The sequence below is a fragment of the Ornithorhynchus anatinus genome, chromosome 3 (genome assembly GCF_004115215.2).
Source record: "Ornithorhynchus anatinus isolate Pmale09 chromosome 3, mOrnAna1.pri.v4, whole genome shotgun sequence".
NCBI lineage: Eukaryota > Metazoa > Chordata > Mammalia > Monotremata > Ornithorhynchidae > Ornithorhynchus > Ornithorhynchus anatinus.
The window spans coordinates 61,412,640-61,685,604 of NC_041730.1; the positions used below are offsets into that span (position 1 = coordinate 61,412,640).

General features: G+C 47.5%; 3 protein-coding genes, 1 long non-coding RNA gene and 4 other non-coding genes across 16 annotated transcripts; 3 read left to right on the forward strand and 5 right to left on the reverse strand.

Moving 5' to 3' along the window:
• The first annotated feature begins 241 nt into the window (after positions 1–241).
• UBE2R2 (ubiquitin conjugating enzyme E2 R2) lies at positions 242–79,937 on the forward strand. 2 transcript variants are annotated; one of them, XM_029060043.2, is made up of 5 exons: positions 243–499; positions 62,706–62,792; positions 73,865–73,962; positions 77,308–77,442; positions 78,862–79,937. In XM_029060043.2, exons 1-5 carry the CDS (start codon positions 323–325, stop codon positions 79,079–79,081), a joined length of 717 nt encoding a protein of 238 aa, XP_028915876.1. In that variant the 5' UTR covers positions 243–322; the 3' UTR covers positions 79,082–79,937. The 2 variants fall into 2 exon arrangements, with proteins under 2 accessions (XP_028915878.1, XP_028915876.1); XM_029060045.2 differs by lacking the exon at positions 62,706–62,792 and having other exon boundaries at positions 242–499.
• Positions 67,244–70,772, forward strand: LOC114810121. The gene is made up of 3 exons (XR_003757845.2): positions 67,244–67,889; positions 68,415–68,491; positions 70,364–70,772. It is a non-coding gene; the product is annotated as an uncharacterized LOC114810121 (long non-coding RNA).
• A 3,795-nt stretch (positions 79,938–83,732) lies between the features above and the next one.
• Positions 83,733–213,074, reverse strand: UBAP2 (ubiquitin associated protein 2). 8 transcript variants are annotated; one of them, XM_029059024.2, is made up of 30 exons: positions 213,024–213,074; positions 170,903–171,042; positions 164,776–164,853; positions 158,686–158,796; positions 149,641–149,791; positions 148,394–148,471; positions 136,126–136,180; positions 134,993–135,096; positions 133,046–133,111; positions 130,171–130,223; positions 125,185–125,252; positions 118,260–118,449; positions 115,788–115,995; positions 112,459–112,730; positions 111,602–111,771; positions 110,148–110,355; positions 107,361–107,400; positions 101,462–101,645; positions 99,801–99,867; positions 92,894–93,110; positions 91,632–91,723; positions 90,711–90,761; positions 87,585–87,614; positions 87,165–87,243; positions 86,493–86,707; positions 86,186–86,285; positions 85,989–86,096; positions 85,653–85,720; positions 85,347–85,538; positions 83,733–84,754 (listed from the first exon to the last, which is right to left on the reverse strand). In XM_029059024.2, the coding sequence occupies exons 2-30, from the start codon at positions 170,999–171,001 to the stop codon at positions 84,659–84,661; spliced, it is 3,450 nt and encodes a 1,149-aa protein (XP_028914857.1). In that variant the 5' UTR covers positions 171,002–171,042; positions 213,024–213,074; the 3' UTR covers positions 83,733–84,658. The 8 variants fall into 8 exon arrangements, with proteins under 8 accessions (XP_028914857.1, XP_028914856.1, XP_028914859.1 ...); XM_029059023.2 differs by lacking the exon at positions 213,024–213,074 and adding an exon at positions 208,823–209,027; XM_029059026.2 differs by lacking the exon at positions 213,024–213,074 and adding an exon at positions 193,426–193,444 and having other exon boundaries at positions 110,148–110,274.
• LOC120638283 (interferon alpha-12-like) lies at positions 88,161–91,726 on the forward strand. The gene has a single exon (XM_039911488.1). It carries the CDS (start codon positions 89,752–89,754, stop codon positions 90,376–90,378), a length of 627 nt encoding a protein of 208 aa, XP_039767422.1. The 5' UTR covers positions 88,161–89,751; the 3' UTR covers positions 90,379–91,726.
• Positions 101,148–101,225, reverse strand: LOC114810533. Its single transcript, XR_003758229.1, has one exon. It is a non-coding gene; the product is annotated as a small nucleolar RNA SNORD121A (small nucleolar RNA).
• Positions 102,423–102,504, reverse strand: LOC114810531. Its single transcript, XR_003758227.1, has one exon. It is a non-coding gene; the product is annotated as a small nucleolar RNA SNORD121A (small nucleolar RNA).
• Positions 117,945–118,028, reverse strand: LOC114810530. The gene has a single exon (XR_003758226.1). It is a non-coding gene; the product is annotated as a small nucleolar RNA SNORD121A (small nucleolar RNA).
• On the reverse strand, positions 121,529–121,611 carry LOC114810529. The gene has a single exon (XR_003758225.1). It is a non-coding gene; the product is annotated as a small nucleolar RNA SNORD121A (small nucleolar RNA).
• Positions 213,075–272,965: the final 59,891 nt, after the last annotated feature.

Below are 272,965 nucleotides of genomic sequence, written 5' to 3' on the forward strand. Positions count from 1 at the left end.
CCGCCGAGTCGTCGCGAGACCCTCCCCCCCCCCTCCCCCCCGCCCGTCGCCGCGCGCGTGCGCGCCGCCCGCCTTCGCTCCGGCGCCTCGCGCGCCCTCCGGCCTGAGGAGGAGGAGGAGGAGGAGGAGGAGGAGCAGCAGCGCGGGCCGGTCGGGGCCTGTCGTCGTCGTCGCTCGGCCGCCCGTCCTTCACCCCCCCCCCCCCCGCCGCCCGGTCCGGTCCGGTCCGGTCCGGTTCGGTCCGAGGGCCCTCCAGCCGCCGAGGGGCCGGGGCCCCGGGGGCCCGGGGGCCGGTCCTGGGCCTCGTCCCGGCCCGGCCGCCATGGCCCAGCAGCAGATGACCAGCTCGCAGAAGGCCCTGATGCTGGAGCTCAAGTCCCTGCAGGAGGAGCCGGTGGAGGGCTTCCGGATCACCCTGGTGGACGAGTCCGACCTCTACAACTGGGAGGTGGCCATCTTCGGGCCCCCCAACACCCTCTACGAAGGGGGCTACTTCAAGGTAGAGGGGACGGGAGGGGACCCCCAAAGCCCCGACCCCGCTCGCACCCGTCCCCCCCTTCTGCCCACCGCCTCCTAGGCGCCCCACGCTGTGCTGAGCGCTTGGGAGGGGGCAGCCCCCTCCCCCCCCCCCATTTGGGCTTTAGATCCAAGAGGGAAGCTGGAGGCGTCCAGTCTAGCCACCGTGGCGGAGGCCCCCCCCCCCCCCATAAAGAGCCTCCCCTCGTCGACAGGCCCCCCCAAACGGGTCATTCAGTAGTATTTATTGAGCGCTTACTCTGTGCGGAGCGCTGGACTAAGCGCTTGGCATGGACAGATCGGTTACAGATAGAGACAGTCCTTGCCCTTTGACGGGCTTACAGTCTAATCGGGGGAGGCAGACAAAAACAATAGCAATAAATAGAATCGAGGGGGATGAGCACCTCATTAAAACAATAGCAAATAAATAGAATCAAGGGGATGTACACTCATTCAATAGTATTTATTAAGCGCTTACTATGTGCAGAGCGCTGGACTAAGCGCTTGGCATGGACACATCGGTAACAGAGACAGTCCCTGCCCTTTGACGGGCTTACAGTCTAATCGGGGGAGGCAGACAAAAACAATAGCAATAAATAGAATCGAGGGGGATGAGCACCTCATTAAAACAATAGCAAATAAATAGAATCAAGGGGATGTACACTCATTCAATAGTATATATTAAGCGTTTACTATGTGCAGAGCGCTATACTAAGCGCTTGGAGTGGACAGATCCATAACGGATAGACACAGTCCTTGCCCTTTGACGGGCTTACAGTCTAAGCGGGGAGACAAAAACAATAGAAATAAATAGAATCAAGGGGATGTACACTCATTCAATAGTATTTATTAAGCACTTACTCTGTGCGGAGCGCTGGACTAAGCGCTTGGCATGGACAGATCGGTTACCGATGAGATAGTCCCTGACCTTTGACGGGCTTACAGTCTAATCGGGGGAGGCAGACAAAAACAATAGCAATAAATAGAATCAAGGGGATGAGCACCTCATTAAAACAATAGCAAATAAATAGAATCAAGGGGATGTACACTCATTCAATAGTATTTATTAAGCGCTTACTATGTGCAGAGCGCTGGACTAAGCGCTTGGCATGGACACATCGGTAACAGAGACAGTCCCTGCCCTTTGACAGGCTTACAGTCTAATCGGAGGAAACAGACAAAAACAATAGAAATAAATAGAATCAAGGGGATGTACACTCATTCAATAGTATTAAGCACTTAATATGTGCGGAGCGCTGGACTAAGCGCTTGGAATGGACAGATGAGGTTACAGATGAGGCAGTCCCTGCCCTTTGACGGGTTTACAGTCTAATCGGGGGAAACAGATGGACAGAAACAATAGCATTAAATAGAATCAAGGGGACGAACATCTCATTAAAACAATAGCAAATAAATAGAATCAAGGGGATGTACATTCATTCAATAGTATTTATTGAGTGCTTACTAGGTACGGAGCACTGGACTAAGCGCTTGGAATGGACAGATCGGTTACAGATAGAGACAGTCCCTGCCCTTTGACAGGCTTACAGTCTAATCGGGGGAGACAGACATAAAACAATAGCAATAAATAGAATCAAGGGGATGAGCACCTCATTAAATAGCATTTATTGAGCGCTTACTATGTGCGGAGCGCTGGACTAAGCGCTTGGAATGGACAGATCCGTAACGGATAGAGACAGTCCCTGCCCTTTGACGGGTTTACAGTCTAATTGGGGGAGACAGACAAAAATAGCAATAAATAGAATCGAGATGTACATTCATTCAGTAGTATTTATTAAGCTCTTACTAAGTGCGGAGTGCTGGACTAAGCGCTTGGAATGGACAAGTGGATAACAGATACAGTCCCTGCCCTTTGACAAGCTTACAGTCTAATCGGGGGAGACAGACAAAAACAATAGCAATAGAATCAAGGGGACGAACATCTCATTAAAACAATAGCAAATAAATAGAATCAAGGGGATGTACATGCATTCAGTAGTATTTATTGAGCGCTTACTGTGTGCTGAGCACTGGACTAAGCGCTTGGAATGGACAGATCGGTAATGGATAGAGACAGTCCTTGCCCTTTGACGGGCTTACAGTCTAATCGGGGGAGACGGACAAAAACAATAGCAATAAATAGAATTGAGGGGATGAGCACCTCATTAAAACAATAGCAAATAAGTAGAATCAAGGGGATGTACATTCATTCAATAGTATTCATTGAGCGCTTACTATGTGCAGAGCACTGGACTAAGCGCTTGGAATGGACAAATCGATAACAGATACAGTCCCTGCCCTTTGACGGGCTTACAGTCTAATTAGGGGAGACGGACGGACGAAAACAATAGCAATAAATAGAATCAAGGGGATGAACACCTCATTAAAACAATAGCAAATAAATAGAATCAAGGGGATGTACATCTCATTAACAAAATAAATAGGGTAATGAAAATATATACAGTTGAGCGGACGGGTTGAAATCGACCTCCTCTTGCCTCGTAGGTGAAGTTCCGGGGCCCTTAAAAGTCATGCGCTGACCGAGGTCAAGGGGTTTATTCTGATTATTTTTTTTTTAAGGGGGATGGGGTCCAGGGAAGGAAAGCAGGAGAGTCGGAGGATTTTTCCCGTGTGGGGGGAGAAGCCTCAGTGAGTCACCTTCTGGGTTGTGCGATTGTTTTGGAGGGAGGGGATAGTTCAGCGCAAGCCTTAAGTCACAGCGCCTTAGTCATGGAGGTGTGATGGATATCCAGTATTTTTAGGGCTTCCCAAAGGCTCAACCCTTATTTTCCTTCCGGTGGGAGTCCCGGTTTTGGATCTGGAACCGGGCTGCTTTTGTAGGGGGGTATTTTCAAAGTAGTGAAGCCCGGGGGGTGGGGTGTGGGTGGGAAGTTTCGCCTTATGATCCGCAATAATTGAACGACACTAGTTAAAAGCGCCTTTCCTCGGGAGTTGTCTGTTGCTGGGAGCAAGCCTGGCACTTTATTTTATCTATTAAAGGGCCGAGTTTGTTGGCCGGTCTCCACCCACACCTCTGCACTTAGGAGTAATTTTCATCTGTTTAGTAATTTCATCTAAACCTTATCTGCATTCTGCTGTCTTCATTCATTCAAGGGTCTAATGAGTGCTTACTATGTGCAGAGCACTGTACTAAGCGCGTGGCGTCTGTAGAGGCCCAAAACCCTCATTTGGGTAGGGGTGGGGCCTTAGTAGACATTTTTCCCCCAGCGGCTTCAAGATTCACCTGTGGATCCTGCAAGTGTGGTGCAGAGAACTTAAAATGTAAGGTGACTGCCTTTTTCCCTTAATATAAATGGAGCGTTTCCCCCACCCGCTGTACTTTCCCTGAGGTAGAGGGAAATCCAAAGATCTTGGGGGCCGGCAGTAGTAGAGGAGGAGTTGACAGTTGTCTAGAACCCAGTTCTACGACGCTACATCCTAAATCCATGTTGGGGGGAAAATGGTGAACTTAACCAATTCAGAGTCTGAACGAATGGAAGGAAGGTGTGTGAGCTGGAGACAAGGAACTAGGAGGGGAAGAATGGAAAGAAGGAATTCCATGGATGGCAAAACTTTTGATTTCCATCTTTGTCAGCTCCTCTTATACTCCTTAAAAATGTCTTCATTGCAGTCAAGTTCAGGATCCGGTGTCTACTATAGCTTTTTCCTCCATCTTTAATCCTTTCATTCTGAAATTTACATGCAGGTTGAAATATTCCTTTTTCAAGTACGGTTTAATTGATTCTTCTCGATGGCCGGTTCTGGCAAACAAGAGAAGTGGAAAAGCTCGGATGACTGAAAGATAACTTTTTCAACGAAGGCTTGTGGTCTTCTGGCTCCGGCAAGCCCCTTTTGTCAGGTATCTAGGCAGGGCACCCAAGCCGATATCTGGAGTGAAGGTTGGGGCTTCCCTGGATCGGGCATGCTGTTCGGTCCGCTCTCGGGGTGGCGGGGTCGAGCCGAAAAGCTGCCGATCTTCACGGCGAGAGCCGTGGGGTTGAGCAAGACTGCGGAGCCTCAGCCCTCTTCACCGTTGCCCCTCTCTTTTGCCTTCTGGCTCATATGTGGGAGTGAGACCGTGTCAACTGTGGGATCGGCGTGCCCAAGCCTTAGAGGGGTAGGGGCATGGTTGATCGGCAGCACGGATCGAGCACATCTGGTTATCAGGAGCATTCTGCAACGTCCCTTCTCCTACACTCCGAAGGTTGGGCGTCTTTGGAGAACTCAAGTTATGGAAAGCTCGTGTTTTACTCCTCACTCTGTTCTAGCGTTGCCGCCATGTAATCGACTGTTCCTTCAGACACACTCGCATTCTCTCCCGCCAAGTGCGTATTGTTAGAAGAATATGTCCTAATTCTGCCTTTGCATCGATCTAGACTAACTCATCCTCTAGTCTGTAAGCTGGTTTTGGGCAGGGAACAGGTCTACCATCTCTGTATTGTCCTCTCCCAAGCGCCTAGTACAGTACTCTGCCCACAGTAAACTCAATAAATATGATTGATGGATGGCAGAATGGGCTTTAGGGGCTTCCGTCAGACAGGTGAGCCTCAGGGCCCAGAACCTGCCCGAAGGTGTTGATGCAAATGATGGTGTTTGGCCCAGTGTCGGCGCCTCACCTTGTCTCTGCTGGTGCAGCCCGCGGTAGATGGGCATGGACGTAGTACGCTGTGGAGGAGGTCTGGGCACGGCCCTTTTAGGGCTAAATCGACATCAGAATAGCGCCGGTGCTGTCGAGCTGCATGAATCAGTAGCCTCTGTGGTCTTCACCACCCACATTTGCCAGTTATTTTCGGGATTCCGGCCGAGCCCGTCCATCTTCCGAAATGCCCTAGATGGTTCTTTTGGTTAAAAATAAATAAAAAAATAAACTTTCCCAACTGATGGCGTAGTTCCAATAAGCACTCCCTGACTTCTAGTTATTAACCCCCCCACCACAGGGAGGTGTAGAGCTGGACTGAAAAATGTCAGCAGACACGGGTCATGTAGTTACACCCGCCCCCCACTCCCCTTCTGCCCTCCCCTCCCCCACAGCTCAGATCCTGCGATTTGGCTTCCTCTGCTTGCCTTTCTTTCCCTTTAGCATTTTGCCTTGCGTCTCAAGTAATCCCGGCACTAGCACTCGTCTGCCGGGTGACCTTGGACAAGTCACTTAACTTCTCTATGCCTCGGGTACCTCATCTGTAAAATGGGAATTAAAGCTGTGAGCCCTTTGTGGATCACAGGTTGGGCTGTGTCCAGCCTGATTGTCTTGTATCTACCCCAGCATTTAGTAGAGTGCATGGCACATAGTAAACACTTATAAAAAAAAATAATGGTGTTTGTTTAGTAACAAGGACCTTATAGCTCTTTAAGCTCACCAGGATAATATTTGTCAGAGGCAAACTGATGGCAGAGGAGAGACGTGAACAATTAATAGTAGCAATAGCTTCAAACACCATTGTTTTCTGCTTTACTGCTTTTACTCAACAAGGATTTTCGGTCTTTAGACCACAGCTGCAGTTAGGCCATTGGAGATTTGCCTTCAGCCCACTCCACTGTTTTATCAGGTGTTTAGACCTTGAACATTAGGTTCCGAGTGTTTCCATGCAGAATTTCTTTCCCTTTAATTTGGATACTATTTTCCAATATTAGTGAAACTGTCAGATATTCTTTCAGTTCAGAACTTGGCTTCCTAACCTTTTTACATTAATTGTCTTCCTACTCTCAGCCTCTTTGCCCTCCTATATCTAACTTAATCCTTTCACCAGTTAGCTTCCCCACCAACTATTCTGATGGAGGCCTGTCCAGCTCCCTTTTTCGATCTACGCGGGTGGGTAAAATAATAATAATAATGATGGCATTTGTTAAGCGCTTACTATGTGCCGAGCGCTATTCTAAACACTGGGGGTGATACAAGGTAATCGGGTTGTCTCACATGGGGTTCACAGTCTTAATCCCCATTTGACAGATGAGGGAACTGTATATCTACAGTCTCTCTAAGCAGTGTGGTTCTTATTGTAGAAAGAGGTTGGCCCAGGCATCTCAGGTTTTAGGACGACTCCACGACTAGAAATAACTCACCGTGCCTCTGAATCGTGGTCTCGGAGTCCGTGTGTGTCTTCTGCGTTCACTGACTGACAACTTGAGTGTCGTTCCCCACACTCCTCATCTCCCTCGTGGAAGCTTCTTCATTTTAGCCCCAGACTACGACAGCAACTTTTATCACGCTCTTGGAGAGAGGGCTTTGAGTCTGGCATTTCTCTCTGAACTTGTACTTGATGTGGGGCACTCCAGAGTGGTATTGCACTTACTGAAAGAATAAACTTCTGTCTAGGCGAGACCTTGTTAAAATTCATTCCTCTTTCTTCTACAGGCTCTACCCCTACTTTGAAATCTTGAAGACTTTCACAATCTCTAGTGAGCCCGTTTCTAGACCGTGGTGGGCAGGGATTGTCTCTATTTGTTGCTGAATTGTACTTCGCAAGCGCTCAGTACAGTGCTCTGCATGCAGTAAGCGCTCAATAAATATAAATGAATGAGTGACGCTAGATTCCTCCCTTTAATTTTGTCATTAGACCATATTACAGGAAGAAACTTTGAGGTAACATTTCAAAAAGAGGGAGTAGATATGACACTTCAAGGGCACAGTGCTGCTTTGGCACAAATAATGTAAAATAGCAACCCAAAATATAAAAAAATGTACCTTAAGCCTTTTCCGCCATTTCATTTGCCTGGCTACTCTGTTGGAATTAAATAACAGATTCATTAAAATTCATTGCATTTAACAACAAAAAACCCCCTAATTGTTTGTCTTCCTCCATTTTGTCTCTCTAATCTGATAAAAGGATAATATAGTATCCAGCAGTTTAGTAGTTTTAGGATAGGGTGACAGAAATGCTTAAGGCTCCTAAAGGATCTCATTCTACTAAGCACCAAAGAAATGCTTTAATTGTTTGCTGATTATGCTATTTGACTTCAGATCCTCTTGGCTGCCTCTTGGTCATTTCACTGCTCATTAGCACCGCAGACAAAGTCTGCCATCAGGTAGGCCAAGTCACTGAAGAGAAGTCATAGTTTAATAGTTGTCAATTCTGGGAGCCGCACTTAGAGGAGTTCGAGTAAAAGTTTGGTGAAGCCCAGTTTTTAAAGAAGATTTTTGCATGGTCTATGGGCGTAATTCATTGATGCTATCTCTTCTTTCTCTCTCTCCTCCAGTAGAATGGACAGTTAATGGAGTTGTTGAACCTTTGTCTCCGGTAGGTTTCCTGGTGGCTGATTAGGAAAGCCAACCGATGTATCCAGCTGACCAAATAGCACAATCGACTTGGCTCATTTCCACTTGCTTTGTTAGCAGGAAAATCAATTCATTGGAACCCCCTTTTGCCCATTTGGATTATACTGGCATCTTTTGGGATGCTTATAAAGAAAATAAATGCTTCACAGTGGGATGTAGGGTTTTTTTCCCTCTGAGCTGCAGATTTAGGCAAAAATAACTGAAATGAGAACTGATTCCTAATTTAAGGTCCTTAGTGACCTTTCTATTGTAGTGCAAGTTTGTGAAGGCCAGGATACCTTCTTGCCCGTAAATAAATTGTGCCCATATTCCCTCTAGGGAGAGGCCAGAATGGAATGCTTTAGGCCATGATCTAAGAGGCTTTCTCTCCCCCCCCCCCCCCCCCTTCTCAGGTTTCTCCACCTAAAACAGCTCAATATTAACATTTCCTAAATTTGTGCGTTAAAGGACCAGAAGTGCTTGGGATGTGGAATGTTATGTCATTCAAAGACTTGTGCGGACTGCCAGTTTTTAATGTTTTATGGGTTTGACTCGTAAAGAACAGGACGGAAAAGCCATCGGCCTAGCCTCGGTTGAAACGCTTTCAATTTGCAGTTTTAGCCAATCAGTAGTATTTATTGAGCACCTATCGTGTGGGGGCCACTCTACTAAGTTCGTGGAAGAGTGCATTGGAATTAGTAGGCATGATCCTTGCTGCAGAATTTACAAACTAGCGGGGAGAATGGGCATTCAAATAAATTACATGCAAGAGAAGAGCATGATATAGTGCATAAGTAATGGGGTGTAAAATAGAAGCACATAAGTGCTTTGGGAGGGTGTGAGATCATAGAGAAGCAGCATGGCTCAGTGGAAAGAGCCCGGGCTTGGGAGTCAGAGGTCATGGTTCGAATCCCTGCTCTGCCACTTGTCAGCTGTGTGACTATGGGAAAGTCACTTCACTTCTCTGTGCCTCAGTTACCTCATCTGTAAAATGGGGATTACCTGTGAGCCTCTTGAGGGACAACCTGATGACCCTGTATCTCCCCCAGTGCTTAGAACAGTGCTCTGCATTTAGTAAGTGCTTAACAAATACCAACCTTATTATTATTATAGGCACCAAAGTGGCAGTTGGGTATATATAAGGTGTGGAGGTTCAAAATTAATCTGGGAAGGCTCCCTGGAAGAGATATTTCCAAAGGACTTTAAAGATGGGAGGAGCCATCTGTTGCATTTGAAGGGATTTCAAGGCACGGGGAAGGCTGTGAGAGATGAGGACAGACACAGTGAATAGGTTAACTGGAGGAACAAAGATGGTGAACTGGGAGAAAGTGGATAGAGAGTGAGAGCTGTTTGAGGGCTTTAAACCAATCTATGGTAGTTACTGAGTGCTGACCGTGTTTAGAGCAGTGTACTGAGTGTGTGGAAAAGTTCAATACAACAGAGGTGGTAGAGGTGTTCCCCTGACCACAGCCTAAAGGCGTTGTTTGGGAATTTTTGCTTGACTCAGAAGAATGGGCAACCATTGGAGGTTTTTGAAGAGCGGGGAGATGAGTCCAGAACGATGTTCTAGAAAAATGATCCAGGTAGTGGGGTGAAGTATGGAGAAGGGAGAGACCAGAGACACGGAGGCTGTTGCAGTAGTTGGTTAAGGATACGACACAATAAGCGCTCAGTGAATACCGTTGATGGACAAGTTCCTGGAACAACATGGTGGCCATTTGGATGGAGAAGGGGACAGATTTTGCAGTAAGTCCCTCAGGCGGAGTAAAGAGTACTGATAACATCCTGGGTTATAGCCGCATGTCAGTAATGCATGCATCCATAGTGTTACGCACTATGGAATGGATATTTTTTCTTGAGGCTACCTTGAGATAGTTTTTCTTAAGAATGGTTACCTTCTTAACATTTCTCGATGATTTTCTTGAAAGGAAGGACGACTGAAGTCAGTAGCACCAATGAGCACCCAGAAGATGGGAAAGCATGAGAATAGTAAATGTGCACCTTCATAATTCAAGTTCAAGATAAATTAATGAGTGACAGTGGAGAGAAACAGGGTTTCTCCTCCCTCCACTTGGGAAAACCCTGAATCTGTGCTGTGGTTTTCATCCACTCTATATTTGGAGTCCCTCATGTCTCACAGTTCTTTTAGTTGCCGTGCAGACAACTGACCCACTTATTTTATAAGATCTCGAGACCTACTTAATTTGTAATTTGGATTTTTCAATACTAATTGAGTGATACATGGCCGAAGGGAACTGTGTCTTCCATTAGATGAGCAGCTGCAGTTTTAACCTACGATACTTAAGCTCGGTGCTTGCCTGTCTCAGTGTACGGTAAGTCAAGGGACGATAGAGGGGAAGACTGAGCAATTTTATGCTGCTTCATAACTAGTGGAAAGTGAACTCAGTTTTGGAGCTTAAATTAGATCCAACCTCTCCATTTACATGTAAGGCTGAATTCCCTTTACCCAGCCTTACACTCCTGCATCTGTGTCTCTGCTCTGCCCCTTGGCTAGCTTGACTCTCCTTTTGCCATGTTAGTGACCACGAGAGGTAGCCACCTGGCACAAGAGGAATAATTAGATACGGAGGAGGAGTTTGGCCAGATAATAATAAAAATAATGGTATTTGTTAAGCCCTTATTATGTACCGAGCACTGTTCTAAGCACTAGGATAGATTGAAGGTTAGCAGGTTGTCCCACGTGGGGCTCACAGTAGACTCAACCTGTAAGGGCACCCTTATTGCAGAAATTTTTGATGGCAAAAAAAAATCAAACTGTCAAGAGAAATGCAATAGCAGCTTATCTGAAGTGAGGGAGACCTGCCTTGTGTGATCATTGGCAAATCTCTTAACCACTCCTGCCTCAGCTTCCTCATCAGTTAGGCAGATGGTGAGAAGTCTGATGTGCAGTGAAGGCATTAAGGAATAATTTCTCTAGCAAAGACTTCAGCATCCGGTGGTGTTTGATGTAAAAACCAAGTAGTAATAAGACTGAGTGAAAAAGCCCTTATATTGGCTATTTCAGAGTCTGCCTTACAAAGAGCACTCGTCGCTGTAGCAAAAGCTATTATTCTCATTGGATTTTCCAGACCTACTGTTGCATCAAGTGGGTCGGAGGATAGCAGCTGGAAAGGGCTGGTACAGGACAACACCTCTAAAATTAAAGTGAGCACAGTTTCTGGATGATTTTCAAATTTCCTCAACAATTTAAGAAGATCAGTGTTATTTAAATTTCCCCAAACTTAATGTACAGAACAGCTTTTGCAGAGTTTTTGGAAGAAAAACTTGGGTGGGGGTGGGTGGGAGGGAGACGGGGTCATTGAGGCCTACTGGAAAAAGCCTGGGCCTGGGAGTCAGATGGACCTGAGTTCTAATCCTGGTGCTGCCACTTGTCTCCTCTGTGACCTTGGGCAAGTCACTTTACTTCTCTGTGCCTGTTCCCTCATCTGTAAAATGGGGATTAAGGCTGTGAGCCCCATTTGGGACGTGGACTGTGTCTAACCTGATTAGCTTGTATCTTACCCGGTGCTCAGTACAGTGCCTGGCACATTGTAAGCACATAACATATACCATAAGAAAAAGAGAATGTACCATTGCTTAAAAAGGATTTTTCCAAAAATGTTTTTATGAATATGGAGAAATTCTCAACAGCTAAAAATTATTCAAGTGCAAAACAAAATTTTTCCATTGCTAAACTTATTTTAATTGCAAATGAGTTCTTGGAATGAAGGGAGAGGTGGGCATCATTGCTGGCAGTGAGGATGACAGTGGAGTCTTCCATGAGGAACACTGGAGGAATCCTGCCCAGAGGAGTTGATGTGCTAAGACATTTCTGCACTCCCAGGTGGGCTTAAGGAAGAAGTAAAATAGGCAGAGCGTTCATTCATTCAGTCACATTTGTGGAGCACTTACTGTGTGCAAAGCGTTTGGGAGAGTACAGTATAACAATAAGCAGTCACATTCCCTGCTCGCAACAAGCTGACAGTTTAGAGGAGTAACTGCTTGACTATAAGCTCCTTGTGGGCAGGAATATCTACTGACTCTATTGTTTTATATTCTGCTAAGCACTTAACATAGTGTTCTGCACCTCAGTGCCCAATAGATACCATTGACTGATTTTAATATCAGTACTTATTCCCGGAGCTGAAGTTTGCCTAATACCCATGTGACGTTCGGGGATGGAATGGTGTTGACCAGTTGGTAAAATTAAGTGGGAAATCATTTTCCATTGGGAAAGCTAACTTTTTCTTGAGAAAATATGTGAAACTTCCAGTCCTTTTTTACCTTGCTCCTACTTGTGACCATAATCAGTTATGTTAGTCCGGTGTCCTTGTTGTTTTGTTAGGAATGCAGCAGGATAGCAAAGCTGGTTTTCTGCTGGATCCCAGCAGTGACCGTTAAACTGCAGTCGCCACAAAATATTCCTAATAAATTGCTAGGTCTCTGGATTGCAGCTAGGATATTTTAAATGAAGTATTCCCATATTACTTGAAACTTTAAATCAAGCTACTCGTGGCAGCATCTCTTGTAACATAGGGAACGTGGCCCGGAACTCCTTATTTTCACTTCCTACTACTGCTAAAAATTGTAGCATTTGTTAAGCACTTACTATGTACCAGGCATTGTACTAAGTGCTGGAGTGGATACAAGCAGAGCGGGTTGAAATCAGCCCTATCCCACGTGGGCCTTAAGGTTTCAATCCCCATTTTACGGATGAGGTAACTGAGGCCCAGAGAAGTGAAGCGACTTGCCCTAGGTCACACAGACAAGTGCCGGGCCTGGATCAGAACCCGTGACTTTCTAGCTCCCAAGCCCGAGCTCTGTCCACTCCGCCATGCTGCTTCGCATGACAGTACTAAGATTTTCTTTGAAGCCTCTTGTGCAGGGTTCTGATCTCAGCCTTGCAAGAATTCTCTGGCAAGGGAAAGAATTCTCTAGTAGCGATAATATGGAGATGTCAGCTTTCCTCAAGCCTTGGCTTTCCTAGTTCTATAGTGATAAAAATGATTTAACTTACAAATGGTGATTGGGCATTTTACGGCCATTTAAGAGGTGATGCTCCAAACCTAAAACTATAGCACTTTGATGATACTTCCTCTTAAAAGGAAGAATGTGTTTGAGCTTTTTTTTAGCTGAGGAGAAAGGATGCACTCTTTTTTTAAATTTCAATTTTATAAATAACTGGCTCCAGGCTGTAAGCTCACTGTGGGTAGGGAACTCTCCCAAACACTTAGTACAGTGCAGTGCACACAGTAAGTGCTCAATAAATACCATTGATGATGATACCTCTGTCAGTACTCTGTTACCAGCTTGCCCCAGGTTACAGCCACTCCAGGGTAGGTGCAACCCAAAGGTAGAACTGATAGTGTTGAGTGCCTGGGTTATCACCGTTCTAGGGATATAACCTGTATTTTTTGATGGCTTACTCCCATGCAAAAGCCCAGCTGCCCTGACAAGAAAGTAAATCCCTCCCTGCCTCCTCTCCCCTGCTGGGCTAAGATTAAACAATCAACAGAAAATTGATCTTGAAGGAAGCTCTGCCCTCAGTTTGTGAGATTTTCAAGGTATGGAAGATCGCCAGGCGATAACCAGAGAAGTTGTTGACGTGAGGAGGGGACTTAATATAGACATGGGTGATGCAGAGGTCTGACCTGATTGTACCTCAGTCAGAAGAATTGTTGTCCAGTGGAGAGGTGATCAGATTGTGACAGTTGAGTGCATTGTTGCAAGATGCAAAAGGATGAAGCTCATCTTCCACGGTAGAGTGTAACGTTCTTGCGGGCAGGGAGTGAGGCTTGTGCTTCTGTGGAATTTTCCCAAACGTGTATTATGAGGAGCAGAGAGGCATAGTGGAAAGAGCAGGGGCCTCGGAGTCAGAGGACTTGGTTTCTAATCCGGACTCCTCCACGTGCCTGCTGTGTGACCCTGGGTGAGTCACTTTACTTCTCTGTGCCTGTTACCTCGTGTGTAAAATGGGGATTCCATACCTGTTTCCCTCCTACTTAGATTGTGAGCCTTGTGTGGGACAGGGATTGTCTGACCTGGTCATCCAGTATCTTCCCCAGTACTTAGAACAGTGCTTGACACATAGTATGAGCTTAATAAATACTATGATTACCATATAGTGGAGGGCATTACACCCAGTAGGTGTTCAACAAATAGCACTCCTTCTGCTTATGGTCTCTCTAACTTCAGGTAAGATATGGGGATTTAAGAAGTCTTGCATCAGATTTCTAGAAATCGAATTAGTTAAATGTAAATTGAAGACAGCCTTGATGAAGAAGAGAGTTTAAAGATGAACTGAGTTTTGGGGAGGAGTTAGCCTTCTGTAGAGTATTTCATGAAGGAAAGAAGGTGGCTGTTGTTTAATCTAAATTGGATAAGTCCTTCACTAAAGTTGAAAGCACTATCAAGCTCAGCAGAATGAACTTCTACCTCTACCCATTCTGCGAAAACTTGTAGTGCAACTCATCAGTCAGTTAATGGTATTAATTGAGCTCTTCCTGTGTGCAAAGCATTGTACTAAGTGCTTGGGAGAGTAAATACAGTAGACCTGGGATACACATTCTTTGCCCACAAGGAGCTGAGTCTAGAGGATGGAGGGAGAAGCATCGTGGCTTAGTGGAAAGAGCCTGGGCTTGGGAGTCAGAGGTCGTGGGTTCTAATGCTGGCTCTGCTATTTATTCATTCATTCAATAGTATTTCCTGAGTGCTTACTATGTGCAGAGCACTGTACTAAGCCCTTGGAATGTACAGTTCGGCAACAGATAGACAATCCCTGCCCAATGATGGGCTCACACAGGCTAATCTTATCAGCTGTGTGACTTCTCTGGGCCTCAGTTACCTCATCCTCATCTGGAAAATGGGGATGAAGACTGTGAGCCCCATGTGGGACAACCTGATTAGCTTATATCTACCCCAGCACTTAGAACAGTGGTTGGCACATAGTGCTTAACAAATACCATCATCATCATTATTATTATTAGGAGGCTGAGCTCTCAGTTACTTCAACAAAGACTAAACAGTAGTGAGGTTTAATATTACAGTTTATTGCAATTAAGGGAATTCATGTTTTTCCAGATGATCTGAAAGTCTTATGTCATGAAAGCCTTTGGAAAAACATAGCCTACTACACTGCATTCAGGGGTATAATGAAACAGGAAGGGAAGATCATGGTTGTGTAACCCAGCATTATTTGTTTACTGTAATCTGAAATATACCTGCAAAAGAGTATCAGCTCTATCAAAGCTATTTGAACACTTACTGTGTGCCGCACACTATCCTGAGCACTTGGGAAAGTATAGTACATCAGAGTTGGTAGACACGTTCCCTGCCCACAACGAGCTTTATGGCATGAATGTGTGCGCTTTATGATCTTTCTGGACTATCTTTGACGTCTAACACATGCATAATGGTTGGATTTCCCTTTGGTTGGACAGTTTCTTCTGTCCCACAGCCAACCGTACTTGAAAATCTTCAGTTAGTATCTCATCATTGTCTTTATTTTACACTTGAAGGCAGGTGGAGAATTTTCTCATTATTCCCAAGTTCTCATGGCCTACCAGGGGAGCTCTTGAGTTGAAAAGTACTAACCTGTTGGATTTCTTTTTTTAAAAAAAGAAAGATCTGCTGTCTCCTCTATTCATCTACCTCCCTTTCACCTGTTAAAAATTTAGAACTTAAAATTAGCCTGAGAGGATAATACTCTCAATGATACCTTGATTTGGAGGATGGCATATGTAAAGGCCAGACTCTTTTCTGCTGTGCTACTTCCTTCACTGAATTCATAATGGATAAATTGCTTTTCTTTTTTTTTTTCCTCTCCCCCCCTTTAGAAAATAGGTACCTCGATAAGGCCCATCGGTTGGCAGGATCCATAAAGTTATGCAGTAGCTTTTGATTTCTGGCAGTGATAGGTATTTGGCTTCGGTTCCACACCTGCATTATCAATTGCTGGTGACAGCAGTTTTATGAACTCATAATTTTTGTGGTGTACTTTTAACACCAGTGGAATTAATTGCAAGGTGGGGGAAGATGGGGCTGGAGAGAGAGATGTATTCCAGGGTGGTTACCAGTGGATCAGCGTCCACCTGGTGGGGGAAGCTATCGGGGGTGTCTTGCAGGGATCACATTTGGGGCCAATACTTTTCAACATATTTAATTATCCGAGCAAAGGAGTCGAGTGTGACCAATTTATCATTTTCTGTAAACTTTACAGGCAGGTTAGTTTAACATCTGTTGAAGATTAGAATTCAGTCCAAACTGACTTTGCAAAACTAGTTCAGTCACAGTATTTATTGAGCACTTACGGTGTGCAGAGCACTGTAGTAAGCGCTTGGGAGAGTACAGTCTAGCAGAATTGGTAGACGCGTTCCGTGCTCACAATGAGCTTACGGTCTACCGGAGAAATGGTCAGTTAAAGATCAGGTGAAATTATAAGTACAAGGGTGTGGGGTGATAAAGAGTTTCAGAGAAGTGGTTGGGTGTCCGTCCATTAATTCAATTTCATGTTACACTGGCAACGGTCGACTTGCCGATTGTGGTAGAGGAAGGTGGATTAGTGAAACATTCTCCCCAAAAGTGAAGAGGTCTATCTGTGCACCAAATGGAGCAGCCTCTTCTACATGAAAACATCGTATTGGTTTCCCTTCCTCCATTCCTAAATTGCCAGTATTTTTTAACATGTGCATCACTTCCCTTCTTGAGCCCCGCCCAATGTCTCCCTACTGCTACTTTCTTAAGACAAAACTCCCTGGCTGCTTGCTTACAGATCTGCAGCATTTTCACTATACTGTTGTGCGTGTTCTTTGTTCCTAACATAACAATAATAGTAATTACGATATTAAGTGATTCCTAGGTGTCAAATCACTGTTCTAAGTGCTGGGGTACTCTCCTCCGCACTTAGTTCAGTGGTCCTGCACACAATAAATGTTCAATAAATGCTGTTGAAGTGGATGAATGGTCCTTGGAGTCTGAGGACCGGGCTTCTAATCTGGGCCCTGCCTGATCCTTGTCTGTTGTGAGACCTTGGGCAAGTCAGTTCATTTCTCTGTGCCGGTTACCTCATGTGTAAAAGGGGGTTTGAGACTGTGAGCCTCATGTGGGCATGGCCTGTGTCCAGTCCAATGATCTTGTATCCACGCCAGTGCTTAGTACAGTGCCTGGCACATAAACACATGAAAAAATGGATTGGGTAGCTACGGGTTGATCAGATTAGACCTGGTTTAGTCTCTGCGTCACATGTCTTTCCTCTGATCCCTTGTGTGGGTCCACTTAATACTTTGATCGATTGCTCATACTTTTCGCCTGACTAGTATCAATCAGTTTGTTGAGAGCTTATTATGTGTAGAGTAAGCACTTGGGAGAGTGCTAAAAAACAGAATTGGTGGACATGTTCCCTGCCCACAAGGAACTTACAGTCTAGAGGAGGAGACAGCCAATAAAATAAATGAGTGCTTTGGTGCCCAAAGTAGAACAGCTTCACCAGTCCCTATCCTTCCTACCTTCAAAGCCTCCTCCCTCAGGAGTTATTCCCTGAATTCTGTCCCTCACCATCTTCCGGTGATGCCATCCCCGATTGAGATGTTTCTTCCACTCCAGCAGAGGGTGTTTTGTCTAACTTGGTGTCACCTAAAGCCCCAATATTAGTGGGCACCAGATTCCCCTTGTGGAAACAGCAAACTCTTCAGTAACATCCAGTTAGGCCAGGGTAGTCAGGTAACACAGAGCTACAGCTGACCTTTGGTCTGTTTGGGTCGTGGAGGCAGCTGAACCTTCACTATCTTGTTGGTCAAATGGACTCAAGTTAATCTTGTTGCCTAATAGAAATAGTGGTGAGGGGGAAGTGATTCACTACAGGAAGTAGGGGCTGAATCAACTCAACACAAAGTTATCAACAGATTGATTTTAATTTTTGAAAGAACTTTTGGATTGACTTTTAGAACTTATTTGTCATTCTCCCATGTCATATACACTTGAAAATTAAGACAGTCTCATAAAGATCTGTGAAATAGTATTTTCTGCTTTCTACTGCCCTGGGCCACTTGGCATACACTTGGCGACAGAAGGTTGCACCTGATGACCTCTTGTGGTCCTTCTACTTCTATGATTAGTGTATTTACAGTTTATAATCTAGATAATGTAGTGAATCTGGACACTGACTTGAAGGGCCCAGCCATAGTTAATGTATTTCAACAACTGAGGCGAGGTAGAAAGTAACCTGATTGTAGCTGCTATCAGATAGTTACTGAGCTTTTTCAGCATTGTTACTTTTCATTTGCTTGGGATCAGTGCAACTTGCAGCCCAACATTAGCATTCTGTCACTCTCACTGAGTCAAAGTATTTAAAATTAAACATTTTCTTAATTGAGAGAAATGCTTCCCCCATCGGTAATTTTCCATGAGGATAGGATCGGGATTAGAATGGATAAACAAAATTCCCAAACCTCATTTTAGATCACCTCTTCAAATTCCTCTTCTCTATACCAATATCCGATTTGAAATTCACCTCTTTTCCCTTCGGTAGTTCACCTTGTTGAGACCTTAATGACTAGGAAATCATAAGCAGGAGCAGGGAAGAAGTGGAGCAGAAGAATGAAAGGGCTCAGATGATCCACAAACAGATTATCAGGGTGGGCTGATTCAGAGCTGAACGTCCAAGGTTACACTGAGTTTTTCAGAGTTTTAGATTAATCAAGAGTCCAATGCGTAAAAGGCCAAGGCTGGGCCAGGTGACCTCTTCAAGTTCTTTCCAGCTCTATTTTCCTATTGAAACAGTCTTATCTTCACTAAGGGGGGAAAATTGCAGACAAAAGCATGTTTGCATTCCTTGAAGATAAAAAGGGGGTGGAGGGTAGGGGGATGGAGATAAAGCTTGTAGGGGCATCTCAAAATAGCAGTCATTTTATAAGTTTTGGAAGAACATTTAATGCATAACGATGTTAAAACATTAATATGGTAATTAAAGTTGCAAGTCTTAGATGTTCAGTGACATTCTAAACCAAATATTTTTACTCTAGTCTTTCAGCTATTTGGGTTAGGGTGTTTCTGCCTTTTTTCACCTTCTGCCTAATGGAAAGAGGGAGTTAGAAATGCCAGGTATGAGTGCAGGGCCAGTTCTGCCACTGGCCTGCTGTGTTTAAATGGCAAGTTGGTTAGCCTCTCGGCATCTCAATTTCCCCACGGTAAAATGGTGATAGGATAAATCGCAAATTCCAGGTGGGATGGGGTTAAGTGGTTGGTTAAGTCCAACCACTTAACCAAGTATCGACCCCTGGACCCAGCACCTAGTAAGCAATCAGTCAGTACTACTTAGTGAGCGCTTGCTGTGTGCAAAGCACTGTGCTGAGTGCATGGAAGAGTAGAGTACAACAGCATTGGTTGACAAGTTCTCCCCTCACAAGGAGCTGCCATTCTACAGTAAGTATTAAGACTTAATAAAAGCCGTATTTATTGCTGTTCTCAAAAGAGGAAAGGAAACCTTAGTTTTTGAATGTGGGAAGGTTAAACAGTTAGGGAAAGCAAGTTTGTATTTACAAGTGTAGCATTTAAATATAAAGGTTAAAAACATATCAAATGAGGGCCTTTAATGGCAAGGGAAGCTATTGCTGATGAGTGAGCATGGCTTTACTGGCCACATTAGTATCTATTTCTCAGCTAATGGCTTATTTGATTTGTTATTCTGCAGTACTCTGTCCTTCCCCAAATCCATGCTTTGACTGCATGTTTTGGATAGAATGCTGTTAGGGAATTTAGTAATGCACTTTTCTCTGGGTAGAAACCGATGCAGCGGCTGAAGAAGAAATGGCTGTGTACAAAGCATGCGATGCCGGTCAGAGCGCACGTCCTCTCACGTGTTCCAGGAACGGAACTTCTATGTTCTAGGCCAGTGGTGTACGACGAGAATGAAGGTCTGGGGCAGGCATGGAACAGTGTTTTAATAGTCTGGAAAATCAGCTTGTACTGATTTTCAGTGGTGTTTGGGAAATCAGATGAAACTTTATATACCATCCTCATCATCAGTGGTATTTATTGAGCGCTTACTATGTGTAGAGCACTCCACTGAGTGCTTGGGAAAGTCCAGTACAACAGTCTAGAGGAACAGATGTTAATATAAATAATTCATAATATAATAAAGGCAGAGGCTTGTAAATTCATACCAAAAAACCATGAAGGAATGAGAGTCACGTTGGTGAATATTTTCTCTTTCAATGTAACTTAGTGGAATATATTAACTCTAAAAATCTGGAAGGAGAGAAGTTAGGAAAGGGAAATATCAGTCAGTTTAGTGCAGATAAGTAGAATTTTATTTTAAAGGGAGAAGTTTTTTGTGACATGCAACAAGAACGTGAAAAAAGGAATCTGGCTGGGAGCGGAATTGCATCCTTAATTACAAAATGCCACCAGGAATGCTATCGTGTAGGCTGGTACAGGCTTTGTAAAGTCACTGCAAAATCTCATAACCATAGAAACAGACTATAGGGGAGAGAACTCTTCATGTGTCTAGAATGAAGAAGTAGTTGGTAAATTTACAATCCAAAATGCTTCAAATTCAAGCACAGTATCATTGAATTAAATATTAAAACAGTCTTAAGAAAGCTGTTACCTGAGCTCAGAACTTAGAACACCCTTTCTTTAGGATACATCTTAGTGCTTTTCTCAATAGGGGGAATTCAGCATTGAGCTTACAGTTTTGGGGCTACTAATTTTCAGCTGGTAACTAGTCTTTGTGGGCGGAGGCTTAGCCATTCTAAAGTATATCCAAGAAAAACTGTTGAAAAATTACAGTGCCCTGTCAACCATAAAATACGGAAAATTCGTATAGTAGGTATGGAAGTACAATGCAATTTTTAAAAATCGCCCCAAAAGTCAGTTGTCTGCCACTACTGACCCTGTGTCTTCTCTGCCTGCTTTTTCCCCTCTTCTTTTCCCTCTTCCTTGGAGTCCTGCTTGGGCCAGATTTTCCTGCCCTTCCTTGATCTCTCTCCCGGTCCCGTTCTGCACACGGGGACAACGTCATCCAAGGCCATTCCGCTCCTGGGCCATGTGACTTTTCCAGCCTGAGTCCAGCCCTAAACAGGAAGAGGGGATGCAAGAGGCATCCAGAACCCCTGGTCCTTAGACCATCGGGCCTGTGGATCGAGAGACTTACCCGTACCATCCAGCCCTGACGCTGGACAACAGGCTTGCCTTGGCAAGAGGTCACTTCCATTTTGAAGAATCCCAACTCACCTGAGTTCAAAATACGCCTACATGGGGGATGATCAGGGAGCTTTCTGGGATGGGCACCCTTCTGCAGAGGTACCAGAGCTGCTTGCAGATGACTGAGAGCTTCAGGAGGAAGCTCCATTTCCTACCTCCTTGACCTTTGGTGATGGCGTCACATCGCCAGCTCACCCAGGTAGAGTCCAGCAGAGGCAGATCTGGATCCGACTCGGGTGCCTCCCAGCCTCACACAATTCATCCACGTTCCTCAAGGTACTGTGCTGCAGTGTAAGTATGATATCCATAGTGTTGTCGTACATATGTAAAAGTCCCACACGTGTCTGTTACCCCCTGGGCTGCCTGGACCCCCAAACACTCATGGTATTGGAGGGATTCCTGAGAGTCACGTAAGTATCTTAATAGCAGAAGACAAATTGGTACGGCTTGTTTCTGTGGACTTTTACTCAAGTACTTCCATGTCTGGTCTGTAGCTTCAGGCTTTAAGACTCCAGCTGTGTAGGCTTGTAGGTGTCAGAAGTTCAAATTTCTTCTCATAATCCAAAGGAAACTAAAAGGGGTAGACTTCCAAACTCAGAAGCAGCAGAGAAGGAACATGGCCTAGTGGCAAGAGCACGTGCTAGGGAATCAGAGGTCATGGATTCTAATCCTGGCTCTGCCACTTGTCCACTCTGTGACCTTGGGCAAGTCACTTAACTTCTCTTTGCCTCAGTTACCTCATCTGTAAAATGGTGATTAAGACTATGAGCCCCGTGTGGGACAGGGATTGTGTCCAACCTGATTTCCTTGTATGTACTTTTAGTGCTTAGAACAGTGCTTGGCACATAGTAAGCACTTAACAAATACCATTATTATTATTATCATCCCCTGAGAAAGGGAACCAAGATCTGTTCACTGAACTGTTCGATCGCTACCCAAGTTCCAACAATTCTATATCAATAACTCAGAATATTTGCAATCTAGTAGTAGTGGACTTCAGTGTTAGTATTTGGTTTATGAATTTTTTTTTCCATTTTTTAAGGTGTAGTCTTTTCAGAATGTTTTCTTAGAAGTTGAAAATTATCCCAAAAGTGACCTGCAGATTACATCTTTTTCATTACATTGTGAAGATATTACAGTTTTTTAGTAAGGTAATAGGTATTTTCAGGTGGAGTTAGCTTGCATTTAGATAATGAAATCACATGGGATAAATGTACATAGCTGTAATTTATTTTATTTATTTATTTAGTCCTCCCTGCTAGGCTTTAAGCTAATTGTGGGCAGAAAATGTCTGTTTATTGTTGTTTTGTACTCTCCCAAGCGCTTTGTACAGTGCATTGCACACAGTGAGTGCTCAATAAATTCTGTTCAATGAATGAATGAATGAATGAAGTCTACTACACCAGCAGTTTTGGTTCAGGGAATAAAGGCCATTGGCTGGTGGGTCTTCTAGCTTTCCAGATAATACTCTGCCATTGAGAGAAGCAGTTCTGGCTCAAGTGAGTAATTAGACTAGATTCTTTTCCTATTCATTTGAATGTATTTGTGGATAGTCTCAGATTTTGGAAAAGAAAACATCCATTTTAAATTTCAAGCTTAATTTGATCTTAATTATGCTTATGACAGTTGCTGGTTTCATGTGGAAACTTGGGAGTGTAAAATTCTCCCAATCAGTTGCATCTGTGTTGAAGATCAGTGAGAGAGCATTGGTAGGGCAACTGATTTTCTAAAATTATAAGCAGTACTGTCCCTAGCTTAAACTTTCATATTGGCGTCTGTCTTTGCAGACACTTATTGAGACCTGCATCTCTAAAGCTGCTGGATCTAAGGATGTCTATGTTCACGTTCCAGTCACCATTTCTTTGAACTTGACACACCCTGTTTGCTGAAGAATAAGCATAGCCTTTGTATCCTCAATTATCATTTTGTTGAAGTGCCACTTATCTTGAGGATGTATTGTTGTAAGTTTTTTCCCCATTCTGTTAGCATTCTGTAGGTGACAAAATTGGATCACCGAATGAAACTTGAATACAAATCTTTCATCTCTCCCCATACCTGATTCTTTCCCACTTTGGCCACCAAAATGTGATGATCAATGTGATGAAAATTTAGACTAGGAGCCCAGCTTATCTGGGATGAAACATTTGATTAGAATTACACCAATTTATTGCTTTTCTCAGCCTACTGAGTGTTAATCGTTCAGCTCTTAGGCAAGATATCATTAAATACTAATTAGGAAGAGTTTATATATGATTGAAATGCATCAGTATAGAAACAAAACTATTGCCTCTTTCATTTGTATTTACTCATTGTGGGATTAGCGTAAAGATGTTTTGCTTTTGGTGTGTTAGATAAGCGAAGTTTATTATGGGCCGTCTATAATAGAAATACAGAGTTGAAATGAAATGGATTTTTCTGGTTTTTCCTCTCTCAGAGAAACATGGTCATTGACAAAGTTTATAGCCCTAGAAGAGTGACGTTCTTTATTCAATAAAATATTGAGAAGCAGCTTGGCCCAGTGGATAGAGCATGGGCCTGGGTTCTCATACAGTCTCTACCATTTGCTTGGGGTGTGACCTTAGGCAAGTTGCTTCACTACTCTGTGTCTCAGTTACCTCATTTAAAAAACGAGGATAAAGATTGTGAGCCCAATGTGGGACAGGGACTACCAGATTAGCTCTTATCTACCCCAGCTAATAGTACAGTGCCTGGCGAATAGTCAGTGCTTAACAACTACTATAAATAAAAAAGGATACTCTGTGTGAATAGATAACCCGAACTATTCTTCAGCTGCAAATGCAAAAAGGGTCTGTGATGGAGAGTAATGATCACGTTGGGGGGTTTTCCAGTGGTTTAAAATTTATCTGGTGTTTTTAGATCAATGTTTCTCTTTGTTTTATAGACTAAAGTGATCCATCAGGAAAACAGTTTCAAACACAGTTTAGGGAAGGTGGAAAATCACAGGAGTCAAGGCGATAGAATGGTTGAGGAGGGGGAAAGCAAGGGAGGAGAGGCACCATGGAGGAGAGCTCAGAAGTAGTCTTTTTTTCCCTCACAAATACAAACAGCTAAAAATAAAGAGGAAACCTCTGATTACAAAATGAAATGTTAAGTGACAGGATTATAAATCTTCAACATTTTGTTTTGGAAAGGGTTTCAGCTATGGCAGAGTCACAGTGGAGCATGATTTATGGAAGAAAATCAATCTGTCGTACTGAGCACTTACTCTGAGCAGAGCACCGTGCTAAGCGCTTGAGAGAATATAGTAGAATTAGTAGACGTGACCCGTGCCCTCAAGGCGCTTACAGTCTTGTCGGGGGAGACGCTAAAGTTAGAGGTGGGGGAAGCAGTTGAAGTTTAAAGATATGTTCATAAGTGGTACAGGGGAGGGAGGAGTAAGTATTTGAGTGTTTAGGTGATGCAGAAGTGGCAGTAAGGTGGGGAGGTGAGATTAATCAGAGAAGGCTTTCAATAGGAGGTATGATTTTAGGAGGGCTTTCAAGATCAGAGAAGAACCCTCTGCCAGTTGTCCCAGGGGAGGGTATAAGCAAGAGGTCGCTGGAGAGAGATGAGGAGGAGGCAGAGTGAGGTGATTGTAGAAGGACTTGGAAGATCTAAGAGCAACCAATTTCTCAGGTGTCATGGGGGAGGGCGTGAGCAAGAGGTCGATGAGGCACCGTGAGTAGGTTGGCTTGAGAGGAACGAAGTGTCCAATCCATGCACTTTGCTCTCTAATGTTGACCTACTCTCTCTACCTCAATCTCGTCTATGCCCCTCCAGCCCCTTGCCTACATCCTCCTCCTAGCCTGGAACTCCCTCCCCCTTCATATCCGGCTCACCTCACCGGCAAAACCATCCTAAAATCACAATATCTCCAAGAGGCCTTCCCTGATTAAGCCCTCATTTCCTCTACATGTCCTCCCCTCCACATCACCTATACACATGGTACTTCGATACTTGCCCCAGCCCTGCAGCACTTAGGTTCATACCCTCCTACCTTACTATTTCCCTTATCTGTAATTTTATTTTCAGTCTCCTGTAATTTGTAAGCTCCTCGTGAGCAGGGATCGTACCTACCCACTCTGTTGTATTATATTTTCTCAGGTGCTTAGTACAAGGCTCTGCATATAGTAAATGCTCAATGCATTCTATTAATTGATTGATTTTTGTAGCATGTCATCGGGGATGTAATGGAAGAGGAACAAAGATAAGTAGTAGGCAGACCTGACTGTATGCCTTAAAACCCACAGTCAGGGTTTCCGGGCAACCATTTGAGGTTTATGCGAAGTGGGGAGATGTGCCCAAGACAGTGTTTTAGAATAATGATCTGGGCAGGAGAGCGAAGTGTAGATTGGAGAGGGTAGGAGCTGCATGTGGGTATCCTAAATTTCACTCCTCCCCTCCCCCCCATGCCCCATCCTCCGGATTGTCACTGGGGTGAAGTTTCAACTTGCTGGAGAAGGTCAGGCAGAAAAGCTGAAACTGCAGCCCAACTGTCAGAACAACAGAAAGCCTGCTGTGACTTTGACTTAAGAAAGAGACAGGCCCTGGAAAACTGTTCGTTCTTCAGCAGCTCATTATGATTTTTTTGGGCATATCAAGCCGTGCCTTGCCTCATTTCATACTAATGCCAGTTCCCTCCTTTTAGAGTGTGAGCTGCCTGTGGGCCAGAGACCCTAGCTGAATCAGTATCCTTGTGCCTTTCTCTGACACTACACTACTGTAGTGTTCTGCCCATAATAAGCTCTCAACAAATAACAATTGATAATAATAAAAATGAGGGTGAAACTCTGAATAACTAGCAATCAGCCTTTCAGGCCACAGTTCACCCTATGGCCTGTGGTGAGTTGGACCTACCTTATATAGAAACACTTTATATGACAAACAGGGCTTTCACACACTTTTTTTTTTCCCCCAAATGATGCTAATTTCAATCACTAGTGTTCGAGTGTAGTGCCGGGCATTGTACTAACTGCTTGGAAGAGTAAGTATAGTAAACAGACATGATCCCTCTCCTTAGATCTTACATCCTACATAAAAATTGATGACACTCCTCTCTTCAGTACCCCTCTCCCCCTGCCACCACAGTCCCTTCTTCAGAATTACTTATCCATCCCGGATCCTTCCTAGTTTTACCTTTAAAGCCGTTGGGCTTGGTTTACACACCGTAACCTAGTAAAAGGGTATTTTTAAGTAGCCTTGTGAGTATTTCTTAATGTAAGAGACCCACAAACTTTGTATCAGTTTACACTTCTGACATTTAGGAAGGTTCTCACTTTCTACAAGTAACTAAACTTCATTAAAATGATGTGGAATGGCAGGACAAAGCCCTCCTTAACCATAGTTTTCTTCTGGGAGATCCTATATACAAGCCAAATGCTTGCAGTAGCTGTTGTTGCCTAACAAAAGTCAACAAGGAATGCAAGTATTTTCTTTGGTCGGCAGTACTGAATTCATAATAGGTCATGCCATTCCATTTCAATAGCTACTTTGTCTAAAACTATCAACTTTCGAGAGGGGAGAGATTGTAATTTTCTGTTGCATTTTCTGCTTTGGGAAACGTGTAAAAATCTATATTCGAGATGATACAGTTGTACAGTTTGTAATTCCATTTCTGCCTCAGAATCCATTAAAGGTTTTCCCGAAATAGATTAGTTGAAAGGTTTGTTTGGAGATGATACTTTGAGGTACATATGTCTCGTTTCTGCTGGCTCTCTCATACTGTAAAATGCAGCTCATTAATGGTACCAAATCAGGGTCTTACCCAGTACTGTATATGTCTTCCTTGGATTTATACACTGTAAAATGACATCAGAGCTTGTTCTGCTTCGGGGCCGGGGGTTGCACAAAAGTGACAACATCTCCAAGGAATATATCCTGGGGGCACTAAAGCTGTATCTTAAAATGATCAGAGCCGTTTTGTTTGCCAGATATGGAGAAAATTATAAGGGAAACTATCAGAGCATGTCATGGCAGTCTTATTGGATCAGCTACCTAAACTAAACTGGGCTAATAAGGTACTGCATATTTAAAGCTTAAAAAAAAATCCTGTGTAATGTCTAGGTGTTTTAGTAGACTACCTACTGTCTTGTAAATCCATGAAATGAGAAACAACTTCTTGTGGCTCCCCAGGGACACATTCTGGTGATTGTAAGCACTCAATAAATATCGTTGATTGATTGTATGTGCCCAGTGTGACACCTGACGAACACTCCAAAACTTTACCCGTTAAGGCCATAAGAAGGATCAGAATATCCTCCTTCCCCTCAACCTACAGGCTTGGAACCTTGTATTTTACCACTTTTATAGTGATCTTTCATTAATCCATGCAATTTGATGGACAGAATTTTAGTATCTTTGCTTCATTTCATGAAGACCATGGTGCTTGGATGTTAAAATAACATTTTAGATGAGAAGCTTGAAGGAAGAGCAGGTAACCTTTCTTTTCTGAGTGACTGTAAGCTTTTTGTGGGCAAGGAACTTGTCTGTTATATTGAACTCTCTCAAGTGCTTAGTACAGTGCTCTGCACAAAGTAAATGGTCAATAAATACGACTGACTGAAGTGTTCTGGATCCCCATCCCCAACATTACATCGTGGAGTTTTGACCACTGTAGTTGTGTTTTTGTTTTTCTGGTTAGAGTGTAAGCTTCTCAAGCGCAGGAAACCTATTCCTTTGTTAATCCATACTTCGCAAGCATCTAATAGTATCTAGTATAGTGTGCAGTCCCAAGTGGGTGCTTAATAATTATGGCTACTACTACTACAAAAGGAAAGTGACACGGCTTGTCAAAGAATAATGAGGAGAGATTTTAAATTTTAGAAAGGGAAATGTTTTGGAGGTACAAGAGCCCATGCAGAAAACTCGGGTGGATCTGAGGTAGGGATGAATGAAAGCATTTACTTTTGACAAACCGTTGTATCTATTTAGTATCAACAGTATTTACTGTACACAGAGCACTATACTAGGCACTTTGGGGCCATACAGAAGAAATATTATTCATCCCATCGTATTTATTAAGTGGTTACTGTGTGCAAAGCACTGTACTAAGTGCTTATTAGAAGCAGTTGCTGCCCTTGAGGGTTTTCTAATAAGGGAAGATCTAAATTAACAAGTGTCTAGCTAAGAAAATTGAGCATAGAGATGAATAAGAAACACAACTAGATAAATCAATAGCAAATGGAAAAGTACATAAAAGCCCTAAGGTATCTGGGGATGGCGTGGCCATAATGTTGGGGTAATTAATTACGGACTGCCACGCGCAGAGCTGACTTTTCCAGAAGGGCTTTGGAGGAGGAAAGAGAGGGTCAGAGGTTTGTGAAGCTAAGAGGAGATATTTCAGCCATGGTGAAATCCTAGAAAGGGGTCGGAGGTAGGGGTCGGAGGTCAGGAGCGAGGGAAGGTTAAGAGATTTGCTTGGTCACTGGTGAATGGAATGTATCAGCTGGGGTAAAGCGGAGAAAATTAAAGACGTTAAAGGGAGCCAACTGACGAAGACCCTTAAAACCAGTAGGGGGAAGCTCTTGCTTTCCATAAAAAGCAGTGGAAGCCACTGGAAATTTGGGTGGAAGTGTATGATGTGCGTTACAAGCTCCTTGAGGGACGGGATCGTGTCTCATACTGTTTTCGTTCTCTCCCAAGTTTTCAGTGCACTGCTCTGCCCAATGTCGCTCAGTAAATACAATATTGATTGGCATTTTAGAAATATGACGCTGGAAATCCATAGAAAGATGGCACTGGCCCTTGCAAATCCATAGAGTACTGGATGGTTGATCCAGTTGATTAACCATCTCACCATCACTACTGGGGTAAAACAGCGCTGTATAGTAGGTCCATTATGGTTTTATTTCATCTCTGCCTTTGTGCTTAAGTTTACAGTAAGGGGCTTGGGAGCTGGAATGAGAATAAGCATATGATCCCCAGGATTCTCTTCAAACTATTCTAGAGTTATTGTCCTTTTCATTCAAAGATGAACCAGATGAAGGTGAGGTCGAATCGATTGGGGGGCAGTGGCGTGACACCCTAAATAGTGTTTGCATGTGAAAACGAAGTGCACCTTTTCTGGCCACATCATTCAGGATGAGCATTGCCTAAACACCAGTGATTAAAAGTATATCCTATATCCTAGCGGCAGGACATGCGCTTGAATTTTTGCAGTAATGATGGTGGTTTGTGCTGTGTTTTCTTTCACACAGTTCCTCTGTAGCTGGAGGGGAAAACAGGAGCAGACTGCAGTCACAGAACTAAATATCTCCATCTCAACCACAGCAGACATCACTGTGTCCTCTTCTCCCCCCAGTCTCTCTCCCCCAGATCCCCCCTTGGCATTTTTATCCAGGGGGCAGGAGTATGATGCATAGACTGGCTTACTAAGGCTTGGACAGATCAAACTAAAACAACCCTCAAGCATCATCAGAAGTCTGGCGATTCTTCCAGAAGTGGTGGGTGTTGATGAACATTTCCCCAAGGTACAAGGTCAAGAAGGGGTACAGGTGATGGATTTGCTTCAGAGTCACCCACGATTTGAGATTGAAAACAAGCCTGAAGTAAACAGTCAATGCACCAGTTTACAGACCAAAGATTTCCATCGGCATCATGGGACCTGTTGTGGTTACCAAATTCTGGTATCTAGGCAGTGCATTATCCAGTGAGGTTCGAACACACAAAAGGTAAAAAGCCAAATTGAGAATTCCAGCAAAGCTTTTGGAAGATCAACAGTTGGATAGCAATAGACAGTCCAACTTCATACCAAAGTGAAGTCTATGAAGACATAGTGGGGTCCAGCCTTCTACGGCTGTGACCTCGTTAGTACTTTTAGTTCCATTAAAGTAGAGCATTAAGAAAGAGCATTAGGCACATTATAGGATCACATAAGATTAATGCAGAGTGCATTAGTGCTTCCAAAAAAATTTAAACTATATTGGCCTTGCGGAAAAATCATGGACCTGTCAGTCAGAAGACCTGGGCTCTAGTCGCAGATCTGCCAATTGCCAGTTATGTGACCTTGGGCAAGACTCTTAACTTCTCCGACCCTCAGTTTTTTCATCTGTAAAATGGGGATTAAATTCATGTTCTTCCTCCTACTTAGACTGTGAACCTCATGTGGGACAGGGACTCCATCCAACCTGATTATCTTGTCTCTACCCCAGTGCTTAGTAGTGCTTGGCACATAGTAAGCATGTAACAAATTTTGCAGGATTCGATCAGATCCCAAGAGTTTCTCAGTAGGGTTGAATGGGCCCTAAATTGGATCTTTCTAGCTAGGCAAGGCCCACTCACCCTTTCCAACTCCATCTGTTTCTTCCCCTAAAACCAGACTCCTTTTTCCACCTCTGGCCAGACTCAAACTGAATAGTTGGCAGTTGTGAGGAGGGTATGCACCACTGCAGCTCCCCTCCCCCTCTCACACACACGTACAATAGACGGATGATGAGAGAAATTGGAGGCAGGTAGGTAGGTAGCCCAGCGAGCGGTGCTATTGTAGCCAAGTGGAAGGAAGTTGATGAGAATGCTACATTTAACGTAATCTGTCTGGGTAGGGATGGGGCGGGAATCACTTATATCTTGGTCTTAATCTATTCGGAATAGCACATAACTGTACCTTTAAAATAGAAACGTTTAGTATTCATTTGTTAAATCTCTAAGAAAATGCAAAATGGTTATAATTTGTTTTGTTGATTGTATTGTGAATCATATTTGAATTTAAACCCTGCCTTTTATTAAATAATAACTTCATTTTTCTGTTGCAAAGTGTTAATGTCCTATGATAAACACACACTTGAAAGTCAGATTAGTCAGTATTTAATTTGCAAATTAAAATCTTGCTGTTGCAGCTTTTTTGTGTTAAGCAACTCAACTGTGGAGTGTAATGAACTAGTAGAGCAAACTGCAAGATCATTAATCTGTTTTATTGCCCTGACTGTAAAAAAAGGGACTCTTAATCACAGTTGAAAACCAAATGAACTATTTACCTTTGGATATAATTGGAGAAGGGTTTTGTAAACTTGTTTTCATTCTTCTTTTGTTCTAATACTGCCAATGGTCCTTTGCCTGGATGGCATGGGCTGATAAATAGTTGAGCCCATTTCCAGCTACACTTTTACAAGCTGGGTTTTGTAGCTTTATTATCAGGGTGGGCCCAAATAGACTTCTCTAAATCCGAACTCTGTTCCAAAGGAAAAATGAAACCTTATAGTTGATCAATAGATTTGATTAACGCACTGCCTGTGTGCAGAGCACTGCTCTAAGCATTTGGGAGAGTACAAGAGTGGTAAAAGACGTGACCCTTCCCTTGGGTTTCTAATCTAGCAGTCTAGATACAAAATGAATTACAGACAAGGGGCAGAGAAAGGAAAGAAGGCTATTTGGAGGAGTAAGTGCTTAAATAATAGAGTCTGTAAGTCGATACATGTAGAAGTGTTGTGAGCAAGGATCGTGTCTACCATCTTGGGGTTGTATTTTACTCTCCCAAGAACTTTTGAGAAGCAGCGTGGCCTAGTGGAAAGAGAGTGGGCCTGGGAATCAGAGGACCTGGGTGCTAATCCTGGCTTTGCCGCGTGTGTGCTGTGTGACCTTGGGTGAGTCACTTCTCTGTGTCTCAGTTACCTCTTCTTAAAAATGGGATTAAGACTGAGCCCATGTGAGACGTGGAGTGTGTCCACCTTGATTAGCTTGTACCTACCCCAGTGCTTAATAAGGTGCCTGGCACATAGCGCTTAACCAATACCACTTAATAAAATGTTTGTAGTGCTGAGGTGGTTGTTGGGAAGATGTGGCCTGGGGAGAAGGAAAAAGAAATCAGGGGAAGCCTCCTGTAGGATGTGAGATTTCACAAGTGCTTTAAAGAGGGGTAGAGGGGGCTGTCGACTGGTGAATTTGGAGTGGGTGGTAGTTCAAGGCAGGAAGCAGGGCAAGGGCAAGGAGTTGGAAGTGGGAGAGGTAAGACTCGGGTGTAGTGAGTAGCTCTGCTTGAGAGGAGTGAGAGTGTGAGCTGGGCGGTAGTGGGAGAAGAACAGGTAAGTAGAAAGGAGAGCAGATGGAGAGCCTCTAAGTCAGTGGTTGAATTCCAACTTGATGTGGAGAGGGATGAGTAGCTATTGACGTCTTTTTGAGGAGTAGGGGTAGTGTGCAGAATATTTTTTTTTTAAATGATGAAAGCAGCAGAGTGAAGTAAGGACTTCAGCAGAGCGGTGGAGACGGGCAGGGAGAGACCATGGGGAGGTGGATCCCGTACGTAATCTAGTCAGAAAGTAATAAGTGGCTGGACCAGGGTGCTGGCCATTTGGATGAAAAGGGAAGGGGTGGATCAGGGAACTTGTGGAGAAATGCCTGATGGGATTTAGTAGCTAACTGAAACTGAAAATTGAAAGAGCTGTAAAAAGCTGAAAAAGTAGATTTTGGCCTCATCACACATCTACAGAGAGTTTTCCAGTTATACTTGCCTTCTATTTGTAGGTAAAAAGAGACCTCTACCTGCAAATTATGTTCACATTTCTATGAAAACAACAAAAAATAGAACTGTTAAATGAATCAGGGAGCTCAGCAAAGGATAGAAAATACATATAAGGCCCCACATACTGGCTTCTTTTTATGGAGATCATTTACTCAAATTGTTCTTGGACAGCTCGTCTAATACTGTATGTTTTTGACTTCTCCCTAGTCTTCGTTTAAGAAAAACAGAGAAATCAGTACTTGAGTCCAAAATCAGTCTAGCTTATCGCCTCAGCGGATGTGTGTTTTTCTCCCTCTGGCTTGGAACCCCCTCCCCCTTCATAAATGACAGACCACTCTCCCCAACTTTGAGGCCTTCCATGACTAAATCCTTCTCACATCACTCTCGTACTTGGATCTGTACCCTTTAAGCACTTGATATTCACCCCTCTCAACCCCACAGTGCTCAAGTACATAGCGGTAATTTATTTTAATATGTCTCTCCCCTGTAGACTGTAAGCCTCTTGTGGGCAGGGACTATGTCTGCCAATTCTCTTGTACTGTACCCTACCAAGTGGTTAGTGAAGAGCTCTGTAAACAGTAAGCTCTCAGGACCATTGATTGACTAGTTTTGAAGGTGTGAAAAGTTCTGTGTTACTTCAATAATAGACTAAAAGAAGTGTAGCAGCACAGGAAACGACACGGCCTAGTGGATAGAGCGCGGGCCTGGGAGTTGGAAGGGCCTGAGTTCTGATTCCAGCTCTGCCATCTGTCTGCCGTGTGCCAGTGGGCAACTCGTTTCACTTCTCTGTGCCTCAGTTCTTTCATCTGTAAAAGGGGGATAAAGACTGTGAACTCCATATGGGACATCGACTGGGTCCAACCATAACCTTGTATTTAGCAGTGCTTCGCACAGTGCCCGGCACATAGTAAGCGCTGAAATTCCTTTAAAAAAAGTGTCGAACAAATGAAAATGGTGCCCGGTTATTGGTGTCGAGGGGAATGAAGGAAGAGTGATGCCAGGCTCCCAGAGAGCACTGTAGCTGCCATTCCTGCACTTGGTCAGGGCTTGGCTTCTGAGAGACCCAGGCATTTGATCTTTCTGCTCCTCTTCCCATTTTCACTTTTCATTCATTCATCCATTCAATTGTATTTATTGAGCACTTACTGTGTGTTAGGGTAAAGGTGTTTGGAGTGGAGGCAGAGCCAAACCTGGAAGTAACAGTAGTGGCCGTTTCGCAGCCCCATCTTCCTCTGGGGGTCCAGCGGTAACCCCGACTTCCTCTTCTGAGAGTTGGGCTCGTCATTCCGGGGACCTGCTCCCCGAGCCCGGGGCCTTCTGTGAGTGTCTGCTATGGAAAAGTGGAGGTGGGGAGAGTGTGCTCTCATAATATCTCACCTGGATTATTGTGTCAGCCTCCTCTTGGATCTCCCTTCCTTCTGTCTCTCTTCACTCCAGTCTATTCTTCATTCCGCTGCCCGGATCATCTTCCTACAGAAACGCTCTGGGCATGTCACTCCCCTCCTCCAAAACCTCCAGTGGTTGCCTATCAACCTCCGCACGAAACAGAAACTCCTCACTCTTGGCTTCAAAGCTCTCCATCCCCTTGCCTCACCTCCCTCCTCTCCTTCTACTGCCCACCCCGTACGCTCCGCTCCTCTGCCACTCACTTCACCATCCCCCGTTCACGCCTTCGACCCCTGACCCACATCCTACCACTATCCTGGAATGCCCTCCCTCTTCACATCTGCCAAACTAACTCTCTTCCCCTCTTCAAAGCCCTACTGAGAGCTCACCTCCTCCAAGAGGCCTTCCCAGACTGAGCTTCCCCTTTTCCCTCTGCTCCCCCTCCTCCAACCATCTGCTCTTCCCCTTCCCCTCGGCACTGTGTATATATTATTACCCTATTTATTTTGTTAATGAGGTGTATATCTCCTTGATTCTATTTATCTTGATGATGTCGTTTTTATTTTATTCTGTTCTGCTTTGCTGTCTGTCTCCCCCGTTTAGACTGTGAGCCCATCATTGGGCAGGGATTGTCTCCATCTGTTGCTGAATTGTCCATTCCAAGTGCTTAGTATAGTGCTTTGCACATAGTAAGCGCTCAATAAATACTATCGAATGAATGAATGGTAGGGCAACCACAGACTCTGGGGGCGGTCAGGGCAGTGGCAACTTGAATCCGGAAGCAGCGGCGGCCCTGGGTGGAGGCTGGTGGTATGGACATTGGCTCTCTGGCCGAAACCTGAGGCTAGCATGCGTGCCACCCTCTGGCAGCTGTGCTGGCATTTGCCAGGACTCGAAGAACGTTATCACTGCTTTTCTGTGTGAAAATATGTTCCTGAGGCTCGTCATTATCCTTCGTGTAGGTAGAGCTGAAGAGATTCGTGCTCAGCCTAGAGTCCCCTGCTAGAGAAGCCTGTTGCTTCTACTGCTCCTGCTCTTCACAGTGCTCGGGGTGACGTTTGCCTCAGTTTAGCCTCTGTCTGCTGGAGCGCTTGTTCGGAAAGAGCCTCCTCCGGGCCCCGGTGATGCGTAGCCCACCACGAGCCCACCGTCATCTTGCAACAGTCAATCCAGTACTTCGGCATCGTGTCCGAGGCTTTGCTTTACTACCCCTGTAAGACATCAGGACACTGTGAAGAAACTAGGTACGGCACTGTACCCCCTGGGGGTGATGTAAGATATTCAAACCTAATTGCAAGCGGAATTTCTGTTTTAAAAGAGCAGAGGCTTTAAAAAATTTTAAAAGTGAATCCCCGGGTATTTGGTCACTATCTAATTTGTCGTTCAGCTATATGAGGGAGTGCTCTATAATCAGTTTGTTCATCTGATCAATGATTGCATAACAGTAAATTTCCATTCTAAGCTGATATTTGGCATGTCTGACACATGCTCCCTTTTTTCTTTCTGGGGGTGGGAGAGTAGTGGAAAGGAGCATCAGTTGACTCGATGTTAAAATTTAACAAGATATTCTTCAGTAATTGGGTAATGTGAGACAGCAGTATCCTACATAGGCTTTTGCTTCTGTAATTTTAATGAGAATTCTATTATATACCGCAGAAGACAAAATGACATGTTCTACTTCTAAAAAAAGTGATATTGCTTTATGATTCAGCCTAAATGTCACTTGGAAGCTTAAAATATTGATCCTTTGAAAATACGAATTTAATATTTTTCAGCCGAATTACCGTTTTCTGAATCAATTTATCGAATAACCTGCATTCACCGCTATTTTGGAAACCGAAGTCATTTGCCAGTTGACAAGCTAGGTACAAATTAGGCCAAGGTTGGAAGGACTTTTTGTAATAAACTGCTTGGCATTTACATCCCCTGAGAGGGCAACCCTCTCTTGATGCCTCCAGGTACACTTTGATAGTCGTGTTTGAGTCAGAATATTGGCTTGGCAGAAACTAATATGGCACCAAGTCTTTTCATACGATTCTTACAGTCTGTACTCCTGGAGACTGATTATCCCAATCAGTCAGTGATAATGATTTAGTGCTTACTTTCCAGAACACTGTGCTAAGCACTTGGGAGAGGACATCACAGCAGAGTTGGTAGACATGTTCCCTTCCCACTGGGAGAGTGATACGAAACTTGTCATGATAAGTAATGGAAGGCCAACTTATTTAGCTGAAGTTCTTTTCATTGTTGTTAATACTTACATTCATTAAGCACTCACTATGTATAAAGAGCTCTACCGGGGCCTGGTAGTAATATAAGAAAATTGGTCTGTGGGAAGAGGAACTTGCCTTATGCATTGTTTAACAGGAGGAAGGACGAGGCTTAGCTGTTTGAGTGGCTGTGGACTCTCTGGTATCTTCATTCATTGTCACGTTTATTAAGCGCTTACTGTGTGTAGAGCAGTGTAGTAAGCGCTTGGGAAAGTACAATCCAGGAATAGAGACAGTCCCTGTCCACAGCAAGCTGACTAGTATTCTCAAGTGTCGTATTTTGAAGAAACGGTTATCGTCTCAACTACTGTATCGGTCTCCTTGCTGACCTCCCTGCTCCCCATGTCTCCCCTACTCCAGTTCATACTTCACTTTGCTGCCTGGATCATTTTTCTAAAAGGTTCTTCAGTCCACGCCTTGCTCAAGAAGCTCCAGTGGTTGCCTAGCCACTTCTGTATCAAACAGAAACCCCTTACTCTTGGCTTTAAAGCTCTCAGTTAACTTATCCTCGCTTGTCGTACATCGCTGTTTTCCTCCTGCAACCCAGCCCACTCACTCTGCTAACGCCAAACATCCTCACTATACCTCGAGCTCGTCTATCTCGCTGCCGACCCCTCACCCATGTCCTTCTTCTGACTTGGAACTCCCTACCCTTTCATATCCAACTGTCCGTCACTCTTCCCACCTTCAAAGCCTTACTGAAGGCACATCTCCGAGAGTAAGCACTCAGTAAATTCGATGGATTGAATGAGGCCTTCCCTAACGAAGCCATCATTTCCCCTATTTCTTCTTCCTTCCACACTGACCTCGCTCTTGGATTTGTACCCTATATGTACATACATAATTTAATGTCTGTCTTCCCCCTTAGAGTTTAAGTACCTTGTGGGTAGGGTACACGTCTACCAACTCTGTCATATTGTACTCTCCGAGGGCTTAGTAGAGTGTTGTGCACACAACGCCCAAGAAATATCATTGATCAATGACACTTGCAAGTTCAGCCTTGCTTTCAATCCTTTCTTCTGATTAGTGATCCTTGCTGGATACTGAAAATATTTATTGCTCAGATTGCACTTTGACTTGTTTTGCAGTTGCCCACCACAGTCTCCTCACACTTACTGCAGCTGACTCCCATCTGGAATAATTGAAACTTCCAATGAAAAATTAGTCTTTAAATCTTTATACTGACAACAAGGGTTTTTAGTGATCCCAGTTGTGTTTCTTGGGCTTGCTGATGTTATAATGAAGAAGGAGCTTTAAAAAACTATGTGCAGAATTTCATTAATCAGTGGTACTTATTGAACAAGTGTTTGGGAGTACTAATAGCTTACGGAGGTAAAAAGGGCTTATAACTGTGGGGAAAAGGCATGACTGTTCAATCTGGATGAAATATGGAAAGGACACTAAGCATAAAAAACCTTTTACTAGTACAGGTGTTAGTGGAGAACTGGTATTAAAATAAGTATGTGAACTTTCTTGCCACTTATAGCCTTTTTCACTCGAATTACTTTTTGGAGTTAATGATAATGACTTACAAAGGCTCTATGAATCTTAATATTTCATCACTAGGACTTTGAAAATGACTACTTTAAGAATATTTTCCATTTGATTTTTGGATTAGGAACACTGAGCAGGGATGAGAATTGTAACTTCAAACTCCTCAGAGTTTTGCCCCTTTTGTCAGTTGCCACACTAAATACAGCAGCTCACTTTTGAGCCACACATGACCCTAAGTATATACAAGCAAAATTGAAGGGTTGTTCAAAATAGTAGTTATTTGGTAAACTTCTGAAATCTAAAGCACAGCGGAGAAGAAAACATGTTTGGATTGTTTTTGCTGATGTCACATTGGAAGCACATATCATATGGCAGATGCTTGCTACATCTTGGTGAGCTGATGACATAGCAAAAAAAAATGCAGCCATGGGAGTGTCCTCAATTCACACTAACCCCAAGCTTTGATGCAAGAAAACTGTGTCCGACTTGGTTATCTTTTCTCTGCTCCAGTGGTTACAGCATTGGCACATAGTAAGCCCTTGCAGACAACACCTTTACTGGAGGAAATTTGACATTCTTTGTGAAATGTATTACTAGTTATTGAGTAGTTTAAGGTTATTGAATGGTTTAAGAGTTGGAAAAAATCTTTTTTTTGTCTTTCTCATGATATTTGTTATGCGCTTACTGTGCCAGGCACTGTACTAAGCACTGAAGTAGGTTCAGACTAAGTAGTTGGAACACAATCCCTGTCCCACATTGGGCTCACAGTCTTAATCCCCATTTTGTAGATGAGATAACTGAGGCCCAGAGAAGTTAAGTGACTTGCCCAAGGTCACACAGCAGACAAGTTGCAGAGCTGGGATTAGAATTCAAGTCCTTCTGACTCCCAAGCCCATGCCTTATCCACTAGACCACTCTGCTTCATAGCCAGCTGTTTTAGTACTTTCTTAAATTAGAATACTTTAAATACATTTTAATCAGAACATTGAGAGTGCTAATGAGCCAAATAATCCAAGAAGACTGGTGAAAACTGAGGCAAAATTAGAAAACATCAAGGCAAGGGATGAATTGCCACCTAGAAGAGATATAAAATGAAAAGTGGAGAAACCTTTTTTTTAACCCACAAGAGGTAGGTAAAGTGTTCAATTTTATTTTTTTTTGAAGGATGGCAATGAAAAAGCCAGTAATTATTGGTAAAGGCTTTTCAAGGTTTTTGTTTAAGGTCAGTCTTTACTCTAGTTCCGAAAGCCCTTCTGGTCTCTGTAGGCAAACAGGAGGTCAGGAGGGGAAGAAATAGTGAAAGAGAATGCTTAATTTGCTGTCTCTATTCAAATCCACAGATTCTGAAAACTTGCAGTTTAGGATATTTAAGAAATTGATTGTCATCAGGTAATATTTTTGGAGAGTAGTGACGTTATTTCTGTAGCCTAGAAAGGAGTGGAAAGAAAACATCTCTTTAAAATGATGATTTTGGAAGTGATCAGTCTGCCAGCTCAACTCCTCTACCTGGAAAGAATCCTGGAGCAGATAACCCTGTATTAAATTGAAAAGCATGTAAAAGAGGACAGGATTTAGGATAATAGTCACCATGGCTTTATGAGGAATAAGGGGAGCCAGCTAATATCATTTCTTTGTAAAATAAAACGAGAGACCTGGAAGATTAGTGGGGAAACAGCTATGATGGCTTAGCTTTGGCAAAGGTTTTGATTTTATTTTTTTAAATGATATTTAAGTGCTTACTATGTGCCAAGCTCTGTACTAAGTGCTGGAGTAGTTACAAGCTAATCAGGGTGGACACAGTCCGTGTTCCACATGCGGCTCACAGTCCTAATCCCCATTTTAGAGGTGAGGTACCTGAGACTCAGAGAACTGAAGTGATTTGTCCAAGGTCACACAGCAGACAAGTGATGGAGCTGGGGCTAGGACCCAGGTTCTTCCGATTTACAGGCCCCTGCTCTATCCACTAGGCCTTAGGACCTCAGTGCCAAACTGGGAAAATATAATCTGCAGGTCATAATTCTGTAAGGTTGTTTCCTCTACTGGATATAAATTGATCCCCCAAAAGGAGCTGCTCTTTTTTCATTCTGGACTTAGAGATTACTTCTTGGAATCGAGGAACAATCCCAGCACCCTTTCCTTATTGGAATTTTACCTTATATAAAAGAGTGCCTTTGCAAGTTAGAGTGAATTATCGTATGGCCCATTAAAAATGGCACACTGGGCCATTCTGACCAGGCTTTTGTCTCTGTTGCACAGTGAGAGCTTCGTGGAAACTAGTGATAGTGTATCCATAACGGTGAGGGTGGATGTCAAGGAGGGCAATACTTACCAGCCCATCTGTGACTTCCCTGTCATAGAGTGACACTCGTGAATTTATCAAAATTCGTCTTGAATATTATGGCATTTTTTAAAGCACTACCTGCGTGTTCGGAGAAAACTCGACAGCATAAGAAGACAACTTGTATGTTACAGGATTAGGCTAAGTGCTAAGTGCTGGGGTTCCTGTCCCATATGGGGCTTGCTCTAAGAAGTGGAGAGAGTATCATCATCACTGTTGGTATAAATAAACTTATCTAGGGAGAGAGAGTTTGGATTTTTGTGAACTCTGTACTTTATCTTTTCTAAGGTAGTTTACCCAAACTGAATTAGATCTTTGTCTTCTATAGTGTTTTTAAGAAGCACAACTAATAAGGGTATTTAATCTGAGATGTGTTTTTTCTTAGTCTAATTTCTGGTAATTGTTCTCGACTGTGAATATACAAAGATGTATACTATTTGACAACATTTTAATGTGGCATATTTTCCCCATTCACAAGAAAGACATAACAGTTCCCCTTTCTGTGGTTATCATTTAAGTGGGTATATTCATTCAATAGTATTTATTGAGCGCTTACTATGTGCAGAGCACTGTACTAAGCGCTTGGGATGAACAAGTCGGCAACAGATAGAGACAGTCCCTGCCGTTTGACGGGCTTACAGTCTAATCGGGGGAGACGGACAGACAAGAACAATGGCACTAAACAGCGTCAAGGGGAAGAACATCTCGTAAAAACAATGGCAACTAAATAGAATCAAGGCGATGTACAAATCATTAACAAAATAAATAGGGTAACGAAAATATATACAGTTGAGCGGACGGGTACAGTGCTGTGGGGATGGGAAGGGAGAGGTGGAGGAGCAGAGGGAAAAGGGGAAAATGAGGGTATATCTTAGTCCAGCTGATTAATGTTGTTCTCTCTCTGAGATTTTTCCCGAGACCCCTTTGGTAAGGAAGAAAATCTCAGCGCAAACATTAGGGAACTTTTTAGCCTCTTCAAACTTATTAAAATATCAAGTTGAATTTTTTAGGCCCGTATTTGATAGTGGAAGGGGAAAATAAAGACCAAGCCAGGAGTTATTCTTATTTTGTCCATTACTTTCAGCTGGTTAATAGGATAAGGCCAGGATGCTACTTGCGTTTCAGGAAACAGTTTTAAATGAAGGAAGTTTTTAATACAGTGTATCAGTTGGGATCCTAATAATATCCATAAAATAAATACCTTTTATGGTACTGGTGAAAGGCTAATGAAGAGGAAGGTGGATTCTAGTACTTAGAGTGTCATGTCTGAATTGGAAAATATCACTAAAATGGAATAAAATCATTGTTTAACACATGGCAGCTGCCCTGTCTAAACTATTGCTTCTGAAATGTTGAAGAGCTCTAACTTGAAAGGGCAGACCCTATGTACTAAATAGCAAATGTGGAGGCAGCAAGCAAGGAATGAGCCTTTGACTTGCTCCCCCCAGCTCACCCACCCTTCAGGCCTCTCCAGAGATGAACTCTAAAGTTATTGAGTTCACAGTGGTCTTGACCCACTAGCCTTGTAGCTAGATCTAGTTCTGTATGGATTTGTCAAAAAAATTGTTACCTCCTGCTATTTTGGGGTGCTTGTGAGGGTACTTGAGTTTCAACTAAAGATGGAGGCATTTTGACTTGAGGCATCTGAGCTCTCAGAGAGCTTGGCACAGTGCTCTGCACACAGGTAATAATTCCAGTGCAGAATAATTAAGTGACATGTTTTCTGCCTTTAAGTAGCGTGCAGTCTAAGGGGGAAGACAAACTATTTAAAGCTAGAATGAGCAAGATAAATAATTCGAACAAGCCTACATAAATGAATGCGGAGGATGGGCACTGTACTAAGCGCTTGGGAGAGTACAGTATAACAGAGTTGGTACGCATGTTCCCTGTTCACTAGGAGTAGAGGGGCAGTCTAGACAGGCCTTAATCTAAATAAATAAATTATGGATATGTACATAAGTGCTGTGGGGTTGAGGAAGGGGTGAATAAAGGGTGCAAATCCAAGTGCAAGGGGAAGCCCCTAGTACAGTGCTCTGCACATAACGCTCAATAAATACTATTGGATGAATGAATGAACACAGAAGGGAGTGGGAGGAAGAGGAAATCAGGACTTAGTTCAGTAATAGAGTGTGTGTGTTGAGGAAATACAGTTTGCAGTCTGAAAGGCAGGGACCATGACTTTTATTGTGTGTTTCTGCCAGTAGGTACTCAACAAATGCTGTTTAAATAGTAACTGTATGTTAAGCATTTAGCCTGTGCTGAGCATTATGCTGACCTCGGGTTGATTCAGGATAATCAGCTTGGACGCAGTTATCTGACCCACATGGGGCTCACACACAATCAGTAAATAGAGTACAATACAACAGGCTGGGTAGACAACGTTCTCTGCCCACAGCGACCTTACAGTCTGTGGGGGAGACAGATATTAAAATAAATTACAGATATGTACATAAGTCCTGTGGGTTTGAGGGTGGGGTGAATATCAGGTGCTTGAAGGATACAAATCCATGTGCAAGGGCGATGCAGAAGGGGGAGGGAGTAGAGGAAATAAGGGCTTAATCGGGGAAGTCCTCTTGGAGGAGATGTTATCTCAGTAAGGTTTTGTAGGCAGGGAGAGTGGTGGTCTGTTGGGATATGAAGGAAGAGAGAGTTTTAGGCCAGAAGCGAGATGTGGGCAAGGAGTCGACTGAAATGGAGGAGATGGAGGTACAGCGAATAGGTTGGCGTTTGAGGAGCAGAGTGAGTGTGCTAGGCTGTAGTCGGAAATCAGAGAGGTAAGATAGGAAGGGACAAGGTGATTGAGAGCTTTAAAGCTGTTGGTAAGGAGTTACTGATTGATGCAGAGGTAGCTGGGCAACCCCTGGATGTTCTTGAGGAGTGGGGAAACATGGATTGAACGGTTTTGTTGAAAAACGATCCGGGCAGCAGAGCGAAGTACGGACTGGAGTGGAGAAAGACAGGAGACAGGGAGGTCAGTGAGGAGGCTGATCCAGTAAAGATGAGATAAGATTAAGTGCTTGAAGCCTCATAGTAGCAGTTTGGATGGAGAGGAAAGGGTGGATTTTTGTGATGTTGTAACGGTACAACTGACAGGACTTGGTGACATTTCATTTAATAACCACCCCTTCCTCCTTGAAATGCTATCAGGCCTCAGTTTTTTGACTTAGTACTAACCTGGTTCCACTTCTGTTCGTAGAGGTTCCCTTATGAACCAAAGGGGGCTTTTTAAGGTTCTGGTGACTAGACTTGGGTAAAACAGGATGTTAAAAGGGGGCCCGACTCATTGTGAGTACAACTCTGTTGTAATCTTTTGTCAGTTTTAATACAGCGTATTTCAGTTCTTCTGTCCATGAAAGCAGTAATGTGCGTTTTCAGTCATCTTGTCTTGTCAGGGAGTAGAATGCAAATATTTTAGTTTTCCATTCAGTGCTGTGGAACTGTGAAATAATCACTTAAGGGGAAGGAAGCAGACTGTCAGTGCCTAGTGGTCAGAGGGCCTAATGCTCAAGGAATGCTAAGGAATTCTCTCAGGTAAATAAGAAATGAGCAGTCGGTGACTTCACCTCAAGGGTGAAGCAGTGGTTAAAATTCATCCATTGCCCTTGGGTGAAGTTTCTTCCAGTTTCAGTGCTTAGTATAGTGCCTGACACACAGTAAAGCGCTTAACAAACACCATAATTATTACTATTAGTGGTAGGAAGGACAAGCATGATTTTTTTTTTTGAAGTTCAAATATTTGGACATATGCAGTCTAATGCCTTAATGACGTTGCCAAGAGCCCACATTCATACTAGTCATGTGACGGTGATTACTTTTTGGTGCTTGGCCTTCAAAAAGAGACCGTTCAAGCAAGCTTGCCCTGTTTGAAGGGATAAGTATACTATGACATTGTGGGAGTAAAAGGTGGAGCATTTTGATTTATTAAAAACTATCCATTAATTACTTTTTTCCAAGAGAAATATGGAAAATATAAAAATGGGTTTTAACTAGGTCTCTCACGGTTGCATACTAAAAATGAAAAGATAAATGACTCTTTGGAGAGAAGCAGCAATAACAGGGCTGACATTCAGTTCACATGGAAGGGGTATAAATTGCACTTGTCTTGGTCCCAAATGACAGCCCTTCCTCAAGGGAGAGGAGCTTTTCTACTTGGCCTTGGTTCCTTCGGGGAGGTGGTCAATAAGGACAGCTATCAAAGTAAATTGTTTTTTGGGCCACCCCTTTATGGCTGGCATTAGACATTTGGTCAACCTGAAGTAGGGGAAAATTTGCTTTTCTCCCACCCACTTCCCAGCCTCCCCCTGTGATGTCATCACATTATGTTGCGTGTCTTCCTAAACCAATCAGGCAATCCATAAATATCTTTATATGACCTACATAATCAGAAATGAAACTTCAGTCCTTTATAGGCGAGCTTCCCTGTAGTATTGAAATAGCCTTCAAGGTGGTATGGGGAACCGCTATAGTAACAGTAGTATTCATTTAGTGCTCACCGTGTGTGGAGCACTGTCCTAAGCACCAGGGAAGAGTATACAGGTGGAAATTAGACATGGATCCAATCCCTCAAGGGGCTCTATGAATACAGAAAGTGCAGGAGGTCTGGAGACAGACACATCCAGGCCATAAATCCAGATTTCCCCCGCTCTCAAATGCTCATTTGCCTTGAGAGTAATTATGCATGAGCAAACGTTCTCCTTTCTTCGGCCGTCCATTGTTGGCTCACTAATAAGCGTCATTATTACATCACGAGACAGGGCATAGAGATGAACAGTTGAGGCCTATAATGATCAACCGTGACCACCCGTCATAGGACCGATTTATACCCGTTAACAGTGTGGGCAAGTGGGAAGGGTCCGCTGTTTGGCCTGCCCCACACCCAAAACACATTTAGAACTAGTGTTTCACTTCCCTTCTGAAGGTGCTTGAAACTGTGTCATGGAACTCTTGTGTTTTCGGGCTTGTTTATATCCCCAAAGGTGATTGGTCATGGGTGTTTTAATTAAGCACCCCTATTTAGTTAATCAAATTGTAACCGTTGTAATTTTCACCTGCAAAAGAATTGCTCCTGAACGTTGGAAAAGTGGGGAGTTGTATAACACTGCTGCAGCATCATCAGCAAGGTTTCAGTGCATATTTACTGTTCTAAAAATAAGCCTTTTTTTCTTTCTGCACTCTGCCAAGACAATCTGCTTATGAACAAGTTGATTGCACCAAGACCTTTCATGCACTTTCAAGTAGCCTTGAAGTAGAGTAGAGATGTAATTAGAATGAGGAGAATGTAATTTATTTATATTAAATGTCTTTCTCCCCCTCTAGACTGTAAGCTCGCCGTGGGCATTGAATGTGTCTATATATTCTTATATTGTATTCTCCCAACTGGTTAGTACAGTGCTCTATACACAGTAAGTGCTCAATAAATACGAATGAATGAATGCAGAGAAAGAACGATGGGGTAAAATTTCAGTATTGCTAATATTGGGGGCCATGCAATGAGAAGCAGCGTGGCTCAGTGGAAAGAGCACGGACTTTGGAGTCAGGGCTCATGAGTTCGAATCCCAGCTCTGCCACTTGTCGGCTGTGTGACTGTGGGCGAGTCACTTCACTTCTCTGTGCCTCAGTTCCCTCATCTGTAAAATGGGGATTAAGATTGTGAGCCCCACGTGGGACAAGCTGATTCCCCTATGTCTACCCCAGCGCTTAGAACAGTGCTCGGCACATAGTAAGTGCTTAACAAATACCAACATTATTAATGTAAGCCAGGAATCAAAGTTTTTATTAGTGGTGTAGAATTATAAGGGATTGTTAAGGGATTGTAAATTCTGTATGCATTTATTTCAAAACAAAATCAACCCAAACACCACCTAGATGGCTTTGAGCAAAGAAATTAATTACACTCATATGATTCTGTAGTCAGTATTGTAAAGTACTTATTGGACTTTGACTTCTCGATGATGATGGTATAATTATGATAACTTTGGTATTTGTTAAGCATGTACTGTGGCTGAGCACCTAGCTAAGTGCTAGGGTAGATGTCCGACAGTCAGATCGGACATAGTGCTCATCTCCCATGAGGCTCCCACTCTGAGGGGGAGAGTGAAAGCAGGTATTTAACCTCCATTTTACAGGTGAGGAAATTAGGTACAAAGAAGTTGCAAGCTTGTGGCAGAGCTGGGATTAGAACCCAAGGCTCCTGACTTCCTGTCCTGTGCTCTGTCCACTAGGCCACTGGTCCACTTTGAAGTCACTTGGATACTTTCATTCATCACTTGAAAGCACAAAGACCTCTGATCAAAATCGGTCTGTTCCTATCAAATGCCCTTTTTTCCTCTCTTGCCCGGAAGCTTGACTAAATACTTGTGTTCTGGGTTTTGATTTATTCATTTTCTTTTTTAAATAGAAGGCAAACTGCAAAACCTACTCTGCCCTGCTTTTTCTCCCCTTCTTGGCAAAAGGGAGCGTACAGTTTGAGGGAACAGGAACCTCAAGATTTTCTAGCAAGGCTAGATCACTAGGTAGCTCAATGGAGGATTACTAGGTAGCTCAATGGAGGATGAGCTGTCAGGGTCTGGAATTCAGGGATATTTCACTGACAGTTCAAACACTGAAATGGCGTTGTTTAATGTGGTATTTTTAGAGCCACTCCCTGAATTTCCATTCAAGCTGATCTCAGTGGTTTATGATTTTGCACTGTGGCATGGGGAGTGTTCAGACTACTGAGTGTTTCAAATAAGAGTGTCCAGAAAAATATTTGTCAGGGTTGATCAGGTATTCAATATTTTTGCATAAAAATATTTAAAGCGTGTTAGTACATGATTCCTTATTGGCTGTGTTAAATCATAACGTGTTGATGAATTTACAGATTCATCTAGAGGATTGTTTTCCTGGCTTTTTATGGTTGGAGACGCACCCAACCTAAGACTAATTGTCAGTGGGGAGCCCTGTTTGAAGCAGGTGGGAATGAGGAGGCAGAAGAAGTTTTGCTCATAACCCTGGTACTGTGCTATGGCAGAGTTTTCAGTTTGAGGAATCATTCTCAGATATCACTCCAAGTGGGTATGTTCCAGATCTTGGGAGGATACCTGGGCAGGAAAGCAAGAATTAATAATAACAATTATGGTATTTGTTAAGCTCTTACTCTATGCCAGGCACTGTATTAAGCACTGAGGATATAAGTAAATTGGGTTGGACACAGTCCCTGTCCTGCAGAGGGCTCACAGTCTTATTCCCCATTTTCCAGATGAGCCCAGAGAAGGTAAGTGATTTGCCCAAGGCCACACAACAGACAAGTGGTAGAGCAGGGATTAGAACCCATGACCTTCTGACTCCCAGGCCTGTGGTCCCTCCACTATGCCATGCTGCTTCTCATAATCAAAACCAAAATGAGGATTGTCCCATTCGGGGAAACACCGTGTTAAAGCAACATTGGTTACAAGTGAATAGCAGAAAGGCTATTTCCATTCATGATAACAATGACAATAATAATTGTGGTATTTTTTAAGCACTTATTATGTGTCAAGCACTGTACAAAGTGCTGGAGTAATCAAGTCCCACATGGGGCTCACAATCTGTTAGAGGGAGAATAGGCACTGAATCACCATTTTGCAGATGAGGGAACTGAGACACAGAGTACTTGACAAGGTCACACAGTAGCCACGTGGAGAAGCCGGGATTAGAACCCAGGTCGCTGCCTCCCAGGCCTGTACCCTTTCCACTAGGCCAAACTACTTCTTTGTATAGAGTTCCATTAACTTTCCACTACACTTTCCCCTAGTGGTTTTCCACGAAAAGTAAGCACATTGAGTCTAGTGTTAAAAGTATGAGTAGATATATTTATTTTAACCAAACTCCCTAAACTGAGTAGTGACAGCTGATAGGATAAAAATATATTAGGCTGGTTTATGTATTGAGTGGTTATGTGTAACTTTTCCGTAGGAACCAATCAGTTTTGAGATACAACATTTGACCATTTACAACTTTTTCTTTAAATACTAAGTACTGGTTTTGTAGAGGCAGTAAGTTGAATTCACTTTTCAATTTACTTAGGAAGCAGTGCAAGATTGATAGCACTGTCTATGGAATAACAGAAATGAGTACTCTATAAATATGTCTCTCTGTGTGTCTCTGTTTGTGTATGTGTGTGTCTCCACCCCTCTTTGTGCCTTTCAGCATGTAGGTCTCTAGTCGGGACCAGCAGCTGTTAATTGGTGAATGTATCAAATCCACCTGCAGTCTTGGGAACACAAACCACTAAACCAAGAACATTCTTTCCCTCGGTGTTGTTGGCTGTAGATACACCAAAGGGGATGGATGCTGCAGAGGAATTACTGGTCTGTCCCACCCCAGTACCTTTTCTCCCACCTCTCTCAACGCACTGAAAAATACCTAGAAGAAGCAGAAGCTGCCGCCTTTTTAGCTGGGCCCATTTGACTCTTGGGTCAATTTGCCACTTCCCTTTCCCTTGGCAAGGTTTACAGTACTTTGCCAGCCAGCTATCCCTCTGGTGCTGATGGATTAATGGGGGCCCAGTGGGTGGATTGAGTGAGGATAGGGTAGGGCAGAACCAACAGGCTTATCATGTCTCTCCAGTATCCTTATATGCAACTAAGGACAGTGTATGCGCAAAACTGTCAATTTTTAGTTTGTGCTCTCTCTCACTCTCAAACACACACACACACACACACACACACACTCTCTCTCTCTCTCTCTCTCTCTCTCTCTCTCTTTCTCTCACTCTCTCACTCACTCACTCTTTGTCTCTCTTAGCTGGTGGAGGCAATCATCATCAAATTTAAATGCCTACTAAGAGCAGCCAAACATCTTGGTGAAAGTGCCCTGGAAAAACCAAAATGGATTTTCAAGAAATGTACTACTTTCCAACTCCTGTGACCTGCAGATTTTCTGGGTTTCATTCTGTTGGGGACTGTTCAATTGAAGTGGTGGGTGTGTGTCCCTTCTTGCTATTTTAAATAATAATCATGGTACTTGTTTAGCACCTTCGTCGTGCCAAGCACTGTGGTAATCTGTGGGGTAGATATAGGATAATCGGGTTGGACACAGTCCCTGTTCCACATGGGGTTCACAGTCTAGTGGGGAGTAGGATTACACTCTATTTAAGAACTGCTTAAGTGAGTCTTGCTTTCGGTACAGGCCTAGAGAACCATGGGCTACTTCAGTCGCAGTGCATATCCGGCCCAGCACTGACTCTGGTCCCTGGAGAGTAACTTGAAGCCAGTCAGAAGTTGATGATGATGATGATGGTATTTGTTCAACTAATCAGTTTGGTCACAGCCCCTGTTCCAAGGGGCCCACAGTCTTAATCCCCATTTCACAGTTGAGATAACTGAGGCCCAGAAAAGTGAAGCGACTTGCCTAAGGTCACACAGCAGGCAAGTGGCAGAGCTGGGATTAGAACCCAGGTTCTGATTTCCAGGCCTGGGCTCCATCCAGTAGGCCACACTGCTTCCCAGCAAGTTCATCCTAGTCTGCTTCAGGTGGTTCGTTCTTACTGCCCATACACTGTAGCTCCCCTGCTGCTATACCAAGGTACCCCCTGTATCCTGGAACAGGTGGACTGTATGATAATCCCTCTCTCCTTCCTCTCTCCTACCTTCCCAGGGATGGCATGCCATCAGTCACCAAAACACTTGTCTGTTTCTGTGCTGCTTATTGCTTTTATCCACGTGTCTTCTCTCCACTCTCTTTAACCATTATGTACTTCATTTCAATGCTTCCTCAACTCCTGAGAGTAGGGATCTTGTGTTTGACTTCCATATGCTCCTCAAGTGCCTCTTTCAGTATTTGTACTCAACAGGCACTCAATATACACTATTGCTATTGACGGGGAAGGCCTGGGTTTGACTCAGGGCTGCCTTGGCTTGACCCCAGAGAGATATTTCCAAGCTTCGCCTGTCCAGGGCCCTAGCCAAGTGGCCTCTACTGAGGAAGTAAAGCACTGGGCCAAAACACACGCTGTGAGTTGGTTGGTTCATCCAGGCCTCTAGAAACTGTGGTGTCACATGGTCTGGCAGCTTTTTCTGTAGGAAGGCATCTTGTCTCCAGTGAAGGGACATCATCCTGAGGTCATCTTATTTCAACGTGCTGTTGGCCACTTGTGACACAACTGAGAAGTGGCGTGGCTTAGTCCGGCTCTACCATTTGTCCGCTCTGTGACCTTGGGCAAGTCACCTCACTTTCCTAGGCCTCAGGTACCTCATCTGCAAAATGGGGATTAAGACTGTGATTCCCATATGGAACATGGACTGTGTCCAACCTGATTAGCTCGACCCCAGCGCTTCGTACAGTGCCTAGCACATAGCAAGTGCTTAACAAATACAATTTAAAAAAAATTATCTTCGGTCTAAACTGTGGAAATAAGATCTTTTGGAATTAAAAATATCTGCTGTGGTTGGGGAGAGGTAGTCGACCAGTCTTTGTGCCTCGTTGGGGTCAAATGGATTGTTTGGCCCAAGTGAACTGTTTTTGACTCATCCTTTGGTGAGATCCTAGATCTTTCCCTGCCACTTCAGTCCTTTCTCCTCTGTCGTCGTCATGATGAAATAGCCTTGATTTAGTGCCCACGTGAATGTAGGAGTGTGCTGGACCCTATAAAATGGGAGTTGGCAGCCTTTGCCTTTTAGGAGCTTACGTTCTAAATTGAGCAACACGTAGGCAGTTGTATCAACAAGGTGTTATTTTATTGCAAGAGCAAAGTCAGCGAGAACTCTAGACAGTGAGCTCGTTATGAGCAGGGAACGTGCCTAGCAACTCTGCTCTCCCAAGCACTTAATACAGTGCTCTGCACATCAGCGCTCAGTAAATACCATTGATTGAGAACATACCATGCTACAGGCTAAACTGTTCATGAGTTTTGTCTTGAAATGTGTAGGTACTAATTGGAATAGCTACAAGAGTAAAATTGGCAGTGCCTCTGTCCTCCCATTACTGTGCACATTCTTGACTCTTCCCTCCCCTTGGCAAGTCCCTATCAGTAGAGATCAGCAGCAACAGGTTTAGAGCACCCAGGACTCTGAGAGGGGAAGTGGTGTGATTCAGAGCCCTGTGGTTAGATGCTAACTCTGTGCTCAGTACAGTGTTCGTTACACACAGGACGCTCACTAAATATTGTTGGTTGAATGAAGAAAGACGTTCAGCCATTGCATGCCTAAGTTCTGGTGAGAGTAACTCACGAACACCAGAAATGCTCTTTTGAGATACAGGTAAATACAGGTAAATGCAGTAGGTTACTCCTGAATGTCAGTGACGACAAAACATTTTTTCAGTTATGAGTAAGGTCCTTATTCATAGAACGCCAACTGATGAAAAGAGCTACAAGAATTAAACAGTTAAGCTTCTTATGTAGGACTGCACCTATACTGTCCATAGCAGACGGGAGTGTATCTTATTTCTAAAAATCTCAAGAAGGATGTGAAAACTCCCTTTGAAGCCTGCTTGATTTCTAACAACTCTTGAATTCATCTTTGATCTACTGTGCTGCAATTTTAGCGTATTTGCTTTTCAGGTGGAAATCCAGCCACTGTGCTTAATAGTGTGCGACCTGAATCACACACATAACTGGATGTAAAGGAGATGGGATGTCATACTTAAAATTAGTATCAATGAGTTCCCCCAGACCCTCCCAATATTTTTTAAAAATACTAATTTCATCACCAGAAAACTTTGTTGTTCAAAAGTTTGCATAAACAAATGTGTTGTTTATGGAACTCAGATTGTGCTGCTTTGCCAGAATACTATTAGGAGAAAGTGACAATTATTGCAGAAACAGTGTGGTTTGGTGGAAAGAGCACGGGCTTGGGAGTCAGAGGTTGTGAGTTCTAATCCCGGCTCTGCCATTTGTCTGCTATGTGACTTTGGGTAAGTCACTTCACTTCTCTGTGCCTCAGTTACTTCGTCTGTAAAATGACTGTGAGCCCCACGTGGGACAACCTGATTACTTTGTACCTCTCCCAGCGCTTAGAGCAGTGCTTGGCACATAGTAAGTGCTTAACAAATACCATCAGCATCATCGTCATTATTATTAATATAGAAATCACAGAACAAGTAAATTTAAGTAACTGGCAACCGTACCAATTTTCATGACAAGTTTATCCAGAATTTATGGCTCCGGCCCATTGAAAGGTGTTTCCTGTAGGTGTCGAGGATTTCTGTGCGGGGAGCCTTTACTTCCCATTCGTTTTGCCTTGAAACAAATTCCCATAGGGCTAGATTGTTGCAACAACCACTCCTCTTCCGTTGCTGTTGTTTTCACAAAATTAAAGAACTGGGGTAGGGACCTTGAGAGATCATCTAATCCGGTCTCCTGTCTTCAGAGAAGACCACATGCAAACTGTCTCTAAATCGCTGTTTTAAAGATATTCAGAGAAAGTGTTTTGTCACATGGTTCTGTAAATGCAGCCTAAAATCTAATCATCCTCCTTGTCAAGAAATTCTTGCTTCATCTTTGTCATCAGCCCCAGAGCCAACGAGTGCAACTGTGGAAAGCCCTGTGTCAGAAACAGACTCTGGATGTCGTATTTGCCCCTTAGCAGCTATTTCCTCTTTGCCTGTGCACCATCATGACTGTCTTGATCCCCTGAGCAGAACTGAAAATAGGGAGAGTGTGGAATTCATCTTTCTCACTTATTCTGAAAATGATCACTCATTAAATATTCAATGCCCCCGGGGATATGGTGCTGAATGAGTTATTGAGTGACAAATACAAAAGTAAGAAGCAAACATAGCCTTCAGGGTGTGGTTCAAATAGGTTGTAGATTTTTTTTAAAAATGACTTAAAAAATGGTTTTAGTCAGTGAAGGCACACCGTGCTGTTATCAATCTAATAGGCTCATATTCAACCACAGGGTAAAATGGGATGTTTTTCTCGTTGCTTTTTTTCACTTGCTCCCATCTGCTTATTCACTCAGTTGTATTTACTGAGCACTTACTGTACTCAGTGCTATGATACTAAGCACTTGGGAGAGTACAGTATGACACTTAACAGACACATTCCCTGCCCGCAACGAGCTTTCAGTCTAGAGGAGCAGACAGACATTAATATAAATAAATTTCAGATAGAGCAAGTGGACCCTGAAGGGAACCTTTTGAGTTCGCAGTACCCTTGAGCATTTTCCCAATTAATGGGTAATGTTGCCATATTCCTAATCTTAAGGACTCTTTGCAGTTTGTCAGTGGCAGGTATTTGGGTGAATCAACCTGGATCCATATCTTCAGCTTCGTTTGAAATCATGTCCCTGGATGAGGAGGAAGGATTGTAGTTGCCTTTTGATATTGAATGGATATCATTTGCGGGACTCCTTTCCATTTAGAATTCATAAATAGTACTTAGAATTCTGATTAATTCATGTATACTATTGCAGAGTATAGAGCAGACTTAAGGATGTTAATATGTTTTTAGCACTTGGACTAAGTGCTCGTTAGCCGTATTTAACTACCGATATCTGGTCAAGGGGTTGCTGCCAGTTGGTATTTTAGACTCCGTTGATATGGGGTGGGGGAGAGCCAGTAAGTGATTTTTAAAAATATAAATTGCTGGTAGTTGCTTTCAATTCTTTTTAGGCTATATGCCCAGGGATTAGATATTCACAAGTGAACAGGGCTGTTGACCCTAACTTTTTAGTTGATTCATTTCACCAAAGCACTTTCAGTTTCTCCAGGAGCAAAAATGGTCCTTTTTCAGTGTCTTAGCCATGGTACTGAACTGGTCATATTTTAGAGTACTGCAAGCCAATCGAAGCTGGCATTCTGTATCATTGATGCAGACAGTTTGTTACCACAGTGGCCCACGCCACCGGTTTAATAGACTCAGTGCTTGATCAGTTGCTTGTAGTTTTTGTCCAACCCTATAAGGCATCTGTTATCACCAGTGGTTTTCCAGTGGTTGGTGCATCTTGCGTGACACTTAATTCTACTCACAATATTTCTCTGCCGTGAATGGCACGTGGAAATCATAGCCATTGAGAGTAGAGTACTAAAGATACAGAGGAAGTAGATGCTTTCTGCCCTTGTGGAGTTTCTAACCTCAAGTGGAGGAAAGGTCAAATAGAGGAAAGTACAGCCAGAAACACAGAAGCATATGTACAGAAGCAATGGTGGCTTTAACTAAGAGGTGTGCCGCAATTCCACCCAAGCCCAAAGGTCTCCTCAAGTGCACTGCCTACGGTTGTCCTGATACAGGGATCCTCTGCTGGAATGTTCTCCCTTTTAGGGCTCTTTTGCGACAGCACTATTGTATTTAACTGCCCATTTTTTGAGCAGCACGCTGTTCGGTGAAACAAAACGCAGACAGGAGCAACAAAAGAATGGACAGCCACCCTTCACTCGGCAACTAGGGCAGAGCTGGAAATTGGCAGGGGCGTAGGCGGGCAAGGGAGGTCGTTTCACAGGGCACTTCGCGGTCACCAGCGTCACTTCTGTCTCTGGGCAGATTGGGAAGGATTGGTAACACGGCATCTGTCAATCAGTAGTGTTTGTTTGAGTGCCTTCTGTGTGCAGAGCACAGTACCAAGAGCTTGGGGAAAATATTGTAGAATTAGAGGGCATGATCCCTGCATTCAGGGAGTTTACTCTCCAACTGGGGAGGCAGGCACTGAAAAGACATTATGGATGGGGGAAGTTAGGCGAGCTGTGACTCCCCCAGTACTTAGTGCTGTTTGCCTGTAACCCCCACCGTTCCTCCCAAGTGGTCACCGGCCCAGCTAGGAAACAAGATGCACCCATCCCATGTCTCTGTGAGCCATTCTACATCAAGAGGTACAACCCTTGCCTGGTGTCCTGAGCTAGACTCCAAATCTGTGCCGCCAGCACAAGTGACACCTCTGGGCGGTAACTCTTCTCCTCGTCACCCAATGCCCTGATTAGTAAGGGAATGGCACAAAAAGCGGCACTCCTAGAGAGTGATGGAGTAGAATAGACTGTGAGCTTGTCGTGGGCAGGGAACGTGTTTACCAACTCTGTTATAGTGTACTCTCCCAAACGCTTAATATACTGGTCTGCACACAGCAAGTGGCTCAATAAATACCCTGGATTGATTGAAAAGTGGAAAAAAAGATAGTAGCCCAGCTTCTTCACTCCCAGCCAGGAGCAGGGAATCCCACTTCCCTAGAAGCCTCCGGTTTGGGAAGTGAAAGAACCCAGACAAGAAAAATATCTCATCCCGCATACTGGCCTCCTAAACCTTAAGCTTGTTTTTGGCAGGGAACATGTTTAACTCTGTTGAATTCTCCCAAATGCTTAGTATAATGCTCTGCATAAAGTAAGCGCTCAGTTAATACCAGTGATGTTGATGGCGCCCTCCTGTTGCTTGAATACAGTTTGAAAATTGCTGTTGAGTGAGACTCTCACTCTTGATATTTAATTTTCTTTTTCTTCCCCACTCTTTCAGTATTCAAGAGGAATGGGCACTTATCTATATGTGCACAGCAAAAGCACCTAATTAAAAAAATCTTTTTGTAGTGGTGCTTATTTACATTGCTATTTGACCATGCAGCTATATCGGGTTTCTTAATTACTTGATGTATTGGTGTTGTTTTTGGATCTTGGGACCACATTAATGCTCATTATATTATTTTTTTCTGGGGGAAACCGTTGTTCAGAGCTTTTTTGCTGAAGAGTCTATTTTCAAGGAACTAATTGAGAGCGCTAACCAGGGAGTTCCTGTACAACTGCTGGTGGGTTTTTGGCTGAGCCCAATTGGACCTGACATGACCTCTCTGGTTTCTCCCTTTCCCTCTGCCTGAGGTGGCAGTGGGTATGAGCCAAGAAGTATTGTAGAATTGGGGGCGATGGTCCCTCAAACCCCATGTGATCCCTTCCCCCTCGTACTGTGAAGCTCAGAGCCCGGACTTGCCCGCCCTGAAACCTGGCCCTTCTGTATAAATTGGCCAAGCAAGCTCTTCCTGTGGATCTTAAGTCCAAAACCTGGGAAAAATTGGGTGGGGCTCAAAGCTTTCCTCCTAGCTCCCACCTCCTCCTCTCTCGAGTTGAGAAGGTGTTGCAGCATAGGGGCAGGGGCTCTGTAACCCATTGGGGGGGGGGCAGATGGGGTCAGGGGAGAGAGAGAGAGAGAGAGTGTGTGTGTGTTTGTGTTTAGGTAGAGCTGCTTGGAAAAGAGGCTAGGTTCCTCTCCAGACCCGACTGCTTGGCTTCTTCTGGCCTCTCTATCCACCCCTCTCTCCTTCTGATACCATTTAAGTGCTTATTATGTGCCAAGCACCATACTCATTGCCAGGGTAGACACAATATAATTGGGTTGGAACCAGTCCCTGTCCCACATGGGGCTCACAGTCTTAATCCCCATTTTACAGATGAGGGACCTGAGGCACAAAGAAGTGAACTGACTTTCCCAATAGGCTTTCTCATACAGCACACAAGTGGTGGAGAGATCAGAACCCAGTTTCTTCTGACTCACAGGGCCTGGGCTCTTTCCATTAGACCATACTGCTTCCCTTACCTTGGGTCCTGAAACCTCCTTTTGTGTTTTCAGTACACACCACCATGCCAGTGACATAAGTGGCTCAGGGAGACTCCCAAAATAGGAAAGATTCAAGTCGGCCCCTGGCTCTTACGTAGCCCTAGCCACGGCAGAACAGAGTCCTGCAGAGCAGTGCTGAATGGACTCTTCTGTCAGAAGAGACAGATGAGACCCAGTCCTGAAACACATCACCGTAACCGGCGCAGAGAAATCGGTTACGCTGCTTGTGGCTGGGACGGCGCCACTTGTACCCTCTTATTCCTTCTGGGGCCCGGGGACCAACAAGCAGGCCGCAGGGCAAAGTGCACGTGCCATCTTTGCCCACGTTATCCTTCTGTGCTCGGGGGTGTGCCAGCAGATCCATTTTCCCTGCTTGGGCATTTTCCATTCTCCTGATCCTTTTTTGTTGTTCTCAGATTGCCTTCTGGGACCTCTCCTGAAACAAAGCTCACAGTTTTTCCTCCTCCTGGCTTTGGTGGAATTTTTTTAATCCTGGCAATATGGTGCTGAGAATCTGTTTACCTTTGGGCTTAAAAAAGAGCCTAAAGTGTTTTTCTTTAAAAAGATCCATGCTGAAATATTTCTCTTTAAATTTGTGGCTGTCTTCTCAACACCACCTCAGTTGGCAGACCGTGACATTTTCCCCCTAGGAGAATGAAGGCAATTCCAAACTGAGGAGGGCCAGAATACTGGTTGACGCACGGTTGCATAATTGGAGAGAAATTAAACCTATAAATCAGGCCTCCATCTCTGCAGTTTATCTACCCAAGACACTTGCACTATCTTTTTTAATGCTGAGTGGACAGAAGAGAGAATACATTGTTGAACAGTTTGAGCTATTCATCTACTGCCATCCAGTCCGTACACTTCACTCCTCTATTGCTGACCTACTCACTGTACCTCGACCTCATCTCCTCTCCCCCACATTGTGCCTCTGGCCTGGAACGCCTTCCCTCTTCACATCGGACACACAGTTGCTCTCTCTACCTTCAAAACCTTATGGAAGGCCCGTCTCCGAAGGCCTTGCCCTCAGTTCCTTCTCTCCCATTCCCTCGTGTGTCGCCTTGACTTGCTCCCTTTTTTCACCCTCCCAGCCCTACAGCATTTGGGTACACATCTGTGATTTATTTGATTATATTAATGTCTGTCTCTCCCTCTAGACTGTAAGCCCTTTGAGGGTGTGAATGTGTCTGTTATATTGTTGTGTTGTACTCTCCCAAGCACTTAGTACAGGGCTCTGCACACAGTAAGCGCTCAAATACGATTGATTGATTGACTGAACTTGTATGCCCTTCTTAATCCACTCGACCCAATGGGAGCAGATCCAAGTAACTTTCATTATTTTAAATTTTGCCGCTGGTTGCTCCAGTAAGTTATTAGGAACGGTCCAGTGGAGGGCAAACACAAATTGAAGGAGAGACAGCAACGTAGAAGAACAAGGGTAAAAATAATTTGCAGGAATATGTGTAAATGATTCTGTTACTACAGTCATCAGAAAAAGGAAAATATGGTCGTGCCTGTTTTTTGGTGTCTCCACCGATTAGACTGACCCAGTGCCGAGACCTGAAATTTGCTTATGGAAGAAACGGAAGTGTTGGTAATAGCATTTGTTATAGCTAGAAGAACCTCAACACGAAACATTGTGCCAAGAGAGGCCTTGAAAAGACCGTCAATCAGTCAGTCGTATTTACTGAATACTCTCTGCAGAGAACTGCACTGAGCCCCTGGGAGAGCACAATAATTAGTAGAAGACACTCTCCTTGCCCTCAAGAAGCTAGCAGTTTAGTGAGGGGAGGCAGATATTAAAATTAATTACAGGTAGGGGAAGCAACAGTTTAAAGGTTAAATGGTGGGTGGGGCGAGTCCTAAAGTGCTCAGAAGGTGAGAACTCTTGAAGATCCTCTGTTAAAATAGCTAGCTACTGTAGCGTGGCTTAGCGGATAGAGCATAGGCCTGGGAGTCAGAAGGTCATGGGTTCTAATCCATGCTGTGTGACCTTGGGCAAGTCAGTTAACTTCTCTGTGCCTCTCAATTCCCTCACCTGTAAAATGGGGATTGAGACCGTGAGCCCCAAAGTGTCCAACCCACTTTGCTTGTATCCACCTCAGTACTCAGTACAGTTCCTGGCACATAGTAAGCACTTGACAAATGCCATAATTATTATTGTTATTCTGAAGCCGGGAGGCTCAAAAGAAAGAGCACAGGCCTGGGAGTTGGGAGTTCTGCGTTCCAGTGCAGGCTCTGTCACTTGCCAGCCGTATGGGAACTCTGCCTCAGTTTCCTCATCTGTAAAATGGGGATTAAATACTTAAATACCTGTTCTTCCCTTTAGATTGGGAGCCCCAGGTGGGGCAGGGACTGTGTCCGACCCAATGATTTTGTATACCCTAGTACTCAGAACACTGCTCGGTGCATAGTTGTGCTGAACTGATGCCATTATTATCGGAAATTATAGCATTAAATCTCTTATGCATTTCTAATGGGAACTTGATGTTTTTTCTGAATTGTTGAGAAATTACATTTAGTGAAATAAGTGAAGCAACATGCCAAGAGATGTGCTTAGCCACATGTGATCAGTCATTCAGTTGTATTTGTACAGTGCTTACTGTGTGCGGAGCACTGTACTAAGCACTTGGGAGAGTACAATGTAATGGAGTTGTTGTACTCTCCCAAACGCTTATTACAGTGCTCTAAACATAGTAAGTGCTCAGTAAATACCATTGATTGATTTTGTAGACCTGTTCCCTGCCCACAAGAAGCCTAAGTTCTAGAGGGGAAGACAGACATTATATTAAATTATGGTTACGTACCTCAGTACTTGGGACCCGGGGTGGGATGAGTAAAGGTTACAAATCGATCGTATTTGAGTACTTACGATGTGCAGAACACTGTACTGTGTTTAAAATTTAAAAATTTAAAATACTACTGCTACTACTACTAATAGGAGGATCACAGAGTAGTGTCTAGCTTTTGCCTTACTTCAGAAATGTGTTTTGACTTAAACACCACATTTTGGAAGTGAAGTTAGGGCAGAGGCCTCATCCAGCAATTATGGATGTTGGTATTGATTTTTGCAAATTATTTTTTAAAGAAATAAGTTTGATGGACCACCACCACCACCATGTGGACTGGTATGTGATTGGGAAAGTTACTTTCTTTTCATCCTAATGAAGAAATGTGAAGCAGGAATAATAACTCGAATCTTTTCTGGGGAGTATCATGGGCATTTTTATGAGCAGGTGGAAGAATTGGAGGCAGACGGACCCAGCAGGCATTTATCTCGTTAGCCAGCTCTTTTTCAGAATTCTTACTGCACCTTCCATCTCGTGGAATACCCAAGATGGTCCTTGGCATTCACTCCTGCTTCGGGTGAGGGTATGTAAGTGCTTAGTGGGTGCGGAAGTGCTGCCGAGGTAGTTGTGGAAGCCCGGGGGTAGGGGTCAGAGTTGATCAGGGCAGAAGAGAAAGCTGCGTGGCCTAACGGAAAGAGCACAGGCCTAGGAGTCCAAAGGACCTGGATTCTCATACCGGCTCCGCCACTTGCCTGTTGTGTGACCAGGCCCAAGTCGCCTCACTTCTCTGTGCATGTTATCTCGTCTGTAAAACAGGGATTAAGACCGTGAGCCCCATGTAGGACGTGGATTGTGTCCAACCCGATTATCTCGTATCCTCCCCAGTGCTTAGTACAGTGCCTGGCATATAGTAAGCGCTTAATAAATACCTTTTAAAAAAAAAGTAAATTGGGCTAGCTATCTTGGAAAAATTATTTGTTCTTGTGCCCAAATGAAAAGTTGGCACTCCTGTGTCCCACCAGGCCATGCCTACGTCCAGGAACACAAAAGAAGACTCCTCGAGTTTATAGATGATGTCAGGCCGGGGGATTGGGCAGTATGTTTGAAGGAAAAATAGGGATTCAAAATTCCTCGGTTGAACAGAGAGTAAACTTCATTAAGGATAAGGTCACGTAACACATTTGGGGAGCAAGAGCAAATGATTTAAATATGAGCGGAGCGACTGTGATTGCAGCGGAAGAAGATTCAGGGAGACGAAAAGAGCTTGGAGAGGGTTAAGGGGAGATCTGAGGGCGAAACTGGAACTAGAATTTTTCATGCGGTCGAAGAGTAGACTGTGACTTAAAGGTCTTCATAGATATGAAAGGTCGTTGTGACCAGAGCATGGAGAACCAGCTAGCTATTCTCCAAATTCCCTGAGGACAAAGCAAAAGAAAATAAAGATCAAATTATGGCAAGAAAGGTTTAGGTTAGATCTAAGGAAGATGCTGCTAACGATGGGATTATAGAGCCGGGCTGTGACTCTCCGGGAGAGTTTTGGGAAGAGCTACTCACTTGAGACGGATTTGGATATAGTTGCGGAAGGCCGAAGCACTGGACTAGACTTCACTGAGCCCCTCCCCATTCTTGGACTTTGTGATTTTTCCCGTCTATGCACTGTGCTCACTCCAAACGGATGGTTTATATTTACCGCCTCCGGAACAGAATGCTGCTCCCCGGCCCTCCTGACCCAACCGCATAATCTATAATAAAAGCAAGTGATGAGTCTGCAGCTTGGCTTGCGTGATAACAAGGCCTCTTAGGGAGGAGGAAGCTGCATTTTACCATCCTATAAATGACTGCCGACGTTGATTTCTGGGTCCCTCCCGCCTCCCTCCCCAAGGTTGAAGACAGATTTCCAATGTAGATGCTGTTCTGGCAGTTTACACAAAAAAGTCTCGATTTCTGTTGCTAAAAGTCTAAATTACCTTGGGGGAAAATCACCATTTTGAGGTGGAAGTTTGTCCCTGCAATCATACTGTCGGGAGATTTTTACAGTGAGCTATCCCAGTCCCCAAAGAGGAGTTAAATGAAGGTTGGAACTGATTGGCACCACATGGGTGCCTCTGACTCTCATAGTGAACACTTGGGGATGAGTCTCCTGACAGGCTCATCAAGAAGAAAACAAAACAAAATCCTACTTTTGCTACCGCTGTCCCAGCTGAGGCTTAACCTCTGTGAGTTTTTTGTGGTGAGGATTTTATCCTTGTGCCTTGAGGATTTTATTCTTGTGCCTTGGGTTCAAAGCAGGTGAGGTTCCAAAATCTTGGTTGAGAGCTCTTAAAATGCTCTGATCAGTTTGCTCCTTTTAGAGTTTTCTTTGGCCTAGACTTTTGTTTAACTTTTGAGGGTTTTGGAACATCAACACTTAGCCTTTGTTTCCACATAATGGGTCTGCATCTCCAAAGCCAGTAGACACTGCCACAGCACTGTGCCACTTTAAGAGTGTCTAATATTAGTCTCTATCAAGTTGCTTTGGTGGGGACTTTCTTATATACATTTTTATTGAGGAGTACCAAGTCATTTTTTAGTGGGGGGAAACGTTTTTGTATCGTGAATTATTGATGTGTGGGGATGTTAAATTGTTTCCTGCTAGGGACCCATAAACAGCAGGAAAACTTGGGTGGGAAGGCCCTGCTTCTGACTTTATTGACTTATAGCAGGCGGCCTCATAATACCTCATCTGCCTGAAATGGGGAGTTGTCGTGGTGTGAATAGGTTACCCTAGAATATTTCAACTACGAAGCCTGCACTATTGTTTTGTGTCCTAATGTAACATGACTGCTTTAAGAACGTGGAGTGAGCTCATCTCTGGCTCCAGAGTCAGACAAATCTTATTCATCCTTGATATTCAACCTTGACTTCAGCCTACCCCTGTCTGCATCACCCACTCTGGAGCCATACCTCTTCATCACTGCCTTGTTGTAGCTCAAAAGTGAGGAGGATGCTTTGGGAGGTTGTTTTTTTTCCCTGTCTCTCCCCTCTCCCCCTTCCAGGTACGTGCCGCAACCAAAATTTTGCATCTTCTTAGCGTTTTTGGATTTGGACGGTGCTTTTAGGGTCTCAGAATCTCTTAGCATTAGTTAAAATCGATTGATACTCAGCTTAATACCGATTACTTTGGCAGTGCCTCATGTCTGAGTGTTTTGGCAAGAGCTGCCAGTGGAGGGCCACGATTCCCGAAGTTAGTTTTTCTAGAGCAGCCTTTCTTTAGCTTGACAGCTTGGCGTCGTTTTAGGAGGCTCTCTGCAAATGTTTGGAAATGAAGACTTAGAGTGGAAGTGTGGACATTGCCCCTCGAGGCAGCACTAAATTTAAACGATCGTGTTTTTATAGTTGCTTTGTGAGCTGGCAACCCCCTAGAAAGGGCAGCTTTGCTCTATTGGTCTTCTTGAGGGGTGAGGTGTTAAGTAGGTGCATCGTTAGGGGGGTCCAGTAACTAATATCACTTATTTGTATTTTGTATCTTTCTCATTCCAGGCTCATATTAAATTTCCTATTGACTATCCATATTCACCACCTACCTTCAGATTCCTGACCAAAATGTGGCATCCCAACATTTATGAGGTAAGAGACTACCACTAGAAACTTCTCAGGGTTTTTTTTCCCCCCAAATATGCAGTTTGCTTGGAGATGGCCTCATAGCCTAATCGAGTGGTAGTAACCATTGACAGCCGCATAGAGAAAATATCGATCATGCCACATAGTTAATGACTAAATCTAAGCTCTAGTTATTAGCTAATTTAAAATCCAGGTATTGACTCGAAACTGAGACTAAATCTTTCATCATCTTCAAACCGAAACGAGTTTTGTCTTACTTAGGCGAAAGCCAGCATTTTAAAAGAGACTGGCCATTAGTCTTGGTCCTGGAGGGTTAGGAGCTCAGTGTGCATGTAATAGCATTTGCACTTTGATCATCTAATCAGTGGTATTTATTGAGTGCTTATTGCGTACAGAGCCCTGCACTAAGCGCTTGGCAGATTTCAATACTAGAGAATCGGTAGACACATCCTTGCTCAGCAAGAGCTTACAGTCTACAGCTGGTAAGGGGAGTCTAGAATGGTAGGGGGTTGGGGGGTCGGGTGAGTATCAAAGTGCTAAAGGGGTATCCATCCAAGAGTGTAGGCGTTGCAGAGGGGAGGGTGAATAGCGTGGGAAAATAAGGTATTCAGTCAGGGGTCAAGGAGCCATGTAAATGCATTTCTGCCCTTCGCCTTTGAATAATGATATGGAATTTGACTGGGAGAATTTCCCTTCTCTTTTTGATCTGGAAACACTTGATGGTGTGCATTTAGAGCCTTCTGGGGATTAATACCAAGGCCATGATCTTCTGGTAGGTGAGGCCTGATGCTAGATGCCAACTGTGAGGTTAGCTTATGAATCCTGGTTGAGTGCTTTAGAAAAGTATTACCTTTCAAGCGCCACTGTTGTTTTTCCAAGAAACCCCATTCGGAAATCCAGAAGTGCCACTGGGCAATCCCAAGCTCTTCTTTCAGGGTACCACTCAGACTCTTATAGGTGACAGAAAGGTTCTATCCCTTCATCTTCCACCACTGTAGATGTGGACTGGGTCTAGCAGACACTTAGATAATCCATTTCCTGGGGCTGAACTGAGCACATCGATGGTGGTTCTAGCCACCACTGTAGGTGTGGACTGGGTCTAGCAGACACTTAGATAATCCATTTCCTGGAGCTGAACTGAGCACGTTGATGGTGGTTCTAGCCCAGGAGTTGCAGGGCAGAAGAGTCCAGGTCCTGAAAATTTGTACCTTATTGAGCAGCCTGTTGTGCATGTTTTGTTTTTTAAGGTATTAAGCACTTAATTTATGTCAAGCACTGCTCTACGCACTGAGGTAGATACAAGTTTATCAGGTTGGACGAGTCCCTGTTCCACACAGGCTCTCAGTCTAAGTGTGTATAAACTGACATTTCAGTTTATTGCCCAGTTATCATTAAAAACGATTTACAGAACTAAATCCTGCTGCTCGGGGAGGTACTTCCCTTGCAAGAAGCAGTCTCCCTCAAGTAGGTTCTTTTGCAGCGTTTCACATAATTTTTATGTATTTCAATATTGCCCTCAACCTGAGTGTTTACAGTCCCCCAAGATGATCAGTTTGTCAGGTGTTGTTGGTATCACTGTGTTAAAAAAAAAAAAATTAAAAAAAATCAGTAGACCACATGGGATTGGGAAGATAACAGTGGTCTCCCTCTAATCAGGAATTGTGCCAAACTCTAGCTCAGAGTTGCTAACACTTGTAAACTGCCAGAGCCATCTTCTGCTTCCCGACTGAGGGATTAGGGAGACACTGTGGGTGCACCCAAAATTTGAGGAGTGCCACCTCATCAGTTGTGTCAGTGTGCGGCTGCAGGACCTGAAGTATGTTCAGGTCACCATGGGCCTGGCCAGGTGCTCAGAGCTGCACCTGCCTTGGCTTGATGCTCTCCAGACTCTGTCACGGTATAACCAGTGTTGGGAAATGGTATTGAGCATTTACTCTATGCAGAGCATTATACTGTGTGCTTGGGAGAGTAAAATACAACAGTTGGCAGCGGGCCACGAGCAATCTGCAAGGCTGGATACCAGCTTCCGCAGAATGAAGGCACCCACAAGGAACATGGTTACAAATGAACAGAAGCAGTGCAGCCTAATGAATAGAGTCTGAGCCCAGGAGTCAGATGGACCTGGATTCTAATGCTGGCTCCACCATTTTTCTGCTGGATGACCAGCTGAGTTACCTTCTCTGTGACCTGGGGCAGGTCATTTAACTTCCCTGGGCCTCAGTTTCCTCATCTGTAAAAGGAGATTCAACGCCTGTTCTCTCTCCTACTTAGACTGTGAGACCCATACAGGACAGGTACTGTGTCTGACCTGATTATCTTGTTTCTTTCTGCCCTAGTACTTAGAACAGTGCTTGGCACATAGTAAATGCTTAACAAATAGCCTTATAATTTTTGTTGTTGTTATTACATTTTAGCACCTTTAATAAATTTGACAATTATTATTTCATTAAATGGAAATAGGTGTGTGTGAACAACCCATTAGAGTTTGGATAGGAGCATAATCAGAAGGGGATGGCGTTTTTAAATACAGGGAGGCAGGAGCATGGTTGAAGGCAGAAGGAAGGAGAAGTCAGAGATGGAGTGGTTGAAGATGGTGGTCAGGGAGGGAGTCAAAGTGGGTGGAAGGGATTTTAGGGGGTGAAAGGGGATGGAGTCAAAGGCCAGGGGGTAGAGGGAGCAGATGGGCAATCTCTTGACATAGCTAGGAAGGATGAGGGAGTCGAGGTGGAATGGCGTAGGGGAGGTGAGGAGGACCTGGGAAGCCCATACCTGATAGTTTCAATCTTGGCAGCCAAGTACCTGACAAGGTCAGCAGGAGCAACAGAGGGTGAAGAGAGGGAACTGGGGCCTTAGAAGGGAGTCATCAGGCTGGAATAACTGGTGGAAACTGTGGGCATATGAGTCGATAGGGGAGGAGAAGTAACGTTGCTGGGAGGAAGAGACGGAGGGTGTCGTCAGCAGTGGCAAATGTTTAAAAGTCATTGTTACAAGGGGACTGATATTTCTTTGACTCCCCTTCTAGACCATAAGCTCGTTGTGGGCAGGGAACATGTCCACGGACACTGTGTGGTCGTCTCCCAAGCGCTCAGTACAGTGCTCTGCACACAGTAAGCCCTCAATAAATACCACTGATTGATTGATCCCTGATAATGGTGTCATCTTTATGGTGTCGTCATCCATACGGAGGAAAAGTTCCCCTAAGTGTTTTAGGCAATCAGTCTCTAGCACGCTTGAATCTCACTGCCGTTTTGCCATCAGATTCCATGATTCTGACTGCATCAGAAGGTGGGACAGGTGCTTTGTACTTTCCAAATGCTTAGTACAGTGCTTTGCACACAGTAATGCTCAGTAAATATGATTGAATGAGTGTCTTCTTAGGTTGGTAGGCTTTCTGGTTTTTTCGCATGATCATCTTTGATATGAGAAAGTATTTTCAGAAAAGAATGGCAAACTCGGGAAACAGTGGTAGACCTCCTCCCTGCAGGAGGTAGTACCCCTCTAGGTTTTATGTGATATCGTTCTTCCTTTGCCCCGCCTCTTCTGAAATGCTGAGAACATTGGGATTTAGAGGTTTAGGAGGGTGTTAGGAAATAGTCCGAGACAACCAGCCTTCAACCAGCCTTGTGTCAGCCTTCTCTCTGACCTCCCTTCCTCCTCTCTCGCCCCGCTCCGGTCTATTCTTCACTCCGCTGCCCGGCTCATCTTCCTGCAGAAACGATCTGGGCATGTCACTCCCCTTCTTAAACAACTCCAGTGGTTGCCTATCGACCTCCGCTCCAAACAAAAACTCCTCACTCTAGGCTTCAAGGCTCTCCATCACCTTGCCCCTTCCTACCTCTCCTCCCTTCTCTCTTTCTACCGCCCACCCCGCACGCTCCGCTCCTCTGCTGCCCACCTCCTCGCCGTCCCTCGGTCTCGCCTATCCCGCCGTCGACCCCTGGGTCACGTCCTCCCGCGGTCCTGGAACGCCCTCCCTCCTCACCTCCGCCAAACTGATTCTCTTTCCCTCTTCAAAACCTTACTTAAAAATCACCTCCTCCAAGAGGCCTTCCCAGACTGAGCTCCTCTTCCCCCTCTACTCCCTCTGCCATCCCCCCTTTACCTCTCCGCAGCTAAAGCCTCATTTTCCCCTTTTCCCTCTGCTCCTCCACCTCTCCCTTCCCATCCCCACAGCACTGTACCCGTCCGCTCAACTGTATATATTTTCGTTACCCTATTTATTTTGTTAATGAATTGTACATCGCCTTGATTCTATTTAGTTGCCATTGTTTTTACGAGATGTTCTTCCCCTTGACGCTGTTTAGTGCCATTGTTCTTGTCTGTCCGTCTCCCCCGATTAGACTGTAAGCCCGTCAAATGGCAGGGACTGTCTCTATCTGTTGCCGACTTGTTCATCCCAAGCGCTTAGTACAGTGCTCTGCACATAGTAAGCGCTCAATAAATACTATTGAATGAATGAACCAAATCTTTTCGATTAGATGACAACTTCAATCATGGACAGCCTGAGCAATGAAAAGCGTATATGCTCCTTTGTGTTCCGACACAGCGCCACACACACGCTCTTGCCGCCCGTTTGCGTTTTGGACAGCTGGAAAGAGATGGACGACTGAGCAGACTCTCCAGTAGCCTGGAAGCTGTTGCTGTGATTCCCAACCTTGCCCCTAGCTCACATGTGCCCCGGGCTACCTGAATTAGCAGCGTCCCACGGCCCAGGGAATAACCGTCGGGAGGTCGGGCGGTGCTTTCCGTTCAGAGATTCTTCCGTTCGCCCTGCTTGTGGAGTCTCCACTCAAATTCTCTATGCAGAAGGTCCCCGGACATTCTAAGGCCGTTAATCCTCAGCCAGCATGCCCAAGTGAAGCAGCTGGTATCGTTTTGACACAGGTGGCCGAGCTTGGCACTCATTTTTTTGGAGGGGGGGGAAGCATAACTCGGCATTTAATCGGTGACCCTGAAAGTGTGTGGTGAGGTTGGCTGTGGCACCTGCGGCAGATCCAAGTCCAGCAGCCACGTAGGTCGACACTCTGAACCGTCTCTCTGCCCGTTAGTCCCTTGAAAGACACGGTGTCTAAGAAATAGAATTCAGCAGGGACTTTCGGCTTGGTAAGATCGCTTTTACGAGTTCATAGCGCTGCACCGACTTTGCAGAGTGGTCCGAGATCTCTTGCGTTTCCCTACGCTCACCTCCCCGGCCCTTCCCTGGCACACACCGCCTCCCCGATGCCACCGGTGGGAAATGGTGCCAAGGCAGGCCAGCCGTGCCGGGTGGAGAAGGAAACCGCTCATCCCACACGCGTGCCAGGGGCAAGGGCAACCCCGGTATCGAGTGCCAGGTGCCCTGATCGCGGCTGCTGGTGTGCCGAGCGTGGGCCAGGGAAGCGACGGGGCAGGTGGGTGCTTAGCCACCGCGCCAGCCGTCGCAAGCCCTTCTCGTGTGCCCCACTTGCGCGCCGACCAAAAAGCTCCCGCCCCATGGGACCATCCAGGATGGGTGGGAATTCCCCTCCGTGCCCGCTGTGGCGAGGGGCGGAAATGCCCTCCCCAGGTGGATTGGGGCGAGGATTCTCCAGCCCAGACAGCGCGGGCGGACCGTCGAAGTGGCACGAGTCTCTTTTCCCCTCTCCCCAGGGGCCTCAAGCCAGGGAACCACATCTGTGGCTTTCTCAGGGTCAGCGCTGTTTCTGCCATCTGGTGGAGGATCCTGGGTGAGCTGCCTACTGATGCCCCTTACCCCTGTCTTCTCTTCACCCACCACCCCTACCTCCCCATCCTACCCAACCGTGTTTGTTTAGATTTGGGCTATGGCAGCTTTGCTGGTGCTTGGGGCAGAAAGAGCTTTTTTTTTTTTTTAAAAAAAAAAAGTAAAATGGTATTTAAGTGCTTACTGTGTGCCCAGCACCATACTAAGCACTGGATTAGATACAAATCAGGTTGCACACAGTCCATGCCCCACTTGGGACTCAGTCTTAGTCCCCATTTTCCAGCTGAGGTAACTCAGGCCCAGAGAAGCGAAGTGACTTGCCCTGACTGGCTCCCGTTATTCACACCGCCCCCTCCCAGCCCCACATCACTTGGGTACACAATTTGTAATTTATTTGATTATATTAATGTCTGTCTCCCCTTCTAGACTGTGAGCTTGTCGTGGACAGGAATGTGTCTGTTGTAGTGTACTTTCCCAAGTGCTTAGTACAGTGCTCTGCACACAGTAAGCACTCAGTAAATATGAACGAATGATTGAATGAATGAATGAATGAACGAGCAAGTGGCGGAGCCGGAGTTAGAACCCAGGTCCTTCAGACTTTCGGATCTGCGGTCTATCCGCTAGGCCACACTGTCTCTCTTTTTCCCAGGTGCACTACTGCTAGGCCCCTCAGTGAAAGGGGTGGCACCCTGAAAACTTTAAGTAGCCACCGAGGCTTGCTTGTGGGCCAGAAAGTTGTGAAAGAGAGCAAGTCCTTGGTAGGAAGTATGGAAACTACTGTTGAGAGGGAAAAGTACGTAATCCTGTGTAGGCATTTGTGGATTTGCCCGGGTCCATTACCTCAGTGCTTCAGTTTCCTAGCCTAGTCGGCACTCCTTGAGGCTAGAAAGGAAAAAAAAAAGTCGACTTGGATAGATGAAGTCCACCTCATTAATGTGATTGCCTAGCTTTAGGACCTTTGGGAATAATGAATAGAGTAGTACGGGGAGGAAAGATGCAGGTTGCTAATATGAGTGTGTGCCCATGCAGACCTTTCCCGCTCTCGTTCCACTTCTTCCTTAATGCGCTTCAGATAAATGGGTCCGATCCCGTATGTCACCACAGATTAGGAACCGGTTGGGTTTTGTAATTTTACAAATGGAGAGTCTGGCAGTGGTTTGGGGCTTGCTGTACAGAGAGCTGCAGAATCAGAGTGAGAGAAAACCGCCTGAATGGTTTTTGGGTGAAGTCAGCAGACTCCCATCCCCATGTTGGTATCATGCCTAACTGTGGGGGGAATAGTGGATTTTGGGTTTTATTTTTAAAAGCCAAACACAGTTCCTCAGTATTTCTGATCAGTCATTCAGTTGATGTTTATCTTACTCAGCACTTGGTGTGTGCAAAGCACTGAACTAAGCACGTGGGAAAGTACGACACAATAGAGTTGGTAGATACGATCCCCACTCACGGGAAGCTTCCAGTCTAAAGGCGGGATTGAAATGGATGGGTGCAGTATTTACAGTACCTGAAACTTAGGTGTATTTTGTTGGAGATAGATAGGGTGTTCCTCTCCCCCCTCCTCCGTTGTAACACACTGTAGGGCAGTATTGTGGAGCGCAAAAAAGACGGCATTAACCTTTCGCCGAGCCGGCTGGTTCGGAATGCTGAAATGGTAAGAACAGGGAGTTTTGGTGAAAGGTTTGCCCAAGGTGGTAAGGTTTACACTGTAGAACCCCGCCAAAGCTGCAAGTTTCATCTTGAGTTTTTAGATTCTTCCTATGAACCAAAATGGCTCAGAAACCAAGTGAGATGAATCAAGAAGGAAGAGTCATTGAAACTGGCAAGGGACCTAGATTTGGTTTTGAAATGAACTCAGAAAAGTTTTTGTTTCATTCAGCGATCTTTTCATGATGTGTTTGAACGGTACCATAGAAAGCGCCCTTGGATTTCGTGCCATCTGCCTCATCTCCGTGCCGACGGGGCGGCCGAGCCGTCGGCTCGTCTTCGCTTGCCGTGCAGCTCGCGCACGTAAAATGCGGATGTATTCTGTCATCGTGGCGACGGCAGGCTTCAGCCCTTCTCCTGCTCCAGCCCTTTTGGCAGTAGGCCACCCAGGCCTGCTGTCTTATTTACTGTTGCCTCCCAACCTTTGGGAATACCTATTCCCTGAGCCTTTTCCCCTCCTCTTTCCCACCCCTTGGAATCATGACCCACAGCTGTGTCATGTTTTTGTCTTGTGGTTCAGAGGCCTGGGTCTCCTGTGATGTTGCTTCTGTCTTAGAAAATAAAGTGATACGTTATCAGTCTATCGGTGGCATTTATTGAGCACTCACTACGTTCAGAGCACTGTACTAAAGTGCTTGGGAGAGTACAATATGATAGCGGACACATTCCCTCCGTAATGAGCCGTGAGACTGATCCAGATCCGGCAGCCCCTACTTGCCTAGAGGATCGGCATTTTACATTTACTGGCATAAAAACTAAAGGGCGATGGGTGATGATCTCAGGGCGGCAGTGACAGACGGGTGAACCTCAGTGTGTGACTTTGGGGCCGAGGACCCACGTGCTGAGGCTTGGGCCGCTCCCGTTCCCACGCTTTTGTCCCCGCTGGGTCGGCGTGGGCGACGAGCGAGGACACGGGGCCGCAGCACGTCGTGAGGGGCACCAAAGTCTTCTCGCTTATGCGGGACCCGCTGACGGCAAAGGGACCACCACATGGGCCCGGGCCGCAGCGCCTTAACCCAGCGGACAGCTGTGGCTTCGGGGAGCCACTGCGGTCGGCTGTCTTTCAGGATTCGTGCCCCATCGTGGAATGCCCCGGGTGTTTCTTCAGTCAGAAACCTTCCCCACTGAAGCAGTAACCCTGGCTGGCTTTCCCCTACTAGCCAGGTTTAGACCCTGGCCTCCTGATTTCCAGAGCTGTACTCTTTCCACTAGGCCGACAGCATGGCTGGCCTCGATTTCAAACATGAATCGCACGATATGCCGAACGTAATGTACTCGTGCATACAGATTTCTTGGTTTTATTGGCCTTTTAGAGCCATGGCATATATCTGTAAACAGCTACAATAGTTTGGGGCTTGAAGAAGCTGCTGGGTGTTTGTGCTTTATGCAGGTAGTTATTCTCTTTAGAGTCTCAGCCGCGTTGATTTAGGTCTGTCAACCTTTAAAGAGGGGAAGGAGTTTTGGAAGGACTCAATAGATGGAGACTGACCGGAAGCTCCTCGTGGGCAAGGAGTGTGTCTACCAACTCCACTGAACGCTCTCGAGCACTTGGTATAGGGCTCGACATGCAGTAAATGCTCAGTACCCTTGATTGATTGGAATAAAATGAGTATCTTGACATTTTTATCCATATCAGTGTTCATGTAGGATTGCTACACTGGGGCATCCTTAGTAAAGATATCCCTTCAGTTTTGTTAGGATTCCTGTTTTTGCCCATCCCAAACAATTTAAAGGGTTTTTGCTCCCCCCCCCCCCCCCCCCCCCACTTAGTGATTCCTTCTGAAGTTCCCAAGTCCCACTTTAATTCTTCCCTTGGAAAAAATCGAAAAGTTCAGAGCAGTCGGTCAATGTGTCCCTCCGGGGAGGAGAGGATCAGGGATAGAGAAAGGGGCCTGCATGAGAGAAGGGGAGAAGGGACAGTGAGCAGAAGGGATGCAGCCAGAGGGTTAGCCGGGAAGAATAACGAGGCAGCTGCTCTCCTTTTAAATTCCTTGGAAATCTTCTCTAACCCCTGCCTCCTCCACCCCGCCCCTCCCAAACCCCCCCCCACCCCCCCCCGTGAGAATTACTGCTTCATCCTCCATAATCCCAGCTCTGCCACTTTTCTGCTGTGTAGCCTTGGGCAAGTCACTTCACTTCTCTGTGCCTCAGTTACCTCACTTGGTAAAATGGGATTTTACCAGATGAGTCCCATGTAGGACAGCGACTGTGTCCAACCCGATTTGCTTGTATCCACCCCAGCGCTTAGTACAGTGCCTGGCACAGAGCATGCTCTGAACAAATACCATAATGATTATTATTCATAGTCTCTTGCTAACTGCTCTCATGGAACTTCTGAGTCTGTGTCTGGCTCTCAGCAAACTCCTCTGCCCACTTCTGCTATTGTGCATCTTGTTAAAAATGTCTTCTGGCTACTTGGAGCACAGAGTGGCGAAGACCGAGCACCTGACCTCTCCCCAGAAGCTTTTGCTTCTCTCATTTCCCTGGCCTCTATCACCTCGAATATTCCTCCCCCAGCCCCGCTCCCCAGTTTTGAGTAGTCCTGGAATATCATTTGAGCTGGAGAAAGTCCCAGAGGACAGTCAAGGTAACCAGAGCTCTGGAGCATTTCTGTTGGAGATTAGGGACTATTTAGTCTGGGAAGAGGTGGCTTGATTAAAGTGTACGTACTTAAAAAGAGGGATGGGCGAGGCATTGTTTACCAAATCCACTGAAACACATGGGTTCAGAATCAAAAGACGAACTACTTCAGTCACTGGCTGGAGAGTATGTGGCATTTATTACCACAGAGGTTGTGCGGGAGGACATACCAGTTGGTCCAAGAAGGGCTGGGGTGGACTCATGGATGAGAAACAGGTTGTTGAGGACAAAACTTTCAACGTGCCCAACTTTCTCCCCAAACTCTGAAGTTCTATGTCAAGGAAGTTCCAATCACACAGTTTCTGTAGGCGTCCTGGCACCGTTATCAGAGATGGACAGCTTAGATGGACGGGGCATTGGTCTGGCCCCCTGGAACCGAGTATTGGACAAGACCAGTTGGATTTGTGATGGCAGCGAGGGAGATGTAGGTATGGTATTCGAAAACTTTCTGAAGCTAGAATGCAAAGTACTTCAAAGTGATACCCAGGTGGGTCCCAAGATCTTTCTCTAGAGATATTTATGACGAAAGTAGGGTGGAGGGGAGAGTCTTTCTGATGCGGCTTGGTGGGAGGAGGAGTTCTACGTCAAGGCAGTGAGACTGAGACAAGAGAGGTGATTCTCGCCATCTTGCCAGCCACCTTGCCATCGCCTCCCTTCTCCAAACAAGTTGAATCTGAAGTGTGTCTACCAACTCTGTTGTCTTATAATCTCTCAAAGGCTAATACAGTGCTCTGCACACAATAAGTGCTCAGTAAATAGCATTGATGGTGACTGATGAACTGCTTTTGAGAAGACTGAGACTCCATGAGGGGTGTTTGCTGACTGAGGGAGAAAACCACCCAGAAGACAGGGGAAGAGACGCAAAATGCATTCTAAAGGGAATGTTCTAAAAACAGATCAAACTCGGTTCAGCCTTTGTCCCTAAACTCAGCCGGAAGCCGCTTGGCATCAGACCCGCCATTCCTTTCGGTTGGGGCAGCGTGTGCTTTCGGGCCCGTGTGTGATTACCGAGTCTGACGTTTGTGTCTCTTAGAATGGAGATGTGTGCATTTCGATTCTTCATCCACCAGTAGATGACCCACAGAGTGGAGAACTGCCCTCCGAGAGGTGGAACCCTACCCAGAATGTCAGGTAACGGGGGATGCCAGAGGAAATAGTGATTGCTGGGGGAAGAAGCCTAAGGCGGGTAGGGGAGGGAGATGGGGGCACTCCATTCCCTGCTTTCCCCCAGAGGGTGAAGTCCCATCTGGTCACAAATCCAAAAATGGATTTTGAAACTGGTACAGATAACTTGCTTGCCTAGGCTTTTTAGCCTGCCAAGTGGGCTCTTTGGAAATGTTTCACTCTGAAGTGTGCAGTTTCTTAAAGGGACAGTGGGAACTTTTGGATTCTGCATTTTCTGTCACTGGAATTTTCTCGCCAGGGCTCGTGCCCTGCATCAATCTTTCCTGAGAACTTTGAGCAAGTGTTAAAATTCGTACAAAAACTAATTTCTTTGTATACTCTTTGGCACCAACTCCCCTTTCTTGCTTAATTCTTTGTGACCTGTCACAGCACGTGATGTGTGCTGAATAGGGAGTGTTTGCTGCGGTAGGCAGCAGCATCTTGGGGCATTTGGGGAGAAAATCAAAGATTCCATCCTGCACGCCACCCCCCCGGACACAAGTCGAAGCTATAAAAGGATTTTAGATGTTGTAATTTCCTACACTGGAAGTTGGCCAAGCAACATCTCTGCTGTTGTGAAAAGTGTCATGGGAGCATTACTTAACACAAGCTGCCCAAATTCTGAGCCTCCTGGTCTTTTCCTCTTTCTCACCTACCTGGAACCACCTCAGTTCAGCCCCTCCTCCCCTTGTTATTGACACGGATCAAGTCCGTCCAGCTTGTGGAATCGGACGGGACCACGGTCCCCTTGTGAGGGATTCTCTTCTCGTGACAGATACGGCCATCCGTTAGCTGGGTTGCCGGTGAATTCAGTCAGTCCATCGATAGTATTTATGGAGCACTTACTGTATGCAGAGCACTCCACTAAGCACTTGGGAAAGTATGCTATATCAGAGTCGGTCTCTGCCCACAAGGAGCTTACGGTCTGGAGGGAAGGGCAGGCGTTAGTCTAAATGTATAAAAAACATTGTCAGTTGTATTTTTTGAGTGCTCACTGTGTGCAGAGCACTATACTAAGCAGTGGGGAGAGTACAATGCAACAATAAACACATATTCCCCACCCACCATGAGCTTACAGTCTAGAGGGGGAGACAGTCAGTAATAGACATAAATGCAATTCTTTGGGCAGCGACCCCCAAAGGAAACTATCCATTATTTTTCCCCCATCCAGAAAGTGAAATGACTAGTATTGGCAGCGGTATTTTTGGAGCACCTACTGAGGGCAATGCTGAGTGCTTGGAAAAGCACAGCAGAAGCAAACTAGCACACGCTCCTTTAGCTATCGTACACGTATACCAGGTTACTACATTTCTTCTCCATATTTTCTGCTGCTACCGATGGTGTCTTGGAAGTTCTTTCTTTTCCACTGAATGTACGTGACCTGTGGCGTGTCTCCCTCATCAGACTAAGTTGCTTGAGGGCAAGGGCCTGGATTTTTCCTCCTAACTACGCTCCTCCTAGGGCCTCAGATACTTGTGCATTGATTAAAGCTTGGCTCAGCAGGATCCCCGAGTTCTGTCCCCTCCCCGCAACTAACTAGAAAATGGGCCTTATTGAATTTGTAGGGGTGGATCTGTGGGCACAGCCTTAAGGGGAAATCAGTCGATCAGCAGGAAGTGCCTATTTTGAAGAATATGGTACAACAGAATTAGAAGACCCGTTCATTCATTCAGTCGTATTTGTTGAGCACTTACTGTGTGCAGAGCATTGTAGTAGGCATTTAAGTTCCCTGCCCATAACCAGCTCACAGTCTAGAGCTTCCATCAAGACTTCAGACTGTTTGGGAACAGCTGTTGTATAGGCGAAAGGCTGCTGACCATCTCTGTGGGCACACAGCGAGGCTAGGACAGTCTCAGCCATTAAGGGGTCTGTGGATAAATTTCACCGCCATCAGCATCCTCTTCAGAGCAAAGAAAGATGGGTGTGTGTGTGAGAGAGAGAGAGCACCTCAGGTTTTCCAGTGAGTTGGAGTTGATTCCAAGAGAAAGGACAGGAGAGCGGAGCTTCAGGGGAAGCCAACTCTGATGTCCTGCTCATCCAGCCAGGGGGTCTGCCAGAGAGGGGTGGGGGGAGTTCCTCCTTTAAAGTCCAGGACTCCTCAAACTGAGCAGGCTGCTTCAGTTGGGCTCCTCATTGGATCACTCCTCCATTTGTCCAAGGAGAGATTTCAGAGCACTCGCCTTTCTGCCTGCCTGTCTCTCTCTGTGCATTCATTCTCTCCTTTTCTGCACCTTCCCATTGGGAGTGACTCTCCCTCTCAATTCCCCTTTTGCTATTACTCTTCAGAAGAAAAGGGGGATAGGAGGAACCCTAATCCCCCATCCACTATGACTGTCAGCTCGGTTTGAGGGTCCTGGGAAGAGCAGGTGGAGTTTTTTCTGTGGGTTTTCATGGTCTGATGGTCTGAAACAGCAGAAATCCCTCCTCCTGCCTCGGTGGCAGCTTGGGGGAGCCTACCTGTACTCTCACCAGCATTAGTTCATGCGACGGCAGATTCTCCCCAGGTGCCCTTGGTCTGTTCGTTGAGGGAAGGATTTTGGCCAAGCTCTTGTGTAACTCTGCCCTCCACCACCTCTCCCGCCCTGGATGGCAGTCCGGCCCGGCACTGTCCCCGGGCCTTGCTCTGCCCTTACTTTGAAGACGGCTCGTCATTCCGGGTGACCCAGGCTGCTGCTTCTTTCTTCTTCCCTTCCTCAGTTGGGTCTCGGTGACTCAACGGTCCTTGCTTCCCCTTGCTGGGACCCTGCTGTGAGACGAAGCAGCGCTGGCCTCATAGGGTGTCCCGTTGGGGTCCCCTGACCTGCCAAGTGGTTTTGTTTGGGATTTGCTGTGGGGTTGGGCCCATTCCCACCCGCTCCCGGCAGTTCCTCCAGCCAGTTCAGTTTGGTGGCTGACATCTCGTGGGGCCAAAATTCAGAAAAACCACCGACTCTGGAGTGCGCCTGCTGTACTCTTGATGGAAACTTGATGGAAAAGAGAATAAGTGATTGCAGCGCTCTCTCCCGTTCCCTGAAACAAAACAAAATACAAGCTTATCCAATATGATTATTTTGTGTGTTTTGGGGGGGTTTTTTTGAAGTAGTGACCAAAAAAACTCATCTGTCTCCTTGAGTTCAAAAAGGCAGAATCCTTGTGTAAATTGCCCTGGAATCTCAGGGCTGCAGGTATTGCTGTCGTTTCATGAGTGTATAGAGCTGACTCTAGACATTGTGTGCAGGGACTGTGTCTATTATATTGTTGTGTTGGTTTCTCCTAAATGCTTAGTACAGTGTGCTCTGCTCGGATTGATTGACCTGCCTCTCATTTTTCCAGGACTATCTTGCTGAGTGTGATCTCCCTGCTTAATGAGCCCAACACCTTTTCTCCAGCCAATGTGGATGCTTCAGTCATGTTCAGGAAATGGAGGGACAGTAAAGGGAAAGACAAGGAGTATGCCGAAATCATTAGGTAAGGAGCCTGGCAGCATGATCAAAAACTCCAATCCCCCGGGAAAACTTGGGGCGCTCTCTGCGGAGGCTCAGGCGGATCTCTGTCTGAGCTTCGTTGTCGGGTGAGGGTGGGGGAGGAGGGAGAAGGGGGATGAACGGGAATCGCCCACCTTTACGGGAACTGGGCAGGGTCGAGGGGAACCCGGGCTCGTCATGGACCTGCAGCTGATCCCGAGCACGGGATTGGTCGACTCCCCTACCTGGGCTTTTCACTGGAGGCGACGGGAGGAAATGATGAGGAGCCTCCGTTAATTGCCGTAAAACACAGTGGGCTCTCAGAAGAGAGGGGCTTTTCTGGGATGTTGTAATATGATGATGATGATATTTGTTCAGCACTTAACGGTGTGCCAGGCACTCTACTAAGCACTGGGGTGGATACAAGCAAATTGAGTTGGACCTGTCCCATAGGGTGTTCAGTCTCAATCCCCATTTCACACATGAGGGAACTGAGGCCCAGAGAAGTGAAGTCACTTGCCCAAGGTCACCCAGCAGACAAGTGGTGGAGCCAGGATTAGAACCAGTGACCTTGTGACTCCCAGGCTCGTGATCTATCTACTGCGCCAAACTGCTTCTGGTGAGAAGCAGTGGGGCCTAGTGGAGCCTGGGAGTCGGAGGATGTGTAATCTATTCCCAATTTCACTAATAACCTGCTGGTTGCCCTTGAGCAAATCACCTTACTTGTCTCTGTATCTCAGTTACCTCATCTGTAAAATGGGGATTATGACTCTGAGCCCCATGTGGGACAGGGACTGGATCCAACCCAATTTATGTGCATCTAGCCCAGGGTTTAGTACAGTGCCCGGCATTTAGGACGCTCTTAACAAATTCCATAAAAACCCCCCAACAAAACCTCTGTAGTGAGTGTCAGATAACAGGCTATCCTCTCTCTCTCAACTCCCAACTTTTTGTTAATTGGAGAGGATCGGTGTCTTGTGAATTGTGATAGACACGGGGGCGTGGGGGCGGACCGGCTTTGAAGGGCGAGCAAAGAGTCGGGAGGAAAGCTCCCCGGCATCTGTCCTGTAGCTGACATAAAAGAGAAGCAGCGTAGCTCAGTGGAAAGAGCCATGACCTGAGTCAGAGGTCATGGGTTCGAATCCCCACTCTGCCACTTGTCAGCTGTGTGACTGTGGGCAAGTCACTTAACCTCTCTGTGCCTCAGTTACCTCATCTGTAAAATGGGGGTTAAAACTGTGAGCCCCACCTGCGACAACCTGATCACCCTGTATCTCCCCCAGCGCTTAGAACAGTGCTCTGCACATAGTAAGCACTTAACAAATACCAGCAGGATTTTTATAAAAGCGGCAGGAGCCCTCCGGGGGTGACCCAGTGGTGTGCGCGGGCCCCAAGCCGTCATCCGCCCCCTCTCCCGTTCCAGGAAACAGGTTTTGGCGACCAAGGCCGAGGCAGAGAAGGACGGCGTGAAGGTCCCCACAACACTGGCCGAGTACTGCATCCAAACTAAAGTGCCTTCCAATGACAACAGCTCAGATTTGCTTTACGACGACTTGTACGACGACGACATCGACGACGAGGAGGAGGAGGAGGAAGACGCCGACTGTTACGACGACGACGATTCTGGGAACGAGGAGTCGTGACCTGTCCCCGCCTCGGGTCCCTGTACTGCCCCCCGCCCCCTCGGGCCAAAAGGAAGCGGCGGGAACCTAGCGGCGGACCAGCGACGGAACCGATACGCAGGGAGGGGTGGGTGTCTTACTGCTGGTCCCGGGTGTGCGGATCTGAGTTTGCTCCTTTTTATGGACCTCTTAACCGAGAGGATGCAGCCCTCCAGAATGTCTGAATTCTTGCGTTCCTTTCCCCTCTTCCATCACTGTATTATGATTCTTTCTTTTTTTTTTTAAGAAAAAAAACAAAAAAAAAAACAAAACCCCCAATTTCCTTCTCAGTTGGGTCTCTACAAGGCGTTCACAGAGCAACAGTTTTTCGGTCTGTGTTTGAGATTCTTGAAGAATTCAATACAGTCGCTCAGACATTTAATGTATTTAAAGCGGGGAACTCATTGGGCAGTTGGGGTTTTGAGAGTTCACAAGTGCTGCATTTATTGGATAGCGAGAGGGGAAAAAAAGAAAAATGAAAAAAAAATTAAAAACCCCCACAAAACGAAACAAAAAAAAAAAAACAAAACAGAAAAATTTGCCAAGGCTTAGCTGCTCTATTTACGATACTAGCGTGTGCACATTCGTTTAGCCTTGTGGTGGTTTTTTCCCCCCTTTTTGAAGGTGTGTGGGGCCGAGAGTGTGAGCTACCGTGTGCTGAGCTTGATGAAATGTGTTACTGAAAGGTACAGTACTCCTTTTCAGCCTCCTGAAAACAATCTCGTCGTCCGGACCTCGGCCACCCCGAGGCCGAGAGGAAAAGAATCCGATTTTCGTTTTTGAAATTTGACTAGGATCCAAAGCCTGAAATAAACATTCATACTTTACAGAGAACCGAGCCCTTGGTTGCCGTTTTATTTTTCAGGTGGGTCGTCCTCTGGCTCCGGTGGCGGTTTTCGTTTTTTCTCTCTCGGTCGGCGGAGGGCAGGGTGGGGCGTCGGGGCCTGGGAAGGGTTATGAAGCATTAGGCCCCGGGTGTCTCCGTTTGCCCCGGCTGGCTTGGGGCCTCCCGGCCCACCCTTCCCCGAAGGGAAGAATCCCACTCTGCCCGGCGGGGAGGTGTTAGGGTTTCAAGGAAGAGGCCGGGACCGTCCCATTCCGGGACCGTCCCATTCCGGGACCGAGGTCTGGGCCTTCTTATTCAGCTGCCGTGCCCCCTCAGAGGCTCGGACAGAACGGAGAGGCCTCTTCCTACTGCCCGGGGCCGCCTTCTGGGGGTCCTCACCCGGATAAAGGCGGCCTGCCTGCCTCCGGATCCCTTGCGGCGGAGGGGGGACGGTGGCCGGGTCAGATGGACGGTGGCCGGCGGACCCGCCCAGGGAGGTGGGAACAGCAGGGAGAAACCCTCCCTCCCTCCCTCTCTCCTTCTCGTGGTCTGTCTACGCAGCCGGTGAAGGGGGAGGGCGTTCCCGGGAGAGAACGGGGTCTAAAATGGCCATCGCTCCGAACTCTTCCCAGTTGACCCGGCAGCTGCCCCAGCTGAGGTCCGTGTGGTAGCAGCCTCCATCCACCCGCCGCTTGGGCGTCCGTAAGCACGTCCGCTCCTCCGGAGGGGAAACCATCCCCCGTTAACGAAAAACCTCCCTCTCCCCGCCCCCCGGGGTCTGGGGAGGAGACGGAATGGCAGCGGACGCCCCCGCCACGGTCTTCCCCGGGGTGCCCCCCGAGCCACGCTCGCCAGGAAGGATCGATGGACCGGTGGAGCCGCGGGAGGGACGTTTCGCTCTTCTGGATGGCCGAGCTTCCCCGTGTCTTCTGATCTCAGGGTTTTCACTAGTCCCTCAGCTTCGCCCTCCGCGGCCCCGTCTTCCCCGACCCTGCCGGGGGCCCATCCGGTTCGGAGGGGTCGGCCTAACGGTGCGGAAGCGGGCCTGGCCGGGTTGGGTAAATCTGCCAGGCGCTCTGCGGGGCCCTCGTTTCCCCTCCGGCCGGCCCTTTCCCGCAGAAGGCGGGTAGGGGAAGGGAGGATTACGGATTTGTTGTTCGATTTGAACTTTCCGACACGGGGAGGGCCGAATGGGCTTGGAGAGTGACCCGCTTTTGGCTTGTCGGAGGCTTCTCCCGGATGAGGGAGCCCGGGCCCCGGCCCCCGGTGCTGGGGTGACCCGGGTACCTCCTCCCTCTCCTCAGGCTTCCCCAGGGAGCAGCTGCTAGCCAGCCCGGCATCGGGGAGTCCCCTTTCCCGAATAGATTCCGGCATCTCTCCCCTGCTGCCCGGGACCCCTCCCCGCCCGGGTCGACCGCCCCCAGATCTCCGGGCCTCAGGAAGGAGACACCTGGTGGAAGGGGTCTGTGGGATGATGTCACCGAGGGCAGCGGGTGCACTCAGGAAGGTTATTTGGGGCCGGGTGTGTTGCGCGCGAGTGTGCGTGTACTGGGGCGGGCGGACGGACGCGATCGAAAGGGCTCTGTGGAACTCATCCCATCCTCCCCGGTGCCACCTGGAGCCAAATCCTTCGTTCCCAGGACTTGTCAGATATATGTCATTTTTGGGAAGTGATCTGTGCTCTCTAGGGGAAACGGACAGGCTTTCCCATCGCGGGTCGGAGGAGAGAAGCCGAGAGCAACTGGGCCGTGGTCCACTTGTCCCGGGGATTTAGTTGGAAACGAGTTTACGGCATCTCTCAGGATCCGTCTCCCCCGTGCTATGGGCAGTCTCCACTGCGTTCCAATGATGTGCATTTTTCAGACTTGATGTTTTAATGATGCGTTATCACGATTTTGTCTTTCTTTTAAAAATTCCAAGAGCCTTTTCCATTAGCTAGATTAGTGATTTCTTTTCCTTCTTTTTCCTCCCCCCCAACCCACCTTCCTCCTATGTGTCATTCGCTTGTTTCCGCGTTGGTTTTTTTCTTTTGTGATATGAAATCGAACTGTAGAGTTACTCAAAAAGATCGAGGGCAACAGTGTTTACCTGGACTGTACATGCGTTCCTTGACTTTCCCACCATCCTTGCCCATCCCGACGAGCCACAAGGTTTACAAAATTCAGATGCAACAACCCTCTTCTGCAATGAGTAGAAGGCACCAGACTTTCTAGCTGCCATTCCGGGTGGTTTCCTTTTCTTGGGTATAATTTACCTGAAATTAACTAACGGATGCATTTTGTGTTGTCTCCCCCACCTTCTTCAGTAAACTGTTTGGTTTTTTTTCTGCACATGTCTACTAATAAAATGTGAAATGAAACAGCCGTATCGTTACTTCCCCACGGAACTAACCACGTCTTTCCTCGGCGCGAAGAACCTCCTCCGCCGGGATCTTGCTGGGCCCATTTACTCCCCCAGATCAGTGGAACTTCTCATGGGTGAAGCAGGGTGGCTTAGCAGGTAGAGCGCGGGCCTGGGAGTCAAGAGGTCATGGGTTTTAATCCCCGCTCCGCCATGGGCCTGCTTTGTGACTCTGGGGGAGTCACTTCTCCGGGCCTCAGTTGCCTCACCTGTAAAATGGGGATTACGAGTGTGAGCCCTATGTGGGACAGGGCCCGGGTCCAGCCTACTTTGTTTCTACTCGTGTTTAGAATGGTGCTTAGCACATAGTAAGCGCTTAAAAAGTACCATAATTAATAAGGAGGGGTCGACCGAACAGTCTCTGCTCCCTCACCCCACTGAGCCGCTTCCGCTGGGTGACCGACCGTCCTCCGGAGGCGGGGAGGGAAGACGGGAAGGCAGAGGGGGTAGCGAGCGGGAGGCACCCGGTAGCCGGCGGTTGGTGTCTCTGAACGGTTTTGCTCCGGACTTTGCGAGGACCCGGTCCGGAGCCGGTTTGGGCCCGGAGCTTCTAAATCCAATTGCGCAGTGTGGCTGAGTGGAAAAAGCCCGGGCTTGGGAGTCAGAGGTCATAGGTTCGAATCCCTGCTCTGCCACTTGTCAGCTGTGTGACTATGGGCAAGTCACTTCACTTCTCTGGGCCTCAGTCACCTCATCTGTAAAATGGGGATTAAGACTGAGCCTTACGTGGGACAACCTGATTACCCAGTATCTACCCCAGCGCTTAGAACAGTGCTCTGCACATAGTAAGCGCTTAACAAATACCAACATTATTATTATTTGCCATCATTCTCACCTCGGGCTTGTCTGTCTGTAAACCTGTCTTGGCGGCCCGGGACGCCCTGTGGACACCACCAACCTGCAGTCTGGGCGGGCGAGGAGGGAGACCAGCTGGGACATGATGAGGAATGAGCCCTTCCTCCAAGTCCCAACAGCTGGGGGGAGGGGGATGGGCCGGGGCAGCCTCCTTCCAGTCTCCCCAGGGTTTCCGTTTGGAGGGCCCGTGACCCCACTGGTCCCCAGGGTCTTTCTCCCCAGCTTACCTTGGGCGAGCGGGAGCAGGGGCCTGAGCAAAGAAAGGTGACTAGCTTAACTCCCACAGGTCGAGGAGCAGCAGACCCCCTGGGCCTCGGAGGCCTCCAGGCGAGGAACCGCCTCCTCTTCCCTCCTACCCCACCAACACTTGGTCTAGGGGGCGCCGAGGCCTCCGCCGGAGCTCCCCAGTCCTTGCCGGGCCTGGGGTGAAGCAGGATTGTCGGTGGAAGGGAATGGGAGCGGTGCAGGGGGTCACCGGCCCCTTGCCCGGAGGCCGCGGCCCCAGGGGAACCGGCCCCCTCACCTTCCCAGACAAGCCACACGTGCCGCTGATTACTCTCAGAACTTTATTGGGTGGATAAGGGCTAAAAAGAACTGAAACAAGTCACCAAACCGGTGCCGGGCGTCGGGGGCCGAGCCGCTTCCTCCGGCGGGCCCGCGCGGGGCCGGGACGGGACGGGACGGGAGGGACCCAGGGAGGAGAGGAGGGAGGCCGGCCCGCCTCCCCCGCCGCGGGCCGGAGCCGCGGCTGAGATCGAAGTCAAGGAACCGCTACGTCCGGGGAGCCTCTAGGTACGAAAAGAGTTTCGGAGCTGCCGCCGGCCCCCAGCGACCCTGGCGGCCCCCGGCTCGAAAAGAAAAGCGGGGTGGCCGGCGGCCCCCGGCGGCGGGGCGTCACTCCCCCACTCCGGCCCCGGTCGGTCCCGTGACAGGCTGAAAAATTAAGTTCTTCGAAGTAACGGTGGGAAGGAGAGTCCGGAGGCTGGGGGCAGCTGTGGGGTCAGAGGCTTCTTGCTTTGGCCAGGTCAGCGGTCGCCCGACCTCAGGTTGGGGGGAGGGGGTGCGGTGCCGGGGCCGCCCGCCCCCCGCCCCCGCGGGCCCCCGCGCCTCGGGGACGGCACAGAGCCCGCACCCCCCAGGTTGGGGCAGAGGGGTGGGGGGAGAGGAGGAGGGGGAGAGGAGGAGATTCACTACCCCCACCCAGAGAAAAAAGGCTGCGGGCGGCAGACACCACATTTAGGCTTCTATTACATTTACAAATACATACATAAATATATTACATACAACAGCAAATCAAAGGGGGAGGTTCGGTGGGGGCGGGCGGGGACCGAGGCCCGCGGCGGCGGGGCGGGGGGCGGCGGCCCCCACGGAGACGTCCGGGCTCACGGTTACTTCTTCCTCTGTCGCCGCTGGTCCGGGAGCAGGCTGGGGTCCAGGCGGGGCCGGGCGTCGGGGGCTGGGCCGCACCTCTCCGCGCCTCAGTTCGTCCAGTACGGAGAGCTGCCGTACGCGCTCTTGTTGGCCTGAGACTTTGGCTGCATGGAGCTGGGCTGGCTGCGCTGGGCCGAGCCCCCCTGCGGACGGACCCGGAGAGCACGCGCCCGTCAGACCCCCGAGGCCTCCGCCGCCCCGTCAGGCTACCTCCCTTCACCCCCCGGGCCCCAGCCGGACGATCTCTAGCACGGCTCTCTTCTCCCCTTCAGAACGTACACCCATCCGACCGCTCGGGTGCCCCTTTTACGGCTGCCGCCCCCGACTGGCGTGGGAGCTCTTCGTGGGCAGGGGACGTGGCTCGTGCTTGTCGCGCACGGGGTACGGTGCCCGGGGGCGCGGGGAGGGGAGCTCAATAGATATGAGAGGTCGGTGGCTGTGGGCACCGACCCGCCGTAGCCGAGGTCTCCCCGGAAGAGGGTGCGGGGGCCGAGCCGGCCGACTCCGTGCCGCCCTCGGCCCGGGCGGCCCGCGGGGAGTCCCCGGCTCCGGGATCCGGTGCCCGCTCGCCAGCGGGACCGGCCCAGGCCCAGAAGGGCGACCCTGGCTTCCGCCCTCGGCACCTTCCCGTTCCGGTTCCCGACGGGAATCTGTGCTTCCCCCGGCCAAGCGGGTCCCCGCCCTCGCTGGTCGGGCCGGGGGTGGGGGAGGCGGGCCGCGAAGCCGCCCTCTGACCTGTCCGTCCTGCTGCAGGTGGTGGTGCAGCATCTGCGAGTGCGGCTGCTGGTGGGCCGGCAGGATGTGCAGGAACGGGGCCGGGGCGTAGCCCGGGGCCGCGCCGGGGTTCAGGGGCCCCGTGGACCCCAGGGCGGAAGGCAGGCTGAACGGCGGCGGGGTCCCCGCGTGGAACCCCTGCTTGTCAAACGTCTGCGGGACATGGGCGGGAAGCGGGCTCAGAGCCCGGGCCCTCCTCCCCGGGACCCCCCGACCCTTACCCCCACCGGCACTCCCCGCCCCAGACACACACACACACTGACTTACCTGAGTCTTGTTGTAGGCCGAGCCCGTGAGGTCAGGCACACCTGTGTTACTTGAGGTTACTGTCACCCCTGCAACGTCAGAGGCGGCTGTTCCCCCAGAGACCCCGAGGGCCCCAGAGCCCCCGGGGAGGGAACCGCACCCACCCCCCAGCCCCACCTGGGGATCCCCGGCCCACGGGGACCCACCCTGGGCACGAGGGTTCAAAATGGGCTCGGCCACAGGGAGAGCCCGGGCCCTCTGGCCCGGGGGTGGGAAGCGGGGGCCCGAGTGGAAGCCAAGGCCGGCGGAAGTAGTAGCCGGGGAAGGGTGGGGGCCGCGGAGGGGACGGGGGGTTACCTTTCCCGGGCCCGGGCCCAGCAGACTTGTTTTGTGCTTGAGATGAGCCGCTGTATCCTCCTTTACCGTAGTCTCCCGCCGCCGTCCCCTGCGTCAGATCGTCGTAACCTGCCGCGGGAGACGCCGACGGGGGTCAGGGAAAGGGGGTCCGCTCCCCGCCCATCCCTTCGTCCCCCCGCGGCCGACCCGGCCCTCACCTGCTCCGTAGCCGTGCTGGCCGTAGCCGCCGGCCTGCTGAAACGGGGTAGTGGCCGTGCCGAGACTCACGCCGTGCTGCTTGGCGGACGCCGGGGGGACCTGAGGAGCGAGGAGGCGGCTGTGGCGGACGGAGGGGTCTGGGCGACCCCGGGCGGAGACGGGACGGTACCTCCCTCCCCCGGGCCGCGCGTCGCCCGGGAGGGGAGGACGCCCCGAGGTGCAAAGTCTTACCGGAAGGCCCGGGACGGGGAGGGGTTGGGGGCGGGCGCGTGCCCGGGGAGCGGGCCGGGGCCCCCCAGTACTCACAAACATGGTCGGCCCGTACTGGAAGGCACTGGGCACCCCCGGGACGCCGGCATAGTAGGGCAGGCCGGTGTAGCTGTAGCCGGGCGGCAGCGTGGGGTTGAGGAAGGGCTGCTGGGCCGTGTGGTGACTCTGGGACTGGTTCTGCTGCGGCTGGGCCAGGGTGGTGGCGGGAGCCGGCGACGCCGAGTCTCCCCTGCCGAACTTACTTACATCACCTGCGGGGGAAGGTCCGCGGCCCACGGCCCGCCTCAGTGCCGCCGCCCCACATCGTTGGGAAGGGCACGTGCCAGGACGCCGAGCCATCCCCCCCCAAGCCCCTGCCGACTGTTCTTTCAGGTTCGTGCGTTGCCCCCCTTCGTCCCCCTGGCTGCTCTAACGCTTTAGCGTTTCACTGTTCCGGACGGGTCCCTCTCCCGACCTTCTACATTCAGAGAAGGGTGAGCACCCGGAGGGGCGGGGTCCGTGTCTAATCCCCACCGGGGTATCCTTCCCCAGCGCCCAGCACGGCGCTCTGCTCACAGCAGGCACCCGATGAACACCACCGTCCGGGCGGCCCGGGCCGGGCCACGACCACGTCCCCCAAGACAGAGCCCTCGGTCCGACCCTCGGGGGCTCTTGGCGGGCGGGGTGCGGGCCGGCCTCCCGGGGGTAGGGGGCGGGGGCGAGACCAACCTGAGTACGGATTGCTGGCGAGGCCGCCGTCTCGGCCCGTGAGGGTTGCCGGAGCGGGGAAGGTGATCCCGTAATAGTCCTGGAAGACACGCCAGAACGCTGCCGTCAACGAGGCCGGGCCCCGGGCCCCGGGCCCCGGGCCCCGCCCCGGGACGGCCAAGCACCGGCCGGCCCCGCTCCCCGCCGCCACGCGCCGCCGCCGGGGGCAGGACCAGGGGCCACGCGGCGAGGGGCGAGGGGCCGCGGGGCGGGAGGACCGGCGGGAGGGAAGGGGGTGCGGGCCCAGACCCCCGGGGCCGGAGCGCCCCGGCTCCGCCCCTCCTCCGCTCGGCTGCGAACGCCGCAGGCCTGGAAACTACCCTCGGTCCGACTCGAGAGACTCGGGACGGCAGCTAAGAAAGCGGATTGAACGGTACGAACCTGAAAAGGAGTCATCAGAAGAGGAGGTGCCTAAAGGGTTAAAAAGGGGACAGCATGACTTAGTTTGGGCTCCCGGTCCAGGCTGGGGGCGAGCCCCCGCCTAACGCTAAGGGGGACGGCTGGGGCGGGCCTCCAAAGCTGGCGGGGGGTGCCGGGGCGGGGGAAGGGTGTTTGGGGGGGATGCAGAGGGGCGGGGGTGAGGGGGGCGGTTGCGTCTTCTCAGAGGAGGGGCTGGGTGATGGCGATGCCGCTCCAAGCCCAGGAGAGAGGAAATGGAGGAAACCCAGCACAATGGAGAGCGCTCAGTGCTTGGGCCTTGGAGGGCCTCGGGCACCGGGGGGGGGGGGGGGGGGGGGGGGGGGGGGGAGGGAGCTATGGGAGGGGAGCGAGCAGGGGGTGAGGGGACAGGCACGGGGACCGAGGAGCCAGGAAGCCCGAGGGGTCGGGGGGTGGGGGTGCCCTGCCCAGCTCCTGAGAATCCCCACCTTCTCTCCCCCCATCCCACCCCGGACCCGGGAGCCGAGAATTTCCGAAAATTCCTCCGCCGTGCCCCGGCCCTCGTCGTCCGGTGCAGGCCGGGGGAACCGGCCGGGCCCGGCCCTCTACGTTCCCCAAGTGTTCTGGGCCGGGCTGCTTAACCGGAAGATTGGGGGCGGGGAATCTGAAGAAAGGAAACCGAGTTTGAAACGGTCAGTCGGCCCTTCCGACAGGAACGGGCGAAGGGGACTCTCGGTTCCTGGAGAGCTCTCGCCACGGCCCGGCGGGGGTGGGGGATGACCCGACACGAGGAGAGCCCGGGAAGCTGGACCCGGTGACGACTCAGGGAGGCCCAACCGAGGCCGAGACTGGAGGTCGATCCCCTCCCCCGGCCTCCAACACGGCCCCCTCGCAACGGCCCCTATGGGCCCAGGGGACCAGCGAGAAGCTCATTCCCGAAGACCGGCCGTCGCCTGGGGTTAAAAACCGACCCCGTCCAAAGATCCACCACATTCAACTGCCGACTGCATCGACGCGGAGAAGCCGGATGTGCCCGGGGCCCGCTCGGGTGGGGTCGGAGCCTGGAGCGAGGGAGGCGGTAAGGGCGATGGCTCAAGCGGGACTCAGTGCAGGAATGAGTTCACCCGATTCCTGCTAGGCCGCTGGTTTATCGACTGTGGCTTCACACGCCCCTCACGGATCATTTAATGCTTTGTCTGTCACAGAGTGCAGGGGTCGCGGTGCCCCAGGGGAGGGCGGGGAGGGGCTCCCTCCCCCCCTTTCCCACAGCTCCCCGGGGCCCGGACTTCCCATTTGCTCAGCTCTGCCTCAGTTCACCAGTATCACCGGGAAATGACTGGCTTTGGCTCTGCTACAGAGAAATACCTTGAGGGAGATTTTCCTTTCTTCGCCCACCCCAGGAAGACGGGACGCCCCGAGCACGTGAACTTGTCCAGGCCACGGGTTCCGGGGGCAGCCCGGGTGCCCGGAGGCTAGCGGGGCCTCAGCTGGGGAACCGGGGACCAAGCCGGTCCCGGCCTGCTGCCGCCTTCTAATCCGTCGTCCGCTCCTCTCCCGGGCTGGAAGTTGAGAAAGCGTCCGGCCCCCGGGACCAAACTGAGCCGGCGATAGCCCCGGGGGCCAAGAATCCATTCTGTGGGATTGGAGACCCGCCTCACCCCGGGCTCGGATTTTGGGACCAACGGTCCAGCCCCTCGACCCTGGCCGGGGGATGTGGAGAACTACATTTGGGACAGAGGTGAAAAGGCTGCTACACCCAAAGGGCCCGAGGGCAGTGGTCACCACCAATCTGTCCTGGTTCTCTGTCCTCCTCAGTCTTCCCAAGTGGAGGCCCGCTCTCGCTTCCTCCTGCCCACGTGTTCCGTGGGTCTGGGGCGGAGGCAGGCCCTTCTGTCTCTGTTCGAGGGGCTCCCTCCGTCGGCCCAGGGTCTAGGAGAGGGCCTCCAGCTGGGTGTTGGGAAGAAGAGGAGGAGGAGGAGGAGCCCCGAAGATGGATGAGGCTCTTTAGGCTCAAAAAGGAGGAACTGGATCAAAAAAGTACCGGAGGTTAATGAATGACCAAATGGAAAATGAAAGCGACGCCTCCTCAAAAGGTGCAGAAGAGGGGGAAATTCTTGAAAACCAAACAATGATGAAAGGAAAATGAGCTCGTGAATAAAGCCAGGGCACCATGGAGCCGGCCCACCCACAAGCCGGCCACAAGTCGGTCGGTCCGCCGGTCGGTCGTCCGGCCGGCATGGCTCAGCGAGGGCTCCTGAGAGCCTGGCTCTTGCTGCTCTTCTGGGCCGGGGCCTCTTCCCCTCACTGCTCCGGCCTGTGGCACCAGCTCCCGCGGGGCCTCTCGCGCGCCTTGCAGCTCCTGGACCAGGTGGCCGGCAGGTTCCCCCTCGAGTGCCTCGGGGCCGAGGAGAACTTGCGCTTCCCCCGGAAGGTCTTCGGGCCCGCGCGGCCCCGCCGGCCCAACGCCATGCTTATCGCCCAGCAGATCTGCCACCAGGTCCTCGATGTCTTCAGCCGAAACCTGCCCCCGGCAACCTGGGCCCGGGACAGCCTGGAGGCCTTCCTGCGGCTGCTGGACCGGCAGGCCGAGCGGCTGGGGCCCTGCGGGGCGGGCCGGGGGAGCCCCCGACCCGCCGGCGGCAAGCTGAGGAAATACTTCCGCAGAGTCCAGCGTTTCCTGAGGCGTGGCAACCAGAGCGACTGTGCCTGGGAGATTGTCCGGGCGGAGACCCGGAGGGGCCTGCAGATGACCGAACTCCTGGTGGCCCGGCACGGGACCGCCCCCAGCCGTTTCTGACTCCGAGACAAAGCGACGGTGGGTGTCCCTCTGTCATCGAGTCTCCGTTTTGAAATACATTCTCTCTCTCGTTCTCTCTCCTGCCTCTCTCTCCCTTCACCGGCTCCTGGGTCCTTTGAGGATGCGGCACTCCAGAAAGACCCAACTGTGCCCAGTGACCTCAGCCAGATCCACCTGAACGGCGGGGTCAAGGGAAGAGGAAGCAGGCAGCTCCTGGCAAGAAGGGCAACCCTCCCGCCCCCCGCCCCCGACACCGCGGGCTTCGTCTGGCACGATCGGCCCCGGGAGGGCGAAGGGGCCGACGAGCACTCTCGCGACGGCTTCTGACTTACCATTGGCAGCCTGGATTGGAGCATCTGGAGATCATCGTAACCATAAATCTGCTTGAAGACACAGTAAGGAGACGAAGCCATCGTATCAATCCTTGGCGGCACCGGACCGGTCCGAGGCCCCCTTTCGGAAGCCCCGGGGCTGGGGTCTAAAACTCTGGCCGGGTCAGGCAGGGCAGATCCCTGCCCTCCGCCCCCCCTGGGGGCACAGCGCTCCTCCACCTCCTCCCCAAGGATGGGCAGGCTCCCAGAGACTGGCCAGAGGAGAGTGGTGAGACCGTTGGTGGGGGGGGGGGGGGGTAGAGGAGGAAAAGGCTTTGGTTCTGATGACTATTCAGCTCCAAGGAGGAAGACAGATTACCAGCCGCGAGAAGGGGTGTGTTGCTCGGCAGACAGAGAGGGTCCGTGCTCCCACCGCGACCCGGGGCTTGGCCGCTCAGGTGCGGGATCCGGCGCCCCTGAGTTCCGGCCGCCGTCCAGTGGCACCCAGCAGGTACAAGAGCCGCCACTTTGTGGGCAGGGGATCCCCAGCAAAAGCCCTGGGCCCCACACGAGGGTGGGCGGGGGAGAGACCTCATCTACCCTCCCCAGCTAGCCAGAGCGGTGGCTCCCAAGGCTCCGTCGCCTCCCTCAAATTGCTGGCTAGAGCCGGACCGTCGGGCTCTAACCACCCGGCACTCCCGGGCAGATGGGGAAAGGAAGTGCCTTGGAGGGGGCGGGCTGGCTCCCAGCAGCTCCTTGCCTGCTGACTCTTTATTCCCGGGGCTTTCTGGAGCCAATATCAGGGGCTCCTCCCCTCTCCGAACCCTCCGGGATGCTGGTGAACCAGCAATGCCCCCAAAGCCACCCCCAAAGCCGCCCCCAAGGCCTTTGGACCCGGGTCCTTCACGCGCCAGACCAAGAGAGTCCAAGCCAAGGGCTTACTGGGTAGGCAGGCAGGAGTCCTCCGGGGCCCACGATGTACTGGTTGTGTAACAGCGGCGGGACTCCCTGCGGCAGGTTCGGGGGAGCTTTGCCTGGGAAAGCAAAAAACGGAAGCGTTCAGAGCCGACGAATGCGGTACAGGCCTGGCAGATTTGGGCAGGGGAAGGGAGGGAGGTGGCAAGCGCACTCGAATCGGACCCACTGGAGGGAGGGGGAGCCTCGGGACTTTTGAGGCTGAAGGTGGGTGGCAGAAGGAACGCACTGCAGTCCACCCAGATATGCAGGGCACTGGAAGAGTAGGGGGTGGGTATGTGGGTACTGAGCAAGGCAAGTGGTGGGCATATGTGTACATTTGTGGGTATGCGTGCTGGCGTGTTCTAAGAAGGGAGGAGGGTCGGGGATCAGGAGCCCGGAGTAAAGACAGGCTTGAGCGGAGAGCGGGGAGGTGTGGGGGTCAAGGGTGAGGAAGCCTCCTAATGCCCTCACAACCTGGCTAAAGCTGGGCTTAGCTCGCAAGCTTAGTTCCATTCGGATCTTCTCCATCTGTGATTCGCAAGGGAGCCTACCCCAAAGCCTCAGTTCCTACCCAAGTTTGCTGGTTAGGTCAGTTCATTCCCTGAACAAAGGGTCCCGGGAACCAGGCCCGTCTAGAGCAAGGAGGCTTCTGAATTCTCACATGAGCAGAACAGGGGTGGGGGGTGACTGGACATGGGGGACAAATCCTTCAAGCGGGTCCAAACCCTGGAAGGCCGCCTCCCCCTCGCCGGGCCCAGCCCGACTTAGAGACATGCTCATGCCTCACATGCCCTGCTTTGGCCCTGTGCATATGGAGTAAATGAGAAGACCTGCCCTGCCTAAACCTCCCCACCTGACAAGGGGCAGCAGGGGCTGACTCTACCTCCGAGCTGTGTGCTTGGACCCACAGCCCTCCATGGGGAGTGGTGGAAATGGGGAGAGGGTGTGGATATCTGGGTTGTGGCTAGTTTGGTTCCATTTTGGCAACGGCCCCCCAACCCCATCCCCTCACTACACCCTCTCTGGGAAACCCAACTCAGGGGAACATTCGGGGGAGCACAGACTTCTCGATCCAATTCAGCTGCTCTCCTTGACCCGGAACCCAAGTAACAGCCCCAGAATCCAGGAACAGCCTAGAGCATCGGAAGGACAAATGCCAAGCCCAACAGCTCGTGAGAGCACTTGCTCTTCCTTTAGAAGCCCCAGGCCCCCGGCAGAGGGGTGGAGAGAAAGACCCGGTCCGGTACCTGAAGACACCAAGGGCGCAGCGCGGGTGGTGGCGCTTGGCATGGATGCGCTGGGCACACTCAGCCCCAAGCTGTTTGTAGTGTTCATACTGCTGCTGGCCATGCTGACGACGGAAGATGTGGTGCTCGTGGCGGAGGTGGCGGCCGGAGAGAAGGTAGTGGTGGTGGCGGCGGAGGACGGGAGGGCGGCGGCGGCGTTGTTCTCGGCCCCCGGATGCTACGGAGACAAAACCCGGGGCGCTTCAGCTCGGGGGGGCGGGGGTTGCTGGTCGGAGAGCGGGACAAAGCCCAATCCTTGGCCAGAAGGGAAAGACATCCTGCATTAACCACAAGTCACCAGCCCGGGTCAGGTCGGAGGCACCCGTCATCCAGTCAGCTCGCCTTTGGCTAGAACGTCTGGGGACGGGCGCGTTCCCGACTCGCAGTGGGTCAACAACAGTGGAGAACGCTTTCAGGCCCTGCCAGTGAATGACTCGGGGCCGGGGAAGGGGCATAGCAGGGTCGGGATGTGTGTTCCATACCCGAATGGTGCCAGATGGGAGAGTCCAGCAGACCGGGAGGACTATAAACCCGTGCAACCTGAACAGATGCCTCTCTCTCTACAGAGAGCATCAGCGTCCCACAGTACTCTAACCGCAGTGTTGGGAGCTAGCTGCACCCCTTCGGCCCATATCGAGGGTGCCGCCCCTGCCTCGGGTCCCAGGCCAGAGCCCGTTCACATCGCCCTACCCTATAGGCAGCTGGGGTGGCTGGGGGGATGGCAGGGAGAGCTTGGTGGAGGAGGAGCCCACTGAGAAGGAATTGAGAAGCAGCGTGGCCTAGCGGATAGGGCCCAGGCCTGGGAGTTAGAGCACCTGGGTTCTAATCCCGGCTCCACCACTTGTCTGCTGCGAGTCCTTGGACGACTCGCTTCATTTCTCTGGGCCTCAGTTACCTCTGTCTGTAAAATGGGGATTAAGACCATAAGCCCCATGTGCGACATTAAGCCACTATATGGCAATAAGTCCTCTTTTTCCTAGCTCGCTCCTCCTTCCGTGTCATCGATATGCTTGGATCTATGACGTTTGGGTATTTGATACTCGTCCCACCCCCACCCCACAGCACTTATGTACAGATATATAAATTATATATTATGAATTATTTATATTTAATGTCTGTCTCCCCCTGTAGACTGTAAGCTTGCTGTGGGCAGGGAATGTGTCCGCTAATTCTGTTGTATCGTCCCCTCCCAAGCACGAAGTACAGTGTTCTGCCCATATTAAGTGCTCAATAAATACCACTAATTGACTGATTAACATGCACCGCGTCCCACCCGATTAGCTCGTATCTACCCTAGCACTTAGCGCAGTTGTCTGGCACATAGTAAGTGCTTAACATGTAGCTATTTTTTTTTTTTAAAAAAAAAAGACCTCTGTCCATCTAATGCCTTCGCTCTGCAGGATGGGGGAACAGGGGTTGCATTACCGAAGACTCTTGACTCACTTCAAGTAAGGACACGGCGTGCCGTGTCTGGCAAGTGCAACCCCACAGGCGGGGAAAGTGACAGCCCGCCATCTCCTCTAGACTGTAAGCTTGGTGTGCACAGAGAACGTTTCTACCAACTCTGTTAGACTGTACTCTCTCCCAAGCACTTGGTTCAGTGCTCTGCACACAGCAGGCGCTCAATATGTTCAATGGATTCGCTGACTTCGATGGATGATCTAGTTAATTTCCCAATAGAAGTAATGGCAAAAGCAGATTTAACAGGTGGCAACAGCCCCAACGCCATGACTCGTGCAGTTGTTTAAAAAGAAAACGGGAGCAGGAAAAGATATTTTTCATTTTTTAAAAGGCATTTGTTAAGCGCTTACTATGTGTCCAGCACTGCTCTAAGCGCTAGGGTAGATACAAGCTAATCGGGTTGGATACAGTCCATGTCTCACATGGGACTCACAGCCTTAATCCCGGCTTTACAATGTGAGGTAACTAAGGCACAGAGAAGTGAAGTGACTTGCCCAAGGTCAAACAGCAGACAAGTGGCAGAGCCGGGATCAGAACCCGGGGGGAAGGGTCCAAAGGCAAGATCCTTCAACGGGGCAGTGGCTAGCATGACCAATCAATCAATGGCATTTACTGAGTGTTTACTATGTGCATGACACCGTACTAGGCGCTTGGGAGAGTACAACACAACCAGCTGAGGAGTGCTCATGTCTACATGCGACACGCCCTAAGACATCAGTTCTTTCTTGCTCACCTTAATGACTGTGGTATTTCTTAGGTTTATTACCCCATGGTAGGTACAGACAACTGTTTCTGTTCCATATAATAATAATTATTATGGCATTTGTTATGCGCTTACTATGTGCTGAGCACTATATGGGCTATACAGTCTAAGAGACAGAAAGAGAGAGCAGGTACCTTACCCCTTTAATTCACTAGATGGACTATAAGCTCACTGTCAGCAGGAAACTGTAATATGTTTTAGTGTCTTGCCCCCGGATCTGTACCCTTTATTCACCCCACCCTCAACCCCACAGCAGTTACATACGTAGCTGTAATTTATTAATGTCTCTCCCCGCTTCAGACTGTAAACTTCTTGTGAGTAGGGATCGTGTCGACCGATTCTGGCTTAGTACAGTGCTCTGCACCCAGTAAGTGCTCAATGAATACGGTCGATTCATTGTCCGTCTCCCTCGCTAGACTGTAAGCTCTTTGAAAGCAGGGATCGTGTCTACCGGTTCTGTTGTACACACCCAAGTGTTAAACAGTGATCTGCACAGGGTAAGCATTTGATAAATGCCATTAACTGCCTCGGGAAATGGGATGTCCAGTGAAGTAACCTGCCCAACGTCACCTGGCCAGCTAGCAGCAGAGCCAAGATTAAAACCCGGGTCTCTGGGCCTGTGCCCTTTCCACCGGACCCTGCCACCCCTTTCGGCTGGGATTTACAACGTAAGCCTGCACTAGGTCAGTCAGGAGAGAAGCACGGGTGAAGGACTATCTGGAGAGGGAGGGCGGCCGGCTAGCTGGCTAATCCAGGAAGACCCGCGGCCTCACACTCAGCCCCCATTTCACCCACAGCTTTATTCCTCTCTATCGCCATGCGGAGGGAGCTCTGAGAGCCTCCGGGTGCTCGGCGTAAAGGACCCGGGGGGCCAGTGGTTGAAACCTGGCCATCCCACCAGATGGCTGCTGCTTACTGCACGGCCTAGTTGATAGAGCACGGGCCTGGGAGTCAGAAGGACCTGGGTTCTGATCCCAGGTCTGCCACTTGTCTGCTGTGTGACCTTCACTTCACTTCGAGTGGACTTCAGGTCCACCTCTCTGTGCCTTAGTCACCTCATCTGTAAAATGAGGATTAAGACTGTGAGCCCCAGGTGGGACAGGGTCTGTGTCCAACCCGATTTTATTGTATCCAACTTAGTGCTCAGTACAGTGCCTGGCACATCGTAAGTCCTTACCAAATACTATTACTATTATTGTTCTCATCCCTGAAAGAGGACTAGGGAGCAGGCAGGAGCTCCCGCTCCAGCCCCGGCTTTACTGAGGACAGTATTTATTAAAAGCATTTAGAATATACACAGGTGGGAATTAGACATGGTCCCCATCCCTTGGCAGCTCACAACCTAAAAATAAAAAGGAGAAGAGGGGACTGGCGACAGATACATATGGAAAGATGGAACCGGAGTATGTGTGTTCTGAAGAGTAGCCGTAGGAATCTCTGATTTCATGAGAGCCTGCGAAACCTGGATCCCTTAAGCCTTGATGTTCCACCCCGCCTCACACTCGCTTCTTGGCTTGATCGGTGGGTCCCAACAGTTATTACCGCGCACATTACACGGGATCAGGAGAGTGGTAACAATGAACCGCTTCCTTCGCTGCAAGGGGTTCTCTGATATCCTTTTTTTTTTCTCCTTCCAATCAAACCATTCCTGATGGTGATGGAGGAAGCGGAGGAATATTTCCACTCTGCAACATTGCTACGATCTCCTCCTTCTTCCAGAGGCTGTTGCCTCTGGCTGCTTCAAGCCCACCCAAATGAGGCTCACAGAATGCAACGCGGGGGCGGAAACAGCCCGGCATCTTCCGGGGCAGATGCCCCAATGGAGATACCAGTCCCGATGGCATTTTCCCTGTTCCCAGCTCAGCATCTCCCAGTATTCTATCCGCTGGGGTCCCCGGGCAGCCGGCCCAATGGAAATCCCAGTCCTGACTCAGTCCCGATGGCACCCGTCCTGTTCCCGGCCTGACGGCTGTGAGTCTCTACAGAAGACCGTCTTTATCCCTTACGGAAAATACTGCGGCACCGGAAGGTATTGCAGGGGCCCGGTGTCTTGGCAAGCGTTGTGAAGGAGGGAACGGAGGTAGGAGTGGGGAGGAGAGTCAGGTCTAGGCAGAGGCAGAAGTGCTTAGAGGTGCCACCCATAGCCACAGAACGTGCCCTTGGGGACTGCACCCCTTCCCCACCGCTGAGCCGTTAGAATAAGCCCTTATGAGGACATAAGGCCAGAGGTGGGAACCTTGGCAGCTGGGAAACGGCAGCTGGGGAAAGCCGCAAGTTTTGCTAAGTTGAAGCGGGGGAAGAAGAGCTGGAAGACAGCTCAGGAGACACACACCCAGCGTCACACCACCGCAGCGCACTCCTACAACAGTGCTTGGCACATAGTAAGCGCTTAACAAATACCATAATTATTATTACCATTATTATCACTACAACAGACACACCTATAGCATCGCACCACCGCAATGCACACCTCTAACACAGGCACACCCAGCATCACACCATCAACACCAGCCAGACCGAGCCACGAGTGTAGCTTGGGGGCACGTGTGGGGCCGGGGAAGGGGGAGCGGAAGGGCGTGGGATGAGGGAAGGAAAACCGAAGGGGGCAGGAGGGAATCAAAGCGGGGAGAGGGGAGAGGGGTGCCGAACAAGAGGGAGAGGAGGCTCTGAGCAAAGATGAGAGATGGGTACAGATGAGAAGTTGGTAAGATTCAATGAGGCGGGGGAAACTCCCAAATGTCCCTATTTCAGTACAGGCCTCACCTACTTCTAGACGGGGTCGGGAAAGGGGGGTCTCTCCCACTTTCCCCTCCTAACGTGCCTGGGCCACAGTCCCCTCAGGTGGTCAGTCCCAGCAGCACTAGTGAAGTCAAAGAGGACGGGTCACCCGAAGAGTGCTGGCAGGCCTGGGAACTCCGGCTAGGCGGGGACCCGGAAGGGGTGGGGCAGGGCTTGGGCCCCTTCATTGTGGGGAAGAGGAGGCTGGTGGGCAGTGTCTGGGCCACTGCTGGAATGCCAAGAAGAAGCGGCGCGGCCTAGGGGCCCTCATCTCCCCCAAGCACCAGCCAAGCAGCTGTTATTCCGGGCTGGCCAGAGACGGATCACCTGATTTGAAGAGGCAGAGTGGCACAATCTGGTGGATAGAGCACAGGCCTGGGAGTCAGAAGGACCTGGGTTCTAATTCCGGCTCTGCCACGTCTGCCACGTGACCTTGGGCAAGTCCCCTCATTTCTCTGTGCCCCAGTTACCTCATCTGAAAAACGGGGATGAAGACTGTGAGCCCCGTGTGGGACATGGACTGTGTCCAATCTGGTTAGCATATATCTATCTATCCCAGCACTAGGTACAGGGCCTGGCATGTAGCAAATGCTTAACAAATACCATTAAAAAAAGTCTTCAAACTGCCCATCTGTACCATGTGGCCAGTCCCTCCTCAGGCCCAACAATCCTGATGTTTGGCTGCACCACGGCCAGCACTTTGGACCAAGTTCAGGCGTGCATTCCGTGGGCTCCGGAGTAGGCACAGACAAGCCCCAGTGTTGTAACAGACTTTTGTTCTGAGGCCACGGGGATTCTAGGTGGAAGGGTGAGGGAAAAAGGGAGAGGGAAGGGGGGGGGGGAATAGAAAGGGTGGAAGGGAAAGAAGGAAAGGGGAGAGGGAAGGGGGAAGGGAAGGATATCCTTGGCCCAAGAGTTCTCTTATGGCCTTGCTGATAGGATGCAGGAATCCTTGCCCAGTCCAGCAAAGTCTCTTGAAAGTTCCATGGTCTCAAAAGGTTGGCTGGGAAGCCAGGGCAGTTGCCTTTAATCCCCCAGTGACCCTGCCTAATGGCCTGCATGAAGAGTCCAGACCTTCAGGGGTGCCCCACCCACTTGCATCACTATGGGGAGAGTGGGCGGGGAGGAGGCTGTGTGGGCTCACCCCCCAACTCCCTCTGGCCACCCTTACACCATGCTGGAACGTTCAGTGCAAACCGCTGGCAAATGGGACATAATCACAATAACGATAATTAAGCACTTAATTATGTGCCAAGCACTTTATTAAGCACTGGGATAGCTACAAGGCGATCAGATTGAACCCAGTTCCTTTCCCACCTGGGACTCCTTGCTGGGCTGCTTTCAATTTGGCAGTGACTACCACTGGCTAAAACTTCAAGGCCCGCTCACCTCAGCCTTCTCTGGAATTCACTTCCCCGACTCAAAAGCGAAAATGTCACCGGACGGTCACATGAGCCTTTTCTCTGACCATACGGTGTCCCAGAGGACAGCCCTCGATCAACAGCAGCCGGCTAGGATATGATTTTCTGCTGCAAACACCTATTAAACTCTCCCAAGCGCCTAGTGCAGTGCTCTGCACACAGTAAGCACTCGATGAAACAAAACGATGGAAGGCCAGAAAGCCCAGCCCTCGGAACAGACCTTATTCGTAGGCATTTCCGAATCTCCTCCTACCTTCCCGGAACACGACGGCTCCACGGACCCGACTCTGGCCAGAACTCTGTGTTTGGATGTACCTGGACGGCTCGAGGGGACTACAGACCTTCCGGCAAAACGGCCAATCTTTTGAGAAAGACGTTAAGCAGACCTCGAAGTCACGGGAGGAAAGCGGACCGTGCGGCTGGTCTTGGTACCCGGAGAACTTACTGTGTGTGAAGTGCTAGACGACAGTGCTGCTGCTGAAGAAAGGCTGTTCTGATGACTGGAGAGTGAACTACAAGACAAAAAAGCGGAGAAGGTGGAATTTCCAGTTAGAACTTGCCCAGCACAAGAGAAGCAGCCAGGGTCCCCTCGGCTCAGGGATTCGTTACGCTCTGCTTTTTACTGACCCCTAGATGGGTCCACCTAGAGGGCAGGGAGGGGGCCAGGACCCACCCTGGCCAAATGCCAATGAGCAGTAGGTCCCCCCGGTTACCACCACAGCTTCCAGGCATCAAGCGACCCATCGTCGATGCCCAGAGCAGCCACTCCAAGAGTCCCACACGGCTGCCTCGGCCAGCTTTCTGTCTGTCTGTCACCACCTCCGCTTAGGGAGCAAGGACTCCCTGGGGAATGAGGGAGGGGGATGAGGAGCAAACTCAGGAGGTGCCAATTCAGAAGCGGCAGCTAGGGTTGCCTCTGGCAGTCCAGCCTCCATCTCTGAGACGTTTGCCCAGGTTGGCCCAGGAATCGATTGATAGTAATTGAGTGCTTACTGCATCCAGAGCACTGTACTGAGCACCGAGCTGTCAACTTAATAGGGTGGGGAGAAGGTGGAAGCCCCAAGAGTGCCTAGGAGGCCTTGAATCAACAGGAAATTCCCTCAATATCCCCCAGGCTCATTCATTCAATGGGGAAGCAGCGTAGCTTAGTGGAAAAAGCACTGGCTTGGTAGAGGTTATTGGTTCTAATTTTGACTCCGCCACTTGTCAGCTGTTATGACTTCTGGCAAGTTACTTAACTTCTCTGTGTCTCAGTTCCCTCATCTGTAAAATGGGGAGTAAGACTGTGAGCCCCACGTGGGACAACCTGATTACCTTCTATCTACCCCAATGCTCAGATCAAGTGCTTGGCACACAGTAAAGGCTTAACAAATACCATCATTATTATTATTTATTAAGCACTTATTGTGTGCAAAGCACTGTACTATGCACTTTCTGGCCTTCCAGTGAAATGGACCCTTATAAACAAACCTACAAACTCTGGTGACCAATAACATACTTCCCGTGAGGAAAAAAACACCAGATTTTCTAGGAGAAGCAGGGCCTTTTTCACTGAATTATTGCCAGCCAGCAACTGAGGGGGCTGTACAGGACAAATGACCTCGGGCTCCACATTCAGCGTGCTCCAAATCAGAGGCTGGATGACAGCTAAACCCCTATAGCCTATATGATTCGAATCAGAGGCAGGATCGCGCCCCCCCAACCCCCCCACCCCCCGGCCTAAAAACTGACACCTGGGCAAGGGGGCAGACAGTTCCACCAGACCCCAAAATCCATTTCACCGCGACCTGTGCCGAAAGACTCAGTCTTGAGTTCTCCTCAAATTAGGTCAGATATGTGCTTGGAAATCAGGCATCATTGTCTTTCTCGGGCGCTCTGTTAATTCCAGTCCAGTGGGTCCAGCCTGAACCGGAGCCAAACACCAATGAGCCTGAGGCACCTCACTGGGACAGGTGGGAACAGGACGGGATGACGGAGTCAAGAAAACACATGGCCCCTCGATATCACCTGGGCGCATCTCCCATCACGTGCGTGCCCACCCTTGGGCGTCGTCAGCTTTCACCTCGTTTTCCATGCAGGTCCCCCCCTTTGCCCCTTCAAATATACCTGCTCAGCTGAGAGAGGGAGCTGCTGGACAGGTCGCTGGCCTGGGCTAAGGAGGGCAGCGTGGCTGTGTGCTGTGGAGCTGAAGGCAGAAGCGGGGTGGTGGAAGCCGTGCTGGGCAGAGACCCCGCCGCTGGCAACGCGGGAGAGGGATCGGTGGTCTTCGGCGACGGGACGGATGACGTAGCTGCAACGAGGCGGTTTAAGTCAGAGAGGGCTCCCCCGGGGGGAACGGAAACCCTGGGCTTGAGCGTCAAAGAAAAGAGAAGTCATTTTGTGAGCAGCAAGATGCGGGGGTCGGGTCAAATTCGGGTCAGGTGCCAGATTAGGAACCGCGGCCGAACTCTACCCGAGGGGGCCGGGCTGAGGCGAGGATAAATGACTGGGAATTGTTCCTTTTCCATTTCCAAAGGATATTTTTCTTGCCCATAGCATAAGCTAGGGTTGCACGGCAGAAGTCACGATCTTCCCGACAAAGATTGGCCAATTTTAAAAACGGGGCTGAAAGTGTGGGACAGCCCTAACTCCCATCTTTACTTGGGACCGCGGAGTAATCCTTCAATCGAGAGGAAGGCCCGCTGGGTGCTACATCAGATGAGGGGGGAAAAAAAAAAAAATCAAGAAAACTGCTGAGATAGGGGAAGCAAACACACACACGCCACGTTCTCCACCCTCACACCCACCAGTGTCAGATCATATATTCCTTCAAATTTATCAGCTAACCATGCAGATCAGGCCGAAAAAATCCAATTGTCTTTGGTCTGTTGGCTTGCTTGCGTATTTTAAACCTTTTGGGTCTGGAGAGTAGATGTCGCTCCATCCTGCCCCTCACATTCAAACTCTCAAATGCCACCTTCTTCAGACCTGCGATCCAATACACCTTGCCCGGACTGACGCACCTCATTTTTCAGACCCCAAGGGCTCAGTGAATAGACACATTAGTGGATAAGAAAGCGCTTATGCTAAGGAAAAGACTCAGTCTTCAAGTTGTCCACACACACAATTCGGATATGTGCTTGGAAAGGAAACATCACTGTCTTTTCGGCTGACGCTCGTGTGGGAAAGGCTGTAGGGTCAAGGTGAGAGCTCTAGAACCAGTTCCTATGTAAAAGCAGGAACACGAAGGTGTTAAAAAAAAACAAAAAAACGAGCATCTTCTTAGTTTAAAACCAAGGTGTTTTAAAACTTAGGTTTTAAAAACAAAGTTTTTAAACGCTTTGGGGCTCCGTCTTTCTCTTCCCTTTGACCAGCAGAGACCTGGTGGACAAAGCGGCACTGACTCTATCTTGGATCCGCTCTGTCGTTTGGAAGGTGGGAAACAGTGGAGTGCTCTGCTCTGCGTGACAACGCTACAGGTTCTCTGTACCCATCGAGGATGAGGTCCAACATCTCAAGTGGGGAAAGAGCTGCTGGACCCACATGTATCTGTTGGGATCTACTTTACCTCACCTGTAAAAATGGGGGTTAAGACTGTGAGCCATATGTAGGACAGGGACTGTGCTCAACCTCTCTTGCTCCTACCCAAGCTTAGAACTGTGCCTGGCACATAATAAGTGCTTAAAAAAATACCATAAACCCTCCTGCCCCAAACCACCACCACCTCCACCACCAACAGCAAAAAGGTGGCCTGGGGTCTGGGAAAGATCTATCTGCAGAGGGATGGTCGTGTGCAGCGGTTTTGTAGCCGTGTGGCCCGAGCCTGTCGATCATGTCACATTCTTGGGCGGCCTCATCAGTATTCGTGAAGAGCTGTTCTTCCCATCAAATGCAAAGCACCATAAGCCTCAAAGTGAAGATCCCCCGAGAAGCAGCATGGCCTAATGGAAAGAGCACGGGCCTGGGAGTCACAGGTCGTGCTGCTGCCTGACCCTGGGCAAGTCACTTCACTTCTCTGTGCCTCAGTTACCTCATCTGTAAAATGGGGATCTAGATTGGGAGCCCCATGAGGGATAAGGCCTGGATCCAACCTGATTACCTTGCATCTACCCCAGAGCTCAGAACAGTGCTTGGCAGAGAGTAAACGCTTAGCAAATATCAATTATTATGGCATCACCGCCGGACACAAGCACAGGATGGCTACTAAAGGACAGCGGAGCAAATGGCCCCTGCTGAATAACCATAGTGTTGATAAGTAGATGATAATGGCTTAATGAAAAGAGCTTAGGTGCCAGAGGTCATGGGTTCTAATCCCCGCTTCACCACTTGTCAGCTGTGTGACTTCGGACAAGTCACTTCTCTGTGCCTCAGTTACCTCATCTGTAAAACAGGGATTAAGACTGTGAGCCCCATGTGGGACAGGGGCGGTGTCCAATCCGATTACCTTGTATCTACCCCAGTGCTTAGAACAGTGCTTGGCATATAGTAAGTGCTTAATAAATACCATCATTATTATTATTTTGATAATGAGAATGAAGATAGTATCTGGGGTTGGACTGAGCACTGTCCTCTTTTCATAGCACTTTGACACCATTCATTTCACTTACCCTCCCCAGCAACAACCCTGTAAGGAAGGGACAGTTGAGGAAACCAAGGCCCATGGAGGTTGGGACTCCCAGTGTATCGGTTAGCACTCTGGACTCTGAATCCAGTGACGCAAGCTTGAATCTCGGCAGGTGCTGTTGCGTTTTGCCTTTGTTTTCCCTCTAGACTGTAAGCTCGTTGTGAGCAGGAAATGTGTTTATTGTTGCACTGTATTCTTCGAAGTGCTTAATATAGTGCTCTGGACACAGTAAGCACACAAAAAATACGACTGAATGAAGTACTCAGCAGGCCAGCGTCTCCTGACTCCCAAGCTCTTTCCACTAAACCACACTGCTTCCCAGTGAATTATCCAAGGGTGACGAGCAGGGTGGGCAGTGTGACAGTGAGGTCTGAGGAAGAACAAGTGTCACTGAGAGGCTAGGCTATTGCTGGCCAACTGGGGAGGGGGGCGGGGGTGAGGGAGAGGAAAAGCAGCCCAAAGGCCAAGCTCGAGGAGAGCCATCAGGAGAGACGTGCTCAGGTTGAGCAAGGCATTGAGAAAGGTGGCCGGCTTCAAAGCCAGGGACAGTCGGCCCCAATGCGGAGGGTGGGAGATGATAGCGGAGCATGCCGGGGGCGTGGCCATCTCATCCACAACCGATGCCACCCAAAGACGTCGCCGGAGGAAACACCTCCAAGACAGGAAGCATCTTGGAATCTACCACAGTGGGCTTCATTGTTAGCATCGTGTTTCTGTTGCACTTTCCCCGGAGTCAGGGGTCATGGGTTCGACTCCCAGCTCTGCCACTTGTCAGCTGTGTGACTGTGGGCAACTCACTTAACTTCTCTGTGCCTCAGTTACCTCATGTGTAAAATGGGGATTAACTGTGAGCCTCACGTGGGACAACCTGATTACCCTGTATCTACCCCAGTGCTTAGAACAATGCTCTGCACATAGTAAGCGCTTAACAAATACCAACATTATTATTCCCTGCCTTTCGGAGCCCACCGTAACCCGGTAACACACCTTAAACCTTAATGCCAGACCAAAAAATAAATGAGGAGGCATCAAAGCAGCGTCCCCTAACGGACAGAGCATGGGCCTGGGTGTCAGAAGGATGTGGGTTCTAATCCTGGCCCTGCCACTTGTCTGCTGTATGACCTTGGGCAAACCACTTCACTTCTCTGTGCTTCCGTTACCTCATCTGCAAAATGGGGATGGAGACTAGGAGCCCTAAGTGGGAGAGGGACGGTGTACAACCTGATTATCTTCTATCTACCCCAGCGCTTGGTAGAGAGCACTTAAATACCACAATTATCATGATTACTGTGCTCACTGTTTTGCCTGCTAACAAAACTCCCAGAAGGGCTAAGATGCCACCTACGTATCCTGACCATTCTGCCCTCTTACCACACTATCTTTTAACAGGCAGGGCTCTCCGTTTCCACGAGAGAAGAGTCTCAGAACTTTATTTACCGATCAGAATTCATTCAAGGGCTACCAAGGAGTTTGTTTTTTTCCAAGAAAGATGGCCAGTCTCTACTTTTTACTCCAAACCAGTTTTCACGGGTCTCAAAACCCGAACTATACGGTCACTGCAAAGCTACAGACGGCCACTAGAGAGTAACATCCTTCAGCACCTGAATGGTTAACACTGAGCCTAGAAGCATCGATGGCAAACCTCTGTCGATCACATTAGCTCCAGAAATATTTTATCCTAAGGGGACATTATCCAATTTATCGAACAAGCCCATGTTTACAGAGCAGGGCTCCTCCCAAGCAGAACTGTTTTAAGTCTTCTGGGCTCCTCTCCAAAACTGTCACTCCCAAAGGAAACACACAAGGCCAGGCTGGGGCAAGTGAGGGGGATTAGAGCCAAGACGGAAAATAAGGATCCTGAAAGGAATGGCCAGCACTGACCAGTGCCGGGCGACAGAGGGGCCAACATACAGAAAGGAGGAAAAAAAAAAAATCCAGCATCCAACAGTTTTCTAAGGGCTCGGCGAGTCCTGTCATTCAAGTGAGGTTTTTTAAAACAGAAGCGGATGCACTGCATCATTCTGCTCAAAGGGGCCGTGTCCAAGAGAGGAAGCAGACGGCCAACCCCGTGTTCAGAACTTTTAGGGTGTGTTTGTGCGGGGGGGAGGGGGCGGGGCAGGCGGGAATGGTAACCAGAAGAAGGATCGTGAACAGAGAATTTACAGACAAAATAGGGCAGAGCTCTAGTTTGAAAGCAAGACCATCTGAGGCAGAGGAGGTCAGGTTTCTTGACTCGCAAGCTCGGCCTCAACGGTATAACTTTTTCCTGCTCACCCCGCTCTATAATGGTCCCGTTTCTAAGCCTCGGGGCCAATAGCTCTGTCAAGTTAGCTGGCCACAATTCATCATCTCTGTGCCTTCATCTGAAGGGCCAGGTTTCCAAGTTCTTCCAAGTTCATCCAAGAACTTGGATGAGAACTCCATCTGCTCCACCACTACACTTGCAATGAAATCTACAACGGCCTGTAAAAGCAGCAACCGCCCTCCAGAAAAGCGTCTCCTGCATCCTCGATTTCTTGTCCATCCCTCCTCAGCTGACACTGTCCTCGAGACAGCCTTGGAATACTCCAGATGCTACTCCTCAAGGCCACCCCCAACTTTGCTAGTGCAACTCATGATTCGTGCAGTGACAGCTGCAAGCCTGGGCCCAACTCACCCACCTCACGCTCCAGGCTTTGGGGGCGGGGGTGGGGGCTCTCCCTTCTCTCCCAGGGCTCTGTTTTCTCTCCCATTTCTTCTACCACTCCAGCCATCATCCCTCAAGGACTCTTCTTTTTACTTCATACATACGCGTCCCCTCGAAACACGCCCCCACAAACCGACCCAAGAATCATTCCGTTCAGTTCAATCTCCACAGGTCGGATGACAAGTTTTCGGGATGTTGAGCCCTCGATGGAGCCGAGTGACTTTTAACACACCCCGCGGAAAATCAATCATCCAGTGTCGGTTACCCAAACCACAGCTAGATCGAGTAATCCCCGACAAGTTTACAGGAGCAGATGACATCGGGGTTTCTCTGTCCTAACACGCAAACTCGACCCCTTTCAGAAATCTAAACACTCACAGCCCTCTACGAAAGCAGCAGGCAGAAATGGATCAAAAAATCAGCTAATTCCCCGTCGCAAAAGGCATCGTGAAAATCTCCCACCAGATTAGGGGTGGGTGAGGTCTGGATTTTGGGGGAAGATCAACACCGAGAGTGAACCAAGCACCACACCCCAGGAATCGAGAAGCCTCTGAAGAGAAATGAAACCCAGCTGGACGAACAAGGAGACAAATCAGTCAGGTGTATCGTATCATCGGCAATCGGCACACTCGCAATCCGGCCACAGGTGAAATGGAAATGAAATTCTCTGCTAGCGGTGCAGACTGAGCAGGGCGCCCTGGTCTCTGCGTACTTACTGTCTAGAGTCTGCTGTGTTCGAACACCACTGTGTCCATTCTGTAAGGGAAGGAAGAGAGAACAGTTAGCCACGCAGACAAATGATTGCTTTTTAAGGGGGGGCTGAATCACTCTGCTGAGTGTCCACTCAGCTCTTAATCCAAATCTTATGCCCATTTCGGTTAGCAAGCTCCAAAGGGGGAAAATACAATGCCCTCTCTTACATAATACTTTCAAGAATTGGAGAGGATTAAGGAGAGTCCGTCGTGAAGGAAGACCTCTAGGATACAAGGCTTAAAGTGTAACTCAGAGGGAGAAGACAGTGTTCCACCAACACAGGCCAGTAAAGTTCCAGTTCAAACAAAACCCAGAGGCCTCCACCATCACTAAACCTTCAATTAATTTAGTTGCACAGGACACACCGTTCTTAAAATCGGTTCTCTCTTAGGGGGGTAGGGAGAGAAGCGAGGTCACATCCACCGACAGTGAAATCCAGCTGCTTCCTGGATGTGTTGTGAAGGAGGTGTTGTGACTTTTAATTTCTTCTGAGAGCTGCCCGAGAAGGGGAAAAAGGCTGGGGGAGTTTAGAGGAAGGGATGGGGTGGGGGGGAAGGCAAGCTCAAAGGGAACTGAAGCAGAGTTAAAATGGGGGAGGATTCCTTTGCCCAGGATTGAGCTAATCTGTCACAACCCAGTCTCAACTGCATTAAGAGGGAAGGAGAAAGAACACAAGTTTGCCCTCTCTGGCTACATGAGAACAGCTCTGCCAAAGAGAAGACTCGGCAAAGAAAAGTAACAGGGCCGTCAGCATATTTAAAGGGGACCCAGCCTGATTAAATGGAAGAACAACTCGGTAGCTGCGTTTCGCGGACTCTTGCAAGCAGGGCTTTGGAAGCGCTGTAGTGGGGTGGGAGTACTCGAGCCTGCCATGGCTCAGAAAGCTAAAACATAAACTTGCCAGTAAAGGAAAGAAGGCAAGTCTTGGCTGGATAAACTGCATTTGGTGCAGTCTCTTTCTGTCTCCTATTTTACACTCCTCAAGAGCAGAGTACAGATGACAGTGAGGGCTGCGTATTAAAAGAGAATACACAAAAGCCAACCACTAGATAAAGGGCTACACAGGTCGTTGGCATTTTGGCCAATGAAATTAACTCAATAATTAGGTTGTAGGATGGAAGGTTATACTTGCGCATAAAATATCCAAAATATGAAATCCATAAATGAGAGGGGAATCTAAGCTCGTTGTAGGCAGGGAATGTGTCTACCAACTCTGTTGTACTATACTCTCCCAAGCACTTAGTCCAGTGAGCTTCACAGAGTAAGTGCTTAATAAACACCAATGATACCGACAGAAGGGATTCAAAGTAGAGAAATGAGAAAAGCTTAGAAATAAAGACAAAGCTACCCAAATGTAAGATGAGGCATGTCTGGTTATCTTCAACAGAGCAGAATCGATACATCCCAGAACTGGACTTGCATTTTTTAACGGGAATACCAGACAAAAGGGAAAATTCTCCCACAGGTTTTACTATTAGTGAGCTGTGGTAAATTTGTGGCTAAGCAGCTGACCCCTGGAAATACATGCTGATAAACTTTTCTCTCCTCCACTGTGGACGGAACACCACAAAATGGTTTAGACTGTAGCAGGAGGGATTATGGTTAGATACCAAGAAGAATGTCCTCAGGAACAGCTCTTGGGACCAACTAAGGTTATGAAAGCCACGGGACGCTACGGCTCCAAGATCTCAATGTTATTTTCTGAGCGCTTACTGGATACAGAGCACTGTACTAAATGCTTAGGAAAGTACCATACCACAGAGTTGGTAGACATGATAAATGCCCACAAGCAGCTCACAGCCTGTCAAAGAGATTAGGGATGATACAAACTGAGAGCGCTGGTTTACACCATCCCCAGAAGACAAGCCACTTCAAGTGTTAAAGATCACAGGTAAGTGAAGTCAACAGACCTCTGGGCCCTGCGGCTGTCTGGGTATTATGGACTCTGCAGTTCACCAGAAAATAAGTCGCTTAATTGTAATTAATAATTACGATGTTCGTTAAGCACTTACTGTGCTGGGCTGGATATAAGATAGATTGGACCCAGTCCCTGAACTGCAGAGGGCTCACAGTCTCAATCCCCATTTTACAGACGAGGGAACTGAGGCCTAGAGGATTGAAGTGACTTGGCGACTCGCCCAAGGTCACACAGCAGACACTTGTCTGGCAGATCCGGGATTAGAACCCAGGATCTTCTGACTCCCAGGCCCATGCTCTACCCACTAGGCCATGCTGCTTCCCTGCTTCAATTCAGAATGGCTCACTTGACCCCGATTTGGGCACCCTCCAGGATAGGAAGCCAGTGGGAAAGCGTGGCTGGTCTGGGCTCCTGTTGAGAAAACGAGCAGTTCTGTGCCCAATAGCCCCACCAAGGGCTGCCGGCTCCAGGGGCTATTCCATCCTCCTGAACTCGCTTCCCTACCGTGAACGGGCCTGGGCCCAAGAGAGGTGGCCATGGCCGAGGGCAGAAGGCAAGGAGGGATGGAAGATGGCACGACAGCCAAAGCTCCTGCTCAACGTACTGAACTGCTGGGGAGGCGAGGAAGAAGAAGAAAGACCACACGAATCTCCCGTAAGTGACCCTGATCCGGGAGAGGAAGCCGGTCCAGAACCTGGCTCAGGACGGAGAAGAGATGGGGGCAAGATCGAAGCACGGACCGGTGCACCGGGCACACGCTTCGCCGGTTCCCAGACCCACCCCAGGATTCCCCTGATGGTCCCATGGACAGGGGGCCGGGAGAGGTACGCACCGTGACAGCGGCCGGGGCGGCCTCGGATGGAGCCATGGAGCTTTGGTATGCTATCCTGCTATGCACAGAAGTCTGGTCGTAGGAAGATGTGGTTACGGGGCTAGTGCTCTGGCAGGAGCTGGCCAAACTGGAAGAGGTGATGACGGAGGTTGTGTAAGTGGACTCCTGTACTGTATTGGATATTGGCAAAGAGGTATTCAAAGGATCACTGAAAAAAGTAAAAGTTATTTATCATCTCAGTAAATAAGTGTCATTTGAGAGACCTTCATGAAATTTACCCTCACCTCAATTCAACAAGCTACAATCAGCATTCTACGACTGAGCTAACATCCGGGAAATGACACACCTATACCCCTCAGAAGCCATTGCCTGGCTTTTCTCAAACTGAATGAACTTCTCTGTTGGTCCCCAGAGAGATTCAAGCAGCTTCCCTTCTCCCCTGGTAGCCATGCCCAGTCACTGGAGCCAAGTGTGGGGTTGTGACTAGGGCAAAATGTGCAACCCACGATCTGACTGTGTCTCATAAGAAATGGGTAAGGGGGGAAGGTAATATTAATATTACCTGCAAGTAACACTAACGGCCTTCTTTGACGGAACCCAAAGGAAAGAATCATTCTGGCACCTTGTCCAGTTTGGAACCAATCACCCAAGGCATTATGGCCACTTACCGAGGGACAAAACCCCAACTGCATTTCCACTTTAGCCAACCCTCAGTTAATTATCAGTTAAATCCGTTCCATGGGACCCTCCCAAGGGCTTAGTACAGTGCTCTGCACACGGTAAGCACTCAAATACCACGGATTGATTAAAAGCTCTTTCCAAATCTTCATCTACCACCTGGGGAAAGGAGCAGCCAGCCAGATGGGGCTGGGTGAATTACCGCTCGCTCAGGAGACCTTCGCACACCCGCGGATAAGGTTTTGGGGAATTTTCACCATTTGGATGAGATTGAATTGTCCCCTCCCAAGAGTTCAGTACAGTGCTCTGCACATAGTAAACTCTCAGTACATATGACTGAATGACCAGCAACCACCATAGCTATCTACCTGCTTCCACTGAGGCTTCACTACCTTGGGGTCTTTATCCTGTTACTTCGAGAGCTTGTAAAACTTTTTGAAGTCTATTTGTTTATTTGGGTATTTGTTAAGAACTGCTTAGGTAACATACGTGATAAATGATGGGAGAGGAGACAACTCAGACTCACACTATGGTATGTTTTATTCTCTCTCCCTCCAACCCGATCCCAGGAGTTTTCTCCTTGCAACAAAAACATGGACCTGTCAGTTTCCAGAGCCACACCCTCCAGGGGCCACTGCCCCTCAGCCCCAAAACCCACTCCCCAAGACACCTCAAGCTCCACCAGCGACTTGCTTCCCTCCTCACCCCAATCTCCTTACGGATAGCGCCCTGGTTCTTGGATGACCCAAAATTAATAGTAGAGAGAAATGGTATACCTTACAGGTTTCGAATACAAGCTGATAGAGGCCTGATTACTACTTTCACTGCTTGGAGCTGATCCAAATTCAGGGAGAGAGGGTTCTGTTCCAAATTCCAGGGCTCCAAACTGAACATTTAACCCCGTGACGTCAGCTGAGCCAGGCATTTCCACTGCGGATGAAGGGATCTGAAAGCAAAGCCACATCATTTCAGAGAAAATACGAACGACTAGGGTGTGCATATCACATAACCTGCCTGCCACGTAACTGAAACAACTGCTTCTTTTCAGTTGGACTCCAAAGGGGGCCAAGAGGTTTTCCCATCCAGAATCGTGTTAGAAAAGCGGTGTGGCTTTGTGGATAGTGCACAAGCCCGGGAGTCAGGGCCTCTAGGTTCTAATGCCAGCTTCGCCACACGTGTGCTGTGTGACCCTAGGCAAGCTACTTCAGTTTGCTGGGCCTCAGTTACCTCAACTGTAAAATGGGGATTAAGAATGTGCCCCATGTGGGGCAGGGGCCATGTCCAATCTGATCGATCTGTATTAACTTCTGTGCTTAGAATAGTGCTTGGCACACAGTAAGCGCTTAACAAGTACCATCCCAATTATTATTATTATTGTTGGAATTAAAAGGATTTGGCAGTTCAGCCCATGAGTGACTCCAGGTTTCACCCACAATTACTCTCCACCTCTGCCTGTCCTTCTTGTTACCCCAGTCGCTCAGGAATGGTTTCATTCCCAGTGAGGAGGCGGATCTGGGCTTGGACTAATGAAGGGATACAATTTCCATTTGACCCGAATTCCCACCCACAACACCCCACCACCCAGACCTCTAAGAACGGCCGAGAAAAGCTTTGCCCTAAATGGGCTACCCACCTTTGAAGTTGGAGGTATCCTCCGTTTTGGTGGTTTGATCTGTTTTGGTTGTGTTTGTTGGGCAGAGACCACTTGGCTTTCCACAGACATGCTGGGGAGTTGCAGCATTTTGTTCACGGCGGTGGCATTGTCTACAGGCGATGGCTCTCGGAGTTTGACCTGGGAGAAGGTCTCCAACCCCGGAGGGGGGACGGGGACCGCCTGGGTCTGGTGTTGCTGCCGTTGGGTCAACTGGCTCAGGACTGGGGATGGCTCAGGCTGAGATTTGAAGTCTGGGCCACAGAGGAAGGGAGGAAAGGGAAAAAAACACATTGTCCAAATTCTAGATTTTCTAGGCCCTTTGCATTAGTCCTCCCTCGGTTGGGGCTCGGTACAGGAATACAAGTTCTCCGGGAGGGTGACATCACTTAAGCCATTCATCCATCTTACAGGCAAACACCCCCAAGACCAGATTAATCTCTTAACAGCTAGTTTTTGCTCTTTGTTCTTTCTTTTCTTGATGCCTTTTTAAAGATAGCACTGGAATGTTTGAAAGGAGGCAACCGTTAGGTAGGAGTCTTCGGGAGTCTTTGTCTTCGATGGTGTTTAATTACTACACACAGAGCACTGTGCTAAGCACTTAGGAGAGTACACTACAACAGAGTTGGCAGACACGTTCCCTGCCCACGATGAGCTTGCAGTCTAGAGGGGGTGGTGAGATGCATCACTCCAAGGGCCCTAAAGTGAGGTTTTGAACATGAGGGTTGGAGGTATTCCCAAGATAGAAGAAGTAAGTCTTTTTCAAGTTTGGGAAGACACCGCAAAGACCCTTCGCAGAAAAAAAATGAAGGAAAATAACCAAAAGCAAACCAAACACTGGAAAATGGAGCGTACTCCTAAACCAGGGGCCTCATTTCCCCAAGCCAAGGAGTGATGGCAAAGGTTTTCTTCCACCACGTGGCATACGGTGGGATGGGGCTGGGAGGAAGAACAATTAGAAAGGAGCAAAGGAGCAGAGGGGAAGGCCCAGCCTCAATCTGCACCATCATCATAATGAACAGTGGTATTTAAGTGCTACTATGTGTCAAGCACCGCACTCGGCGCTGGGGTACATACAAGTTAGTCAGGTTGGACACAGTCCCCGTCCCACATGGGGCTCACAGTCTAACCAGGAGGGAGTGGGATTTAAGTCCTATTTTACAGATGAGGTAGCTGAGGCACAGAGAAGTGACTGACCCATGGTCGCATGGCAGAGCACACATGGCCGAGCTGGGATTAGAACCCAGGTCGTCTGACTCCCAGGCCTATGGTTCTCATGAAGTTCCACACTGCAAAAGAAACTGCTGATGCTGACACTCAGACTGGGTCCGACTAGTATGAACAAGCCAAGAGCACGGAAGCATCCGCCGTTAGCGAGGGATGAGGAAAGCTTCTTCCCACCTCACCAGTCTGGCCATGCTCTGCTTCTCTGGGCTCTTTATCAGTCCCTTTGCCCTAGTGGATCTCTAGCCCTGAATCCTCTGCCTTTGCTCCAGACCTGGCTCCCCATATCTTATTTGGGCCTGGGATTCCCCAGGCTCCGCTGTACTGACCGTCCCTGACGCTTTATCTGGTAGATTATGACACTTTCTGGATGTGGATAGCATAAACAGTCTTTTTTTGTTTTTAAACTCCAGTTAGGAATACTTAAACCAGATAGACTGACTGTAGGCATCATATTTCTTTTCCATTCTGGGTCACTGGATTTTAGGGAATTGCTGGAAAGTCCAAAATCTCCTTCGTTTGGTAGCAATAAGGTATTTTGTGCTTGCTTTTTTTTTTTTTGGAGGGGGAGGGGAGAGGCAGAATCTGCCCTGTATTATTAAGATGGTGAGTAATATAGTGCATCACCACATGCACGATACAGCTTGTTCTCTCTTAACAGCCGTAAAATTGGCCAGGGCTACCGGCAGTGACGTAACACCTCACTGGGTCCAAAGGATGTTCCACCCAGCCCAGGATTCCAGTTGCAGTATATACCTCGCCTCCCCACAAAGGACGAATGGATGCAGAGTGGGAAGAAAGTACCACCGAACAACTCCAACTCATCTCTCTGACCGCCCATTAGGGATCCGTTGTCCATAAGTCTAGCCCACTCTCTTTCTGCCCAAGAAACTTGGTGGAAACAAATTTCACCCCTTACAACCTGTTGTGTTGAGTGCCTTTGTGTCTGTCTCGAACCCGTCTTCTAGCTTCACTGGTGTCCCTCCAGTCCTGGTACTGTCAACGGCGATTTGGGTTTGGCCTTTGTGAGTCTGGAAACCTCAATCATGTCTCTTTTTGGCCCTTTGTCTTTCCAGAAACTAAAGAGAGCTAATCTTTCCAGCCTGTTTTGGTAAAGAAGCTATTCTGCTAAATCAATCAACTGGTGGCACTCGATTGTGTGTTGTGGGCAGAGCACTGTATTAGGCGCTTGGGAGAGAACTGTAGAGAAGAAGTGTGGCTTAGTGGATAGAGCACGGGCCTGGGAGTCAGAAGGACCTGGCTTATAATCCTGGCTCTGCCACATATCTCCTGGGTGACCTTGGATAAGTCACAACTTCTCTGGGCCTCAGTTCCCTCATCAGTAAAATGGAGGATTATGAGTGTGTGCCCCATGTGGGACAGGGACCACGTCCAAACTGATTAACTTGTCTCTACCCCAGTGCTTGGAACAGTAATTGGCACATAGTAAATGCTTAACAAGTACCATTATTATTACTGTTATTATTTTATTACAACTAGTATAAAGAGAGTTGACTGTGATCCCCAGATTGTCCACATCTGTATCCTTCCGAGTAATCTGCATCTTTCATAAACTGTAGTGGCCAGAACAGCAGGCAGAAATTCCAGGAGTGGCCAGTTCATGATTTTACGGCATGGCAAGACAAATCCACTTCTCTGTTGTGTGACCTTGGGCAAGTCACTTAGCTTCTCTGTGCCTCAGGTCCTTCATCAGTAAAATAAGGATTAAGACTGTGAGCCCCATGGGGGACAGGGGCTGTGTCCAATCCGATTATCTTGGATCTATCTCTGCGCTTAGTACAGTGCGTGGCACATTGAAAGTGCTTAACAGATACCATAATTATCCAGCATTTAGCACAGTGCTTGGGACACTGAAAGCGCTTAACGAATACCATAATTATAATTGCAAGTTACACTAAGTAGTCCTATCACACTCCCCCGCAGAGTTGTGAGGTTCAGTTGACCACTGCTTTTCATTCAATAGCTTGAAAGGTACGTCGGTATTTTACAGCAAACAGGCACGGAGCCGACTCATCCTTTTGGTACCGTTTACGGAGAAAAGACTGACCCAAACTCACGCAACTTACCAAATTGACTGAGAACCGAGGACTGGGGAACGGGGGGCTTCAGATCCCAGGAGGAAGTGGTGGTGGGAGGGCTGCTGCTTTGCTGGGAGCTCTGGGGAGTGAACTGGCCCAAACTAGGGGATTTCAACTGGTCCAAGATCTGGGAACCAGTCGAGTTGGCCATTTTCGAAGAGCCAAGTTCTCCAAACCCAGATCCAAGAACTGAAGACTGCAGAGAGGAGGGAAAAACGAGAGAGAAAGAGAGCGCGCACTCTCAGACATTACTCTTTTCTACATTTGGCCCACAACACTAGACAGTACTTACGTGTGCTTGCTTAGTGTATGCACTTGCTTACTGTATTGAAGGAAAACTTCAGAAAATGCTGAGAAATGCAGGTCTGTCAATAAGAACCCATAAAGTAAGAACCCATAAACCCAAAGTCAACCTTCTCAACTCTCTCATGCTGATACAGGGTTTACTGGGGACTTGATTTATCTTTTCTTTTCCTTTTTTTTTTTTTTTTAACACTGACTCACTCAACAGCCCCTGTTTCCATTTCATTATCCACAACACTCCTTCTCTCCCCAAACCCCACAACAAAATCCCAAAGGGTTTCTCCCTCCCTTGAACCTTGAAGGCTGGGAGAGGGGAAGTTTAGGGGAATCACTAACCAGGTACTGGTGAAACTTCCTCAAAACAAGCACTAATAAAATCCCAAAATGATTTATTAGAATGAGTGTCACTATCCTCAAAGCAAATCCCACAGTTGGGGAGTAAGAGAGCGCTTCAGTTTCCTCTGTCTATCCTCAATTGTTCGCTCTAGGCCTTTCCAATATCAAAGTCATCATGTGGAGTGCTTGGCAACAGAGTAACAGAGCTGGCAGACGTTCCCTGCCCACAACGAGCTTACAGTCCAGAGAGGAATTACATAGAGCGAATGCTCCAGAGCAGCGTGGCCTAAGAGAAATGACTTGAGGCTGAGAGTGAGAAGACCTGGGTTCTAATCCCTGTTCTGGGTCTCGGTACTCAAAAATAATCTGACAGTTAATACTCCAAAACCGAACCAGGCATAGCCACATGCCGGTCAGATATATACACAAATGTTACGGATGCCTCAAAATTATATCCAATGACTTCAAATCTCAAATATCAACTTTTAAAAATAAGCTTTTTCTTTTTGTAATCATCTGCCCAGGTGACCTCACCTCTTATAGACAAAGGTAATTGAGAACATGACAGAGTGGTCTGGTCGGAACAACTCTGTCTCTTGGTCTTAGCGAACAGAACACCCGACTCTCAGTTCTTGGTGTCTGCGTAGTCCTTCTGGATTGGGGGTATCTATGTCTTAACTTTAGCTCAGGATGACTAAAAATGCAAAAGAACTCCGGCCTCAGCCGGTTTGTTGTCAGTGATGATGAAAAAGGGACAAAATGTGCAAGTCTCTGCTTTCCAAACTGGGTGGCTCAATTCTCTGAATCCTACTTTGAAGCACCCATTGGGGAAACTGAAAAAATGGCCCAGGACAAGAAGATAAAACATTAACTATACAACTCTTCCTGTACCTCTGACCAAATCAGCCCCTTCTAAGAAGGGGTGTCACCCATACAATCCTCTCCATTCCTTCCTATGGCCAGGTGTCAGTGGGAGCTATGCTGAGTCTCACTGGTCTCTGAATCCCAGGTACTCGACCTTCCCATTAGGCCACACTGCTTTGGCACATTGCCTCTAGGTAACCTGAAAGGCCGAGAGTGACCGATTTAGGCTGGGCAGAGGAAACCAAGGCATACTTTCACTGCACACTCATGGCATCTGCTGTGTCGGAACACTCATTTGGGATTTTATCAGCTCTTGTTCCATGGAGGTTTCACCAGTACCTGGTTAGTGGTTCCCCTACACTTCCTCCCTCCCAGACCTCAGAGACCTCACCTGCCGGGCTCTGGCCTCAAAGAAAATAGAAGTACAATCCCCCCATAACTGCCCGCTTTAAAGAAAACACCTACAGTGGCTCTGCAGAGACGATACACCACTTGGAGACAAGCAGACAGTAAGAGTACCATAGCTGCATTCTTATTAAATGGCAAGACCGGATTCCAAAGGGAAAAAAACAATTCAACAACATTCACCACATCAGTGGGTGGGTTTTTGTACCTCCGCTTGCCCAACACCCGTGAATATTAGGCCAGAAAACTCAGTCGAGGTTGGATTTCCACATGGAGAAATCGGATATGTGCTTGGAAATCACACATCATTGTCTTCTGGACTCGAAACGGGTTTTCTGAGGTCAGAATGAAAGTGCTAGGCAGGGAGGAAGCTCTTTTTCTTTTTAAGTCAGTGTCTTCTACGCGACACAAGACACTTCTTCCAACCTCAGAAGATGGCAGTTTCCTTTAAGTACTGAAGCTGCCAGGACCCTCTTGGGATGACTGCTTATTCCAAACAAGGGAACTCCAGATGTAAAGCCCACCATCGCGGAGTTCTTAAAACTCGGTTACCAGACTTTGAGGAGAGTAGGAATTGACGGTGTTGGAGCCGCCGGTTCCCGTGGCCATCTGAGTGTTGTGTTGAGAGTTGGTGAAGACCAGCGCCTGTCCGAAGCTCTGTTGTTGAGGAGGGTCAAAGGAGTTGACCTCCGTCTCTTGGCTGGAAGTAGCGGGCTTCTGGAGCAGGGCCACCAGGTCAATGCTAAGCGCCGGGGGGAGTGAGTCAGTCAGTCACAAACACTGAGCGCTTCGAGCAGAGCAATGTACTAAGCGCTTGGGAGAGTACTCTATAACCGATACATTCCTCAAGTGAAGAAGGAATCACGCAGGAGGAAATGGGAGAGTGGCAGTTCAGGGGGTGAAAAGGAGGACGCTTAACGTCGAGAAGCAGCATCCAGCCCTTTGGAAGGAGGGGGAGGCTGCGGCCACGAGAAACGTTGAGAGCTAGATGAGTTTGATCAGGGGGGCTTAGGGGTTAATAAAAGAGATGGGGCCGGGAGGGGATGGAGGAAGGCAGCAGAAGGTTAGCAAGGGGAGATCGCTCTCTTGGAAATGTAAGCCCGTCAAATGGCAGCGACTGTCTCTATCTGTTGCCGACTTGTTCATTCCAAGCGCTTAGTACAGTGCTCTGCACATAGTAAGCGCTCAATAAATACTACTGAATGAATGAATGAATGAAGTCTGTGATACCCTTGCACGATCAACATTTCTCTGAAATGGTCTCATGCCATTATTACTATGGTATGTTAAGCACTTATTAAGATTATTCTAGGTGCTGTCGTAGATACTTCATCAGGTTGGACCCAGGCCATGTCCCAATATGGTGCTCACAGTCTAAGTAAGAGGGGAGTACCATTTCTGTTGAATCCTCCCAATGCTGTGTTGTACTCTCCCAAGCACTTAGTACAGTGCTCTGCATAAAAGCTCTCAATAAATACCATTCACTGAATAGGATTTAACCCCCATTTTATAGGTGAGGAACCTGAGGCACATAGAAGTAAAGGGACTTGCCCAAGATCATGCAGCAAGCAGCTGGCAGAGGGCGGGTGGGAACCCAGGTCCCCTGAATCCTGGGCTCACACTCTTTCCCCTAGGCCATAATGCTTCGCATGCTGGAAAGTCCAGTTGACACCATTTAGTGCATTTACTGTCATAGGGGATAGTTCTAGGCTGATAGAAGCTCTGCTGCTGGTGGGGCGAAAAAGACTGCCACAGCTGAAGCAGAGTGGTCTAGCAGAAAGAACTCAGGCCTGAGAGTCAGAGGACTTGAGTTCTAATCCTGACTCCACCACCTGACTGCTGCGACCTTAGGCAAATCGCTCAATGTCTCTGTGCCTCATTTACCTCATCTTTAAAATGGGGTCTAGGACTGTGAGGTCCATGTGGGACATGGACTGAATCTACCTGATTTATCTTGTATCTACCCTAGTGCATATAATAATAATAATTATGGTACTTGCTAAGCGCACACTATGTGCCAAGCACTGGGGTACGGTACTGTGCCTGTCACGTAGTCAAGGCTTAAATACCCCAAAAAACAATAAAAAAAAAGTTGAGCTAATCAGCTCTTCTCCAGGCAGCTAGAGAAGAAGTCTCAGAAGCTCATCCAGCCTTTCCTTTCCGGTAACCTCTGAGAATGACAGACCGATGACGACCCAGCCTCCATCCACTCCTCCAACTCCCCTCTGCTTCATAGAAGAGCACTCCGAACAGCAAGGGAACCCCTCACCACTTGGCTTCTCGGCCCAGTGGGCACGGAGCTGGCCAGGATCAGGGCCCTCATGGGGGGCAGGAAGGAAGGCAGGGCTGGAGGGGTCAGTTACCTAACAAATATAAAACAACTCCAATCCACAAAAGCCTTTCCCTCTCCTCCAACATGTGTCTCTCCCCAGGATCCACTCTACTTTCCATGAGGGCCGTGGTGCTCGTGTTGCCCTGGTCCATCCCCCCTCAGGAATCCTCCAGGAATCACTAGACACACAGCATAGCCTAGTACAAAGAGCCAGAAAGTCAGGGGAACTGGGTTCTAATCCCGGCTCTGCCCCTTGTCTACTGTGTGACCATGGCCAAGTCACTTCACTTCTCTGTGCTTCAGATGCCTCATCAGCAAACTGAGGGGCTTAGATTGTGAGCTCTATGTGGGACAGGGATTGTGTCCCAACCAATTACCTTTATACTACCCCAGTGTATAGTACACTGCCCGACACATAGAAAGTGCTTAACAAATACCATTAAAAATAACGAATAAAACAAACCAAAAAAATACAAGTTTCCATTTCAGCACAGCCTCAGGATTCCCTCAGGATTCTCTGATGCCTTGGTGAGGTGCTGGCGAACCATCCCACTGATCGCTTTCCCCGCCTCTGGGGCAGGAGCCTGACTCCTTGGGGCCCTAACCCTACGGAAGACTCTTGCCTCCTGCATTTTGTTTCAAAGACCGCTCTGTCCCAACTCTACCCAAGAAGGATGAAGGGCTTTTTCAGGAGACAGGGCAACAATGTCCACCCCATCTGTTTGACCCTGCCGACATAACCCAGGGGACGTACTAGCCCTGTGGGTCTGCTCATTAGTTATGAAATTCTTCCTTTCCTGGAGCCTGCTTCAAGGAGGGGCTTCATCTGCTGGGCTGGGCGCTAAATTTCCCAGTTTTGCACGGAGCAGTATGCCCAAAGTACGGGTGGCTCAACCACACCTCTCACACCAAATGCGGTGATATACTGGTAGACCATATTTAGGTGAATGACTGTCCCTGCCCTGTTTTTCAGGAGGAAAATAAAGGTTTGCTTTTTGTGCCTCATAATTATGAGGGGGTCATAGCGGCAAACCCTGAGAGAGGAGGAGAAAGGTGAGAACCGACAGTTCAGCAGAGGCAGTCTCGAGCGGGGCCCGGGAGGGAGGTTGTGTGTGGAGAGTTTCCTCATTGATAAGGTGCCCCCTGGGAGGGAGAGGGAGTACAAGGGGAGAGGGGAGGGTGAGGGTTTATTCACCAAATGCCTAATAGCACGCAGCGCTTTGGAGAGTGCAACAGAAGAACCACAATTTCAAGGGCTTTTCCTTTCCTTCACCTCTTTTTTTGCTTTAAGACTTCAATGTTATATTACCCCCAATAACTGCCTCACCCATTTTTAATATAAGAAAAACTGCAAACTCTGCGTGGCAGGGAACCTGTCTACCAACTCTCCCAAACGTGAAGTAAGGATCTCTGCAAAATGTAAGCACTCAATAAATTGATGACTATGCAAAAGTGCGGGCAATTATGCACATAATACTGTAGGTCCTTATTCCAGAAAACTCAGAAATAATGATTTCCACACATGCCAATCAGATATGTGCTTGGAAAATACCACATCACTGTCTTCTGGACAAAAATTGGGCCCCTAAAAAGAATTACTGAATAACTTGTCCTGATATTTACCAATGTGTCAAGGATATTCTTTAAAAAATCCAATTGTTACCATCTTTTACTTACTAATGATCTTTGCATAAGAACAGAGCCTTCAGTGCAATAAGAAACAGAGTCAAAGAACGTGCAGAAACCCTGAGGAATATTCCACAACCTTTTCAACCTAAGTGCAATTCTTAGAAATCAAAAAGTACTGTAACGATGAGCTGAGTCAATAGTACTTTGTTTTTTATTTTTCGCTTTTACAGTGGGGCTTCTACAACCATCAACAGCATTAGGGGCTTGAACAAAGCACTCTCCAAAGAGGCTTCTTAAAATGATTTCTCTCTTACTTTGTTCACATGCATCACTATCTGAATCCTCCATCTTGTTGGCTTCCAACCCTATGCCCTCATTTCTATAGAGGCTTTTAGAGAGCAATCAATCCATAGAACTTGAGGGCTTTTTTTTTTTTAATGGCATTTATTAAGTGCTTACTACGTGTCACATAGTGCACTTTGTGCTAGGATAGATATAAGCTAGTCAGGTTGGACACACTCCATGTTCCACATGGGGCTCACATTCTTAATACCTCATCTGTAAAATGGGGAACTGAGGCCCAGAGGAAGTGAAGTGACTTGCCCAGGGTCACACAGCAAAGTGAAGGAGCCGGGATTAGAATTTATGTCCTCTGATTTCCAGGCCCATACTCCTTCTACTCTGCCACGCTGCTGCTTCTGTGCAGAGCGCTGTATTGAGCACTTGAGAGGGTAGAATAGTTAGTAGTCGTAATCCCTGTTCTCAAGGAGCAGACAATCTAGTGGCAGAGACCAACATTAAAAAAAAAATTACAGGTAGAAAGGCGCCGTAAGAATATAAAGATATGCACCAAAGTGAACTTGGGGAAAGGAGAGGGAGTAGAACTCAAGTTTTGCTTCGGTGACCTTCGGTAGCAGTTGGTGGGGGGAAGATGCGTAGATGAGAAATTAATCAGGTAAGACTTGCTTAAAGTGGTTTGACTTCAGAAGGGCCTTGAAGATGAGGAGAGCAGTGGATTGATGGATGTGAAGGGGGAGAGATTCCACATAAAAGAGACAGTGAGGGGAAGAGGTGGGAAGTGAGAGACAAGAAAAAAGAAGCACAATGACCAAGCTGACTTGAGAGGAACAAAGCATGTGAAGGGTAGTGGGAGAGGAGTGGGTGTGTGTGTGTTTGGTTGGGGGCGGGGGGGGGAGTGGCAGAACGCAGAGGGAGATGATTGAGTGTCTTAAAGGCAATGGTCAGGATAATTCTGCTTGATGTGGAGAGGGAGGGGAAAGCATTTGAGGATTCTGAAGACTGTGGGCAGTCAAGCAGCACTGCCTTAGGATAGTGTATTTGGGCAGCCAAGAGAAGTACGGAATGGAGAGGGGAGCAGCTGGAGGCAGGGAGGTCAGGCCAGGAGGCTGACGCAGTCATCGAGATGGGATATGACAGGTGCCAGACCAGCATGAGGGCAGTTTGGATGGAGAATATGGGAAGGGGTCCATTCTGGAGACATTGTGCAGGAAGAACAGACAGAATTTGGTAATAGACTGATAATGATTTAAAAGAAAGAAGTGTCTACCATTCAAAAAATACTATCAGGTGATTACCCTTGGCAGGGCACTCTACGAAGCACTTTGATAGGGAGAAATACACATAGTAGACACACTGCCTGACCTCAAATACTGAGGAGAGCTGAGCAGATCTGGTGACAGGCTGATTATGTGGGTTGAAAGACAGAGGGAGGAGTCAGAAATGAGGCCAAGGATACGCATTTGAGAGTCCTGGAGGGCAGTGGTTTTATCAACTGTAATGGGAAAGTTAGGTGAAGGAGAGAATTTGGAAGGGAACACGCATTTAGTTTTGAACATATTGAGATGTCCTGGAGGCAAGGGATGTAAGACTGTAGAGAAAGAGATTGTGAAGAAGTAGGTAGATATGAAGTTTGTCTACCTAGTGATGATAGTTGAGCTTAAGGAAATGGGTATAAATTAAGAAAAAACATCCCAGAACTGAATCTTACAAAGCAGAGGAAGAGCCGGTGAAAGAGACAGATGAGGCTAGGCCAGAGAGGTAGGAGAAGAACCAGGAGACAAAGATGTAGAAGAAAAGGAATGGAATAAGATGATATTTAAAAAATTAAAAGATCAGAAAAAAAGACCAGCAGTAATAACACTGAGGGCCCACTGGGTGCGGGGAAGATGCTCAGTGAGGTTTACGCGATAAGTGGAGAAGACTGACATAAAAATCAAAATAAATAACTGAATGTAAACATCTACAGTGCTGAGGCTGGGTATGGAAGGGAAGCATGACCTAGTGGAAAGAGCACAGGCATGGGATTCAGAGGACCTGCGTTTTAATCCTGGCTCCATCACTTACCTGCTGTGTGATCTTGAGCAAGTCACTTCACTTCTCTATGCCTCACTTTCCTCAGCTGCAAAATTAGGATTCAGAACCCCTGGTCAACAGTAAATGGCACTGTACTGTGTGCTGAAGTAGTAAAAGCTAATTAGGTTGGACACAGTCCATGTCCCAAATGAGGCTCACAATCTAAATCCCCATTTACCGATGAGGAAACTGAGGCCCAGAGAAGTTAAGTGACCTGCCCGACGTCACGCAGCAGACAAATGGCGGAGCTGAGAATAGATTCAGGTCCTCTGACTCCCAGACCCATGCTCTCTCCACTAGGCTGTTCCGCTTCCTACAGACTGTGAGCCTCATGTGGGACCTGATGATCTTGTATCTACCCCAGTGCCTGGCACAGAGTAAACGCTAACAAATGCCATCATTATTAATAACTACCTAATGCTAGATATGGCTGCTGAATTTATTCAACTTGGTGAGCTGAGGGTTACTCAGGGAAAGTTTCAATCGATAGCATTTACTGAACACCTGTAAGCAGAGCATTGTACTAATTGCTTGGGAGGAGTACAAAAGTCTCAATTCTTGTTCATGAGGAACTTTCAGTCAAACGGGGAAGATGGGCCCCTAAATAAGACCCAGACTGGGGAGTCAGAGTACACAGAAGTTCTGGGAGTTGTGGTAGCAAAGGGCCTAGTTAGCAGGAAGAACCCAATTACCACTGGGGGGGGGGGGGGGGGGGGGATAGCAGTGACTATTTTAAGCTCATTGTGAGCAGAGAATGTGTCTGTTCATTGTTACAGTGTACTCTCCCAAGCACTTAGTACAGTGCTCTGCACCTAGTAAGCGCTCGATAAATACAGCTGAACAAATACTTGCGGGGAATCTCAGAAGGACTCTGACAATGGTGAGAAAGCTGAGGTCGGTCAGAGGGAGTGCCAAGCCAAGTGAACAGTCTTTACAGGGAGATGGAAGCGGGAGAGTTGAGAGTGAGGTACAGATGGAAGGTTAGTTTGGGACAACAAAGAGTTGGGGTGAAAAACTTGCAATGTCTCAACTGCGTTTACTAAATATGGCCTTCATGCTAAGAGTAGGAAATTCCTGACACTGTTTCCCACTACAAAATCATTTTAGACCAATAAACATTGGATGAAAAGCAGAATGGTTTACCTCTGGCCAGGGGTGACGTGATTCTCCGCCGGAACAGATGAAGCAGTGAAGACCTTCGTTTCCGAAAGCTGTAGGAAAGGAGAAGGGGAAAGTTTAAATGAACGACGTTTCAGTTGAATCAATCAATCGGTCAATGAGCACTGAGTTCAGAGAACTGCATTAAGAGCTGGGGAAAATACAACAGAGTCGGTAGACACATTCCCTGCCAAGAATTCACAGGGAGAGCCCATCAATGCTCACTCAAGTTTCTGGCATTCTTCAGATAGTATTAACATAAATGTATCTTCCTGTTACATTGTTCAGATAGAATAATTTCAAGCAGAAAGGCTGTGCTGGGTCTTGGGCTGTTCTGATTGAGCCAACATCAAATACAGCTTAAAAAACCCCCAACAAAAACAACCCGTTAGGCTAAAGGCTCCAGTCTAAAATATTGTTTTCCTTGCACGAGAAATTTCAAGCTCATTTTTATTCAGTGCTGTGAGCTTTAAGGATCTCTAGCCTATAATGGACCATGGAATTACCTTGGAGTGCCACACACTACTGAATAAAAATGAACTTATCTTTCTTACTGTGAACAGACTTGCCTAACTGCAGCTACAAAGAGCCTTTTGTGGGTTAATGGCTTTTACCTGGCTGCAGAAAAGTCATGGTAAACTACTATAAAAATCAAAGACTTGTGCAAGAGTTTTAATAATGTTCTCATTAATCAATCATTGAACCAATGGAATGCTCAAATCGAGCAAAGATCTGTAACCCAGGAATAGCGCAAGCCCCACAGAACAAGTGGATAGAGCCTGGGCTTGGAGTCAGGAGGACCTGGGTTCCAATCCCAGCTCCGCCACTTATCTGCAGTGTGACCTCGGGCAAATCACTTCACTTTTCTGAGCTTCAGTTACCTCATCTGGAAAATGGGGATTGAGACTGTGAGTCCCATGTGGACTGTTTATAACCTGATTAGCTTGTATTTACCCCAGAGTTTAGTTCAGTGCCTCACAAATGCCAACTCCCTACCTCCCTCTAAACACACCCCGCCCCCCAAGCCTGCTGCAAAAACAAACAAAAAAAATCAGGTTCATAACCCACATTATCAGATTCTCTGGATTGGTATGCTCCAAAAACCACCCAGAATACCATCCACAGTATCCACAAATGGAAATGTTATAAATGGAAATATTGATAATAACAATGATGATGGTATTTGGTAAGCACTTCCTATGTGCCAAACACTGTACTAAGGCCTGGGGTAGATGCAAGATCATCAGGTTGGATACAGTCCCCTGCAGAGCTCACAGTCTGGGGGGGGGGAGGGGCAGGATTAGGTGTTGAATCCCCATTTTACAGAGGAAGAAACTGAGGCACAGAAGAGTTAAATGGCTTTCCCGAGGTCATCGAGCAGGCAAGTGGCAGATTTGAAATTAGAACATTGGTCCTCTGACACCTAGGCCCACTGGGCCATGCTGCTTCCCTACATTCTCCTTCAGCAAGATAATTCAGGGACCTCCACTGTTTAAATCCTTCCCCACATCAAGAAACACTTGTACTGTCTAGAAAATTCTTGTGCATAATGGCTACTTACAACACACACACATACGGCCAATAATGAAGCCCTTTCCACAGAGTTCCAAACCCTGACACAAATGAGATAATCAAAGGCCTGACAGCACTGGCTCTAGCTTCCCACACCGGAAACTCCAACTCAGATTGTCAACAGGCCAGATCTTCACTGTACACAACTTTATACACCCTGCTCCTCACGGGCAGTAAATGTTACTACACTAGTTAACGCTGCAGGTATGGCCCAGAGCCAAGCAAAAAGTTAAACTGTTCTTGGAAGGAAGATCTCTCGTCTCCTCAGAGCGGGGTTGTGAAGCCTTGAACCGTTGTCCTGAACATTTTGGGGTTACAGACAACAGCTCAGAACATACGAGACTCCAGATGGGCAGGGTAACTACCCCTTGGTTCCCCTTCCGCTCTAATGCCACCTCCAGGCTGCATTTTAGTTCTGGAAACCAAAAGGGAAAATCTGTAAGAGTGAAAGGGTGAAATGGGTCTGCCTGAACTTCACTGAAATCAGGTGGGTGACTCTAGCTCCCACGTAACCTGCAAAGACCAAACCATTTTCTAGGTTTTCTACAGATGCCTAGTGCTTTAAATAGTGATGAGTTTAACTTCCTAAATTACTAATCCAGAAAATATTTGGACCAGTTATGTTATGCCTATCCAAAGAGGTTCGACTGGAAATGGGTGAAGGGTCTTCTGAAGCGAGCTGCAGGGCTGTGCCTGCCTGGAGGATGCGGGTGGGGAGGAGTTTGAGGCTACTCAGCAGGGCCTGGGATAGAGTCCCCTGCATCAATCAATCAATGGTATTGTTACCGGGTGCAGAGCACTGTACTGAGCGCTTGGGCAGGTACGATACAACAGAGTTGGAAATTGACCCTAAGGAGGGTGTGCATTTGCCACCAACTGAGACGCGGAAGATTTTAGCTGTTCAGAGCAAGATGACGACAAATGTGTTACTATTGAATGGTATTCCACAAGAAACCCCCCTCGTCTATTTCTAATAAAAACCCCACTGGTGGCAAACCCACTCCAGACTAACACACGGACCCCAACGGGGCTTTGCTGAATCTCAAAAGAGAAACGTGTCCTCCCCAACCCGGTTCCCTATCCGAACACAGCAGTATAGTCCAAAGGCATAATGAAAACCTGGGTCAAAAGAGCTACTTATAGTGGGATGGAGAGAAGTAATAAACCTGACTTCTCACATGGCTTCAGGAGACGGCCAGAAGATAGAGGAGTTAGGGCAGGGCAGTTGATGGTATCTGTTATGCGCTTACTATGGATCAAACACTGTCCTCAAAGCTGGGGTTGGTACGAGTTAATCAGGTCAGACACAGCTCCTGTCCCTCATGGGGCTCACAGTCTAAGTGGGAGGGACAACAGGTATTTAGCACTCATTTTACAGTTGAGGAAACTGAGGCAGAGAGAAGTTCAGTGACTTGCGCGAGATCATACAGTGAGCAATTGGCAGAGTCGGGACTATAGGCCAGGACCTCTGATTCCCAGCACCGTGCTCTTTCCGCTAGGCCACGTTGCTTCTATTTAGCAAACAGTCTGGGTGGGTATTGGCTAGGAGCCCAGTGGAAGAGCGGCTGGAGTAGTCTGGAAAGAGTAACGTGTCAGGAACTGGAGGCTGCGGCTGGGGCGGGGGTGGGGGGAGGTGGTGGAGAGAGAGAGAAAGAGAGAGAGAATGAGAACACACTCTCCAACCATAGTACTTCTCCCTTCTTGTTAACCCCAACGCTGAAGCAAAAATCCTGGGGGAAAATATGGAAAGGCCTCTAGGTTTCTCTGGACTAAGGGGGGAGCAGTAGTTCCAGGAAGAACCTTGAGGCCTCTGTGTGGAAGCTCCGTCCATCCCGTCCATTTCTCTCAGCTGAGGAGCAACCACGGCCACAAAGCAGATGTTAACTGTGAGAAAGGGATGCGGAAAGAGAAAGATAGGAGCTTGGCCATCCGGAAAGTTATCTGCTGTGTGACCCTGGGCAAGTCACTTAGTTTCTCTTTGCCTCAGTTGCCTCTTCTTTAAAATGGGGATTAAGGGGTTTGTGGGACATGGACTGAATCCAGCGCTTAGTGCCTGGCACATTGTAAGTACTTTAACAAATACCATAAATAAAAAAATAAGTAAAAAAAGGCTTGAGCTCCCATGAGAGGCGTAGTGGATTTACCTAGGTAGAGAAACTCAAACAGAAGGGTATTCCCAAGACAATGGTGACTACCAATCTGGATTGTGGCAAAACAGCAAACGAGTAGCCGTTCAGAAAGTGTACTAGGATTATGCCATTTGCCACATCACATGACGCAGGTGGCAGCTGAACCGTGTTTTGTTACAGATGTCAGCAGGGTTTGGTAGAAAGAATGTGTCTGCCTCTGAGCAGGGGAGTGTGTGCGTTGGGGAGGGAGAGAGAGTGTGTGTGTGTGTGTGTGTGTGTGTGTGTGTGTGTGTATGTGCCCATGTGCGTGCACAGACACAAATATGCACATGAAGAAGCAAGAATAGCTCCAGATATTTTGACATTTCTAGAAATGAAAATGAATATCAACATTTTCAATAGTGTCCAGAATTCCACCCTGGCATAAAGATGTGATTTTCCCCAGGGAGACAGGAGCCCGAAAGATCTTCGGTCCTGTTCCCAGACAGTGAACCTTGAAAGCCTTGCCTGCCTACCTGTCACGCAATTCAGCAAAGTGAGTGTGTGGCAGGGACCTCCGGAGCAAGCGGCAACTTGTGGACTTCAAGAGACAGCACAATGAACCGACTAAAGACGGAAAAGCAGGAGACAGGAAGCACAACCCTCCTAATGACTTCACGGGAATGGAAACTTTTAACTGCCCACCCTAACTTAAATAATCTACTTACTGAGCTTCTACTGGGAAAAATCAAAGCCCCACCTTGAGGAAAACTTGAGGTTAAGGGACTCGTTCAAGGGCACCGAATCTGTTCTTCCAGTTCTTTCCTTTTTCAACAGATTACACCACCTCAATTCTGTTGACCCAAGTGGCACAACCCTTTATTTCCAAGGGATATAGACACTCATAGAAAGCAGCAGCCTGAATCCTTTAAACATTTGATCACTAGGACAAGCAGAATCAAGGATGCCAAGAGTAGATTGCCACTCTTCTTAGGGATAAGAAATGGGAGAATAGGAAATTTTTCAAAAGGATTATTAAAAACTCCCAAGCATGGCCCTCTGAAAGCTCTAAATGAAAACCTGACAAGATTTTTCTCCCGTTCACCAAAAGAACCTGCTTAAAGAGGTTCATCTTCTAGTGAAGCAAAGAAAGTGTTTTGAACACAAGCAACATGAAGAAAAGCCACGGCAGACTCACACATTAACACTCAAATACCCGACACCGGATTTCTGAACACCTCGACCCCGAGAGAGATCATGTAATCTGGCCAACTATATCGGCTCCACTCACGTCTTCATTCCAGTCTTCTGCCGTCCATTCTTCTATCGCGTTCTTCCACGCCCCTGTTGGGATTTGACAAGAGTTAAAAAATTAAGACATTGAAATGCTACTTGAGGGATGGCTCGGTCCTATAGAAGCAGCACGGTGTAGTGGATAGAGCACGGGCCTGGGAGTCAGAAGGTCATAGGTTCTAATCCCCCAGCTCTGCCACTTGTCATCTGGGTGACCTTGGGCAAACCACTTTACTTCTCTGGGCTTCAGTTACCGCCTTTATAAACTGGGGATTGAGACAGTGAACCCCATGAGGGACGGGGACGGTGTCCAACCTGATTTGCTTGTATCCACCCCAGTGCTTCGTACACTGCCTGGCTCATATTAGACACTCAACAAATACCATTATTATTATTATTATGCAGACTGCAGATCATCGGGGCCATGAGGACAAAAGCCACTAAAAATTCCACTCGAGAATCAGGGTCAGTCGCTGTGCTTCCGGGAAACTTCAAATCCTCATTTTGAATGAGAAACACAGAGGGGCATTTAAATGTTTCAGCAATCAAATGTAAGTCAGTATCTCACATCAACAGTATTCACTGAGCCCCTGTACTAAGTGCCTGGGACAGTTCAACAGAATGAGTAACTACAAACTTTATCCTCAAAAGCTCACAATCTAACAGGCCACAACAGGAGAGGTATGCTTCCGCATTTGCAGAAAGAGAAACAGCACAAAGAGGGGTACAAAAAACAAATGAAAAAAGCCACCCAAATGTTAGGGACTTAAAATTTGGAGACCAGACCAAGACTCATTGGATGCTACTGCTCCCTAATTCTATGAATGTGTGCTCTGCACACAATAAACCTTTAATGAATATAACTGACGGTGATCTCACCTTTCCTTTCTATGATAAATTTAAATTCAGGCTTTTCCTGAGGCCTCTGAAATCTATACTATATCCCCCTGAACTCAGATCAATCTACACATCACTTTTTGACACCTAGGATCTCAAACAATTCCTGTCCCGGCAGGCCCAAAACAGCTGCACCTTTTTCCAGCTAGTTACAGACATCGGCATCATTACCTTTCCTCTGTTCAAAAATGGTTTGGTGGAAACGGCTGATTTGAGAGCCTGCATCAGCAAGACAGGCACATGCCACAACCTGGACTTGATTTATACAGTGAGTTCAAATTACTTTTGAGAAATCACTTAAGCTGCCTTCATCTTCCCTCAGGTAGGTGGGAGACCTCCGACTTTAAGTGGGGGAAACGGATGGCTGCTCCCCTCTCAAAGTTCACTGCACGAGAATGCACAGAGTGAAGTGGGGGTAAGTGGGCGTGGGTACTTAGCATGTCGAAAACTGTGCAATTCTTTCTTTCAACACCACTTCCACCCTGAAGCCAGATGGGTCAGTACTGGCCGGAGAAGCGTGGCCAATTCTACCACTGCGTTCTGGCCACGGCTCACTGTGAGCTCTGGCAGAATCGACTGCACCCATGGACCTCTTTTCCAACTCTCCCTTCAGACCCATCACCTTTCTATTAGGGCTGCTCAAGGAAACCTCTAATTTAGCTACAGAGGTGAACTTTCCCAAAGTTAGTATTTAACAGTCACTTGAGGTCATTCGGGCAGACCCTGGTGAAGAATTTTCCCAGAACCTTCAACCAAGATCCAGGTGCGGAAAGCATGATATACTAGGAACTGAAATCTTTTTCATGAACACCATTAATTATTACTCTTAGGATGATGATAAGAACTGTGGTACTTGTTTACCACAAGTAGAGAAGCAGTGTGGCTCAGGGGAAAGAGCCCGGGCTTGGGAGTCAGAGGTCATGGGTTCAAATCCCAGCTCTGCCACTCGTTAGCTGTGTGACTGTGGGCAAGTCACTTCACTTCCCTGCGCCTCAGTTCCCTCATCTGTAAAATGGGGATTAAGACTGTGAGCCTCAAGTGGGACAACCTGATGACCCTGTATCTACTCCAGCACTTAGAACAGTGCTCTGCACATAGCAAGTGCTTAACAAATACCAACATTATTATTATTGTTTAGAACTTACTATGTTCCAAGCACCATACTAAGTACTGGGAGAGATCACTGATCACCATCAACTGAATTTATTGAGCCCATTACTGTGTGCAGATCACTGTACTAAGCGCTTGAGAGAGTACAATACAACAGAGTAGTAAAAGCCAACAGGGTAGACAGGAATTAATCAGGTTGGACAGAGTCCATGTCCCACTTGGGACTCTCAGTTTGAGTAGGAGGGAGTAGGATTTAATCCCCATTTTACAGATGAGGAAACTGAGGTACAAGTGAAGTGGCTTGCCCAAGGCCTAAAAGCAGACCTGGGGGGGCGGAGCTAGGTATAGAACCCAGGTCCTCTGACTCTCAGGCCCGTGCTCTTTCCATTGAGCCGCACTAGTAAATGTCTTAGTGAGAAAAGATCCTTGAGGCTCCGGTTTAGCACTGTTTATACAAAGCCCCAGACTACTGCCCAGCTGCAAATTAATCAATCACTACTGAGTGCTTACTGTGTACAAAGCAAAGAACTAAGCACCTGGGAGAACAAAGTACAACGGATCTCCACCTTAAGTAGAAGAAACTTCAAAAACATTAAATGTTTATTACTGGAAACTGCAAAATCATTCAGCTAAATATCGTACAACATCCAAGGAGGCACTTCAAAGTCATATTTGACTATTTCTTGGAATTTTCAAACTTGGTTAGCATCCAAAAAGGCCTCATCATCTACTGCAGTTTCTCTGAATTCAGTGGCAATCCTCCATGTGATCTCTCCCATTCCTCATCCCAAACAGCTGCTGGGCTTTTTGAGGGTCACCCGGACACATTAAAGAAATGAAGATGACGAAGAAGGGAAGATCCTTACCTTTGAGTCCAAAATTATTTTTACTTGGCAGTTCTTGCACAAGGTTATGTCCACCCTGGGCGGGCTCTGAGGAACAACAAAAAATGACCTCTATCACATTAATTGGAATTACTAAAACCAGCCCCACCTGAAACTCCTTCCTATAGTTTGTCCTGTAGTTTCTTTCTGCATTTTTTAAAAATGGTATTTGTTAAGGGCTTAATCTGCCAGGCACGGTACTAAGCGCTGGGGTAGAAGCAAGCTAATAGGGACGGACACAGTGCCTGTCCCTCATGTGGCTCACAGTCTTAATCCCCACGGAGAAGTCAGGGATTTACCCAAGGTCATACTGCAGACAAGTGGCAGAGTTGGGGAAAGTAATCTGAATACTCTCGGGGGGGGGGGGGGGGGGGGGGGGGGGGGGATCTACATTGCCACTTGTCTTATAGTTTGATTAGATTACCTCAAAACGATTAAATGGGTCAGTATTTTGAAGAACAGTGTAACAAGTGGAAACCAGAAACAAAGAAAGCACAGCTGGCTGCAGTTTACCCATTCCCTGCGGTTCTCAGGGCTAGATAGCTCCTTCAAAGTTTAATACCTAGCACATTATCCAAACCATATTTAAGTGACTAACTTGGGTGGGGTGGGGTGGAGTCAGGGTTTATTTAAGAGTTTGCCATTGCACCATTTCCTGGGCCTTTAATCATTTAGATATGGCTCTTGTACCTCAACACCACTGGTCCTGGCCTTCTAACATTTGTAGAGTGGCGCTCTTCCTCCTCCCCATACCTCCTAGGCATTTATGCCCTGCTAGCCATAAACATCTGCCTGGGCTTGTGCTGCTCAGGCCCAGGTACAAATGTTCTGCTAATATGTCCATAATGACATAAGTAATGAGATTCTTCTCGTAATCCATTATTCCGATGGGAACTAAAGCTACAGTTTCCTAGAAGCTACTGCAAACTATCGTGGCCACGCTCTTTAACAAGCAGCGTGGCTCAGTGGAAAGAGCACGGGCTTTGGAGTCAGGGCTCATGAGTTCGAATCCCAGCTCTGCCACTTGTCGGCTGTGTGACTGTGGGCAAGTCACTTAACTTCTCTGTGCCTCAGTTCCCTCATCTGTAAAATGGGGATGAAGACTGTGAGCCCCACGTGGGACAACCTGATTCCCGTGTCTACCCCAGCGCTTAGAACAGTGCTCGGCACATAGTAAGCGCTTAACAAATACCAACATTATTTAACCTCAAACTTTTCCTTAAATCCCATTTTGAGGGAACGGGTTTATGAACCTTCTCAAAATTTCCATTTTCAATGTTAGTATGCATTAACCCAAAACATGAGGAGGCAAAAGATGGAACTTGGCAAACAATTTCCCATGTTTGTGGACGTTCAAACTCTTATCTGGTCACTTCTGGAAATGAACAAATCTGCATTTGTGTACACTTTTAAATCTGCACAGCACTAAAGTTATATTCCTGCACTTCAACAGAAGAAGCACTACTGACAGAAGGGACTCTACTCTTCTTACTTTTGGAAATTCCAGAGCATGGAAAAGGAAATTCAGTGTGGACACAATTTATCTGAGGCTCACAGTCAAAACCGATACAACTGGAATTTGTTGTGAGGTCATTCAAATCCCCTTCCCCACATGAATTTTGTCTTTTGGCTATACTTAGAATTACTCAGCCCTAAAAACATCTTCAACAGACCCTTCCTGCTGATTACTGGAGTTGCCAATGCTTCATCTAGACCAAAAATAACAATCCAGAGATCTATGGGTTTAGAACCCAAACCATGAATCATTGAGTTGGGGCATGTGTGTGATACAAATAAACCCAAACGTCCATGAAAATTTCACCCATATGGAGGCAGGAGGGTGGGGAGGTGCCCAGGAAATTGGCGCCCGGGTTTTAATCCCCTTTGGCTACAGCTTCTTTCAACTCCATCCATTAGGAAGCATCTTACCCATTCCATCCTCGGCATCATTCTGACCACTTTCCCAAGCATCTGTTTTCGCCCCAAAGCCATCAGCGGCAGAAGAATCTGTATAATCTGCAGGGTTAAATGTCCTGGGATTTGGAAGGGAACAGGGAGAGGCAGACTTAGTAATGAAGAATGAGTTACATATAATCTCTGAACAGTAGCATCTTCTCTAATCTCAGGAACAAACTCAGGTCTTCCACCATATGTGTTTTCCCTTTGTATTTTGGATACAGCCCTGGTAGCCAAGTTGGAAATGCCCTTTCGACGACCACCAGCCTCATCGAAGGTATTCATTACGCGCTTCTTGTGCACAGAGCACTGTACTAAACATTTGGGAGAGTACGACACAATAGAGTTGGCGGACATGTCCACCATGAACTAGAGGGGAGACAAATATGAATATAAATATAATATATAATTTATGTACTCTCTGGACAGGAAGTGATAGATAGAGCACTTATGCACAAAACACATCAAGGGCATGACATACAGGTTACTCAAGAACTGAATAATTTAGTTTTTTTAGTCTTTGAGGCCATACACTACAATCAATCCATCAGCAGTATTTATTGATCACTTACTGTGTGCAGAGCACTGTACTAAGCACTTGGGAGAGCACAGCACAATGTTTTCAAAGGAGAACCTGAACCAAAGTATGAGTGACGACACTGATATAGCATGTCTCACTCAACTTTCAATTTTCATCACTTTATTAAACAGGGCTGAGGGTGAGGCAAAAAGATGACTAAACATTTGGAAATTTAAGAGATGGCTATGTGTCTGGTAAATAGTCTGGATATTTACTGAATGGGTGGACTGTTATCTTTTTCAATGGCATTTGCCAAGTGCCAAGCTCTATACTACGTGCTGGGATAGATACAAGTCCCTGTCCCTGACAGGGCTCGCTGTCTTAATCCTCATTCTACAGATGAAGTAACCGAGGAACAGAGAAGTGAAATGACTTGCTCAAGGCATTTAGCAAATAAGTGGCAGAGCTGGGACTGTGTGGCCTCTGAGGAAACTGCTCATCTGTTTTCAGAGCTAAATAAGCAAGGGGTCACTGAGGATAAAGTGAGAGCCTCTCTCCTAGGCTGGCTCTACTGAAAAATACTTACCCCATGCCTTGGGCTGAGAACCTCCCTGCCCCTCTGCCTCTGCCTCGTCCAAATCCTGTTTAGGGAGACAAAAAGGAATTACAGGTAAATCGGTCACTTGGAACTGACGGACTCAATACTACGAATGAATCACTTGGCAGCAAAGAGTCTGATGATATTCACAGAGTGCTCCTCCTGTGCAAAGCACTCTAGTAAGGGCTTGGGGGAGTACAATACAACAGACTTGGTAAACTCTCTCCCTGCTCACAATGAGCTTACAGTCTAGACTTTGACAAAGGAGTACTTTTAAGACATCTGCACAACTCTCGAAAGGAAACTCTGCTTAGATTTCAAGGGTGGAAGCCATTTGCATTTAATCCTGACATATAATCTGATTCCTATAAACAGTGTTTTCATCAGTAATTTTGCGGGCCAGCAGATAATGCCATGCTACTGAAAATCTGCCTGGAATTATAACTTTAGCAGTTTCCAGTAAGGACGTTAGAAGAAAATACCACCCTAAAATTGAGATTGAGAACTTTGAATCTTCTCCAAATGTCCTACAAGGCAAACACAAACTGACAGAAACCAAGTAATGAGAGACTTTTCCCCAGGCACTGGCCTATCCTTTTTATGGCTGATGAAGGCTTTAGGGATGGAACTTCCCACCTCAAAATAAAAATCTGTAGACCATCTGCAGCATTTAACTGACCAGTGGATTGCCACAGTGAGAAGATGTTTTTATAGATCAGCCTAAGTGCCCTTTGAAGAATAAATGAATCTTGAAATTAAGCAACACCACCCCTATTTGTCCTAGTATGTCTGATGATTTATAACTTAATTACTCAAGTCTTATTTCTAATTTTTTAAAAAATGTTCTTACCCACATTTCAACCCAATACTATGTCAAACCTAGTGGGTGTTTGTGGAAACACACCCGTGGCTTTTAATAGCTATCCAAAAAAGAATTTATGGTCTGTGACATTACTTTTTAAACCAACAATACAGATCGATCAGGTCTCCCGTTAGAGACACTATGAAAACAGGTTGTTATCAATCAGTAGTGAAATCTACTGAGGGTTCAAGCTCTCCACCTGAACCTCCACGGCAGAGAGGGTGGAAAATGTCGCAGTTCACTTGATCTATCGATCGATGGCATTTATTCGGTGTTTACTTTGTGCAGAGCCCTGTAATAAGCGTTTGGGAGAGTGCAACAAAACAGAGGCGATGGATACATTCCTTGCCCACGAGGAGGGAAGCAGCGAAGTCTAGTGGATAGAGACCGGGCCTGGGAGTAAGGAAGACCAGGCTGCGCCACTTGTCTGCTGTGTGATTTTGGGTAAGTCACTTCACTGGGCCTCAGTGACCTCATCTAGAAAATGGGGATTAAGACTGTGAGCTCCATGTGGGACTGACTGTTTCCAACCTGATTATCTTGTATCTATCCCAGAGCTGAGTACAGTGCCTGGCACATAGTAAACACTTTCCAAATATCCAAACACATAATCATCCAAACTGCTACCACATCAATAAAATCACTTAATCTTATCCCAGCTTGATTAAACCTATCAGCCTCCTTGCTGATCTTTCAGCCTCCTGTTTCTCCCCAATCCAGTCCACACTTCACTCTGCTGCCTGGAACATTTTTCTACAAAAACATTCAAACCCCACTTTCTCGCTTCTCAAAAACCTCCAGTGGTTGCCCATCCACCTCGGGATCAAACGGAAACTCCTCCCCGATGGCTTTAAAGCACTCAATCACCTTATTCCCTCCTACTCTGGAGCGGGGAGATGGACATTAATATCAGTAAAAGACAGATATCGTCATTCATTCACTCAATCGTATTTACTGAGCACTTACTATATGCACAACATTGTACTACGCGCTTGGGAGAGCACAATGCAACAGAGATGGCTCCCCAAGAAGGGGCCTACAGTCTAGAGGAGACAGGCATTAATATAAATGCCTAATTTAAAATATGCACCTAAGTGCTGAGGAAGGGGTGGATGAAGAGGTACAGATCCAAGTGAGCGGGTGACGCAGTAGGGAGAGGAAGAGTGGGGGAAAAGAGGACTTGATGCCAGCAAATGACAGAATCCTACCTTCCTGGCGGAACCCGGCAAGTTATTTGGAAGCAGTAAGATGAGGAATGGTCAAGATTCTCCTTCTGAAATGGCTAGCCCCCTAGAAGAACTTGGGTAGGTTTGAAAGGGGATGCTAGCCCAGACGGTGAAGGCACGGCAGTGGCTGCGGCAGCCGGGCCAAAGTAAGAACAGCCCCTGTTGCTGCTGTGGCTGCTGCCCTGCTGACTTGGAGTTCATGCCTTGGCTGAGGGGAACCGCAGAAGCAGAAAAACCTGCTGCGATTCCATAAGCACAAACTCCTTCCAAACTCCTTTTCTTCCAAGAGTTGCGAGCAGCAGTGGTGGGTGGCGGTGCCCTGAGTACTGTTTTCCTTCTAGTTTGCTCCAGTTGCTGCTGCTTGCCCTTCCTTGGCTCTAGCACGTTTCCTTTGGGTTTGGGAGGAGGAAGCTTTTCGGGGCTGGAGTCCCACAAAAGGCTAACCAGGCCCAGACTAGGAGGGGCGGCAAAGCCCAGGAGCAAGTCCCCGAGCGAGGCCTTGCTCCCGCCTCCCGGGTCACGTGTTCTGCCCGGATTTCCTCAGAGCCCGCCTCCGTTCTTCATGATCTCTAACACCACAGTGTAGGCTGGTGTTCTCTTACGACACGATGCTTTCGGTTCACTTTTCCAGTCACGTTTCAGAGGCTGTTTAAAAAGTAGTCAGATTCAGAATCCGATTGGGTTGGTTTGGCTAGATAACCCTCTTCTGTCACATACGATATCACCCTGAATCTCAACCTTTAAAACTATAAGAGCATTCATTCACGAAAACCTATTTATTGAGCACTTACTGTGTGCAGAGCACTGTACTAAGTGCTTAAGACCACCTACTTTTCCTCCCAGCCACTTTACAACTAAAGGAAAATTTAGTAGAATGGATGCCCTAAGAATCAAATTCCCCAGGGCTCAGAACCGGTTTGAAATATTTCTTGTGTGTATTTCATCTTCGATGTCGTGCCATTAATCCGCAGCCCTGGATCACCTCCAAGGTCCACTTCCTTTGCGGAATCTAGATATCAGGCCGAACTCGTCCACTTAAAGTTTATCCTTACGTGCTTAAACTCTGCCTTACCCTCTGCCTGTCTAAATTATTTCTTCATCCTTTTTGATACCCACACCCACTGCCCTTACCAGCTGTTCCACACATTTAACTCCCTCTCACCTCGCTTCACCCATCTCTTGCCCCTAATGACCTGGCCACTTACTTTCAAAAAAAAAATCAAAACTGCAAGCTGTGCTCTCTCTAAAATTGCTCCTTCCTGCCTTCTCTCAAAATCTACCCCCTCCACCTGTGTCTCTGACCCCATCCTTTCTTCCCTCCTTAACAACTATCTTCAAAGGTTGGCCTTCCAATGGCTACTTTCCCACTGCTTTCAAACATGCCCACGTCTCCTAAAAAACCCACATCCTGAGCCCCGGCCCCCGGCCAGCCAGTCAGTGAACAGAGGGTGGAACTCTGCCAGAAGAGTGGCCCACGCAGGCTAACAGAATGTGGACTGAGCGAGGAAGCGCTCCGAAATGTGTGCTGTCCATTAAGACTGCTTGGCAAAGTGCCGCCTTGGCCTTAGAATGAGCCTATCCTCTTATTTAAATGTCAGCTTTCTTCGTTAAACGAGCCCAGCTTCTCTGCATCCGTCTGGAGATGCTCACAGGCCTTTCTTCCATGGCGGCTCTGCAAAGCCACAGACGGAAACGGAGTCACGGGATGGACTCCGGGCCTCTCGGGGAAGTCAGAGCCGCAGCCAAATCCGAGCTCTGCTGCTCGGGGGATCCACCTCGTGATACACCGTGTGATCCGTGGGTCTTCCCTGGGCCCTTTCTCACCTTCCCAGGGTCACAAGTGCCACCTCCCTGGGCTTCTGGCAACCCAGACGACCTGGAAAGCAGGTAGGAATTCACCGCTGCATTTCTTTACAAAGCCTAATCGTGGGGGCGTTAGGCTAAGCCCATTACAACACAATTCAGTTCACATACTACTATCTGATGATGACAGACCGATGCACAAAGAACAAGTGATTCCTACGCTGATTATTTTTATTGGAACACCGGATGAAATTAAACCATCAGTAAGTGGCCTTGCTGGAAACGTATCTGCACACTTCCGGAAAAAGGCGCCAGATGCATAAATCATGTTAGCGCAAGAGAAGTCTACCACGGGCAGAAGAGCCCGCTCCCATTTCGTTTAACCATTTTCTAATTAGAAAGAGAGACACATGATCAGAGTAGTGACAAGGCAGTGAGGTTTAGAATAGCAGGACCACTGAAAAATAAAGAGAATTACGTGGTCTATGGCAGGGATTTTCCCAGCATTCCCCAAACACCCATTAAAAAGGGAAAAAAAATAAGCTACCTACAGCAATGGCTGTATTTTGGCTGTGGCGCTGCTCTTCTAACTTGTTCCCTTCCATCACCACTCCTCATTTCCCCCTCACCACAAGGACACAAGCTACAGGGCCAGGCCTCTCCCCCACTTCCTGAACATCTGCCTCAGCCCTTACCCTCTGTTTCCAGCCCACCTACACAACTTGGAAACGTGCACGATATGCTATTTTAACACTTCATGACAAGTTATATCTCGCCGCCGACCACTCGCCCACGTCCCACCTCTGACCTGGAACACCCTCGCTTTTCATATCCCAAAGACGGTCACTCTTCCCCACCTCCGTGCCTTCAAAGCCTTATTGAAGGCACATCTCCTCCAAGAGGCCTTCCCTGACTAAGCCCTCATTTCCTCTTCTCCCATTCCCCTTCTGCATCACCCTTGCACTAAGATTTGTACCCTTTATTCACCTCTCCCTCAGCCCCATAGCACTTATTCTGTTACAACTGATACACATCTGGAATTTATTTAATTCTGTTAATATCTATCTCCCCCTCAAAACTGCATCCTCATTCTGGTCAAGGAGCGTGTCTACCAACACTGTTATTTTGTACTGTCCCAAACATTTAGTGCAATGTTCCGCACCGAGTAAACGCTCAATAAATATGGTTGATTGACTATACGAAGGCATGTCTCTGACGCCTCACAAGAAAACCTGAATTCCGTTAGCATCGGAAGACTTGCTGAGCTCACATAATAATAATAATGTTGGTATTTGTTAAGCGCTTACTATGTGCAGAGCACTGTTCAATAATGTTGGTATTTGTTAAGCGCTTATGTGCCGAGCACTGTTCTAAGCGCTGGGGTAGATACAGGGTAATCAGGTTGTCCCACGTGAGGCTCACAGTCTTAATCCCCATTTTACAGATGAGGTAACTGAGGCACCGAGAAGTTATATGAGATCTGAACTCATCTGTGGGCCCTCTCTGGTCAAAGACCAGAAGCAGCGTGGCGTGGCGCAGTGGAAAGAGCATGGGCTTTGGAGTCAGGGCTCATGAGTTCAAATCCCAGATCTGCCACTTGTCAGCTGTGACTGTGGGCAAGTCACTTAACTTCTCTGTGCCTCAGTTCCCTCATCTGTAAAATGGGGATTAAGACTGTGAGCCCCACGTGGGACAACCTGATTCCCCTGTGTTTACCCCAGCGCTTTAGAACAGTGCTCTGCACATAGTAAGCGCTTAACAAATACCAACATTATTAAAGACAGCAGCGTAACCAACACACGTTCTTTAGATTCCTCCCCCTTGTTCCAAATCATTATATCCCTTTCGGACTCCCTCTCTACACTTCACTCCCTGCATGCACAAATCCATGCCTTCAGTACCGCCCACTGCATTGTGACATTTGTTATGCACTTACTATGTGTCAAGGGCTGTACTCAACTCCATCACATTCCACCCTGCCCACGAACCTTCCACCATCTCACACCACCAATCCCCAGCTCCCACACCCGAGCTCCCACACCCGAGAGAGACACACACAACTCACTCTCCACTGGAACCCCATTACCCTCATTTTTCCAGGAGGGAAGGCACACCAGTGCCTTTATATCGGACCCCCCAAGCCTTCTGTGTAGGATGGGGCCTCCCACATCCCCTCGCCATGTTCCCCAGAACTATCATTGTTCCCTTCTCCAGCAGGAAGGGCAAAGAACCAGCAAGTGTGTGAAGATTTCTCGATTTTCCTTAACGTTGCAATGACTGAGGCCGTCGCCATGCCTGGGGACACAGCCGTAACTACTGTGAGGTTGGACGTAGTCCGTGACCTACATGGGGCTGACAGTCTTAATCCCCACATCACAGAGAAGCAGCGGGGATTACTGGATAGAGCCTGGGCGGCAGAAGGGTCTGAGTTATAATCCAGGCTCCACCACATGTCTGCTGTGTGACTTTGGGGATGTCACTTCCCTTCTCTAGGCCTCAGTTCCTTCATCTGTAAAATGTGGATAAGAGTCTGTGCCCTATGTGGGACAAGGACTGTGCCCAACCTGATTAACTTGTATCTACACCAACACTTAGAACAGTGCCTGGCACACAGTAAGCGCTTAACAAGTACCATAACTATTTTTATTAGTAGTATTTTCTTTAATTCTCTCTTCAAGGCCCACGGCCACTGCTACCAACTCCATTACCCCTGACAGCCCCAACTATTTTAAAATATTTAAAACATTAGGCACAAACGCTCCGAAGAAAGAGAAGCACAGGCCTAGGGGTAGGGGCACTTGGGTTCTAATCCCAGTTCTGCCATTTCCCTGCTGTGTGTCCTGGGGCAAGTCACTTACCTTCTCTGGGCCTCTGTTTCCTTATCAGCAGCATGGGGATAAGATACCTGTTCTCCCTCCTCCTCAATCAAATCAATGGTATTTACTGAACGCTTACTGTGTGCCCAGCGCTCTAGGGACTTGGCAGGGTATGACGTAACAGAATTGGCGGACATGTTCCCTTCCCACAGCGAGCTAATAATCGAGAGTTGACCCTGTGAGCCCCACTTTGGAGCTTCTGTTTAAGCCTCCCCCATACTAAAAACGCCTTCTCTGGAACCCACCGCACCTTACAGCTATCACTTAATTTCCCTGTGTTTCCATCTCTGTTCAAACTCCTGAGGGGGCATTGCATAAACCCACCGTTCCACCTTTAAACAGTTACTGTGTGTCAAGAACTGTTCTAAGCCCTAGGGTAGATACAGAATAATAAGGCCAGACCCAGTCCCTGTCCCAGTCCAACATGGGGCTCCCAGTCTTAATCCCCATTTTCCAAATGAGGTAACTGAGGCACACAGAAGTGTAGTGACTCACCCAAAGTCACAGAGCAGACAAGTGGCAGAGCCGGGATTAGAACCCAGGGCCGGACTCCTTCCGCTAGGTCACGCTGCTGCCACTATAATTTGGTTTCCTCCCCTTCACTCCACTGCAATCCCCCACAGGTCATCAGTGACGGCCCCCTTTCGAAATTTAATGGTCTCCACTTGTTCCTAGTCACCCTTGACCTCTCAGATGCCCTTCAATCAAATCACAGCATTTATTGAGCATTTTACGGAGTGCATCCTACCTGAGCATGTTGAAGAATGCAACACAGCTAATACCGACAACCCTTGCCTTCGGTAGTCTTAGATCTAGTTGAGGGAAACTGACCCTACAGCAAATGGGAGCTGGGAGAAGGAGGGCTACGGACATGAGTTGGTGCTTAAGTAATAAGGGACGTATGGCATGCGTGTAAATAATAAAGGAGGCTGTGGACACTCTAAGTGCTCAGGTGGTGCGGAGGTGCTGAAGTGGCACTTGTGGGAGATGGAAACTGGGAAGATTAAAAATTAATCAGGAAGACCTCCTGGAGGAAATGTGATTTTAGAAGGGTTCTGAAGCTTGGGGGGAAAAGGGGAGGGAGACTGTGGTCTATGTCAGGTGTCAGATATGAAAGTAAAGAGGCTCCAGGCAAGGGGTGGGGAATGGCTAAGAGCTCTTTGAAATCTCCCTTCTCCAGGAAGGTTTCCCTGATAAAATTTTCTCCTCCCCGAGTCATATCCTCCCACTAGACCACACTGTTTCCATATTTCCAGCAGCAGCATGGCCTAGTGGAAAGAGCATGGGCCTGGGAGTCGGAGGGCCTGGGTTCTAATCCCAGCTCCGCCGCTTGTCTGCTGTGTGACCTTGGGCGTCACTTTGCTTCTCTATGCCTCAATTACCTCATCTGTAATTGAAAGGAGATTATGACAGTGTGCTAACTCTCCTTTCTGTGTCATCTATGCACTTGGGTGTGACCTCTGGACATTGGATATTCATCTCACACCCAACCCCACAATGCTTATGTATATATTTTAAATTATATATTATGAATTATTTATATTATTGTCTGTCTCTCCCTCTAGACTTTAAGATCGCTGTGGGCAGGGAATGAGTCTCCTAAATCTCTTACACTGTTTTCTCCAAAGCACTTAGTACAGTGCTCTGAATATAGGAAGCATTCAATAAATACCATTGATTGATAGGGTCTGAAGAAAGCTGGAGAGGAGGCCAATGGCAGGAACGGCTCAATTACCACTTGGAAGAAATCCCTTCCCACAAACACCAATCCAGAGCTTGGGCATTTCACGATAGCTTTGGTCACAGGTGATCAAATGTTAAAACTCGTTAAGTCAGAAAGATAGGGAAACAAGGAAGGCCCTCATCTCAGGGTTCCTCCAAGCTTCCCGGCACCTCTGCCGGACACGGAATCCCTGGCGGGATCCACAGGTCAACCCGGGAATGCTCTTACCCGAGGCCTTATCCAATTCACCTAGACAAGGCCAATGGTTTTCCTTACAGTCTTTCATATTTCAGAGACATGCTGTCTAGGACGGCTGGCCAAAATGAAAGACCATTATGCAATCCCAGAGCTGAGAGAGACCTCGAGAGAACTATACTAAGTGACAGGGTGATGTCTCTTCTTTTCTTGAGCTTGCCTAGACTGTGTGAGCTCCCTGTGGGCAGGGCACTTGCTGATCAACTCTATTAATCAGCTGTCTCCCAAGTGCCTAGCATAGTGCTCAGCACACAGTAAGCGCTCAGTAAATATGCCTAGCATAGTGCTCAGCACACATTAAGAGCTCAGTAAATACCATCAATCGACGACATCCCACAACCACCTTCACCAGTTCACGTGCTTGCCCAGAGAGCAGAGCAAATGCTAGCCCCAGACCCTCTTTTTTTTAAAAAAAAAATGCTATTTGTTAAGCGCTTACTACATTCCAGGCACTGTATCAAGCATTGGGTAGATACAAGATAATCAGGCTGGGCACAGTCCACGCCCCATAAGGGGCTTAATCCGCATTTTATAGGTGAGGAAACTGAGAACGACAGTGAGAAGGTAAGTGATCTGCCCAAGGTCACAGCAGACAAATGGTGGAGTCAGGTTTTGAACCCAGGCCCTCTAACTTTCAGGCCTGTGTTCTGAACACCAGGCCACATTCCTTCTCAGACCTTCTTTATATAGGTGAAGACAACATATACTGAGTTTCCCCTAAGATTTCTCTAGACTGTGCCTCCCCAAGTCCTTTAATCTAATAATGACGGTATTTTTAAGTGTTTACAATGTGTCAACAAGTGTGCTGAGAACTGGGGTAGATACAAGCTACTCAAGTTGGACACAGTCCCTGTCCCACGTGGGGCTCTCAGTCTTAATCCCCATTTTGCAGGTGAGGTAACTGAGGTCCAGGGAAGTGGAGTGACCTACCCAAGGTCACACAACAGACAAGTGGAAGTGCCGGGATTAGAACCCAGGTCCTCTGACTCCCTCCAGGCCTGTATTCTTTCCACTAAGCAATGCTGCTTCTCAGATCTTCTTTATATATGTGAAGACAACAAATACTGAGTTCACCTTAAGACTTCTCTAGACAATGCTTCCCCACGTCCTTTAACCTCTCCTCACAGGATCCGTTTTCCAATGCCTACATCATTTCCGCCAATCTCCTCAAGACCCTCTCCAGTTTCTCCTCATCCTTTAACCAGCATAATGGCCCCCAAACTGGGCTTGCTCCTCTAATAAGGGTCTGACCAGGGCAGAATTAAGCAGGCCAACTCCCCAAATCTTACACTGGATGATAAAAACTCCCTGCTGCTGGCTTTTTTCAAATAGCGTTATATCGTGCTTGCACTGGAATTGATCTTTCCCCTTTTGATACCAGTGTTGCTTTTCATCCTTTAGTGCACAACCTTCTATTTGCTCTTACTTGACGTTCTCCCTGCTTTGGGGCCTGACTTGCCTAAGGAGGCCATTCCGGCCTGCCAAAGTGCAAGCAACTCCACCCACCTGGGGCCCGTTTGGGAAGTCAATAAGTGTGGACTAGATTCCCTTCGCTAGCTCAGAAATAAATACGTTGAAGACACCGGTCCCAGAACTGGTCATGTGTAGGTATTGGCTTTACATGGGAACATTGTCCTTGAGGAGAAAAATATATGGTTAAGCAGAGGAAAAGTGGGGTGTTGTGTCTGAGGACTGACCATCCATCCTGGGGGGGACCCCAACACACAGTTTACCTAACACTTTGATTTGTAGCCTTCCACAAAGGCACTGGGCAGTCCTGCAGATGGCTGAATGGGTCCAGGGCAGGAAGAAATGTCTATCGACTGATAAGACGAGAAGGGAGGCAACGGGCTGATAAGCCTCGGAGGCCCAGCTGCACATGGACGACTGGCGACCAAATGGTTTCTAAGACCTTGGAAAGATCTACAGAGTTGAGACAGCCTTGGGTCCAGAAATGCTGCAGCTGACGCCAGAAAACCCAAAATGATGTGAGAGTGGAAGGCCCGATAGGAAATCCAGAAGGACCTGATACGGTATTAGTCCCCCCTTTATAAGTATCGCTTCGTAACCTTGACGAGTGCAATTTGTACCTTGCATAAAGCAATGCATAGAACTTAATGCCCTTCGGCATATCACTTCCTGTCATCGCAGCCAGGTGTGCAGATATGTCCAAGCGAGGACCAAATTATAACACATTGCTTTATTGCTTGCATCTTTACGTCTACTGATTCCCCTAACAACTTTGTTGTTTGACTCCACCTAAGGGATGTCATGCTCGTAGTCCCCACCAGGCTACCCACAGCCAGAACACTGGAAGTGAGCCAGGACCAGGCTCTGGCTGGGGTCGGGGAGGAGGGTTGAAGGAAAATAAGCTAGACTAAAGATCCTGGCATTAACTCGACCCCTGACCCCATTTCTTGAGACTAACTCTTTTTAACATTAACTCGACCCCTAATCTGCTTCCTAAACTCTCTCAACAAAGGCAACCTCCAGCTTTCTGCTTATTGCATCCTGCCAAGGTGGAGGGATCCCCGGATTAGCGATCGGAGAGAAAGGAAAATTGGAGAAGAGAGAAACCGCACTGTCACCCCAAAATGCCAAAAACCGAGCAAACTATTTGGGAGTAATAGATTAGGGCATGCCCAGAAGGAGCTCGATATTACGGTCAACAGGGATAGTGTAAGAGGACGGGGAAATGAGACCCGGCTTGCCGCTCACCATTATTCTGAGGGAAGGCAGGGACAGCCCAAGGCCAGGGACCTCTTAGGCTGGGGATGCCCTTGCCGGTCCGGCTCGTTAAGGACGTGAATACCGGACAAGATTGATCACCTCATGGGAGGAAAACTCTATGCCTGGGTTGGACGGGGTACAGTTTTTGTTGTTGCTATAGCTGAATCTCTGATTTTCTGCTGACTCCTTGCTCTCTCAGTTTCAGTGATTGTTCCCTCGGCAGCCCCAACATACGAATCCTCTAATATCATCTTGGGTACCGAGTTGGCCACTTGGGATCCAATAAACTTTTACGTAGATGAAATGACTGCAATTATCCTAACGAATCTCTCTTCTGTCGCTGGAGAATTATTATAAATGCAAATGCTTGTTTAACTCTATTGTGTACATTGTGATCTTTGCGTCTCCATCTCACACGTTCAGAAACCAAGTAACCTCGGGTTTCACAACCCTATATCAAGACGCTGGTCTCTAAGGAGCCTGGTCTCAGGTGAGCGCTGGGACATTCAAAAGCACATTTTTGAGTGCACTCCTCCACACCAAAACCTTGAGAAAGTCTAGTTAGAATAATCACTCCCCTAGAAGACAATTATTATTTCAGAGGCAAGATCGGTCCTTCAAAAGCCAGGTTGTTTTCTTCCTCATAGCTTGTTCTTCTGAAAGCCGTGTACTAATTGTAGGACAACTTGTGACTTTTTTTTAATCCCGAACTCCCCCGAGAGCTACTCCCCCCCCCCCCCCCCCCCCGGGACTACTTCTAGCCCAGCTTCCTCAGCCTTACCTCTCCCACGGCCACGCTTGCCACGATCTGAGGGCCTCTCCCCTTGGTTGCTGTCCACTCCGTTCTCCTCGGCTCTGACTGAAAGAAAAAGAAGAGCAGAGAATTCCACTTTGCTTGTCAGGGCGTCGTGGGTACGTGATCTACTACTCAGCTTTCACAGTAAGAACTCGATTCATCGTCAGGGCATCGATGCACAAGGGAAGAACAAGATTCATACTCCAACTGGGGACCGAGAACTTGAGAAGAGTCCTTAGATCCTACTACTTCATATTAGAAAGAAAAGTGACAGAGAGATTCTACCAGAAAGAAACAGTCATTCCACCGCCTCATCAAAGGCTCTAAGCAGGCTATTTATGGTCTCCGTTCTTCTTGTAGGAGAACTTGTCTCTGGGTCTCTCAGTTCCCTCACCTGCAAAATTGGAATTCAATACCTTTTCTCTCCTACTTAAACTAAGAGCCCCATGTGGGACCTGATTATTTTGTATCGACCCTCGTGCTTAGTACAGTGCCTGACACAGAGTTAATGCTTAAAGGCCATGATTATTATCACTAATAATACTGCATGTGAAAGAGGCTTGGGAGATTAAAAGTAGGAACAGCAATGCAACTGTTCATTCTAGGTGGGGAGAGGAGGGAAGGTTAAGAGGGGCAGGAATTTTAAAGGAGGGTGAGAACTGGAAAAGCAGCGTGGCCTAGTGCAAAGACCATAGGCCTGGGAGTTGGAGGACCCGGGTTCTAATCCCAGCTCTAACAAATGCTTGCTGTGTGACCTTGGGAAAGTCACTTAACTTTTCTGTGCCTCAGTTTCCTCAACTGTAAAATGGGGATCAAAGCACCTGCTCTCCCTCCTACTAAGACTGTGAGGCCTACGCAGGACAGGAATTATGTCCAACTTAATCGCCTGTATCTCAGTACACAGAACAGTGTCTGACACAACACATCACCCTCTTGGAGTGGACACCTACTACTATCTTGACAGTGATCAGTCTAGATTTGTACTTAAAACTACATCTACCCATGACATTTTTTTAAGGTTCAGGAACCAAACCTGAGTCACTTCGGGTTTTAAAAAAGAATGGGAGGACTTAAAATATCCTTGTCTTCATGTCTGCACTAACATAAGCACAGTACCGCTGAGGTTTGCAAGTGCAAAAAAACCCTCCCCCCCAAAAAAAAAAACAACCAAAAAGCCACAGAACTCAATACAGGAACTTTGTCTTGGATGAAAGGCAGAGCTCCATGCTTACACTCGCGGGCACGACCGCTGCCTCTTCCCCGTCGATGGGTCCCGCCACGTCCACGGCTCGTCTCTCTGTCGCCCCTCTTCTCTCTGTTCTCTTTGTTCTCTGAGCTCTCTTTGCCCAGACTCCTCTTCTTTCCCACCGTCTCCCAGGATGTCTAGACGGAACGAAGCGGGAGACGCATTAGTTTGGCCACTCGTGAAAGACAACCCGCCGAAGAGCACGTGAGAGCCTGATGGGGTCGGCAGCCCTGAGGCCACAGCTGAGCGGAAAGCCAGCTCTGGTGAGAGTGAGCTATGGCCCTCCCGACTTTAGTCCTGGGTGAAGGCGGCACCCTGTCCAATGGGCAAACGCTTCTGGAAGTGCCATCATTCAGCATGTTTGGGAACCAGCATCGTTTCCAAGACCCCCTCTCAACTGCCAGTCAATCAATCCATGCCATCTATTGAGTGCCAAATGCATGCACTAACACTGGACGCTGGCTTGGGCGAGTACAACGGAGCTGGAAGATACATCCCCCGCCTGCAAGGGGCTGACGGTCTAGAGACCGAAGGCCTCCGATGCCCTTCCTATCGTGAATCATCCTCGGCAGCAGCAGCAATGGTATTCATTCAGTTCTTACTGTGTGCAGAGCACTGTGAGGGAGTGCAATTCAAGAGGGTTGGTAGACACGATCCCTGCCCACGAGGAGCTCAATCGTACTTTTCTTGAGAGGCTCGCTTCTCCCCTCCCCGTAATTTGCAGTCGGACTAGGGCAGTGACCAGGACACAGCAATGCCGACTGCCCTCGCACCCTCAACCTCATTTATTACTTAGATTGCATTTGCCGAGCGCTTACTACGTGACAAGAAGCGGCATGGCATAGTGGATAGAGAACGGGTCTGGGAGTCAGAGGTCAGGGGTTCTAATCCTGGCTCTGCCACTTGCCTGCTGTGACCTTGGGTAAGTCACCGTATGAAGCTCTGAGGGCAGAACATACCCATGTACAGTCTAAACTCTAAAATCCCACAAGCTTTTGGACCACATAATGCTCTCCTAAACTGACTGCAAGCCCACCAGGTGGACACCCACTTCCACATATATAAGCTTGGTACTTTGGTCTCAGATGTGTCTTAAGTTATCCAATTCTGCAAAGAAACTTTACCTATTAGGAGTGAAGTCTCCCGAACGGGAACAAGACAAGGGAGGGGTTGAGATTTCTCTGAAAACAGTGGTGGTGAGGAGTCGGATGGGTCGTGATATTTCCTTTCATCCTCTGCCTAAGGCACTGATTTTACCTGGTGGGATTTAATCCAACCCTAGGACCAAGAGTTAAAAGGTTTTGCCTTAAAAAAGAACATCTAAATAACTACTACCTGTACCAGTGTGGGAAAGGAACGGCAGTTACATAAAGCCTAATTTCACTGTACCCCTAAATCCTTATTTTGGTCACGTTTCACCTATTTCTCTCCAAAGACTCTGATTCACTTTTCTTCCCCTATTTGCTCTCTGTTTCAGAGCAGCAACTGAACCAAGAGGTTCAAAGCCATAAAAAGTCCACAGAGATGCCAGGATTGTCCCGGCTATGGGGAGAGGAGAATTGTAATGAAAACAGAAGAAGAAATCACAACCTGCTGGCATTAGATTCAGACTGAGGTCTGATGCATAATCAATCAATAGTATTTACTAAGTGCTTACTATTTGCGGAGCGCTGTCCTGAGACCTTGAGAGAATACAACAGTTAGTATACATAATCTCTGCCTTCAAGACACTAAAACGTAGCAAGAAGGGACCCTATATTACATTACAGATAAGGGGAAGCAACAGAGTTTAAAGATAAGGTACATAGGTGCTGTGTGGGGGTAGGGGAGGAGGGAGAGAAGAGGAGAGGAGAGAAGAATGACAGGATATCTGTTGGGCTTTTCCTGTTGTCATAAAGCTAATGGAAAGTGGAGAAATCCTGGAATTAAAAAGGGCCGAGAGGCTTTGCCTCCACACTGGACAGCAGTTGTTGAATTATGACCACAATATGGTAAGATGTGTCTATGGTACTCATTCCCACTGGCTCCGGCTTTCATTGTGTATGTTTTTATGGTATTTATAAAGTGCTTACTGTGTGCAAGACATTGTACTAAGCACTTGGGAAAGGACAACACAACATTCCCTGCCCACAACGAGCTCATTGTCCAGAGAGGGGAGACAGACATCAATACAAATAAATATAATTACAGATATATACATAAGTGCTATGGGGCTGGGGCAACGGGAGCAATGAAGAAAAGTGGGGCTTGGTCTGGGAAGGCCTCTTGGAGATGTGCCTTCAATAAGGCTTTGAAGAGGGGGAGGGTCATTTTCTGTCGGATTTGAAGAGGGAGGGTGTTTCAGATTAGAGGCAGGACGTGGGCCAGGGGTTGGCTGCAGAGACAGGTGAGATCGAGGCAAGGTGAGAAGGTTAGCACTAGAGGAGCGAGGCATGTTGGTTATCTGTAGGCTATTTCCCAGAGCTTAGTACAGTAGTCTGCACACAAAAAGTGCTTAATGAATATAATGCTACTATGGGTAGGTGATGGGGAAGTGCTACAGTGGCAGGTGGCGGGGGGCACGCGGGGGAGCGGGTGACTATTTTAAATCGTGAGCTGACTTTCTCTGTCCACAAGGGGACAGGATTTCTTTTTAAATCTTGTCATGAGAATGAGTGATCTAGTGGAAAGAGCACAGGCCTGGGTTTTAATCCCGGCTCCACCACTTGAGTGCTGGGAGACCTTGGGCAGTCGCTTTGACTTCTCTGTGCCTCAGTTACCTCACCTGTAAAATGAGGATTAAGACTGTGAACCCTATGTGGGACAAGGAAAGTGACCGGTCTGATTAGCTGGTTTACAGACTGTCCATGTTCTATACTATATGCTCGTTGTGGGCAGGGAACCTATCAACCCTTTTGTACTCGCCCAAGTGTTCAGTTCAGTGCTCTGCATACAATAAGCACTCAATAAATATGATTTACTGGTTGGCACGAGAGGTAGTGGGATGTTACATCTGTTTGTGATTATCAACCCCAGCGCTTAGTACAGTCAGCGAAACACAGTAAGCGCTTAACAGATAGCATAAAAAAAAGCCACAAGAGATATTTTACTTGGATACAGACAACCCCCCGATCAGCAACTCTGTTTTAGGCCGAGAAGTTCCCAACCACTGAAAATGCTTTTTGGCAAAAATAGTACAGTACTAAAGAAAACCTCGAGCACGTGCCCGGTTAAACAACTCCGAGGTCGCGTCCGAATACCACCTCCGTTTTCCAATCAAGGCTATGGCTCCAAACGAGACCGCTAGCTGACGTGTCTGTGAGCAGATGGCTCGGTGTGGCACGAGAGATGGCACCTCGCGTCATGCCGTGTCGTCCTCTTAGCTCTCAAGCTGAGGGGTAGAGGTCAGAGGGGAAGACTACACCCCGAGGAGTCCTCGCAACAGCACACTCGAGCTTTCACCAATCCCCAGCCCGCTCCAAATGACTGGGCTACCCACCTCCTCGACTCTATCCTGAGCTAAACAACACAGTCTGCTAAAAATAGATGGTGCCCTGAGGGACACCGTGCTGATAATTACTCTCGAGGCTATTTTTTTCCACCCCAACGAGCTGGAGTCCACTGAGGTCTGAGGTTCAGGCGAGGTCATAGTTTTCATGTGAGAAAATTTGAAGGGCCAATCTTTACAAGATCGGCCTACGCATGATCCAGATCTGCAGGCACGGACTTTCCATTTACACGTCCTAACCAATCCACCCGACGCAGCACGCTCTTGTTTGCCTCAGAGGACACGAAGAACACTTAAATGACGTTAGTGGGCTACGATTTGTTAACTTTCACTGCTTATCTTAAATCTCTTGCTCCCGGCAGGCTGAACTCCGATTTCTGCTATCCACTCTGCAAAACCGAAACGAATCGCATTTTTGTGCATCTGTGCATGGTAAGCACATATTTTTTTATTTTTTATTTTTTAAAAAAAAAAAGATACCTTATTAAGCACTTACTACGTTTCAGGCACTATACTAAGCATTGGCTAGGGTAGATACAAGCCATGCTGCTTCCCTGGATTTTTTATACGAGGTACACCAAAGTCCTTTCAGAACTGGCCCTTGCCTTCTGAGGTGACTTTGAGACAAGGAGCTCGTGTTTTACCGACTCCACTGTTTTGTATTCCCCCAAGTGCTCAGTGCAGTGTTTTGTGCTAAGTGCTCAATAAATACCACTGACTGATTGATTCTGCTATTCAAAGGATAAGGAATAGGCGAAGCAGGTCAGAGGAAATCAAAAAGAGTGGGCCCATACTTGAAAGATTTCGACTACGGTTTTCAAATTTGCTCTCCCCTCAAATCTCACAGCCGGATACTCAAGTCCACAGCCCTCGTTTGCCTAATCTAAGAGGGATAATAAACCCCGGCCTTTAAAAAAAACAAAACAAAGCAGCTTAAGTTTAGAATGCAGTGACTAGGGAGATTCTCTGGGTCCTTGCCCAAGACCCACCCAAGGCCAATCCTTCACTGAGCCTGTGGGTAAGGGAACTCTGATTCAACAGCTCATATTATCAAGGCCAACTGGGTAATTAAAATGCTTCTTTCTTTCCAACGTGACAGATTCCCAAACCTCCTCATAAAAAGAAGGCCACGGTTCCAGGAGAGGTGAAGGCCTTTGAGAACCAGCATGGTCTAGTGAAAACAGCACAGGCCTGGGAGCCACGGGACCTAAATTCTAATCTCGGCTCTGCCAGCCGCTTGCTGGGTGACCGTGGGCAAGCCACTTCACTTCTCTGTGCCTTGGGTACCTCACCTGCAAAATGAGGATTAAATCTTCCTCCAATTTAGACTGTAAGGCACATGTGGGAAAAGGACTGGGTCCTAACTGATATACTAGTATCAGCGCTTAGTACAGTACTCTGCACACAGTAATCACTCAATAAATACATTTAAATGAATGAACCCCAGTCTTTGACACACAGTAAACGCTTAACAAATCCCATTTGAAAAACAAGCTTGTTTCAGGAAGGGAGAAAATTCATTTGAGGAAGGGATGAGAACCGCCCAACTCCCCAAGGCGGGGACTCCCGATGGCCCCTTGTCCAACTTCTCCCTCCAGGAGGGCGAGTGCAGAACTGGTCCTCCTCCATCACAGCGCCACGGCTGGCTGCCCGGGAGTGAAGCAGACCGGCCTAAAAGCCACTGAGCATTCCACACATGAGACTCCCCACAGCCGCAAGGGCAAAGGGTTTCTGGCAATTTTTACAAAATTGTACGGCCGAGGCTGGGACACTTGTACCCATAACGAAGAGCCTAAAAACTCCTCTCTTCTCGTCGCGGTGTCCAAATGCTCTTAGAGGCTTTTCCACACTCCTCGTCTTGTGCATCTGTGCTTTCTCCTTTTTTCACATTATCTGCTATTGGCTCACTCTTCTTTCCCATTCATTCTTAGGTTCGGAACCCAGAACCTTGTCTAATTCTCATCTGGGTATTCTTTTTCTCCCAGGGTTCAGGATGGTGTTTTGCACAGAGTTGGGGATTAATACTATTCCTTCTACTATATGACTTGGAGGAACATAGTGGCTGTGCTGTGGTGGACCCTGAATCACAAGGAGGGATTCTGCTCCTCTAGCCACAGCTTCCTACTTACTATGTTTATACTTTGGGTACGAGGTCCTAGTCCCTTGAGTCGTTTTAAGGTTTCTGTTTCATTATGTCCTAGTGTGTTTGCCTCCAGTCCTTCTCCTCGCACACCACCTCTAATCATATATTTTGAACTTCAAGCATCAGGGCTCATGTCTAATTCTCACCTGTATTCTCTTTCTCCACACTTAGGTAGTGCTCTGCATGCAGTAAGGGCTAAAAAAAATAGCATTATTACGACTCTTACTGTTATAGGTTACTGATCTGATCTGACAGGTGGATGTAAAACCATCCAAGATGTCCTTGGGACCTCCATCAGAAGGAGCAGTGTGGCCTAGTTTACAGAGCATGGCCCTGGGAGTCTGAGGACTGCAGTGTGACTTTGGCAAGTCACTCTGATTTTCTGGGCCTCAGTTCCCTCACCTGCAAAATGGGGTTTAAGACTCTGAGCCCCTGTGGGAACGGAACGGTGTCTAGCCTGATTAGCCTGTATCTGCCCCAGTGCTCAGTACAGTGACTGGCACATAGTAAGTGCTTAACAGGTATCACTAAAAACTACAAATAAAGCCTAAAAAAAAAAAAAAAGGAATACCTATTGTAGGGGTGTGGGTTGGCTCTCAGTCTCCATGGGAGTAGAAAGGCTGCTGTTTTGCCCCAGTGCCACCTTTCACTTGACTGAGCAGATTCACACTTATACCCTGAAATCAAAGGTGGCAGAGCCTAAATTCCTAGGGCAAAAATGGGGAAGTTCCCACAGCACACCAGCTGGAAACACTGACCATCACAGGGAACAAGAGGCATAATTATCACCCCAGGGAAAAGGGAATTTTGACTTATGACTATCAGGCATGGGCTTGGACCTTGTGACTAGTAGAATGCAACATTTCAATTGAAAAGTGGAGTCAAAAGGGGAAGCATGACCCGAGGAACAAATAATCCCCCAAACAAATGAGAAAACAGTTCATCCTTTTGGTTTTAAATATGGAGTTCTTTGTGTCTGGGAATACGCAGCTTTCTGCTTACCATGCACATAATGGATTTCATTATCCCAAATGGAAGAGTGAGAAACCTAGCAACTAGGCCTCTGGTGAGGGTGCGGTAGGAGGGAGAGGAAGGTGGAAATGTGAAGGGGGGGGGGGGGGGCGGGCAGCGGTGGGTACCCTTTGCTCTTGAGAGATGGGGAGAAAGACAGTAATATAAATTATGAAGATGCTGTGCTATGGGTCTGGGCGAGGGGAGAGAGAATTAAGGGAGCAAATCAGGGTAAAGCAGAAGGGAGTGGGAGAAGAGGAAATGAGGGGTTAGTCAGGGAAGGCCTCTTGGAGGAGATGTGCCTTCGATAATGCTTTGAAGATGGGAACGGTGCCTGTTGGCTAGGAAGAGGAAGGTGTTCTAGGCCAGATGCAGAACATCAACCGTGTTATATTGTCCCCTCCCAAGGGCTGAGTACAGTGCTCTGCGCATGGTAAGCACTCAATAAATACTGTTGATTGACTAATTTACTAGAACCATGAACAAGACTCACCCATCAGATCAAGGACAGTTCTGCCTGGAGCAATGAGGAGCCTAGGGTCTGCCCCCACCGGGGAGTAATGAACTGTCCCATTTTTCTATTTTACTTCATGAATCTCTGCATTTATCAGCAGTTATCGGGACATTCCTACTGACTTGAATCTACGCCTGTGCTCCATCCCCACCTCCTTTAGCTTGTGGGTCCCTCGGGGGCCGGGGACCAGGCAAATTCATTCATTCAATAGTCTTTATTGAGCGCTTACTATGTGCAGAGCACTGTACTAAGCGCTTGGAATGAACAAGTCAGCAACAGATAGAGACAGTCCCTGCCATTTGACGGGCTTACAGTCTAATCGGGGGAGGCAGACAAGAACAATGGCAATAAATAGAGTCAAGGGGAAGAACATCTCGTAAAAACAATATGCAACTAAATAGAATCAAGGCGATGTATATTTCATTAACAAAATAAATAGGGTAATGAAAATATATACAGTTGAGCAGACGTCAGTGTCCACGCCTCTGCCCCGGCACACACTCATCACAGCTCTCTGCACGCCGGATGCTTCAGATGACAAGATGGTCCCAAACACCAAGTGGAGATCGGCCCTGAATTTGATTTATTCCTCCCTTGCGGAAGAGCCACAAAACACAGTGGGCTCCCTGAATTTCACTTCAAAGGCTCCAAGGTAATATACAAGGTTGAATTCCAGTTAACCGAACCTACTCGGAACCGCCACTGATCCCGCTTCTAAGATGACTTAGTGGATTCTCCCAGAGAGAAATTTAGCCAACAGCATATTTTGCTTAAAAAAAAAAAGTTAGTTGGAGGCTTTTTCCTCGTTTCCCTCCCTGGAATCTCACCAAAGCCTATCGCCGATTGACTATTTAGCTGAATAAACTTGACAATCTAGTTGTCAGAGTCGCCCATTTCCCTATTTGGCCAAATTTTCCTGTTTGTGGCCAAACTGCAAGCCCCTCTAAGTATTTTGCCTTCGAGGACTTTTTACAAATGCCACTAGCCTCAAAGCCTTGACTCAGCCAAAAAAGTGACCACATCTGGGATTTAGACACTAAATACAGAAGCCCAGGAGAGCCCCAGGGTGAAGAGCCCACCATCTCTTTAGCTTTGTCTAAATTTTGACCTTCTTGGTCAGCTTGCTGGACTGTTAGGTTGCCAAGCCACTTCATGGACTAGTGTGGGGACACTGCTAAATCTGCTCTTTAAAAAGTAAGGAAGACAAGCATCTGCCTGAGATGCTTGGGATTTAGTCCTTCCAGGAAGCTTGTGCCTTCTGCCTGCAAATTCTCCCAGAATTATTGCCCCTTGCGGAGTTGCTACAGCATTAGACACTTGATTGCTATCAGCCTAGGACTTGAAAGGGGCACGCCATTCTTACTTTACCGGCTGCTGAGATGTTATGGGGACGCCCAAGATTCTATGGTTGCTGTCTACAAAGCTGGACTAAGTCAATTCTTTCTATTATTTAAGGCTGATCCGCAACACTTGCTATATGCCCAGGCGAGTTTGTGTTGGGGGGCTAGGGTGCTGGGGAGAAGGAGGGAGAGGCTTAGCACGGCCTAGTGGAAAGCGCATGCACTGGTAGGGCATGGGTCACAGGACCTAGGTTCTCAACCTGGCTCTGCTGCTTACCTGCTTGGGAACGTTGCTTGAACTCTCTGTGCCTCAGTTTTCCCCATCTATACAATGGGAATTAAAACCTACTCCCTTCTATTTAGACTGAAAGCCCCTTATAGGACAGAGACTGTGTCCAACTTGATTCTGTTGTATCTACCCCAGCATTTAGTATATGCCTCAACGGACAGGAAGCATCAAATACTATTCTTATTAACTAGACAATAAATGATCACTTGGCACTCCAAACTGAAGTATTTCTGAGGTGAATTCTTACCGTGTCAGAATTCCCTTCCAGCAATATGTTGATGGCTCTGTTCACATCACCATTACAGTCATGGAGGGCCACTAGGCACTCATCCTGGTTTTTCCCCGTCACCTCCATAAGCTGTTGAGACATTACAGAACAAAAATATTCTTAGAAAGGAATACTCAGTACCAGCTTCCAGACTCTTCCCTGCCATGCCATCCCGAGACGTGGAGTTATGAGGAATTGGAACAGGGGTTTTCAGAGTAATCACCTCTCATTTATTAGCCAAAAAGCTGCGTGAACCATCGGCACACAGGTGGTAGTTGAAGCCATGTGAGCGAATGATTTCTCCAGAGGGGTGGGTGTACAAGGGGAACAGAAGGGGACCCAGAACTGAAACTCAAGGAACCCCTGGTTCCTCTGCCTTGTTCACCCCTTCCCTCTCACCATCATCATCAAGGATGTTATTTATTGTGTGCAGAGCACTTGGAGATTACAGTTCAATAAAACCGGCAGACACAGACCCTGTTCACAACAAGCAAAATTCCTCCATGACCACCCCTCACTGCTCAGCAGCATCTCTACTTCTTCTTCACTGCCCATACCAATTTCAGCTCCCAGGCTACACCTTCCCCCAAACCCTCACCTCTTCCCATTAGGGACGTTCTAACTCCGTGAACTCAATCCCCAAGGTCTAGCCTGCTTCACTCTGCTAATAAGCCTCTTCCTCCTCATCTCCCAGAGTCCCCCTGCTGTGCTCAACTCAATAGCCCTATCCCTATCTATAATGTAATTTCTGTCATTTATTTTTTTATCCACATTAATTTCTGTCTCACCCTCTAGATTGTAAGCTCGCTGTGTGCAGGGAATATGTCTGTTTATTATTATAGTGCACTCTCCCAAGTGCTTAGTATAGTGCTTTGCACACAGTAAGTGCTCAATAAATACAATTAAATGAACGATAAGCCCCCATGATACAACGGACACTGTCTCCATGACTCGCTTCTCCCTCAGGTGAAAGCAAGTATCTGGTTCAAACCCCCTAAAAAAGAAAAAAAAAAAAAGGAAGACAATCACAGAGGCCAACCCAACCAAAATTATTTCCCCTTTTTGTTTGCCTCAGTGTTACAAACTCCCCGAAGCAGGGCGGCGATTTTTAACACAAGCAGTCCAGAAGGTCAATGGGTGGTGTAAGAAAATGAACAGGACTCATCTGGCATCTGAACTTGGCCTTCGGTGAATGAAGGAGGAAACACAGTTCGAGCAGTTCTATTTTTAAAATCAGGGTTTAAATTTGAAGCCTACACATATTCTGCAGGAATCTCACACCATTTTTAAAAGGCAACTCCAGTCCCTTTTCGGCATTTTTGACAAGATTTCCTGAAAAGCAGCCAAATGCTAAATCTACTTTCTTTACACAGATCAGTGGTTTCCACGCACGCTGCCCAAAAACCTAGCCTAACGCTCATTCCCTCCTAAACTCAGGGAAGCACTAGAGAATCCAACGGAAGACACTTGACTGGACATACCTAAAGATAAAATGGTTTAAAATCTCATGTCTGAGAACCAAATGCGACAGAATCACTCCACTTTAATAAAGGTTATGGTTGAGCAGGAGCACCAACAAATCACGGAAGCAAATCTGCTGTCACTTCCAAACGGGGCCCCCTAACAGGTCGGCACTTTAAACCTCAAAAGTAGAAGCCCGAGGACTTGTTCCTCCCAAAGCTTGCACTTTGGTTCTTAAGACCCACCCTGAAGTAACCAGAGGGAAGGTCCTAAGGGGTCCTGAGGCGGCCATCAAGCCTCCCCCCATTCTAGTATATTTCAGGAGAAGTAGCGTGGCCTAGTGGAAAGAGCCCGGGTCTGAGATTCAGAGGACCTGGATTTTAATCCCAGCTCTGCCAACTGCTTGCCCTGTCACCTTGGAGGGGTCACGTGGCTTCTCTGTGACTCAGTTTCGTAAACCGGAGATTCAATACCTGTTCTCCCTCCTGCTAAGACTGTAAGTCCCATGTACCAGATGGTAAGCACTTGACAAAGGCAAAAAGACACCAGAGGAAATGGACTGGAAGGCTACAGTCAAGGTGATGTCCTTTTCCAAGCTGAAACACAATATGCACACTGCAACTAAGGGGCCAAAAATATCATCAGTAATTCTATGAGCAGTGGGGTGATTGTCCCAGAACATAGCGAAGTTGGATTCTATTCCAAGAAAACCACAACAATTAGCATCCTAAGCAAGCAGCGGTAGAAAGCTGCATGTTCAGATGGAGCGGCTGATAAAAACGCCACTCCTCCCACTCCCTTTGCCAAGATGGAGTTATTCCGGGAGAAGCCAACGGATGGAATCTCCCATGAGGAATGACGGATGAGCCCTGGTCCTGAGGCTTCGGAATTGATTTTCTAGACTGTAAGCCCGATGTAGGCAGGGGTTGTCTCTCTCTACTGCTGAATTGTACTTTCCAAGCATTCAGTACAGTACTCTGCACACAATAAGTGCTCAATAAATACGACTGAATGAATGAATTTTAGGCCTAATAGTTTATGCAGTGTCATCTGTGCTCTGGAGCATGCCGCATAATGAGCAAGAAGCCAGGTTTTTGGGGAGGCAGAGAGGGGAGAAGAGGGTAGATGTAATCTCTGTTCACGACAGCCTGCAGATTTGGGGCAAGAACCAAGCCTCCTGAGTCCCAGAGCCATGCTCCATTAATTCATTCATTCTTTCATTCAATCGTATTTATTGAGTGCTTACTATGTGCAGGGCACTGTACTAAGTGTTTGGGAGAGAACACTATGACAATAAACGCATTCCCTGCCCACAACGAGCTTGCAAGTCTAGAGGCAGGGAGACAGGCATCAATATAAATCAAATTGCAGATATGTAATTTATACATCTAGACAGTAGACGTAATTTATACATTTACCGGACCAACATAAGGCGACTACAGGATCTACAACCCAGATATTTGGGTGAGGGGAGAGGGATGGTTGGGTATTTTATTTTTCAGTTCAGGATGAAGATGAGGCAGGGGATAATTTTTAAGTCACACGTTCTTATATAGCCAGACCCAGGAGGCAAACTGAACATGTTTGTTCTAGGAGAGGAAGAGACTAAATTAGTAGCCCCAAATTGTGAAGAGAAAAAGGCAGACTATCTACCAATTTTCCTGGCCTCATGGAAAGAGCACAGGTGTGGGAGTCACTGGACCTGGGTTCTAATCCCAGCTCTGCCCGTTGCCTGTGTGACCCAAGAACACTGTTCCTCAGAGTCCTCAACTGTCAAGTGGGAATTCAAAACCTGTTCTTCCTTCTGCCTAGACTACGAGCCCCAAGTGGGACAGGGACTGTGCCCTACCTGATTAACTTGTAACTACCCCAGTGCTAAGAACAGTGCGTGACATATAGTAAGCTCCTAACAAATACCTTAAAAAAAAGAGTAAATAGAAAAGGGGTAAAAGAGAATTAGGAGTACACCAACCAGCCAGAAGATTCAAGCAGTGCAACCTAAAAGCAGGCTGAGAAAAATCCAGAGCCAGAGCTGAGAAAGCTACAAGAGTTCTGACCCTCAACCCCACTTAGAAATCAAAACTAGGAATATTAAAGCCTATCCCTTCTAGTCAATGAGCAAACAAATAATTACATGGATCACATCAGATGGGGGAAAGGAGACCGGGGGGGGGGGGGCGGCGAATGGCTGTGGAAGCTACCTGAAACGTAAACATCTCCTGATCAGTCTAAAATCTGAGGAATAATAAAAGTTTTTTAATATGGGATTTTATTTTGTTGGGAAGGGTGGGAGACAGGATAGGAGGGGCTGTTAAAATAAGATAAAGGATGGGACAGAATTTTAAAAAAAAGTAACCGCAGCTGAGCAAGGTTCATATAGGAATTGGTGCCTTCAGGAAATTCATATTTCCAAGAACCGTGCCAAGGCTTCCAGGAAGTCATCCGAGGAACCGTCCAAAGACTTATTTCCCGGCCAAGCTGAAACAAGCCAAGGGTTTGAATGTGGACCCCCTTTCTACCATCAAGCTGTGTTCTTTCACTGAGGAGGGGGTGAGTGTAATCTGGAGAACAAAGCCATCATGTACTGTGTAGCACCAAACCTCCAATTCTTCAATTTCATCTTCCCCGTGGGCTAAGCAGAACAAGAGCAGCAGCTTATATTTAGGTTACACTAATCTCAGAAGAGCTTTACAATTTCTAAACGCTCTATAATAAGCAATCAATCTTTACCGTCAGGACAAGAGAATGGTAGTGTTCGTTTTCTTCAAGTAGGGCAACAACGGCCAAAATGTCAGCTCCCGCTCCACCATATCTCCCTTGCCCCCAAATTCTCCTGTCATGGGGAGGTTCAGCTTTCGTCGCATCTATCCCGGGCGATAAAAAAAACCAAGCTGCTTCCTCCTCACCCCCCTCCACCCCAATCCTCCAAAGTGTCCAGAGGCAACAAGAACTGGTGATGGGAGGGAGCGAAGGGAGATACTTCACTCTGCTGCCCAGATTATCTTTCTACAGAAACACACTCCCCTCCTCAAAAATCTCCAGTGGTTGCCTACCAAACAAAAACTTCACTATTGGCTTCAAGGCTCTCCAACACCTTGCCCCCTCCTACCTCACCTCCCTTCTCTCCTTCTCCAACCCAGCCGGCACACTCCACTCCTCTGGTGCTAACCTTCTCACTGTGCCTCATTCTCGCCTATCCTGTTGTCAAACCCTGGCCCACATCCTACCTCTCTCCTGGAATGCCCTCTCTCTTCAAATTTGCCAAATACTCACACTTCCCACCTTCAAAGCCCTACCGAAGCCTCACTTCCTCCAAGAGGCCCTCCCAGACTAAGCCCCTCATTTCCTCAGATCTCCCTCCCCTCCCCATGGCCCCAACGGGTTCCCTTTGCTCTACCCCGCCTCCCCGCCCCACAGCACTTGTGTATATATTTACATATCTACAATTATTTTTATTTATATTAAGGCCTATTTACTTGTTTTGATGTCTGTCTCCCCACTTTTAGACTGTAAACCCGGAGTGGGCAGGATTCGTCTCTACTGTACTTTCCTGCACTGTACTTCCCAAGCGTTTAGAATAGTGCTCTGCACACAGTAAGCACTCCATAAATATGACCAACTGATTGAATGAATGAATGTGTGTTTAGGTATTCAAAAGGGAGATCCTGATGAACCTAAGGTAAGAATTAAGAAGCAGAAGCTGAAGGAATACTTTCACCAAAGAACCACGGACTAGAGCAAAGGTGAAATTCAACCAACCAAGGGTATTTATGGAGCGCTTACTGTGTGCAGAGCACTGAACTAAGCGCCTGGGTGAGTATAAGACAATTCTCTATGTGCATAACGGGGAATTGGGAAGGGAGGGTATGGAAGGGCCAAGTGAAGAGCCCAGAGCCATAAGACAGAGGCTGCCCTTCAGCCACCAGACCAATGGCCAGGCCTTCTTGGAATGAGGATAGGAAACCAGAGGGACAACTGAAGCTGGCCAAAGATGGAGATCCTGAGAACTTCATGGGAAATACCACAATACAATAGCCACAATTAGTAGTAGTAATAGAAGAAGTAGTAGTAGAATGACCAGAACCTACGGAGCGGAGGAGAGAATGACCATGATCCGAGTACAATCTTCTAACCTTTAAAACGAAACCTCAATCACTGAAGTTCTGGAGAGCATTCCAGGGATTAACACCAAACACATCCCATCGGACCTCACCAAAGCTAAGAAGCTGTATTCTGAGAGAAAAACCTGAGGAGAAAAATCGTTCCCGTTTTGCCTGACTCCCTTTAGACGGAACTATTTCTTTTTTTCTAATCACTTCTTGTCTTTAAAGAAAAGGGGGGAGAACAGCACCTTGCTTGGTGACAGGAAGGTGGGGGAAGAGACCATTTGCCATAGCTGGTGTCAATCCAAAAGTGTTATTTAATAGTTTCACGATTTTAAATATAGGGGTTTAGGGAAGATGTTGGTGATTTTCATTGGTCATCACTTACCATCACTGCTCGTCTGTATTTTTTCCATTTTACGGCACCCAGACTTTGAGGGAACAAATTTGATACGCTAATGGGAAAGCACAAGATGAGCGGAGTACGATCTCTGCAAAAATTTACCTGTTTAACTTTGTCTTCAAACTCTGCGTCGTTCTTATCGTAGATCATTTGAGCAAGGCGAATCTGTTCGGCTGTTGCCTAGGAAATACACAGTGTCGTTTAAGCTTGCCGTAATAAAAATAAAAGGTTAAGGGTCAAAAACTTGCACTCGTGTCTGAGAATTCCAAACATTACATTAAGTGGTTATTCAGTAACTAAAACAGAAATGGACACTGATAAGCCATGTGTACCACTTCTACGGTATATCAAAAGAGAGGCCACAAAAATGGAACAAGTTAACCTAATTACAATGGTCACCTCTGATGAGCTACCGTGTGACCTTCATCTCCTCCAGCTACATGGCTGATCACCAGATATTTCCTCAAGAAACTGAATCCCATGTTGCCCTTTGGGTAAGGGGAGTAGATGGAGCAGAGAGAGAAGGGCAAGAAATCAGCCTGTGGATGGCAGAGGTGGTAACAGAAACCCCAAATTTTCTACCTAAGCAAAACTTGGTTGTTTGGCAAGGAGGCCATCGCAGCCAGCCTAGAATGGACCAAAGAGAGATGTGGCCAATCACTTAGCTGTCATTTTTCCAAAAATCACCATCATTCAGGGCAGCAGGTACCAGACACTCAAAGGGTGAACTCACACAACTGCCCCACTTTTTGCCTGATTTTTACAATTCAGAAACAGGGGAGGGGCTATTATGCAGGGAGTCAGGTTATCCAATAGAGAGGACAATAACAAAAGAGAAGAGAAGGAAGAGAAAGGGAAAGAAGGGCTTGCGAATGTCTCTCCACTATTGTACTTTTCCAAGTGCTGCTTTTACCAGGCACTCGATGAACAAGGGTAACCTCGGCTCCCTTTTCTCCCTACCCTGGGTTTTAAAGAAGAAACTCCTCTACCGGGATTACCCTGTTCCAAACCTTCTCCTGCCGACACCTTAAAATAACCAAAATAAAGGGCCAGAAGATATTTTATTTCCTCCTCAAAACTCAGGGTCGGGGGCAAATTGGGCAGGGAAGGCAAATATTCACGACCTGAACTATTCTTAAGCAATGTGGTCTAGAAGAAAGGGCACAGAACTGGATTCTAATCCCAGCTCTGCCACTTGCCTGCTGTATGACCTGGGGAAAGTCACGGTGACTTCTCTGTGCCTCAGTTTTCTCCTCTGTAAAATGGGGAGAAGATATTCTCCCTCCTGCTTCAAAATGTTAGACCCATGTGAGCCAGGGGCTGGGGCCAAGCAGTGTGGCTTAGTAGCAAGAGCACGCACTTGGGAGTCAGAGGTTGTGGGTTCTAATCCCGGCCCCGCCACTTTTAAGCTGTGTGACTTTGGGCAAGTCACTTAACTTCTCTATGCCTCAGTTACCACATCTGGAAAATGGGGATTAAGACTGTGAGCCCCACTGTGGGTCAACCTCATTACCTTATATCTACCCCAGTGCTTAGAACAATGCTTGGCACATAGTAAATGCTTAACAAATACCATCATTATTATTATCAACAATAAATCCACAGTAGTTGAGAGCTTACTGTGTGCAGAGCACTGTATTAAGCTCTTGCGAGAGTACAATACAATAGAGTTGGTAGAGTCACGTTCCCTGCCCACGAGTTTACAGTCTATGAGACAAACATTAATATGAATAAATGATTTATAATCAAAATGTATATCCTATATTCATTCAATCGTATTTATTGAGTGCTTACTATGTGCAGATCACTGTACCAAGCATTTGAAATGTACAATTGGGCAACAGATAGAGACCATCCCTACCCAACGATGGGCTCACAGTCTAAACGGGGGAGACAGACAACAAAACAAAACAAGTAGTCACATGTAAATTCCATCAAGATAAACAGAATCATAGATCTATACACATCATTAACAAAATAAATAGAGCAATAAATAATATATAAAAATATGCACAAGTGATGTGGGGAGGGGAAGGGGGAAGAGCAGAGGGAGGGAGTCGGGGGAATGGGGAGGGGAGGAGGAGCAGAGGGCAAGGGAGGGCTCAGTCTGGGAAGGCCCCCTGGAGAAGTTGAGCTCTCAGTAGGGCTTTGAAGAGGGGAAGAGAGTTAGAGGTTTGCAGTTAGGCTTGCAAAAGATTTGCTGCCAATATCTACCCCAGTGTTTAGCACATAGTCGTGCTTACCAATTCCACAGTTATCATTTTTGCTATCATTTTTATTATTTGTACAGCTCAAGTCCTGCACAGGTTTCCTGCTCCGGGGAGAACAATCATTTACAAAACACCAGCTGCAGCAAATGCAATGAATGCACGAAATGTTGTCCACTAATCATATAGCCACGATACTCTTGCTGCACTGAATTATAGAAGCACCCTCCACTTGCTTCCACCCGCCTCAAAAAATACACCAAAGTAAACTCAATCAATCAGTCTTATTCTGACTTTATGGAAAATGGAAAGAAGAACAATCGGGGGGGGGGGGGGGGGGGGGGGGAATGTACAACACCAGAAATGGCTCAGGAAACCTTTGAAGATTCCAAATAGCCAGAGGGGAAAAAAAAGTCTTAGCGGCCTTAAGAAAAACATGTAACGGAACACAATCTGACTGCCCGATTTCGGGGTTCTTACTCAACTCTTCCAAATTTCCTGGCTGCCCGAAGGGAAAGCAAAAGCATCACAGCTTTATTTGTTTCCCCTAGTGTTAAATGAAGATTAACAATTTACTAGTTTCCCAGGAATCCTGAAAATAAATTATATTTTTTTCCAAGAAAAAATTATTGGTATCACTATGGTATTTGTTAAGCACTCACTATGTGACAAGTACTGTACTACGCGTTAGGGTAGATACAGGATAATTGTGTCCAAGGAGCTCACCATTTGCAGTTGAGCAAACACTGAGGCCCAGAGAAGTGAAGTGACTCACCCATGGTCACAAAGAAGGTAAATGACAGAGCCGGAATTAGAACCCAGGTCCTTTGACTCCCAAGCCCGTGCCCTTTCCAGTAGGCAGTACTGTACCTCTCACAAAACCTGGTCACTCTATCCTACACGGAGTCAAAAATCTCCCAAAATGCCGTGAGTCAACATGCTTAAGGAAAACCACCACGAACATGGGGGATCCACATCCACACGAAAATAATGCTAACTCTGTTAGAGCCTGGCTTTAGTGACATCATTCTGGGTTTACCTGTCCAGCCCAGAGGGGGAATCCAGTAACTGGTTGATCACCAAGACCGTTTCAGGTTCATTCCGGTGACACGACGGAACGTGGCAGCGCGTGGCCTGGTGGGTAGAGCACCGGCCTGGGAGTCAGAAGGACCTGCGTTCTAATCCCAGCTCTGCCCCTTGTCTGCTATGTGACTGTGGGCAAGGCACTTCTCTGGGCCTCAGTTACCTCATCTGTGAAATGGGGATTAAGACTGTGAGTTCCATGGGGGGCAGGGACTGTGTCCAACTTGATTAGGTTATATTCACTTGATTAGGTTACATCCCAGCACTTAGAACAATGCCTGACACATAGTAAACAACCACCATTTATAAAAAAAAAGGAGTACAGGCCTCCTGAACCACGGCCACAGAGGGTGGGGGCGTGGAGTTTCAGAAAGGGAAGAGAGTGCTGGAAATGAAGCTGGAAAGCCTTATGCTCTGCACAGGGTAAGCACTCAGTAAGTACCACTTATTGAAAAGCTAAAAAAAATCCTCCTGCCCCACCAAGGTAGGAGACAACCCCCACACCCCAACCAAAAAAACCAGCAAAAAGAAATATATGTGAGAATCAAGTTCCAAATGGAGATCAACAAATGACCCAAATGTATACATAATCTTTCTACCTTGTCGATCAATCAATTCTACTGACTGATCAAAAGGATTGATTACTGTGTGCAGGGTACTGTACTAAGATCTTGGGACAGCCCAATACACAGAGCTGGTAGACATGTTCTCTGCCCACGAGGAGCTCACGGTCTAGAGATCGGCCTCTATTACCCAAACTGTGTCCCTTTAATGACGTGGCTGGTGGGGCCCGTGGCCCTTTATATTCTTTCCTGGCTTTGTCATGGGGTATCCAGACTGTAAGCTCATTACGGGCAGGGAACAGTCACTGCTAATTCTGCTGTATTATACTCTCCCAAGCACTCAGTACAGTGCTCTGCACAAAGTAAATACTCAATAAATATCGCTGACTGATAGATTGTATCTGGATCCCTCCTTGACCCCCACTTTTCTTGAGACGACTTCTGGAACGGAGATCTGGGTTAATTACCGTGGGTACTTCAGGAGGAAAGAGGAGAAAAAAATCCGGAAACAACTACCTCAAAGCTGACAGCTACCTTCAAAACTGTCCCAGAAAATAGACTTCAGAGTCTATATGGGTTTGTCCAAATTTATATGCAAATTGGATGGGACCCTCAGGAAAATCCCAACAGAGATCTGTGCTTTAGAGGAAGGCTAGGGAACCTTCCAAAGTAACAAAGACTGAGAAAAATTCCAAGTGCCCTGACAACCTACCTGTTGGTCAAGAGACACACAAGCTGAGCTACCCTAATGGATCAATGGAATTTTTTGAGCGCATATTGTGTGCACAACACTGTACTAAGCGCTTGGGTTGGGAGGACCACAGAGTTGGCCTACTTGTTGTGGAGTGTCCCCTCGTTTTAGGAATTCTTTATGATCGGTCTTACAGTTAAACCTTGATATTTTGTGTAATTTACCCACACCCACTCTGGCTTATTAAGGGGAAAATCTTCAAACCTAATCTTTAAATAACACAAAGTGTACTTATTTATAGGATCTTTATTTCTTTTATGGTATCTGTTAAGCGCTTACTATGTGCCAGGCACTGTACTAAGTGCCGGGGTGGATAAGAGAGAATCAGGTTGAATATGGTCCATGTCCCACATGGAGGTCATAGCCTTAATCGCCATTTTATAGATGAGGTAGCTGAGGCCCAGAAATGAAGTGGCAGAGCTGGGATTAGAACCTAGGTCCTTCTGGCTCCCGGGCCTGTGCCCTATCCATCAGGCCATGCTGCTTCCCAATAAGATCCCAGCCTTCAGGGTGACAGCCCATCGAAATTTACCAGTGGTATTTTTTGAGCACTTACTTTGTACAGAGGACTGTACTGAGCACTTGGGAGAGGACAATACAATAGAATTAGTAGACTATAACGAGCTTACAGTCTAGACAGGGAAACAATATAAGTAATTTATAATGTCCAAAGATCACAGATCCAAGCGCATGGGTGATACAGAAGGGAGAGAGTCGGGAAAAAAAGCTTTACTGCACTCTCCCAAGCATTTAGGACAATGCACTCTGCACACAGTAAGTCACCAAACAAGTACCACTGATCGAACGCATCCCTGAGCAGTCAGGGGAGTGGAGTTGGGGGAAAAGATCAACCTGCTCAGGATCCTCCTTAAATTTGGCTGAAGAGTTCAGCGGGGAGAAAGAGTGCGCGCAGGAAGCTAAAATGAACCCCAAACATTGGGTACCTCTTCCCCCCTTACCACCCTGCACCCCCAAGTACATCAACAGTTTTAGAGGCTCGGCCTCCCCGGAAACCAAGGACAATGATAGTAATAATAATTATGGTATTTGTTAAGGGCTTACTATGTGTCTTGACACTGTTCTAAGTGCTGGCGGGGGGATACAAGGTAATCAGGTTGTTCTACGTGGGGCTCACAACTTAATCCCCATTTTACAGATGAAGTCCCTGAGGCCCAGAGAAGTGAAGCGACTTGCCCAAGGTCACAGAGCAGACAAGCGGCGGAGCCGGAATTAGAGCCCCCACCTCTGACTCTCAAGCCCGTACTCTTGCCACTAGGCCACGCTGCCTGGGGACCCACATGAGCTTCCACGACTTAAGAATAATAACTGTGTATTTGTTAAGCGCTATGTGGCAAGCACCGTACTAAGCGCTGGGGTAGATATGAGATCCTCAGGTCCCACTTGTGGCTCCCAGTCGAAGCAGGAGGGAGAACAGTCCCCATTCTGCAGAAGGGGGAACTGAGGCGCAGAGAAGGGAAGTGACAAGAACTGCCCGAGGCTGCCCGGCAGACAGGTGGCAGAGCGAGGATTAGAACGCAGGTCCCCAGGCCCAGGCTCCCTCCCCGGGAGCCACGCTGCGTCTCGCTTCCTTACCGTCAGGTGAGCAGGGGCTCCGCCCCACTTACCTGGACTACTTGTTTCTGTGGCTGTGTCGTCGGGGTGGTTGAAATCGGAGTTTTGTCCCGAGTGCCCCGGGAGCGTTCACTGCCCACCGACGTCATCATATACAGTATATACAAAACAGTGTATGTACAAAATAGAAAACCTGCAAGAGAAAGAAAGAGAGGACGTTATCACCCTGGGGTTCTGTTCCAAATCACTAGCCTTAGGGAAGGTGGGGAAGCTGGGAGGCCACTAGTGAGAAACAATGTTTTTCTGTGCTACATTTTCGAGGCGGTGGTTGGGTTCGGCCCCTTCTGTAGTGATTCCTGGGCCAAGGTCACGTTCCCTCCCTCTCTCTGGATCACAAAGCCACTCTGGGCTGCAAAAATGTTCAGGCTAGAAAAAGCAACTCGACTAAATCAATCTCCTAGTCTAGCCCAATGTTTGAGAAACCAACAAAAAGCCTAATGCTGAAAGCCAGTCTAAAATTGTTTACTCTGAGTTCAATGAGGAAAAAAAATGGTTTCTTTCGGCAGGAACTGTCCAGCTACTTGATGGGAATTCCTGAACTGAGAATTACTGATCAGAATCTGCCCCGCCCTCAACTCCACAGCACTTACCTATAAATGGACATATTATAAATTATTCATTTATATCATTGTCTGCCTCCCCACTCTAGACCGTGAGCTCCCTGTAGGCAGAGAACTTGTCTACCAATTCTGTTGCACTGTCCTCTTCCGAGCAATTAATAGAGGCCTCTGCACCTGGTAAACACTCAGAAAATACCACTGCTCAATTGTTACAGCTTCCTCCTATGGAGGTACAAAATAATAGAGCAATAGAAACAACTGGGGCGGACGTACCCCTCTGGGGACGGAGCCGCTGACAAAGAAGGGGTTCCGCTGACCCCCGCTCTACAGGCCCCCCTGCATTGGGAGAAATACGGAATTCACCTACACTCTGGTCAGGCGGGTGAGGTATAACGCCACCCCACATCCCGCAAGCTCACCTGGGGATTAAATCGGACATGTGCAACGCGGGTCTTCCGCACAGCAGAGAAAGGCAATCGGGGACCAAAATCCCCTTCTCAAATGCACAATTCAAGTGCGTGACACACGATTCTCATAGACCACATGGACCCTCAAATTCTTCACCTGCAGGTAAAATCATAATGACAACCAACGCAATAATACTGGTATTTGGTACTATATGCCAAGCACCACACTAAGCGCTGGGGTAGCTACAAGATCATCGGGTTGCACCCAATCCCTGTCCCACATGGGCTCGCAGTCTAAATGGGAGGGAGAACAAACACTGAATCTCCATTTTATGCAGAATGTGACGCCCAGAGAAGTGAAGGGACTTGCCCAAGGTCACAAAGCGGGCTGGGGCACAGCCAGAATTAGAACCCAACACCCCTAGACTTTAAGTTACTTGAGGGAGAGGAACTTGTCTACCAATTATGCTGCAGTGCCCTCTCCTAAGCACTTAGTACAGTGCTCTGTACATAGTAAGCAGTAGATAAATACCATCGAGGATGACGATGAGGTTCTCTGATTCCCGTGCCTTATCCACTATGCCATGGTGCCTCTCTATGTCATAATAAATCCATATATGATTCGGTAAGACATATATATATATATGTATATATATGTATACACACATATTTCTTCAGAGAAACCTATATATGGATTCAATAGGATATATATATCCACTACATTCAGAGAAACCTAGGTTTTTACATTTTCTTTAAAATAAGAAGTTTGGGTTTATTCAAATAAAAAGTTAAGTCAACTGTGCTGTCGATTTTCCAGTTTGGCTGAGCGGAAAAATGAACGGTTCTCCCAATTCATGCAAAAAAAAAATGCAAGAATAAGATCAGTATGGTGATTTCTTCATCTGCTGCATTAGGTGTGACGTACAGCACACCTGGGACAGGGCGGTAAGGAGGAGCGTAAATTTAGAGCAGTTGTGATCCCTATATGAGATCTGTGGAATGCCGCTAATCTCTATTGGCTAGCCTAGGGGTCAGTCCTTTGAAAGCCACATCGCCTCCAGCAAAATGAAGTTATGGACCAAGGGCGAGCGCTTACATTAGCATAAGTACATTTTGGGCTTTACCTTATCATACACCACTACTAGAACCAAGTTTACAATTTATATCAAAGTCACAGCTCATTCTCTCAAAATATCAGTCTTTTGTTCAAAAAAAAAAAAACCCCAAACAAAATGAGAAATTTATGTTATAACTCTGAGAAACAGCATGGCCTCATGGAAGAGCCAGGACCTGGGACCAGAGGACCTAGGTGCTAATCCCAGCTCTGCCACTTGTCAGCTGCGTGACCTTGGGCAATCACTTGACTTCTCTGTGCCTCAGTGACCTCATCTGTAAAACGGGATTAAGTCTGTGAGTCCCATGTAGGACATGGACTGCGTCCAACCTGATTTACTTGTATCTACCCAAGTGCTTAGTACTGTGCTTGGTATGTAGTAAGCACTTGAACTGAACCTGATCTTGGGGCACAAACCCTGTATTTCCCATCAAGGTAGACCGCACCACCTTCCTTCTTGTCTCATGAACCCATAGGAAAACTTGGCTCCTCTCTTTCAACCCATCACTAAATCCTATTGGCTCGACCTTCACAACATCAATAAAATTTGCCCTTTCCTCTCCATCCAAACTACTAGTGTTAATCCTAGTGCTTATCTTATCCTGCCTTCAGCCTCCTTGCTGACCTCCCTGCCTCCTGTCTCTCCCCACTGCAGTCCATACTTCACATTCTGCCCAGATCGTTTTTCTACAAAAACCACCAGTCCATGAGGTCCTCAAGAAACCCCAGTGGTTGCCCATTCACCTCCGCATCAAACCGAAACTCCTTACCGTCAGCTTTAAGGCACTCAATCACCTTGCCCCCTCCTACCTCACCTCACTCCTCTCCTACTATAATCCAGGCTGCACACTTTGTTCCTCTAATGGCAACCTACTCACTGTACACAGGATCTTGTCTATCTTGCCACCGACCTCTCGCCACATCCTGCCTTTGACCCGGAACCCCCCTCCCTCTTCAGATCTGATATTCAATTAGTTTTCCCCACTTCAGAGCCTTATTGAAGGCACATCTCCGCCAAGATGTCTTCCCTGACTAAACCCTCCTTTTCTTCTGCGTCACCCTGACTTCCTCCCTTTATTCCCTTTATTGTGAGCAGGGGATGAGTCTGCTATGTGGATGGTGTAGTGTGTAGATCACGGGCCTGGGAGTCACAAGATCATGGATTCTAATCTCAGCTCTGGCACATGTCTGCTGTGTGACCTCGGGCAAATCACTTCACTTCTCTGTGCCTCAGTTACCTCATCTGTAAAATGGGGATTGAGACTGTAAGCCTTATGTGGGACAGGGGCTGTGTCCAACTCGATTTACTTGTATCCACCCCAGCACTTAATACGGTGCCTGGCACACACTATGTGCTTCACAGATATAATTATTATTCTATTGTGATGGACTCTCCCAAGCTCTTAGTACAGTGCTCTGCACACAGAAAGCACTTAAATATGATAGACTATTAATTTATTTTTAAATGGGTCTCACAATTTAAGGAGGGAGGTGGAAAGAACAAGTACTGAATCCCCATTTTACAGCTCGAGAAACTGAAGACAAGAGAAGTTTAAATGACTCTCCCAAGGTCACCAGCAGAGAAGTGGCAGAGATGAGATTAGAACCCGGGTCCTAATGATTTGAGGTGGTGGATTTGTGGTTTAGGGGCATTGTTCCTCCCTTTTATCCTCGATTCTGTCTCCCTGCCTCTAGACTGCAAGTTTGTTGTGGGTAGGGAATGTGTCTGTTTATTGGTGTATTGTACTCTCCCAAGTACTTAGTAGAGTGCTCTGCCCACAGTGAGTGCTCAGTAAATACGAATGAATTATTTCCTTGCCACTTGATTCTGCAGTCACTCCCATCCACTTACATCAGCCTATTGTCATTATTATTATGATATTTGCTAAACATTTAACTATGTGTCAAGCATTGATCTAAACACTGGGGTAGATACAAGTTAAACTGGCTAGACATAGTCTTTGTCTCATATGGGGCTCACAGTCTAAGTAATAATAGAAATGACCTGTGTCTAAGTAATAATGGAAATGACCGGTGTGGTAACAAATTGAACACCTCAACTAAATAAAAAAGGGAGAAGACATGAGCTAAGATTGAGCTTTGTAGAAAACACTAATATACTTTCATATATTTTTTTGAAAACATACATCTTAATTTTCACCATAATTCACATGAAAATCTTGTCTAGTATCTCCACATCACTATGTCTGCAACTGTTTACACCTCCAAGCTAAGACTGCTATTCCTCTTAAAACAGACTTTGGGCTTCTAGAGTCAAAAAGATCCCTCTATTTATATTTTGGTTTTGCCCCAAAACTTGAAGAGGACAGTAGGCACAAACAAGGGATCCAACTGCAATTGAAATAGTAGTAGTAACATAAATATCCTACACGGTAACGATAATGGTCTTTTTAGGAGCAATGTGACTGGAGATTCTGAACAATGCGATTCTCTCTTCTATAGCAGCGCTTAAGGAAATATGACACTGAGTCACCACAGGGTCCCAAAAGAGGGAAGGGAATATGAGCTAAGTACTAGTTAAGTTTCTCTGAGGGGCTGAGTGGAGGGGAGAGGAGGTGACAGAAAAGAGAACAAGAGTTGGAATTGTGGGCTGGGGCAGGGCTACCTAAGACCTCCTTGGCTTCAGACCTCTCACTTGACAAAGCCGCATGGCCTAGTAGATCATAGGCCTAGGAGTCAGAGGACCTGAGTTCTCACCCCACTTCTGCCCTTGCCTACTTTGTGATCCTGAGCAAATCACAAACCTTCTCCGCCTGTTTCTTCTGCTGAAAAAACAGACCCCTTCTCTCATCCCTTGAGCCTGGGAGCCTTACATGGGACAGGGTCTGTGTCTACCCTGATTATCTTGTATCTGATACAGCGCTAGGCACAGTACAAGGCAAAAATGTTACAATTATTCTTTTTTTTTTTATTCCTATTACTGTCATCTCCTCCTGCCACCTGCCGTTATGGTTCAAAGCTCCAGCTCTCCATCAGGATCGGAGCATTGCGTAAAGGAGAAGCAGCCCAAACTCCCCATTCTTGCGGCCAGGCTGCTTTGAAGACTGTAGCCTCAGGCTTTCCCCCACCATCTTGTAACTTCAGAAACGTCAGAACACTTAGAGGCTACGGTTAGTGGAGTCTTGGGTCACCAGGGGAAAAGACAGACAGAATTTGCTTCGTTGTGCTAAACTATCCTTGTGAACAACACCGGTTTTAATGCTGAAAATGTCTGATGATAGAATAGTATTCGTTTATACAGCTTGTTTTTCCTCTCCTAGGTTTGAGCTCCTTATGGTCAGGAATGGAAATGTATTTCTAAGTGTCTGCCCTCAATAATTATCAATGAGGCAAGGGAGGAGGTCAGGGATGGAGGCTAAAAATTGGGGAGGCCAACTCGAAATTTTAAAGATTCACTACTTATTCTGTAGTGTGCAACATTAAAAGTGCTTGGCATTCATTTAATGGCCAATGAAGACTTGTTTCCTGGTAAAATGTGTACCTTTTATCCCAGAGTTACTACCTTCCTTGGGTCGGGGGGGGGGGGGGGACAGGGAGGACTGACCATTAAACAAAATTATAGTTAAGAAAAGGAATCGTACTTTCAACAGTCCGAGACCTCAAACCAAATGTGTCTCTTCTTGGCAGCCGAAGTGATCGCCTAAAAACAAAACTCGGAAGATTGATTCTTTACCTAAGGTTCCCTTGTCCTCTTCTTGTTAGCCTTTCTCCTTTCTCGCTCACTCATTCCTTCATTCAGTGGTATTCACTGAGCACCTTCTCTATGCAGGGCACTGAACTAAGCCCTTGGGAGAGTCCAAAACAAACAAGAGTTGGTAGCCACATTCCCTGCCTACTCAACTATAGCAGCGGCATTTACTGAGCATCCACTCGGTACGGTGCACTGTTTTAAGCGATTGGGAATTGTAGCGTAACAAAATGACATGTTCCCTGCAGACAAAAAGAGCCCTGGCAGAGGCAACGAACATAAAAATATTTACAACTGGAGCTGTCAAAACAAATAAAATTGAAATGGCATAGACACAAGTGTAAATAAATTCATATGTGTTCGAGTTGACTGTAGGGATGATATGACTCTTGGTACTGGGAAATTCACTGGAGAAAGCTTGTTAGAGGATGTGCGATCGTCATCAATGCTATTTCCTGAACGCTTACTGAGTGCAGAGCACTGCGCTAAGCGTTTGTGAGAGTACCCTACAACAGAGTTGGGAGATACACAGCCTGCCCACAAAGAGCTTACAGTCTAGAGAGATTTTCGGAGGTGTCTGTGTGTGGGAAGAGCTGTGGTGTGTCTGACCACAGAAGGGAGGGAGGGAGGAAGCTCCAGGCTGGGAAAACAGGGTGAGCGAGGGGAAGGAGTAGGAAGAGTCGGAGGGTTAGGCCCAGCTAGAGGGTTTACTGGGGAGGAGCCAAGTTGGGAAACAATGGAGAGAGACAGAGCAGATAGGTAAGGTGGGACCCGTCTGTCTTCACAGGACTCTTTGTTCTTCTCACGCTAACCTTATCACTGTGCCTCATTCTCAAGGCTCCTCCCCCCGATTTCTTGCTCATCCCACCCCATTACCTGGAGCTCCCACAACACTGGAGAAGCAGCATGGCTCAGTGGAAAGAGCACGGGCTTTGGAGTCAGGGCTCATGAGTTCAAATCCCAGCTCTGCCACTTGTCAGCTGTGTGACTGTGGGCAAGTCACTTAACTTCTCTGTGCCTCAGTTCCCTCATCTGTAAAATGGGGATTAAGACTGTGAGCCCCACGTGGGACAACCTGATTCCCCTTTGTCTACCCCAGCGCTTAGAACAGTGCTCGGCACATAGTAAGCGCTTAACAAATACCAACATTATTATTACCTTCTCCTCCCCTTGCACACACACTGACTTTAAAAGACTTCAGCTCTCCCACCTGCCACCCCCTCTGATAATCACATCTCCTGGACCCTTCCCCTGACTCATTTCTAATTCTCCCCAGTTTGTCCCCAACTGTCACTTCAACTGCGACACCAAAGCAACGGCATATTACCATTCAATTGTATTTATTGAGCGCTTACTGTGTGCAAGTGCTTTAGTGGACCCCCCCTCCTTCACCTCCCTCACCCCACTGAAAAAAGTCAGGAGCCACTGCCAAACCATCTTTCAGGAAAGAAAATGTAAGGCGGCCGCTGTGAAGGGCCACCAGCACGCCTTAGATCTTGGCTTAGTGGAAAGAGCCTGGGCTTGGGAGTCAGAGGTCATGAGTTCGAATCCCAGCTCTGCCACTTGTCAGCTGTGTGACTGTGGGCAAGTCACTTCTCTGTGCCTCAGTTACCTCATCTGTAAAATGGGGACTAAGACTGTGAGCCCCAAGTGGGACAACCTGATTACCCTGTATCTACCCCAGCACTTAGAACAGTGCTCTGCACATAGTAAGCGCTAAACAAATACCAACATTATTTTTAATATTATTATTAAGGATGCTGGGAGGGAAAACTACATCTTCCAAAAACTTTCTCTTGTGACTAATTTTGGCCAGGACCTTAGCATCGGAGCAATTTCACTCACCAAATACTTGTCAACATGCTTTCCATTTCTATTCAACTTCCCTTATCCCAACAAACAGTACTTCTTCGATTCACGATGTCTCCAGTCCTTCCTTCTGCCAGGTCCAATTTCCTTGCCCAAAGGATGGGGCCTAACACTTCCCTTTATGCTCCACTCCTGTCGGTAGCACTCTGGCCTTCTAGATGCCACCCTGACTCACATGGAAGTCCAAGAGATCTCTGAGTCCATGTTCAAGGGGACATCTTCTCCAAGAAGCCTTCCCCGATTAACCCCTCTTTTCCCCACTCCCTCTCCCTTCTGCATCATCTACATATGCCCTTTGGGCATTTGATACCCACCCCACCCTCAGCCCCATGGCACTTAAGTACGTATCTATGAATTACAAATTATTTTATATTAATGCCTGTCTCCCCCTCTAGACTGTAAGCTTGTTATGGACAGGGAACATGTCTACCCATTCTGATGTGCTATGCTCTCCTCAGGACTTAGTACAGTACTCCACACAGTAAGCACTCAAATACCATGGATGATGATTTGCGCCATTTTTCATTGCAAGGGTTTAAAATGGGCAGCAGTGACCCCCAGTTTTCGATACTCTAATAAGACGTGTATTGTCACTTAAATGGTATGTACTAGGGGACTCTTCTTTTTATGGTATTTGTTAAAACACCTTCTGTGTGCAAAGCACACAGTACTGGGGTAGATGCACATAGGGCTCCCAATCTTAACCCCCATTTTACAGATGAGGTAATGAGTCAAAGAGAAGTGAAGTGACTTGCCCAGTGTCACACAGCAGATATGTGGCGGGATTTCTACCCAGGTCCTTCTGCCCCCGAGGGCCATACTCTACCCATTAGCCCACACTGCTTCACACGCCTATAAGAGTACATGCCTAGAGAGGGCCTAAGAATATCTTCTGAGTCAGAGAGCTTGAATTGTTACCGATAAACAGCCCCAGAAACTCACTGAGCTGTGAGGGGCTCAGACATCAGATGTAAAATGGTGGAATACCATCCCAAAGGACTGGACCAGATGGGGATTAACCACTCAAGGAGGCCCACCTGGCCAATGGATAGATTCAACTCTCCCAACGGCTCAGTACAGTGCTCTGAACACAGTACGCACACAGTTAATACGACTAACTGAATGACTTTGAAGAGTAAGGCTTTTTCTGTTGCTGGTTTGTTTTCTGGATTATTTTAATGGCGCTGGTTAAGCGCTTACTATATGCCAGCCAGTGTACTGAGCGCTGGGGTAGTTCCAGGCTAATCAGGCTGGACAGTTTCTGTCCCATAGGGGGTTCACAGTCTTAACCCCCATTCTACATGTGAGGGTACTGAGGCCCAGCGAGGTGAAGCGACTTGTCCAAGGTCACCCAGCAGGAAAGTGCTGGAGCCAGGTTTAGAACCCAGATCCTTCCAATTCCCAGGCCTGTGCTCTATCCACTAGGCTATTATGCTTAATGGGGAAGGTGGATGTTACCCAGAAAAACAAGGATTACAGGGGAACACCAGTGGTAAGCGTTTATGAAATAGTGGAGAGGGGAAGAGAGGAAAAACATTAAGAGCTGGTGTATCGCATCCCTCAAGATGGAGAGCCGGACTCGATCAGCTGGACTCCAGGAGAACGGAGAGGCAACAGCGGGATGAAGGGAAGCCCGATGAACTCTCAGAGTGGTACAATAGGTTTAGAGCCACGGAAATAAATATTTTTCTCCCTCAGGAGGCACAAAGTACATGAAATTGGTTCTCAGAAGTTGAGCGGGCTGGAAAAATCAGTAGGTTCATGAGGGGAGTAGACATATCCACAGATAATGAATCAACAATGGGTTGCTAGAGCAAGGGAAGCACTAGGACTTGTAACCCGATAAAACTCTAAGTCTGCATGGCGAGGAGGGTGAGTCTTCCGACACCACTGTGGGAAACAATTCCGAGCTGGGTGGGCCGCCTGGCCGACCCAACTGTGGCGCTCCTTTGGGTCTCACATTCTTCAGTCGAGTTCTGGAAAAGGCGCAGGACATGGTGTGTCCTCACCCCCAAGTCCAGTCCCCTCCTTTAAGTTGCAGGGCAAGGTGGGACAGCAGAGGGAAGCGAACATTGGCCCCGCTCCTGGAGAAGGGATTAGAGGGAGTTTCAGAGGAGAAAATCTGACTCCTGCTGTTCAGGTAGGAGAGTACCTGAGATCCTTGTAGTGATCGGTATGGTGGCCAACTTGACGGGGGAGGGAGAAGAGCGCAAGGACAGCAGCTCAGTGGTCCAGGGGGAAGGCCCACCTACCCACATAAGAAAAGCCCTAACTCACTGGCTCTAATTCATTGGCTCTAACCAATGAAGGGAAGCAGCGTGGCTCAGTGGAAAGAGCCTGGGCTTTGGGGTCAGAGATCATGAGTTTGACTCCCGGCTCTGCCACTTGTCAGCTGTGAGACTCTGGGCAAGTCACTTAACTTCTCTGTGCCTCAATTCCCTCATCGGTAAAATAGGGATTAACTGTGAGCCTCACGTGGGACGACCTGATTACTCTGCATCTACCCCAGCGCTTAGAACAGTGCTCTGCACATAGTAAGCGCTTAACAAATACCAACATTATTATTAACCAGCCTAACACCTGGAAGCAACTGGGCCCAGTGGAAAGAATCTGGGCCTGGGAGTCAGAGGACCTGGGTTCTAATCCCAATTCCACCATTTATCTGCTGTGTGATCCCAGGCAAGTTACTTAACTTCTTTGTTTCTCCGATACCTTATCTGTAAAAGGGGGGTTAAGACTGTGAGCTCCGTGTGAGACTGTGTCCAACATGATTATCTTGCATCTAGCGCTTAGTACAGTGCCTGGCACAAAGTAAGTGCTTAACAAATACCACAAAAAATAAAAAATGATTGAGACCACAGCTATGGCGAGCATGGCCTCACCTTAACGATTTAATTTTGGAGGAATACTGTGGATGGACTAACTTCCATACTGTACAGTCTAACTTGGTTATAATGTTCTGGGAATGATGTCATAAATGGGGGATTGGTTCCCGAAGGAAAGTCAGATCTCTATTGCTACCAAAATTACCCTCAACTGTCAACTCAATTACAGGTGAGTAATACAGCTACATTAATGCATTTATGAGTCAGAGAGGTTCCATGACGGGGTGGCCAATTTTCATTTTACTTCATTGGAAGGAAAATGGCCGCACGGACTTCTCCTTGGCAACTCCGACTGGCCTTCAGGTAACCTCGTTTCCTCCCACTCCATCCCTCCCTTGACTGTAGAAACTCTCTCTCCCACCCCCCTTCCCTTATTGCAGCTTTTGGAATTTTTCCATTTCCCTGGGACCTCCCTGCATCTTTCAGTCTGCCACCACTCACGACGCTAGGGCTAGTACTGTGTGAAACTTTTTTTTGAAGCATCTTGGTCCGTATTTTCTTCACCTTCACACCCTCCACTGGCTTCCGGTTTCCCTCTGCCTCCAATAGGAAACTCCTCACCATCTTAAAAGTTCTCCATTAACTCATCCCACCTTCACTATTCTGCTCTCTTCCCCCACTAGATCGCTCTGTTGGTTCCTCACCATATCACCTTCCAATTGGACCTCACACTCAATTCTATCTCCCTAAATCTGATAGGCCGTGGCCCTCCCTATATCCAAAGCACTCTAAAACCCCATTTCCCCCAGATTAATCTCTAATTGCCAACCCTCTAAGTCATAAAACCCATCAATCATCTCTAGCACTTATGAACATATTTATACCCACCCTAAGCAGGTGTATGTTTATTTCAAGTTTATGTATTACTGACTCTAATTACCCTCTTTATAAACATTTCTGCATCCGTCACCCCATTCGAGTACGAGCGCCTTGTGCACCAGGCATATCTCAACTGTGTCTTGTACTTCCCAACTACTCAGTACAGTGCACTGCACACACAGACCCTCAGCTATTAGTATCATCGGTACTGGTGCCATAAAAGAGGCCAGTAATGTCCAGTTCAAAGAGAGGTGTGGCAAAACTGAAACAGGATATTAATCAGAGGCTTTGACAGAGCCATTTTTCTCCAACGACGACGACTCTACCAGCCTCTTCACTGGTTTCCATGCCTCCAGTCTATGGTTGCTGGAGGGATCTTCACATATCACCGTGAAGAGCCTTTCAGTGATGCACAGTTCCCCACTCCTCAAAAACCTCCGAGGGTTACTTAATTCTCCCTTCCATATGAAGTGAAAACTTGTCCCAAATGGTTTCAAGGCTTGCTCTCTCCACCAGCTGCCCTCAATCTTTCATGACCAATTCTCTACTTGCTGCTAGTCCCTTGCTCACCATCGCTCATCCAAACCCACTTCCTCGCTGCACTTCCTCGTCTTACTCACCTCCAATCCCCAACTCACATCATTCCCATGGACCGGAACATCTTCCCCTCCGCAGAGCTTTCCCAACCCTCAAAGCCTTCCTAAGACTCCGCCTTCCTTCAATGAGCCCTTCCCGACTAGATATCTGAAACCTGAATCTAATCAACCCATCAGCCACCTCTTGGGCGTATGTATTTACTTGTGCCCCTCCTCGGTACTTGGGTGTAATGTGCACGTTTGATATTTCTCTACCTGCCTCCCTCACTGGAGAATAAGCTGCTTGTGGGCAGAAAATGTTTCGTGAACATCACCTTCCATGTGCTTTGCACAGCACTACTCAGCTGTCCTTTGACGGCCTCAACGAATAGAATTACGACAACCATTTATTCTTCCTCTGTCAGAATTTTTTTGCATTGCCCCTCCCCATTCGATCGTGAACTCCGTAACAGGTGCTCAACACATGCGACTGATTGACTAACAAAGATTTTAATAACGAAGGTTCAGAAGAGAGGAAGGAACGCCACCTTGGTTGTAAAGTTAAATAGGATTCTTGGGGAAGTGAAGGGAAACAAAACGAAAGGGAGACAGCTTGTTGGAGGGGGAGTGTTTAACTGCATTAACTTTACTAGAGTAGACCCCTGCATGATAATAACTATCACGATTATAATTATGGTATTTTTAAGCACTTACTATGTGCCAAACGCTGTACTAAGCACTGGGGTAAATACAAGGTAATCAGGTTGGACACTGTCCATTTCCCTTATGGGGCTCACGGTCTTCATCCCCATACAGATGAGGTAACTGATGCCCGAGAAGTGAAGTGACTTGCCCAAGGTTACACAGTAGACAAGTGGCGGATCAGAACCCAGGCCCATGCTCTAACCATTAGGCCATGCTGCTTTGTTGGAGGGAAAGTGTTTACCTGCATTAACCCAACTGAATCAATAAATTTGGAAAGAAAATGTGATCTTTACTAGTCAAGAGCCCTGCATAAAAATAACAACAATAATAAAAAAGTATTTGGTAAACACTATGTGCCAGAAACTGCCGTAAGCACTTGGATAGGTACAAGCTAATCAGGTTGGACACAGTCCTGGTTCCACCCGGGGCTCAAAGTCTTAATCCCCATTTTTCAGATGAGGGAACTGAGGCCCAGAGAAGTGAAGTGACTTGTCCAAGGTCACGCCGCAGACAAGGGGCAGAGCTGGGATTAAAACTCAGGTCCTCTCGACTCCTAGGCCTGTGCTCTCTCCACTAGGCCAAGCTGCTTCCCTGCACGGGCCCAGGGGGAAGCCTCACCTTGGGGCAGACCAAGCTCCATTCCATCTGCTGGAGGCTCAGCAGATATGGCTGCTAGGGCACCTTCTGGTGAGGGACACGGAAATGCACACGTTCCTCCATATCTGCTAGCCAGTTCAATGAACAAACCCTTGCAACTCCCTGAGTCAACCAAGAACGTGCAACACAACGTGCCTATAACAAAGGTATTTATTGAATACTTACTGTGTGCAGAGCACTGTACTGATCATTTGGGAGAATACAAGTAGAGAAGAGTAGGTATATACTATCCCTGTCCACAAGCAGTTTACAAAATAGGGGGGGACCAACACTAAAATGATTACAGATGGATAATCAATGGCATTTAAGCACTTACTATGTGCAAAGTACAGTGCTTTACACATAGTAAGTGCTTATGTACCACTGATGTTTGGGAGAGTCCACTACAACAGAGTCAGTAGACACACTCCTTGCCCCTAATGAGCTTACAGCTTATGGGGCGGGGCGGGAGGAGACAGACAATAATATAAATTAATTATAATATAAAGATATGTACGTGAGCGCTGTGGGGTAAGTATCGAATGTGCAGAGGTCACAGATCCAAGTGCATAGATGACACAGTAGGGAGAACGCGAGGGCTTCGTTGGGGAAGGCCTCGTGGAGAAGATGGGACCTTAATTGTACTGTGAAGGTGGGGAGAGTGGTGGGGTCTGCTGTATCCGAATGGTACTTTCCAAGCGCTTAGGACAGCGCCCTGCACACAGTAAGCGCTCAATAACTACGATTAAATGATGAACGAATGAATGAATATGGAGGGGGAGGGAGTTCCAGGCTACAGGAAGGACATGGGTAAGGGTCGGCAGCAAAAACAGATGAGATAGGGGCACAGTGAGTAAGCTGGCGCTAGAGGAGCAGAATGTGCGGGCTGGACTGTAGTGAGGTGAGGTAGGAGGAGGCAAGCTGACAGTGCTTTAAAGCTGATGGGAAGGAGTTTCTGTTTGATGCAAAGGTGGATGGGCAGCCACTGGAGGCTGTTGAGGAGTGGGGAAGATAAGAACTGAACGTTTTTGTCGATAAATGATCCATGCGGCAGAGGGAAGAACCCATTGGAGTAGGGGGAGATGGGAGGCTGGGATGTCACTGAGGCGGATAACTCCCTAGATGCTGTGGGGCTGGGGGAGGGGTGATTATCAAAGTGCTTAAAAGGGAACAGGCCCTTGGTGCCTAGGCGGCAGAGAAGGGAGGGGGAGTTGGAGAAAATGAGGACCTAGATGGGGAAGACTTCTTGGAGATGTGATTTGAGTAGGGCTTTGAAGATGGGGAGAGAGGAGGTCTGTTAGATATGAAGGGGGAGGGAATTCCAGGCTATGGGGCAGGATCGGGGCAAGGGGTCAGCGGTGAGACACACGAGACCGGGATAGAGGAAACAGGTCAGCAAGAGAGGAGCAGAGCGTAGGGATTGGGTTGTACTAGATCGGCAAGGAAGGGTAGGAGGGACCGAGCTGATTGAGTGCTTTAAAGCCGATGGTAAGGAGTTTCTGTTTGATGCGGAGGTGGGCAGGCAGTCTGGAGGAAAGGGGAGGTGTGGACTGAACTCTTTTTATGGTATTTAAGTAAGCGCTTACTACGTGACAGGCACCCTAAGCGCTGGGGTAGATACAGAGTTGGACACGGTCTACGTCCCACATGGGGTTCACAGTCTTGATCCTCATTTTACAGACGAGGGAACTGAGGCCCATAGAAGCGATTTGCCCAAGTTCACAGAGCCGACAAGCGGCGGAGCCGGGATTAGAATCCAGGTCCTTCGGCCTCCCAGGCTCGTGCTCCATCTGCTAGGCCACGCTGCTTCTCAAAACACACCGCTGATTTTCTGGAAGAAAGATCTGTGCAGCAAAATGGAGTATGAGCTGGAGAGGGAAGAGACAGGAGGTAGGGATGTCAGCAAGGAGGCTGATGTAGTAGTCAAGGTGGGAGAGGAGAAGTGCTTGCCCCACCTTGGTAGCAGTTTGGGTGGAGGCAAAGGGATGGGCTCTAGAGGTGTTGTGAAGGAACAACCGACAGGATCTGGTGACAGGCTGTGGGGTCGAATGAGAGATGAGTCAAGGACACGCCACGGTTATAAGCTTTGAAGCAGGAGAGTTGGTGGTGTTGTCTACAGTAACGGAAAAGTTTGGGGTAAGACGGGGTTTTGGTGGGAAGAGGAGTTTTGTTTTGGAGAGGTTAAGTCTAGGATGCCAGCAGAACATCCTGTGCTAAAGGTAGGACGAAATGTGAAGTCAGGGCCGAAGATGCAGTTTCGGGAATCGCCCCCCATAGAGACGGAAGATGATGCGTTGGGAGTAAATGAGTAGCTAGGCGGTAAGCTCATTGTGGGCAGGGATTGTATCTGTTTATTGGCATTTTGTACTCTCCCTTGCGCTTAATACACTGGTATTTGTTAAATGCTTACTATGTGCCACGCACTGTACTGAATGCTGGTATGGGTACAAGCAAATCGGGTTGGTCCAGTCCTCCGAAAAACAGTAAGCGCTCAGTAAATACAATTGAATGAATGAGTTTGCAAAGGAAGTGGGGGTGCGAGGGCACCCGGAACCGAAGCTTGAGGGACCCCCGCCCACATTTAGGGGATGGGGAGGCGGAGAAGGGGCCAGCAAAAACCAGTAACCAAAAGCGGCCAGAGAGGTAGGAGGAGAACCAGAAAAGGACGGAGTCAGGGAAACCAGGCTTAGATAGCCCCAGAAGTTAGTTCGGGCCCAACAAAGGAATGAGTCCCCTGCATTCATTGCTCTGTTTAGGCTGAGCCTCAGATTGCAGTCTATCAGAATTCCCGTCCGGGAGGCAGGGGGATGCTTTCGAAAGCCACCATTACACGATCCACAGACCTCAATCCAACAACAGAACCAACTCCTCGCATTTCCCCTTCTACTTCCTTCTGCGTCACCCTTGCATTTGTATTTGTACCCTTTATTACCCTCCCTCCCCCGGCCCCGCTCGGCACTTACATACACCTCCGTGATTTATTTGTTCTTATTAACGTCCGTCTCCACCCCCTCGACTGTAAGCTCCTGATGGGCGAGACCCGCATCCACCACCTCTTCTTTGCCGCACTCTCCCAAGCGCTTAGAACAGAGTGCTCTTCCGACAGAAAGCGCTCGACGAACACGGCCAACCGATTGCTTTGTACTGATCTGAAAAACCCTGGGCTTCCGTTCTACTAACTCTAGGGTCAGGGAAGTTGACTTTCCAGCGTCTGGCAACAATAGGGATGCGTAGGAAGGTTTCGTCTTTTAACTGGGTTACTTTACCACTAATATTCGGGTGCTGTGCAATAGTTAATATGCCATTTTCAAATTCCATCAAAGGAGAAATAACAGACACACCCATGGGCTTGCTGTATTAATGAATCACGCGGCCCATACTAATACACCGATCGGCTTTTACTTTAATTAGGGTGGTAACAGTCGATCGTTCTTGGGCGGTCCTTCCAAGTTAAATTACCTCAAGTCAAATGATAATCTTATAGGGGACGGCTCATAGAGAGGTGCCGTTCGCTAAATGGAGTCCTTCGAAAAGTCACCGTTTACAAACGCCATTGTCCGTTCAAGCCCGCTGCCAATTATTTCACCGAGATTGGGTTGAATCAGGCAGATGCATATGTAATGTGGCTCTTTACCCACAGTGCAGTAGGCTTTGATTCATGAAAACGCCTCAGGATGTTTCAGGTGATAAATTGAATCCTGTTTTAAAAACCGAGCCTGCTACAATACTCATTTCAGCAAGAACAAACCAATGACATGGAACACTGACTTTAGCAACATTTCCGCTTGTCAAACCACGAGGAACTGCAAACTCTCTCACTGATAGAGGATTTGCCACCAAACTGACAACCAGAAGCCCAATAAGGATGGAGAAAATTTATTTTTTCAAAATACCTAACAATCTTTAAACACAATAGTGTCCGTCTCCCCCTCTACACTGCAAGCTTGTTGTGGGCATGGAATGTGTCTACCGACTCTGTTGTACTGTACTCTCCCAGGTGCTTACTACACTGTTCTGCACACAGTAAAATACCCAATAAATACCGCTGATGATGATGATGACGAAGAAACACTTTGGCCCAGAGAAATGTGTCAAAGCATAATACGGGGCTTTCTAATCCTAAATTTTTTAAAACTTGTGTTTGGGTTCTAGTGGATTATACTTTGAGCACAGGCCTGGGCGTCAGAAGGACCTGGGTTCTCAACCTAGCTCTGCCACTTGTCCGCTGTGTGACCTTGGGCAAACCACTTGATTTCTCTGTGCCTCAGTTTCCTCATTTGTAAAATGGGATTATTAGTGTGAGCCCCATGTGGGACGTGGACTTTGTCCAACTTGATTAGCTTGTATCCACCCCAGCATTTAGTATGGTGCCTGGGGAATAGTAAGTACTTAAAAACCATTAAAAAAAAATTTAATTCAAGATTGGTAGACCCAAGATCTTTAATTCCAAACCACCTCCCACAAAATATAGAGGTACCTTATCTTCAGGGGGAAAGGCATTCTACTTCCTTACAGCTTTAAACACATTCTTATTAGTTCTTAGAGCTTTGCGGGGTAGATACATGGAATCTGGTCCATTTTGCATAAAGATAAAAGAGAGAGAGTGATCCTGAAATGTCTTAACTGTTAAAACAGGCTAGACGCTTAGACCTTGAGGGAAAAACTGCTCTTCAGAAAAATCAAAATATTTCACGAATCGAGTCTGAGAACCAGAATACAGATAAGCCTGCAACAGAAAATCCAAGTTTTTGCCTCCAGATAGGTATCTCCTAAGAGTAGCAGATTCAATTATCAAAGATGGCTGAATAGATGTTTGAGAGAGCTATTCATCCCTGTGCTGAAGCAGCATGAAATAGTGGATAGGGCACGGGCCTGAGAGCCAAAGTTATGGATTCTAATCTCAGCTCCACCACTTGTCTGCTGTGTAACATTGGGTAAGTCACTTCACTTCTCTAGGCCTCAATTTCCTCATCTGTAAAATTGGGATTGAGACTGTGAGCTCCATGTAGCTCCATGTGAGCTCCATGTGAGCTCCATGACTGCGCCCAACCCCATTTGCTTGTATCCACCCCGGCGCTTAGTACAATGCCTGGCACATAGTAAGCGCTTAACAAATACCACAATTACTATTATTATTATTATTATTAGAGGATGGAGTGACTCAATTATGGACTATGTACCAGCTGGGTTTTCCCTTCCTACTCCTTCCAACGGTGTCGTCGGTTTGCTGCTAGTAGGCTAACGAAATGGCAGCAGAAGCCACGTCCTCCCCCTGCCATTTTTAAACGTGGATTTGGCATTGAAGAGACGGTTCACAGACCATCCTTGGGGGGTCTGGGAATTGACAATAGCCCATGAGGCAAGGAGCTTCAATCCCAGAAGGAGGGGTGCTGTCTACAACGCCGGGTGGGATGCCAGCTGCTTGCAGTTCTAAAGTTCCCCTCCCTAAACCTTCCCTCACTCCGACGTCCGGGTCGGCAACAGCTGAATCACTCCTGAAACCTCGATCCGCAGCTTTCAACTGCTCTGGACCCGCTTGGGACCCCCATGGCCTGTGAGTCAGAAGGACCTGGCTTCTAAGCAGCCTGGCCCGGGCTTGCAAATCAGAGGGGGTGGCTTCTAATCCAGGATCCACCACTTGTCTGTCATGTAACCTCGGGCAAGTCAATTCACTTCTCTGGGCCTCAGTTCCCTTTGCTATAAAATGGGGATTCTTTGAGCCCCTTGTGGGACAAACTGATTTAGCTTCTACCTACCTCAGCGTTTAATACAGTTCCTGGCTCAGAGTGAGTGCTTAAATACCATTATTAAAAAAAGGGGGTCAGTAGATAATGAGTGCTGCTCTCGCCATTACCATTTCTCATTTCTAATTCACTTCAAGACCGGAGACTGGAAGCTCACTGCAAGCTCAGGTCTACTACCTCCATTGTGCTGGATTTCCCCAAGTGCACCGCATACAGTAAGCCCTCAGTGCCACTCACTGTCCAACGACTCCGTCCCCCTCTGCTTTCAATTGTTCCCAAATGTGTTGACTCCTATCCTAAGAAGGCCTCCTTTGAGTCGACTGCACTTCCTGTTATCATCCCGTCCCCCTCCTACCATTTTTTCCTGTGCAAATTCCTTCAACCAGCTGCTTTACTCCCACTGCTTCCACCTCCTCTCTTCCTCCATCTCCTTTCTAGACACGCCGCATCTGGCCTCCGCACCTTCCACTCCACTGAAACCGCTTTTTCCGACATCACCGAACCCAACAGCCTCTACTGCATCCCAATTCTCTTTGACCTCTCAGCTGCCTCAGACACCGTGGCCCACCCTCTTCCTCCTGGAAATGCTATCCGACCTCGGCTTCTCTGACACGGTACCCTCCTGGTTCTCCTCCTGTCTCCCAGGTCGCTCCTTTTCCGTCTCTTTGCCCGGCTTCCCATCCTTTAAGAGTGGGGACCCCAAAATGCTCGTTTCTGGGTCCCCTTCTATTCTCCCTCCGGGAGGTCATCCGCTCCCGACTTCAACTACCACCTCTACTCCGACGACTCCCGCAAATCCACCTCTCCAGCTCCGACCTCTCCCACTCTCGGCAGTTAGGTATTTCCTCCAGCCTTCGGGACATCTCCACCACTGCCACATCAAGTTTGGCATCTCTAAAACTGCACTTACCTTCCCTCCCCCTCCGACTTTTCCATCTGTTGATAAAAACCACCATCCTTTCTGTCTGACAAGGTCGCAACCTCAGTGTTATCTCTGACTCATCTCTCTCCTCCTTGCAGAGTCGGTTGCTAAATGATGTCAACTCTGTCTCCACCTCACCGTCGGCATTTGCTTCTTATTCTCCATCCAAATGGCTTCCGCACTGTTCGAGCACTTGTCCCATCCCATCCTGACTGCTGCGTCGGTCTCTTCGTCGACCTCCCGGCCTCCAGCCTCTCCCATCTCCAGTCCACACTTCACTCTGTTGCCCAAATTATCCTTCTAAAAATTTGTTCTGTGTATGTCTCATTTTCAAGAGTCTCTAATGGATGCCCATCCATCTCCGCATCAAGCAAAACTCCACACGAGATTCAAGATATTTAATCAGCTCCTTCCCCCTTTCTTACCTTCACTCATCTCCCACTACCCCCACAGCTTACACACTTTGCTCCCATAACCTCCATTAACCCACACAAACCACCTACTCACTGCCCTTTACTCTCACCTCATCTGCTGTCAACCTCATGCTTATGCCCACCCTTCCTCCCTCCTTACACATCTGACAGACCAGCTCCCCATCTTCAAAACTCTACAGAAATCAATCTCCTCCAGGAAGTCTTCCCTGAGTAATCTCTCATCCCCCATTTTCCCTATCTTAAATCCTTGAGCCCCACTCCCATAGGACAGGGATCATGTCTACTTCCCACCTGAGTCTTCTCTCCCAGCACTTAGTACAGTGTTCAGTAGTATTTATTGAGCGCTTACTATGTGCAGAGCACTATACTAAACGCTTGGAATGTACAAATCGGTAACAGAGACAGTCCCTGCCCTTTGACGGGCTTACAGTTCTGAATACAGTAAGTGCTTAATACTATTACTTCCTCTTACTTCTGCTACTAGTCTCTCCCAAAGAATTTAGGTACCCCCCCCATCAACTCCATAGCACTTAAGTACACATCCTTATCAATGGTATTTACTGAGCGCATACTGTGCACAGAGCACTGTACTAACCATTTGGGAGAGTGCAATGCAACAGAATTACCAGAAACATTTCCTGACCACACTTGGTTTGCTTCCCTTGCACGTAGTTTTTTATAATGTCTGCCACCCCCCGTTACTCTGTAAACTCCTGGAGGTCAGGAATTGTGTCTACCAATTCTACTTTACTCTCCCAGTGCTTAAAACAGTGCTCTGAATACTACTGATTGATTTTTCTAAGATATCATTCTGCACATCTGCTTCCCAATGTCAAAATCACCAACGGCTGCCCATCCTCGCTACGTCGAGGGGAAACCGTTGACCATCAGCTTTGAGGCATCCATCAGCTCTCTCCCTCCTACTTAAACCAGTTTGCCTAACCCTTGCTATATGAGGTGGGAGCCCTTGACCATCAGCTTCGAAGCATCCATCAGCTCTCTCCCTCCAACTTATCCATTCCCTCTCCCTACCCCTCCTTGGCTCAAAAGCTTTGCTCCACTCATGCCAACACCCTACGCCTCTTCCTCCTCTGTCCTACCACGGACCGCTTCCTGCTGCCCTCCCCTCTGCTTTTAAATCCAACAGACCACAGGTCTGCCCATCCTAAAAGCCCTGCCCTCAAAATCACAGCTCTACAAGGCCTCCCCCGATTCAATTCCTTCCCTCCCACCCTATAGTCTTTTCAGAACTCTGACACCACTTAAGCACCTGGGCTACTCTCACCGCCCCCAACCACCATCCCCAGCTTAGGCACGTGATAGCTCTATACTCCATTACTTCCTCCCGTATGTAATTTATCTGGTGTCTCCCTCCGGCACTAGACTGTAAGCTCAGTGCGGGCAAGGATCGTGTCTTCCAGTGACTACACTTACCCTGGCTCTTGGTTCTGTGCTCTGCACACTGTAGGTGCTCAATAAATATCACTAACTGAATTCTTCTACAGCTACAATCTGGGCTCTATATGTGTGGTGGGAAGGGAGTGTGTCTACCAAGGTACTTGCCAGATAAAGAGGGTGACAACGACAAGAGGTTTGGGGCAGGGAAACATACTGGGGCATCCTTTATCCCTTAAGCCCGGAGAAGTAGCGTGGCCTAATAATAATAATAATAATAATGTTGGTATTTGTTAAGCGCTTACTATGTGCAGAGCACTGTTCTAAGCACTGGGGTAGACACAGGGAAATCAGGTTGTCCCACGTGGGGCTCACAGTCTTAATCCCCATTTTACAGATGAGGGAACTGAGGCACAGGCCTAGTGGAAGGAACATGGACCTGGGAGTCAGAGGACTTGGGTTTCCCGTTCTGCCACTAACCTGCTGCGTGACCTTGGGCAAATCACTTCACTGGGCCTCTGTTACCTAATCTGTAAAATGGGGATTACATCCTCCTCCCTTCAATTTAGACTGTGAATCCAATGTGGGACAGGGACTGCATCCAACCTGATAAACCTGAATATACCCCAGTGCTCAAAACATTGACACACAGTAGGCGGTTAAATGCCATAAACGATGGAAAAGCCTTAGGAGGACCTGGGAGCACTTGCTGGAGGGAATCTCAGGGGAAAAAACAACTCACCCTCCACTTCGAGAGAAACAAGTGAGGTGGGTCTCCTCGGTGGATCCCCAGGGTGAAGGGTGATTCTCCTAGACATTTGGTTGAGCCAAAGAGAGAACAAGAAGAAAAATTGAGCGCTCTACCCTTCTTTAGACCTCTAAGGAACATATATTTCGTCACCGCCGGAGATGCTTAAGAGGCAGTTCGCGGCTTTCTCCTCCACTCAGTTTATGAGTGGTATTTGCTGAGCACTGTATTGAGCGCTTGGGAGAATGTAATACAGAGTCGGCAGATGCATTCGCTGCCCACAACGAATATTCAGTCTAGAGGGGGAGTCGGACATTAATGTAAATCAATGATTTATAATATATGATTTATAAATATATGAATGATCACTGTAGGGCTGCAGGTTTGGAGAATACCAAATGCCTAAAGGTCACAGATCCAAGTGCACCAATGATGCAGAAGGGACAGGGAGATGAGGAAAAGAGGGCTTCATCGGGGAAGACCTCTTGGAGGAGACGTGACCTCCGGTGAAAGAAACTCTAGGGGGACGCACAGGCACAGTCAACCAACAAAGAAGCAATGTGGCCTAGTGATGATGATGATGACGGTATCTGTTAAGCACTTACTATGTGCCAAGCACTGTTCTAAGCGCTGGGGTAGATACAAGGTAACCAGACTGACCCACTTGGGGCTCACAGTCCCCATTTTCCAGATGAAGTAACAGAGGCACAGAGAAGTGTTTGTCACCACCACTACCTTGTGAAAATGACTCCTCGGCAGGTCAGACTTGCAAGTGGCCTGCCCGAGTTGCCCCCCGGGGGGTAGAACAACGAGCCTTGGGGTGGGGGGGCCGGTGGGTGAGGCAAATCAAAACAGCTCAGGCTGGGAATTCGCTCTGACCTTCATTTTCCAATCGGGCCAAGCAGAAGAAACTAATGTTGCTCTACAAACAAGGAGGGGTGGGGGGGGAAGGGGGAGGCACGTTCCTGTTAGGCCCCAAGAACACATTTCACACTTCAAAGCCTCTTCCCTCTCCCTGCCCGCCCCTCTACTTCTGTGGTTCTGCTGCCCTGGAACAGGTTCCCTAAGAATTCCTAGAATAGAAACAGAACCGAGCAACAGATTCTATAAATAGCCCCAAGAAAGATTCAGGCAGACCCTAAGCTCTTGAATTAGAGGAAGTGCAAGGTGATTATAAGCCTTTTATAGGCAGGGAAGGTGTCGCCTAATTCTGCTGTTCTGAACTCTCCCAAGTGCTTAGTACAGTGCTCTGCTCAATATCACTGACTATTTGCATCCTACTCTCTCTGCTTTGTTGTCCTCTAGTCTGTAAGCTTATTAAGGGCAGGGAACAGGTCTGCTAACTTGCTGCACATTACTCGGCCAAGTGCTTAATTCAGTGCTCTGCCCAGGTGCTCAATAAATACCACTGATTGACTGATTTGTTTTACAGCTTGTGTTTCTCAACTCACCAGTCAAAGCTCACTGGTGAAAAAGATCTGGACCCAAGCAGTTGATTCATTTTAAAGCAGTCAGACCCATCATCTCATTCAATTCTCACTAGATCAGATTGCAGTTTGCAATATAAGAATGAACAAAACTGCCATTTGTGAGGCAAAAAAATAATCCCATTGCCAGGCAGACATTCAAGCCCGACTCTGCCCCCACAAAAAAAAACAAAGCAAATGCATGTCATCAGTTTGCTGAATCCCGGATGCCAAAGGGAGGACGGTATTTTATCAAGAACTCCTTTTCTGCCATTAGCTAGCTTTTTCAAGGTCTTTACAGCTCCACTCCCAAACAGATTCAGCTGCATTACACAGAGAATGCCAATTGTTGTCAATTGAGAAGCAGCATGGCCTAGTAAATAAGAGCAAAGGCCTGGGAGTGAGAAGGACCTGGGTTCTAATCCCAGCTCCACCACTTATCTGCTGGGTGTCCTTGGGCAAGTCATTTTGCTTCCCTGTGCCTCAGTTACCACATCTGTAAAGTGGGGATTAAACTGTGAGCCCCATGTCGGACAGGCACTTTGTCTATCCTGATCAGCTTCTACCTACTCCAGCATTCGGGACCGGGCCGGACACTTTGTAAGCGCCTTCTGAGCACCAAAAATAAATAAAAACTATAAATGAGAATGGGGTGGTTAGAGGCCTCCTCCACACCGGCCAGAATACAGTAAGGACTACGTAGAAGCAAATCTGGTAAGGTCCAGGATTTCTACGACAACTGCAGCAAAAATATTTGAAGCTTTCCACAGGTGCTCCAATTGACCATGTTTTCTGGAGAATTCCGTCCACTGAGCATATCCTTCATCACGCTATAGCATCTTGAAGAGAAAGCTACAACTGTCTCGTCTGAAGACCTAAACCAGGGCTCGCCGACTCCCATTGCTGATATTAGGTTAGGCGATAAACCGGATACACTGATAAAAAAACACAATGTGGTTATAGTCAAGGCAATAAGGATCTGCACAGTCTATGGGAGATGCCGCATTTTTTAAAAATGAACATCACGATGGGCGAGGGAACCAAAGAACGGGAGTCCCGGAGAGCACCTGGCCAGAGTCTGCACAATGCAGGCACATGGCTACCAACTCTGTACTGTATTATACTCCGAGAGTTTAGTACGGTGCTCTGCACACAGTAAGTGCTCAGTAACTACCACTGATTGAATTACTTGCTGAAAAACCCAGGGGTCACTGGAATTGGACCGGTCAACCTCAGGGCAGAAGAACCACTACTACTAGATCAAACCAACAGTCCAATTTTCCCCACAGTCCTTTAGTTCTGTAAGCCCCACAGCTCTGCACACAGTAAAACACCCCTGTGGTGTGGGATAGGGACAGTGTCCCATCTGACTGAACTGAACCTCCCCTGCAGCTTTTTTTTTCTTAATTGGTATTTGTTAAGCACTTACTACGTGCCAGGAACCATACAAAGCGCTAGCGTAGGTCCAAGCTAATCTGGTTGGATATGGCCCATGTCCCACATGGTGGGGCTTACAGTCCTAATCCCCATTTTACAGATGCAGGAATTGAGGCCCAGAGAAGTGAAGTGACTTGCCCGAGGCCACAGGGCAGACAAGGGGCGGAGCCGGGATTAGAACCCAGGTCTGACTCCCAGGCCCACGTTCTATCCTCTAGGCTACGCGGCCGCTTCTTACTGCTGCACACCGAGCTAGCGGAAAGCATTACCAAATGCCACTATTATTATTATTAATAGAACATAGGGATGAACAGTTGTGGTGGTCGCCTTCCTTGTCTGTCATCCCAAAGGCATCCCAAACTTTTCCTTTAGTAACGTCCAGGCCTCTGGTCTGAGAACGGATCCAAACCCCTTGAAGTTCAACCGGTGGAACCACCTGTGACAACCCATCCCGTACATTTTCTGCCCGCGTGTAGAAAAAGGTCAAGATACATTAGTCATCTGACGGTCGCCGGATCACAAATCCGCCGGACACTCCGAAACCTTTCCTCAGGAATCGCGTCGGGAGTCATATCCTAAAATGGTCGTGGGTCCTCCGCCCCTTTAAATTCTTCCCCAGTCGACGATCCTGCCGGACGGGAAGCGGAAGGGCAGGACCTATCGACTCTGCGACCGAGCCCGCTGAATGCAACTTGAGGACCCTGAAACTCCACGTGGAACTCTTTTCCCAGACCCGGCTCCTGCCCCCCAGGAGCTTACACTCTTAACCAGGGCCAGCCGGGGAAAGAGAGATAATGGAGATATGAAATACGCACATGTACACGCCAGCGTGTATTGAGGATGGGCAAAGACAAGTGCCTAAATGCAAGAGACAACCGAAGGGCTCTTAAGAAGTGGAGTACTGCCAAAGGTCGAGAGAGTCTTTTTGAAGGAGATGGCGTCGGGGAGCGGGGGGCTCTGGAGGTGGGACAGGCCGAGGCCCGTCAAGGAGCGGGGGACAGAATTCCAACCCTATATCCCACTACAAGAAGACAGCAGGATAAAGTCAGGAGGCAGGCTAATGTGGAGCAAACAGGACAAGTAGGGGAGTAGCCGTGAAAAGAGGTAGGGAAACTCGCTTGAGAGAGAACAACAGAATTAGCAGATACGTTCCCAACCCACAACTAATAAAATGAGCATCGGTTTTGGAAGGCAACATTCGCTGCCTTTGGGCAGCTGATGGCAAAGGCCGAATGGCTAATCCCGGTGGAAGACCCTCACGGCCGAGAGTCCGTTGCTTTCCAGTCAAATTATGAGAGCCGTCTTTCTGCTCCGAGAGGTCGCTGCTGACCGGGAGCCTCCGGAGACCCAGGGGAGGCAATGGGACACACCACCTTCTGAGCGCAGAAGTGCCCCTTTCCTGCCTCACTCTGCCAATCCCGGCGAGCCCTGCTCTGATACCAGTGGTTAAAAGGGGAATGCCGTACTGCCGGCAAAGCACGTGTTTGAGTGGTCTGTATGACGGTGGGGATGGTTGGCACTGAGCCATCCACGCTCACTCGCTTGGTCTCTTTTTGCTTAGTGCCACACTCTGCCAGGTGGCCGGAAGGGAGAAGGGAGGCAGGGAGTTGCCCCAGAGCTGGCACCAAATAAAACCTGAGGCCACTACTGTGAGAGACCCTACTTTGCCCTCCACCATTTTATACGACAATATATGAGTACAATATAACACTATAACCGACAGACTCCCTGCCCCTAAAAGATCAGAGGGGCAGAGAAGTCAGACTTCTCAGGAGCCCCCGCTTTGCAGGGCCAAGTTGGTTATATTGTGTCTGCTACATTGTACTCTCCCAAATGCTTAGTACAGTGCTCTGCACACAGTAAGCACTCAATAAATACCACTGACTGACTGAAAGGAAATGGAGGTTGAATCAACCGATCAATGTTATTTATTGAGCACTTACCGTGTGCAGAGCTCTGTACTAAGTGCTTGGAAAAATAGAGTTGGTCGACATGTTCCCCGCCCGTAATGAGTTTACAGTCTAAAGGAAAAAAAACCCTTGTTTTGTTTAGAAGAGGAATGAGTGGTTGTTCATTCATTCAATCAATTATATTTGAGTGCTTACTATGTGCAAAGCACTGTACTAAGTGCTTAGGACAGTAAGGTCCAACAGTAAACAGACACATACCCGGCCCACAGGGGTTATTTTGGAAAGAACTCAGAGAGCCTCAGGGCAGTGGTCCTTGGATAAGTAATACCCGTGTTACTAGCATCACCTTGCAAAGCCCTAGGAAGATGGACACTTCAAACCTAACACGTGCAAAACAGAATTCCTCATCTTCCCACCCAAACCCCATCCTACCCGTGACTTTCCCATCACTGTAGACGGCACCGCCATCCTTCCATCTTGCAAGCCCACATTCTTGAGGTTATCCTTGACTCACTTCTTTCACTCAATCCGCACGTTCAATCTGTCACCAAAGCCTGTCGGTTCCGCTTGCACAACATCTCTCGAATCCACCGCGTCCTCTCCATCCAAACCGCTACTATGTTAATCCAAGCACTTATCCTATCCCTCCTTGATGACTGTAACAGCCTCCTTGCTGACCTCCCTGCCTCCTGGCTCTCCCCACTGCAGTCCATACTTCACTCTATTGCCCTGATCATTTTTCTACAAAACGTTCAGACCACGTTTCCCCACTCCTCAAGAAACTCCAGCGGTTGCCCATCCACCTCAAACCAACTCCTACCATCAGCTTTAAAGTAGCCGATCACCTTGCCCGTTCCTATCTCACCTCACTCCTCTCCTACTATAATCCAGTACGTGCCGGCAGTACTAGAATCTCCTGCACATTTCACTCCTCTAATGCCAACCTTCTCACTGCACCTCCATCTCATCTGTCTCGCCGCCGACCTCTTGGCCGCATCCTCCCCCTGGCCTAGAACTCCTTCCCCCTTCAGATCTTAGAAGCAGCACGACGTAATGGATAGAGCACGGGCCTGGGAGTCAGAAGGTCATGGGCTCCGGTTCTGCTGCGTGACCTTGGGCAAGTCACTTTACTTCTCTATGCCTCAGTTACCTCATCTGTAAAATGGGGAATGAGACTGAGCGCCTACATGGGACAGGGACTGTGTCCAATCCAATTTGCTTTTATCCAACCTAGTGCTTAATACTTTGCTTGGCACATAGTAAGCACTTAAATACCATAATAATGTCACTCTCCCTACCTTTAAAGGTATCCTCACCAACCAATGGCATTTATTCATTCATTCATTCAATAGTATTTATTGAGCGCTTACTGTGCGCAGAGCACTATACTAAGCGCTTGGAATGTACAAATCGGTAACAGAGACAGTCCCTGCCCTTTGATGGGCTTACAGTCAAGACAGACAAGACAAGAACAATTTATAAGTGCCTACTGTGTGCAGAGCGCTGTACTAAGCATTTGAGAAAGAACACAATCAAGCTAGCGGACGCAATCCCTGCCTACCAGGAGCTTTGATTCTAGAGGGGGAGAGAGACATGAAATTAGAGTCCGTAAGGACATGTACTGTAAAGATATGGACACAAGTGCTATGGCGGGAATGTTAAGTGCTTAAGGAGTACAGATCCAAGCACATAAGCAAAGCAGAGAGAAGGGCAGGTAGGGGAAATGAGGGCTCAGGCAGGGGAGGCTTCTTGGATCTGGGATTTTCGGAGGGGGAGTGGTGGTCCGTCAGATACAAAGGGGGAGGAAGAGTTCCGGGACAGGGAGGACGTGGGCAAAGGGTCAGAGGCAGAACAGATGAGATCAAGGTACAGACGGTAGGTTGGTGTCAGAGGAACAAAGCACACAAGATGGCTTAGAGGAGAAGATCGGCAAGGGAAGCAGTGATTGAGGGCCTCATCTTCTCTCCTGTACTGTACTCTCCTAAACACTTAATACGGTGCTCTGTACACGCAAGCGCTCAGTAAATATCAACTGATAAATACAAAAAAATCTAATCTACCTAAGGAAAATCCTCTGTCAACGACGATATAGGTCAAAAAAACTATGCTTGAGATATAAATCTCAAGCGTAGTTTATATATATAATGTAAGCTCATTGTGGGCAGGGAATGTATCTGCTACACTGTTGTACTGTACACTCCTAAGTGCTCAGTACAGTGCTCTGAGCATAGTAGGTGCTCAATAGACACACCTGACTATGCACTACAGGGTGAAGAATGAAGCAATGGCATTTATCCATTGCCTTCTGTATGTAGAGTACTCTTCTAAAAGCATCAGAAATGGAAGTCACAGTGCTCTACGTTCTCTAACCAGCGAGGAAACACCCATCTTCCTTGAGCAAAAGTTACTCCCCCTGCCTCCATCCCCTGGCACTTAAAAGCATGTAAATATCCCAGGCTCACTGCCAAGAATGGGAATTTTCTCCCTTTACCCACTATTAACTTAATAACCTCTCACCGGGAAAACAACTCTCCTCGGAATTTTCTCGTTTCACCAAGATCCCAAAATAGCCCCACTAACATCCTTTCCCAAACCTCCCAGAACCGATGCCTTCGCACTTCTCAGAAGGCACAGAAGGCTGGCTTAAAGGACCTTTACGCTAAACGACAGAAGAATTGCTTCAAAAGATTTTAGCCCTTCCAAGTTGGTTGTACAAGGGTGAATTCTACCCTCAATAGAAAGCAATTTTAAGACTGACTGGAAACCCGACCCAGGAGTTCAGTCTACAAGAGAAAAAATGTAGGTTTATTGAGCAGGTTTACAGCCCTTAAGAAACAGATCCTTATATCACATGCTACAAAGTACTTATTTATATTAATGTCTGTTTCCCTCTCTAGACTGTAAGCTCCCTGTGAGCAGGGAACATGTCTGCCAACTCTGCTGTATTGTCCTTTCTCAAAGCGCATTAGTACAGTGCTCTGCCCACAGTAAGCGCTCAGTAAACGCCACTTATGATGACGGGAAGTTTATAGACGATCCAGTCCCCAGGTTGGCGTCCCAGGATTTCTTCCCCTGAATACTGCTGCTCCCAGAATGGGGGAGCTTAGCTAGGAGAATGTGGTGTTCGCTCTAGTGCAGCACCCAGGGGGCCGTTGCTCTCGTACAAAAATTAAATTCTGGTACCCAGGACTTCGCCACTCCTCCACACCAGGTCATCCTATCACTGCCATTGTCAAATATAAAAGTTGGGACTGAAAATAAAATTGCTTATAAAGAAGTGAGACTAATGTGATTAGTGTGAGGATGACCCCGGTGGAAACAAAACCCGATTTTTCCACGCCTACGGTGGCTAAACCAATTTTTTTTTCCAGTGCCACCACCACCTAACAGTCGAGCTGCCAATTACTGAGCACCCACCAATCTAAAGTCCTTCGGAGATTACTAGAGATTGTTCGGGCTTCCTACCCTAAAGGAGTTTACAATCTAATCTAAAGGGGAAAGCTGGGCAAAAATTATTCACAACTAGCGGGTCCGAGCAAAATGAAGAGGAAATGAGCACTGCCCTGTTGGAGCCTAAGTTCCCTGTGGGCAGGGGTCATGTCGCCTCTTCATTTTGTACCTTCAAAGCACCTAGTACAGTGCAGGCCCCTCTCAGGGTCACACCTAGAGAGTTTCCCATCCTCTACCAGTCTCAGCTACGGGAGACAGAATCAAGCAGAAGCCTATCCATTCCATTCCTAGCTTGGGCAGTGGCTAGCGAGTGGAAGGCAATATGCTACCAGTCAAACCTCACCCAAGCTGGGCACCAGCAACACGGGAGAGAGTCGAGGGCGGAGACTCGCGTTTACTGCGCGGAAGGTGGCCACGGTAATACCACTTTCGTATTTTTACCAAGAAAACTCTATGGATACACTTCCAGAACGACTGCAGATGGAGAGCGGGACGTTATGGGATAGATGCGTCCGAGGTGTCACTATGGGTTGGAAACGACTCGATGGCCTAAGACAAGTACAGTGCAGAAAATCAAGGGGATGCCTGATAAACATCACTAAACGTGGATAATGTCTGTCTCCCTCTAGACTGTTAAAGTTCTTTATGGGTAGGAAACCAATCTGCTAATTCCGTCATACAGTCCTCTCCCGAGTGCTCAGTACGGCGCTCTGCGCCTGGTAAGTGCTTAATAAAAACCATTAATTGATTGGCCGATATGACTGCAAGCACGTTGTGGGCAGGGAACGTGCCTACCAACTCTGCCGTACCGGACTTTACAATGCTCTGCACACAGGAAGCGCTCAGTAAATACCATGGATGATGATACCTCTCCCATTACTATTAGTTCAAACAGAGCAGGATTAAAAAGCTGCGTATCGGTCCAAGTATTTACCCAGAGAAATAAATGCAAATATACATAGTGTGTGAGTGTGCTTAAGTGGCATATCTGTTTTGCACTCATTCATTCCATCGTATTTATTAAGCGCTTACTGTGTGCAGAGAACTGTACCAAGCACTTGGGAAAGTACGATACAGCAATAAAGTGACAATCCCTGGTCATGACGAGCTCACAGTCTAAAGGAGGGGAGACAGACATCAATACAGACAATATAAATAAATAATATTACAGATATATATGTAAGTGCTGTGGGGTGGGGAGGGGCGGGGGGAAGAGCAGAGGGAGCGAGTCCAATCAAAGGTAAATCAAACGGCTGGAGTGAAAAGCTACTCTTTTCCACCTCGGCATCGTTTCCTCGAACAAGAGTCTGGGAACCTTTTTCCTGCCTGTCCAGGCCACTGACCTCCCCAATCCAGGGAAGGCACCGATCACACGTGTGCATGATTTTGGTTCTGCCGTGGGGTGGGTTTGGCCTAGGAATTTTGGCTACAATCTGGTCAGGGAACGAAAGAGGTTTGTTGTAGAAAAACCAACTGGTTTGGGTAGGGTGTAGTCCTGGACACAACAGCAGCATGACCTAGTGGATACAGCACAAGTCTGCAAGTCAGAAGGAAGCCACCTGCTGCTGTGTGACCTTGGGCAAGTCACAACTTATCCGGGCCTCAGTTACTTCATCTGTAAAATGGGGGATTAAGTATTTGAGCCCTATGTAGGACGGGGACTGGGTCCAACCTGGTCAACTTGTATCTATCGCAGTGCTTAGGACAGTGCCTGGCACATAGTAAGCGCTTAAATACCTCAGGTGTAAAGTGGGGATTAAGACTGTGAGTCCCACGTGGGACAGGGCCTGTGTCCAACCTGATGAACTTGTATCTTCCCGAGAGCTTAGTACACTGCCTTCCCCAATTAGACTGTGAGCCCGTCATTGGGCAGGGATTGTCTCTATCTGTTGCCGAATTGTACATTCCAAGTGCTCAGTCCAGTGCTCTGCACATAGTAAGCGCTCAATAAATACTACTGAATGAATGAATGACAGATGGTAAGTGCTTAAACACCATTAAAAAAAAAAATGCAACATTTCCTCAACTCTACTATGGCTGCATCATTGACCCCACAGGGTGAGCCTCCCATTTATTGGCTCAGGAATTGGGAAGAAAAGGCATGAAAATCTAGTAGTGTGGTCAAGCAGAAAAAGCACGGGCCTGGGAGTCAGAGGACCCGGGTTCTAGTTCCAGCTCCGCTTTACGGGTGGCCTTGGCGAGTTACCTCAGGTGCCTCAGGGCTGCCCGCAAAAATGGCGATTCGACCCCTGTTCTACCTCCTACTTAGACTGTGAGCACCGACCGTATCCGACCCGATTAGTGAGCATCTCCCCCAGCGCTTAGAACAGTGCTTGGCATACAAGGGCTTCGCAAATACCATCATCATCATCAGCGATCCCGTTTGGCAAGTCAAAGACTCGGGGCATCCCTGGTCCCTCCCAGACACGAGCCTCCCAACGAAGCACTGCCATCGTTTTCTGTAAGTGGGCGCCGGAGGGGCCCGAGCCGGGAGCGAGGGTGCCACGTCGACCCCTCGCCGCCCACCGTGCAACCTTCCCCCCGCCGCCGCTTCCAGGCCCGCCCGGGAGAACTTAGGCCGGGGCGGGCTCCGGCCAAGGAGGCACCGGCTGGCAGCTGCGGTCCGAGGCCCCGAGGGGTGGCGAGAATGCCCGGGCCCGAGCCGGAGCCAGAGACTGCAATGCTAAGCGGGGCGATGCCCCTCGTGGCTTGCTAATACTTGTCCGAAATGAGGAATGACTCATTTTGGGGAAATGTGGCGGCCATTTAAAAAAAAAATAATAATAATGTTGGTATTTGTTAAGCGCTTACTATGTACAGAGCACTGTTCTAAGCGCTGGGGGAGATACAACGTAGTCAGGTTGTCCCACGGGAGGCTCACAGTCAATCCCCATTTTACAGATGAGGGAAATGAGGACCAGAGAAGTGAAGTGACTTGCCCACAGTCACACAGCTGACAAGGGGTGGAGCCTTGTCCTCTGACTCTCAAGCCCGGGCTCTTTCCACTGAGACACGCTGCTTCTCTAATTATGGTATTTGTTAAGCGCTTACTATGTGCTGAGCACTGTTCTAAGCGCTAGGGTAGATACAGCGTAATCAGATTTTCCCACGTAGAGCTCACATTTTTTAATCCCCACTTTTTTTTTTTTTACAGATGAGGTAACTGACACACAGAGAAGTTAAGTGACTTGCCCAAGGTCACGCAGCAGACAAGTAGCAGAGCCAGGATTAGAACTCACGACCTCTGACTCCCAAGCCCATGCTCTTTCCACTAAGCCACACTGCATCTCAATAAATTATGGAATTTGTTAAGCGCTTACTATGTGAAAAGCACTGTTCTAAGCGCTGGGGGATACGAGGTGATCAGGTTGTCCCACGTGGGGCTCACAGTTTTAATCCCCATTTGACAGAGGAGGTAACTGAGGCACCGAGAAGTTAAGTGACTTGCCCAAGGTCACACAGACGACCAGCGGCGGAGCCGGGATTAGAACCCGTGACCTCTGACTCCCAAGCCCGCGCTCTTTCCACTGAGCCACGTTGCTTCTCTATATAATGGCCGCTGTATAACAACCCGGAGGGTGCCCGGTGGGGGTGGCAAGCAGGGATGCGTGGTCAGATGCCCAGGGACCAGTGCCAGGCTGGGAGCTTGGGGAAGAAGCTTGGGAGGGGGCAGCCCCAGGGGCTGGGGAGACCAGGGATGCTCCCCAGAATCAGAGATGGACACGGATCACCCCTGATCCTTCCGACTCCCTTTCAGCGAAACAAAAAAAACAAAAAAAACATTATTTCAGCAAAATAAAATACGGCTCTTACCCACTTGGTTGAGAAACCCATATTAGGGCATGTGTGCTTTTTAATTTGGAGGTTTTTGTTTTTAACTATTTAGAGGCTCCTTCTCTGTAAAGAACAACACTTCTCTAAGAGGGAAGAAGTGCAGCTGTTTGTGCAAGTGACTACTAAAAGCACCACCTGAGAATAATCATCATCATAATAGTATTTGTTAAGTGCCTCTACGTGCCAGGCCTGTTCTAAGCACTGGGGTAGACACAAGCTAATCGGGTTGGACACAGTTCCTGTCCCAGTGTCTTAATCCTTTTGAACAGATGAGGGAACTGAGGCACAAGAGAAGCAAAGTGACTCGCCCAAGGTCACACAGCAGACAAGTGGCGAGGCTGGGATTAGATCCCAGGTCCTTCTGACTCCTAGGCCCCTGCTCTATCCAGCGGGCCATGCCGCTTCTCCAGCCAAAGTGACAGTTTGGTTATTTTTTTAATGGCATTTGTTAAGCGCTCACCATGTGCCAGACACTACTAAGTAAGAGCTGGGGTCGCTACAAGGTTGTCGGGTTGGACGCAGTCCCTGTCCCACTTGGAGCTCACAGTCCTAATCCTCATTTCACAGAGGAGGTAACAAAAGCCCGGACAAGTGAAATCACTTGTGCAAGGTCACAACGGCCAAGTGGCGGAGCCCTCAGACTCCGGGACCTGTACCCTACCCACTAGACCACACTGTTTCTCTTCTCGGTACAAGAGGAGATTTTCAGGAAGGCTAAAAATTAAAAGTTAAAAATGCAACCGGGGTCAAAGAGTTTTCAGTGCTACAGCGCCTAGTCAAGAGCAAAAACCTCTCTGGCCCTGCTCCGGTACCTGGAGAACCTCTCCCGACAACCCCTCTGAGTATCATTATCCCCCTTGGCTCAGGAAGGAGCTGGAAGACTGACGAGGCGGGGGGCCGGGGAGAGGAAGCTTAAGAAAACATCCTTGGTCAGAACCTAAACACCGCACCTCCGGGGCGCTGCCCAAAAGAATTCCCAAGAAACCTGGACACAAATTCCAACGCATCATCTTCCCGGGGGCCCACTGGTAAGACTACCGTAGCCCAGCTCCCGTCCGATCCGGCGACAGAGCCACAAAAGCAGGTCTGTGGATTTATATTTATTTCCCTCTAGACGGAAAGGTCGTCATGTGGGCCGCGGGAACGTATCTAACCCGTTCCATCGTAGGGTACTCTCCCAAATGCTGAGTACAGTGCTCTGCACATAGTAAGCGCTCGATGAATACCATCAGGGATGCTTTGCACCTTCGGGTAGCGTTTAAACAGCACCGTGCCTTGGACCTAAGCTAGATAATGGAGGAAGGAGGGGGCAAATCTCAAAATGCTGTTTTCGGTGAAGGAGGTCCACAAATTTTGAAAGAGATGCAGGTTTTTATGTGTTTGGTAACAAGTTTTCATTGGTTTGGTAACAGGTTTACCGCCCCAGTGGGACAAGTCCAGCTTTTATCGGAGGGTTACTGTTCCTCTGCAATTTTCTAAACACAAGGTGCGTGCATAAGTCACTTGGGGCCAGTACCTCCTGCAGTCTCCCAGTTCATTCATTCATTCAATAGTATTTATTGAGCGCTATGTGCAGAGCACTGTACTAAGCGCTTGGAATGAACAAGTCGGCAACAGAGACAGTCCCTGCCGTATGACGGGCTTACAGTCTAATTGGGGGAGGACGCCGTCAGCGGTTCTGACCCCAAAGCCTCCCTAAAAATGAGAAGTCATACTTGGGCTGCAAAGATCCACTGCAGATTCAAGCTTGCCAGGCATCTTTCGAAGCCAAATTTCAGAGAACTGAGATTGCCGTTTTCAAGTCGCACGTACGTGCGTGGAAAAAGCTTATCCCGAGGTAAGCAGCTTTTTACTGTAAGGCTGAATCTGTTGCTTGAAATTTTGCAAGCGTTCATTAACAAAGAAGGAACTGGGGAAAACTACAATTATCAAATGATTTTCAGAGGGTGATAGAAAGTGACAGGCACAGTTCTGGCAGATTCTATTCTAAACATCTGTACCTCTCCTTGTCTGCAACACTGTTCGATTTGCAAAGCAAGGTTTTCTGAGGGAAGACCCAGCGGGTGTGTATTAGAAACTTGAAAGGACAAAAGGTTAGAAGCCATTTTAAAATCCAACCTCCCGTTTTAATACTACCTTTCTAATTTGAAAAGCTTGTAATTGACTTGCTCAACTCAGCCCGCTAGTTAATATTTCTGTTTCATTCTCCTGCATTAATTCAATTAAAAAAACACACAAAGCAAACGATGAGACTTATAGAAAACATCAAAGACCCGAACACTAAGTTCTACCTCAACGCCATCCAGAAGCACTAACAGCATTTTCCAAATCTGTTTCTTTTCCATTCGCCGGGAGCCTATAATTCCGCTCCACCTTTACTTACTTTGCCTCCGATTTAACATCTGGGCTCCCACTGGCTGATTCCTTCCCAACAAATTAAGGTTTCAAGGTCTCACACGCCCAAGTCTTCCTTCTGCCTTTCAATCTCTCCAACCGCACCACGACCCGAAGACATCCGGAGCAAAGGCCGGGCCAGCCGGAGCCTTGGTTTTGAGCCCGGGACGCTTTTTTGGCAGGGTGGGTTTTCCCTTTGGGCGGCCGTAGCTAGGGAGGCCGAGAGGCTTCCCAGCACTGATTGACCCAGTTGGGAAAGGGGACAGTGGCCGCTTCACGCATTTAAATGTTCCGCGGATACACCTTTCACTTCCCCACTGGCAGCACCTCCCCACCTCCTCCCCCCTCGAACATCTCCGATTTCTCTCCAGAAAAGGAAACCAAAAAAACCCCACTGGCTTCCACACCCTGCTGGGCCCCTCCATCTCACCAGCCAATGCCACCCGTCCGGACGGAGACCACTGGGACCCCTGGACCGCCCGCCTCGCACCGCACCGCTCCACTACAGAGTCGCGGCGGCCCCCCGACCCAGGAAGGGGACGGCCTTACGGTCCATGGTATTTACCGAGCGCTCGCTGTGCGCGGAGCAACGCACGGAGCGCTCGGGAGAGGACCATACGACAGAGGTGGCAGACGTGCCCTCCCGCTTCCACAGCCAGCAAACATCAGATTTACATGAGGGCAAATTCCCCGGGGGGGGGGGGGGGCAATGTGCATTCTGGTTTTGTCCTGACTCACTGGACGTGTGCGGGATGGAGCTTTCCTCTGAAAATTTGGAAATTTAAGCCCATCCACCCGAAAGGCTCCCTGGCATGAAAGCGTCCCTCTAACTGTGAGCTATTGACCTCCTTTCCCCACCCTAAAAGAAAGGCTCTTGGGCATCCCCAGGCGATCGATTACCTTCACGTTAAAGCCTCCCTTCATCTCTGACCTGAACTGACTCCGCTAACGAAGGAGCCTGGATTCTGTCTCCACAACCGGCCCCTGGTTGAGCGGGTGGGAGGAGTTGGGTTCCGGCTCTGATTTCCACTGCCGGAGCAGTGACATCTTTTGCTCAAGCAAATCACCAACCGAGACAGAGGACGCCCCCCCCGGGGCTCCCGCCGGCACCCCCCGAAAGAGAGCCAGCCCCGGACTGACGGTGCCTACAGAGCGCCTAGCTTGGGCAGCTCCTGGTGCCCGGAGGGAGGAGGAAGAGGAGGAGAGGAGGAGAAGAGGAGGAGGAGGGCCTTCCTCTGATGGCAGCTCCATGTGACTTCCCCTCTCTCCCACATTTAAAGGGAGAGGCCGGGGAAGCCCAAAGCATCAGGAATCGGTGTGAATTCCTCCCCATAGGCCCTTCCCCTGACCCCGTCCTCTCCTCCCGCTGCCCACCTCCCTCCTGCGAACCCGTGCGAGCCCAGACGTCTGATAGAGCCTCCCCTTCCCTCATCCTTTCCTGAGGAGCAGGAAAGAGAGATCTGAAGTCACTGAGACATAAAAGCCAGAATACCTGGGCACAGGACGGGGAGGAGGGGGAAGGCAGACCAATACCACCGCCCAAGTTAATAGGAAGGAAAGAGTGACTCTGGCTTCACAGCCCCAGAACTGGAAATGTTCTGAGACGGGAGAGGTATGAGGGAGGAAGGGAGAGGGGATTCCCAAAGAACGGGAAGAATACGAAGCAGCTGGGAAGCGGAATGGGGTGAAGGTCGAAGCCATTGGAGACGAACCAGAAGAACCGTTCAAACCGAGGGCTGCCGAGGCAAAGAAAGGCACATAAGGGGATTTATTCCGCGTCCCCAGGAGGGATGTCGAGAGGAATGGAGGGCAAGGCCATTTTCAGAAACTCATTTCATTACTGCCTGGGATAAGGAAGACAAAAAAAAAAAAAAAATCCCAGAATCAGCAGCCTTGAAAAAGGAGACCCCTATGGGGAAAGAAGAGATTGGGTATTGGGAAAGGAGAAAAGGGGAAAGTACCTTAAGTGATATTGGTGGGGAAAAACTAAGGCAAGAAAAGAAGGAGCCCTTGACTGAACTTAAGGGAAGAGATCGATGCAAGGAAAGCGAGGGGAAAAGATGCACTAAATGTCCTGCATGTCGGACAGTGCTGGGGGGGGGGGGGGGTGGAGGGAGCAGGGGGAGGAAGACTCCCAATGACTTAGGTCTCCCTCGAAGAAAGGGACTCGATGTTTGCCTGTTCTAAACTCCTTTTCCTACGTGTGTCCACTCTGGTAAGCGGGGCGAGGCAGACTCAGAGGAATGAGGGAGATTCACTCCCAGGCCCCAGGGATCGAGTTAAGGACAAAAGCCCTTCTCCGTCGTGAAAGGAATCTGGCAGGAAAGGGCAGGTCTCAGGTGGAGGGGAGGAATTAATAGCTGGGGCCCTGGCTGGGCGATTGGGCCGGGTTCTTCTCTTCCAGCAGAAATAAAGGAAAACAAGGGGTTTCCCTAAGGAACCTGGAAAATGGCAGTCTCTCCCCTATTCCAGACAATATGAGGTGGGAAGGAGAATGGGAAAAGCAGGAGAAAAGGGATAATAATAATGTTGGTATTTGTTAAGCGCTTACCATGTGCAGAGCACTGTTCTAAGCGCTGGGGGAGATACAGGGTCATCAGGTTGTCCCACGTGTGGCTCACAGTTAATCCCCATTTTACAGATGAGGGATCGGGATGCCGGCCTGCCCTGGGCCAGAGGCAGGTGAAGGAACAGACAGAGAAGCAGTACAGCCTAGTGGACCTACGAGTCGGAAGGACCCGGGTTCTGATCCTGGCCCTGCCACTTTGTCTGTCGGGTGGGTGACCTCGGGCAAGCCACTTCACTTCTCCGGGCCTCCGTCCCCTCATCGGCAAAATGGGGATTACGACCGTGAACCCCAGTGTGGGGCAGGGACCGTGTCCAACCTGATTATCCCAGCGCTGGGCACAGTGCCTGGCACAGTCAGCACTTAGATACCATTAGGGAAAAAAAACAAAACCAGAGCTGGGTGTTTTGGAGTCGCGGGGGGGAGGGGGTGGTTATGGGCGGTGCCGAGGCAGAGAGATTAAGCCAAATCTGACTCCCCGGGATGAATCAAAGAGGAGGGACTGGCCTGCCAAGGGCTTGGGCCAAACCCTAATAAAAGACAAAACCCCCCACGGGAATATGGGGGCATGGAGGTAGTGGGGATCCCACTGGAGGTGGTGACGGGAGGGGAGCTACACCGGAGCCCCCCAAAACAGGGCGAGGACCAAAGATGGAGAGATGACGGGGGGGAAGGAGCAAAGATGGAGGAAGGGGGAGAGGAAGATGGGCTCCAAGGGGGAGGAAGGTGAAAGCCACAAGGTCGGGGAGGGGAATGAGGCTGGTGGACGGGGTGCTGGGGGGGGAGGGAGGCCGGTGCTGCCCAACCCCCCCCCGGAATGGGGAGGGAAAAGCGCCCCAGGCCAGGGGCGCGGGGGAAGAGATGGGATTAGAGCGGGAGCCCCTCAATGGGCAGGGACTGTCTTGATATTGCCTAGATTCTACTTATTACTATTGTTTTTGTCTGTCTGTTTCCCCCCGATTAGACTGTAAGCCCGTCACTGGGCAGGGACTCTCTCTGTTACCAATTTGTCCATTCCAAGCACTTAGTCCAGTGCTCAGCACATAGTAAGTGCTCAATAAATACTATTGAATGAATGAATCTGTTGCCCATCTGTCCATCCCGTGCGCTCAGCACGGTGCTCAGCACATAGTAAGCGCTCAATACTATTGAATGAATGAATCTGTTGCCGATTTGTCCATCCCAAGCACTTAGCACGATGCTCAGCACATAGTAAGCGCTCAGTAAACACTACTGAATGAATGAATCTGTTGCCGATCTGTCCATCCCGAGCGCTCAGCACATAGTAAGCGCTCAATAAATACTACTGAATGAATGAATCTGTTGCCGATCTGTCCATCCCGAGCGCTCAGCACATAGTAAGCGCTCAATAAATACTACTGAATGAATGAATCTGTTGCCGATCTGTCCATCCCGAGCGCTCAGCACATAGTAAGCGCTCAATAAATACTACTGAATGAATGAATCTGGTGCCGATCTGTCCATCCCGAGCGCTCAACACATAGTAAGCGCTCAATAAATACTACTGAATGAATGAATCTGGTGCCGATGTGTCCATTCGGAGCGCTCAGCCCAGTGCTCTGCACCTAGCAGGCGCTCGAGAAATACTATTGAATGAATGAATGTTGCCGATCCGCCCATTCGGAGCGCTCAGCACCTAGTAAGCGCTCAATACATACCACCGAATGAATGAATCTGGGGCCGATCTGTCCATCCCGAGCGCTTAGTCCAGTGCTCTGCACCTAGTAAGCGCTCCATAAATAGGATGGAATGGATCTGTTGCCGATCCGCCCATTCGGAGCGCTCAGCACCTAGTAAGCGCTCAATAAATACGACTGAATGAATGAATCTGGGGCCGATTTGTCCAGCGCTCAGCATCTAGTAAGCGCTCGATAAATACTACCGAATGAATGACCCTGGGGCCGATCTGTCCAACCCGAGCGCTTAGTCCAGCGCTCAGCACCTAGGAAGCGCTCAATAAATACCACCGAATGAATGAATCTGGGGCCGATCTGTCCATCCCGAGCGCTTAGTCCAGCGCTCCGCACCTAGGAAGCGCTCGATAAACACGATGGAATGGATCTGTTGCCGATCTGCCCATTCGGAGCGCTCAGCACCTAGGAAGCAGCTCGATAAACGGTATCGAATGCATGAACCCGGGCCTGCGGGAGGGGAAGGAGGAGGGAGGGGAAGGAGGAGCGAAAAGGACCGGCTCGGGGGGAGGATGTTACCGCTGCCGCCGCCGCTCCCGCCCGCACCGCCGGCCGCCGCTCGTTTTACCTGCCAATGTGTCGCTCACAAAGCGGCGGCGGCGGCCGGAGCCCCGTCACGTGACCCCGCCGCGTCATCGCCCGCCATCGCCGCCCCCCCTTTCCCGCGCGCGCGCGCTCGCGCCCCCACGCGCGCCCCCCCTCCCCGCCAACGTCCGCCGGCCCCCCCCGGAGACCGAGGGGACCCTCCCCCCTCCCCCCGACGCGACCCGGGGGGGGGGGGGCGAAGGCCGCGCCATCGGCCGGGTGCGGGACGGACACCCACCGCCGCCCGGGCTCCCGCAGCTCCCGCTCCGCGTCGCGCGCCGCTGACATCACCCGGCCGCGCCGCCCCCCCCCCGACACGTGACCCGCCGCGCCACGAGGGCCGGCCAGGACTCCCGCTCCCGGCCTGCACCGCGGGGGCCTCCCAGCGGCCCCTGCGGCCTCGGGGGGGCGGGGGAAAGCAGCCCGAGTGACGTCATCGGGGGGAGTTCGGGCTCCGGGAACTCGGAAGGGGCTGGGGGGGGGGGACAAGGACACTTGGGAGGTGGAGGTTGGGCGGGGCCGCAGGAGACGTTGGGAACAGCAGCGTCCACGGGGGGTGGGATCCCACAATGCCGCCCTCTCATCCTCCCCGCATCGTCCCTCTTCCCCAACAACCCTCGCCTCCCGCACAAAGATTCCTCCTCCCCCACACTCCGCAATGGTTTGCTCCGCCCAATTGCGCGGGAAAACGTGTCTACTCCCCCCTCCATCGCGGGCGATCCCATTTTTTGGGGGGGGGGGGTGATTTTTTTCATGGTATTTGTCGAGCGCTTAATAACAATGTTGGTATTTGTTAAGCGCTCACTAGGTGCAGAGCACTGTGCTAAGCGCTGGGGGAGAGATAAGGTGGTCCCACGTGGGGCTCACAGTCTTCATCCCCATTTGACAGATGAGGTCACTGAGGCCCAGAGAAGTGAAGTGACTTGCCCACAGTTACCCAGCTGAGAAGTGGCAGAGTGGGGATTCGAACCCATGACCTCTGACTCCCAAGCCCGGGCTCTTCATAATAAAAATAATAATAATAATAATGTTGGTATTTGTTAAGTGCTCACTAGGTGCAGAGCACTGTTCTAAGCGCTGGGGGAGAGACAAGGTGGTCCCACGTGAGGCTCACAGTCTTCATCCCCATTTGACAGATGAGGGAACTGAGGCCCAGAGAATAATAATGTTGGTATTTGTTAAGCGCTTACTAGGTGCAGAGCACTGTGCTAAGCGCTGGGGTAGATGCAGGGTCATCAGGTTGTCCCACATGAGGCTCACAGTCTTCATCCCCATTTGACAGATGACGGAACTGAGGCCCAGAGACGTGAAGTGACTTGCCCACAGTCACACAGCAGACAAGTGGCAGAGCCAGGATTCAAACCCATGACCTCTGACTCCCAAGCCAGGGCTCTTAATAATAATAATAATAATAATAATAATAATAATGTTGGTATTTGTTAAGCGCTTACTTTGTGCAGAGCACTGTTGTAAGTGCTGGGGGAATTCCAGGGTCATCAGGTTGTCCCACGTGAGGTTCACAGTCTTCATCGCCATTTGACAGATGAGGGAACTGAGGCCCAGAGAAGTGAAGTGACTTGCCCGCAGTCACACAGCTGACAAGGGGCAGAGGGGGATTCGAACCCATGACCTCTGACTCCAAAGCCCGGGCGCTGAGCCACGCTGCTTCTAGGTGGCAGGCCCTGTACTGAGCACCGGGGTGGATCCAAGACAATCGGGTTGGACCCAGTCCTTTGTCCCACGTGGGGCTCACAGTGTGTCCCCATTTTACAGAGGAGGGAACTGAGGCCCAGAGAAGGGGAGTGACTCGTCCAAGGTCACTCAGCAGACAAGTGGCCAGAATTGTAGCAGAATTGCAAGCCAGGTCCTTCTGACTCCCAGGCCCGAGCTCTAGCCACTAGGCCACGCTGCTTCCATTCGGTGGCTTCTGCCCCCGGGGAGGGGATAAACCCCCTCCATCAGTCGATATAATAATAATAATGTTGGTATTTGCTAAGCGCTTACTATGTGCCGTGCACTGTTGTAAGCTATGGGGGAGATACAGGGTCATCAGGTCATCCCAGGTGAGGCTCCCAGTCTTCATCCCCATTTTCCAGATGAGGGAACTGAGGCACCGAGAAGCGAAGTGACTTGCCCACAGCCACACAGCTGACAAGTGGCAGAGCGGGGATTCGAACCCTTGACCTCTGACTCCCAAGCCCGGGCTCTTTCCACTGAGCCATGCTGCTTCCCTACTCTGTGCACGGCACTGTGCTAAGTGCTGGGGAGAGTACAGTATAACAAGATAACGGGCACATTCCCTGCCCACAACAAGCTAACAGTCTGGGAGGGGGCCTACCTCACATTTAAGGGACACCAACCCTCAGCTCCCATCCAATGCTACAAATCAACTGTGTTAAGCACTCACTTCATTCAATCGTATTTATTGAGCGCTTACTCGGCGCTTAGAACAGTGCTCGGCACATAATAAGCGCTTAACAAATTCCATTATTATTATTATGTGCAGGGCACTGCATTCATTCATTCATTCAATAGTATTTATTGAGCACTTACTATGTGCCAAGCACTGTACTAAGCGCTTGGACAATTCGGCAACAGATAGAGACCATCCCTGCCCAGTGATGGGCTCGCAGTCTAAACGGGGGAGACAGCAGAGTAATACAGAACAAAACAAAAACAAGACAACATTATCAAGATAAATAGAATCAAGGAGATGTACAAATCATTATCAAAATGAACAGGGTAATAAATAATATATATAAATGAGCACAGTGCTGAGCGGAGGGGGGAAGAGCAGAGGGTGGGGGCGAGGGGAACTGTACTAAGCGTTTGGGAGAATGCAATATAAGAGAAACATTCCCTGCCCACCACGAGCTTACAGTCTAGAGGGGGAGACAGGCTTTAATATAAATAAATAAAATTACAGATACATAGATAAGTGCCGTGGGGCTGGGAGGGGGCGTTGAATAAAGGGAGCGAGTCAGAGCGACAGGGAGGGAGTGGGAGAAGAGGAAAGGAGGGCCTGGTCAGGGAAGGCCTCTTGCAAGAGATGTGTCTTCATTAAGGCTTCCAAGTCGGGGAGAGTAATTGTCCGTCAGGAGGAGGGAGGACATTCCGGGCCAGGATGTGGGCAAGAGGTCGACGGCGAGTTCGTTGTGAATGGGAGGCAGGGAATGTGCCTCTTTGTCGTGGTACTCTCCCAAGCGCTTAGTACTGTGTGCTTTGTACCCGGTAGGCGTTCAATAAATATGATTGGAGAAGCAGCGTGGCTCAGTGGAAAGAGCACGGGCTTTGGAGTCAGAGGTCATGGGTTCGACTCCCTGCTCTGCCACTTGTCAGCTGTGTGACTGTGGGCAAGTCACTTCACTTCTCTGTGCCTCAGTGACCTCATCGGTAAAATGGGGATGAAGACTGTGAGCCTCACGAGGGACAACCTGATGACCCTGTATCTACTCCAACGCTTAGAACGGTGCTCGGCACATAGTAAGCGCTTAACAAATACCAACATTATTATTATTATTACAGAAGCAGCGTGGCTCAGTGGAAAGAGCATGGGCTTTGGAGTCAGAGGTCATGGGTTCGAATCCCTGCTCGGCCACTTGTCAGCTGTGTGACTTTGGGCAAGTCACTTAACTTCTCGGTGCCTCAGTTACCTCATCTGTAAAATGGGGATTAAGATTGTGAGCCCCAAGTGGGACAACCTGATTCCCCTGTGTCTACCCCAGCTCTTAGAACAGTGCTTGGCACATAGTAAGCGCTTAACAAATACCAACATTATTATTATTACCCAGTAAGCGCTCAATAAATATGATTGGAGAAGCAGCGTGGCTCAGTGGAAAGGGCACGGGCTTTGGAGTCAGAGGTCAGGGGTTCGAATCCTGGCTCTGCCACTTATCAGCTGGGTGACTGTGGGCAAGTCACTTCACTTCTCTGTGCCTCAGTGACCTCATCGGTAAAATGGGGATGAAGACTGTGAGCCCCACGTGGGACAACCTGATTCTCCTGTGTCTACCCCAGCGCTTAGAACAGTGCTCGGCATATAATAATAATAATAATAATGTTAGTATTTATTAAGCACTTACTATGTGCCGAGCACTGTTCTAAGCGCTGGGGTAGACATGGGGGAATCAGGCACATAGTAAACACTTAACAAATACCAACATTATTATGATTGACTGACAATGAAAGAACAGTGATGCAGAGCCGGATGCCTTTATTTTATTTTACTTAGTCTGTGAGCACCATATGGGATACAGACTGTGTCCAATCTGTCTTTTTTTTTTTAAGGGTACTCGTTAAGCACGTAAACTATTAGGCCAGGCACTGTAGTAAGCACTGGGGTAGATACAAGCTAATTAGGATGGATGCAGTCCGTGTCCCAAATGGGCCTCACGGTCTTAATCCCCATTTTACAGATGAGGTGACAGATGCATAAAATTAATTACCCTAAAGTATAATACAGGCAGGAGGAAGTAAAAGGGAATTAAAGAAGTGTACATAAGCACTCTGGGGATTGAGAGGGCTTAGGAATCTCAAAATGCTGATGTAGGACTTGAGGGCTATAAAATGGGGAAAATGAAATCTCAGTAGGACTTTGAAGGCAGGAAGATCTGTGGACTGGCAGATATTATGGGTGGAGGGAGTATTCATTCAGTAGTATTTATTAAGCGCTTACTATGTGCAGAGCACTGTACTAAGCGCTTGGAGTGTACAATTCGGCAACAGATAGAGACAATCACTGCCCAGTGACGGGCTCATAGTCTAATCCGGGGTGACAGACGGACAAAAACAAGAAAACATAATCACGATAAATAGAATCAAGGGGAAGTACACCTCATTAACAAAATAAATAGGGTAATTAAATAAAATTAAATAGGGAGTACCAGGCAGGGGCGAGATCAGAAGCATGGCCTAGAAGACAGAACACGGGCCTGGGAGTCAGAAGGTCATGGGTTCTAATCCCGGCTCTGCCACTTGTCCTCCGTGTGACCTTGGACAAGTCACTTCACTTATCTGGGCCTCAGTTCCCTCACCCGTAAAATGGGGATTGAGACTGTGAGCCCCATGTGGGACAGCGACTGTGTATGACATGATTTGCTTGTATCCACCACAGCGCTTAGTACAATGCTTGGCCCGTAGTAAGTGCTTAACAAATACCACAATTATTACTATTAGGAGCAAGAGTGGGAGAGATGAGAATGAGGAACAATGACTAAGTTGCCGTAAGAGGAAGAATAGTCCTCTAGCCTGTAAGTTGCTTGTAGGCAGGGAAATGCGTCTGCCAACTCTGTTATGTTGTACTCTCCCAATTGCTTAGTACAGTGCTCTGCACACAGTAAGTGTGCAATAAATACCACTGACGATGATGAGTTGAGGCTCACTGGGAGGAGAAAAGGGATGAGACTCCATCAGTCATATTTAAATAAGCATGCAGAGTTCTGGACTAAGCGCTTGGGAGAGTACAGTACTACAGATTTGGTAGGCACAGTCTCTGCTCATGATGAGCTGACAGAGTGAGAGACAGACATTAGCATAAATAAATAAATTACAGATCTGGACTTAAGTGCCGTGGGTCCCAGGGAGGGGCGAATAAAGGGAATAAATCAGGGTGACGCAGAAGAGAGCGGGGAAAGAGGAAATGAAGGCCTAGTCAGGGAAGGCTTCTTGGAGGAGATGTGCCCGTCGTTGGGCAGGGTTTGTCTGTATCTGTTGCCGAATTGTACATTCCAGGCACTCAGTACAGTGCTCTGCACACAGTAAGCGCTGAATAAATACGATCGAATGAATGAATGTGCCTTTAATAAGGCTTTAAAGAAGGAGAGAGTAATTGTTCGCTGGCTATGAAGAGGGAGGATGTTCCCCGCCAGAGGCAAGTTGGGGGCAGGAGGTCTCTACCCCAGCGTTTAGTACAGTGTTCGCTTGGCAAACATTAAACACTTGCTAATTATCCTGTGTCTATCCCAGTGCCTAGTACAGTGTCTGGCACATATTAAGGGCTAAACAAATACGATTAAAAAACCCCCACCATATATAAGAGAGTATGGAAACCTGAGCACTTGTGAACTCGCCATCCCCTCCAGGAGCACTTAATCAATTAATCAAACAATCGATCATTGGCATCTATTGACTGAAGTGCTATTGGAGATCGTGAATTCTGTACCTATCTCCTTTTCTTCTTTCCTCCCACCTGGGATTTATTTTGGGATGGTCGCTCCTGCTAGATTGATTTACGTAAATCAGTCGATCAACCAGTGGTAGCCGTTGAGCGCTTACTGTGTGCAAAGCGCTGTACTATGTGCTTGGGAGAGTATAATACAACAGACTTGGTAGGCACACTCCCTGCCCACATCAACTTGAGAGTCTAGAGCGGGCAGGAATGTGTCTTTTTGTTGTTATATTGTACTCTCCAAAGCGATCGGTACAGTGCTTTGCACACAGTAAGCACTCAATAAATACAACTGAATGAATGGAGGGTTTGTAGACTCTAGGGCAGTTATGCAATGACAAAGTAGACAAAGTATTTCAATGTGCCTTTCCCTAACCTTGTAGAAATGTTTTGGCTCAAACTAGGACCGGAGAGTGTTTAAAAATTCCAAATCTCTTCCGGTCAGGGTTTCCATTTTCATCGGTCCCCTGGGGTTGGGCCCCAGGATGTCGACAAACCCAATTACTAAGCTCTCATTGTTTAAAACTTGATTCTGCCTAAACAACTGCTTGCTTGAAGAGGAGGATACTGGGAAGTAGAGACGGGGCTCGAAAAATTGGGATTCTCTGCCCCTAGAGGCCTGGGGTTTTCTCCTTATTTAAAAAACTACGGAGAAGACACAGAAGGCAGCGTGACCCAGTGGAAAGAGCATGGGCCTGGAAGTCAGAGGACCTGGGTTCTAGTCCTGACTCTGCCAATTGCTTGTTGTGTGACCTTAATAATAATAATAATAATGTTGGTATTTGTTAAGCGCTTACAATGTGCAGAGCACTGTTCTAAGCCCTGGAGGAGGTACAGGGTAATCAGGTTGTCCCTCTTGAGGCTCACAATCTTCATCCCCATTTTACAGATGAGGTAACTGAGGCACCGAGAAGTGAAGTGACTTACCCACAGTCACACAACTGACGAGTGGCAGATCCGGGATTCGAACCCATGACCTCTGACTCCCAAGCCCGAGCTCTTTCCACTGAGCCAAGCTGCTTGGGCAAGTCACTTACCTTCTCTGTGAATCAGTTGCCTCAACTGTAAAATGTGGATTCAACCCTACTCCCTCCTACCTTAGAGTATGAGCCCCATGTGGGATAGGGACTGGGTCTGGCCTGATAAAACCTGTATCTACCTCAGCGCTTAGAACAGCCCCTGACACTTAGTAAGCACTAACAACAGCGCCTGACACTTAGTAAGCGCTTAACAAATACCATTAAATAAAAAGCGTGTCTTTATTAGAACTGGGCAGCGATAGCAAATCCCAAATCTAGGACCTCAGAAGATTGGAAACAACTGAGAATCCCGTAAAGAGAGTCAGACCCCCTCTCCTAGTCAGCATCCACTGTTTCCAGAAACAGAAATGGCGGCAATATGCAGGTCCGCAGAAATTTAAGTTAGTCTTAAGGATTGCCAAACCTTCCTATTTAAGTTAAACTATTCAGTCCCTTTCCTACGCACTGCTCGCCCATGTCCTGCCTTTGGCCTAGAATGCCCTCCCTCTTCAAGTTTGACAGACAATTACTCTCCCCCGCCTTCAAAACCTTATCGAAGGCACATCTCCTCCGAGAGGCCTTCCCTGACTAAGCCCTCCTTTTCTCTTCTCCCACTCCCTTTATTAATCCCCCTCCCGACTCCCACAGCACTTATGTCCATATCTGTAATTTATTTATTTATATTGATTCTATCTCCCCCCCTAAACTACAGTTCATTTAGATCTGTCTCCCCGCCAAGACTGTAAACTCATTGTGGGCAGGCAATGTGTCTGTATATTGTTGTATAGTACTCTCCCAAACGCTTAGTACAGTGCTCTGCACACAGTAAGCTCTCAATAAATATGAATGAATAAGCTCCTTGTGGGCAGGGAATGTGCCTGCTTATTGTTATATTGTACTCTCCCCAGTGTTTAGTGCAATGTTCCGCGCCTACTAAGTGTTCAGTAAATACAATTAAATGAATGAATCTAAAATCCAGTGCTTAGAACAGTGCTCGACACATACTAAGTGCTTAACACATACCCTTAAAATTTGAAAGAGTTCAAGCTTATCAGCTTTTCCCCTAAGAATACAGGCAGGAAGGAGTAAAGAACTCAGACCTTTTTTTACTGCAAAAGGCTGAGCTCCAAATGGACTGGTCTCTTCCGGCTGTGTCCTAGGTCTGCTGTGGGTAGAGCAGTGATTCCTTTGTTCGGGAAATTTCTACTTCTCCCTGGGTACGTTCCCAGGCAGAGAAAACTGCTGTTTTCCTTTCGACCAGTAGAGAGACGGAATTTCAGCTCAGAAGTTGAAATGTATTCTCAAACAAAGACAGGCCAACTTATAAACAGAGATAGCAGAGGATAAAAATATGAGTTTGTCCCCAGGCAACCCGAAGGATCATTTTGGAAAGAATTAGATTTAAAACAAATATACATGGAGCCCTAATGGCATTTCTCCAACGCTTCCCTCCCCAACTTGAAACGTTCCAGGACATTTATCATCACCCCGCTGGTGGGTCCACCTCAAACAGTTCCAGAAAAAGACTCTGACAGAGTCGAGTCGGGGCTCCAGAGAGCCTGGGCGGAAGCCTGGCCTAGTGGATAGACCTGGAGCCTGGGAGTCAGAAGGACCTGGGTTCGAGTCCCAGCTCCACCACTTGTCTGCTGGGTGACTCTGGGCAAGTCGTTTCACTTCCCTGGGCCTCAGTCACCTCATCTGTAAAATGGGGATTAAGACTGTGAGCCCCATGTGGGACACGGACTGTGTTCAACTTGATTAGCTTGTATTTGTATTCATTCATTCAATCGTATTCATTCATTCATTCAATCGTATTTATTGAGTGCTTACTGTGTGCAGAGAACTGTACTTAAGTGATTGAAAAGTACAATTCAGCAACAAAGAAAGACAACCCCTGCCCACAACGGGCTCACAGTCTAGAAGGTGGGGAGTCAGACATCAAAACAAGTAAACAGGCATCAATATAAATAAATAGAATTATAGATAGATCGATATATACAAATTAAAACAAGGAAGCATGCATTAATGTAAATAAATAGACTTATAGATATGTACATATATACACAAGTGCTGTGGAGGATAGAGCAAGGGAATGAGTTGGGGAGATGGGGAGGGGAGAAGGAGCTGAAGAAAAGGGGGGCTTAGCCTGGGAAGGCCTCCTATCTACCCCATTCCTTAGTGCAGTGCCCGGCACATAATAAGCGCTTAACAAATACCATTTTTAAAAAGTTCTGGTTCCAGTACAGAGCCTAAATTTCCAGTATAGCAGTACATCACAATGTACACTAATTCAAATTATGCCAAAACAGAGTTTGTCCAAAATGGTCAAACTAATTCCAAGAAATATGTCAGTCAGTCAATTGTATTTTTAAGCGCTTACCGTATACAGCGCACTGTACTAAGCGCTTGGGAGAGTAAGATACAATAATAGACACGTTCCCTGCCCACGGCCAGCTTACAGTCATGAAGCACATGCACCTCGGAGGATAGACGGTACTATAATCTACTGATTATACATAGCTATCAATTCTATTACAAATGATTTATTTATAATATCCAACCTGGGCTTCACTGACGCTGTCCTCTCCTGGTTCTCCTCCTATCTCTCCGGCTGCTCATTCTCAGTCTCTTTCACAGGCTCCTCCCCTGCCTCCCACCCCCTAACCGTGGTGGGGGGGTCCCTCCCGGTTCAGTTCTGGGTCTCCTTCTATTCTCCATCTACACCCACACCTTCAGAGAACTCATTCGGCTCCCATGGCTTCAACCTCTATGCGCATGATTCCCAAATCTGCATCTCCAACCCTGATCTCTCTCTCTCTCTCTCTGCAGTCCCGCATTTCTTCCTGCCTTCAGGACATCCTCTCTACTTGGATGTCCCCCCTGCCACCTCAAACCTAACTTGTCCAAAACAGAACTCCGCTTCTTCCCACCCAAACCCTGTCCTCCCCCTGACTTTCCCGTCACTGAAGACGGCACGACCATCCTCCCTGTCTCACAAGCCCATAACCTTGGCATTATTCTCAACTCATCTAAGCACTCGATAAATACAATCGATTGATTGATCATCTCTCTCATTCAACCCACATATTTAGTGTCACGAAATCCCGTCAGTCCCACCTGCGTAACGTCGCTAAAATCCGCCCTTTCCTCTCCATCTAAACTGCTACCACGTTAATCCGAGCACTTCTCCCACCTCTGAATCAGCCTCCTTGTTGCCCTCCTCGCCTCCTGTCTCTCTCCACTCCAATCCACATTTCACTCTGCTGCCTGGATCATTTTTCTACAGAAATGATCAGTCTATGTTTCTCTACCCCTAGAGAACCTCCAGTGGTTGCCCACCCACCTCTGCATCAAACAGAAACTCCTTACCATAGGCTTTAAAGAACTCCATCACCTTGCCCCCTCCTACCTTACCGCGTGACTCTCCTACTGCCACCCAGTCCACACACTTCACTCCTCTGATGCCAACTTATTCACCCTACCTTGATCTCATCTATCTGGCCACCGACCTCTCACCCAAGACCTGCCTCTGGCCTGGAACATCCTCCCTCCTCATATCCGCCGGACAATTACTCTCCCCACCTTCAAGGCCTCAGTGAAGGCACATCTCCTCCAAGAGGCCTTCCCTGACTAAGCCCTCATTTCCTCTTCTCCCACTCCCTTTTGTTCTGCCCTTGCATTTGGATTTGCTCCCTTTATTCACCCTCCCTCAGCTCGGTAGCTCTTAGGTACATATTCCTAATTTATTCATTTATATTAATGTCTGTCTCCCCCTCTAGACTGTAAGCTCCTTGGGGGCAAGGAACATGTCCACCAAGTCTGTGCTATTGTAATCTCCCAAGTGCTTAGTATATTGCTCTGTACACAATAAGCAGTCAATAAATACAATTGATTGATTGATTGATTTATATTAATGTTTGTCTCCCCCTTTACAATGTTAAGCTCCTTATGGGTAGGGAAAATGTCTACCACTTGCTCTCTTGTACTCTCCCAAGTGCTTAGTACAGTGCTCTACACCCAATAAGCATTTGCTAAATAGCATTCCTGACCAGAGTTCTGGATTCTTGATCTTGCCATTTTCTGAGCCAACATCTGGCCTGCACACATCTCCCTCTCCTTCCCTCTAAGGTTTCACTACCTCCCTTTCTATTTCCCTCATTTTGCCTAGTTCTTCCAGGCTCCTGCTGGCCTCCAACACCCTGGGAGGAAGTATCCTCAACACCCCCCTCCCCTCCTCTCTCTCCCTCCCTCCCTTTTTATGGTATTTGTTTAGCACTTTCTATGTGCTTACTATGTTCCCCCTTCCCTTTCTCCTTCCCTCTCTTTCTCCCTCTCTCTTTCCTTCCCTCTCACCCTTTTTATGGTATTTGTTAAGCACTTACTATGTGCATACTATGTTCCCTCCATCCCTTTTTCTTCCTTCTCTTTCTACCTCTTCCCTTTCCTCCCTCCCTCCCGTTTTATGGTATTTGTTAAGCGCTTACTGTGTGCTTACTGTGTTCTCTTGGTTCTTTTTCCTTCCCTCTCTTTTTCCCTCCTTCCCTCTCTTTTTCCCTCCCTCCCTCTCTCCCTTTTTATGGTATTTGTTAAGCACTTACTATGCACTTACTATCTTCCCTCCTCCCTTCTTTCTCCCTCCCACAAACACCTTAGTACAGTGCTCTGCGCCGGCACAGTGAGCACTCAATAAATTCATTTGAATGGAGGAACACCTCCCCCAAATGAAAAGAGCTGCAATCTATGGTTACAGTAAAGGCACAGGGATGCTGATTAAACCCAGTTCAAGAGCCAAGACTCTCTAATCAAGTTAAACCAGTTTATACAGGATGGGGCAGGTCCAGCCCTAGAGCCAGAGACAGCACATAAAGGAGAGGAAGACTGAAAAAATGGCTCTACTGACTGCAGATAGAAAAGAGTAGAGAGAAAAAGATCCTCAGTAAATGAAGAGAGGGAGGGAGGGAGGGAGGGAGGGAGGGAGGGAGGGAGGGAGGGAGGAAGGAAGGAAGGAAGGAAGGAAGGAAGGAAGGAAGGAAGGAAGGAAGGAAGGAAGGAAGGAAGGAAGGAAGGAAGGAAGGGAAGGAAGGGAAGGAAGGGAAGGAAGGGAAGGAAGGGAAGGAAGGGAAGGAAGGAAGGAAGGAAGGAAGGAAGGAAGGAAGGAAGGAAGGAAGGAAGGAAGGAAGGAAGGAAGGAAGGAAGGAAGGAAGGAAGGAAGGAAGGAAAGGAAGGAAGGAAGGAAGGAAGGAAGGAAGGAAGGAAGGAAGGAAGGAAGGAAATTAAAGCAATCAAGAAGGGAAGAAAACTAAAGAAAGAAAAAAGCAAGAAAGCAAGCAAAGAAGAAAACAAGAAAACAAAAGAAAGCAACCAAGAAAGGAAGAAAAAAACAAGTAAGCAAGAAAGAAAACAAAAGAAAGCAAGAAAGCAAGCAAGAAAGAAAGCAAAAGAAAGCAAGCAAAAAAGCAAGCTAAAGGAAGAAAGAAAAAGAAGGAAACAACCAAACAAATTCAACTTAAGACCAAGGCAAAGAGCAGCAGTCCAGAGGGCTGACTCCAAGTATGAAGGGGAAATTTAACTGCTCCTAAATGACAGCACTCGGTTTCCGCCCTCCCTTTGCCAAATCTGCCTTCTGTGACACCATCTTCCATACATAAAGTTTATTTCTCGTTTCAAGTTGTAACCTTTCTTCCCTTTGGGAGCTTAGCAGATCAGAGTCCACATGTTTATGCTGCAAGTGGAATTCCAGGTGTTTTCCTATGGACCTGGAGTTCTTTTCTGCACAACCTGGATGTATCAGGGAAGGTATCTGCTAAGAGTCTTTTTTCCTTGCAGTCTCAGTCCCCACAGTTCGACTTTGTTGCATTTCACATTCCTGGGGCAACAGAAAGATATTATTACAGTTCCAAGAGAAAAAAATCCAGTCGTTTCTTCACTCAGGCTTTTCTCATAACTTTGTCCTTCACATTCTCACTCTCCCCTGGCCTGGGCTGGTCTGGAGGGAGAGCCTTTGGGGGCACTGCCCTAGGCTCATGCTTTTAAGGGGCCTTATGGCTTAATCAATCGATCAATGATTAATTGAATGCTTACTTGTGGTACTCGGTTGCTTTGGTCATCACCCAAGCCCCATGGCAGTTATTGTACGTATTCTTATACATGATTTTTTCCTCTATCTATAATCTAGTTTAATGTCTCTCTGCCTGCCTGCAGGCTCCGAGCACCTGGAGAGCAGGGATCTACCCTACCAACTTCATTTTAAGTACCCAATCAGCGCAATGCTTTGCACTAAGTGTGCAATAAATACCCATCAATCGATCAGTGGTGCTTATTGAGCACATACGGCGTGCAGAGCACTGTACTAAGGACTTGGGGAGGACAATATAACAGTGTTAGTTTCTGCCCTCAAGAAATTTACGATCTAGTGGAGAAGACAGAGGTTAAGCAGCACTGAGTAGTGGATAGAGCTAGGGCCTGGGAGTTAGAAGGTCATGGGTTCAAATCCCAGCTCCTCCACTTGTCTGCTGTGTGATCTTGGGCAAGTCACTTCACTTCTCTGGGCCTCAGTTACCTTATCTGTAAAATGGGAATGAGACTGTGAGCCCCACATTGGGACAGGGACTGTGCCCCATCCGATTTGCCTGTATCCACCCCAGCTCTTAATAAAGTACCTGGCACATAGTAAGCACTAAACAAATACCATTATTATTATTATCATTATTATAATTATATCATTCATCTTCACCAGCATTCATTGGTGCAGAGGACTGGGGAGTTTACAATAAAAGTAAAAGACACAATCCAGCAGTCACTGAGTTTTTGTGAGTCTGAGTTCTGAGTCTCTCTGTTCTGATGGGCCAGAGAAGTGGGAGGTGGCTAAGGACTCCTTAGATTTTATTATTAGTAGCTTTTTCTGGTTCAAAATCACAAGATGAATTAGTATATTAGGTCAAACACTAGGCAAACCTGCATATTCAGGGCATACTGAGAAGATGGAGAAGCAGCACGGCTTAGTGGAAAGAGCACGGGCTTGGGAGTCAGAGGTCATGGGTTCTAATCTCAATGCTACTGTTTGTCAGCTGTGTGACTTTGGACAAGTCACTTAACTTCTCTGTGCCTCATTTACTTCATCTGTAAAATGAGGTTTAAGACTGTGAGCCCCACCTGGGACAATATGATTACCTTGTAACTATACCAGTGCTTAGAACAGAGCTTGGCACATAATAAGCACTTAAAAAATTCCATCATTCACTTTTAAAAAAAAATTTTACTAAGTATTTATAAAGCCATGGGACTTTGTAGATCCCAGTTATCACTTGCACATTCTTCATCATTATCATTGATGATAACAACATTGATAATGATGATGATTAGAATATCTACAATGTAGTAAGGACTTGGGAGAGTACAGTACAACAGTGTTGGATGGTAGACAAGATCCCTGCCCTCAGAAAATGCACGATCTAGTGGAGAAGACAGACATTAAACAGCATGCGTAATGGATAGAGCAAAATGGCCTGGGAGTCAGAAGGTCACTGATGATCAGAGAAGCAGCGTGGCTCAGTGGAAAGAGCACGGGCTTGGGAGTCAGAGGTCATGAGTTCAAATCCCACATACTTGTCAGCTGTGTGACTGTGGGCAAGTCACTTCACTTCTCTGTGCCTCAGTTACCTCATCTGTCAAATGGGGATTAATTGTGAGCCTCACGTGGGACAACCTGATTACCCTGTATCTACCCCAGCGCTTAGAACAGTGCTCTGCACATAGTAAGCGCTTAACAAATACCAGCATTATTATTATGATGATGATGATTATGAGTACAGTCACAATGTATATTTGACTTGAACCAGAATCTATGACTGATTCAATTATCATGTAACATCAAAACATACCAAATGGCATGATATTTTGAAGGACATGGAATCTGCATTCTATTATATACAAAAAAGGAACCTACAGTCTATGGTATATATGCTTATATATAGTTTATACAAGAGGAGCAGCATGGCCTAATGGATAGAGCAGGGGCCTGGGAGTCAGAAGGATCTGGGTTCTAGTTCTGGCTCCACCACCTGTCTGCTATGTGACCTTGGGCAAGTCACTTAACTTCTCTACACCACAGTCACCTCATCTGTAAATTGGGGATTAAGACTGTGAACCTCACGTTGAAAATGGACTGTGTCCAACCTGATTCCCTTATATCTACCCCAGTGCTTAGAAGAGTGCCTGGCACATAGTAAGCACTTTACCAATACCATAAATAATAATAATAATGTTGGTATTTGTTAAGCGCTTACTATATGCGGAGCACTGTTCTAAGTGTTGGGGTAGATACAGGGTAATCAGGTTGTCCTACTTGAGGCTCACAGTCTTAATCCCCATTTTTCAGATGAGGTAACTGAGGCACCAAAAAGTTAAGTGACTTGCCCAAAGTCACAGAGCTGAGAGGTGGCAGAGCCGGGTTTAGAACCCATGATCTCTGACTCCTAAACCTGTGCTCTTTCCACTGAGCCACACTGCTTCTGTAGATACCATAGTCTGAAACTATAGACATCTCATATTAGTATTATTACTGTGTTTATTAAGTGCTTACTATGAGTCAAGCACTGTTCTAAGCGCTGGGTTAGATACAAGTTGTTCAGGTCAGACACAGTCCCTGTCTCAGATGGGGCTCAGTCTTGTGGATGCTGTTTATATTTTCATGCAAGAGATACACTTTAAAAAAGTTGCAAATTACTTATCAATTCTTTCAAAATTATTAGTGACGATGCATTATTATTGAACAGTTCTAAAGAGAATGGAACTATATTCCCAGCATACGGATAGTGTGTTCGTGGGCTGGGCTGCCCTAAGGTCAGGCACAGTGCTACTACTACTACTTCTAATAATAATTTTGGTATTTTTTAAGTGCTTACTATGTGCTAGTCACTGTACTAAGCGCTGGGGTGGTTACAAGCAAATTGGTAATTGAAGCATAGAGCAGTGAAGTGATTTGTCCAGGCCACGCAGCAGACAAGTGGTGGAGCTGGGATTAGAACCCATGACCTTCTGACTCCCAAGCCCGTGCTCTAACCAGTTGAATCTCCTCCTCCACCCACCTGTCCCGGTCTCTTCCAGCTGGGGATTTTGCTACATGTGGGGCTGGGATTTGGGCACTGGGGTCCTTTGTCTCCTGGTCTCTCTGTCTTTGGGCAGAGAAGGGTACTCTGCCCGAAGACAAGGGTCTGTAGAGAATCCAGGCAACAAACTCACCTCTCTCTTTTTTTTAAGGTGTTTGCTAAGCACGTACTACGTGCCAGGCACTGTAGTAAGCGCTGGGGTAGAGGTTGGACATAGTCCTACCCCACATGGGGCTCACGGTCTTAATTCCCATTTTACAGATGAGAGAATTGAGGCACAGAGGAAGTGAAATGACTTGCCCAAGGTCGCCCAACAGTCAAGGGTTGGGACTGGGATTAGAACCCAGGTCCTTCTGACTCCCAGGCCCATGTTCTTTTCACAGAATGGGTGTCACTTTCTATGGGTTAACTCAGAGCTGCTCTGGATGAATACCCGAACAGTACTGGCGTCCTCTGCGGATGGGCATCAAGGTGAGAGTTGCTGGGAGTCCTGGTTAACAGGGAGTGAGGGAGGGTATATGGGCAAGGGATCCACAGTGAGAGAGAAGAGATTGAGGTACAGTAAGTAGATTGGTGTTAGAGAAGCCAAATGTGCAGGCTGGGGGTAGTAGGAGAGGAACAAAAGTAGGTATGAGGGAGGAAGCTGACTGTGTGCCTTTAATCAAGGATCCGTATCCTTTAATCACTGATTTTCCTATAGAAACGTTCAGACCATGTTTTCCCACTCCTCAGGAAGCTCCAGTGGTTGCCCATTTACCTCTACATCAAATAAAACCTCCTCATCATTGGCTTTAAAGCATTCAATCCCCTTGCCTCCTCTTACCTCACCTCACTACTCTCCTGCTGCAACCCAGCCCACACACTTCGTTCCTCTAATGCTAACCTTCTCACTGTACCTGGGTCTTGTCTATATCACCATCGACCTCTCACCCACGTCCTGCCTTTGAACTGGAATGCCCTCCATCATATCCAACAGAAAATTACTGCCCCCGGCTTCAAAGCCTTATTGAAAGCCCATCTCCTCCAAGAGGACTTCCCTGACTAAGCCCTCCTTTCATCTCCTCCCACTCCCTTCTGCGGTCACCCTGACTTGCTCCCTTTATTCATCGCTCCTCCCAGCCCCACAGCACTTATGTACATATTTGTAATTTCTTTATTGATATCAATGTCTGTCTCCCCCTCTAGACTTTGAACTTGTTGTGGGCAGGGAATGTGTCTATTTATTATAATAATGTACTCTCCCAAGCCTTTAGTACAGTGCTTTGCACGCAGTATGTGCTCAGTAAATTAAATTGAATGGAATGGAATCAATAGTCACCCCACCCTCAGCCCCACAGTACTTACCACATAAACCTAATTTGTTTATTTATATTAATGTCTGGCTCCCCACTTTAGTATGTAAGGTTCTTGTGGGTAGAAAATGTGTCTTTCAACTCCACTCTATTGTACTCTCCCAAACACTTAGCATGGTGCTCTACACAGAGTGGGGGTTCAGTAAATATCCTTGATTGGTTGACTGATCAAAGCCGAGGGTGAGGAGTTTCTGCTTAGTGTACAGGTGGATGTGGAGAGGAGGAAGATGAGAGGCGGGGGGGGGGGGGGGGGGTCAGTGAGGAGACTCGAGAAGTAATCAACGCAGGATAGGAGAAGTGCTTGGAATAGCGTGGTAGCAGTTTGGATGGAGAGGAAAGGGCGGATTCTAGGGAGGTCATGGAGTGTGAACCAACAGTATTTGGTGCCTGACAATATATGAGTGAATGAGAGAAATGAGCTGGGGATAATGCCAAGATTACAGGTGTGTGTGTGTGTGTGTGTGTGTGGTATTTGTGAAACACTTACTGTATGCCAGGAACTGAATTAAGCACTGAAATAGGTACAAGCTAATCCACATGGAGCTCACAGTCTTAAATCCCATTTTACAGATAAGGTACCTGAGGCCCAGACACATGAAGTGACTCTCCCAAGGTCATACAGCAGACGAGTGGCAGAGCCGGAATTAGAAGCCAGGTCCTTCTGACTCTCAGGTCCATGGTGAGGCAGTGAGGATGGTCCTGCTGCCTACAGGGATGGGAAAGTCAAGAGAAGGGGAGGAAAGGGTTTGAGAGAATTTCTGTTTTGTACATGTTAAGTTTGAGGTGTTGATGGAACATCCAAGTACACATGAACTGAAGGCAGGAGGAAATGTGAGACTGTAGAGAAAGTGAGAGGTCAGGACTGGAGGAGTAGGTTTAGAAATCATCTGCGTATAGATGGAAATTAAAGTCACAGAAGTAATCAAGTTCACCGAGGAAATGGGAATAGAAGGGGACCCAGAACTGAACCAGAGGAGAAGCCGGCAGAAGAGTCTAACTGAGAATGAGAGGCCAGAGATAGAGGAGGAGAACCAGGAGAGGGGAGTACTCAGTGAAGCCAAGGTTAGATAATGTTTCTAGGAGAAGGGGGTGGCCCACAGTGTCAAAGGCAGCTGAGAGGTCAAGGAGGGTTAGGATGGAGTAGACGTCATTGGATTTGGCAAGGAGAAGACCTTAGGTGAGTTTGGGGAAAGCAGTTTCTGTGGAGTGAAGGGTGTGGAAGCCAGATTGCAGAGAGTTGAGAAGCCAGTTGGAGAAGAGAAGGAAAAGGCAGGATTCATTCACTCAGTCATATTTATTGAGTGTTTACTGTGTGCAGAGTAGTTTACTAAGTGCTCGGGAGGGCACAAAAAACAATAGACACAGTCCCTGCCCACAGTGAGTTTGCAGTCTTAGAGGATGAGTTTACAGGCTAGACCTGGGTTCTAACCTCAGTTCAAGACTTGCCTGCTGTGTGATCTTGGGCAAGTCACCTAACTTCTCTATGACTCACTTTCTTCATCAATACAATGGAGATTAAATACCTATTCTACCTCCCTTCTCAGACTGTGAGCCCCACGTAGGACAGGAACTGTAACTGACCTGATTGTCTTATACCTACCCTAGTGCTTAGTACAATACTTGACACTTAGCTTAAAAAAAACCCACAATAATTGTTAACATTAGTAGGTGCTTAACGCATGCTATCATTATTATTATTATCATTATCTTTAAAGTTAAATCGCTGTGAATTACCACTTAGGACAGACAGCACTAATGAATGAAAAAGGTAACTACTTTATGCACAATTATACAAAATCACAAATTTATTTCTCCACTGAGGGATTATAATATCTTTGTTCAAAGAGAAATGAGGCAATGGAATCTAGCAAGGAGGAAGTATGTCCCTAAAAAAAAAAAGATTATTTTGGCTTCATTAAATCCATCAGATCTCTTTCAATTTCTGTTGCTCAGTTCATTTAAAGCATAGTATCTGTGAAGGATCTTTTTCAGCTGTAACCATCACTACTCCGAGCCCAAGGGCAACTTTGCCCAACTGGCATCTGACTGCCACCACATCCAATTCCTTGCAGCATGCCCCAGCATTTCTGTAATAATGGTGTTGTGTAAACAACTTGTTTGAGGAATTTAAAGAGGAAGAGTAGGTGGAAAGAGGGAGCTGTGGGGTCAAGGGAGGGGTTTTTTTCGGTTAGGAGAGACATGAGAGTGTTTGAAAGGACTAGGGAAGGAGCCCAAGCCTGGAAAAGGGAAGGAAAAGGACTCTGTGAGCCTTCCAGTGGCTTGGGGGTGGAGCAGTGTCTCCTAGGAGAACAGCGAGCTTTATTTATTCTGACAGGGTATATTCGTCTTGGGTTTGAGGGGGAAGTTCCAGGAGAACAAGACTTTTTGAACATTCTGTTCAGTAACTAACGTTACGAAACATAATGGCGCCAGGTTGATGTCGCCTTTGCTATCTAGACTTCCTTTCCCAACTGGTGGCCTGCTCCTGGAAGAGGAGGGGATGGTTCGTCCATCCGGCTGAGGGAACGAGCAAGGTGGCTTTGGTTCCAAACTCAGCCACTTAAAAGTGCCCACTCAATCCAAACAAGTCTCTGACTAAAGTGATTCTGTCCCTTTGTCTCCCTGTCTTTCTCTGCCTCTCTACCCCACAGCAAGCAAAACAAGTATTTCCAAAGTCACCCACCCTGCTCCTCTCCCCCGCCCCACCTCAAACAGCAGGTGGCTATTTCCACCAGAGGGAGATGGACGAGTCGCAAGGAAGCGAAGTTTATTTTTCTTAAGACACCAGCTGACAATTTGTTTTCTTCCCCTACCACAGCACTGGGGACATTAATTACGGCCGGAAACATTATTTAACGTGATATGCAGTAAACACGTGTCTCCACACTCAATTAGTGAGTATCATTAGCATTTCTAATCCCGACTTAGGCAATTACCTGCTCATCAAGATGAGAATTTCAAGAAGCAAAGACTAGGGATAGAAGTGAAGTCATAGGGGGATGTTCTATTAAGGAGAAGCAGCGTGGCCTAGTGGAAAGAGCATGGACCTGGGAATAAGAGGACCTGGGTTCTAATCCAGGCTCCGCCATTCCAGCGCTTAGAACAATGTCCAGTACTTAGAACAGTGCTTGGCACATAGCAAGTGCTTAACAAATGATGTCATAATTACTATTTGCCTGCTGTGTGACCTTGGACAAGTCACTTAACTTCTCTGGGCCACAGTTATTTCGTTCATTCATTCAGTTAAATTTATTGAGTGCTTACTGCGTGCAGAGCACTGTAATCATCTGTAAAATGGGGATAAAGACTGTAAGCTCCAAGAGGGACAGAGACTGTGTCCAATCTGATCAGCTTGAATCTACTCCAGCATTTAGTACAGTTCCTAGAAAATAGTAAGCGCATAACCAATACCATTAAAAAAAAAACTAGGAGGGCCCAGGAGCCTGGAAGGACATGCTTCTCTCTCTCCTGGGAGAGGAGAGAGACCTCAAGCTACTGGAGCTGAACTGCTTTATTGGAACAGCCGGGAAATAGCGCTTAACAAATACCATTATTATTATTAGCAAAGCACTGTACTAAGTCCTGGGAAAGAGTGTACGAGGGGGAATGAATGATGAACCACTGTATGTCAGCAGCTCGAGAAATGTTGATTTTGGCCTAAAGACTGACTCCTCTTTCCTGGGTAGAGTAGCTGTTTCAAGCAGTGTGATTTATGGCTGTTTCAAGCAGTGTGACTTAATGAACAGAGCATAGGTCTGGGAGTCAGAGGACTTGGGTTTTAATCCCAGCTCTGCCACGTGTCTGCTGTGTGACCTTGGGCAAGTCACTTCACTTCTCCGGGCCTCAGTTCCCTCATCTGTAAAATGGGGATTAAGAATGCGAGCCCCACTTGGGACAGGGACTACGTCTAACCCGATTTGCTTGTATTCACCCCAGCGCTTAGTACAGAGCCCGGCAAACAGTTACCGCTTAACATATACCACAATTATCATTTTTATTATTATTGTTGTCTGAACCCATCAGCTCACTCTCAGAGGTATCCCAGACCATTTATGGGCAAATGAGAAGTTGGTCAAAAATCTTCTGCCCCCTCCACCCCCCAGCCCACCCCTGTCCAGGGCCACAGGGCGATCATTCAGCAGCTGGGACTCGCTGGCATTTGGAATGGGATTAGCGCCCCTGAATTCAGTCCGTCGACTGCTAGAAGCTCTCGAAAAACGTCTTGCGCCCTTCCCGCTCAGCTGCCGCCCAGGGCTCCTCTGCTTTCACCATCAGCCGCTTCTCCTTCCTCCGGCCCGTGCTTGGGCTGGCTGCTCCGGCCGGCCGCTATTTTTGCAGCCGAGTTCCTGTTGCCGATCCACGCTCACTAGTAATCATGAAGAGTTTCTAGCAGCTGCTTGGCCTCGCTGCCGTCTTCGTAAAGACCGCTCTTGGTGCTGTCTCTTGGCGAAGCTGAGAATGGCCGCAGAAGCGTTGCATACGGCTACCTTGGATACTGACCAGGCAGCCCCAAGATCTGTGCTGGGGAAATAAGAGAAGGAACCTGACCCCCTCTAGACTGTAAGCTCTTTGTGGGCAGGGAAATGTGTCTACCATCTCTGTTGTATTCTTCTCTCCCAAATGCTTAATACACTGCCCTGCCCACAATAAATGCTCAATAAATATCATTTGTTGCTGGACTGATCCATTCTTTTAACTCGCTTGCCCTGTCCAGATGCAGGAGCTTCGATTAGTGGTATTTATTGAGCATTTGTTGTGCGCAAAGCACTGTACTAAGTGCTTGGGAGAATACAATACACCAATCGGTAGCCACACCCCTTGCCCACAATGAGCTAGATGCCAGATCAATTCTCATTTTCTGCTTCTCAAGAAACAGCATGGATTAATGGAAAGAGCTTGGGCTTGAGAATCAGAGGTCGTGGTTTCTAATCCCAGCTCCACCACTTGTCAACTGTATGACTTTGGGCAAGTCTGTTAACTTCTCTGTGCCTTAGTTACCTCATCTGTAAAATTGGGATTAAAGACTGTGAGCCCCACGTGGGACAACCTGATAACCTTGTATCTACGCCGGTGCTTAGAACAGTGCTTGGCACATAGTAAGCGCTTAACAAATACCATCCTCGTAATTCCTGTTATTATTATTTTGTTGGCCACAAGACAGTGATCCAACAGCACAGATGCTTCTTTTCCTCCAGACTGTTAGCTCACTGTGGGCAGGGAACATGTCTACCAACTCTGTTGCACTGTACTCTCCCAAGCACTTAGTACAGTGTTCTGCCCAAAGTGAGTGCTCAGTAAGTACCATTGATTGACTGCCTCAGTGACTGATCCATTTTCTTCACTAGCTTGCACTGTTTAGGAACTGAAGCCACATTGAGCACTTCAATCAGTGGTATTTATTAAGCATATACTGGGTACAAAACACTGTATTAAGGACTTGGGAGAGTACAATATAACAATTGGTAGCCACAATTAGGAGAGTGCTAGATCAAGTCTCATCTTACTAGCCACAAGACAATGGTCTGACAGCAAAGATGCTTCTTTCTTTCCCTCTGGACTGTAAGCTCATTGTGGGAAGGGAATATGTCTATCAACTCTGTTGTACTGTACTCTCCCAAACTTGATACAGCGCTCCGCATACAGTAAGTGCTCAAATACCTTTGACTGGTTACCATAGGAAATCTCGTCTCTCACATTGCCTTATATTATCTATTTGTTAGATGCCAGTGATGGAAGCCCCAATTCACCCATGAGGTTTGGTGCTTTGCTGAAAAGTGGCATCTCAGATATCCAGCTGGTTACTCTCACACACATTCAAAAGAGGGCCATCATTGGTGCTCTCAACTGTAAGCTCATTGTGGGCAGGGAATGTGTCTACCAAATCTATTGTACTGTTGTACTGTACCCTCCCAAGTACTTAATATAGTGATCTGCACACAGTAAGTGCTTAATAAATTTCAACTGATTGATCAATGGATTGAGAGTTGATGTTTGCTTTACCTTCTAGAGGCTATTATTCTTCTTCTTATTATTATTATTGTTATGGTGTTTGTTAAGCACTTACTATGTGCCAGGCACCGTAATAATAATGATGGTATTTGTTAAGCGCTTACTATGTGCCAAGGAAGCGCTGGGGTGGATACAAGCAAATCGGGTTGGACACAGTCCCTGTCCCACGTGGGGCTCATAGTCTTGATCCCCAGTTTTACAGATGAGGTAACTGAGGTACAGAGGAGTTAAGCGACTTGCCCCAAATCACACAGCAGACACGTGGCAGAGCTGAGATTAGAACCCATGACCTTCTGACTCCCAGACTTGTGCTCTACCCACTAATGTTACATATGGGTGGGGGAAGGATCTAAGTGCTTTGGGAGTAAGGACTCAAGCAGAGGTGATGCAGGAGTGAGGGAAAATAGGTTGGGAGAGAGATGTGAGATTAGTCAGGGAAAAAAGGCTTCTCTCTTGGATGAGAGCTTTCTAGGGGCATTGTGTGAAAGTTACATGAGAGATAGGAACCCATCCCCGAGGACTTAATTATGTCTTTGGACAAAAATCTCAAGCGGTCGATTTATAGAAACAAAGAGCCAATAAATCCCCAACTCCTTCCCAGTAATGAGGACTTGCTAAAATACCAGAAAACGATGAGAGGGAAATCCCGGCTCGAGGAAGCGGAGATGGATTCTTAGCACTCTGGCTTTGGTTAGAAAGGGCGATCGAACGATTTCCCTCAAGACGGGCAGCAAGAATGCTGTCCATCAGATTCCTTTCTATCAAACTGGATGGCCTAATGTGGTACCAGTGCTTTTTTGCTCGTTTCCGTGTGCCCGATTGAGTTGGTTTTTCTTGAAGAGGAGGCTTACGGGCATCTTTCTGGCCACCAGAGGGCAAGCAAACACATTATGAAAACGATGAGGCAAGGCTGACCTTCTCGTCCTGCTAGGCCTGGTTAAAAGCGGAAGCTGTATCCTCTCTCACCTTCCCTGGCGAAAATGCTGGATAATAATAATAACAATAATGTTGGCATTTGTTAAGCATTTACTATGTGCAGAGCACTGTTCTAAGAGCTGGGGGAGATTCAGGGTAATCAGGTTGTCCCACGTGAGGCTCACAGTCTTAATCTCCATTTTCCAGATGAGGTAATTGAGGCACAGAGAAGTTAAGTGACTTGCCCACGGTCACAGAGCTGACAAGTGGCAGAGCCGGGGTAATAATGATACTAGTATTTGTTGAGAACTCCCTATGTGCCAAGCACTGTTCTAAGCCCTTGGGGTAGATACAAATGGGGAACAAAACTCTGAGCCCCACGAGGGACAGGGACTTTGTCCAACCTAATTTACTCGTATCCACCCCAGTGCTTAGTACAGTGCCTGGCACATGGTAAGTGTTTAACAAATACCATAATTCTTCTTTTTATTATTATTATTCAAGCATATTTACTGAGCACTTACTGTGTGCTTATTATTACAAGGATTGGACACAGTCCCTGTCCCACATAGGGCTCACAGTCTTAATCCCCATTTTGCAGATGAGGGAAGTGAGGCATAAAGAAGGGAAGTGACTTCCTCAAGGTCACATGGCAGACAAGTGGTGGAGCCGGGATTAGCACCCACATCCTCTGACTCCCAAGCCCATGCTCTCACCACTAGGCCACCTGAATCAGCTACGTAGGGGTCTTGTAGGTGGGTGGATATGAGGATGCTACAGTGTAACTAGGCTCAGGCTCCACTCCAGTCAAGTCACCACTAATATATGGGGATTCTAGGAAAGCAACTCGGGTATGGGAGTCAGAGGATCTGATTTCTAATCCCGGCTCTGCCACCTGCCTGCTGTTTGACCTTGAATAAGTCGCTTAACTTCTCTACACCATTACCTCATCTGTAAAAAGGGGATTCTACGTCTGTTCTCTCTCCCCTACCTAGACTGTGAGCCCCTCGAGGGGCAGGAGTGTGTCCAGCCTGATTATCATTTTTCTACCCCAAAGCTTGGTACAGTGCTTTATTTAAAATAATAAAAGCGTTGTTTGTCTTTTGGATTTGACACAAAAAAACCAGACTGGGTGGCTATATGTTGCCAAGACCCTGTTGAGGTTTATTGTGTTCATAATTGAAAGCAAACTTCCTGAAGGCAGGAAACAGTATTTTTTTTTCCTTGCTTAATCTCCATTACCACCCATTCAGTACAGGTTTGAAGACAGTAAGGATACTCAAAAATTATCCATGCTGCCTTTGCTAATGTATTTGCAGAAAGTGTTCCTAAAGAGCCCTACAACTCATTTGAATCCCTGTGTCTCAGGTCTGGGGGCTGAGGCACCCTGAGGTATTGTGCCTTGCTGAATAATAATAGTAATTGTGGTCATTACTAAGCCCTTACTATTTGCCACACACTGTACCTGTTCCACACTATACCACACTGTATCTCTCCACTTTTCCTCATCTCCCACTGCCTTCTGCATCACCCTGACCTGCTCCCTTTGCTCTTCCCTCCTCCCAGCCCCACAGCACTTATGTACATAGCTGTAATTTATTTATTTGTATTGATGTCTGTCTCTCCCATGTCTAGACTGTAAGCTCCCTCTGGGTAATGAATGTGTCGTTTATTATTGTTTTGCACTCTCCCTTTGAACAATGCTCTGCACACAGTAAGTGCTCAATAAATACGATTCAATGAATACAGTGCCTGGCTCATTGGAAGCACTTAACAAATACCATCATCATCGAATTATAAATCCTGTATGGAGCAGGGACTGTGTCAGATCTGACTATCCTGTATCTATCCCAGTGCTTGGCACCTAGTGAATACTTAATGAATGCCATAATAATAATGATTAATAATAATCATCATCATTAGAGGGATGGGATACATTGGTTAGACAAGCCCCAGGGATCTGGGCAATTGGTTCCCAACCTTGTTTATCAGCATTCTCAAAAAACATCAAACATTCAGCACTGCAGACCTCTGCTGTGGTAGAAAACAAGTTAAGCAAACGTAACCGCCGGTCTCTGGGGACTTTCAAAGCGAGGCCGCTCTGAGTAGGATTCTGACAGGAGCACAAGGAAGTGCATAAACACATCAACAGCTGTAGAAATCATGACCCAAGTTGAATAAAGTCATCGCAGTTCTGTACAAGGGAGGATGGGGTAATGTGGGGCGGAGGGTGACGAAAGTCATGGGGTGTGCATATTCGGACAGGGTGCGGCTGGGACAAAAGCCCTACCTTTCTTCCAGTTGGTCAGGAAAGGCTGGAAGGAAGGAAAAGCTCAGTATCTGGTTTCAGGGATAGAGCTGGTCCGCCCATGAAGAGACTGGACTGCCATCACTGTGCTTCCCTGAGCTTGGTCTAGTGGATAAAGTACGGGCCTGGGAGTCAGAAGGACCTGGGTTCTAATCCCTGATCTGCCACTTGTTTGCTGTGTGACCTTGGGCAAGTCACTTCACCTCTCTGAGCCTCAGTTACCACATCTGTAAAATGGGGATTCAGACTGTGAGCCCTTGGTGGGACAGGGACCCTGTCCAATCTGATTATCTGGCATCTCCCCCAGCGCTTAGTACAGTGTGTGGTACATAGTAAGCACTTAACAATGACCACAATTATTATTATTCGACAGGCACAAAACCTCAGGATGTCTCCGCCCCCAGACCTGAGACACAGGGATTAAATTGAGTTGTGGGGCTCTTTAGAAATACTTTCTGCAAATACAGTAGCAACAGCAGCATGGATATTTTTTGAGTGTCCTTGGTGTATTCGAACCTATACTGTATGTATGGTAATGGAGATTAAGCAAGAAAAAAAGTATTGTTTCCTGCCTTCAAGAAGTTCGTTTTCAAATATGAGCACAATAAGCCTCAACAGGGTCTTGGCAACAAAGAACTACGCAGTCTATTTTTTTGTATCAAATCCAAAAGGCAAAAAACATTATTTTTTAAAAGAGTTCTACCTCAGGGAATTTCTGTGTGTTTTGTTTTATGGGGAATTAATGGGATTAGAATGAGGGAATTTCATAGCGTGGTGAGGAATAGCATTTGATACCAAGTTGTGGGTGAGCTATATAGCAAAAAGTGAAGCTTATTTACTCCGCTGTTACTCTCAGCTCCTACCCTGGAGTTCCAGACAGAAAGTTCTGCATTGTGACAGCCTTTCCCTGAAAGCTCTCGCATTTTACAATATTCAGTCTGGTTTTTTTTTTTAACCTGACCTCACAGTGGGGCTTGGGGAGAGGTGATGAGGCCAGTAATTTTAGACATTCTCTCGGCTCAGATCACTTTGTATCTGGACTTCAGCTCTGAGGTCAAGAAACAAATCAAACGAATGTTAGAGGAAACCACTTATGTACATATTCATTCATTCATTCGACCGTATTTATTAAGCACTTACTGTGTACGAAGCATTTGGGAAAGTACATCTTTATGCTGTGGCATTTTCCCATCTGTAATTTATTTTAATCACCGTCTCTCCAGTCTAGACTGTAACCTCCTTGTGGACAGAGATCCTGTCTACCAACTCTATTGCAGTGTATTCTCCCAAGCGCTTAGTACAGTGCTCTGCACAAAGTAAGGGCTCAATAAGTACCACTGATTGATTGATTAATTGAAAGGAAAGCATTACTTATTTATATTAATAATAATTCTATTTGTTAAGCACTTGCTATGTTCCAGGTACTATTCGAAGCACTGGAGTGGATATGCTGGGAAGCAGCCTGGTATAGTGATAAAGTACAGGCCTGGGAGTCAGAAGGACCTGGGTTCTAATCCCCGCTCTGGCACTTGTCTGCTGTGTGGCCCTGGGCAAATCACTTCACTTCTTTGTGCTTCAGTTACCTCATCTGTAAAACGGGAATTGAGACTGTGAACCCCACGTGGGACAGCAACAGTGTCCAACCCGATTTGTTTGCATCTAACCCAGCAACTATATGGTACCTGGCACATAGTAAGCATTAACAAATACCATAATTATTATTATTACAAGCAATCTGCCTCTAGACTGTAAGCTCACTATAGGCAGGGAATGTATCTGTTTATTGTTAATCTGTTTATTGTGTTTATTGCACACAGGAACTGCTCAAGCAGTACGACTGAATGAATGAACGACTGTCTCCCCATCTTGACCATAAGCTTGTTGTGGACAGGAAATGTGTCTACCAATTCTGTTGCGTTGTACTCTCCCAAACACTTAGTACAGTGCCATGCACATAGTAAGCGCTCAGTGAATACCACTGATTGATTGATTGAAAGGAAAAGGAGGCTGCCCTTGAGTCTCCAATGCATAACATTACTAACATTCATCTAATCCCTCGGGCAGTTTGATCTCCCAGTTTTGTTTCCTTTTGGAGTGGGAGAATGGGAAGGTCATCCTTCAAGCTCATTAAACCTGAACACCCTTGATTGCTCTTTAAAAGACTCAGCAGTGGCCTCCCGCCCTTCATTCCAAGGTCTCTTTGCTTGCATTCATTAACCAAGACTCATGACAGGCCTCAGAGGAGGTTGGCCTCTTCCCTTGGCACATCCGACATTCCTTTGTGTTTATACAGCACGCTACAGCAGCAGAGGAATTTGAAGTCTTCAGCAAAGGCTCACCCCATAATCGCTCTGGAGCTTTCACCCCCTTAATGCTGGCTCCTCAGCTGGCTGGCCTGAGAGGAGGACGCTTCTTCCGCCTGATTACTACATCAACCTCCTTGTTGACCTCCCAGCCTCCTGTTTCTCCCCAATCCGGTCCATACTTAACTCTGCTGCCGGGATTATTTTTCTACAAAGGCATTCAGACATGTCACCCTGCTCCTCCAAAAACTCCAGTGGTTGCCCATCCATTTCCACATCAAACACAAACTACTCACCATTGGCTTTAAAGCACTCTACCGCCTTGCCCCTGCCCCCACCTCACCTCACTTCTCTCCTCTACAACCCAGCCCGCACACTTTGCTCCTCTAGTGCTGACCTTCTCACTGTGTCTCCATCTTGCCTGTCTCGCCACCAACCCCCTGGCCCACGTCCTGCTTCTGGCCTGGAACGCCCTCCCTCCTCAAATCCGATAGACAATTATTCTCCCCCGTTCAAAGCCTTATTGAAGGCACATCTCCTCCAAGAGAACTTCCCAGACTAAGCCCCACTTTTCCTCATCTCCCGCTCCCTTCTGTGTCTCCCTGACCTTCTCCCTCTGCTCTTCCTCCTCCCAGCCCCATAGCACTTATGTACATATCTGTAACTTCATTTGTGTGTATTGATCCATAGCACTTATGCATATCTGTAATTTTATTTATGTGTATTGATGTCTGTCTCCCCCCCGTAGACTGTAAGCCCATTGTGGGCAGGGAATGTGCCTGTTTATTGTTGTATTGTACTCTCCCAAGTGCTAAGTACTGTGTTCTGCATTCAGTAAGTACTCAATAAATATGATTGAATGAATGAATGATGATCTAATTAATCAATCAGTCAATCAGGGGTTTTTATTGAGCATTTAATAAGTGCAGAGCACTGTATTAAGCGCTTGGGATAGTACAACAGAGTTAGCGGATACATTCCCTGCCCATAACGAGTTTAATCTGAAGAGCCCTGGCTTCCTCTGTCTCCTTGCACCAAATGATTTTACACCTCAGAAGTAAGAGAAGACCAAGGAAAGAAAAAGAAAGGCCCATCCTGCCCACTTCCTTAGGTTTGCCACTATGTTTTGCTGCTTGTTTTTGCCCCACTTTCTGCTTCAAAGCTTCTATTACCAGGGAGAAGTTCTTGTCTTGGGTTTGGTTGCATCCTGCAAGGTAACACAAAATTTCAATGGTCCACAGATTCACCTTGTGCCTAGGAATGGGCTGATCACCAACACTTTCTTCAGCCATGCGGCACTCTGAAAAGCCAGACTGGAGGAGAGCCTGAGAGACCTAATCCACAGGACGATGGCTAATGTTCCTTGGATCACCTATCTCACAGCTATCTTTACAACCTGCGGCTTGAGCAGCGGAGCAACAAGAATGACCTTCCTTAACTTCTATTTTTAACCACTCAATCTCCAAGGGCTCCTTCCCCTCTGCCTTCAAACATGCCCACGTCTCCCCCATCCTAAAAAAACCCACTCTTGACCCCACTTCCCCCTCCAGTTATCGCCCTATCTCCCTACTACACTTCCTTTCCAAAATCCTAGAACGAGTCGTCTACATCGATGCTTAGAATTCCTTAACTCCCATTCTCTCCTGGACCCCCTCCAATCTGGCTTCCGTCCCCTCCACTCTACCGAGACTGCTCTCTCTAAGGTCACCCGTGACCTCCTTCTTGCCAAATCCAATGGCTCCTACTCCATTCTAATCCTCCTTGACCTCTCTGCTGCCTTTGACACTGTCGACCATCCCCTCCTCCTCCATACCTTATCTCACCTTGGCTTCACAGACTCTGTCCTCTCCTGGTTCTCCTCTTACCTCTCTGGCTGGTCATTCTCGGTCTCCTTCGCTGGAGCCTCCTCCCCCTCCCATCCTTTAACTGTTGGAGTTCCTCAAGGGTCAGTTCTTGACCCTCTTCCGTTCTCCATTTACACTCACTCCCTCGGTGAACTCATTCGCTCTCACGGCTTCGACTACCATCTCTACGCAGATGACACGCAGATCTACATCTCCGCCCCTGTCCTCTCCCCCTCCCTTCAGGCTCGCATCTCCTCCCGCCTCCGGGACGTCTCCACCTGGATGTCGGCCCGCCACCTAAAACTCAACATGAGCAAGACTGAGCTCCTCATCTTCTCTCCCAAACCCGGTCCTCTCCCAGACTTCTCTATCACCGTGGATGGCACGACCATCCTTCCCGTCTCTCGGGCCCGCGATCTCGGTGTCATCCTTGACTCGTCTCTCTCGTTCACCCCACACATCCTATCCGTTACCGAGACCTGCCGGTTTCACCTCTACAGTATCGCCAAGATCCGCCCTTTCCTCTCCACCCAGATGGCTACCTTACTGTTACGGGCTCTCGTTATATCCCGGCTAGACTACTGTGTCAGCCTTCTCTCTGACCTCCCTTCCTCCTCTCTCGCCCCGCTCCAGTCTATTCTTCACTCCGCTGCCCGGCTCATCTTCCTGCAGAAACGATCTGGGCATGTCACTCCCCTTCTTAAACAACTCCAGTGGTTGCCTATCAACCTCCGCTGCAAACAAAAACTCCTCACTCTAGGCTTTTAAGGCTCTCCATCACCTTGCCCCTTCCTACATCTCCTCCCTTCTCTCTTTCTACCGCCCACCCCGCACACTCCGCTCCTCTGCCGCCCACCTCCTCACCGTCCCTCGATCTCGCCTATCCCGCCGTCGACCCCCGGGTCACGTCCTCCCACGGTCCTGGAACGCCCTCCCTCCTCACCTCCGCCAAACTGATTCTCTTTCCCTCTTCAAAACCCTACTTAAAACTCACCTCCTCCAAGAGGCGTTCCCAGACTGAGCTCCTCTTCTCCCTCTACTCCCTCTGCCATCCCCCCTTCACCTCTCCGCAGCTAAACCCTCTTTTTCCCCTTTTCCCTCTGCTCCTCCACCTCTCCCTTCCCATCCCCACAGCACTGTACTCGTCCGCTCAACTGTATATATTTTTGTTACCCTATTTATTTTGTTAATGAAGTGTACATCGCCTTGATTCTATTTAGTTGCCATCGGTTTTTACGAGATGTTCTTCCCCTCGACTCTATTTATAGCCATCGTTCTCGTCTGTCCGTCTCCCCCGATTAGACTGTAAGCCCGTCAAACGGCAGGGACTGTCTCTATCTGTTGCCGACTTGTTCATCCCAAGCGCTTAGTACAGTGCTCTGCACATAGTAAGCGCTCAATAAATACTATTGAATGAATGAATGATATTCAGATAGAACGAGGTTGAATGAATCCCACTGATTTTGGTGATAGAATATGACGAGGTTGAATGAATCCCGCTGATTTTGGTGATCGAATATGGCGGACAGGGACCATCCCATTCATTCCCTCACATTAAGAGGCTTTGCGTATGTTTAACAACATGTTAAATCGCTGCCCAGCTGTTAACTTATTACACCGCGGGCCCCCAGGGGTAGCACCACTGGCTGGAAGAGACTGGAAACTCATAGTGGGCAGGAAACATGAATACCAACTCTGTTATACCGTACTCTCCCCAGTGCTCTGTGGAGTGCTCTGCACATGGAGAACGCTCGATAAGTACGATTGACCGATTGATCGGAGAGTACAAGTGGGACTGCACAAAGGAGTAGGGCTACCTTCAGTTTCTTTGCTTGAAATCCTGAGGTGTCGAGTTCAAGGATTCTCTGGAATTCTCGCTGGGAAACTCCATCATTGGGCCTCCAGCATGGCCTAGTGGATAAAGCGTGGGTCTGGGAGTCAAAATAACCTGGCTTCTAATCCTGGTTCCGCCACTTGTCCGCTGTGTGACCTTGGGCCAGTCACTTCACTTCTCCGTGCCTCAGTTACCTCTTCTGTAAATGGGAATTAAGATTGTCAGCCCCATGTGGGACAGGGACTGTCGATCCCAGTGCTTAATACGGTGCCTGGTACATAGTAAGTGCTTAACAAATGCCACAGTTATTATTATCATTATGAGCATTAACAGAGAAGTGGTGACTGCCCTTGTGGGGCTTTCAGTCTAATGTGAGTAGATGGAAAATATGAGTAATGTGAGTAGACTTAGGAGAAAGAGCACAGGCCTGGGAGTCAGAGGATCTGGATTCTAATCCCAGATTTGCAAGTCACCTCACTTCTCTGTGCCTCTGTTTTCTCATCTGTAAAATGGGGAGTAGGTAATTCTTCTGCCTCCCTGTTTGTCTGTGAGTTCCATGAGGGATAGGGACTCTATGTCTGACCTGATTCTATTTTATCTATCCCAGCTCTTAGTACAGTGTTTGGCACATCGTGCTTAACAAATATCACAGTTATGATTATGATTAGGGCAATCAAAATAGTTAATAAAGATGTGGATTTAAATAGGGATTTACCATAGGCTCATTGTGGGCAGGGAATGTGTCTACCAATTCTAATGTATTGTATTCTCCCAAGAGCTCAGTATAGTGATCTGTACACAGTAAGTGCTCTTTAAATACCATTGTTTGACTGATTTACTTTTAAATGTAAATGAAGATTTAGGAATTGAAACAAGCAGGCTTGGATGTAAATGGGAGGCAAAATAGTCCTGCTTCTTCGTAGAGGAAGAAATGGGCCTGAAGCTGGATTTTACTATGCATAATAATAATAATTATAATTATAGAACTTGTTCAATGCTCCCTAGCAACTCTTCTAAGCACTGAGGTAGATACAAGACAATCATATTCGCAGTCCCTGTCCCACAAGGTGCTCACACTCTGAATCTCTATTTGACAGATGATGTAACTGAGGCCCAGAGCTGTGAAGTGATTTGCCCAAGGTCACAAAGTAGACATGTGGAGGAGCTGCCCCAATCCCATATTCTATCCACTAAGATATGCAGCTTCTATTATTGCTGCACTATTATTACTATTACTACTAACAATAATGATAATTATGGGTTAAGTGCTTACTATGTGACAGGCAATGTACTAAGGGCTGGGGTGGAGAGAAGCAAATTGGGCTGGAAACAGTCCCTGTCCTGAGTAAGGTTCACAGTCTTAATCCACATTTTATAGAAGAGGTAACTGAGGCCCAGAGAAGAGAAGTGACATGCCCAAGGCCACACAGCAGACAAGTGGCAGAGCCAGAATTAGAACTCATGATCTTCTGACTCCCAGGCCCATGCTCTAACCAATACACCATGCTGCTTCACTATTATACCATGCTGCTGTTATTGTTGTGGTATTGTTTTGTTGACCTCTTGGTAATTACTAAAAAAAGGTTGGCTCCCTTGAGAAGTTTAGCAAAACCCTAAATTCCTCCACAGTGATGTGATTGGGTTGCATCAGAATGGGAACGGTCTGGTCACAGGTCCTTTCCCCCATCACCACCTTAAGAAAAGCAGGGTTGGGTATAAGCCCGGTCTGGTTCAACCTGCTCAAGGATGCAATAAGGTCTGGAATCTGGTGTCAGAATGCGACTCTTCTGGGAAACGATTTCATCTTCGTCAAAGTCCTTGAATCATTTATACAGGAGCTCTTTAAAGCCGATGGAAGCACACAGAGAAGAAATGCCAATGATTATGCACCGCTTCTCAGAATTAGCAAAGTGCCACAAACCGACAATCAGTCTCAAGGACTTCAAGGTTGTGTACCAGGGCCAACATCTCCAGCGAGCTTCACACATCTCACACATCCACAATGGAAAACTAAAGGAGCTTATTATCATGATCATTATGATTATGATGTTGATATTTGCTAAGTGCTTACTATGTGTCAAGCACTATTCTAAGTGGTGGAGTAGATGCACCTTCGTTGGGTTGGACCATAGTCCCTGTCCCACATGGGGTTCACAGAGTAAGTAGGAAGGAAGACCAGGTATTTAATCCCCATTTTGCACTTGAGGAAACTGATGCACAGAGAAGTGAAGTGCAGGTAAATGGCAGAGCCAGGTTTAGAACCCGGGTCCTTTGACTCCAGGCCCTTGCTCTTTCCACTAGTCTTCACTGCTTCTAAGCCGATGACATCTGGCAAGCCCTATTTACAACCAAGTCACTTTACTGTTGACACAGAGGAAAGTTGTCACTGAATTCTGTCGCTAGGCAGGACACAATCCAGTGATTGACAAGAAGGTAAAAAACAGAATCAAAAAGATTATTATGTCCTGACAGCCAGAGTGGGACACTTGCTTTCTGCGTTACTTAGCCATTCTTGACTCAGTTGCCTCATCTCTAAAATGGAAATAAGACCAATCAATCCATCGGTGGTATTAATTGCAAGCTTGCTACATTGCAGAGCTCTGCACTAAGCAATAAGAGTGATTGTGAACCTCATTTTGGGACAGAGACTACTATGTCAGATCTCATAACCTGCTCTCTACCCCAGTGCTTACCACAGAGTAAGCAATCAGTCGATTAATGGTATTTATCCATCATTTACTGTGTTTAGAGAGCTATACTAGAGCTTGGGAAAGTACAGTGTGACAGAGTAGATAGTTGTGAATCCTGCCCACAGAGAGTTTACATACTACAGAGTAAACACTCAACACAGGCCACAGTTGTTATAAGGGAAAGTTATTCTCCCCATAAAGCAGATAGAGAAATTGAGCCCAACAAGTGAATAATAGAGGTAGGGTTGGAGCCATTCTACTGGATCTATCAAACCTCTCTCCCTGCATTCCCCTTCTCCCTATTTTATTTGGCCTCTTCTGCTTTCCTCTTAACTTTTTACTTCCTAACCTCATCTTCTGTTCCTTTGGTGCCCTCTTCGTTTTTTTCCCTACTCCTTATCTACTTCCTCCTTTCCTTCCCTTCTCTTGTTCGCTTTCTACTTCCCTACTTTCACCTACTGCTTCTCCCTGTCTTTCCCTCACCTTTAACCCTCCTCTTATCTCTGCTCTGCCCCCTCTCTTCCCCCTCCTCCCTTCACCTTCCCTAACTCTCTCCCATCGCCCCACCTCTCAACTTCTCTTTCTTCTTTTTTTTAATGCTGTTAGGTGCTTACTATATGCCAGGCATTGTACTAAATGCTGGGTAGATACAGGATAAACATGTCCCTCTAACTTCTAAGTTCATTGTAGGTAAGGAACTGTTCTGTCAACCCTATCTCTGTTCTATTGTACTCTCCCAGGTGTTTTGCACACAGTAAGCACTCATTAAATATGAGAAGCAGCGTGGTGCAGTGGAAAGAGCACGGGCTTTGGAGTCAGGGCTCATGAGTTCGAATCCCAGCTCTGCCACTTGTCAGCTGTGTGACTGTGGGCAAGTCACTTAACTTCTCTGTGCCTCAGTTCCCTCATCTGTAAAATGGGGATTAAGACTGTGAGCCCCATGTGGGACAGCCTGATTCCCCTGTGTTTACCCAGCGCTTAGAACAGTGCTCTGCACATAGTAAGCGCTTAACAAATACCAACATTAAATTACTGATTGATCATCATCATCATCATCAATGGCTTTTAATGAGTGCTTATTCATTCAATAGTATTTATTGAGCGCTTACTATGTGCAGAGCATGTACTAAGCGCTTGGAATGTACAATTCGGCAACAGATAGAGACAATCCCCGCCCATTGATGGGTTTACAGTCTAATCAGAGCACTGGAAGAGTACACTACAATAGAGGTGGCAGATGAATTTCCTGCCCACAATGAATTTACAGTCTAGAGGTACAAAAAAGTGACATGACTTGCCCAGGGTCATACTACAGACAAGTGGTGGAGCCAGAATTAGAACCCAGGTCCTCTGACTCCTAGGCCCATGCTCTCTCCACCAGGCCATGCTGCTTTCCTTCTCCATTTTCATCTCCTTTCCCTCTCTAACTTTTCTCCTATGCCTCTCTCCTGACTCGCTTCTATTCTCCATCTACACCCACTCACTTGGAGAACTCAATCACTCCCATGACTTCAACTACCACTTCTATGCAGATGACACCCAAATCTACATCTCCAGCCCTGATCTCTCCCTCTCTTCAGTCTTGTATCTCCACCTGTCCTCAAGACATCTCCATTTGGATGTCCCCCCATCATCTCAAACTTAACATGTCCAAAACAGAGTTCCTTATCTTCCCACCCAAACCCTGTCCTCCCACTGACTTTCCTGTCACTGTAGACAGCACCACATCCTTCCCATCTCACAAGCCCATAATCTTGGTGTTATCCTTGACTATTCTCTCTCATTCAACCCTACAGTCCTTCACCAAATTCTGTCAGTTCCACCTTCAACATCGCTAAAATCTGCCCTTTCCTCTCCATCCACGATAATACACTCATCCTATCCTGCCTGGATTACTGCATCTGCCTCCTTGTTGACTTCCCAGCCTCCTCTCTCTTTCTCTTTCTCTTTCTTCTCTCTGCTGCCCGGATCATTTTTCTACAAAAAACATTCTGGACATGTCACTCCACTCCTCAAAGAACTCCAGTGGTTGCCCATCCACCTTCATATCAAACAAAAACTCTTCTCCATTGGCTTTAAAGCACTCCATCACCTTGCCCACTCCTACCTCACCTCCCTTTTCTCCTTCTGCAACCCAGCCCGTTGTTCATTTTGGGTGATTGCCTCAGCCGAGAATTTTGCTGATTTTGCCTCTCTTTAAATTTGTATCCTGTCTTATTGTACTATCCCCTCAGCTCTCAGTTACTGTAACCAACTGTATATGAAGAAACTCTGTATTATGTGAGCTGACCAAGCTTGACGAGCAGGGGAAATGTCTTGTCAACTTTCGCTCCCTGCTAGTGCTAGTAGAAATAAACTCATCTCTGACATTCCCTCTTAAACGCAATTCAGAATCCGTGACGTTTTCTTCTACAGGTCCCCTCTTCCCAGAGCTCACTGGCTAAGCTCTTCTTCGCCCATCTTTTTTTTTATTTCATGGTATTTGTTAAGCACTTATTATGTATCAGGCATTGTACTAAGCGCTGGGGCAGATTGGACACAGTTTCTGTCCCACGTGGGACTCACAGTCTTAATTCCCATTTTACAGATGAGGGAACTTGCCCAGGATTACACAGCAGATAAGTGGCGGAGCCAGAATTAGAACTCAGGTTCCGACTCCCAGGCTTATTCTGAAACATCAGCTGAAACCCCAAGAATCAAGGACACCCCAGAGGAATGTTTACCTGCACATACTTGGTATTGAAGTGTTCAGTACAATTCTCTGCACTCAGTAAATGCTCAAAAAATACGACCGATTGATTAAATAGTTCCCCATCCATTTAGGATGACCTGCCTCTTCACCTTGCCTCTAATTATGCCTCACACAAAACCAAATCCTACCACACAGGCAATCTCAGAAACTTCCTACAGGATGTGGCTTGGATTTTAAAAGTTGAGAACTCGCAGGGCAAAGGACAAATCAAAATGGACAGGAACCTCCAACTCCCTTGCACAGATACACTCTGATGAGCTGAGGAAGGAGTGGAGAGAGAGGAAGAGAGGGCCCAGACGCCCAAAAGATTTAGAGACAAAGACGAGGGAGGCCAAAATGGAACGAAACCGACAGAGGCAAAGGAATAGACGGATGCAGAGAGAGAGAGTTTTGATTCTCTGCCAAAAAAATACCCTACAGAAAGATCTCTGTTTTGGGGAGAAGAGTTGGAGGTAGCCAAAGCACCCCTTTAACATCAGTTCCAGGCAGGTAGACGCCCCGCTTGAAACCAGTCAGTAATGAAAAATGGCAACACACCACACAGAACCGGCTTCTAGACAGAGAGATACTTGACATATTGACTTTGGCAGTGCCGTACAGATCAAGTTATGGAAATCGAATCGCAGTGACAGCTCCCTATTAACAATCTTCTCCTCCCCCACCCGCCCTCCTGCAGCCACAGGCAATGCCATTCAGGACTCCCAAGAAGATAAATACTTGGCTGTCCTAGTCCTTCTAGTTCTGTGCGATTCTGTTACACACCATAACCGTTCCAAGAGGCAGGATTGAATGAATGCGCTTTAGGAATCGCTTCCAAGTCGTGTCTCCTTTCGCAGCAATCTCCTTTCGGCAGAGGGCCTTTCCTGACTAGACCTACCATGAGTCCTCAAGCTACTGAATCTGGATCGCTGTTTGCTTCCCCACCAGAAATGGGCAGAGTGGATTGGAGAATGAGAAGCAGCGTGATCTAGTGGATAGAGCATGGGTCTGAGAGTCAGAAGGACCTGGATTCTAATCCTGGCTCTGCCACTTGTTTGCGGTGTGGCAGGTAATTGGGCAATTTTCTTAACTTCTCTGTGCCTCAGTTACCTCATCTGTAAAGCTCACTGTGGGCAGGGAACATGTCTACCAACTCTGCTGTATTGTACTCTCCCAAGCATCTAGGACAGTGCTCTGAACATAGTAAGTGCTCAATAAATACTATTGATTGACCGATAGATTAAAATGGGGATTAAGAGTGTGGGCCCTATGTGGGACATGGACTGGGTCAAAACCTGATTAGCTTTTATCTACCCCAGCGCTTAGTATGGTGCCTGGCACATAGTAAGCACTTAAAAAATACCATAAAAAAATCTATGAAAATGATTCAGATGGTTATGGCCTAAAAATACCGCTCAGTTCAGACTGACATAAGAAATAATTACTTGAAATAATTGTTTAATTGTTGCCAAAGTGAATCATTGGGATCTAAACAATCTGGATTATTTGCCTGGGTAGACACTGCCTGTGTTATATAACCTCCTGTTCTGATCTGGAATGGTAGAGCCCAAGTTCATTAGGCTACAGTATCTTTTAAACTGTTTTTCTCCATGAGAAATGCTGGTTTAAGTTGCTAGTTTTCATTTAATTCCCTATTATTGCAGCTGACATTTGGTTGAAACATTTTCAGGCCTGATTCAATTATTCTGGTGCCCTGAGCCTTTTGTTTAATTCTGGGGTTTGAAATAAATGCATGTATTCTTCCCTCAAGACAGTCACTCTGATACTAACCAAAAGGGAAAACCAGATAAAAACTGGAGGAGGAAAAAAGCAAAAACTAGAAAATATGATCCTAGATATTTTTGGAAATAGGGATTATTTGGATTATGTAAAACAGGCCTGATGTACCTGGAGAAAATGTGATATCTGAATATCAGAATGTTTTAAAGGGTAAGTTGTCAGAGGGCAGGGCTTTCTAAGATGCCCAGTCAATGTCAAATCACACTTTCCGCATGCTTAGTACAGTGCTCTGCACACAGTAAGTGCTCAATAAATGTGATTGAATGAATGGATGAATGAATGAACGAATGAATACTGAACCACAGCAAAGAACAATGCTGAATTTGGCCCAGGGTAGTGAAGGTGTGAGAAATCTACCAGAGCTTTGGTCTGCAAAGGACCTAGAAATCAATCACATTGATTTAATCAATTGTATTTAATGAGCACATACCGTATGCAGAACATCGTACTAAGCACTTGGTAGAGTACAATATAGTAGAAGAGAATAGACTATTTCTTCATAGAAATCTTTGGTTATATGTATTTCTCCCTAAAAATCTATGGATACTTATATATATACATATACACACATACATATATGCATATATTTTTATGTATACACATAAACAATAACCTGTCCTTCATTTTCAAAAGCTTCACATTTTGCGATCTAAGCCATAATAATAATGGTATTTGTAAAGACCTTACTATGTGCCAGGCACCGTATTAAGTGCTCAGATAGATACAAGGAAATCAGGTTGGACACAAGTCTCTGTAGGGGCTCACAATCTAAATCCCCGTTTTACAGAAGAGGTGAGAAATGAAGTGACTTGCCCAAGGTCAACAGCAGGCAAGTGGCAGAGCTGGGATTAGAACCCGTGCCCTTCTGACTCCCAGGCCTGTGCTCTATCCACTATGCCATGCTGCTTCACCAGAGGCATGTCCTCTGGTGAGCCAGATTCGAGTTTGGTGAAGTAGCCAACGTTAGTCGGTCAATCAATTGGATTTAGTGAGCGCTTACAGTGTGCAAAGCATTCTAGTAAATGCTTGGGAGAGTGCAGTACCTCAGGAAACAGACACATTTCCTGCCCACAATGAGCTTATAGCCTCTACACCAGCCCTCCAGAATGGGAATTTTTATTTTTTTTGGCATTTGTGTATGTGTCAAGCACTGCTTTATGCACTGGAGTAGATACAGGTTTATCAGTTTGGACACAGCCCATGTTCCACATGGGGCTCACAGTCTAAGTTGGAGGAAGGAGGATTGAATCCCTACTTTACAGTTGAGGAAAGTGAGGCTGTGAGTTGTTGAAAGAGAAGTTAAGTGAGTTGCCCAAGGTCATACAGCAAACAATTGGCAGAGTGGGATTAGGTCCCAGTCCTTTGACTTCAGGCCGTGCTCTTTCAACTGGGTCAGATTAAATTAGCCTTGACAGATGTGCAGCACCAGAGGGACCGCGGAGAGAAGGGCCTGCAGTTCCGGCATCCGGAAACCTCCTCCTCCTCCCTCCATCACCAGTCATGTGCAGCAGCCATTTGGGGAAGGTCTGTCTTGGCTTCCATAGTCATAATGTTCCAAGCAGCATTTGTAATGGGAGGGTAAGACCTTTTTATGGTATTTGTCAAGTGCTTACTATGTGCTTACTGTACTAGGCACTTGGCTGGTTATAAGTTTAGCAGGTTGGACTCAGTCCGCGTTCCAACATGGGGCTCACAGTCTTAATTTTCCATTTTACAGAGGAGGTAACTGAAACACAGAGAAGTTAGGTGACTGGTCCAAGGTCACACGGCAAGCAATTGGGAGAGCTGGGATCAGAATCCAGGTCCTGTAAATCCCAGGCCCGAGCTCTTTCCGCTGGTCCAGGCTGCCTCTCAGGTTTAAGGCAGCCATGGCAGATGTGCAGCACCAGTGGGAATGTTGAGAGAAGGAACTGCGCTTCTGGCTAACCGACAACCTCCTCCTTTTCCCTCCAATGCCGGACATGTGCAGCAGCCATTTTGGGAAGGTCTGTCTAGGCTTCCATACTCATAATGTCCCAAGCAGCAACAGTCATGCTGGTAAGGCTAGATTTTTTACTTTTTTTTGGTATTTGTTAAATGCTTACCATGTGCCAGGCACTCTTCTAAGTACTGGGGTAGATGCAAGCTAACCCGGTTTGACACAACCCTTTCCTACACGGGGCTCACTGTCTTCCTCCCCATTTTCCAGATGAGGTAACCAAGGCACAGGGAAGTTAAGTGACTCGACCAAGGTCATGCAGAGGCAAGTGGCAGAGCCGGCATTAGAACCCAGGTCCTTCTGACTCCCTGGCCCTTTCTCTATCCACTAAGCCACACTGTTACTCCTATACTTAAATGGCACAAAATGGCCTCCTGAAGCAGTTGCAACTTACTAGTTACTAGTTACACCTTACTAGTTACTAGTTACACCTTAATAGTCTAGCATTAGTTGAGCACTAATACAGCACTCACGTACATATCTTTAAATTAGATATTATTAATTACTTATTCCTATTAATGCCTGTCTCCCCCTCGAGACTGTAAGCTTGTTATGGGTAGAGAGCCCCTCTGCTAAATCTGTTGAATTATACCCTCTCACTATGTGCTCAGCACACAGTAAGCGCTAAAGAAATACCCTTGATTGATTGATTGATGGATTGATTGTCTCTGGAGTAAGGAAATCTGCATGGTCCCTCCCCAAGTCACAGAGCAGCCCCTAGGGCCCCTTCCTTAATTTAGTCCCACCCCTGGCCTCCAGCTTTGACTCCTAAAATATTAATATTAGGAAGCAACCCAACTCCTAGTGGCTTAGCAGAGTGAAGGCTATTCAGGGCTCGTCTTGTCCCTAGACCATTTTTCAGTAGGACTCGACCTAAATTATCCCAGGCAGAAAGTATCTAACTATATGCAAAACACTGTACTAAGCGCTTGGGAGCCTACAATATAACAGAGTTGGTAGACCCTTTTCCTGTCCACACTGAGCTTACAATCTAGCACCTCGCACATTCTTACCTACGAAGTGGTTATTTAAAACCATCCCCATTTTTCTTCTCCCCACTTTCCTCCCCAAGTCTGCTCATCTCAGAGTCAAACAGAATCTTACTAGGGTTCTAGTGATGGCTTCATTTGGTTGGCAGCTAAGCACTCTAAATTTATTAGTTCGCCAATTATCAGAGAAGCAACCCAAGAAGGTAGTCTGGCAGGAAAATAAATCACCTCAGCATTCTTTCCCGTCTGGGGTCTCTGCTTGCGGGGAATGTGTCAACTAATTCTATCATAGTGTATTTTCCCAACCGCTTTTAGTACAGTGCTCTGCACGCAGGGAGCGGTCAATAAATCCCACTGGTTGATTTTTTTGAAGGTATCTGTTTAGCGCTTGCTCTGTCCCAGGAATTATACTAAGTGCTGGGTTGGATACAGGGGAATCAGGTTTGACACAGTTCAAGTCCCACAGGAGGCTCACCGTCTTAATCCCCACTTTACAGATGAGTTAAGTGAGGCATAGAAAACTGAAATGACTAGTCTAAGGTCATACAACAGACACGTGGCTGAGCCGGGATTAGAACCCAGGTCCTTCCGAATCTCAGGTCCATGCTCTACACGCTAGGGCATGCGCTAGATGGATTGATTTTGCTCCCCCTCACCAGCTTCAACAAGTCTCCTTCTCTGCATGTCCCACATCTTTTGTGTCTAGAATGTGCTCTCTCCTCTAGGGAACTCTGCCCCAGCTCCTCAAAGGGAGAGATTGCATCTCCACAACATTTAGTCCAGTGTTGGGTACAGAGTGTCAATTTTGGTTCTATTGCTCCACTAAATTGGTTAGCACTGTGGCATGAGAAGCAGCGTGGTTCAGTGGAAAGAGCCCGGGCTTGGGAGTCAGAGGACATGGGGTTCTAACCCCAGCTCTGCCACTTGGCTGCTGTGTGACTTTGGGCAAGTCACTTCACTTTTCTGTGCCTCAGTTACCTTCATCTGGAAAATGGAGATTATGACTGTGAGCCCCACGTGGGACAACCTGGTTACCTTGTGTGCTTAGAACAGTACTTGGCACATAATAATTGCTTAACTAATACCATAATAATAGCTATTATTATTATTATTATTATTAATAATACATTGCTCATGGGTATTCTATTCCATGAGTCAGTCAATGTGTACATTCTCCAAATAGCTCTGCCGTTGTTCAGGCGGAACGAGCCACGTGCTTGTTGTGTGACCCTGGGCAAGTCACTTTACTTCTTTGTTCCTCAGCTTCCTGTTTCAGTTCCTGTTCTCCCTCCTACCTAGACGGTGAGCTCCATGTGAGAAGGGGACTGTGTCCAACCCGATTATCTTCTAAGTGCTCAACAAATACCACAGTTATAATTGAATTTGCCTGCTCTGCCAATCAGGAGGCCTGATTTTTAGTCCTGGTTTTGCTTGCTGGAGCTAGGCCATGAACAGTGTAGTTTTTTGGGGGGTTTATTTTGTGGTATTTATTTGTTAGACTTTTACTATGTGCCAGGCACTGTACTAAATGCTGGGGTCTTATCTTCGAGTGGTCTTCGACCCATAGCGACTCCATGGACACATCTCTCCCAGAACGCCCCACCTTCATCTGCAATCGTTCTGGTAGTGGATCCATAGAGTTTTCTGGGTAAAAATACGGCAATGGTTTACCACTGCCTCCTTCCGCACAGTAAATTTGAGTCTTTACCCTCGATCTTCTCCCCTGCAGCTGCTGCCCAGCACAGGTGAGTTTGACTTGTAGCAGATTGTCTTCCACTCGCTAGCCACTGCCCAAGCTAAGAATGGAAAGGACATGCTTCTAATAATAATAATAATGTTGGTATTTGTTAAGCGCTTACTATGTGCCGAGCACTGTTCTAAGCGCTGGGGTAGATACAGGGTAATCAGGTTGTCCCACGTGAGGCTCACAGTCTTAATCTCCGTTTTACAGATGAGGGAACTGAGGCACTGAGAAGTTAAGTGACTTGCCCAAAGTCACACAGCTGACAGGTGGCAGAGCCGGGATTAGAAACCATGACCTCTGACTCCTAGGTCCGTGCTCTTTCCACTGAGCCACGCTGCTTCTCTACTTGACTGTCTCTCCTGTAGTCGAGACCGATAGGGTACTGGGAAGTCTCCAGGTGTGATCCTGAGGGGAGAATTGCTGGGATAGATACAAGATTATCAGGCTGGACACAATCCATCCCATGTAGGGCTCGCAGTCTTAATCCTTGTTTTACAGATGAGGTAACTGAGGCACAGAGAAATTAAGTGACTTGCCCAAGTTCACAAACCAGACCTGTGCTTTTTCCACTAGGCCAAGCTGCTTTTTCAGGTAGCTGAGTGAGGCACCCACTAAGGTGTTTTTTGAGGATGATTAATTAATTAATTAATTAACAATTCAAGGTCCAAAAGGAATCCGGAAAAAAAGCTGCTAAATAATAATGATGATGAAATTGCTAGTGCTCACCATGTGCCAAACACTGTCCTAAGCACTGAAGTAAATACAATGCAATCAGATTCAGGCCTTGTCATTCATTCATTCAATCATATTTATTTAGCGCTTACTGTGTGCCGAGCACTGCTAAGCACTTGGGAAAGAACAATATGACAATAAACAGTGAAAATCCCGGTACCCTACCCGCCTCGTCTATGGGAGGGAGAGTCAAGCAGAGGCCTACACATTCCATTCCTAGCTTGGGCAGTGGCTAGTGAATGGAAGGCAATTTGCTACAAATAAAAACTCACTTGTGCTGGGCAGCAGTGGCACGGGAGAGAGTTGAAGGCAGAGGCTCGTTTACTGCGCAGAAGGAGGCAGTGGTAAACCCCTTCTGTATTTTTACCGAGAAAAGTCTATGGATACACCACCAGATCGATTGCAGATGGAATACGTGGTGCTCTGGGAGAGATGTGTCCATTGAGTAGGAGCCGGAGGTGACGCGACAGCATAAGGCAAGACAATGATAATAACATCAATAATGATAATAATACTTATTAAGTGCTTACTATATGCCAAATACTGTGCTAAGCAGTGCTTTCAGGCCACCTCTCCCCTAAACCCGCAATCAACCCCCAGACATAGGGTCCCCAGAAGAAGACCCTCGTTTTTTTGTTTGTTTGTTTTTTAATGGTATTTGTTAAGCACTTACTATATGCCAGGCATTGTTCCAAGTTCAGGCATTGTTCCAAGCTCTGGAGTAGATACAAGGTAATCAGGTTGGACACAGTCCCGGTCCTACATGAGGCTCACAGTCTCAATCCCCATTTTACAGATGAGGTAACTGAGTCCCAGAGAAGCTAAGTGACTTGATTAAATATCAATTCTTCCTATCCCTTAGATTGTGAGTCCCATGTGGAACAGGGACAGTTTCGTTTTATTTACCCAGAGCTTATTACAATCAATCAATCAATCAATCAATCAATCAATCCATCAGTGGTATTTATTGAGCACCTCCTATTTGCAGAGCACTGTCCTAAGTGCTCGGGAGAGTACAATACAACAAAAGCAGCAGACATGTTCCCTGTCCATAATGAGCTTACAGTCTAGAGGGGGAGACAGATATTAACATGAATAAATAAATAATTTATGATATATAATGTAAAGATGTATACATTGTTTGGCAAATACTAATAGCATAATAATATCATTAATAAGTGCTTACTATATGCTAAACAGTGTAATAAACTCTGGGGTAGATAGAAGATAATCAGGTTGGACACAGTCCCTGTCCCACTTAGGGGCCACACGCTAAGTAGGAGGGAGTAGTCAGTTAATCAGTGGAATTTACTGAGTAGGAATTAATCACTGTTTGACACATGAGGAAACTGAGGCACAGAAAAGCTAAGTGATTTGCCCAAAGTCACACAGTAGATAAGAGGCAGAGCTAGGATTAGAACCCTGCTCCTCTAACTCCCAAGCCCATGCTCTTTCCAATAGGCCACAATGCTTTTTTTTCTAATGGTATTTGTGAAGCACTTACTACTTGTCAAGCACTGTACTAAGCACTGGGGTAGGTGCAGGTTAATCAGGTTGGACACAGTCCCTGTCCTGCATAGGGCTCACAGTCTTGCTCAGTGGAGTGAGCACGGGCCTGGGAGTCAGAGGTCACGGGTTCGAATCCCAACTCTGCCTCTTGTCAACTGTGTGACTGTGGGCAAGTCACTTAACTTCTCTGTGCCTCAGTTCCCTCATCTGTAAAGTGTGGATTAAGACTGTGAGCCTCACGTGGGACAACCTGATTACCCTGTATCTACCCCAGCGCTTAGAACAGTGCTCTGCGCATAGTAAGCCTTAACGAATACCAACATTATTATTATTATTTTAAAGATGAGGTAACCGAGGCCCAAAAAGGTGAAGTGACTTGCCCAAGGCAGATCCAGGATTAAAACTCAGTTCATCTGAGTCCTCAGGTCCATGCTTTATCCTCTAGGCCAACTCTGCTTCCCTCTTATTATTATTAAGTGCCGTCGGGTCGTTTCCGATTCACGGCGACTCTGTGGATATACTTTCTTCAGAACGTCCTGTCCATTATTGTCCTTCCGTTATCGCTGTTATGGTCTGCTTCCCTAGTAGTGGCTTAAAAAATACCACAGTCACTATTAGGGTAGGAGAGATGAGTCTGTTCAGATTTCCTCTCCCACTATCCCCTTCGCCAGTCCCACTGATTTTCCAAACAGGAAAAGCACGTTCCAGTCTAAATCAATGCTGGAACTCACCCCCAAACCTGGAGTTGGAAGCAGATGGAACTCGGATGAGTCAGCCACCAGTTTTGGCACACATACACACGGCTAGATTTCTTCAGTCGCCTCTCGCTGCTGAATTCAGCCACAAAACCCTTCAAGCAGGCCCAGCGAAACTCCCTCCCCAGTGTCACTTACTGCAAATCCAAGTACATTTGGAATGTTGTTGCTAGTTAAATGACTCATAATTAGAAAAAAAAAACAGAAGTAAGGAATTTTCCAATTTTTTTTTGTTGAGACTGGTGGCACATAGCTAATAATTGCCACTGGAGCAGAACCAAAGAGTCCAGTAGAAGAAGGAGGCAGGGGATGCCTCCGCTGTACCCCAGAACTATGGCCAGGGGCCTGCTGCTGCCTTGGAGAATTCGAACTTTGAATCTTCACCCACCGCAGTTCCTTCCCCCAGGACTGTAAGAATGTAGACCGTAAACTCGTCTCTAGATCGTAAGCTTTGCCTCCAGTCTGTAAGCTGGTTGTGGGCAGGGGTTGTGTCTCTTTATTGTTGTATTGTACTCTCCCAAGCGCTTAGTATGGTGTTTTGCACACACTAAGTGCTCAATAAATACAAATGAATGAATGACTGAGTTATGGGCCAGAATTGTATTTGTTCTATTGTGTCTTACTCTCCCACGTGCATATTACAGTGTCCTGCACATGGTAAATACTTAATAAATATGATTGATTTATTGATTATAGCAACTCAATGGTCTCCTTATTGATTTCTCACTTGTCTAGCCCCAGCTCCCAGACTCATATGCCTGCCCATCTAGTCAAATGGCCTACCTGGCTAATTAAAAAAAAAAAATTAAAGATGGTGACATATAAATGAGATAGGGAGCCCCAGGTGCCTCCAAGCCTGGCTGTTACCCTTCTGAGTAATGTTTGAGGGCTGGCAGAGGGGAGTTGGTGCATGTAAGTAGCAATAAAGATGCCGTGTGGTTTAGTGGATGGAGCACAGGCCTGGGAGTCAGAAGGACCTGGGTTCTAGTTTCGGCTCCATCACTTGTCTGATGCGTGACTTTGGGCAAGTTGTTTCACTTCTCTGTGCCTCAATTACCTCCTCTGTATGATGGGGATTAGGACTGTGAGCCCATGTAGGACAGGGCCTTTGTGTCCAACCTGATTTCCTTGTATCTACCCCAGCGCTTAGAACAGTGCCCGACACATAGGAAGCACTTAACAAATACCATTATAAAGGAAAAGAGGGGCATCTAGTGTTTGCTGAGGTTGGCCAGACCAACCTAAGTCTCATATGGATTTTTCAGCGCTTAGAACAGTGCTTGGCACATTGTAAGCGCTTAACAAATACCATTATTATTATTATTACCCTGCTTCCCATCCCCATTTGCTCTCCCTCCTTCAGGCATCTGACCTTCAGGCTCTCCCCTGTGCACTTACAAACCCTGCCTCACTCTCACCCTACGGGCCCTGTACCTCAAAATACCGAATCTGTCCCACATGCCTCGTTGAAGAAAAATATGTCCCATTCTGGCTGCTCTGTGCCTTCCCTACTGCACGGTGCTTTCCTAGCTCCTTCTTGACCCGGCCTGGGACCCTAAAATCTCCAGGGAAGGGAGGCTTCATTGCCAGCCTCTGCCTCACCGTGGACCCATCCTGTCCCTGCTCCCTGTGGTAAAGAGATCTTGGGTGGGTGGGAGGCTGCCAGAAAAGCATGCCCTGTGAAAGAAAGCAGTGTGGCCTAATGGATACAGCACGGGCCTGGGAGTCAGGAGGACCTGGGTTCTAATTCCAGCTTCACCACTTGTCTGCTGTGTGATCTTGGGCAAGTCACTTCCTCTGTGCCTTAGTTACCTCATCTGTAAATTGGGGATTAAAATTGTGAGCCCCATGGGGGTCAGGTACTGTGTACAACCCAATTTACTTGTATCCATTCCAACACTTAGTACAGTGCCTGGCACATAGTAAGCGCTTAACAAATACCACAGTTATTATTATTATTATTATTAATATGAGGCAGGGAGGGTGAGATGAGTTTTTTTTTTAAAGAGGGTAATTGAGGGTTGTAGCTTCAAGGCCCAGAGCTGCTACAGTGAAAGGGCCTAAGTGTCTCTGGGGAGCTCAGGAAGTCACCAGAGGCAGAAGCTTCAAAGTGGGCAGAGACAGTGGGGACAGGGAGGCGGAGATTAATTAAATCATTCCTTCAATTGTATTTATTGAGTTCTTACTATGTGCAGATCACTGTACTAAGCACTTGGGAGAGTACAATGCAACACTAAACAGATATATTCCCTACCCACAACAAGCTTACAGTCTGGAGTCTCCTTAACAGAAAGGAGGGTGTGGGAAGAATAGCCTCAGCATGGCGAAGTGGATAGAGCATGGGCCTGGGAGTCAGAAGGTCATGGGCTCTAATCCCAAAGTACTTCCCCACCGCTTTGACACATGCTTACATATCTCCTCTCCTAAAAAAAAACCCTCCCTGAACCCACGGCTCCAGCCAGTTATCACTCCATCTCCCTCCATCCATCCCTTTCCAAAATCCTTGAGAGCGTTGTTAACAGCTGCTGTCTTCCTCTCCTCCTTGATCCCTTCTAATCTGGTTTCCATCCCCTTCGCTCTGTGGAAACGGCCCTCTCTAAGGTTACCAGTGACTTTTTCCTCAAATCTGATGGCCTCTACTCCATCCTAATCCTCCTAGATTTCTCAGCTGCCTTCGGCACTGTGGACCGCCCCTTTCTCCTTGAAACGTAACCCAACTTTGGCTTCACTGACACCATCCGCTCTTGGTTCTCTTCCTAGCTCTCTGACACACTCTTTCTCAGTCTCTTTTGCAGGCTCCTCTTCTGCCTCCCACCATCTGTCGGTGGGAATCCCGCAACACTCAGTTGTGGGTGCCCTCTCCCTTGGAGAACTCATTCACTTCCATAGCTTCAATTACCATCTCTATGCAGATGATTTTCCCAATTCTCCATCTTCATCCCTGATCTCTCTTCTTTTCTGCAATTTCACATTTCCTCCTGTTTTCTCTACTTGGATGTCCTATCTACACCTCAAATGAAACATGTCCAAAACAGAACTCCTTATCTTCCCAACCAAACTCTGTTCTTCTCTGTCTCTCCCATCATTGTAGACAATATTACTATCCCCCTATTTCACAAGCCCGAAACCTTGGTGTTATCAACTCATCTCTCTCATTCAATCCACAAACTCAATCTGTCACCAAAGCCCGTCAATTCTACCTTCACAACATCTCTAGAATCCACTCCTTCCTCTCCATCCAAAAAATTACCACATTGATTTTTTTATGTAAAAAAAGAAAGTATTTTATTTACTTTCTATCAGGCATTGTAATAATAATAATAATAATGTTGGTATTTGTTAAGCACTTACTATGTGCAGAGCACTGTTCTAAGCGCTGGGGTAAACACAGGGGAATCAGGTTGTCCCACGTGGGGCTCACAGTCTTAATCCCCATTTTGCAGATGAGGGAACTGAGGCACAGAGAAGTTAAGTGACTTGCCCACAGTCACACAGCTGACAAGTGGCAGAGCTGGGATTCGAACTCATGAGCCCTGACTCTAAAGCCCGTGCTCTTTCCACTGCGCCACGCTGCTTCTCGTTGTACTAAAGACTGGGGTAGATACAAGTTCATTCATTCATTCATTCAATCGTATTTATTAAGCACTTACTGTATGCAGAGCACTGTACTGAGCACTTGGGAAAGTACAATACAGCAGTAAAGAGTGACAATCCCTGCCCACAGAGAGCTCACAATCTGGGGGGATGGAGGGGAAACAGACATCAGTAAAAATAAACAGGCATTAATATAAATAAATAACATTACAGATATATACATAAGTGCTGTGGGGCAGGGAGAGGGGGAAAGAGCAAAGGGAGCAAGTCAGGGTGACGCAGAAGGGAGCGGGAGATGAGGAAAAGCGGGACTTGGACTGGGAAGGCCTCTTGGAGGAGATGTGCCTTCAGTACACAGTCCATGTCTCACATGCGGCTCACAGTCTTAATTCCCATTTTACAGGTAAAGTAACAAAGGCACACTGAGAGAAATTTTGGGCAAGTCCCACAGCAGACAAGTGGCAGAGGTGGAATTAAAACCCAGATCGTCGGATTCCCAGGCCTGTGCTCTTTCCACTAGGCCACGCTGCTTCTCCATCCAAGCACTTCTCACATTCCACCTTAAATATTCCTTCAGCTTCCTCGCTAACCTCCCTGCTTCCAGTCTCTCCCTACTCCTACTGAGCGCTCACCTCCTCCAGGAGGCCTTCCCAGACTGAAACCTCCCTCTCCTTCCACCTCTCCTCCCCTCCCTGTTCCCGCTACTCCCTCCCTCTGCTTTACCCCCTTCTCCTCCTCACAGCACTTGTGCATATTTGTATATATTATTTATTACTCTATTTTATTAATGATATGTATAATGTGTATGATTCTATTTATCTTGATGGTACTGATGCCTGACTACTTGTTTTGTTTTGTTGTCTGTCTCCCCCTTTTAGACTGTGAGCCCGTTGCTGGGCCGGGATTGTCTCTATCTGCTGCCGAATTGTACATTCCAAGCGCTTAGTACAGTGCTCTGCACACAGTAAGCGCTCAATAAATATGATTGAATGAATGAATACTTCACTTTGCTGCAGTGGATCCATTCAATCCACCTCTCCTCACTCAAGCACTCAATCAGCTCGCCTCCTATTTTACCTCACTGATCTCCTACTTCAACCCAGCCCACACATTTCACTTCTCTACTCTAGAACCACTAGATCTCATCTATCTCTCTGCTGATCCCTTTCCCATTGGTCTGGAACACCCTCCCCTCCATATATGCCAGACCACCACCCTCCCCACTTTCAAAACCTTATTACGGTCATGGTTCCTCCAAAAGGCCTTCCAGAATTAAGCACTCTTTTCCCCTCCTCCCTCTCCCTTCTGCATCATCTATGCACTTGGATCTGTGACATTTGGGCATTTGGTATTTGCCCCACCTTCAGCCCCACAGCTCTTACGTACATATCTATAAATTACATATATTATCAAATTATTTATTTATATTAAGGCCTATCTCCTCCTCTAGACTGTAAACTCTTTGTGGGCAGGGAACGTGTCTACCAACTTTGTTGTATTATTCTCTCCCAAGCACTCAGTACTGTGTTCTGCACACAGTAAGTGCTCAATAAATACTATTGATCGAATGACTGATTGATGGCTGTGCAGCTGTTACTCGCTCGCTATGTGATCTTGAGCAAGTGACTTCACCTCTTTGTTCCTCAGTTTCTCTAGTTTATAAAATGGGTACAATAATCCTCACCCGTAACCCTGGGAGTGAGGCAACCAGAAATACTATTTTGAGCTCTCATATGAATTTGGTACATAATTCTTGGTTCCAGCTGTGGCGTGCATGGAACAATGGTGAGTCTGGATTTATTTGAAATAGGATTAATTCAGAGGGTGGTGTGGTTGTGTGTGTGTGTGTGTGTTGTGGTAGAATCTGAGATTTTCTGAGTAGCTAGCTTTGGGTTTAGATTATAAACTTGTCATGGGCATGGAGTAAATCTGGATACTGTTATACTGTATTCGCCCAAGTGCTTAGCAAAGTGTTCAAAGTACAGTGCTTATTATAGCCCAGTAAGTGCTCAATAAATACAATTGACTGATGATTGACGGACTAACTGGGCCATGGCTTCTCTGGGAACATGACTTTTTTAGGAGTCCATTTAGATTAGCCCAGTTAAAGGTATGCTGAATGTGTAAAAACCGTGACCTTTATTGTGTGGTATTTGTTAAGCGCTATGTGACAGGCACTGTACTAAGCACTGGATTCCATACAAGATAAATGGATGGGACACAGTTCCTTTGCCACATAGGACTCACACATTAATCCTCATTTTACAGATGAGGTAACTGAGGAACAAAGAAGTTAAATGACTTGCCCAAGGTCACCCAGCAGACAGGGGAACGTGTCTATCAACTCTGTTGTATTATACTCTCCCGAACGCTTAGTACAGTGCTCTGTACACAGGAAGAGCTCAATCAATACCCCTGATTGAAGTGGCAGAGCTGGGATTAGAACCCAGGTCCTCTGACCCCCAGGCCCGGGCTCTATCCGCTAGAGTCTGGGTATATCCTTGGAGCTCTCCGTATATCCTTGGAGCTCTAGAGAAGCAGTGTGGCTCAGTGAAAAGAGCCCGGGCTTGGGAGTCAGAGGTAATGGGTTTGAATCCCGGCTCCACCACTTGTCAGCTGTGTGACTTTGGGCAAGTCACTTAACTTCTCTGTGCCTCAGTTACCTCATCTGTAAAATGGGGATGAAAACTGTGAGCCCCACATGGGACAACCTGATCACCTTGTATCCCCCCAGAGCTTAGAACAGTGCTTTGCACATAGTAAGCGCTTAACAAATACCACCATTATTATTACAACTCCTGAGCTCTCTGTTGTGGGGGAAACATTGCATGCATCTCAACTTCCCCTTTTCCTCTTCTCGACCTTTGCAAGGCACAGGAGGAAATGGGATGACGGGAGCGGGATGTGTGTGTGTGTTGCTATTCTTGAAGCTTTCTCGCCTCTCTAAACTTCTTGTGGGCAGGGAACGGCTCTACCAATCCTGTTATATTGTATAACAAGTGCTCAGTATTGTATAGCAAGTGTTCAGTACTGTGCTTTGTGCACAGTAAGTGCTCAATAAATGCCACTGATTGATTCAAGCTTTCTCCCAGGCATGAACTGAAGCAGAGGGGTTGCTCCATGGACACAATCAGTGGTCCTTCTCCCTACAGGATTGCCCTAGGTCTTATGTGCAGGGAGGTTGTTTTTGTTTTTCACTCAGAAGCCTTTTGCTCCTGGTGGTTGCCAGCAGCCAAAGATCAATGTCTTTGGGGAAAAGACTTTGAGCGGGAGTGAGGGGCTCAGCTGGGCATCTGGGTACCCCCCAAATAATGCTCCAGGCCCTTCACAGAGGGGAATGTCTCTCTCTTTATGTCTCCGGTGGTGGAGATTTCTCCAGAAGCGGAGGTTTCAGATGCCCTTCGTGTTCAATAATGAATTCATCCAGTCAGCTCGGTGCTCTCTGCCGATGTGAGCCAGACTCCTGCAAGGGATTGGAGAGTAATTGGAGCAGAGACCAGCTCCTTCTAAGAATCTATCCCAGTCTGTATGGAAAGTTGAGGCAATGCTCCTGGGAGCAGTCTGTTTCTGGGTAGGCAGCCAGTCTATTTCCAAGTACTAGGGAAAGCCAAAACTCCTTTATTTCACCATGGACTCGTGCTTTCTGGGGGGGGGGGGTGGGGGGGGGTTGTTGGGAGGAAGGGTGGGAAGAGTTGGTAGTTTGTTTTTCCTTCCTCTTTGCTGCAAGGGTTTGGGGAATTCAATTCAGGGGGTGAGGTGGGCCTAGCCCCTCTGCACAACTCAGTCGGCATCATCCTTAACCCAGGTTCTGTGGGGATGTAGGATCTGGCTCGTTCCAGGCAGTGGCAGCACTATCCTGCAACAACCAGTCAGATGACTTCTAAGCTCTTTTCTTTTATGTGTGGTATTTGCTAAGAACTTACTATGGGTCAAGCACTGTTCTAACCCCTGAGAGAGATACAAGATAATCAGCTTGGGTACAGTTCCTGTCCCTTTTAGGGATCACAGTTTCAATCCTCATGTTACAGATGAGGTAACTGAGGTACAGAGAAGTTAAGTGACTTTCCCAAGGTCACACAGCAGACAAGTGGCAGAGTCAGGATTAGAGCCCAGGACCTTCTGACTCTCAGGCCCGCTTGGCCACGAATCAGGCCCACTCAGAGAGGAAGAGAGCAACAGACTATATGCTTGCACCACGTGGCCTTTAAATAAAGCTGGAAATAAAAGACAAGCATTGCCTCAAAAACAATATGTTTACAAGGTTTCCCCGTCTTCCTGGTGGGGAGGAGCAGAATGCAGCAAAGAAAGAGTTTTTTTATCGTATTTGTTAAGCAACTTCCTATGTGACAAGCACTGGACTAGGCACTGGACTAGATACAAGGTAATCAGGTTGGACACAGTCCATGTCCCATGTGGGGTTCGCAGTCTCAATCCCCATTTTGCAGATGAGGTAACTGAGGCACAGAGAAGTTAAGTGACTCGCCCAAGGTCCCACAGTGGATCTTCTGACTTGCAAGCCCTTGCTCAATCCACTACGCCATGCTGCTTCTCGATGCGAACATGTGATGAGTTTGGCTGCATATCTATGGTCTACTAGAAATACAAGCTGCAGCAGGCCAAGGAGATTTACAGCCGATGTGTGCATGTTCTAAAATTAAGATTTCTTTTTTTTTTAATGGTGTTTGTTAAATGCCAACCATATGTAAATCACTGTACCTAGCTCTGGGGTAGATAAGAGATAATCAGGTTGACACAGTCCCAGGTTGGCATGGGCCTCACAGTCTTAACCTTTCCTCTAGATTATAGACTGGTCCTCCAGACTGTTAGCTCACTCTGGGCAGGAAACGTGTCCGCTAATTATGCTGCATCGTATTCTCCCAAGCTCTTAGCACAGTGCTGTGCACAGAGTAACCACTCAATAAATACCATTGATTCACTGATAGATTGATTGGATTGGACACAGTCCCTGTCCCACATCGGGCTCACAGTCCTAATACCATTTTACAGTTGAGGTAACTGAAACGGAGAGAGGTGAAGTGACTTGCACAAGGTCACACAGCAGATGAGAGGGAGAGCGGGGATTAGAACCCAGGTCCTCCTGACTCCCAGGTCCTTCTGACTTAGGGGAAGGCCCTACCAATGAGCAGCGTGAGGGATCCCAACTTGGTCAGGTGCAGGGTTGTGGGGAGATCAGGTTAGGACACTGTGTCTCAAATGGGGCAAGAGTGGGTTGAGGGGAGGGGTCAGGATTCCCAGCAATCCGGAAAGTAAACTGGAACTGACCAGAACCTGCTCTGGGACAAGGAACAGTCCCAGAATGGCTGTTTTTTGTCTTTTTAATGGTATTTATTCATTCATTGATTTATTCATTCAATCATATTTATTGAGCATTTACAGGTGCAGAACACTGTAATTAAGCGCTTAGGAGAGCACAATATAACAATAAACAGACACATCCCCTGCCCACAACAAGCTTTCAGGCTAGAGGGGGAGACAGACAGTAATATAAATAAATAAAATAAATGTATTAAACACTTACTATGTTCCAGGCACTGTACTAAGCACTAGGGTAGATACAAGCTATTCAGGTGGACACAGTCTCTGTCCCACATAGGGCTCACAGTATTCATCCCTATTTTACAGATACTAAGAATAATGATGATTGCAGTATTTGTTAAGTGCTTACTAGTACTAAGTACTAAGCGCTGGGGTAGATACAAGATAATCGAGTTGGGTACAGTTCCTCCCCCACATAGGGCTCATAATCTTAATCCCCATTTTACAGTCGAGGTAACTGAGGCCCACAGAAGTCAAATGATTTGGGAAGCAGCGTGGCTCAGTGGAAAGAGTCTGGGCTTGGGAGTCAGAGGTTATGGGTTCGAATCCCCGTTCTGCTACTTGTCAGCTGTGTGACTATGGGCAAGTCACTTCACTTCTCTGTGCCTCAGTTCCCTCATCTGTAAAATGGGGATTAAGACTGTGAGCCTCATGTGACACAACCTGATGACCCTGTATCTACCCCACTGCTTAGAACAGTGCTCTGCATGTAGTAAGCGCTTAACAAATACCAACATTATTATTATTTGCCGAAGGTCACAGGGCAGATAAGTGGCAGACTGGGATTAGGACCCAGGTCCTTCTGACTGCCAGGACCGTGCTCCGTCCATTATGTTGTTCCAGGGTCACAGCGGCTCTTCCCCGTCTCTCACTCCCCCCCCCGAGCTTCCGAAGCTCACTGACCACGCGTCTTCCAGATGGAATTTTTTTGTTTTCCTTTCAGCAGCGATCCCGCGGGTTTTGAGAGGGTTGCTGAGGCCGAAAACAGCTGGTTGGTGGTAGCAGTAAACTATTTGCTCTTGGAATGAGGTGAGCCTGACTCCACCTTCCTGAGTCCTGCCCCTGTCTTCTCAAAGATTGGGAGAGAACATCCCAGAGGCTGACAAATGGCAGAGGAACAGTGAGGAGGCTTGTTTTTGTCTTTTTTCCTTTGGCCTAAGGGGTGCTGTGGGACACGAGGGGTTAGGGAATAAAAAGAACTTTGAGAGAATCACTGAGTTATTGAAGGCAGAAGCATAAAAGGATCCGGCCGGTCTTTCTGAGTCCCCTCTCCCCCCACGTCTCCTCCCCTGCAGATGTGATAGGAAGGAGAGAGGGGGGACATAGGTGGGGTGGGAAGGGATTGAATTGCCCTTGCGAAGGGTCTGCGTTAGGGAGAGTTGTGCGGTTCTGATGGAGAATAGTTTCGAGATATTAAATTCCACCCTAGATAGAGGGCTGAGAACCTGTGAGGGCAGAGTATCTGTCTTTCTGAGACCAGCTGCATTTCTGAGCAACTTTGGTCTCTCTTTGGGTGATGACTCCATCACCAGGAAATCTGTCAAGCTCCATAGCACTTTTCAAAAAATTTTTTTAATGGCAAAAATGACTTTCTTGGTCAGTGACAGAAGAGGTTGGTGGTGGAGAATATCAGTTTTGCCAAACCTTGGGGCTACCCTCCCTCTGGCTGGGAAAACTTGGGTAAGTCTCTGCTTCATTCTTTCATGTCTCCATGTTTACCGTGCACATTTTTTTAATGGTATTTTTAAAATTCATTCACTAAATCGTATTCATTGAGATCTTACTGGGTGCGGAGCACTGTACTAAGCTCTTGGAAAGTACAGTTCAGCAATAACATAAGTTACTATTATTATCAATGATCAATTAATAATAATAATGTTACATACTTACTAGATGTCAAGCACTCTACTAAGCACCGAGGCAAATACAAGCTAATCAGGTTGGACACAGTCCATGTCCCCACACGGGGCTCACGGTCTTACAGATGAAGTAACGGAAGTACAGAGGAGTTAAGTGACTTGCCCAAGGTCCCACAGCAGACAAGTCAGGGGGAGCTGGGATTAGAACCCAGGTCCTCTATCTACGTTCCTAAGAAACAGTCTTCTGCCTAACAAGGGGTTTAGGAATCAATCCTAGCGATGCGCTTCAACTTTTTATATTCGAGCCTTTTGAGTCCCGGCCATGTTGGCTTGGTTCAGGAATAGCTGGAAGAGAGGAGCTTTAAATGCAGTGCCAAGCCACCCAGGGGGGCTAAAATCAATAACAATTGAAGTGAAAGCTCGATCCTTGCCTAATTGAGATTAAAAAGAGGGAGGGGGGCGGCTGGAGTAGATTCCGTTATGGCTAAACATCAAGAATAATCGTCTGGGTGAGCAAGGGTTCCGAGCCTAGAATGAATTAACCAGAGTAGATTGTGGCCTCCCTCTTCTCTTCTGGCATTTTTAAAAATCCAGGCCACTTTCTGGAGTGGTCTCAGGCACAGGGTGGACTGCAAGGCGTCCTCCAGCCGCATGATGCTCTTTATTTTCAATACGTCGATCAATCATCACTGCATTTACTGAGCGCTTTCTGTGTGCCGAGCAGGGTACCGCGTGCTTGGAGAGTACAAGGTAACAGGATCGGTAGACACGTTCTCTGTCCCCGCTGCGAGAAGCAGCCTGGTGTAGTGGGTAGAGCTCGGGTCCGGGAGTCAGAGGACCTGGGCTCTAATTCCCCTTCTGCCACTTGTCTGCTGTGTGATCTTGGGCAAGTCACTTCACTTCTCTGGGTCTCAGCTCATCTGTGAAAAATGGGGATGAAGAGTATGAGCCCCACGTGGGATCGAGACTGTGTCCAACCTGGTTAATTTGTATCTACTCCAGTGCTTAATAATAATAATAATGGTATTTGTTAAGCACTTACTATGTACCAAGCACTGTTCTAAGTGCTGGGATAGATACAAAGTTATCAGGTTGGCCCTCTTGGGGATCACAGTCTTAATCCCCATTTTACAGATATGGTAACTGAGGCACAGAGAAGTTGAGTGATTTTCCCAAAGTCACACAGCTGACATGTGGCGGAGCCCGGATTAGAACCCAAGACCTCTGACTCCCAAGCCCGGCCTCTTTCCACTAAGCCACACTGCTTTTGTAGAACAGGGCTTGGCACATAGTAAGCACTTAACAAGTACCATAATTATTATGATGATGAAGTAATTTATATTCTGGATTCTCAGTTTAGGCATGGCTCACGGAAGGTGTGCCTCTCTTCTCCTTTCTTTATTCGAGGCTTTGTAGAATGGTGTAGCGGATAGAGCCCGGGGCCTGGGCGTCAGGCCGTCGTGGATTCTAATCCTGGCTCTGCCACTTGTCTGCTGTGGGACCTGGGGCAAGTCCCTTCACTTCTCTGTACCTCAGTTACCTCCCCTGTAAAGTGGGGATTGACACCGTGCGTCCCGACGTGGGATGGGGACCGTGTCCGGCCCG

Bases quoted from the DNA above. Each gene is read 5' to 3' on its own strand.
- UBE2R2 (XM_029060043.2), top strand. From the start codon at position 323: ATGGCCCAGCAGCAGATGACCAGCTCGCAGAAGGCCCTGATGCTGGAG. The intron at 500-62,705 runs GTAGAGGGGACG...TTCTCATTCCAG, and splicing joins ACGAAGGGGGCTACTTCAAG to GCTCATATTAAATTTCCTAT. The intron at 62,793-73,864 runs GTAAGAGACTAC...TGTGTCTCTTAG, and splicing joins GGCATCCCAACATTTATGAG to AATGGAGATGTGTGCATTTC.
- LOC120638283 (XM_039911488.1), top strand. From the start codon at position 89,752: ATGGAGCCGGCCCACCCACAAGCCGGCCACAAGTCGGTCGGTCCGCCG.
- UBAP2 (XM_029059024.2), bottom strand. From the start codon at position 171,001: ATGATGACGTCGGTGGGCAGTGAACGCTCCCGGGGCACTCGGGACAAA. The intron at 133,112-134,992 runs GTAAGATGCTTC...GTTGTTCCTCAG, and splicing joins TGATGCCGAGGATGGAATGG to AGCCCGCCCAGGGTGGACAT. The intron at 85,539-85,652 runs GTAAGTCAGTGT...CATGTCCCGCAG, and splicing joins CGGCCTACAACAAGACTCAG to ACGTTTGACAAGCAGGGGTT.